The sequence below is a fragment of the Aphelocoma coerulescens genome, chromosome 2 (genome assembly GCF_041296385.1).
Source record: "Aphelocoma coerulescens isolate FSJ_1873_10779 chromosome 2, UR_Acoe_1.0, whole genome shotgun sequence".
In the NCBI taxonomy this organism is placed as follows: Eukaryota; Metazoa; Chordata; class Aves; order Passeriformes; family Corvidae; genus Aphelocoma; species Aphelocoma coerulescens.
The window spans coordinates 162805936-163094293 of record NC_091015.1 but is presented as its reverse complement, the minus strand read 5'-3'; the positions used below and the strand labels follow the sequence as shown (position 1 = coordinate 163094293).

General features: G+C 40.5%; 1 protein-coding gene and 2 long non-coding RNA genes across 3 annotated transcripts; 2 read left to right on the top strand and 1 right to left on the bottom strand.

Moving 5' to 3' along the window:
* Window positions 1-94309: 94309 nt before the first annotated feature.
* FAM135B (family with sequence similarity 135 member B) lies at window positions 94310-236960 on the top strand. Its single transcript, XM_069006054.1, has 20 exons — window positions 94310-94372; window positions 99082-99177; window positions 127955-128034; window positions 164485-164624; window positions 171808-171878; window positions 173724-173897; window positions 186865-186991; window positions 211175-211328; window positions 213965-214014; window positions 217223-217378; window positions 219485-219558; window positions 222682-222836; window positions 223892-225950; window positions 227732-227898; window positions 229105-229196; window positions 231355-231452; window positions 231753-231904; window positions 232703-232813; window positions 235313-235426; window positions 236755-236960. The coding sequence occupies exons 2-20, from the start codon at window positions 99101-99103 to the stop codon at window positions 236958-236960; spliced, it is 4257 nt and encodes a 1418-aa protein (XP_068862155.1). The 5' UTR covers window positions 94310-94372; window positions 99082-99100.
* Window positions 236961-249189: 12229 nt separating this feature from the next.
* Window positions 249190-251563, bottom strand: LOC138106026 (uncharacterized). Its single transcript, XR_011148886.1, has 3 exons — window positions 251443-251563; window positions 249903-249985; window positions 249190-249644 (listed from the first exon to the last, which is right to left on the bottom strand). It is a non-coding gene; the product is annotated as an uncharacterized lncRNA (long non-coding RNA).
* Window positions 251564-281855: 30292 nt separating this feature from the next.
* LOC138106025 (uncharacterized) lies at window positions 281856-287350 on the top strand. Its single transcript, XR_011148885.1, has 2 exons — window positions 281856-281922; window positions 285386-287350. It is a non-coding gene; the product is annotated as an uncharacterized lncRNA (long non-coding RNA).
* Window positions 287351-288358: the final 1008 nt, after the last annotated feature.

Genomic DNA, 288358 nt, shown 5'->3' with positions numbered 1-288358 from the left:
CACCCTCCAAGTGTTGAGGGCAAGGAGGTGTTTTTGGGTTCTAGTGAGGCTTTTGATACTGTCACTCATAACATCCTTGTGGGTGAGTTGTCCAGCTGTGGGATGAGGGGGTTCATGGTGAATTGGCTGAAGGGCAGAGCTCAGAGGGTTGTAGTGAATGTGGCTACATCTGGCTGGTGACTGGACACCAGAGGTGTGTTTCTCTGAGTTCAAGCCTAGGTCCAGTCCTGTTCAATATCTTTATCAATGATCTGGATGCAGGAGTTGGATGTGCCGTTAGCAAGTTTGTCTCCTCTCCTCAATTACATATAAAGGAAGAAAGTACATTGATAGTTAAGTGGCTAAGATTGGTGATACTTCAAATTTACAGGAACCTGGTGAATCATATGTTGCTCTCTTCTGACCTCAGCGGTGTCTACTATATCAAATAAACCAATACGTCAACCGTGCTGACACCTGGTTGTCCAATCACACAGTAAATTTGAATTACTCTCTTTCCTATCTGCTTTGCTTCATTGAATTGATAATGATGACGTATCTGTTTGTAAAAAGTATCCGGTGGAGGTGTTGCTCGATTCTTTATAGTTTTCAAACTGGTGATGTATGAACCATAGCTCTATATTCAGTACACTCTCAGGAACAGGCTCTGAAAGATTTGTCAGCCTTTACGCTAAGCCAAAGGTACTGAGGATGAATTCAATGAGAGCTGATGATACCAGCATATATCTGAAGGCTGGGTTAGAGCTGTGGGGCTGGGTTTCTTGGAGGTCGGTTTCTGTAACATTTTTAAGAGCATTACACCTTCAGTGAGCCAAAGGTTTTGGAATGTGCCTTAGCTGTGTGAAAGAACAATGAAGACTCTCTGCAAATAAAAAAAGCTGGAGTCTTTGTCTTTCAAAAAAATGAATATGGCTTCTCACCTTCTCTGGCAAAGACATCAAGGCAACCTTCTATTTCTGACATCTGTGTTTACTGGAGAGTAGTATGAAACTGTATTTCTTGAATTGAGAGCTTTCTGTATTTTTCTGTATTTTTCTTTTCCTTGGTTTTCTAGAAGATATCAAATACTCTCTCAGTTTGCTAAGCCCATCGTGCAGGGCTTAGCCTAGGAACTAATTTGCCTATCAGTCACTCAGCCAGCTCTATATTTGTGTTTTCAATGGAGACTTGATTGCATAGACTCAGTGTGGGGTAGATGGTGTCTGGCTCTCAGTGATATACTTGGAAGGATTCTGTATGTGAAAGTATATTCAGTGGGTGATGAAGTGAAAATGCATGATTTAATTCCATCCTTGTTTGATTCAGTGTTTGAGTAAAATGGTAGGAAGTGTTGAATGCAAATCAACACAAGCTTTGCTATCCTGGAAAATTCCATGGGGAGAAACATTTGTCCTACTCTGCTTCATTGGACATAGAAGGGCTTTATTACAACAGTAACTGTGTTATGTTAAAAAAACCCCATTGCTTATTATTTTAGAGGAGAAAGTGTGGCATTGGGATTCTGCATCCAGGGTTTATTGCCTAACCAGAAACAGCCTTGTTAGCTTTTCCCAGTGAGATGGAATCCTGATTTCCTGATGAATGCCTACTAAAGTTTAGACTGAACCCGTGTGCCTGCAAATGGCAGGGTTTGGTCATACTTGGTACTAAAACAAGATAGTGTGTGATACTATTGCACATTCCTTTGCTTTTAACATCATTCCGGATATTTTTGGGTTAAATTTGTCTCTTTAGTTCCTCTCTTTTGTTTTCAAATGACTAAAAGGGAATTCTCTAGAGAGCCAACCTCACTTACTCCACACGACTCCTATTTATCAAGAAATTCTAGTGTTTTGCTATGTCCTGCAAAATAGAAATTTTCCTTGGAGGGAAAGACTTCAAGGTTAATTGGAAAAGCAAAAAGTGTGACAATAGTCCATGTGATACCGACTTGTTAAAGACTGTCATGGCCAAGTGGATTACTCTTGTGTTTTCTGTAGCTTAGGAAGGAAAAAAAGTTGGGAAGATGTGAAGCCTATGATCCATAAACAATGGGGCTGTAAAGGTTCATCACACCTTTTTAACCCAACACTTTCCAAAGGGCAGATGGAAGAATTTTCCACCATATTTGTTTAGAGTCCATTTTCCTGTAATTCTCCAAGTCTTGTTTTTAGGATTCAGGTGTCGTTAAGTCCTATGCCTTTTCTTCTAAACCATGCAATGTTTGTGAAGTGCTTGACAGAAAAGGAGGTATTTGAAGGAAAATAATGAGGTAGCCCACTGCAAGTTTCTGGAAATTTCCTTGAAGGCAGGAGCTCAATGGTAAGAAGAGAAAACAACATTTGAAAACATTAGCAATTCTCACTAGCTCTGAATGAGGGGTGAAGTGAGGGAAGTGCACAAAGTGAGGTGAAAGGTCAGTGTTCAGACTGGTTTTGGCAAAGGAGGACAGGTTAATGAAACACAAAATAAGCCCGTGGCAGGCCAGGAAAATGTCCTTTGAAATCTCATGCTGAGCAGGCAATGAACATGGCAGGACTGCATTCACCAGGGACAGGGAAAAGGCTGTTCCTAGTCAGAGAGGGATAAGGGGGGCAGGGAATGAGCTTTAGGTATGTGCAGATAGCAAAATTCCTGAGAAACAAACCTGCCAACATGCAGACTAAATGTAAGGACCTGAATGTTTGCATTTGAGTTTAAGACCTTGCAAGATTAAACCCTGTGTTTCAGGTGGAGAAATTATTAAGTCCATAGTGATGAAGAAAGCAAAGGAGGTGGTCAAACTTTTAGGGGGAGTTTGCCCATAATTAAGCAGAAGCTTTAGGGCTGTTGACATGTATTGCCACATTCTTAATTTAATATAAAGCAGTACATAGAGAAAAACTGTTTTTAAATGTATTTTATGATTCTGTGTTTTTACAGAAAAAAATTTTGGAAGGGATTCTGAAAACAAAAGAAATTAAACGTTTTCAAACATAAGATTTGTAATTAAAAACAGTAAAAACCAAACATCCTCTCTAATTCTCATATAATCAAACACAGCCTTTTACAGTAACTGTTTTTTTCCTACCAGTTTAAATTAACAGTAATTTGATTTGGGAGGAGCATGCAAAAGGAAAAGAAAAATATTGGCTTTCACAGAACATTGTGTAGAAGTCATGGAGTTCAGGGCACTCATTAGGTACAGTGCAAGGATCTTCTAATCAGTCAGTAGAAGTGCTCTATATGTCAGGAAAATAAAAATACCTTGATACTCCTATTTCTTTCAAAGCAGTTGGAAGCAGACTATAACAAGACATGTTGCAGAAGAAAAAACTAAAACTTAAAGTGATGGTGGTGGGGTTGCAAGAATTCCGTGTAAAGATCTCATTTAGAGACAGAAAGCCAAGATGACCTTCCCAAATAACATTCCTCTGATAGCTGAAATACCTATGTGAAAGATCCATGATGATTCTTTGAATGTATTTTCAGGCAAGACACTGTCGCTGTATTAAGTCCCTTAAAAGAAGTTCAGGGTTAAGAATGCAACTCAAGAAGTGTTTAATAGCTTTTTTATTATACCCCATGTGCATTGGCTGGCAGAACTCTCCCAGATGGATTGTGTTCAAAGCTGCCACAGGCGCATTTTGCAATTTAGCAGTGGACTGAGCTGTACTGAACAGTTTCCTCTGCAGTTGGTAGTGTTAAATGCTCTGCCACTACTCTGAAAAAGCAGCTTTTGTCTCTGAGATGATCAGGACAATTGCATCTTTGTAACGGGAATATTTTTACAATCACTTTGTTTTTCTTATCTCTGGCTACTGTTGTGTTGTAGTGATAATAGTGTTAGCACTGACTTGGGAAGAATGCAGAAAGATGTTTGGGACAAAGGCAGTTGGTTGTCTGTGGAGAGTGAGTTAGCTTAGGAAAGATAAGCCCAGGCAAAGATCCTGGTCCTGGCTCTGCTGGAAGAACTGATTCTGCTTGATATTTGAAAATCAGTCCTCTCAGTTGCAAAATTTTTCAGGAAAGCATTTACAGGCTTCCACGAGGCTGAATGCTTATGAGTCAGCTGCTGGAGAACTTTTCATAACAGAGGCAGGTGAATTTTAGCAGTTTCCCCTTTCTCTTCCTCCTTTTCCTTTGCTATTCCATAAAGATTTGCTCTGGGAAGACTGACCAATCTCCTTCTTACCGAATTGCAGATGTATCAATATTGGTGTATCTGGGACACTGGCTGCACCAAAGACACTCTGCTGCAGATGATCTTTGCTTACCCAGCTCTCACTCACCTTTTGACAAGCTTGGCTTTGTGGTCTCACAGCATGGCTCAAGAAATTGCAAGTGCTTATCTACTGTGAGAAAGATCAAAATCCTTCCAATTCTTCACTCTTAACATGATTTCAGAATCTTTATGAGAAGACTATGGGAACCAGAATTAGTGATAAATATTTTTGCAGCCAGAATGGGGGAAGAACAGCATGGGAAAAATATTGTGGCAGTGTTGTAAGAAGGTAGAATTTGCATTCTGTTACTGTGAAAACTGCATTTTAAAATGGGAATTTAAAAATTAAGATGATATCCTCTACCAATTTTATTTGGAACTTCTGAAATTTCTGTTTAAAAAATATCTTAAAATTTTTGCCTTTGATATTTCCCTGACCTGCTTCTCTGCCCCACACTTCTGAAACCCTAACACTATAGGTTTGTATTGTCTCAAGCATTTGTACTTGTGTGCATTTCTCTCTAGAAAATAATAATAAAGTAAATATAGGGATTGAACATACTTACTGAAGCAGAGGTGCAAATGAATAACCCAGACAACCTGAGAAGTTTAAAACATTAGAATCATAGACAGCCTTGGACTAGAAGAGATCTTAAAGATCATCTTGTTCCACCCCCCTGCCATGGGCAGGGACACCTTCCACAGAACAAGTTGCTCAGAGCCTCGTCCAGCCTGGAGCATTTCCAGGGATGGGGCATCCACAACTTCTCAGGGCAACATTAGGGAAAGGGATTTTGATCTTTACTGATGGTGGAACTGCAAACATGAAGAATGATGCCTGTCACTTCAGGCTCTGGTGTGATAAAAGAAGAGAAACAACCACAGGAGATGCTGGTGAAAGCAGATAAAGTCAGACTTCTCTCCTGTTTATCATCCCATGGCTGGAAGGTGGCTCTTTCCTTGCCTGCCTCGGAATATCCTGGTCCCTCATCTTCATCACCTCCTAAATCCTTTGCTTGTATCTGTCCATAGGTGGAAGATGATTGCTTTAATTTCTGTGGTATGTGTTTCCCCTGGTTTGCTTGAGACAATATCCTGTGGCTTTTGTGAGCTTCCACTTTGGATACCTCCTTGTGTTCACCGTGGCATTTTTATTTTCATATCTGCTGATGAAATATGTTTTCCGGGAGGTTCCCTAGGGAGTTTTCCATTCCCTACTCCTCATCTCACATTTTATTGTTGTTTTTTATGCCTGATGAAATTTGATACCCAAGAACATCCAGTTGTCTGTGTTAATTTATTATCTCTCAGCCCTGAATACCCCACCAACACCACAAAGTATATTAGCAACTTTCAACAACCTGGGCTTTAAACTTGAGTTCTGAGAATTTGCATGAGTGTTTAACCATGTTATCTAACAATTGGGTAAGAAAAACTTTTACTTTTTAGCAAGACCATACTGCTGACCAGTTTTGTTTCTCTGCAGTACCTGAAGGCTTAGGACAATCCTGGTACTGTGCAGCTTCCTAAGGACAGTCTGGTTTGCAGGCCATACTGGTAATAGGGATGTATTTGCCATTTAATTGGACTGATGAAAAAATAAAGAGCCAGGACAAGAGATTAAATTTTAATTTTCTTTCATAAGAAAATTAATTTCTCTTGGTACTTTTTGGTGATGAGAAGGGCATGTTTTTGTCTGATTATGTAGCAGGACTTCCATAATTACAATTTAGCTCTTCTGGCTTACATCAAAAACTATCCATCCCTCCCATGGCTCTTAACATTGCTTCTAATGGGCTTACAACCATGTTGGAGGGTTTGTCTTTTCCCACACAGATAACTTCTGCTGAACATGGGGTAAGACTCATTGCTAGTGCCCTGCTGCAGAGACCTTTGGCACATCCCAAAAGTCCAGTTCGTCTGGAATCTTCAATCAATTTGCAGTTGAAACATAACAAATAATAATAATAATAATAATAATAATAATAATAATAATAATAATAATAATAATAATAATAATAATAAGTTGTAATTTCTTTATTTTGTTGTTGATGGAGATCTTTTGATTTACTATGGACGAGATTATGTCTGTGTTGATTTTGATTTTTAACTTTGATTAATTCCTCACTGTTTCCTTTCACCTCCACAAATGAACTCTCTCACATCTCTAAAAAGATGTCTGTTGCATCCACACTATTGCTATTTTTTACCTGAAAAGAAAGTTAAAAAAAAAAAAAAAATCAAATTTAGAGCTATGCAAAGAGGAAATAAAAACAGAAATCAAGATTAATTTTGTGCCCGACTCCTGGCAGTTAGCCTTTGGTTCCCACCTTTCTCTCAGTGCTGTCTACAGGCACTGTCCAAAATGCAACGTAAGAGAAAGAGATTAGAAGAGACAAGATGGGGGGAAAAAAATCACTTCTTTTCTTCCATTGGCTTCCATTATTCACATTCAGCTGTGAATACACTGATGAGTCGCAGATTCATGGTTTCTTTTGCAATAGCTCAGGCTTTCACACAGAAGGGGGAAGGTATTTCAAAAGCCAGATAATATGATTATGAAAGCATAAAGAGTGTCTGAGAGAATGTGCAGACTGAAGTAGAACTCACAGTGATAAACTTTTTTTTTTTCAAGAAGGCTGAATTTTAAAGTTTCCTTTTATGGCTGCTTAACTGGAATCACAGTTGGTGTAGGGAGCATTGGAAATCAACTTTTACTTGTATATAAATGTATAAACAATATCTTTTACTTTCTTGGAAAATATCTCAAACAATCACTTGGTCCAAAGTGGGATCGTTATCATTATTTGGACAGAAAAATGAGACTACCTTTACAATTTTAATTGCTTCAGAATAAGTTTCATTGAACTAAAAACCTCAATTAGGCTTGGTTTGGTCAACTGCAGAGTTAAACAGCAAAGCAGAAAAATACATGGTGCTATATATGGAGTGTGCTAGAGGCTTCCAAGAAAAAAAGTGCATTTTACTTGAGATACTATGCATACAACTGATGCCTTACCTCAAAAAGGATATTTTAGACCTCAGATGAGTGCAAAGAAGGGTGATGACTCTAATATAAAGTACTGTGAGAGGTCTTCTTTGAAGCAAAGCTATGAATTTTAATACTATTTTAAAAAAATACCAGTATTTTTGAGGAAGTAGATCAAGAGTTTCTGTGTTTTCCCTATATCTGAACATTTGGAGCTAAGCACAGTCACTGAAACTAAACAGTGAGGAGTTCAAATTCAACCAACAAAAATAATTTTTTCCCCAAAAGCTTGTGATTAGGATGTGCAAAGTCCTGAGAACAGCAGTGAAAGTCAATTAGAAAGGGATGAGATGTTTGTACAAGGATAACAAGAGGCTCAGTAATGTTGCTGGTGAGTTTTCTGAAGCCTAAATCTTATGTTTTGGCATACAGAAATCTGATTAAGATCAGGTGAGATGGATCAAATTTCCCCCTTGTGGGTTTAAGTGTGTCATCCCTTGGTCCTGGATGGCATTGGCTCTGTAGGACACAGGGGACATTTCAGAAGCTGCCCCCAGAGCCCCCCTTTGCCCCAAACCTGCCCACACAAGCTCCGTGCAGTACCTGAGGCTTCCAGCTGAGTTGGCACATGATTCAGCAAACCACAGGAAATAAGAATACACTTGAAGTTAAACACTTATCCAAATGTGTTGTTGCATAGGAATGTTTACTGCCTAGAAAATCTTCCTCTTCACAAAATGCTATAAGAGGAAGCTGTAAAAAAAATGAACGAAGTCAGCATGAAATTGAAGTTTTTCACTGAATGTTTTAAACTGCATATTCAGCCCTAATGCTTTTAGAGAATATTTCAGGCAGGCCTCAGGTTTCTTCTGCTTAGTGAAATGTTTTCACTGCTGCAATGACCTCTCCATCACAACTGGCTGGTTGTATGCTTAATTCTTTTTTATCACAGTTGTTCTCACATTCAGGAGCTACATTCTAAGTAGATCTACCCACATCTGTACCAAAACAAAACCTTCAAATGGCTTGTGAATACCTCTTGCTCCTTTGGTTGCAATTAAAACCTAGCAAACTTAATCCAAGGTGGGGATTTTTTGTGTCTAATTAGCTGTATGTAGTCCTGCTGACCCACCTCTATCTCTATGAAAATATGAATGAGCAATAATAAAGCTCAGGTGTTCAATTAACCTGGTGCCTGGAGTTTGGTACTGTGTGGATTCTGTGGGGCAGTAAAGAACCGTTTGAACTGCTCTAGGTTGATATGTGCCTTTTGAGAGACGTGGGGCTTCTTTTCCTGTTCATACAGCATTTGATACAGCACAGCTACAGGCTGAAGCATGTACATGTACACCTATATATCCTTTCTCTAGAAAAGTATAAAGAGGAGAAAACACATAGGAGGTGCTGTGTGTTGAAAGTATATTTCTGCATGCACAACTAATTTCTCTGGTATTTTATATTTTAATTTCAACTTGAGGTAAATATTGTGGACAAGAAAAAATCCTTGATGTGTTTTTGCTCAAGAGCAAGGTATATGCTCCCTTTTTAATGGATTCATAAAGGGATGGTAGCAGTGTTGTTTCAGCCTTTCCCAGAGTCTAAATATTGATAAATAATTCAATAAAAGTCATCGCCACAGTGAATAGTAATTAGGTTTATGAAAGAAAGAACAGTTGCTTCAGATAAAAGAATGAGGGCCCTATTTCTCACACTGCCCAGACAAACATCCATCACTGCTCACTCTCAGTGTAACAGCAGGTCACATGTTTCATACAAAGCAAGCAGGGAAGTTTCCACTTGAGAAAATTAAGGTTGAAATAGATCCTTGTACTTTTTAGCACAACTGCTTATTGTCAGTCAGTGAAGATAGCCTGTGATAAAGCCAGCTGAAATTTCAACTGTGATTACACAGGAACATGAGATTTACTATGACCAGCTCTTAGAAAAATGAATCTCTGACCTGTTCTCAGGTATTAGCCAACTTTTTCCAGTTTAGATGACTGGAGTGTTCAGAATAACTAATTGAATTTGTCCAACTAGACCACACCAGGTGCTCTGTGCACTGTTAAGCATTTAAACAATGATCAAGAATATTTAAAGGCACAAACTTTATGAGAAGTTCCCAAACTTCTCATTTATAGCCCTGATGTGGGTTTGTCATTCAACCATCTACTTTTTTTAGCTGCTCACTTGAATAAGATGTCCCTGATTTGTAGTACACCTTATGCTGTCCAGTTTCTTTGACTGTTTTGAGTAGTTCACAAATTTTCAAAGTTCACCGTGTTTTTGAACATCTACTGCTGTGGCTCCTTCTTTAGGGGGTCAGATGGAGGCCAACATAGTCAAATAAATTTTTGTACCAAAATAATTGGCATAAATTCTATTTAGTTTGTCTTGTCAAAATCCTTTCAACTTTGTGAAGTTCTGCATTTCGAGGGACAATAGACCATAAAAAGACCTTTTTTTTCCCATTGGAAACATTAAATAAATAATCACAAGAATGAAAAATACTGCACTACACTCTTAACATTCTTCAACCCACCTGACTGATGTGATTTATCAGTCTCTTACAACTCCTTTTGCTGCTAAAGGAACTGTTCCATGAACAATATTCTGTAGAGTTGGAGAGATGTGAGGAGATTTAGTTACATCTTATTTTTATGACACACATCAGTATAGATTCATTAAAATTGAAGAAAAAAAGCCCGCCAGTGACAGAAATCTTTCCTTTGCTTCCTTCCATCCTTATTTTCCACCAGGGTTCCCCACATGGGGACTATGCCCTCCTTCTTCCCTCTGAACCACTGAGCCCAGAGCTGCATGCCCACAAGGAACTCAACTGTTTTCCTTGCTATACACTTAATATTTAATATGTAACATTCAGCTCCGTGTTCTAACTTAAATCGTTCAATAGATTATGTATTATTCAACAGAGGAAACTTAAAATGTTAAATAAGCAGGAATTTCAGATCCATTTATATGAGTGGGCCTGATTACGTAACATTTCCTTGCTTTATTGTAGTTTCGTTATCACTTTTAATTCTTTCACTATTTGATTAAGTTTAAAGCAAAGCAGTTTGCCATCCAGGACACTTCTAGCACTGACCTCCTTTCTTCTAGGTAAGTACAAATGTGCAGTTAGTACTTAGCCCAAGTGCATAATGCATGCAAAATTAATATATGGGCAAGATTCGCTTGAGTGTTAAAAAACCAGGACAAATGAATGTGCTGGGATTTATTTTCTCCCCTCCATACAGTTTCTTGCAGAGGTTTAGAGGTACTTTTGAAGAGTATCTTTTTATTAAACAGGGTGGAGGATTCACTCCTGCTGGCACATGTGAATTACTTATGCATTTCCAGCTCCTGTTGTTATTTATCTCACAATAATGTGCAAGCACATACTCTGATTAAGGTGTCTTCAGTGAACCACAGAGCTCAAAACTGAATCTAGAGAAAGGCCAAAAAACAGCAGCACAAATTTTATATGTTATATTTTTTGACCAGGGATTTATGTATGAAAAAAAAATTAGGGCCAGTTTTACTGAGGCGTTTGGTTGCCTCAGTTCCATTTAAATAAATGGGAATTAAGCACCAAATTGCTGCTTAAAAGACTGGCTGACAGTGATATCTAAAAACCAAATTATACCAGGTCTTGGCTAGAGGCATAAAATGCCTTTAAGTTTTCTGACACCCATTCCAAAACAAACCCATTTTTTAGCACAATCACTGGGATAATTTGATGCCTGATAAATAATACTAATCTTCATACCTCCCAGTGTGAAACCTGGGAAGAGCTGCTATGATATGATTTCTCAAGAAGTAGGAGACGTGGCTGTTAGCACTTATCCTACCCTCCTGCAGCAGTAGAAATTCAATCTAACAAACTCCCTCTGAGATCTGAGGAAGATGAAGTTGAGTAGTATAAAGAGAACCAACTTTTTTCATTCTTCAGTCCATGACAAACCTTATCAATCTTGCCTGGGCAAAACCACCATCCCTGGATTGCTAGAAATCATCTTGTAATTTTCCAACCTAAGTCTATTTCTGAACATTATATATCCCATTGATCTTGTGCCAGTATCATACTTAAAGTTAGCTAACTCTTCCACTGTCTTGACATTCAGCCTTTACAAGTATGAGTCACTATATCCTCCCACAACCTTTATATTCCTATGCCAAGTTGAGCTTTTTGAGTATCCTTGTCCACAACGATCGTAGTCACCTTTATAGTTACTCCTTCCATTCCCTTCTTTTCTCTTGAAAACAGGTTCTTAGGAACACTAAACACAATTCCATCTGATGCTACAAGCGGGCATTTTTCTAAAACCACGTGGGTAATTCCTTACCTATACTGAACCAAATTCAGATTGCTTTGCCATTTGTACTCGTACTGTGTCCATGGATTCACAGAATATCCTGAGTTCAAAGGGACCCACAGGGATCATCAATTCCAGCTCATGGCCCCGTACAGGACAGCCTCAAGGATCGCCCCAAGTGTTTGAGGGTGTTGTCCAAATACTTGAACTCTGTCAGGCTTGGGGCTGTGACCAGTTCCCTGGGGGGCCTCTTCAGTGCCCAAGCACCCTCGGGGTGAAGGAACTTTAGCTAATGTTCAACCTGAATCTGACACAGCCTCATTGCCAACCCCTCCGGTCCTGTCACTCTTCACCAGAGAGAAGAGATCAGTGTCTGTCCCTCTGGTTGTCCTCGTGAGGAAGTTGTAGAGTGCAGTGAGGTCTCCCCTCAGTCTCCTCCAGGCTGAACAAGCCAAGTGTTCTCAGCCACATTTCATAAAGTTTCCCCTCTAGATCCTTCACCATCGTAGCCCTCCTTTAGACACTCTCTAATAGGTTTATATCTTATATCTTATATTGTCCTGTGAGGAGCTCACTCATGGGCTGGGCTCCCCCAAGCACAGAAATGGAGCTCCTCAGGCAAGAGCAAAGGTGAGGCCCATTGGAATGTGGTAACAAGGGAGAGCAGGAAAGAGATATGCTAACTTTGAAGACACAGATTGTTGTTTATCTCATCTCTGGGGGATGCAGTTTTGTCCTTATCAGTACATGATTTATTATCCCTTTGCATTTAGGTCATGGAATGGAGTTTTTGCTTTCCACACTGACATGTCACAATAACAACTCTGCTGAATTCACAGCAAATTCACAGCAAATTCACAGCCTTGGAGAGCCCCGGCAGCAGCATCTGTCCCCAAAGGGCTGCCGCCTGGGGAAAGGCTGGACCTGGAGTAGAGAGACAGGGGAGGAGGGAGGGGCAACCCGGAGAGGCTGGGAGGGACCAACCACTGCCCCATCCCCACCCTGTCAGGGGAGAGGAGTCAGGAGTGAAGTGGGGAAGGGGGGTCTGGTGAAAGGCTGGGTGGAAGGTGGTTTTTGTGCTGCTTGTCTTTGTTTTTCAATACCAGAATATATTTTAATTGCGAACAAATTAAATTAATTTTCTCCGTATAGTCCTGTTTAGCCCATGACAGGAACTGGTAAATGATCTCCCTGTCTTTACCTCTGTCCATGAGCTCTCTCATTCTGCTTTCTCTCCTTGTAGCTCTAAGGAGAGGGACTGACTGTGTAGCTGGGGGGGTGTTTGGCCCTTTAGCAGGAATGACTGTATTGTCTGGTTCTTTTAAGGCTTCTCAAAGGGATTTTTTTCTGGTTCTCAATGTCCATTTTGTATGGTTGAGAGAAGTGTCTTGGTTCTCCAGAAGATTGGATGCATGAAGGTTGTGGTCTGCATTTCTGAATGCCTGCGAGAGCACACCCTGAGCCAGAGGCTATATAACATGGGTACATGTGTCTGCACCCTGAATTAGTAAGTCCTGAGAGCCCCTGATGTGTATCAGTTCAGGCTTTGAGCCCCACTAATGCAGCTGCATGTCTCTGTCTATACACTCAGGCAGCAGAGCCTGGCTATTTTTGTTTCCCCTGCCAAGGGGGAAACAAAAATCCACAAGATACATTCTAGATGACCCTAGACTGAGGTCTGCCAGGAAAAAAAAATATCTTGAAGAATAGCAGATTTGTTTTTTATTTCAGCATTTATGAGAAAGCAGCTTCCCAAAGCATCTAGGCGTGATCTGCATAGCAGTAAATGTTGTGTGTGTGAGGTACTGCAGAGGCTGTATTTGCATTTATGCTGAGAGAGCAATGCTGCACAAGGAGGTGTGTTTGTAAATAGTTCTGAAGCATCCCTCTGAATTACAGCAGTCTGCCAGGCTCCTGGTGGAGAGAAGAGACATGCTAAGGATGTGCAAAGGAGTTAAGCAGGATTGCTTCATCCCAGGTGTGATTCAGAGGTTTATGTGAGGCCGTGACTGACTTTTTAAAAAAGCATTTGCTCAAGCTGTCCTGAGATAGGAGGTGAATTGTCTCAAATGTTTAGACACTGGCTGTTCCTGGCAGCATGAGGAATGGGGGCTTATAAAACAGAGAGAGAAGGATTTTTTACATGAGCAGATAGTGCTAGGACAAGGGGGAATGGTTTTAAATTAAAAGAGGAGAGATTTAGATTAGCTGATAGTAGGAAGAAATTCTTTATTGTGGTGAGGCACTGGAACAGGTTGCCCAGAGAAGCTGTGGATGCCCCACCCCTGGAAATGTTGAAGGTAAGGCTGGGTGGAATTTGGAGCAACCTGGTCTAGTGGAAGGTGTCCCTGCCCAGGGCAGGGCATTGGAACAAGCTGATCTTTAAGGTCCCTTCCAACCCAAGCCCTTCTATTATTTTGTGATTCTATGATAACCCCTCTTATGTTTGTAAATGTGTGTCACTTCTGCTGTGCATGTGAGTTCTGCCTCTCTACCAGAGGCTATCAATGGCAGGGAGTGACAGAAATCCCATCTTTTTCACCTAAATACAGGAAACTCAGTGTGTGGGGTTATAGGAGGGGGGACATGTAATTGGACAGAGTGTTTACAGGGGTGGAAGAAACAAAGAACAAGACTGCAGTGAGGAAAAGCACAATAAAATGAGAGCCAAGCAAGTGAATCTCATTTTTAATACAAATGTATTAAATATGTAGCCCTGGATGCTGGTCACTGTAACTCAGATATGTGTGCACCACCAGTGTATGTACCAGTTTGGTTTGCTCCAGAAATCCCTCTCTATATAGAGAATATATTTTTGCCATGGGTTATTTCCCACTGGTTGCAGTAAGTAACAGCCCTCCAATCTCGAGGTCTCAATGTGATTTTTCTTTTCATGAAGATGAAAATCACATGCAGTTATGACCATTGGCACAGATCTTTTAAGTGAAAATAATCACAAGTTGCTTTTGGAATGAAAAACAAAAGAGTAAAAATTACTAGAAGAAAATTTTTATTTCAGGGACTGAATGATGAGGGATAAACTTGATGGTTTGTTTCTTATCTGCCCTCTAGTGTTCAGGACTCCTTTTCATCTGGTGCATGCTCATGTCCAAGGAGTTCTTTGAGCATGGGAAGTGAATAAAAAAAGAAAATGGCAAAACAGTTGAGTTAGTGGAAAAAAACTTTCTAATCTCCTTCACCATATGAGTTCAAAGGATTTGGTTTATTTATTTGGTTTGTCATATTACAGAAACAGGAGGACAAATAAGTAATCAATCTCATTTCCAATCTCATCTCAAATTTCTTAGTCTTTTTTAGAAGCTAAGTCCGTGCAAGTCTGTGAAACTGGAAGGATTGAAATAATCAGAGATCATTTTCCTTGTGATTGAAACAGATTTGTTGAAGTTTCATAGGAATGCTCTTTGGGTAACTGAAAATGTTAATTTATGGTAATTTAGAACTTGAAAAATATAAATACAAGAATATTTTAGAAAACAACTTTTTTTTTAAAACTGAGCTTATCCTTTAGAGGCAGCATTGTATTAGTCATCTTACAAAAATATTTTTTTTAATTTCAAATTCAAGAGGAAAAGAGGTTTTACATTAAAAATTATTAACTTATTCTGGGAACTTGGATTGAACCTTATTTATGCTAAATGTGCACTAAACCTGTGTGTAATTGGATTAGTTCTGTAATACCCAAAGTTATTTCTGCAGAAGCACACACACACACACACATAAAGTATCTTGCCAACATGTGATTATGGACTAATTCGTAGTGTGTGTGTGTGTGTGTGTGTACTCACATATATAATGTCTGTGTGCATTTTCATAAATTCATATTTAAAGAAAGAATGTATTTGTGGATGTGTGTATGAATGTATATATATATGTATATATTCAAGTGTGGGTTTAGGTCATTAAAACATAAGGATTGAGGAAACCTGGACTTCTGAATTGTTTTTGGAGCAAGGTGCTCAGCTGAGTTTCCCACTCTGGCACTTAAATAATATTTAATAATATTTAATTGACTCTCAGCACCTCCTGGAAGCTGGGATGTGCAGTGCTACTCCCTCTGTCCCAGGGGAGACCCTTTGGAGCCTACAGTGTTTCAATCCCCCTTGCCTGCAGCCTGCCCAGCCAGAGGGTCACTGAACAGGCAGAGAGGTCACTGTCTTGGGTGAACACTGGTTTTGGTCTCCAGGAAAATCTCCTGGAAGCTGGGAGCCCTCACAGGCCTCCAGGGCAGAATTCAGTCTCCTTACAATGAAGTAGCTCAAAATGATTCTTAATTCTGATATTTTTCCTAGCTACTGCTGACACTAGGCTGGAGATAAACTCAAATGAGTGTCCTTTGAGTGGCATTTTGGAGACCCCCAGGTCTCTGCTGGAGAGAGAGAGCTCTCCTATCTAAGCAGACTGAATTCCCTGCTGGGTTTTATTTTCCTCAGGGCTGCAGTGAAGATCTTGCAGCAGGACTAACCACAGCATACAGTCCTGCTGTTCAGGGCTGATATTGACAAAGCCTCCCTTTTCAATCTCTACCTGAGCAGAGTCACTTCCAACTTCTTGTGGGTGACACATCATTATTCTGCACCCACCATGACCCTGTTTGTTCCTTATGTCACAGCTATACCTCAGCACAGGATTTACTAAAGTTCACCTGAAATGAGTAATGGTGCTGCTTGGTGACAGAACAGAGCTAAACAAAAGGGTATCACTTTTTTCTCCATTTCAAACAAAAATACAGGTGGTGGTACCTGGCCACATTAATGAATGAATCTGCTTTTGCCTGGAAGGGAAAGGTAGAGCTGCCTTCTGAGGAGTGGGATCCTGGAGGAGCCCATGTTGTTCCTAACAAGACAAGGCAGGGTTGGGATGATCCCTCAAAGTTTTCCCCACTTTCCAGTGACATGCAGCACACAGGGTGTTGTGATTTCTGGTAGGAGGCAGTGCTTGTCGTGGTCTGTGCTGTGGCCACTCAAACATAAGCATCCCATTAAAATCCAAACATCATGTGCTGGTTTGGGTTGTTTCTGTAGATTGCAGAGGATGATGCTGAAACTTAGTTAACACAGAGGGGCTGTGTTAATGCAAGAAGGGCAAACAAGGGCCTGCTCTGTGGTGGGAACTAGACAAATCTACAGATAAGGGTTCATCTCTTCTAACCAGGCAGGCTGTGAGAAGAACTTCTGCTGCTTTTCACCTCAATCTATTCCTCTTTTCTCTTTCATATCTCTCATATCTGGGTGTTGGCAGGGAACTGGGTCATGCAGGCTTTCAAGGCAGAGGGAAATGTTTACTTTTCCCTTTGTGTTGAAGAGATTAAGCCTCTCTCTTGCCCCATTTAATTTCAGAGCTGGGTAACGAAGTCAATGGTATTGCTGTGTTTGTGACTGGAGAAGAAAGGATAATAAAAAGAATGTGATGTAATGCTCTGATAAATTCCATGATTATCTTTAGCCTCCTTTTCTTTTCCTTTTTATTGGCCTGACATGTACCTGCTGTGCCAATCTGTTAGCCAGGATGTCGTCACTGGGAAGTACACAAACATATAATCTCTGCTTTTCCTTTCACAGGCTGAGTGCAAGGCAGGCTACTAAGGGAAGATTTGGAAAACTGGGGAAGTGACTTCTGTAGTGAGACAGGTCACAGGTATCACAGAATAATCCAGAGAGTCTTTAGCTCAGTTCTCTGCTCCAAGCAGAGTCAGCTTTGGGGCCAGCTAAGATTGCTCAGAGCTTTATCCAGTCCATTCTTGAAAATTTCCAAGGATGGACACCACACAACCCCTCTGGACATTGTGCTCCACTGCTTGACTCTCCTCAGGGGAAAAAGGTTTGAATCTCTCTCATTTAAGTTGATGCCTGTTGTTTCTGATTCCCCTGCCATGCATGGCATGAAGAACCTTTTTCCATCTTCTGGATTATCTCTCCCAATAGGTAGTGGGGGGCTGCTGACCCTTTAACAGTCCATCCAAAGCAGTGCCTTATCAAGACTGAAGAATCTGGTCCTCCACTCTCTCCTTGCTTGGAAAGTTCTTCAGATCCCTTCTTCTCAGTGGTCCTCTATGCTCTGGTTTATCCAGATTCCCCTTGTATTGGGGGGGGGGGGCAAAAGTGGGTTCAGTATTTAGGCGTGCTCTGAAGAGCACTGAGGCAGGGAAGGATAATCTCTTCCCTTTATTCACAGGCTGTAACCTTGTTGGTACAGCCCTGGAGGACCATTGTCTTTGCTGCCAAGTCTCGCCTCCATCTCACTGTCCACCAAGGACCCCTGAGCCTTTTCTGCAGTCTGTCAGCCCCAGTGTTTCTTCCTTCCCAACCCCCTACACTGAATCGGGGATTCTAAGGGCACAGCAGTTGGAGCCACATTTTGCAGTTCTCCTCACTGGTTGCTGGATCTATATTTAACAACATTCTGGATGTTTTGCCATGATGTTGCTGTGGGTAATGCCAGGTGCCTCATGCTCCCATTTGCACTGTCTGTGTAGGCTGTGGTGTGTGCACGTAGAGTTTTCTTTTAGCACTTAGGTGGCAGGGAAGACCATAAAATACACCCTGGTGATGGAGCTGTGCCCAGGGTTTTGGCTCTGTTCAAGGCTTGGTTGCTGATTGTGTGTGTGGAATTTTTTCTGCTAGGGTGGAATGGCAGAGGAGAAACAAAAACATGTTTCCCCTTCCTTCCCCCAGACCTAGAAAGCTGAGAAGGAAAAGAGAGTGCCCTTCCTTCTGTCACATGTGCATCCAGCCTTTGCAGTCGTTCCCTGGACTCTGACCATGCTAAATTATATAAGGCGTTCTTCAGCTGTTCATCAAGAATAACAGAGGCAAGCTACAGGGAAAATCCCCAACAGTTTTCTTTTTATTCCCTTGCGAGAGGGATAACGTCTTTTCTTAACATTTTTGGTAAGAGCATATAGAGGGATATTCTGCTTTGACTGAACACTGAACGTGAGTTTTGCTGGTGGGGTTCAGTTCACTGGGAAATCAAATCCCTCTCTGTTCCTGTCAAGCCTCCAGCTGAGAAGCTACTGAACACAAAGACCCAAATCCTCCCATCTTTAGTCATTCAGATATCTGTATCTGTCAACATCCTGGCTGTTTTGTCTCAGTGTTACAGACATGCCTCCATGGCTGGGACATGCAGTGAGTATGTTGTCATCATCCCAGATCAGCTCTAACTCCATATCTACTCAGTCTTTGTCCTGCCCCTTGACAGAAACCATTTGGTGGCTTGTGTTATCACTGACTTCTGCTGTCATACGCTTAATCGAGGCATTAAGGGGAGGAAATGTTTCTGAATTATTTACCTGTGGTCTTCAAGATAAATCCTCTTCTATCACAAATCCCTGAAGTCCTGCAGTTTCTCTCTGCACCTGTGGTTCACCTCTTTAGATGTGTAGTAGTTCTCACTGTCTCTTCAATAAATAATAACCTTTAAGAAGAAAAGCAGATGTCTACACAGGTGCTAAGACAGGGTTCCTTGATTTTTTATCCAGTGTAGTATCTTTCAGCTTTCTTTGAACTACCATGACCCAAGAGCACCATATAGCTGGCATAGTCCACTTTATGAAAATCCTTACTTTTCAGTTTATTTTAAAGTTACAACACGTGTATTTCATAAACACTCTTTGCCTTTCATTCAAAGACAGAAGGTTTTTTTTTGGCATTAAATCTACAAAGAAGGTTGGTTAATTTCTTCTGATTAACTTTTCTAGCCACCTAGAAGACAGGTGAGATCTGGTCCTATGTAGCCACAATCTATGGGATTTCAGAGGTCAGTAAGACTGAAGTTCTTTCCAAAGCAATGTAGACATGTCTCAAAAGTTTTCTACACTAAGCTCCTTCCATCTCATGAAAGACCTATCTGCTGAAAGCAAACATGGATGTGAGTTAAGGAAGTGTCCACTGTCATTACTTGGGGTGGTGGAAACGCTGAAAAATATCCTATTCTGGTTTTGTTGTAATGAAGTCTATAGACCTGTGGCAAAAGGTGGGATTCATCAACCTGGATAATGACTCGTTAATTTGTTTTGCCCAGCTTTAAAAAACTGTTAAGAGCTTGATTTTTCCCTCATCTTATTCCTTCCTACCCTTGCATTTCAACCTTGAGCCAGGGAAGACTATAGCACCTCTAGCAGTTTCTGTCTTTCCCATTTAAATGGGCTTTGGGGTGTCGTTGACCTAGAAAGCAAAATGATGGTTGGAAGTTATAGGTCAGCACTTAGAGCAACTTTAAGTAGGTGTTCAAATCTCAACCATGAAACCTCCTTCACTCCTAAAAGTGCTGGTTTGCCACTTGCTTGGGATTTGCCAACAAACTGCCATCCTGTGGCTGAATAATTTGTTGCATTGAAGAATGTCTTGGAGCAAGTTGCCTGCTCCCCTGTCCTTTTCCAACCTGTAATACACGCTTCTCCAAGCATATTTAGCTTTTCTGCACAATGGTTTACCAAGACACAAATGAAGATGATGTTTCTCCTCTCCTTGCAAGGCTGAAACATTGTGCTTATTGTAAGCAATGCCAGACAAGGGTTTGGTTCAGATATTTTAAAATAATCTTTATACACAAACTCCAGTTAGTAGGTAGGTACTACTAGTACTGCCTGCCAGCTGGTATTTTGCATTGTAAAAGACATATATATATATAAAAGAAGAATCTGAAAACCTCTAGGGAAGAGTCTTAAGCTAACAAGCCTATCTGGCTGTTTAGTGAATTAATATGTATTTTAGGTGGTAGTGATACCAGTGAGTGTTGTTAAGGTTGTCCAGCATTTCTTATAGTAACACCCTAGCTTTATTGCTTATAATTTTGCTGTATCTTAATTGCTTGAGCTGAAACACTTTATGCAGGAGCATCTTCCTTGGACTGAATTAATTTGGAAACACTGCAGCCAAAATAGTTTAGATATTTCCATAGAGGAATCTAGGAGAAATAATCGGTTTTGCCTACATTAGAAATGGATCATATGCTCTTCTTTGGAAGACTGCACTTATGTGCTTACGAGCAGGTACTTCAAAGAGAAAAGAAATGGTCTTTTTTTTTTGTTTCTTTTTTTGAGTCCATCTCTCAGAACTTCTATAATAAAACACCTCTTAAATGCTTGAATAAACACAGGTGGATTTGGGTGCACAGCAGCAACTAAACATAAACAGCTAAGTTCCTCTGACATGATGAGTGCACTGGATGTTTTCCAGTCCGTGTCAGAATTTCTTTGCAACTTTCCTTCCTTTTTCTGTGATGCTGTAGATTAGGTCAGATCTAAGGTGGGACACAGGGTGGGAGATGCAACACTCAAGGTAAGAAGAAAGCTTGCACTCTGTCCAAGCTAAATAGGGGAGGACGTCACCCTTATGATTTACTGCACAAAATTGGCAGAGGGAGGTCTCGGAGGAAACAAGGGGCCTAGGAAGGGACCAAGTGATTTAGGTTTAGGATATTGTAGGTTGACTGGGATGGATGAGTGCAAGGTGTGACTACAGGTGTATGGCAATATGTTTGTGTGTGGAGGAAAAAGGATGTTGTGTGTAAAACCAAGGAAGAGGTTAGGGGTTGGTGAACTAAGGGGGCAGAGATCAGGAATCTGTGGAATGCATTCTGGGAGCAGTGGGGTATGGGACTTGTTCATGATTTCATAGAATGGGGTCATGTCAGAAATCAGCTCTTGAGATCACATCATCCCTGGCCCTGCCCAAAGCAGGATCAGCTAGAACAGGTTACAGAGGACAATGTTCAGTCAAGTTTTGAATATTTCTAGTGATGAAGACTCCACAGCTGAACAGCCTGTTCCAGTGTTCAGGGAGTTCAGCATTGACCTCCAGAAAACCTCAGCTGCTTGTGTGAGTGCCTCTGAAAAAGTCCAGGACTTGTTTTCTGAAATAGATGGCAGTGGCAGCCCTTTTTCCATAGGAGTGTTTAGAAAAATATTGATTGTGATTCTGTGAGGTACTGCAGTAGTGAGCAGTGCTCTGCAGCTCCTAAGGCTGTCTGCAAGATGATGTTTTGGGCCCAGGCTGTGTTATTCACAAAATCCTTCTTCTTTTTTTGTTTTGTTTTGTTTTTTGAACTTCTAATACTGCAGTAGTTCCTTCAAGTCCTATCAGATGCTTGTGTCCTGTAAAACATTTGAAGTGTGCTTATTTACTCTCTATTTTTTATCCAGTATGCAATCTTCCAGAGCCCTGAATGAGAGGACTGCAACCTGAGGTTTCCCACTGCCTTCCAGGTAAGGGAAGCACTGGTGGGTAAATGTAGATTTTTGTTACTTAAAGCAGTAACAAAAGTTTAGTTGGCTGTAACGAAATGCTGGACTAAAACTGAGTGGTAGAATGAACAAAATATTGAATGTATGGCAGCTGAATGAGGACTCTGTGGCTTGAGGACAGGATAAATGTAAAGACTTGCAAGAAGAGGTATAAGCTTTCCTTGGATGCAGCTATTAAAACAAGCCATGTCTTTATGATCCATTTTATATTATACTGTGTGGGGTTTGTGTGAAATACATACTTAGTAAAATGATAAATTATACTTTATACCTTTTCTAGTACTGTAGACTTTACCTTTAATTCTCCACTATGATATGTGAGAATACTGCATGATTTTAAATGCTGCATGGTTTTTTAAAATCCTGTATTATTTTAAAACACCTTTATACTGTGGTACTCCCTGAGAATCTGTTATATTTATTAGAATCATAAAATGGTTTGGAGATCATCTGGTTCCAAACTTCTTGCCGTGGAAAGCAATAACTTTCACTGGATCAAGTTACCCAAAGCCCCTCCAATCTGACTTTGAATGCTTCCAATGATGGAGCATGACTGACTGTCAACAGCTGCATCAAAATAAATATTGATATATTTTAGTTGACACTTCTGGTTATATTTTTCTCAAATAGCTGTGTGAAAGGCATCTTTTGATCCTTTCTCCTGTTTTTCTCCTTCTTTTGCTAAACTGCTTCTCTGTTGCATAGCATGAAACTGGATTATGTGAGACTGTGTAATTCATATTAGAGGGTGTTTCAAATCCTGCTATAACAATATGGTGCATCTGCTTCCTAGAAGGGTCTTGCCATCTGAAGTCTCCTAGAGCACAGAGGATCCAGAAGTAATCAAAGCCCCAAGACTGAGAGTTCTGTTTGTTTTTGTGTGTCAGACTTTCCCTTTGGATCTTACCCTTTCCTGAAATTATAAAGTAGAGAGAAGCAGCGCCTGGAAACTCTGTTGCAATCAAAAGTCAGATTCAGCTTCTCAGTTCATTGAAAGAGAAGCTTAACTTTCTCTGTCCCTTACCTACAGAGCTGCTGTGTTCCTGCTGCTAGTCTGGAGCACACATTTAGCCATTCCTTCTTCTCCCCAGCCATGGTGTGACCTGTTACACATCCACGGAGAGCTTTCACAGGGGTTTCCTGCAGCAAGCTGTGTCCCAGAGCTTGAGGAAAGCTGTTGCAGCCAGGATGAGGTCTCTGCCTGCAACTACTCATTGTGTGCTCCAGGTGGAAGCTGAGGATTGTGGTCTTTCCTTGCTACATGAGACACACTCACTTCCTTGCTCTGTGTGTGTGTTTAAATCACAAGCTTGTGCTTTATCATGTAAGGTTTTATGTGCTGACATTGAGAAGTCAGAGGAATCACAGAATCATAGAATGTTAAGGGGTTGGAAAGGACCTTAAAGATCATCTGGTCCCAACGCCCTCTGCCATGCCAGGGACACCTCCCACTAGACCAGGTTGCTCAAGGCCTTTTCCAACTGGGCTTTGAACACTCCCAGGGTTGGGGCATCCACAACCTCCCTGAGCAACTTGGTCCAGTGTCTCACCACCCGTACAGCAAAGAATTTCTTCCAAATGTCTAACCTAGATTTGCCCTCTTTGTACCTATTACTCCTTGTCCTATTACTACAGTTCTGACAAAGAGTTCCTCTCCTTGTAGGCCCCCTTTGTATAGTGGAAGGTTATTATGAATTCTCCACACAACCCTCTCTTCTTCAGGCTGAACAGCCTCAACTTTCTCAGCCTGTTTTCATGGGAGAGGTGCTCCAGTCCTCTTATCAACTTTGTGGCCTCCTCTGGACTTGCTCCAACTGTTCCATGTCCTTCTTATGTTGGGAGCTCAAGAACTGTGTTCAGAACTCCAGGTGGGATCTCACAGAAGCAGAACAGAGGGGCAGATTTACCTCCTTTGACCTGCTGGCCATGCTCCTTTGGATGCAGCCCAGGATTCCATTGTTTTTTCATCACCCATCACCCCCAACTCCTTCTCCCAGGGCTGGTCTCAATCACTTCTCCACCCAATCTGTGGGTGTGGCTGGGATCACCATGACCCAGGTGCAGGGCCTTGCACTTTGCTCTGTCAAACTTCATGAGGTTTGACCGGCCCCACCTCTCCAGCCTGTCCAGGTCCCTCTGGATCCATCCCTTCCCTCCAGTCTGTGACTGCACCACACAGCTTGGTGTGGTCAGTGAATTTGCTGAGGGTGCCTCGATCCCACCGTCCACATCACTGACAAAGCTGTTGAACAGCATCAGCCCCAGTACTGACCCCTGTGGGACTCCACTCATCACTGGTTTCCATGCGGACAACTCGCTGTTGGCCACAACTCTTCATGTGCACCATCCAGCCAGTTCTTTATCTACCAAGTGGTCCATCCATCCAATCCATGTCTCTCCAATATGGAGACAAGGATGTTGTGTGGGACAGTCTCAAATACTTTGCAGAAGCCCAGGTAAATGATGTCAGTCGCTCTGGCCTATCCACCAATGCTGCAGCCCTGTCACAGAAGGTCACCAAATTGGTCAGGCATGAATAGGCAGTAAGAAGTATGTAGTTCTAAGGTTATTTCAGTTATTTTAAGAATTTTTTTATTTAACCTTGCTCTTACCAGAATTTGTACAATTACTATTACTCTCAAGCTCTGGTGCTGTAGAGTAACAGACTGAAGTGGACTCTACAACTTGTAGAAATGTTTACCAGCCCAGTGTGTGCCCTGCAGCATGGACTGCTCCACTGAACATCTATTAGTTATCCTGCTACCTAATAAGAATATCTGTTTCAGGCTATTATTAAATAACCAGAGACTCCAGACAAAGAATCTGGAATATCAATGTTTCTGCCTATGATGGGATATAGGACACCAAGCATGTCCAAGGATGTCTATGCCATAGGGATTCCAGCCAGTCTGGGAACATTCAGCATCTAAACAGCCACTGGGGTATCCTCATTGCTGAAAGCTCAGCCTGCTGTGGGGCTCAGGTGGCATTTAAGGGACATTTCCAGAAGGTATGTTTTGGTTTAAAACTTTGTTGACAGGCATCAGATGTCTGATTTGGTGGGATAGTTCTTCCAAACTGGAGTTAGGGATAAGATTTGCCTTTGCTTGAGGATGTTGTAGATAAATACAGCTAATGAAGTCAGCCCTCGTGTTTTCCTATGAACAGGGAGAGAAAAAGAGGCACAAGGGATAATTCAACTGATTTTTTTTAGAAATCAGTGTTAGGTTAAGTTGATTTGCCTGTCTTTAGTATTTAAAGCAAGAAGTTAATCTAGACATGACTAAACATAGGTGCCCAGTACCATCTGAGATTCCCAGAGGGGTCTGTAATTCCTTAGCAGGTCTGCAAGGTATGACATAGGTTTTACCCTTAAAAACTAATGCTGTGCTTAAAAACACAGCCTTTCCTCTTGGCTCTGTCAAATACATCTGTGATGTGCCCTTTCTTTATTGAATCATATCTGCATATGAAATCAGCATGCTTTACATACTGCAACACCACTTATCTCCCTAGTGAACGATGCAAATCATTGATCCCACCATGCAGGACCTTCTTGCATGGCTGAGGGAAAATGAAACTATTTTACCTCTCTTTTTCCTTTTTTTAAAACTTTTTTTCTGTGCTTTGTTAGACTTTTATATCCACTTTGTCCTCACGTTGCACAGTTGAAGATGCCTACTCTACAGGGTACAGACAGAGAGGTATCAAAGCCATTTGTTTTAAAACACTCTGCATCTCCTTTGAGGTGGACTTTTCCTCAGTGTTGCAGCTTAGCACCAACAAGAGAATTAAGGTGGGCAATTCCTCAGTGGTGAAATATAGCCATGCTGAGCCAAAGAACCTGAGGCTAGAGGCCACCTCTCTCCTGCTATTCTTATGTGTCTTCTTGAAATCAGAGCTGCAGCTTTCAAAAAATAGCCCCAATAAGCAAAGTTGGAAAATACAATCTTGCAAACTGGTTACACACACCTCAGCAGGTACATTTTGCAGTACACATCCTGATTTAGCAGAAAAAAGATCTGTCTGTGGTCTCAGTGATCTATTCAGAATAACCATGGGTTTTTCTGTCAGGTAGTTAATCATGGAGTGGGTGATTTAGATGTGCTCACTGTCATTACTGCAATGAGAACTTCTTGCCCTGCATCCAAAATTACAGCAGGGAATCTCATGCAGCAAATATTTTTTAGCTCTTGAGAAGGGTTTCAGGGTCCTGTCTAATTTTACATGCATTACATTTTTAAAGATTAAAATAGATAACATATTTCTTATTTCTTTTTAGAGTGCTAGAAAGTCCCTTTGAGTCAGCTATTCCATATAATCCCTGAGCAGACATCAAAATTGTTGCCTAAAAGAAGATAAATTAAAAAATCTTCAGGGATAATGGTTTATAAGATACATGGAGGCTGTGAAATCAGAAGCAACTCCAAGGAAGTCTGACAGTGTATGCTGGCTGGCACTTTTCCCTCCTCAGTCAGGTAGTTCCAGGTTCTCCCACAGTCATGAGATATATAGAAAATGATTTTATATGAAGCAGATTATGACTCTGCAAATGAACATGGTGTAGAGACACTGTCTTCTAGAATATCTTGAGAAATGCTGCCAACAGCACATCATGGAATCATAGAATTGCTTGGGTTTGATGAGGCCCTAAAGAACATTTCATTCCAGCCTCCCTGCTAGGAACGAGAACATGTTCCACTAAACCAGGTTGCTCCGAGCTCCATTCAGCCTGGCCTTGAACACTTCTGGTGCATCCATAACTTCTCTGGGCAACCTGTTCCAGGGCCTCACTACCTTCACAGTAAAGAACTTTGCCCTAATATCTGATCCAAACCCACTCCCTTTCAGTTTTAAGACATTTCTCCTAGTCCTCTCACTACCTGCTCTTGTAAAAAATCCCTCTCCATCTTTCTTGTAGGCTCCCATCTTCTATAACCATTTGTCCAGGTTTGATACTTTAATAGGAAATACCATCCAGCACATTTTTCTTGGTGTCCCGAGTTCATAGATTCATATCATCTGCACCATTCAGGTTGAAAGCAGAGATCTGGCAGCAGGAAGCAAATCCCTTTAGAAAGTTTCCACCAGTGATTTTTCTTTTTTTTTCAGTATTTTTTAGACAGGGTTTCACAATGTCCTGAAAACAGTACCAGCTCCTGAAAGAACTGTCATGGCTTATGAGCATTACGTAGCTTTGCACTGACATTTTGGGATGGAAGTGACATCTGATTGTTGTGACCTTGTTGTGACTTGTGATGTTCCAGTGCAAAATGAGAGCATCACGACATGCCTCTTTGATAGATAAATGGCAGGTGAATGCCTTGATTTCACACACCTCTCTCAGTTAATACTCTGTTATTTTGATCATGTGGCACCCCATTCATCTGAGGTCTTTTTTCTTACTTATTTTCAGATCATTAGACAAAGGCAAAGTTCAGCTTGTTTGCTTCATGCATGAAAGAATTAGTGTCCTGTGCTGTGTAAGTGGGTTCCTTTCTGGAAGGATTTTTTCTCACTGTTTGGTGGTTAGAGGCAGTTCTCTCTCACACAAGGAACTCACTTCTAGGGAGATTTTTCTACGCACAAAAATCTTTACACAATAAAACAGTAAAATACCACTTTTAAGTTCCAATTTAAAGGCAGAGAGTTGGCCTTTAGTTTTAAAAAGAAAAAGTTTAAAATTGCATCACAGTGGCAACTTTGAAAGTCATTCCCTTCCTCAGCTTTGCTGTTTTGTTCAGTTCTTCATAAAACTGCAAGAACCCCCTAAAAAAATGAAATTTCTTCCTCCTGGAAGCTGGTGTTTGACCTTTGCAGGGCAGCGAGCTCTTTGCCCACAAGTGCAGAATGCAAACATTTCAGATGCATCACTCCATCTGTTTTCCCAGAGCCCCAAAACCATGCCAAGGAGTGACCTCCATCCTCCCGGCTGCCACTTTCCCTATGGAGAGGGGCTCTGGGGTGACACCCCTGTGCCTGTACATCGAGGGCTGCTTGGCAGCCATGGGTTCGAGCAGATCTGGGTGCTGGGGCAGCTGTTGCTCTGAGCGGTGCCGCCGCCAAGTTGGGTAACCATGGCAACAGCATCACCGCCAGCATCCTCCTCCTCCTCACTCGGCTCTCCTCCTCCTCGGCATCATCAGGAGCAGCAGCAGCAGCAGCAGCCCTGGCAGGAGCCAGAGCCCGGCAGCCGAGGCTGCAGCCAGCTGCTGCCAACCCCTACCCGCACCGGCACCCGGTCACAGCCCCGGCCCCACTGCTCCCGGGGGAAATAGGGCAGAGGGAGCTGAGGGAGCTGCACTGCAGAGGGATCCCAGACAACCCAGGTAAGGGCTGTGGGGCTGCTCACAAACTCCCCGGGATCGATGTGCTGTGTGCCTGGCGTGTGTTTGCGTGCGAGTGTTGGCTGCGAGTTTTCCGGCTCGCTCCTTCCAACAGCAGTGTGATGACAATTCCAGGCAAGCATGTTTTCCGGCTCGTGTTCCCCATCTCTGCCATACTGTCCCTCTCTCTCTCCTCCACCCAGATATGTAAGGAATAATAAATAATGTTCTAAAAGGTTGTTAGAAAATGAGATGGTGGGGGGGGCCCAATGTGATCTGAGTGGGGAACGGCTGTGCTTCTAAAATAAAAGTGGGCAGCAGCAGCGGAGCAAAGGTTGACATGGTAATTAATAACCCGTAAAGAAAAAAATTATGCGACAACGCACTTCTGTCTCTACCCACTCAACAAATAAATCTCTCTCATCATATTCAGCAGAGAGCTGTAAAGCAGAGAGGTATATGAATAGTCGAGACTAGAAACCTCACTGTAGTCCACAACTGTCAGATTTACCTTAACTGCTTTAAAATCAGACTAAATTATTACAATATCAATGCAGTCATACCTGAGAATATATGTATGTATAGAATTGCAAAAATACTTCTACTAAACCTTTACAACTCCTAAGAAGCAAAAAATATATATATATATATATATCCTAAAGATGTGGGTCTGATGGCCACACACTCAAAGGTGCTCGCTTCATCTGTTGTGAGAAAGCAGGTACTGGGTACATTCCAAAAGGTAGGAAGAATAGTTCTGATCCAAAAGCACCTGAGGACAGTCCTTGTCATTTTATAAACAGAAGAGATACAAAGCTGTGGAGTGTCCTTGTGGAGGCAAATAGATGTGGATGAGTGCGTATGCCTGAGGAGCACAAAGGGGGGGACAATAAGAAGTTTAAGCCGAGTGTTTAAGCTGTGAGTGTTTGCTATGTAATGACTGCAGAGAGCTCTTTCCACTTCCACAGAACTATTTTTATTTGTTTGTTTGTTTGTTATTGTCAGCAGTAAGGAGAAAGAGATCTGATGCTACTGCTGTCTCTGTCTCCTTCTCTAAAACCCTGTTCTTCCTCTCTGGTGTCCCTTGTCCTCCCCAAATCATCCTTGTCTGTGTAGCTGGAAATGCTTCCTAATTGTAACATGGGGATGGTCTGGGTATGACCCAATGCAAGTACTGATATACTTGTGTGTATATTTATTTATTTATTTATTTAAATATATATATGTATATCCTTGTACATGTAGTAAAGGTTAAGAAGCACCTGTCTCTCATGTTCAACCTGATTTGAAAATCAGCATGGTTTTTGGTCCCAATCCTGCATTTTTCTGTCTGTACATCCTCCTAAAATCAGCAAGAGATAGAATATAATTTAAGTTTATAGGTACAGAACAGACAGCAGAATTGCACCCACCTTTTCTCTATGTTTATAAACATTCTCCTCCTGCAAGCTATAGAACAAGGAATTCGGGTAGGCGGGACCTCATGTCCAGTTCTTATGCAGAAGTGCTGTAAAAATTACCTGGGAATTATGTTCTATCCCAAGGGAAATTGATAAGGTAAGGGATACAAAAGGAAGATACAGGCAGCTATTTGGAATCAGTGCTTCAATTTGAAAAATAATTTCTTGAGGAACTTGACCTCATCACAACAGGTCTTCTCTACAAGGGGCTCTTTGATCCATGGTAATAACAGTGCTCACAGACACCAAGTTTAACTGAAGAGGATGATTTTGGATACTTACATTAATTAAACTAAAGCACTGTAGGGATACAGTCCTTAAGAGACTGGGCACATTGCATGGTGTATTTCTGCATGAGATTTGGTGTTTGCTTCAAATCTAGAGAATATTTAAATCTTGAGACTTCTTTGTAATAACAGAGAGGGAATAAAAGTGCCTGTCAAAATGCCTGTAAAAAGAGCACAGACCTGATCCCATTTCTGACACTGAGACACCAGTAACAGAGCCACAATCCTGTTTACATGTGTTGCAGAGATGTGAAGTGCATAATCCAGGGGCAGCTCAGTGAGGCGCAGAGCAGTGACCCTCTCATCAGCACAAGCAGATGATTGAAGGTGAAAGGGCTCTGGGTACTATACATTAACACCCTGCAAGTATTCCTACACAGTCCCACTTTGCTGCTAGCAGTGGGCAGGTGATTACGGAGAAGCAGAATTCATACATGGACTTTTGATTGCAAAAGGGCTGAAAACTTCTGTTAGAAAGGACTCAGGGTACAGCAGGGAAGCTTGATGTTTTCATGAGCACTGCTTGGCCATAGAAACCCTCTATGGAGGGATGCTCATGGTAAGTCAGGGCTGATATCAGTGGAAACAGCAAGGATCTTCCCCACCTCAGATATCCAGTATTTAATGCTCAGTGTCCCCCACTCTTGCAGCTCTTTCCATTGCTTAACCTGGAAAGCTTAGGAGAGATTTTTTTCATTTTGCCTTATGGCTCTTTCTATTATATTTTATTCGTTTAGTAATGGAAGGGAACACAGTCTTTCTTTTGTTTTGTGCGTGGCTGTTAAGAGCTGCTCTCTCAATGCTCACTTATTGCTCACAGCATCATTCTAAGGGGAAAAATTTATATCTCATGATATAACTAAGCATCTTTTAAAATTTCGCTCCTTATTTTCATTAGTCACCCACTGTGGCTTTCAGAGTTCAGAACAAAAGGAGACTTATACAATAGTTGCTATTCTAAAGTCAGCTTTTCCCAACAGGTTGAGGCAGGAATTTTGGAAATGCTGCAGCCAGGGTTTTGGGTTTTTGGTGTTGTATTGTTTTTTTGGCTTTTTGTTTTGTTTTTTAAATAAGGAAAATGCTTTTTTCCAGATCCTGCTCTGTAGTAACCTGAAGCAAGAGATGATTTGAAGAAGAATGTTGTACCTGGCCTTTAGTTTAACAATGCTATTCATTTTATTTTGAGCCTATGTGTACACTGCTGTTTATTATTCTATTCAATAATCAGTGTTATTTTCTCTCCTGCAATATTATGTTTTTTCCTTTTACACTCTGTTGTGTTTGGCTAGATTCACTGTTTAATGAGGCAGACACTTAACCATGGAAAAGTTTTCCTAGTGAGGAGGGGGACAATGAGATCTTTACATTAGAAACTGGACACTTCTCTGTCTGTTTGGTTCCCTTAAAATTATATACCCAATCCACAATTGATACAGAAATAACCATTTTTTTGCCAATTTTCATCTTCTTGCAGAGTCAGACTGGTCTTGGCAGTCTAAATGATACCCACGACGACGCAATGGGAACCTTTGTGTCCACTGAGCAGATACCCCATCAGCACTTGGGAAGGTTATAATTCCTTCCTGGTCTATGGGCTCAGGTGGTGTAAGCTTTGGGTCTCTTTACTTTGTAACCCCTGGGGTCCATCAGCTTCCTTGCTCATGGTTTGAAACCTTCTTCCTGCACTGGTGAGACAGTCTGAGAGTGCTTCCCCCAACACAGCTCTGATAGAAGTGTGTCCACCAGCACAAACAGCGCAGGAGTCTCACTTTGTGTGTATTTCTTGTGGTGTCCCCTGTATCCAGTTCCCTCCCTTGCACGCTGGCAGTGCCTGACATGCTGCAAGAACCTCAGGCCTGTGATGAAGCATGACCTCTGCTAACACTGCTCAAGGAGGGGATGGGCTGAAACCACCTGAGCAGTTGTGGCTGCTGGGCTGATCTGAGTCCTCCTTCAGAAGGTCAGCACTGTGACATGCCTGATCTCAACTTGTTGGGAGAGTGAGTCAGAAGCTGGCTTCCTCCAAATGTTCCAAATCCAAGAGGATATGATTTTATTCTCTCTCTAATCCTATTATTAGTGCCTGCAATGTTAAGGACTCTGTTATTCAGCAGTTTTATTTCTTCCCTGCTCCACTGCTGCAGATGGAGCATCCAAACAAAGTGTAAAAGGAAGACTTTCTTTTGTACATTCAGATGCTGCTGACATCCATGTGCTGTCCCATATTGAAAGAGAATAGCTTTGAGGGGGGTGGGTGCTCTCTCTGGTCCTCCTACAAATCTGCCAGAAATATCATGGCATTTCTGCTTCTCTCTTGGGTCCAGACATGCCATGGTATGGATTTTTTGTTTCTATAGTCCCCACACCTCTGACCTGTGTATGTTTCAGTACTAAGATCATTTTCAGTGGTCACAGAGGGACCCACAAAGTTTACTTACTGCACATGAGGCACTCTAGGTAAATGCAATATCCTGATATGCTCTTCCTACCTGTTGTGTTTTCTCATCCTTCAGATCATGGGAATAAGACAACCTAAGCAGTAGTTTGACCTTTTCCTGCTAGATATACCTACCAAATTCTTGATTTTACAACAGTGTATCTAGTATATATATATATATATATATATATATAAAACATGCATACCTAGTAGTTACATTCATCATAATTTCTTTTTCTTTGTTCTTAGCTATTTGATGTTGTCATGGATAGGTAAGACCTTGTGCACCCCGTTGGAATTTAGAGGTGAAACTGCAGATATTAAACAACAGACTTGTACTGAAAATGCATAGCAATGGTGTGACAGTAAATTGATGTGTGTCTTATTTGCACGGAAACTTCAAATTCTGGCCACAGCGTGGCTTTTGAGGATTCACAGAAGGCAGCACAATGGCAAGTGGGAGTTTCTTATTGTAACTTGGCTTGGTAGCGACCACCTGTGCTATTAACACTCTGATGCCACCATCTAGCAGCCTGGGGACGACCAGGCTCTTTCTTGGTCCAGCTAGTTGGGCAAAAATATCTCCCCTATTGTATTCCTGTGCAGATCTGCATGACTGGGAAGGAATTCGGCTCTGCACCAACTTCTAATGTGTAATTTTGTTTTCTCTCATTGCTGACATTGCATTTGTTTCTGAGGCTGGCAAGCACAGTCCCATAACCTTTTTATGGCCCTAAAGAATGTGAGTATTACTTGGAGGATGTGCCTTGAGTGAAATGTTGCTGGTATACCTGTCAATTTGTCAACCCATACTGCCAAAACCATTGTGGCAGTAGGAAAAGCAATCCTATTGTATGAGAATGATTTCTTAAAGAACAGAGCAAAAGGATCAGCATTCCCATCCACTGAATCCTAGACAAGAGAGTGTTTCAGTAAGAAAACCTCCATCTCTGTTAAATTATCTCCTCCTTTCCACTCATAGCCTCTTGTTCTGCTCAGTGGCTTTGACTTGACCTCATTGCAGGGAGATGATGCCTATAGATGATGTAACCTCATATTCTTGCTAAATAGGCCCTTGGCTTGTAAGTGTCAGCTTTGAGGTGTCTGCATGAAACCGCTGATTGTATTTGCATGAAAAAGTCTCCCATTTGTTTCAGAGGTGATGAGGCAGCATGGAGTAACACCCACTTTTGGAAGATCCTTTTGTATGCCACTTTTCTGGATTTGCATGCTCAAAAAAAATTGGGTTTTTACTGGTATTTTGGTTTCTGCAGAGAACTCTGGGCTACAGGTTTTGAGCTGGCAGTCTGCCAGTACCTGTAGCAACTGCTCCCCCTCTGTGTGATTGAGCACCTGAGTGCTGCAGGTACTGGCTCACATCTGCACAGCTCTTCTGCACTATTAGGGCCCAACTATCCCACGTCATAGGACATGAGGATCTCTGTGGGACAAGGCAGATGGGTTTCATTAGAGCTGAGCAGTGTCTGCTGCTGCAAGTGACTCTTCTTACAGGAGCTTACAGAGTACACTGCCCTGCATAAACCTGTTTTACACCCTGCAGTAGCCCAGCACTATTTTCTTTTCCTGCCTGTCTTGTTTTAAAGTCTAAGCTAAAACTTCTCTTTTCTGTTCATGCCTCACTGTTTTCTCTCTGTTTCCCTCTCTCTTTGCAGCTGTGTTTAGGCTGAGCTGTATGAGGGTACAGTTTGCCAGGGTAGATGTTAGAGGAAATAAAGTCTCATTGTGTGATGTTCTAGAGTGCTTTGCTCTGCAGCCACCCAGCCCTTGCACCACTGGAGGCTGTGGGATGTTTGCCACTGACCTCAGGAACAGCAGGAGTCATCCCTGTGCACAAAAGTCTTTTCAGAAGGAAAGATAATGCACAAGGCTGTGAAGGGATTGTTGTTTGAGAAAGGCGTGGAAGCCTGAACCCTCTCGGTCGAAAAGCTTTTGTTGGCAGCCATGGATGGATCAAAGTCAAGCTGCTGTTTTAGCCTGGGATGTCACAACCACCTGAATATTACTTGTCTTTGCTTGGGGAACCAAGCAGCAAAGTCAGGGGCATTGAGAGGCAGAAGAGGGACAAGGCAGAAAGACATTATGTCAGCAAGGCTACTCTTTTTTGAAAGAAGTCCATATGGATGAATGGTTGATGTGGAGATGAATAATAATTCCAGAAGGTTACGTGAAAAGCCCTTAGATGTGTTCTTTCTTTTATGATGGGGAAGGGAGGAATAGATTTTGGATTGCATCAATTCATTTGGATTGCTTCAATTCTTTTGGATTGCATCAATTCTTTTGTCTGAAGAGGGAAGAAAGATTGTTGAGAAAAAAAAAACAATGAAAAAACTAGTGAGGAATGATCAGCAGACTCTTGCTAATTTTTAGTAGCACTGTAAATTAGGCCTTGTTTTCTTTAGGTGCCTTGCGTTGGTAGCGGGTGACATTAGTGCTTTATTAAACTTGCCGTGCTGAGGAGCTCATCATCTGGTGCAGCTAATAATAATACCCTGATCGAGAAACAGAAGGTGGGATAGCTCAGCATCAGACATCGGAGTGCAGAAATAGTCGCTGCTAGTTGAACTAAAAATACACACCAGCATAACCCTCTTGCCTACAGCAGCACATGCTGAACACACTTTGGGCTCTGGCAGTGGGGGGAATGGCTTCCCTTTGTTTTTGGCAACTGCTGGATCAGCAGTGCTCTGTGGTGATTCATGTGTGCGACTGCCTAACGCAACCTTAGGTGTGCAAGGCCCCTCAGAGCAAGTTAATTAATATCCTTAGATATTAATCATTATCCAGAGTCATAAACAGACTATATAGGGTGAAACAGGGTGCATCAGATGATTGTTAATCCAGTTTGTCCCAGAGTGGGACTTTGTGGTCCTGGAATCACCCAATGACATGGCAGTGACCGGCAGCAGCGACCGAGATGTAACCATGGCTACTCTGTTCCTCTGCTCCCTGCTCCTGCTTGGGGACAAACAGCAGATGTCAAGATCGCTGCTGAATTATGAGCCTTGGAGTTATTGCTGCACAATGTGGTCAAAGAGATTTATCTAATTTTTTCCTACAGCCTCCCAGGGTTTACCCAGCCTCTCCACTTGGGCTCTACAAGGGTGAAATTCAGTTTAGCATGTACCTGTTTTTCTGCTATGAGCTTCAAAATCTCCATGACAATAAGCTAAAAGTGGCCCAGATGTAGTGGGGATAGGGTACCCTGAAATAGGTTAGATGAAATTAGGACACCTTGAATGCCAGAATCAGCAGTGCAACATGGATATCTGCTGCACTGTCAGATGGTAGATCAAAGGTGAGGAACGCCTTGTACATGAATCATAGAATCATAGAACAATTTAAGTTGGAAAAGACCTTTAAGATCATCAAGTCCAACCTCGAACCCAGCACTGCCGAGACGAGGAAAAATGTTCAGTGTAAAGAGAGAGTTAATTGACTGTGTTGGGCACAAGTGATGAGACATTGTCTGCAGATAAAGCATACAAACACAAAATGCTGAGAGAGTGAAGACAAGAAGCAAGGCCTGAATGCTCTAATTTGAAATACTGCATTATGTGTAATAAAAGCCAGCTGTGGTGTGACTCCTTCACTTGTTTGAATACAGAGAAACCTGTGGCTGGGATAGGAGAGGATGAGGGTATGGCTGTAGCTACTTTGGTCATCATACCCACAGGCAGGAGGAGGAATACAGGGGCTGCAGCATCACTCCTGCCTTGCTTCCCCTCCCAAAGTAAGGTGCCTGCTTCCTGTACAAGCACAGGTGCTTCCCTCAGAGCAGAATGAGCAGTGTCAGGATATTGTATGAAAAAATGTCAGTTAACAGAACTGGTTCTGTAAGATCCAACACAGAGGGAAGCCCTTCCTCAGTGCACCTGAGGTGGGTTTTTTTTGGTGGGGTTTTTGTTTTGGTTTTTTGTTGTTGTTGTTTTGTTTGTTTGTTTGTTTTGGGATATTGGAGGGTTGTTTTGAATTTTTGTTTTGTTTTGTTTTTTGGATTTTTTTGGGCTATATTACAACCAGGAGATCCAAGGACATCAATCTCCTTTGTGTCTCCTCTGGGACTCTTTGGAGTTTGAGGGCTCATCTGGAGACAGAGCAGGCAAAGCACAGAGGTTATTTCTCTTGGGATAGGTGTTGCTTGTACGTGCTTCTCTGGGTTGAGGTTACCTTAGTAAAGGGAGCACCAGGACTGATGAGCTTCCCTGACTGTCTTTCTTAGCCAGTCTTAGCTTCTTTCTGGGACTGCTATTGTACTTATTCGCTGGTGAAGGGAATAGCAAAAAGCTATTTTTGTTCACAGAAGTTTCATTGGATAATTCTGGTTGGAAGGAACACCTATTCCAATCACCTGCTAAAATGAGGGTCACCCATGGGATCAGACCAGTCTTCTTAGGGTTTTATCTAGTCCAGCTTTTTACCCATCTATAACAGAAAGTGAGTGGCCTCTAAAATTTTCTGAATTGTCAGGACCAGGGTCATCAGGAGCTTTCAGAGAGAGTTTTGAGAGAGAGAGAGAAGGGAGGTCTGGCAGCACATGCAAAGAGCATTTCCATGCGGACTTCTGACCATGGAGATATCCAGGGGAAACTGCCAGAGACTCTGAGAGGAGAGAGGTGTGCAGAGCATGACAGAGGTGAAAATGAACTTATCAAAAGCCTTCTTGGGCTGTCAAGGGCAGGTTTATTCCTCAGCATAAGTGGCTTCCTCTGGGGACCTGTGGAATACGAATTGCCGGGGGGAAAGTGCTGATGTTCACAGGGAAGAGGGTCTGGCTTGCCCTGTGTCTGTACATGGTAGATGCCTGTTCTGGGAGATAATGCCTCAGGTCAGTGATTTAATTATGTCTGGTTTGGAGACCTTTTACCATACCTGAGATAACTCAAGGCTTACAGGGTGGAGTTTGGAAGAATCATCTTGTTCAGCAGCAATAATCACCAATTACTAAGAAAAGATCATCTTAGTCATTTCCCACTGCTCCCATCTTCCCACCAAATGCTCTGTTTATAAAAGCTTTGCTTTCAGGACCAGTGCCACTGATAACCAGAAGCCTCACATCACAGGAACATTTTAAAAAGAGTTTGTGGGCCAATTATATAAATGTTTCCTCTTTTGTAAAACAGCTTGGGATTTGTAAACATATTAAGTCCACACATATCTAAATAATTCATCATGATGAATAATTTAGTTGTGTAAGCTGTATTTTAAGTAAGGAAATATTTTTTTCCTAATAGGAGGGAAATAAAGATATTTTAGATAATTTTGAAATATGTAGATGCCATTTCACTCTTTTGCATTATTTTTTTTGTTCCAATTGATTTTTGTTATGATTGTGTTCTTCAGGAGTGGCTGATAACAGGTCTGTAGTGTGCGAAGGTGACTTCCTCAGCACCAAAAACCACAAAACTTTTCAACAGAATAAGGCTTATCAGAAATCAAGGAGTCCACTTCCTGTTGTAGATGTGCAAAGGGCACATTTTAGAACTTAGGATTTTAGAATCATTGTTTGTTTTCCAGATGAAATTGAGGATGGCAACTTCAATCCATGTAAAGTAAAGTAAAGGTGAATGCTGTTACTATGGAGTCCTTTGTATGATGCTTTTGGGTTTGAGCCTTATTTGTGAGACTATTTTGAACTTTGTTCCTTTTTATATATATATTTGGATGATTCTGTTGCATTTTATTTTCTCTCCCCTTCCTTTTCCTCTCTCAACAACAGAAGATTTTGAAGACAGCATGAATGAAACAAAATGTTGGCATGGTCTAGCTGAATTTCCTGACAAGATAAACATTAAGTTAAATGTGAGACATATGCCTTAGTGTGTGACTGTAATTTTATAGGTTCTTTTATATGTTATGGTTGGCAACAGAATCCCTGTAGCCTATTCTGGCTAGAAAGAACAGTATTTCTTAGTCTTAAGAAAGATACATGATCTAAAATCTGTACATACCACCAGCTATACTGTGTGAGTGCCGAAGAGTATCTTGGTTATAAATACTGTCCATTCCAATACATCTCATAATCAAGGATGGTTATTCAACCATGGTGCATTTGTGATGGGGGTAATGTTCTTATCAGAAGTCCTCTTTTCTGCCTTCATCCCACCTTTGGAGTTAAACTGTCTGGAGGTGATGCACCTCCATTTGCTCTCACTGTGGAATGCAGGCTTGTGTTTGGTGAGAGTATTTCCTCTGATGGCTGTACAGGTATAAAGTTGGAGGGATGTTGGCTCTAGCTCATCCTGTGAGACTTTAGTTTGTGCAGCCAGACCATCAGAGGATAAATCCCATGCTCCTCCCCATCCCCCTTAATTTTGGGGACTACTCACATAATCTTGGAGTAGTTTGAACTGCAATGAAGATTGCTCATCCCCCTCACCTTTTTATACAAGGATCCCCATGCTGAAATGACATTGATAATTCTTCTATGATAATGTGCAGGCATAGGAGTGCATTTTGTCTGAGATCCTGATCATGAATGGAATTTATTTTCCTTTACTTTAATAGAGTTAGATTCATGCAAAGTAGCCACCAGCTTTCTTTTTGTGGACAGGGCAGAGAAATAGATATTTCTAAGGCACTACTAAGATAACTCTTTTAAAATGCATGCTATAGGACAGAAGATGCTCAAGCTTTGTCTTCACTGTCTGAACAGAAGCCTGGACAAATAGTTGAGGAACAGCCATTTACACTGTAGATGTCTGTCCTTTTATTGAGTGTAAACTTATTTATTGTCAAAATATGGAAAAGTGGACAGACATCCCGAGCCTTATCCCTCTTTTCCAGACACCCTTCCTACTTGTCTTTGTCAGTGATCTTTTTTTGCAGAAGGGATCATATGCAGTCCTCCTGCTTTTGCCATTCAGGTTTCCAGTCTGTTCTGGCATTTTGCATGGCAAGACCACCTTTCCTGGGATCTGCCATCCCGTTCCTCTGTGTGATGTCCCACTCTGGACTCCTGGCTTGTCACTGGACTAGCACAGGGAAAAAATGGTGAAGCAATCTTCTAGCATTGCTTCACATTATGAATATGAAAAGATTTTGGTTTTAAGAGACAATCATGGAATAAATAGGATATTTGGCAAAAATATAGCTGTTCAGAAACAGCATTTGACCTTGAAAGATGCAAAGATCCATGAGCCAGCTTGGATAACAGAGGCACTATAACTTGCTTAGCCTGGTGCCCAGCTGCAGCAGGACATCACTGGGATGCACAGCTATTGGGAAGGGTGCTTTAGCCCAAGCAGAGCAGCATCTGTTCCTTGCCCCTGCGAGAGCTGGTTCAGAGACAGCTCATGCACACCTCTGCAGTGGTTCAGAGATGCAGTACCCTTTGTTTGGAAGAGTAATTTAGTGCTTTGTGTGGGTGCATTTATGGGAACACACAGATCCTCTTAAAGAAACAGACACGCTTCTGGTATTTGCAGAGGTAATGGCTGCACGCTAAGAGAAAAAAACTAAAACAAAACACATTTAGTGGAGGAAATTTCCATTATTCACGAGCAGTTCTTATTTGTACCTTAATAGCTTATTCTGTGAGGGGAAAGAGGAGTTGGAAGCTGATTTCCAAAAGGACACAGTATGTCTGGTACTTAGTAAATCAACAACCTTGTGAAAAGAATTGCACCTGAAGGTCTAATTCCTACAACTGCTATTAGAGTGGCAGTAAGTGAGGCTGAGTATGTAAGGATATAGAGCTATTGGAAAGTGTCCAAAGGAAGGCCATGAAGATAGTGAAGGGCCTGGAGGGGAAGCCACACAAGGAGTGGCTGAGATCACTTGGCTTGTTCAGGCTGAAGAAGAGGAGGCTGAGGGGAGACCTCATTGCAGTCCACACCTTCCTCATGAGGGGAAGACGAGGGGCAAGCACTGATCTCTTCTCTCTGGTGACCAGCAACAAGGCCCAAGAGAACAGCATGAAGCTGTCAGGGGAGGTTTAGTTTGGATTTTAGGAAAAGAGTTTTCACCAAGAGTGTGGCTGAGCACTGTAACAGGCTCCCCTGGGAAGTGGTCACAGCACCAAACCTGACAGAGTTCAAAAAGTGTTTGGACAGCACTCTGTGGTGGGATTCAGGATGCCCTGTACAGGGCCAAGGGTTGGACTCAATTATCCTTGTGGGTCTCTTTCAACTCAGGACATTCTATGATTCTGTGCTTCTATGAGGCTTAGCCACCACTGTCTCTATGAGGACTCTCCCAGAATTTTCCTTTTGTTACTGTAGAGCCTGAACTTCCAATGTATTTGGAGATTTATCCTGCCACATGCACTGCAAGTCTTTCTGACTCTTGCTGAAGTCAAGGAGAGGAGCAGTAGGATGCCAGGTGAATACCTAAAGCCTGAAGTGTGTAGAATTGAGAAAAAAAATTAAAGAATCCAGGGAGTAAACTAAGCCCCTGGCTCATGGCTGTCTTCCTCCACTCGACACACAGGCCTGTCACCCTGGATGATGTCTGTAAGACATGGTCACTGTGCCTCTGTCTCCAGCTCCTGAGTGCCACACACCAGCATGTCTCATGGCAGCCACTCTCCACCTGGGAATGTGCTGTGCCAGCCCAGCCTGTGGTGCCCTCACTGACTGTGGCTGGTGGTGCAGAGGGGTGCTGAGATGCTTTGCTGCTGCAGATGCTGACATGAGTGGCTGTAGCTGTCAGTGAAATTTGTGACCTTTCTCCAGCCTGTGATTAGACAGTCCTGCTGCATGACTGTGCTGGTCCTGCTGATCATCCAGTTGTTCCTCTCTGTAGAGGATGATGTGTTCTGGAAACTTCTTCCAGAAATTTTCATTCCTATGTCCTCTTAGACATTGCTGACGATAAGTTAAGACAACTCGAATGATTGTTTCCTTCTCTCTCCACCACTGTGCAATGCACTGCCCAATGACTGGTGTTCACCTGGTTTCTGTGGTTGTTCTGGTAGGATCAACCACAGAATCCTAGAACAGTTTGAGTTGGAAGGGACTGTAAAGATCATCTCTTTCCAAACCCCAACACCTTCTACTAGACCAGGTTGCTCAGGATCTGCAGTCAAGAGGGCAGGTTATCACCAGGAACCTGAACTATTCATTTAAGTACTGGAACTGCTGAGGCAGAAGACAACACCCCCCCGTTTTAATTTTAAGGGCAATATTTATCTTGTTTTGTTTATGAATCTTTGTCAAGTCTCACCACATCTACTGTAATCCTCAAAACAGTGTTGAATACATCTTTTTTTTTTTTTTTTCAGATAATTGATTTAATGATCAACAAAGTAATAAAGATGGTAGGAAATGCAGAATTATTATGCTTAGGTGAGACTTGTGGCACCTTAACAAAGCTGTCTGAAAGAAGATTAAATTCTGTTGATGAATACAAAGTAATGTACAACGGAAAGAATTAACTTAAATGATTCATAGCCCTTTCTGGCTTAAAAATAATTTCTGACTACTTGAGAGGAAAGAAAGCCTTCAGAAAACCTTTCTAGGTGTATGGGTACCTTAAGAAACAAAATCTGCTGTGAATAAATAGAATATTTGGTGTATGAGAACTGGGATTGTTGCCTTTCCCTGGTCTTAAAATTAAGAACCAAACATGGTTTAAGGGAAAAGGGGTTTTTACCTCAGTATTTATTTAAGGATCCTTAAGGTGCACAACTTCATCCAGGTGGAATACACCGAAATGCACACCCAAATGCACCCCGAAATGCACACTGACAATCAATCATGCATACAATTCATCAACCTTGCAAATTAGCACACCTATCAAAGATTTCCCCAGTGAGAGGCTCAAATGAACCCCCCCATCCTGAGGAATTCCCCCCTGGATGGGCCTGTCTTAGTTTACAGGATATTCTAGGGAAGACCTTGGTTTCTCAGGATAGCATAGGATTTTCTGGCCCCAACTGCGAGGACTCCAGGATATTTGGTCTCCTTAACGGAATATTGAGTCTAAGCTAAGTTATCAGACTTAAGGAATTACAAGTATGCATGCTAAAAGCACTGAGGATACATAAATGCTACATAAAAGGGTATATAAAAAGTATATATAAAAAAGGGCAAAAAATCATTATGGCATCAGGGTGAAGATTATTTGTGAATATAAAAATTAATCATGCATTTTTGTTTTCCCTACAGTGAAATATTTGGCACTTTAATTAACATGAACCTGTGGGAAGTATTGATCTAGAATTTGTTTAGGGAAAAATCTGGAAATTAAGGGATCCAGTTGGAAAGTTCAGGGTATGTTTTGTTTTGAAACACTTTTTTAAAACGTCAAAATGCAATTGTTTTAGAAAAAAACCTATTTGCATGAAAAAGAAATCTTTTAAAAAAAAATGTTGATTCCCTGAGGTGCAGTGTTTCTGGTCCATCAAAATATTTTTATTTCTGTCAAAAAGTTTTGTGGGGAATATAGGGCTTTCATTTGGAGTCTGAACACAAACACCCACCCACTCACAGCCTGAAATTTCTTGCTACAGGTCCCATGGGTGTGTTCTCCAAAACATTGCAATGTTTCACCAGGAGCATGGCCTCTCCTAAAGTGCTGCATTTTAATTTGGTCATTGGCTCCCAAGGGTCCGTATCACAAGCAGGAGGCTGCAGAAGCAAGTGACCAGAATTCATACTGGTTTCTGTGCTTTGGATTTGAGCAAAATGAATGTGTTATTTCAGCTGAGAATTAAGGAAATGCTTAGCTGAAGGATGAGGTACTCATGTTCTCAGTTTCTGCGAAGTTAATGGAAAAACTTCCCATTGGATGGGAAGGTTTTTCACTCCTGGTTTTGATATCAACAAGGTGGCAAACTGGCAGCAGTTGTGCTCTGCAGAACTAACTGCTGAGTACCTAGAATAACAGAAGGTGAAACAATTTACATTTGTCTTTTTTATTTTCCTAAATATAGGAGAAAGATAGCATTGTGTGAAAGTCGAAGGCATTACTTTGAATGTAGATTTAAAAACCCCCCACTTTTAAACCATGTAGCTTGCAAAAAAATAAACCAAAACAAACTAAACCTAAACAAGCACCCCAAAAACTAGGAAAAAATATCAGAGGAAAATTTAAAAAAAAAAATGGAGAAGAGAGGGAAAAGTTCTCCATTTGTGGTTAGAGGATGAGAGGATGAATGTGAAATCAGGTTATAAACAGAGGCTGAGGTCACAGAGGCTGAGAAAATGGAAAGATTCCCACCTGATTCATTTCTCCATCAAGCAATATCTGAGGGAAATTATTACAAAAAGTACCTGCTGGGAAATACATTTTATAACTTTTCATTATCATAGAATAGCCCAGATTGGAAGAGATGTCCAAAGTTCATTCAGCCCAGCCTTTTGTGGGAAGGGGAGCCAAGAGGGGATCATGTAGGAACCTGCCCAGTCATATCTGAAAAACATCCAGAGATGGGGACTCTGCCATGACCATGCAGAGGTTGTTCCAGGGAATGATTATTCTCACTGTAAAAACTTTCTCTTATACAGGGATGAAACCTTTTCTGGTGTGAATTGTCCATTTCCCCTTTCCTTCTCCACGTGGCTCCTCATGTAGAGACAATCTGTCCTCTTTGTAGTTACCCAGGAATAGTTACTGGAATAATGTGATGAGATTCTCCCTCAGGCTTCTCTTCTCCAGGGGAGAGATCTCCTTTTGTCATTCCTCAGAGGTCAGGTCATGGCACTGCTTTGGAGCCTCTCCAGTCTTTCTGTGTCTTTCTTGAGCTGTGGGGACCAGAGCTGGACACACTCTAATCACCACTCTCTGAGTGCAGCCTTTTAGCTGATTTCCTTCCCATCTTGCAGACCACCCACCCAGTCTGTATCTTGCCAGCTTGTCCCATAGATGCAGTTTGTCTAATTTGTAATTTCAGGATGATTTTAACCTTTTTATTGAAACCTCTGTCATTGGTACTGCAATGTGGTATTTGTCTCCAGTATTCTGAAGTGAAAAGGTGAACTCCAGCATCTATTTCTTGGGTCATGACCCCCTATCCTTATGTAGAGATGTTTCTAGGGTTTTATTTTTTTTATGTTTGTTTCTATCAGTACTGAAATTCTTAGGTCATAGTGCACATAACACTAGGCTTTAGTACATAGAACACGATCTGTATTCTGCTTTGCTTTTTAAATGTCACAGTGCCTTCCTTGCTCAAAGCATTCAGAAAGCCTGGGTTTGGTGCTGCATACTGTGTTATGCAAGATTAGGAAAAAAAAAAGAAATACTCAACCCAACCTGTTAATTAACTTACTTAGGATTTTTTTAGGCTTTGGGTTTGTTTTATTTTTTGGTAAAAATTAAAGTTCCATTTATTCAATGTGCAAGAAATAAGAATGTTGAACTCTATGTGAAAAATAGAGGGGAGGAAATACAAAGGTACTGCAGAATGCCAGGGCTCAGTATATGCACAGAAAAGTAAGATACTTGTGACAATGGAAAACAAAACTGAAAACATTTTTTTCTCTTCTGTCTGCATGGCCAAATTGTCCTATAATAAATCAATTATTAACAATCTCTTCTTCAGGGATCAAAGGGGAGCCATCTCCATTGCCACAGTAGGTTAAAACATTCAGTGTCCCCCTCAAGAAGAAAACCCATTGTGCCATAATAAGATTTAATACTTCCCATCATCGTGTAGCATGGTAGCCTGTTAACCCCCTGACCCTGTGATGCCATGCTCCCCCTGTTCCCTGCCCTAGCCCTGGCCACTCCCTCGGATTCTCCCTATTGGCTCCTGTACCCCAACCCCACCCAGGGACCACCCCTGGGCCCCTGACAAAACCACCCCGCGCCCAGCCCATGAGGTCTCTTTCTGCCTCCAAGGGCGCTAGAAGCTGTGAATAAAGCCATCTTACCACCCTCGTGGGAGACCCTTCTCACCTGCTTTGCCATCCACTGCCCTGTAACGCTGCTGGCTGCCGGAGCCCGATCGCGGGGCTGTCCGAAATGGACTCCGGGATGCGACTGATCGCATGGCCCCAGGAAACCCCCGCTGTGCTCGCAGGGAGCTGCAGCCTGCTAGGCAGAGTCCAGCGGTTACAACAGCGTAGCTGTGATGGTAAAAGGTAATTGTTAAAAGCCACAGTGTTCAAAATGACAGGTTTAGAGCAGGAAGGCTAAAAGTAGCAAAGTTCCAATGGGCATTTGCCTTTCTTTTTTTCTTTCAGCTTAGAAACACCTCTTCACAGCTTGTCCTCCCTCTTTCCCCTCTTTGCAAGCATCTTCCATGGCCTCCCCTAGGTCACATGTAAAATGGAAGCAGAGTCGTATAAGATACCTCTCAATATAATGGACTTCTCGTACTGCTTGGGCCAGGTTTTATCCTCAGGTCCCATAAACAGGTTGCTGCATAAACAAGGAAATTGTTTTATAGCCACTCCCTGAAACCGTGTTGTGCTATTGCTGCTTTGTGTTAATGTGCCCAGGCATATCTCCTGACTGAACACGTCCTCAGCGGTGCTTCAGCAGGTTTGTCCTGCCCATCTCCAGTTTCCTGGACATTGCCTCCTGCTGTCTTGCACTCGTCTCCACTGTCCTTTTCTCTGCTGTCCCTGCATGGGAACCTGCCACATTTCCGTTACAACTTGGTGTCAGTTCCAGCAAACCATCGTGCTGACTGTCAGGTAATGCTCCCAGGGATTTTCCTTTTCTTTTCTCTTTCCTCCCATTAGCCAAGAAAAGAAAGCTGTGGTGACCTGTCCCTGATTTTGGAGGGTAGTTCTTCCCTTTCAAAATTAAATCTTCTTCTCCCCTTTTGTTCAGTTTGGGAGGGATGTTCTTGAGCTGGGTCTATCCTTGTGCTTTTTTGGGTCAAAGAGGCTCATCTCCTTCCCTCTGTTGGTTGATGTGTCTGTCTCTGTAAGCACATTCAGCTCTGAGTGCTGCATAGGTCTGAAGTGATGCAGAAATAAATATCAAATCTTTGCTGAAATCTGTAGCCCCTTTATCTTAGGTGTGCTTGAGATTGCTGTATTTTCTGGAAAAAGAAGCTGGATTGTCCATGTTCTTCCTTTCATTCACTTCCTTCCCTCTCCATACCTTCATTCCCTTACCTTCCAGCCTATAACCAACCTGTGTTTATCCAAAATCTCATCATCTTTTCTTAGGAAGGCGGCTTTTTTCCTATCCCTCTCTCTTCTCCTGTAGAGTTTAAACCATCCAGACCCCCTGGAGCCAGCAGGGCCCTTGTGGCCAAGAAGGCCAATGAGATCCTGGGGTGCATGAGGAAGAGCATTGCCAGCAGGTAGAGGGACATGATCCTGTCCCTCTACTCAGCCCTAGTGAGGGGCATCCAGGGTGCTGTGTCCAGTTCTGGACTCCTCAGGACAGGAGATACATGGAGCTCCTGGAGCAGGTCCAGTGGAGATAATGAAGGGACTGGAGCAGCTCTTATGAGGAAAGGCTGAGTGACCTGGGGCTGTTCAGCCTCAAGAAGAGATGACAGAGAGGGGACCTTATCCCTGTCTGTCAGTGTCTGCAGGGAGGGCTCAGACCATGGACCAGCCTCTGCTCCTAGTGCCCAGCAATGGGATAAGAGGAAACAGGCAGAAACTGATGCACAGGAAGTTCCATCTGGACATGAGGAAGAACTACTTTATTGCACAGTGACCGAGCAGTGAACAGATTGCCCAGAGAGGGTGTGGAGTCTCCCTCATGGAAGAAATTCCAGAATTATCTGGCCACAATCCTGTGCCACGTGCTCTGGGATGACCCTGCTTGAGCAGAGAGGTTTGACCAGATGACCCCACTGTGGTTGCTTCCAACCTGTGATTTTGTGATTGATTCTGTACTGAGGTGGGGACCAATTTTGCCAGGCAGGAACATGTTCTTATCTCTGCTGCCAGCTGTCTTCTGGAAGGACCCCATCCTCTTCTAAGCTAGGGAAAGAAGTGAGAGGAAATGGCAATATTTAAAATTGTTCTTGTCTAAATGGTCACAACTAATTATGAAGGCTACAGCTACTGTGAGATGAGCTATTAAATGCCTTGAACTGGTTTCTGAAGTCTGTACTAGAATGGGATGAGTCACAGTTTCACCAGCTGACTGCAAATGAGTGGGTGGGAGGGGAAGAGGCCCTGTACTTTGTACTGGCAAGGTAGGAACAAAGAGCTATCCACAGGCCTGGGATATGATCCAGCGTGAGTTAGGACTGACAGCTCTGCAGCAGTAAGATGGAGGCAACAGAGTGCTAGTCAAAGAGGTAAAGCCTGCGCTTTCAAGTGAAATCACACCTTGAAACCATTCTGTCTGAATGAAGGAAGTGGGAGATCAGCAGAGGATTGGTCAGGCTGTGAGATGCTGTGTAGCATTTAGTCTCTGCTTCTTGGTCTGACTGCTTGTATACAGCTCCTCGATCACCAACATTAGGAAAAAGAATGTGCTGTGATTTGAGTCAAATCAGAAAACACATTCAAGCTTCAGTGTTTAAGATCAATATGATGGAACATGGGCAGATAGTGACAGGACTATCTGTTACTAGGAGTAACAGTTTTAAACTAAAAAAGGAGAGATTAGATGTTAGGAAGAAATTCTTCACTGTGAGGATGGTGAGTCATTGGCACAGGTTTCCCAGAGAAGCTGTGGATACCCCGTCCCCGAAAGTGTTCAGGGCTAGGTTGCATGGGGCTCTGAGCAACCTGGCATAGTGGAAGGTGTCCCTGCCCATGGCAGGGGGGTAGAAACTGGATGGTCTTAAAAGTCCCTTTCAACTCAAGCCATTCTATGATTTCTATGAGTCTACAAAACTGTCTGCATCTGTGGCCTGTTATAGAGGCTCCAGATGCAAAATTCAGTTCTGAGCCTGGGTTTATGCCAAAGATTTGGTGAAATTGTATCAGAGGTTTCTCATTCGCCACCATGATCTTGCAGAGGCCAGAGTTTGTTGTGTCTGATTTGCAGCAAAACTGTGTAGCTTTGAGTGAGGAAAACCCAGAATGAAGGAAACTGGAGAACTGATTTTGTGCACTCCATGGCAGCCAAATCCCCTGCCTTTCCACGTACTGCTGCTCAGGCCAACTGCTGCTTGTGCGTGGCAGCACTAGGTCAGAAAGGGTTTGTCAGCCCTGTGAAGATGAGCCTTGGCCTCTTGTTGCTTTCTGAGATACAGCAGGAAGTACCACCTGTGTGGACAGCATCTTCTGCAGGCACTGCCCTGCTGATGGATGAAGCTTCACAAAAGCAAGTGTCAGTTCCCCACGTTCCACTGAAAATGGCTGTTTGTGAAACTGGTGTTTTTGAAAGATGAGTGCATCCCAAAGGATTTACAGGATTGGTGTTTACAGATGGCAGTACTGAAAATTGATGCAGGGGTTAGAGGGGTGGCACAGGGCACACAAGATGTAAATCTTATGCTTTGTCATTGAATGTAGTCTTAGAGTCTACAGAATCATTCAAGTTGGAAAGGACCTCCAAGATCATTGTGTCCAATAACTCAGCACTGCCAAGTCCACCACTGAACCATGTCCCCAAGTGCCACATCCATATAGTTATTGAATGCCTCCAAGGATGGTGACTACCACTTCCTTGGCCAGCCTGTTCCAATGCCTGACTACCCTTTCCATGAAGACATTTTTTCTAATATCCCATCTAATATTCCCCTGGCACAACCTGGGATCATTTCCTCTCATCCTATCACTTGTTGCTTGGGAAACAAAAGCAACCCTCACCTGGCTACACCCTCCTTTCAGGTAGGTGTAAAGAGTGATAAGGTCCTGAATGATAAGACTCCTGAGTCTCCTTTCCCAAACTAAACGCCCCCAGCTCCCTCATCTGCTTCTCACCAGACTTGTGCTCCAGACCCTTCCTCAGCTCTGTTCCCTTCTCTGGACATGCTCTAGCTCCTCAATGTCCTTCTTGTCACCCGGAGTCTGAAACTGAATGGGGGATTCAAGGTGTGGCCTCACCAGTGCCCAGTACAGGGGTACAGTCACTGCCCTGGTCCTGTTGATCACATTATTGCTGATACAAGTCAGTGCTGCTTATTTTGGAAAACTCACCCAACCTAAACCAGGCATGGTGTTTTCTGCTCTGTCTGATGAGATAATGCAGGAGATAACTATTTTTGGCACATCTTACTCGAGTTTTTGAGACATCATCTGGCCTTTTGAGGCGTGCAAATCAACTTGCTGCTTTCAGCATGTCATAGGCTAGACAAAATGGGATACAGCCTTGCAGGTGGATAGACAGGGGTGGATGGAGAGTCATGAGTCAGGTTTAGCATGGGGCCGACAATGAATATTGGGAAATCAGGAAACTGTGGGCAGCTCATGCAAGGAGGATGGAGATGGTATGAGAATGTGGTCTCCTTGCAGTATGAAAAAACAATCTGTGCTGACTGATCTAGTTAAAAAAAAAAACAATATTCTAGAGAGTTTTAAACAATTCAGCCAGACACATCATCAATAACTGATTATTTGCAGCTAAAATTAGACCTGGAATTGGCATTTTGTATCTTAATTAAAACAAAACAATCTTTATCAATGAGCTATGACAACTTTGAGCAGACGTTTCCTGGTGAATGTTAATCCCTCATTCTCTTTTGATTAGTAGATGGGATTACATTAAAATTGATCCTCCTTCCGAGGTCCATTTGTGTGCTCTGTCTCAGTATTGAATTACATGGCTGGCCCTGTGCCAGGCACAGGTTCCCCATTGGGACAATGAAATCACAGCCACAGTGATGCTCATTTGTGTTTTACAGTATGCCATTTATTTATTACAAAGAGCTTGGGAAACTTTATGCCTTGGTGAGATATTATTTAGGCTTCAGATCTCTGTCAAACTTTATTATTCTCTTCAGTTTGCTTTGCACAGAGAAGGCTTTTGAAGATAGGAAGGGAAAGGGAAGGGAAGAAAAACAATATCATATTTTAAATCTAGCTGTAGTGGTATTTTTCCAGTTGTACAGGCTGTTCTGAGGGAATTGTTGAGTTTCAACCTGGGAGAAAAGATCACTAGACAAAACATGACTGGTCAAGCTCAGAGTAACAGGTATCAGTTTGGATCTGTGTGGATCTCGGTAAAACATGAGTCCCTCTGGCTCATAACTGAACTTCAGACAGCCGAACCCTGAAAGAAGCTGTTCCTAAATTGTGCTGACCTGTTGCAATTGTTCTCTGAGGGTCCCTGTGAAGCTGGTAGGAGTCAGTGACATGATCCTTACAAAATTCAGGAGCAGAGAAGGACTGCTGTGTCTTTGTTTTCTGTTTCAATTTTCTTTCTTAGTAATTGGGAGTAATTAAAGCTATGAACAATTCTCCCCAGGGGAATTGAAAAAAAAAACTTCACAAAAAATAACAGAGAAGAGCTGTTGACAGTCTGAAAAGCTGGACAGCTTTCCGTTTAACTCCCTCCCACCTTTTCCATCTGTGGCTCTTGTCATCAGCCAGCAAGCCGGCCAGGAGACGGTGATAGATAAATGGTGTGCAGTCCCCTAAAGTTCCAGATTACATCTTTCCTTCCCTTCCCTTTGTTCTCTTATATGCTTTAATAGTCAGCTTTTATAAAGGGTGCTGTGTTCCTTGGCTTGTGCTGTTGTGATCAGGAAGCTATTTTCCATGATCTGACTGGTTCACTAGGGAGTTAGATGAGCATTTTGTAAGAGTATGAACTGATGCCTCAACTGAGCTAGTAAGCATCATTCTGAGCCTGCCAAGGCTCAAATGTGAAGTGGAAATGTGTGTGTGTATATATATATGTGTGTGTGTGTGTGTGTATATATATATATATAATTTAGACAGAAAATATAAAACATTATGGGATTCCATACAGTGTTGTAAACAATATTCTGTTCCATTTTGCTTATGTGATTTGGCATTTCTCACAGAACTAATGCTCTGTGATAGCAGTAAGAAGGATGCCGTGCTTGAGTGGAAATAACGTGGGATGTGGGTGATTGATGTTGCTTGAAATGAGGAATATTAGAGACTCTGGATTGCAGACTAATTATGTTGCTTGTTTATTTACCCAAGGAAGGTCTCATTACTACGATTGGTGTCAAATGGAGAAGAGGGATCAGTTATTCTTGTCTTGTTTGTTTATTCTTTCATCTGCAGGTCTTTGAATGTGTAGAGATGGGCTCGTAAGGGTTTCAGAGAAAAAGAGATGGATACAGTATGGCTATATTTTGTAAAAGTGAATCTGTGGGAAGGAGTCACCTTGAATCCACAAACCCACATTAAATTTCTTTTTTTTTGGATAGTGATAGCCATACCCAGGTAGATAGTTTATCATCTTTTATTGTGCCTCAGCCAGTATTTCTCCTGCAATGTCTCCAAGTTTTCCCGATACATGAAGTGCTACACAGCATTGTGTGCTTCTCAAAACTCTACAAAAAATTGGGAGATGAGGCATAGGTGCTAGAAGTTTATTTTTTTTTTGCTGCAATCTTTCCCCTCAGGAAAAAGCAGCCTTAATTAGACTGGTTAAGAACTGATAGCAGCCTTTATCAAGTGAAGTTGATGATCATAATTCTGTCTCGGAACTGTAACATGAACATGAACATATGTAGCTTTAAAACAGTCTCCTGCCTTTGACAAGAAACTTCCAGAGCAAACCTGAAAAAGAAACATAAGATAACTCCAGTAGGATAAGACTGATTTCAAAAAAAAAGCAAAACAAAACAACAAACCCACTGATTGTTTTCTATACTTCAAACATCTTCATAGCACTGTGGGGAACATTCATAACCCAGTTTCTTCTGTTTCATCTGGACATGTGCAACATAAGGAATGACTTCTCCAGACTGCTGTTTTCCTGCAGAATTAGGGCCTTTCCACCCTATATGTCCAAAGACAGCACGGTGTCAGTTTGAATTGTGTTATTTTGAGACACTCCCTTGTCTTACTCTGCTCAGGATAGTCCATTTTATCGTGATAGCTGACCAAAAAAATGAGGAATAGTGAATATATTTTTTTTGCATTTTGAGTGTTTCTTAAGTCTCATGTGGCCAAATCTCTTTGGACAAAGGATTGATTCATTTTATTTAATTTAATTTTTCTAGTTGTTAGTGGCTTTTTCCCACCATAAAAGAGGCCTGTGCAAAGCAAACCAGTTCTATTTTTGCCTGCATGCAAGCTGGAAGTTTCTTCTTTATGCAGTAAGCTCCCTACTGTTGTATTGAGCCTTGGAGAGTCTTGGCTTTCCATCTACCCAGGCTCCATGGCTGTGCTCCCCATGCTTCTATTACCAGAAGTGACTGTTAGACCATAATGCCTCAAATGCTGTTTTTCAGCTCTATGATTTATTTGCATGCAGGGAGAGCCTGCAGATCATTTGACTACTACCAAAAAATCAAATAAAGTAGTAGATCTGTATATATTTTTGAAAGCAAACTGAACTGTGGCTTAAATTTGTTTAATTTTTCTAGAAATGTGAGGAAACATTTTTGGAGCAATCAATCCAGTGGTACCAGCTCCAGGTTTGACAGACAACATGAAGACTTACCACAAAACAAAGCAGAGTGATTTGGAAGATGATGTGGGTAGAAAAGTCTAATCCCCTGAAGCTTTGTTTATATGGATTTAAGCACAAGTTTGCACTATTAGCCTGTACTCTCTCTACCCTGGTTGTTGTGCCTTCAAAATCAGGTTAGACTGCAAATGGACTTGAGCTGCTGTGCATCCACCTTGACCTCAGTATCAAGATTTGTCTGTAAAAGCAGATTTTGTTTTTATAGGTGTTTCAAACAGGTTCACTGTGTAAATCCTCTCTGTACACAACCACCGAGACCAGTTTTTGCAGGTGGTACTGAGAGAGAACACAGAAGGCAAATCATACCACCTTTGATTAGGTTTTTTTTTTTCATTAGTGGAAGAGTGTTTTTACTTAATTCCTTTTCTAGAGAGACAGCATATCAGTTGAGCTCTCTGGTTCAAGTTAAAGAACAGGCTGATTTCTTCATGAGTTCTAGTAGACAACAGAAAATAATTCCCTCACACATTTTTTTACAGTATCTGAGCTACAGCAATGCTGTTCTTCCTCTGTTGGTGGTACAAATAGTTAACCAATGCAGTAAACAAGGTTGATCCCATCCCAAGTCACTCTTTGCTGCAGGTCACTGTCCTCCATAGATCGATGCAGAATGGGGTGACAGAACTTTGTGGCAAGTGGATTGCCAAAGAGACTCTAATGATATTAGAGAATATGAGACAAAGCAAAAATTTCAGGGCCTGCTTCAAAGCAAAAATTCATCTTGATTTGAAATATGAGTATATTCCAAAGAACATGATGAAACTGTAAAGAGTTTCCACTAGTTCTGGGTATTTTAAGCTATTGAAGCTGATCTCCAAGCACAGAAGCAGAGAAGCCTTCTTTCATACCTGCCTTTCCCATAAAAAGTTGCTGAAGCCCATGGAGAGGGACATTTCACCAGAGCATGTAGAGATAGGTCAAGGGGCAGTGGCTTCGAACTGAAATGGAGGAGCTTTGGATTAGATATTAGGAAGACTTTCTTCACTGTGAGGGCGGTGAGGCACTGGTACAGGTTATGCAGAGAAGCTGTGGATGCCCCAACCCTGGCAATGTTCAAGGCCAGGTTGGATGGGCCTTGGAGCAACCTTGTCTAGTGGAAGGTATCCCTGCCCATGGCAGGAGTTTCAGAACTGGATGGTCTTTAAGGTCCATTCCAAACCAAACCACTCTATGACCCTATCTGTACATAGCCAATGATTGCAGTCAATCATTGTGTGCAGACAAGGTAGCTTCTTGAGGTAATAAAACAAAAAACAAAACAAACTGCTTACTTAAAATCATCTCTCAGTGCCTAAACTCAAAAAAAATCACCATAAAAGTTAGTCTCTGTCCTTGTTTTGACTGGCATGGAGTAATTTTCTTCCTAGTAGCTGGTATAGTCTGAAGACAGAGACCCTCTGATGACAGGGCAGTGTGTTTATTATATTGAATAAGACCACTGTTTCACCTGCTAGTTTTTCAGAACAAAGCTATCTCAGGCATACTGCTGTGTGCATTCAATAGCTGCTGCAAGAACAGTATCCACAGATGGAGGGTGAATAGCTCTGTAGCAATTTCAGATACGAAATTTTGGTTTTCAGTTTATCAACATTTAGCAATTTCTTAATTATAGTACTTTGAGCTCTTTACCTTTTCAAAGCACTGCACAATTATTAACAAATTAATTGCTGCCTCATTGCCCTGTGAAATATGATGATAGTTATTTGATTATCTGGTTCTCCAGTAAATGAAAATAACCATATTGCTTATAAGAGTACATATTTTAGATATGTGTATATGTGTATACATAGCAATATATATGACCTATATATATATGTATAATTCAAAGGACGTTTTGCTAAATGAGGGCACTGAAGCCACCCATTATACATTTGTTTATTGCAAAGGCTATTCAGTGCTACAGTAAAATTTCCTGTATTGTGGCAGATTATATGGGGAGAACAGGAAGAAGAAAAGGAAGTTTGTCCTGTTATGGAAGCAAAGAATCTTCTTTTATTCATATGGGAATCCACTGTGGTGAGAGTGTGACTTAAGAGGCAGAGGATTATAATTTCTGCAAGCTTCTCCTGAGAAAGGGGAAAGGAAATAATATCATAGAATCATAGAATGGTTTGGGTTGGAATGGACCTTAAAGACCAGCCCCACTGCCATGGGCAGGGACACCTTCCACTAAACCTGGTTGCTCAAACCCCAGTCCAACCTGGCCTTGGACATTTTCAGGGGTGGGACATCCATTTCTCTGGGAAACCTGTTCCAATGTGGGTGAAATGAATAATGTTTGAAGTATTGCAATTAGGGGGACTTTAATTGGACAGAAGATCTGAACTTTTTTTTTTTTTGAGAAAGGGAAGCTTCCATTTTGTTGATATTCTTTCTTTACCTTCTTCAAATTTAAGCATTTCTCTGTGAGAAACTATGATCTAACGTGAGGATTAATTAAACATTTAATCACATTTCTCTCCTTTACACAAGAGATCATTCCCTGATGGGGGGTGGGGGGAGAGGGAGGGTAAAGGGATGTTTTGTAACGAGTAATGAAAATATGGCAATTTAGGGAATTAACATAGTGTAGTGGCTGACGCAAATGTTTTTTCTATTTATAAGACTAAATATGTTCAGCTGTCTGAGCCTCGAGAGCTAAACATTGGGAATGATGGACCCCTAGTGCCAAGGCTGTACAAAGAGGCAAGGGGAAGGGTTACTTGCCGAGGGCAAAGAAGGGATCTAAATGACATGGGAACTATTCAGTGCCTAATAAGGCTTCACTTTTTGTGTCCTCTTTACAAAGTCTACCAGTTTTTAACTGCAGGTGCAACATATTAAATGTATTTATCATATTTAGATATCTTTAGGGGTTTCTTTGATAACTTTGCTTAGTCTTTTTGAGGATTCAGGTATGTGTTTAGTCTTTGTGAGCAATGATGGAGGTATATTTAGACTGTTGGCAAGAAAAGTCAGCTTCTCTGTCCAGTAGGTTTTTTTATGTTTCTTTGCTGTGTTGTCCAACAGGTCCAGGCTGATTTGGCTTAATAAAGTGAGGGCATTAGAAATCACCAGTTGTGAATTATGCAACCATATATTTCTTGAAAGAAATATACTGCCTTTATGCCTGTTTGACCTCCGAAACACTAGGAGAAAACAGCACATTCCTGTTTGAAAATTGCCCTCATTTTTTTGTTTTGTTTTGTTTTGTTTTGTATTTTTGTTTTGTTTATTGCCAATGTGTTGCATGAACCACAACTTTGAGTTCCAAAGGTTCTTAAGGCAAATGCATTTGAGTGGTGCTTTGTCCATTTGATGCTGCTCACACAATTTTATTTTTCTTGGAGGTACAATCCTGTATCATGACACTTTCAGACTTCAGCTTTATTTTTCTTCCATAGTTTATTCATGCTCATCTCAGGATCATGTTTCAACATTTTGGGAGCCTCAAAGAGATTGAAGATTCAAAGTTTGCAAAGGAACAAGGGATAGGTCCTCTTCCCTGACAGAAAAGTACCTGGAGGTTATGGAGGTTAGAGAATAGCAAATACCTGCTTAGTTCTCATCACTTTTGAGACTCTGGGTTCTCTGTGTGAGGCTGTGGAACCTCCTGAAGAGGACTCCTTATTTCCTTAACCATTCTTTTGTTCACTGCTCTCATTTCTTGGTGAATTTATTCACCTTCCTTGGATCATTTGTGCTGTTTTTATTTTTAAAACCAGGTTATGAATCTCTTTTTTAATAGCATGTCCCTGTTCTGCAGGTTTTAGCTGGAGGTTTTTTGATAGAGAGACTGAGTCAATGATTTGGCCACTAAATTTTGGTGCCAGATTTGTCCCTTGCCATTGCAATAAAACTGGCAGCATGTGTCTAGGTTTTTTGATCTTATTTTTGTTTTTTGTTGTTTTTTTTTTTTTTTTTAAATGAATTAATATTCCCAGCTGACAAAACCCTCTAGCAAAAAGGATTGTTAACCTGTGAGCCATGTTTATGCCTATGAAATTATCTCATTCTGAAGATGTAATTAATATTCTGCTTCATGGGGTTAGGAATAAAGTCCTGAAGGTTTTATTTATTCTATCACTTTAAAATTTAGCATTTAGAATCTCCTTTCAAAAGATTAGTGCAGTTTTGTTGACTAAATGGTTCAGTACATCCTTTTTATATAACCCTTTTGCTGGGCTGGATTCCAGATTGTCTTGATTTCATATGTTTTATATCTTCTCAAGAGAAATTAATTCTATGTTAATTACCATATTAGGGTCAGCTAAGTTAACAAATATGATTTGTGACTTATATAACTTTAAAAGCACTTTAATTAATAACTTTTTTTGTTGAATTTGATGTTTGAATACATTTGAGAAAAAGTTAATTTTTTTTTTTAAAAGATAAATATTTTCACATATTAATATAAAGATCCAGGCTTTAATACGTGTTTTTTTTATTCTATGGCACTTTGTTTTAGGGGAATTGCCGATACTGATGAGAAGAGACTAAGTATTAATTCATCAGGGAAGCTCAGAGACTACCACTGGCAGACTTTATTCTGGTTTCAAAGAGGTTACTGGAGAAATTAAGGGATTATAAAAGAATTTCAAAACTTTTAAACTTCATGGAAATAATGAGAGACTTAGAAAAAGTCTACTCAGCTGACTGACTTAAATTCTGATTTTCCTGTTTTAGAGTGCACTGGAAACACTCCAGTCTCCATCAATTCTATTGGCTGCAATGGGGAGAGTACCCAAGTGCAGACAGAGTCACCTAAATTCATAAGGACAAATATAGAGCCGAATCCCACACAAAGAAGCTCTTTCAGTGTCCTCTGCCATTGCCTGGTGTGCTTGGTGTCAGCCCTTGTGCTGGGTCTCAATGTGGTTATTGGGTGTGTCCTCCATGTTCACTCTCACTGCCATGTTTTCTGGGCATTCTATGTGATCTTCATACCATGATGTGTCCAGTGGTCATCTCATCTCTGTTTTTATATCTGTTACATGTAAAGATCACTGCAAACACAGTGCTGCATGTGCACATTCAGTTTTTTTTGTTTTTTTCTGAGAGGCTGATGGATTTTTATAGCTGAAAACACTTAATGGGAATGGAGTTTGTGACTCTTCTTTGAAACTACTGCTGCTCAAACTCATTGTTTATCATCCCAGAGCCACTGGCCCTGGGGGACCTGCCTTCTTCATAAGGCACTCGGTTCCCAGTCTTTCAAAAAATAAAGTTCTGCTTTTTGTCCCTTAATACCAGAGCTAGTCAGGCTGTATAGATATGACCTAGCGCAAAATTAAGCCATTCTATGCTGATCATTCTTTATTAAAATTTAACACATTTAACCTTTAAAATTAGCTTTCATTCTTTAATATATTTGTTTGGTTTTGGTTGGTTTGTTTATTTGTTTGTGTTAAATCCTTTGCTCTTTGGCTGTGCTGTCAGACAGAATCTATTTGAAAACTACAATTGTAGCAAAAGTTAGCATTAAGATCTCAGGCTAGATCTGCCTTTGAAGTGATAAACTGACCAAGTCCAGGATGTTTCCCAAAAACTTCATGCTGTGTGCAATATTTTGTATATATTTCACAAAAGGGACATGCAGCTTCCTCTCAGTCTACAGCTCCCTCACAGAAGACAGAGGGGCAGGCACTGATCTCTCTTCTCTCTGGTGACCAGTGACAGGACCCAAGGGAATGGCCTGAAGTTGTGTCAGGGCAGGTTTAGGTTGGATATTAAGAAAAGGTTCTTCACCCAGAGGGTGGCTGGGCACTGGAACAGGTTCCCAGGCAAGTGGTCACGACACCAAGCCTGCTGAAGTTCAGTAAACATTGGGACACCACTCAGGCACATGGTGGGATTGTTGGGGTGTCCTGTTTAGGGCCAAGAGTTGAACTCAATGATCCTTGTGGGTCCCTTCCAACTCAGAATATTCTGTGATTCTATGAAGGCTTAAAAAAGAGGTAATACTTGATCAAAGCATTAAAGATTTGGAAAGACTCCTCTTTTCCACCTGTAATCACTGCTATGCAAAAAAAGTTTCAAAAATATTCAAGGAGAGATTTCAGGTTTAGACAAAAATCATGAGACTGCAGTAAGAATAAATGTGGGTTTGTAGTCATTTGCCAAGATCTTCAGCCAGGTTTCCTCTTTGCCAATTCCAAAGCTCTCTTGTTAAATATGAGCTAAAAAAGACCACTTGTGGCATGAAGTAGGAATGCTTGGTGAGCCTTTATGGAAATCAGTTCAATATCTGCAAGCTGCTGAAGTACAAATTGCCTGGTGTGTTGGAGGGAGAAGGAAGTATTTGAAATAGAATGAGAAAAACAGTATGTGAAGGAATTTGCTGGGATGTGAGCTTTAATGGTAGCCCTTGGGTCAAGTGAGTGGTATTGATTCTGTGGATTTGGGGTGAGTTTGGTTTTGTTTTTCTGTAAAGGGAGTAAAACCACAAAGAAACTAAAAGGTGTCCAAACACAGAGACAAATGCAGATCACAATAAACTCACGTTTCCCAGTGTACATGAAATCATTCTTCTACCTTGAGACAGGAGCAGGGTGCCAGGCTATTTTGTATTGAACAAGTATCTATGCAGGAGTGAGACTGAAATGAAGTTTTGGAAAGGATACAGGGACCCCTGTAAGCACAGATTGGAAGAGCTGATCATGGTTGCTCTGGATCCAGCCAAGAGACAAATAGTGGCAAGATCCAAGAGCTAACTAGATAGGTAATTTCATCAAAATGTTTAGTGACTAGAGCATCCACTGAAGTGAAAAAAATGATGCTTATAGTAAGTCTCTGTCTCTTGACCAATTATCCCGGCTGAAGTGACTGAGGAAAACAGGCAGAACTCATAGTAGGAAAATTCTTTTAGAATTCATAGGGGATTTAAACCTTTATGTAGTTTCATTTGGTTGGAAATGTGGCTATTTAATTCTTTGAGCAGTTACCCCAAGCCAAATGAAAAGCCGCTCTATACCCACAGGCAATTAACAGATATTAATTTAATTTCTTCTCAGATGAATTATGAAAATGTGGTATTTCTGTACATAAACCCTAGAAACTCCAAATTATACAGAACAGTGAAATATGTATCTTCAGAGATATCTGGCAACCAACCCCATGCATATACTTTATATCTTCTGTCCAAGAATATCTGAAACATTTTAGTCTTCAGTAGCATCAGACAACCACACCTTGGAGATCAGCTAATGATGATGAAAAAGGTAGTTTGTTGGACAGTTCTTCTGATCTGTTTGAACTCTATGGAATAAAAGCTCTTATGTGTGTAAGAGAGGAATTTTTCAGTGGAATTCCTCATTGACCTTCTACAGGCAGCAAAGGGTTGACATATGTCTCACTGTTCTGTCTATTTGCTTTTAATGCTCTTTAATTCAAACAGTGACATGAATGCCTATTAAGGGCTACTTGAATGAAACAGTAAAAAAAAAAAAAATCCAAAGCAAGAAATAGTCCCTGTGATTCTGGAACAATAATCACATTTGTGACATTTATGCTGGTTTTGAACAATTCTTAAAGAGAAAGGCAGAGAGTCTGGTACTGACAAGGCTTGCTGAAGGAGCCCAGGCTTTAGGAGAGATGTACTTTGATTTCTAACTGATTTTTCTTCTATAACTTGTTTCAACATTGTTCATTTTTGTCAGGGTCATTAAACTTGAGGGCGCCCTTTTAAGGGGTTGGATGTGAACCACGATTTAAAGGGCTGCTCCCTCAGTGGCAAGTACCAAAGCTTGGTGAAGTGAGAGATGAGGCAACAGGCTAACAATTGGCTGCAGTTTGGAACATTTTCAGCACAAATGCCAAAAAACCAAAAAAATTCCTAAAACTGCAGGGTCTGATTTTCAGTGTTGACTTACGTTTGTCATGTTTGTACAAGTCTTCATTCACCGTCTCTCAATGCTTTGGGAAAGCACTTGGGATATTTTCAGACGCTCTGTGGCTGAGCTGTGGAACAAAACCCTAATGTTATCACTTCTGTCATGGGCATTGCTAGCCGTGCTCGTAAACAGGAATATGGTTCTCAAAACATTTAGATTTTGCCATTAGATATCATCAAAGCAACAAGCATGGAAATGACAAAGAATTCTCCTTCACTCACATTATGTAAATTAACGTGGGTGTATAATTTTGTTCAGGTGTACTTTTGGCTGTATGCACGTGTGTTGGTAGGAATATGGTGTGAGAAGCTGTGGCTGACCCATCCCTGGAAGTGTTCAAGGACAGGTTGGATGAGGCTTTGAGTAATGTGGTCTGGTGAAAGGTGTCCCTGCCTATGGCAGGGGTTTGGAACAAGATGAACTTGAAGGTCCCTTCCAACCATTCTGTGATTCTGCATTTCTTCCTTTAGTCTGTAACAAACAGACCTTGAATAAGCCTCGTTCTCAGCCATAGCATTTCTTGTATTCCTGTGCCTGTAGTCTGTTGACTAAGGAAATCTTTAAATTCTAATGTATCTTCACATCTTATTTTCAGTTTTTAAATACACAGCTATTCTGTCTCCCTCCCGAGGACTGAAGAAGCAAAGACTGTTTCCTATTAAAACATTTAGCCACTTTGTTGTAGTGACAGAACATTCTGGGCTGTTGACACGCAGAGAGGAATGAAGATGCTGACCTCACAAAGCGCAGCACGGAGATCCCTCCTGTGTGCATTTCTTGCTGCATTAAAGTGTAATAATCCACTCACTCCACACAGCTGGAACTTTATATGTTTCAAAATATAAGAACTTTAGGTATTTTAGTGTGAAAATCCCAGGAAGCAGGGGATGGGAGTTGCTTTGTTGCTTTCAGGTGTTGACTGTGTGTGGAAAGATTAAGAATTTAATTATGAATTTACCTAAACCAGAATTATAGTGGGTACTTCAAGACAAGCTCCCTGATGTTCCATCTTCCATATTTTCTGGTTAGGTGCCTGAATCCATATCACCATATTGGCATTCCAGGTTGACACAGTGCCTGGTGCCAGGGCTAAGCTTGGCCTTCCTCTACTAAAATCCTGGTTGAATCAAGAATGGATTATTGGGTTTGAGATTACAGATCAGGTGCAGTCCATGGCTGAATATTGATTTCTCACATACCAAATGCACTGAAAAGGAAGAATTTCTTTTTATTTTCTTCTTCCTTTCTTTCTTTTTTGATTCATCTAGGCAAGAGGTGAAATTTCCTCGGGGTGGAGGGAGAATTTTAGCATAGAGAAAGGGGGAAACAACAAATCAGTTCTACTCCCATACAGAGCCCTGTTCACCCAGTTGTGCCATTTGTGTGCAGGCCAATAAAGTACAGCTCCTAAGGTCAATTTTCATGTGTACCAGAGCCAAAGAAGGATGGTATCTTTCAGATCTTGTTCCTGCAGCTCAGGCTGGGCCAATATTCACATTTCCTGTTGTCTGCTGTTGTGTCTTGTTGGTCTGAGGGTTTCAAAGTGGAGAGCTAGCAATTTTCCTGTAATTTAAAATACAGTGTTCATATGTAAGGGAAAGGTTGAAGGGACTTGAGTCAATTCCTTTAAAATCTTCATTTTTGGTGTGGTGCCTTTATTCTGTGATACCAGTTTGTCAAGACTGTGTGTGCAGCCTTCTGTCTCTCTTGTCCCGGAACTGTCCCTGCCCTCTGAAATCATCCATTTTCCTGAGAATATTTCTACTATGCTGGTAATAAAAGTATAAAAATGGTTTGAGCTGAAAGTCAAGAAGGGAAGAAAAATCCATTTCGCAAAGTTTGATTCTGTAATGTATTATTTTCACATACCTTTTCTAATATTTTTGATTTCTAATTAGGGAAGTGGTTGTTTATTTTAATCTTTCATGCAGCAATAGAAAATAAAAAATAGGACTTAAAAATTGGAATTCTTTTATTAAAAACTCTCCAAAATGAACAATTTTTAAAAAAATTATTGGCTTTTCTTTCCTTTTTGAAGTTTTTTGTTTGTTTGTTTGTCTCCCATTAAACCAGATCTTTTTAGATCTTCAGATGGCAACTAAACAATAAGGAAACAACAATAACAGTAGAGCCAACACCTCACAACAAGGAAACGAAAAGATGCTCCTATAATCCTGTTTGTAGTCATACAGGCAGTATGTAGGCATATAGGTTATAGATCACAGAATCCCAGAATTTCTAGGGTTGGAAGGGGCCTCTGGAGATCATCCAGTCCATCCCCCGTGCCAAGACAAGGTCACCTGAAGCAGGTGACACAGGAACACATCCAGGTGGGTTTGGAATGTCTCCAGGGAGTGAGACTCCAAGACCTCCCTGGGCCATCTGTATCTGAGTTCACAGATGGGGGAATCATCCACACGTTAGGTGACACACTGTGCCTTTCCAGTTTCTCCTTTAGCCTTCTTCACTGCTCGCTTTAAACAAAAAAAATAAATATCTCTGTCTTTACCCTTGTCTAAAAAAACCCCTACCTATTTTTAAATAAATGTTGCACACCATGGTAAGTAATCTACTAAGAAGTAAGGTTTTATATCATAGATTATGACTATATTAAAAGAGATGAGGCCCATGATGTTTGCTTTGTGCAAAAAAAGTCAAGTTCAACACTTTGCTGTGCGTTCACAGCCCTTATTACTTTAATGTCCAGTGTTGATAGGAAAGTGCCAGTGTGCTTAAAAATCCTGGGGGAATTTCTGCCTCCTGACAATGCCACAGATGCTTTCAACTCAGGTAAAATGAACAAACACATTACTGTACAAATCTGAAGTCCTGAAGATCTCCTTAAAGCAGTTTCAAAATGCATTGCTAAGTGACCTTGGCAGCTGGGGAAACATCAACAAGGAAATCTACCTTATGAAATATCCAGCATTTGCCATGTGCAGGTACACATCAGTTGGAACAGAAATTTGTGCACCATCCTGCTCCTTTGCAGACACAGTAATCTTGTGTATGTTAGAGCTGATGTGATCCCACATTTTTTACGTAGGTAGCTACATGCCTGTTGTAATGAACATCAGTGCTCGTGCTGCGTTTTGAAAATCATATTTTATTTCCTAAATGAGACTAATGGTGATTTATTGGCTGCATTAAAACAGCTCATTGGTGGATTTGTTTAGAACAAATGCCAGTTCAGCTGACTAAATAACATTGAACTACTAATGGGAGGTTTTAACAACAAAAGAAAATATCTTCTATTGTTCCTTTGATTTAGACCATGAAGCTAGACAAAAAATCCACTGAAACATTATCCTCTTATTCTCTACCATGGCTGGTGCTGGCTAACAGTTGTGTTGATGTCCTCTTAGCAACAGTGAATAGCTCCTAAAATGGCTTCATCAGTATTTCAGTCTATTCCTGGCACAAAAATTATACAGAGGGGTGCGAGTAAGTTCTGAATTGGTGGGTTGTTTAAAAAAAAAAAAATGTACTACAATATAATTTGTTTAATAGCTTTTTGAAAAAGCAGATGTGCAGATAGCATATTAAGCTAAATTGGATGTTGAAAGAGTGAGGCATTTGCTTGCTTGGTATTTCAGCAATAGAAGCCTTTCAGACAGGCTGTATACAGGTGGTTTGCAGTAATTATTAGTTATTTAGATTATTAGTGACTTGCTGATGTTGAAGTACCAGAGGGCTTCATTTTAATGCACGTTGTCCTGTGGGCATTGGGGCTGATTTCCAGACTGGTTTGCCTTCCACAAATTGCAGTTAATGTGAGCTGCAGGTGTTTAGAAGCTCTTTAAAGGAGAGGTGAGCAAAGAGACAGAAAAATTCTGCTCTGCCTGCAGTGCTCTTACAGCTGCAGCCCCCACGCCTCCCCTCGCATTTAGAGTTAAGTAACATCAAAGCTCAAGTGCCATCCATGAGATTTTGGGAATTTTAAATTCTCTATTCAGGTGGTTTGATTGCTAGAGAAGGCTACCCGGAACAGAAATTAATCTCCCTTCTCCCAGGAGAGAGGTTTGGCAGGGTTGTAGAAGGCTTCAAGTTTTAGACTGGCTTTTTATTGATTTTATAAAATTGTCCTGTTTTGTGTTTAAAAAATTAAACATTAATGAGAGTGCAGTTGAAGACAATGTATCTTGTAACCTCTTCAAATTTGTTATTTTATATGAAATAGAGATCTTGCTTCTATTAAGTCTTCCCTGGTGTAGCGGGTTCAGTTTGTAAACCGGGCAGAAGCACCAATTTAGTGTAGTCGTTTGGTCCAAAATACTCATTACTGTTTATCTTCTGTGAGATAAGAATTAGGAGAAAAGCAAAGCAGGCACAAAACTTGAAAGAATATAAAGAAGTTTATTAATAGACCTAAAAGAAGAAAAAAAAAAAAAAGAAATCATACCACACCTTCAGAACACTTCTCCTTCCCCCACCTTCCTCCCTTCTCTCACTGACAATGTATAAAGACAACCCTTAAGATGTTCAGTCTGTTTACCACTCCCATAATAACCTTGTTCAGTTCATTTAGGAAGAGGAGTCTCTCTTGCTCATGCTATGGAGACATTATCACAATGAGACAGCTGCCCAGGTGGTTCTCTGCTCGCATCATGTGAGAGTCTCCTCCCACAACTTGCAGCTATCCCCACAACTGCTTTCAAGGGTCCAATCTTGAGCTAACGGGGTACAATTTTAAGGTTGAGCCGTTCAGAAACAAAAGTTCTCTTCAGCCATCTCTGGGAGAATTTTATCTCTAAGAATAGAGGCCCTCCCCTTCCCTGGGAGGAAAAGGGTCCTCATCATCTTCATCTCTAGGACTACCTCTGGGAGCATCTCTAGGAACTGAGGTTTTCTCCTTTTCCATTTGGAGCAAAAGTCCTCATTGCTTCCAACTCTCCCTGTTCAAACTTCTCATCAAATTACAGCTGCTTCAGCATCTCAGTGCAGGTGCCTATCTCAGTGCAGGTGCTTTTGCTCACAAGTACAAGTTGAACGCTCCACCCCCCATGCCTTCATGAAATTACAATGGGTACTCTGATATATCACAGCTTTACAATGGAATTTCAGCTTTAAGCATCTCCTCTTTCTCTTGCTTCAGGTTTTCATCATCACTTCCATCTCTCCCCATTCAAACTTCTCATCAAATTACAGCTGCTTCAAAATTTGCTTATTCCAGCACAGGTGCTTTTGCTCACAAGTACAGGTTGAACCCTCCACCCTCCATGCTTTCATGAAATTACAACGGGTACTCTGATATATCATAGTCTATCACCACCATAGCTTTACAACAGATTTTCAGCTTTAAGCATCTCCTCTTTCTCCTCCCTCAGGTTTTCAGCTCTTCACAGCACTAAAAGTGTTAATCTCACCTGGGCCTTGCAGCTGGAATTTCGCTTATCACTGTTGGTCACATGATCTTTGCCGGACAGCAGGGCAGCTTCAGCTGAATCTTCATCTTTGGCTGCACTGGAGAGGGGGAGTGGCCTGTCTGCACGTAGGAGGGCTGGGGGGGCCGTGGGTGGAACAGGGTGGCACGGCTCCAGGATGGCCGTGGCCCGGCCTGGCCCAACCTGAGCAGGGCCCGGCAGGGCCCGGCAGGGCTGCTGGGCCCCACACAGGCCCAGCCCAGTTACCAGTCCTCCGGCCAGCAGCAAGAGAGAGAGGTCCCCCGGGCTTTGTCCATTCTTAAATGTGGACCACAGAGGCGGTCAGAATTCTAAGTGGCTTAAAAAATTGTCTATATTCAAACTAGCCAGCTGATAGGTTCTGTCAGGTCACAGAGGAAGCTGTCAGAACCTCTTTGCAAGAAAATCACTTCTGGGACCATGCTTGCTAACCCATGACACCTGGAAAAGAAAAAAAACAAAAAAACAAACCAGCTAGTATTTTTAATACATTGAGATATATTTTATATATTCCTATATGCAGTAAGAGTGGTGAAGGATAGGGTTCCAAGAGGAACAACATTTTCATGTAGGTTGACCTTTATATTACCCAGCCAGGAAACTTATATCACCTTCCAGTCTTCTTATTCATCCTTCTTTAGACTTTTTCTCTTTGTTCGTCCTTCTTTAGACTTTTTCTCTTTGTTCATCCCTTTCACAACACAAATTTTGAGGAGAACACAGGAGAAAGGTGCTGATCTTCCTGCTGCAAAGGCCAGCCTATAGATGTTAGCAGTGGAGAAAATAGTAAATTTACAATTAACATATTTAATCTAAGTTTTTATTCCAGAGATAATGCTTTCCTACAATTCAAAGCAAAGTTCTGTCAAATAAGGAAATGAAAGGTACTAGTCAGTATTTTTAGGTTTCACCTTCTCTCAATATTCTTTAAATTAGGCTGAAAAAGTAAATACAGAAAGTGCTAGAATACTGTGAAGAAGATTTTTTTTCAGGGCTGACCCAGTCTATTAACTTGTCCACATATTGCTGCAGTGTATAAGCAGCAATGGATTTAATTTTGCAACCCTAACAGTCTTTTTCTTCAGTCAGCCCTGCACCAATGACATCAGGACTTTCAGTCTCATTTCCTCCCCTCCTGCTCTTACCCCCTAACTTTGGCTGGCTGACATGGGCAATATGAGGCAAGGAACAAGATGTGTACCATGGATTGTGCATCCTGCAGTCCATCACCTCTACAGCCTGACCCCTGGGTCTCCCAGGCCAAAGACCCCTGTGCTTGTTGCAGAAGGGGGTCATCTCCACCCTGGGCACTCTCTGGGCACTGCTTTATTTCCCCTCCTGCACCCAGGCCTGCAGGGCTGAGGAGCACTGAGAGATTCAGGTGGGTCTGTACCAGCTGTGAGTCACAGTGGGGAGCAGCTCTGTGTAGGTGTTTGCCAGGGCCCTGCTGTGAAAGCTCAAAAAGCTGCAGCGCTTCCACCTACTTCCCTCTTGAGACAGTACTTACAGCCCATCTCGCTTGTCTGAGTGTTCTCAGGTTGTATTTGGGATGTCGCAGAGTCCTGGAGTATAAGGAAAGGACATTGAGGAGGTGGACCTGATAGCCTTTGTGTAACACTTGCTGATTTTTTTCTTACAGCTATGACTGATGAGTTATTAATTTAATTTTGCTCTGAAATATTCCTGCTTCTGTAGAAAGGGCCACAATAGCTCTGCTCTGGAATTTCTCACAGTTGGTGAGTTTCTCTACAGTTGATGACATTTCTCTACATATGCTAGCAAATACAGCACAAATACCCTTTCCCCTTTTATTCTTCCTGTTGTAACAACGCAGATGTGCAGTTTTAAATGCCCTGATTTAGCTATGCCTCTTGGGAGGGGATCAGCCTTATGCTGTAGATTTACAGTCAGGCACCATGACTAGATTTAGCTGTCTGTCAGCATGTCATGGCAGCAAAGGACTGCAAAACTTCATCATATCATTATTAATTTGAGTTGGAAAGCACAGCTGAAGAACTGGCCCATCCCATACCCAAAGCAGGGGGACCTTTGAAGATATAGTCAGATGCACAGGCCCATGTCCTGAAAAGTTTTAAAATATCTCTAGGGATTGAGATTCCATCAACTCTCTGGGCAAGTTACCAAAGTGAAACCACCCAGAGTAAATATTTCCCTTACCTCTGATCATAATTTCCTTTGCTGCATTTTATGCCTATTGTAATCTAAAGTAAATATTTTGGCTGATGTTACCAACTTTTTCTCATATATAAGATGATTCTCTGTTATTTATGCAGAGTTCTCAGTGAGCAGAGAAACTTGTTGTAGAGAAGTTCCTTACTGCAGAAAAAGTGACAGAACTCTTACGTCAAGGATTTAACCTGCTTTTTGTATAAATCCTGAGCATTCTGAGCAACACCTTAGTTAGACTAAAACTGTATTGGACCCATACTGGACTACTTCCAGAAGCAGGTGCAGGTCTTTGGATTTGTCCATTAAAATCAAAATAACACAGAGCACCGTGAAGAGTCACCTCAACTGTTGAATGCTCAGTCCTACCAAACCCATGTAATGCCTCATCTGTGAACCAAGAAAGCCCACTAAATTAGCTTGGAGATTGTCTTGGGGCCAAACTGGAACAGGGATGTTGATATTAAAAAAGCATATGAAAAAAGCAGAGCGGGAAACAAGTGAGAAATGACTCTAGAGCTGAGTTAGAGGATAAGATGACTTTCTTATGGACGGTTAAGATGTGAATTCTTTAATGGAAAGAAGTGTCTGGTTTTGAGGGGTTGCTAGAAGTCTTGTACATTACATTACAGGTTTGGCCTTTCTTATATGTAACTGAGCATAGATCTATTGATTTCATCTCCACTGCTTCAGGCCAGATGAAGATTTTGTTCTTAGTTTTTATTTTCATTTTCATTAAGTGTCCATTGTGTAATGATATCGCAGTTACTGAGCAGGCAATAGAATGCTGTATTGGGTTTGTGTGGTAAGGTTTTGGTAGAATGGGGGCTACGTGGGTGGCTTCTGTGAGAAGCTGCCAGAAGTTTCCTCCATGTCTGACAGAGCCAGACCCTGGCAGCTCCAAGACGGACCCATGGCTGGCCAAGTCTGAGTCCACCAGTGATGGTGGAAGCACCTCTGTGATAAGGTATTTAAGTGGAGAAAAAGCCCTATGCAACTGCATCCAGAGAGAGGAGTGATGATAACATGTGAGAGCAACAGCTCTGCAAACATCAGGGTCAGTGGAGGAAGGGGAGGAGGTGCTTCAGGTGCTGGAGCAAAGGTTCCTCTGCAGCCCGTGGTGCTGACATGGTGAGGCAGCTGTGCCCCTGAAGCCCATGGGCAGCCACGGGGAAGGAGCAGAGCTGCACCCATAGCTCATGGGTGGCCCCGCTCCAGAGCAGGGGACATGTCTAAAGGAGGCTGTGAGCCCATGGAGAGCCTGCGCTGGGGCAGGTTTGCTGCCAGAACTTGTGACCCCATGGTGGATCCATGTTGCAGCAGTTCATGAAAGATATGGAAAGGACTCAGGGTGGAGAAGGTCATGAAGGATGTCTCTGCTGGGAGGGACTCCATGTATCAGGGGAAGAGTGTGAGGAGTGCTCCCAACTGAGGAGGAAAGAGCAGCTGAAACAACGTGTGGTGAACTGACCACAATTCCCATTCCCCATCCCCCTGCATCACTGAGAAATTGGAAGTAGATTTGAACCCGGGGAGAAAGGAAGGGTGGGGGTAAAGGTGTTTTAAGATTTAGGTTTTTTCCTATTATCCTACTCTGATTTGATTTGTAATGAATTAAATTTTTTCCCAAATAGAATCTGTTTTGCCTGTGATGGTCTCTGGTGAGTGATCTCTCTCTGTCCTTATCTCAACCCATGAGCCTTCCATCTTAATTTCTTCCTGCCCTGTCCAGCTGAGGAGGGAAGTGACAGGCTGGCTCTGATGTGCCCCTGCATCCAGCCAAGGTCAACACACCACAAATGTGCTGAATAAATATTACAGATCAAGCTGGAGGAAAAAATTGTCAGGAAATATTTACCTATTGGAAAAATGCTGCTTTTACCATGAAAGGTAGTAATATTGCAAGTAAGTGTTGATTGTGATTAAATTTTCATTTGAGGGGGGGAAATAAACAATAGAACTGAAACCTACTGAAACACATCAGCAATGACAGAATAATTTCTTTAAAAAAAAACAATAACAAAAACAAATACTCTGTACCTCTCAAAAAAGAAGAAAAACCTTGTCTAAGATTGTTCCCGGGAAAGTCTGCCACAGGAATCTCCTGAATTTGCCATTGATTTTGATTCAAAATCCAACTTTTTCTCTGCAGAATGACCTAATATTGCTTTTGTGGGATCTAGTCTATGAAGAACATGGCCATGGGGACTGCTCAGGGTCCCTATTCAGCCATGTCCTTGCATATGTCGCTTTCTCTCTCTGCATCTCTAAATCCACAGGGAGAAATTTGGACCTGCAGGAGGGATTGACCAAATGAGTTTCCTTCTTGGAGATGTACACCATGCTTTGTAATTTCACCAAAGGTCTTCCAAGACACTTTATCATTTATAGACATACAATCATAGACTGATTTAAGATAACTTCGAAAAGTCACCTAAAACCTCCTGCTTAGAGCAAAGCCACCTGCAAAACTAGGTCAGATTGCTCAGGGACATTTCTGGGTGATCTTCAAGTAACTCCATGGATGGCGATCCCACAGCCTCTTTGAACACCAATTCAAAACTTTGATCAAAATATATACATAGGAGTATATAAACACTTCTGTTACTTGATTTTAAACTTTAGAATTAAATAATTTTGTGTTTTACATAACCTCTAAAACTTGCAAATCTATTTTTTCCTCCTGTTTTACCTTTATGTGCCAGAAGATTAACATTTCTATATCCAGCTGCATCTGAGATCTGGAATTTCAAGAAAAGAGCAAAATATTTGGAAATTAATTTTTTTTTTTTTTTTTTTTACTTTGTCCTCTCCCATCTGTTAATCCAGGGTGTGGAATTTATCACTAAAAGAATGAATTCTCTCACCAGAAATATCTCCAGGTGAAATGTACAGATAAAAGAAATTGAAAAAATCCCACATCACAAATTCTTTCAGGCTGGAGAGTTATTAGAAAGACAGGTTAATATCTCCCCTTAAGTTTTGAACTCTGGCTGAGTGATAAAACAAGCAGAACTTTTTAGAAAACAGTTGAATCCTTTCCTTTTTGTTGTTAAGGATGGCTTTGGCATCTTATTGCAGGTTCTTAACAACTTCAGTAAACATTTAAAATGTATTGTTTAAAAATTAATACAGCAGGCATCCCTGGTGAACTGAAATAATTGAGCCTCCAGGCACCCCCATCATAATGCAGCTAATTAAAATAATATCAGAGAAATGCAGACCAAAGAATAAACTTCTAATACTGGCTCCATAGCAAATTATAATCCATTGGTTTCTTTGAGGTCCTTTGATCTTTCTTCAGATGCTGGAAGTACCCAAGCACCAAGGTGAGCTCTGAAAACAACAGGCTTGACATTTTCCCCTGCAATCATCTTCCATGTATGTTTTTTCTCTTCTCACATGCAACTAGAGATAGGACAAAGGCAAATGATCTCATGTTGTACCAGGGGACGTTCAGTTTGGATATTAGGAAAAATTTTTTCACTGAAAGAGTTGTTAAACATTGGAACAGGATACCCAGGGAAGAGGTGGAGTCATCATCTTGGGTAGTGCTGAAAGAATGAGTAGACCTGGAACTTTGCAATATGGTTTAGTGGGTATGGTGGTACTTGGTTGAAGGCTGCACATGATGATCTTGGAGGTCTTTTTCAACCATGATGATTTTATGAGTTTTATCTGCTTTCTGTTGGAAAATTCCATTTCTCTTTTCATCAGCTAGGGAATTTGTTCCATTTCACTTCCTCATATAAAAGATAAAACCTCTCCAGATGTGGATGATATTAGAGCTGTGGGTGCTACCTGCAAGGATGCCACAGGTGTCACTTATTGTCACTGAGAGGTGTCTTGGGACAGATTTGCCTCACAATCACCACCTGTGTGTGCAGACACTGCAAGAAAGGCAGGTTGTGCCTTGGGAGGTGACACAGTACACCTGGTGATCCCAAATACCTGGTGATTGGAGTGAGTTGCAATGGGTGAGGTACACAACCTCACTGAAGCTGGATCACTTTGCTAATGGCAATATTTTCCCCATAATTCTCAAGTAAGCATCAGGATACTTTTCTATCTCATCTCCAAGATGCCCTCAGCTTTGAAATATATGTTTTCCATTTCTGGCTAGGAACATGCTGGCCCCGGTGCCCCACAGAGGGGAGGAGAATCCTGTCTTGTTCCACAGCTCTATGCCTCCAAGCAATCAATTCATTAATTCATCACAGCAGAGAGAACTCAGACTGGTGTCACAGCCCACATTCTGTTTATCCTTTTGGCCATAAAAATCCCACTGCTCTAGAGGCATATTATCTACTCTGAGACTGGATTCCCCACCCCGGTAGTTTTTTTTATTGCAAAGCCCTCTGTCTAAGATGACCTTGCCTAAGCAAGGACTTGCAGTAAATAAAGCAATAAATACTTAATGTGAACAGTCCCAGTGAGGTGACCCATGATGATTTTTTCTGGCAGCCCTATGGCAGTGTGTGGAGATGTGGGGCTCTGCTCTCCCTACAACTTGGAAAGAAGGAGGAGTGACTCCAACAGCAGAAAAGACCCTCTGCTTCCCCCAGCCTGTTTAAGCAGGACTTCTGCTTCAACTCAGCAGCTTTTTTAGTGTAAGATGGGTTGCAGTTCTCCAAAAAGCTGATGTCTCTCCTGCCACCTGAAATTCCAGTCTCATCTGGGCTTTTTTCTACGGTGGCAACATTCCCTCTGCATGGTCTGTTAAATGTAAGCTGGGTAGTTGGGAGATAACTGAACGTTTGTTATAGCAAATGAGGCAATAAATGTCTGAGGTTATGATGGGCAGAAAAGTCAAGGTATTTATCAAATTGCCATGGGAAATAGCTTTGCCAAGCGTTAAGTAATAAACTTTCAATTATCATCTTTATGCTCCTACTGCAGAATACTTCTGAGATCAGATTTGCTTTTGGTCGTTCAGATAAGATCAGGGGTGAAGCTGTTTTGCTCTGTGGGCAGAGAGGTGATGCATGTCCCTGTGTGTGTTTATGTACTGTGCCTCTACAGCTCTCTGTTACTCTCTTTTTTTTTATTTTCCTTTATTTTGGTACTTCTTTCTCTTTTTGTGCCTGGGGACTTTCCCCACCTCTGGATTAGCTGACCTACATGGTGATAGTGAGGGTTTTAGGATAATCCACTAAATGGCTCTTTGAACGGTACTTACCTTCAGATTCTAAAAGATTATTGTACTTTGTTATTGTTGTTGTTATCACTGTAGTATCATCCTGTGCCTGGTATGTACTTCCCAGCTGTATATTGGCTTCTCTATCATATCTTCCTTATGGAATAAGAGAGGATTTTCCCTTCTGCTGACACCTGGTTTGACATGCTCTCTTGTCAAAACACAAGCTGTGTTTAATGTTCAACCTGTCCTTAATTTCAGTAAAAGTCAAGTCAAGCTCAGATGAACTTTTATGTAGAAGCACAATTTCTGTGTCAGTTGATGAGGAAAAAAAAATCCTCAAAATCCTAAGTAGTTAACAAAACTAATGCTCTAAAGTGAGAAGTGGCTGGGGTCACTTGGCTTGTTCAGCCTGGAGAAGAGGAGACTGAGGGAACATCACATCACAGGCTACAGCTTCCTCCTGAGGGGAAGAGGAGGGGCAGGCACTGATCTCTCCTCTGTGGTGACAGGGACAGAACCCAAGGGAATGGCCTGAAGTTGTGTCATGGGAAGTTTAGGTTGGAAATAAGGAAAAGTTTCTTCCCCCAGAGGGTGGTTGGGCCCTGAACAGGCTCCCCAGGGAAGTAGCATTTGGACAATGCTCTCAGGCACATGGTGGGATTCTTAGGGTTGTCCTGTGTAAGGCTGGGAGCTGGACACAACGATCCTTGTGGGTCCCTTCCAAGTCAGGATATTCTAGAATTCTGTGATTCTATGAGAGTCTTTATGTACGAATATTCATAAATTTGCTCAGAAGAGGCCACACATGGTCAGTTGCTACTGAAAGATTCCAGAGTCCTTTTAACCAACCTCCAAAATTATCTGAAGCATGGAAACTAATTTTTCTCCTTTTCAGAGTTTATACTCTTCCCATCTTATTTTTATACAGTGCTGTTGTAATTTTTAAGACCTGCTATATCTGGAATCAGCTGCACCACCTGGCTGCTTAGCCAGCAGTTCACAAACTAGCCTTGTAAAATCAGACTCTTTGAAAACATACTCGTTAAAAAGCAGGCTTCCTCACAAGCTTTCTAGTGTACTGAATTCCCACTGCAATCCAATGTGTTCTTTTATACCTCTGAAATGGCTGGTGATTTCAGAGGGAGTCTGTGATATGCTGGTTCTGTAGAATTACAACCCTAACAGCTGTAACATCACTAAAAGGATTATTCCAGAGAAAGGCTGTGTCGTAAATGAGGTGTACAAAGAGTGGAACTTGCAGCTGCAGCTTCCTAACTGTGCTTGCTGCCAAAAATGATACTCCCCAGGAAAGTCCTACTTGCTCCACATTTGTGGTTTCTCTTTCAAAATACCTCAATTTTAGAAAGTTTAGAAATAAAGGGTACCAGTAAGAATTTTTGGTTTTGGCTTCTAAAGTGGTGGAGTTTCAGATGAGGAAGTCCCTGACAGATGAATGGCTGTAGTGAGATGTCTGAGGGTTAAAGACACATTCATGCTCACATCTCCTCTGTCCCTCTGTGGGAAGCTTTTCCCCACCAGCCAAGGAGAGTAAGGCTGGGAGATATTTCTGGTTCACTTCAGAGTTCTGTTTATTAGACAAGATATTGATGAAAGTGACTTTTTTGCTAAAAAAGTGTGTTTGAAACCCATAGCACACATATCTTCTGCAGCCTGTGCTCCAGCAGGCAAACTTCTGTTTGAGGGCTGAGTGTGACAGGCAAGGCCTGCTAAACTGTCAGAGCCAAAAGAATGAATTTAAATTTAGGAGCTGCCAGGCAAGGCATAAGTTGGGGACATATAGTAGTATACGAGTGTTGACTGTGTTTAAGCCACGTATCTCCACACTGATGCTTAGGGTGTTTCCTTCAGTCCCCAAACCCTTTCCCTTTCCAGCCTTTGAAACCAGCATTTTGGGTTTGGAGGGAAAGCACTCTAGACACTGTATTTCTGGTGCAGTTTGCTCTTTTCCATGTTCTCCAAGCATGTCCAGAAGATGCTTTTTAAGTTAGGACAATCAAGGGACATCATCAGAAGGTTGTACGTTTTGAAGTTGCCCTCTCCCGTTCCACTGAGAAATGGCAACACAGGTGCTCAGCCCAGCCAAAATTATGTCAGTGGGATTTTATCCAGAATTGCAGGTACCAAGAGAGCTCTGATGGTAAAACCTCAGGTAAGGCACTGGATGCTGTGGAAGGAAGCAAGCAAGTAGACTCATTCCTGAGCTTAATTTTAGCATAGTAGGGCTATAAATACCCAAGCAATTTTGGACTTGTGGACTTTAAATGTTTAAGAAATTTGGGCATTGTTTTATGCCAAAAAAAAAAGAACAAAAAACCAAAACATAAGAAACAAACTGAAGTTTAGTTTTTGTGCAGAAGTTTCTATTCACATCAATCTGAATGGAAGAGAAGTTAAATCATGTCAATTTTTCTTCACAAGAAAATCTTGTTTGCTTCAGATTTGAAAGTGTTTTGTCAAGTTTCAAGAATTAATTACATTGTTACAGTGTCTCCACAGATTACATTTGCTCTCCAACTGCAGCCTGGTACTCTTAAGACAGAAATTAATTTTTTTTCAGACAAAGACAAACTAAAAAGAAGAAAATGCATGTTTTGCAAATTCTTAACCAATACAAACTCCCTCCCATTTTTTCATCTATATGTCTAATGGTGGATCCATAACATGCTTTAAAAAATAGCGGTTCATTTAAAAATTGTGTGGTTTTATATTTTTCTTAGTGCTGCTGTAGGGATTCGACTAAGGAAAGTGTATTGTTTTAGAGCACAATTCCAAATTGGCATCGAGTGGAAAGGATCAATAATAAATTCCAGGTCAATCTGTGAATCTTCTGATGCTTTTCTAAATGAAATCTGCATGTGTCAGGAGTATTTTTATGCCTCTGATACTGAAATAATGTTTTTCAGAAGCCTTGGATGCAGAAATAATGGCTTATTATACAAAACCAGAGAAGGACAAGATATTTTAAACATATAGTGGGAAACATCCTCCAGTGGTATAAGTAGGTACCAACCCCCTTGATCTCAGTCAAGCTGCACCAATATTCACTGCCTGAACACCTGACTGATGAGAAATATTCCACATGCCATGTTGTTCAGGTTCCATGCTGTTTGATAATTAATGTTCTTTGTACAGGATCAGCCCACAAACTCATTCGGCTTGACAGGTTCGTGAGAACACTCTTTGTAATTTTTCATAGTCATTTGTATCTCCTTATCTTAATAGTGACATGTAGTCATATGCAAAAAAAAAATTGAAAATAGCCATTTTGCTGCTTTGGATGAGAGGGGAAACCTTTTTTGGAGAAAGTTTTATTGATGGCCAAATTTGTAATGTTTCATAAGTGAGATGCAGAATTGAAGTTATTTTTTACTTTTACAGACTTTTTTTTTTTTTTCCTGGCTTAATATGGGCATGAAATAAGATTATGTGCAATGAGTAGGTTTCAGTATAATCATATCATATGTCTTAGTATATCCTTACTTTGACCATGCAAATAAAAACAAGCTTTCTATCCTGAAAAACAAACAAAAAATTGCAATTAGCACATAAGTTATTGAAAGTAGCTCTATCTAAGGGAGTGACAACTGGAAAGAGGGGTAAATATGAAAGTCTACATTGTGCCAAGGGTGTACAATGTCAAATGTGTTTATCCTGCAAAGATTCTATTTCTACAATCCTGAAGCTGCTTTTAAATTTCATAGGTATCGTATCCAAGTTCACTTGATGTTTCAGATGTTCAACAGCAAATTTCTGTGAGAATCTAGATCATGAAAATAATAATAGTATTCTGGTTGCTCCAGTGTACATAGTATTGATAAAGTCTTAAACACTGACCTCAGATGCAACTTTGAATAAGAAGACAGATATAGTGGTTTCTATTTTCTCATTTTTCTGATATCCCCAAATAGATGTTTAACATTCACAAAGCTGTTCTGTTGACACCAGTATAACCAGAATTTTACCCAACATCCTTATTTTTACTGCAGTCAGTATATTCCAGGAATCACTGGGCTATTACTCAGTGTGTGATGTTGTCTTTGCTGCCAAAATTTTATCTCAGAAGACACACAGATGGCCCATTTCTGCATATAAATATGAAGTAAAGAGTTCTGGAGCAGCCTAAAGCATGTTCATCCTGCAGGAGCTGAGTTCTGCAAACAGGACCCTGCCCCACTCAACACTGACTCTCCTTTGCGGGATCAGAGTGAGATTCTAGACCAGGTGAAATGTCAATCCTGGCCCAAATCTGATTTTCTTGCTGAGCAGGTTGTGTGGTGCTCAGCTGTTACAAACCATGAAACACTCAGGAGCTGCTCTGCCATCATCTGCCTCTGCTGTCAGGGTGGAAACACGACTGCGTTTTCCTCATGACATGAGTGTAAATACTTGGGTCTCCTGTCTTCATCTGCTTCATAGTGATATTTATTCAAATGCAGAAGAACAGAACATTTCACAACTTGCTATTTATGGCCCAATGAAATCATGTGCCTGCCACAGTTGTGTGTTCTGCCCATTTTCCTCATTTTCAGTGCTGTGTGAGCATTACATTTCGTGGATGTCTGGCTCCTAATAGGAGGATGAAATCAGAAATCCAGGATGAATGTTTCTTCAATACATCACGTTCATGATTGTGATTAAAACTCCAAAGATGTGTTGAGAGTTTCCCCTTGATATCACACTATTTTTCAGATTTTAATCTTTTGTTTCTTATACAAAAAAGGGATCTTGTGCAAGGCACTGAAAACTGATGTTGATGATGGTAACATGAGTAGGAGAAAATAAGCCTCTATACTTTCTTACCTAGAATGACAGACCATCAGCCCTGGGGAAGATGTGACTTCTGCTTTGCTACTTTGTTCCAACAATAATTCACATTTCTTTTACCCAGAGGAGCACCAAAGTGCTCTCCAGTATACATATATCTGATTACTTTCTATCAACTGAAGAAAGCAGATATTTTATAGCATCAAAACTGGAAACTAGTTTGAAAATGACTATGTGGCATCGGAAAATTATAGGCAAAAAATGCAATTGGGAGTTAGGTGAAGGGAACTTCTACCTGTGAGTGGACAGGACTCAGTTTCATAGCATAATTCCTGTTGCATCTGGCATCTTTTCTGACATTATTTAATCTTACCTTTTTTTTCCATTCAGTCCTTAGAAATTAGGAAGATATAAATACGATAAAAATTTCATTTAAACCTCTAAGAGTGATTAGTATGATGTTCACACATGAAATCCCTACATAAAAGTCTTGGATCCATTTTTAAATCTTGTTATTTATTTTTCTGTTTGAGGTATAAAATCTGTAGGTCAAAGTTGCATTTAGATTCCTAGCAATAGTTTTTTGTCTGATAAGTATATAATTTGAAATTCCAAGTCCTTCAAGGGGATTGTCTTGAATTGTGTTTTGGAGAGCAGTGTAATCTAGGAATTTAAAACTTAGAGTTCCAAATGAGTCTTAAGTGCCTGAAGATGAGTGTGGATATCTGGTGGTAATTCTGAGAGGCAGGTATCTACCTCTTGATCAATATCCATTTTCCAGAAGTGGGATTTCTCATCTCTCCTTAAGAAGCTACATCAGAGATAAGCACTGAGATTCTCCTGCTAATCTGTGGAAACAAATGGTGTGACTCATTGCAGTGTAAAATGGATGTAGAGAAATGGGTCAGGAGAATCTCGTTCTAAAGGTGCCTACTTGCTTTTCTTCCCCTTTTGTAGACAAGTAGCCCATATGTAGAAATAGTTAATGTATGTACCTAAAATAGGTGGGATAGATTTCAGTTTGGGAATGGGATGAATTTCCGTATTGAGGCACTTCCATACTGTTAAGGCACTCTGTGTAGTCATCCAAGTGTTCCATTACCTCTGAAATAAATGCAGTCAGTAGAGGCTGAATTAGTTCACTTGGGTGGCTGTTTCAGGCTAAGTTCAATCACTTTCTAGGCTTTGTTTCCTTGCAGATTTTAGAGGAAACAGTTGCCAAATCATAAATGTGTGTTGTCATTTGAGAGGCTTTAAGATGCCTCATCTGATATTTAGCTGCTGCTTCCAAAGAAAGCAGGACTCTCCCACATTGTGGGTAAACTGACAGCTGGGAATAATTGTCTTATTTTATATCTTAGGGTGTTTAAATGACACTAGATCTCTATGTTTAGGCACTGGAATTTCTCCCTAGCTGCTTAATTGCTGTTGAAAATAGAGCTTTAATAATTTCATATCTGGTGTTATGGGTGAAAACAGTAATAGTTTGACACTGGCATTTGAGTCTGCAAGATGTCCTAAATTACCCTTTTCCCAAAGTATCTTACACAGATATAAACATTCTCAGGGGGCAAAATGAGAGGCAAAATGCCACTGCTTTTAAAAAGGCAATAAAAAGACCCTGGAGGCCCTCTGTTCCTCGTGTTTTGTTGATTTTCAGATAAAATCTGAAATGTTTGCTTGCACAGCAAGCTAGTGTCTGAAATTCAAAGTGAGTTGCAAACATGAAGGTAGTTTCAGCTCTTTTTAGCTCTGCAGGCCCATCATCACTTCTACTGTGAGCTCTGGAAATAAAATTATGCCTCTCACAAAAGTCATATGGAATTTTTAAATTGGCTAGACCCTCTACAGCAGAGGTAAAATGAGGCCATAAGAAATCTGAGACATTTGCTGGGGTTTGTGAGGCTGCACGTAGCACTGAGTGCTCTATAAGTGCTCCTGATGTTCTCTGTATTGATTGTATTTCTAACACAAAAACCAAAACCAATGAGGGTTAAGAATTTGATTGTGAGACACCAGGAATGATTAATTTGTTGCCCAGAATTAGGCTATGAAAATCCCACAGGAACAGAGCAGGTATTTGTACTAAGTAAACATTCTCTGAACAGGGATATTCACATGACAAGGACTTTTATTTAGATGTTGACATACCTGTTTTTGTTACAGCTTTCTGGTTAACTACATTCACTTGACTTCAAGTTCACACCTCACTGTCTTGTCTGGAGATGCAGGAAAAGCCCTCTGCTTGTTTTAATATAGATGATTTATCTGACCCTGACATTCATTAGTTAATTAGTGCCTCTCCTAAGCTGAGTCTTCATTCTTAAGAGATCAGGGATGTTCCCTATGAGGTATGTAAATACAGGAACTCAAAAAATTAGCAATGCCGGGATTTGGAAGCTAGTCCTCTATAGATAAGGCAATTAATTAGGAAATGCTGTTAATAATTTTCAAAATGACATTTTATTTCAAGCTGGTAAGAACCAAATGATCTTATAAGTTCCCATGTGCCAGTGGAAATCTGAACAGTATTGTTTGGCATAAAACTAAAAATTAGGGCTGCATCTCAGCCTTGTTTGCAAAAGATTCCTTCTATGAATAAGTGTTTCATCCAAAATGCTGCCCCAGATTCAGCTTTAGTGATGAAATTTCCTCTGCTCATAGAAAACCTCTCGGCTTCTGACTAGGTGTTTTGTTCTTAAAGAATTCCTGGCCAGGAGCACCAGGAGCTGTTTTGGTTTGGTTTTTAGCTCAGCAGCTTGGTGTGAGATTGTGTAATTAGCATTGTACAAGATATTGGTGTGATATATATTTTCCTCAAGATATTCTTGTTCCTGGATGTACAGTGTATTAGTGAAATGGGAGCAAAATTAACAAAATAACACCTTTGATGGCTGCAAATTTTTCATAGTGTTGGGTTCCTTATTTCATTTTGCACAATATAGAAAGGTCTAGCAGAAAACAGTTTAATTTCATTTTTCTCAGGCAGAGTTGCACCTTTCCATCTGATTTTTTCTGGACCTTTATTAAAATATCTTGATGCCTTCATATAGTGTATTTTGCATGCATATCTAATGTTCTAAATACATGAGAAAGTGTGCTGATAAACTTTCTTCATTCCTGAAATGACAAAGCAGGATTTTAGTGTGGGAAAGGCAAGTAACTGGGAGAATTACTCCACAACTTCCAAATTTGCAATAATTTGCCTTGGGAAGAGGTCTCATGTGATGGTTTCCTAGAATCTTTTCTCATGTTATGTTTATTTGAGTATAAATATTTATATGGGAAGTATTGGGATTTTTACAGAATTGCAGTATTTGGTGTGTTCACAGTCTGGTTCTGGCTGCTGATTGAAATTGTGTGTCTGCGTTACCTAGACCAAAAAGGAATTAAATAGACCTCTAAGATCACTAACTTTAATCTGTACAAACCAGTAAAAGTAGTCATCACTGCCATATAGTTCAGTACCAAAACCACACTCAGTACTGCTATGCGGCAGTGACCAAAACCAAATTAAAAGTCTCGTAGTTTTTTTAGGTATTTCTCCAATAAGGCATAGAGTGTCCCTGTGGGCACAGAGCTTTGACAAAGGAGGTTAAAAAACCCCAAACCCAAAGCACCAATAAAACAGGTGATAAAGTTACCCCTTCTTCACTTTGTTTGTCAGGACTAACAGTCTGACAAAAAAGTTAGAAAGGAAATAGGAGTGGATCTAAGAGGAAGAATTTCACTGCAATGTCATGAAGATGTGATATCAGTACAGCCTTGTCCTCAGAAAGTCTCCAGATTTCTATGCCTGATGGGGTTTCTTATATGAATGTTGACATGAAGTTTCTTTTATCAGTTACATCAGAAAACTGCAGTTCATTGCTGGTTTGTGTACACCTGCAGCGTTGCTGCCTGTTCTGAGCTTCCCCTCCCCCTCCCCAAGACACTTGCCTCTGCCATGTGCTCTGAACCCCTTTGTTTCAAGCGTGGGCAAAACCAAATGTAACTCAAACTCTTTAAACAGCAGTGTCTGATTGGCCGCTCACCCCGGCTCTGCCCCCAGTCCTCCCCTTTCCCCTTCTCCGAATAAAAGAGAAGATCAAGGGAGGCCCTGCACTCTCTTGGCTCTGCTACCTTCCTGCGAACATCTCTTGTCGTCTATTTCTTTTGGAAGCTTCTAACTGTGGGAAATTGAGCGAGCAGGGAGCTATATTTCTCCCTCTTTGCTTCTGCTGATGGTATTTGCTTTGCAGCTGATACAGGTACCGATTTTAGAGCTACTGAAATGCTGGATCGCCCGTGCTTCCTCTCTGGGTTGCTTGAGGCTTTCTAAGGCATTGAACTACGAGCGCTAGCCAGTAAAAGCTGAAAAGATACCTCCTCACTGCAGTGTGCCATGGACATCCAGTCTGAGCACAGTCACTGCCAGGAAAGCAGAGCTTCAAGGGACATGGAGGTGACATGGCAGAATGGTGGTACTGGTGCCTCAGAGGCTGCCTTTCTAGAAAGCTCCCTGTCTGTGTTGCCCAAGATTTCTTGGCTGGAAGTATTTGGGCACTAGAAAAGATTATTTCAGGGGAAAAGACCCAAGCTGGATATCTTTATCATGTTAGAATCTCACCTTCTTCTTCAGACAATGTTTTACATGTCAAGTACCTGTGTTAAAGACAACACCAAAGCTAACACTCAGATCCTGTAGAGAATCGGGAATGTTCAACTATAAATGGGTTGCCATTGCCCCCAGTACTCTAAAAGGAAGTCCATCTCTGTTACAGCGGGGATTACTGTAACAAGCATATATCAAACCAGGAGTCCCGTGGAAAGGAGATATATATGTGGACGGATTCTTGGTAGATGTTTCAGAGATGTTTATTTCTCCAGCCGCATGGCAGGGGCTCTGCTCAGGAGCTCCTCGGGTCACGGGACCCGAGGGTCCTTCCCACACAGGGGAACACAAACCAACCAATCGGGAATGAGGCTGACCAGGGGCAGGGAAACCCCATGTCTCACCCCCAGGGCCCCTCTCCCAGGGCTCCATGGCAGGGGGGGAGACCCCAACATCTCACCCGTTTTATTTTAATAAAAGGAGAATGAAAACAACTGGATAAACATAACAAGAACAGTTTCAAGACAAAACAAGCCATTCTCCTGAGTCTTTAAATGTCCAAACAGATTCTGTGGAACATCTTAGGGCTGACAGAAGGGAGACAGAACTCTCTGGGCATGCTTGTGGGGAAACTGAGGCAGGAGAGGGTTTAATTTCTTCCCTCCCCTTTTTTATCCCCCCCTCAGCATCGGAGAGGAATTGTAGGGAAATGGAATTGTATAAGGAAGCCATGGGGTGAAAAACGGATTAGGAATAAACTGAGGATAGGGTAAACTTAGGAAAGGGTTCATATTGGGTATAGGGTAAAAGGGGAAATTAGGCTGTGGGTAGGGAAATTGCTGGGATGGATATTGTTTATAATTTTGTGCATAACAGCTGCCTTTGACAGGAATACCTCCAGGCCCAGTAACATTCGCTGCTTGTAAACCCTTCTTTCCTTGCACTATATCAAATTGTACAACTTCCCCATCTCCTACACTTTGCAGGTAATTTTTAGGGTTATTCCTTTTAATGGCAGTTCTATGGATGAATAAGTCTTCCCCTGTATCATCTCGTGTTATAAATCCATAGTTGTTTTTTACATTGTACCATTTCACAGTTCCTGTGACTTTCATTGCTAGAACTTCTCCTATCACATGCTTGCCTATTTGTCATGGCTGCTGGTCCCACGTGGCTGCCGCCTTGCTGACTCCAATGTCTTGGCCAGGCCCCCGCGCCGCGGCCGCTCCGCCCTCTCCGAGCGACGCTGCTCCGGTGCGTGTCTGGGCTCTGCACGGCCCCGCGCTGCCATCGCCGCTGGCTCCGTGGCCTGTGAGCGGTTCCGCTCCGCAAGCTCCACACTGCTTTGAGAGCGGCCCCGTTCCGGCTCGGCGCTGCACTGCGCGGCTTCTCGTGTCGCTGTGGAAATCGCCGCTTCTCCCTCCACAGGGCTCTCCGAGCCGGTCGCTCAGAGCGGCCTGCCACACCGAGCCCCGGTTCCTGGCTGCTCGTGGCCCACGGCACCCGCGGCGCCTGTGGCGTCGCTCCCTCACTCGCGGCCGGGTGGCCGGGGACCCCGAGACAGGGATGGGATCTGCGATAAGGCGCGCGCTCCCGAGGGGGCCGGGCACATCCAGCACAGTCACCTCCACTGGCATGGCTGCAGTCATGTGCTCCCGGGATGGCAGCCGCGCGGTCTCGGCCACGGGAGAAGTATGATCTTCTGCTGTAGGGGTAATGGAACCATACAAATGCTCTTCAAGAGCTTCCCTGATTATAAGGTATTCACGGAAAGCTTCTCCTTGATCCTCTACCTTATCCCAGATCTCGTTCCAGAAACACCCCTCACAAGATTCAGGAGGTTCGATATCAAAAAGTAAGTCTCGAGAAATATAGGGGAACCTTTTGAAAAGCCAGATAAAAAAGTGTTCTAGATCTCCTGGTTCCATTACTTTTTTGTTTTGTTGTTCAAGGATTCCTTTTACTTCTAGATACATTTTTTTCTGTGGCTCAGAGAGCCCCATTTCCCACGATCCTTCCATAGTCCAGAGAGAATATCCAAACCAAGATGAGAAGAGAGAGGTCTAGATTGGTTTTTTACTCACAAATTTCCCCAGGGATCGGTGTCTTACCCGCATTCCTCCACCAGTTTGTTACAGCGGGGATTACTGTAACACGCATATATCAAACCAGGAGTCCCGTGGAAAGGAAATACATGTGGACGGATTCTTGGTAGATGTTTCAGAGATCTTTATTTCTCCAGCCGCATGGCCGGGGCTCTGCTCAGGAACTCCTCGGGTCACGGGACCCGAGGGTCCTTCCCACACCGGGGAACACAAAACAACCAATGGGGAACGAGGCTGACCAGGGGCAGGGAAACCCCGTGTCTCCCCCCAGGGCCCCTCTCCCAGGACCACATGGCAGGGGGGGAGACCCCAACACATCTCCATGTCCAACTGAACCTCAAAAGCTCATCATGACTCCTGCCAGCCTTTACTCATTTGAGAAGGGACCTTATCTCCCTGAGATGACTGAGCAGCAGTAGCATGACAGGCCCAGCTTGAGGGACAGCTGTTCTGCAGCTGGAGTAAAAGCCATGGGCTTCAGGAAAAATTACAGCCCTTCTGTGAGGGAAATGTTCTTGCTGCACAAAACCTTCTGGAGGAGTTTGCCAAGATGCTGGGCTGAATTTGAGAAAGAAATATGTTTCCTGTTGTTTTGATAGACTCTGCTGGCCTCATTGTATTCAGCAGCTGTACCTCAGTCCCTGTTGTTTTGGCTTCATGTCTAGCAGTGGCGCAGTTGGCCCTTTCTATTTTTGCCACAGATCAAGCAGTGCCATGACAAATAAGTCAGCCTTTTCCTCTGTTTGTAAACCACTTAATTTAGCTTTTGCTCTATAGGAAAAACCTATTTATATCAACATGTCCCCAAGCACTTAAAACAAGTCAAAATTCTGATTAAGGCTCTGCATATTTTATTGCCTGTAGCTAAATCACACTGCTCTAAAACAGCACCTGTTCCTTCCTTATCACATCCCTGTTTAATAGTTACTGCCTATCCAAAGAGCTGCTATGATGGAAAATGGTCTGGAGCTTCTTTACTTACTATAGTAGTCAATGGCCCTTGTAATAAATGTCTGATTCAAAGTTTATGTGCAATTTTTAAAACATTTTACAACTGAGGATGGTGATGAAAAAAAAATTTAAACTTTTTTTTTTTTCTGTGAGCCTTAAAGTAAATCCATATTGTATTAATTTCAGTATTGCAAATATTCCCTCTTCCAGTAATACCAACACCCTGGTTCTGCTGATGCTGCTCTGACCACCCCTCTGTGTCAAGTTCCCTCACCAACATCCTTATCTTCTTAGAATCATAGCATTATAGAATGATTTGCATTGGAAGGGACCTTAAAGATCATCTAGTCTCACCCCTGTGCTGTGGGCAGGGAGACCTTCCACTAGACTATGTTGCTCCAAGCCCCATCCAGCCTGGCCTTGAACACTTCCAGGGACATTTTCTCACCCTGTCCCAGCCTTTAAGCATTTCTGGTATGGTAATTGAACCACAACTGCTTGTCAAATTTTCAGTGCTCTGATTTCTGCTCTTGTTCTCTGTGTGAGGGTACGACACCTCCCTCTTGTTGTGCTGTTCTCTTTTGGTCCAGCACTGCAATCACTCAATTCAATAGCTCCTTACAAGCATCAATAGCTCCACTGACTCCACATGAAATCTTAACATCTGCTGACAGTGTCTCCTTTCTAGCAAGTTCAGATAATTGTATTGAATAAAAAGGGTCACATTAAGAGCCTTTAACTTGCTCAAAACTTGTATCAAGAGAACAACAGAGAACCTGACTTGTTAAATATGCACATATTTTCTTGGATCAGCAGAGTCATCTCTTTTTTACAGTCTCTTATCTCGCTTATAAGAAGTCTTTTGAAGTCTGAAAAGCCAAAATACCTCATCTGAAATGTCCAGATTAATTCCCTGACCTTGTGTGTCCTGAACACTGCAAGAGGCAGAAGTGGTTTTGATCAGTGTCTGATTGTAACATGATCCATGTGCATTAAGTAAGGAGATAATGGAAACTCCGTGGCCAACCTTATCTGTGACATTTCCTATCTTCTGAGTGCTGAGCACCTTTTCATCCAGTGATAATCTGACTGTCAATTCCAGCTGGATGTCTCTACATGTATGATAAAACGCAAAATGTTTTCTGGCAAAGAAAGGAAAAATGTTGTATCATTAGGTTTTGAGGATTTGCTTTTTTATTTTTTTATTTTTCCTTTTTAAACACATATAAGAATCATAGAATCATTAATGTTAGAAAGACCTCCAAGATCATCAATTCCAACATAAGGTATAAATGTATTTAGAGATACACACATTCTACCTCTCTTATCCTTTCCATGAGTGATTCTATAGACACATTAAAAATCCTGTTTATATGTGGAATTTTGCTATAAATTACATTCATCTAACTAGATGTGGACTTGGGTCATATGTCTACACCTGAGAAAGTTGCCTTCAGTTTGCTTGGAAGCCAGCAATGGTCACATGAATCCTGTTGCGGGCATTTTCTATATCCCTATTGACTACAGTGCGACTCTGAACATCTCATACATTTGAAGACATTTCTAGTTAGTGGGATGAATCTCATGGGCAAGAGCCTGTGCTTTCAATTTTTCACAAACAAGGATAATCAGTGCAATTAATGTGAAGTATGTGCTCACTTAGAATGTCCTCAGAACATCTGAAGGAGACTATAACTTGTCCAAGAAACTGCAGTGAATTTGATCACGCAAAATGCAAAATAAGCGTTAAAGGTCTGACAAGGACAGTTGAGTTTACAGCACAGTTAGACAGTGCCATGAAATTTTTCATGACCAGAAATGGAAATGCAGTCAGAACAGTGCCAAGAAAACACATAACTCAGTAGGCTTTCTCTGTCATAACTGTCACTAGTTTATTAGCTGTGACTAGTTTGTAGCATCAGGCTGATGTTCAAGGCCCTCTGTTTCCTATCTGGATTCTTTGGTGATGTCTCTATGGACATGATAGTTTGTGCTCCAAAGCAGAGAGCTCCTTTACTTATGCATCAGGCAGCCCCATATCTCTTGCAAGAGGATGCATCTCACTCATCTTTTTACCTCTCCTTTGCAGCTCTACAGAACCTGATACAGGATTCTTTACAGGGAGAATCTTGGTCAAGTTGCTGTAACATTCAGAATTCAGAAGATGGACAGAATTGACTTTTAGCTGTTGCTGAAGTTTTGTATGTGGCCAAACATTCGGATAAACTACCCAAGACTTAGTATAGACCTATGTCCATGCAGTTTGGATTTCAGTCAGGTATGAACTGGAGTAGGACTTTAAAAAAATAATTACAAAAATAAATTGTGGGGCTCTTCTGTGAGTACATGAAAATAACATAAAGTCAGTCCCCCAAAGAGCTCTAGTTTCCTGTATGAAACCAACAAAAAGCAGAGACTGAGAAGAATATATCTCCTTTTACTGGGAAGAGGAGCACAGTCAAATGTGAGAATGATGGATAATTCTGTCTGCATGTCCTAAATAGGCTTCAAATAACTTGCAACCTTTTGATGGATTTTGTGTTTCTAAGACTGACAACAGAAATATCAGAAAAAAAAGACTCAGGTGAACTGTGGGAATAAGAAAAACTGCTGAAGATTGAAGACGATGTTCTGAGGAGTCTGAAATTTTAGCTCTCAGTTGAGCAAAAAATTTTAAAACATTTTTTTCTTTTGAAGGTCATAAGAAGGAATATAAGTCAGAGAAGGAACAGGTAGGGAAGGCATGAAGAAGAGAGGATTATGTAGCAGTGGAAAGCTAGTGCAGCAGGAAGTTTGTATTATCTCCTTTTTCCTTCTGTTTTGCTCTCCCTCCTCTTCTGTCTGGATTTCTCCTACTGCTTCATTTTTTGCACAATACCAACAGCAGGTTACTATTAACTGGTGTAAGCAGATAGTGATTTGTGCTGAGCTGAACTCAGCACTGGTGTCCTGACAGGCACGTGCTAACAGAGGACAAATCGAGGTTGCTCTTCGTTCTTTTTTCTTTTTTTTTTGAACGATCTGACCTAAATTTGCACAGCTGTGTTCACATTTAATCCTGTGTAATAGCTCAAAGGCTTTATATCTCATAAGAGTAGCCTACTGGCACCTGACATTTATTCTGGCCCTCTTCAGTTCTGCCCTAAAAATCCTCTGGCACAACCTGTAATTTTGGGTTTCTCCCTTAGTAGATTTATGCCTTTATCTAAATACCCTTGAAATGACCAGTTTATGGAAGGTGTAATCTAGACTTTCTTCTCAGCCTTCTTGGACCTGGTGACCTGTACAAAATCACTAGTATAGATTGGTCTCACAAACAGAATATGAAAGAAATTGATATAAGTTGTTGACTTGTCTTCCTGAATGATTTTCTTTGGATCCTTTAGTTACCCATGTGGTCTGTGTATTTGAAGCTGTTGATCTGGAGTGAAAGTTCTCAGCTGTGGAGTTCCAATGGTTTTAATCTTAACTCTAATTTTGTTACTGGAGGTTGAATGGGCATCTACCTCCAGTGAACTGGGTCCCGCTGGTACTTTGTGAATTCCAGCTGTAATGGTAAAAGACAAATCACACTGGAGTTTGGAAATGCAAAAAAAAAGCCCATAAAATAACCCAGATCCTTTCTTATTTGCTCCACTCTGAATACTCACTGGGCTATGAGTAATTTTTTTAAGGGATCATTTGATATTTGTCTCTGTGTCTCTAACTCATTACATATCAGTGGTAGCAACCAACAAACCTTGGGAAAAGTGATTCATTGTGTTGCACTCTGTGAACATATGTCTAATGCATCTGAAAAAATGTCGAATATTGATTTTCCTGAGACTATTAAACAGCAAACTTTTTTTTTTTTTTATAATATTGGAAGATTATTTTCAGGGTTTGCATCCAAACTGAGTTAGCTCTTTAGAATATAAAAACTGAATTCATCTCCGTAAATTTAAACTGGGCTAAATGCTTATGCACTGGATAAAAAGCATGTTTCACAGATGTGACTGAGTAAGATTATGTGCCTTGTATTTGTTTTTACCTGTATCACAAATCTTTACTTTGGCTTCCATATTGGAGAAAATATGCAAAGGATTACAGCAGACTGGAAACCTAAAAACCTTATCAAAAGAGCGGCAAGGGATTATTTGTGATGCTATCTCATTCTGTAAATTATGCTGGGTAATGTTAGGTGGTTGTAAAGATTGGAGATCATATAAAGCAATCCCTGAAACTTCCATGATTAAGAGAGCATTAGAAGGTTTCTCATGATGGAAAATAACTTGATTTCCAAATACTTGAGACTGAAGTCTTGTAATACATATTAGAACAAACAGAAAATCACAAACATTAATTGACCCAAAAGTAAGTCTTTGGGCTGTTTTATGAGTTTTTATGAGTTTTACATCATAAAATCATAGAATCATTTAGGTTGGAAAACACTTTGAAGATCGTTGAGTCCAACTGTGTGTGTACAGTGCATCCTGTGCTGTTTTTAGCTGGGAGAGAGTTAATTTTCTTCATAGTAGCTGTATGGGGCTGTGCTGGATTTCTGCTGGAAACAGTGTTGATAACACAGGGACGTTTTCATTACCACTGAGCAGAGCTTACACAGACTAAAGGACTTTTCTACCTTTTACACCACCCCACCAGTGAGGAGGCTGGGGGTGCACAAGGAGTTGGGAGGGGTCACAGCCAGGGCAGCTGACCCCAACTGACTAGAGGGATATTCCAGAATATATTTCATCCTCCTCCACAGATAAACAAGGAAAAAGATGTCCTGGGGCTGTTGCTCAGGGGCTGGCTGGACATTGGTTGATTGGTGATGAGCAATTGTTTTTAATTTGCATAAATTTTCTTTCTTGGGTTTTATTTCACTCTTTTTTGTTTTTAATTTTTCCTTTTCAATACTCTTATTACTATTATTAATGTTTTTTGCTAATATTATATTTCAATTATTAAACCATTCTTGTCTCAACTCACAAGTTTCCTCACTTTTACCCTTCCAGTTCTCTTCCCCACATCCTGCTGAGGCTAAGCGAATGAGTTGTCTCTTTCTTAGTTGCCAGCTGGGGTCAAATTACAATGCTTCTTTTTAGCACCTTTGGAGCTTGAAGAGTTTGAGGTGATCAATTGATAAGAGAATATGAGAAATGATGTATATGTTAACATTTGTGGGTCACAATATTGATTAATCTGTTATTGATCTGCACCTTGCTGGTTTTTTTGTTTGTTTTTTTTTTTCATTACCTTTTAAAGATTGGTGTTGGCTTTGCAGTTTGCTGTGCTCTGTAGTGATTAGTGGTGTTTTGCCTGGGAGGTTTGTTACTAAAACACAGATCTTGAGTTTAATCTGGTATCTGGACTCTGACCTGAAGCCATGATTGTACTTCTGGTACCCTCTTATGGAGGCAATTAACAATTATACTTCTTCCTGAGAGGACTTTTTTTTTTTTTGTGGAGGACATACAGAATGGAACCTTCTCTTGCATGATGTTTTCTTACTCCTTACAATAACTTCTCAGTACCTTGTAGATCCCTGGGTGGTTACAATACTGCTATTATTTCTTAGAAATTGCTTCGGTTTTGTCTAAGGTAAACACACAATTTAGGAATGTGGCCCAGGCTCCACGAGGATGTGGATGGCACAGCATGTGGAAGAATATAAGTGGGTCTCTAGAGAACTTTTCACCTCCAGTGATCTGGAGCTTCACTCCTGAACAACTCAGGACACTGAAAGTGGTGGAATGCTTGAAAACACTCCTGGGCCTCTTCCAAAGAGACACAGTTTGCTGCTCTGTACTGGGCCCTGGCCACTATCTGCCAAACACTGCTTGGTATTATGCAGCAGCCTCAGGGAGCAGAGAGGGAAAGAAAACCGAATGGCACCATAGCTAAACAAGACACTACATCAGTTGCTTCCATAACAAAAGGAAGCATTGAAGCAGAAGTCACTAAGCACATTTAGCAAGTGGGGAAGAAGCTTCTCCTAAGAGAGGGAAGTAGAAAACCAGTCAGAAGAGGCAGCCTGTTCTGCAGCAGAGCAATCACAAGAACAGGAGGAGGAAGACACTGAAATCATAAATGAGACAGAAATCACCAGATCCCTATGCCTAAGTGAGCTGCAAGAAATGTAAAAAGATTTTTGCTGTGAACCAGGTGAGCTAATTCTCAGCTGCTTGCTCCAGTGCTGAGATACTGGGGCCAGTGGTCAGAAGTTACCAGGTAAGGAAGCCCGACAGCTAGGATCTCTTTCTAAGGATAAGGTCATTGATGTATGAACTGGAAAAAAGGCAGGAGTTGTTGTGGTGGCTAAATCCACTTTACACCCCTCAAGTTGCCCTAAAAGTGGTCTCTCCTTACAACACTGTGCCAGAAAGTTCTCCCTTTGTCTGGATTCTTCTGGTCACTGGCCCTCTCCCCCTCCCATCCCTTTTCCCACTGGCCCCTGTTATGTCATTCACCCTTGCCTCTGCCCCCTCGCCCTCAGACTTTTGGTTTTGGATGCTCTGCCCGCCTTTGGGAGTTTTCGGGATAAAACTGGTGCAGGCTTTCAGTGCTGGGTTCTTCTTGCCTCTGCTCTCTTCGGGTGTGTTGCCATTAAACACCTCGGAATTGTTCGCAGAGAACCCCTCTCGCCTCTCTGTCCCCGGTTCGTGCACAGACTGTGGGTGTGAGCGGCTGTTCGCGACCCCCTGCGAGGGTGAGATGGTGTGCCCGCGTGGGGGCTGGCACAGCGCCGCCTCAGCGGTCCACGAGGGACCCACCAAAGCTCTTTTACAATAAGGAGTCTCAGTCTTTGGCAGGAACAGTTTTCCTCAAGGAAAGCCTTGCAAAGTCTCAAAGGAAATGGACACACATGGAGGGAGACATCCAGGATCTGAGGAAATCAGCTGTGCTCATTGGTGATCTATAATGATCTGACATCCAGAGACCAGGGTGAAATTTGGTGCACACAGTTCATGTGTGAAATTTTCACGAGATGTACTGACATCATATACCCACAGCCAGGTGACAATGAGCTGGAAAGGCACCAACTATTGATTAACAGGTCAGAAAACTCAGAGAATATGACAACTGAGGCTCCTTGGTGCAGGACACAGTTTGTTTCACATGGAGGAATATCCAGTACACCTGGACTTGACTGGCCCAAGGGTGGAAACATACTGCTACCATTTGTTGTGGATTGATACAGACTGAACTGGAACAAGGTGTATGTTCCCGACACCTGCAGTACATTGGTTACATCATTTTGTGAGGCAACACAACAGAAGTAAGGGTCTAAGAAGAGAAGAATAATCCAAATTATTTTGAAAGCTGTTTCTGCTACAAAACAAAGTACAGTAAATGGACCTGCACAGGAAATTCAATTTTTAGGACTAAAATGGCAAGGTAGATGTGATCATATCTCAAGGGGTGTGATCAATAAAATAACAACTAAGAAAACAGAAACACAAGATTTCTTAGGTGTCATGGTTTTTTGGAGAATGCGTGTTCCAGGTTATAATCTGATCTCTACCGGTTATAGTCTCCCTCTCTATTGAGTGACCTGGAAGAATAAAGACTTTAAAAGTGGTGCCGAGCAGCAGCAAATATTTGAACAGACTAAATGGGTGATATTGTAGACCAGTCCATACATGACAAGATGTAAAAAATATGCTTTATACCCCAGAGAGGGATAATGGCTCAATCTGGAACATCTGGCCAAAAGAGCCTGGAGAGACTCTAGGCTGGCCTCTAGGGTTTAGAAATGGGGGATATGGGGGATCTGAAGCCTATTACACTCCAACTGAGAAAGAAATATTAGCAACATATGAAGGCATTTGAGCCTCTTCAGAGGCAGTTGGTACTAAAGCACAGCTTCTTTTGGTATCTGTTATCTGGGGTCAGCTGGATGTTCACAGGGAGGGTGCCCTCCAGGCATCATGCAGCTGATCCTACATGGAGTAAGTGGGTTGCACTGATGATGCAGCAGGCTCAGACTGGAAATCCTGAGCACCTGGGAAATGTGGATGTGATCATGGACTGACCAGAGGGTACATGCTCACATACCCGAGACTTGTTACACTAAAGAACTTGAAAACAATGGGTGGGTGGACCAGGCTGCTAGAATTGAAGTGGCTCAGGTGGATCTGGCTTTGGAACATATGGGTGAGGTATTTATAGCTCAGTGAGTCTATGACACATCAGGACATTTAGGAAGAGAGGTAAAATACAAATGGACTTGTGGTCAAGTGGTGGACTTGACTATTGATGCCATTGACAAGCCTTGTCACTTTTTGTATCTTTAGTGTTGTACTTAGATTGGCTCCTTTTAAGGTGTAAAGGAAATATCTTACTGCCACCCAAAATCTTAGAAGATAAATACTGGCTTGATATATTTTAACAAAATGAGGTGCTAACTTTTGAAATCACCTTGAAGGTGAAGACCTCACCTCTCTCATTTTGCTGATGTGCTGGCAGGAAAAACTGACAGGTTCTGTAAAGTGGAGAACAGCTAATGACAGCGTTGTAGTGAAAGGACTTACTGACATTTGTGACTGCTTTGTCTCAGGAAATTAATGTATGCTCAGACAAGGCTATTGAGATGCAATCACTGTCGTAAGAATGGGGATCCAGTTCAGCTGCATGAGGTGAGCAATTAAAAAAGAAAACAACAATGAAAAAGAGATTTGGTCTAATGAGCTTTCTTCTTCTAATCCTTTCATCTCAGAACATATTTGTGTCTGTTTACTGTCCTCCTTGTATTTTGTTCCTCTTACTTTTCTTACTTAGAAATACAGTGGGTTAAGGCATTAGTGGAGAGGAGTTATCTCACTTTGATTTTATGCACCTAATCAAGGAATTCTTAATAAAGAAATAAATAAATGGATATAAGTGCCTAGCTTGAAATAAATGCCAGCTTCTGGAAAAAATTGCAATAAAGTAAAAGATGCTTTAAAACCAGTAAGGACACTGGTGGTATCCTGCAGATAGTATGAGCTGTGTTTCTCAAGAGGTAGCTGTATTCTCCTAAATGAATACTTCTAGGTTCATGAGTTATTGCCCTTGGTCACATGGCATTTCATTCTTTTGTCCTTGGTGTTTCTTAAATTTTTTTTTTTTTTTTGCATTTTTTAAGCCTAGTTTCTGAAATGGAGATGGTTAAGGATGGTGGAAACACTAAAAAAAAAAGTGGTTTATGTTTAAAAACACGGTTTATTTTTTGCTTGGATGTAATTGTGCAAATGCTAGAAGGTTCGTGGACTTTTAGATTATGTAGTGTCCTGTCCTTCTATCCAGTGTGCTTTCTTCCCATCTCACCTTCCTTATCTCTCTTCTTTTGGGGTGGCAGTGATTTCTATTTCAGTGGGGAATTGTCAGATTAATTTTTATATTCCAGGTGTTTAACAGTGGTGTGTGTGGTACATAATCAACTAATCAGTTCCTGGCAGAGGGCTTGATCAGTTGGCTGGATCCTTAAAATGTCATTAAGTAAAAATATTGTAAGTCAAAAAGGTTGCTTTTAGCCAGTATCATTTCTTGAACAGTCTCCAGTGCAGAAGGTATCTCCACTGACAGCAACGGAGATGTGGGTAAAATCCAGCCTTTCTTTAAAAATGCAAGTGAGAGAGTCTCCAGTCTTTAAACATATAGATTTTCATAGGCTTTATTTGTATAAAGGATTGTGATTTTCAGTTAGTGTGTCCTTGCTCTAAGTCAAGTGACAACTGAAATTGACTGTCTCTTGCTAGGACACCAACTCTAGCTGGAAGGACAAACTGTCAAACTGGTGACCTGACTCGTGCCACTGGTGCGTGTAGGACAGCACAGCACCATCTGAAGCAATCCAGTGATTCAGAGGGACGAGTGTGACCATGGGCACCGCTTTTGCAGGAGCATATGGCCAAAACACTTCCCATGTTGCTTTATTAGCTTTGCATTCATATTTATTAGTGTTGTCTTAAGGTCTCTTCTGAAAAATGCAAGGAGTTTGATATAGAAACATATTTTGGAAATACAAATGTACTAAAGCCTTCCCAAGAATGACCTCCATATTTTTCTTTAAACTGCTTATTAGATAACTGATGATACTTCAATACTGGCAGCATTCCCTATTGTGTTTACAATGCTGATGTCATGGCAACCTTCAATATTATTTTTACCAACTATTCCTCTATTTATAACCCAAGGTTGTCCCACACAAGGGTTGATCAGAGGTCCTTCATGAGTCCTGGATTTTGGAGGGTTATGATAAGGTTCCTTTAAGCAGGGACCTGGTACAGAAGTTAAAAATTAGTGCATCATTTTAATGGCTTAATATTTTCCTGATCCAGTGGTGCCTGCAGCTGTTTTGTCAAATTTCATAGTTTCTTGCATTGAAGAGTGGTAGCATGTGTCTAAGCAGGATTCTTTGAACTTTGCTAAGTGCCATGAAAATAAGGTGCACCAGAGGCCCCTTTGAGTACTTGTGAGGTGTTCCCTGAAGTACCCAGCTCTAGTGCTGGGGGTGTAGATCTGTGTGATCTGATCTGTGGGTGGGGTGGATGGAAGTTCAAACTGGTGCAGCAGGTGCTTACACTTTAATTCTGGTGATCAGTGAGGGAAATAAAATTACAGAAACAGGTTTTTTGTTTGCTTGTTGTTTTTTGTTTCCAGGATAACTCTTCTAGATTTGTTTTGAAGAGGCGTAAAGCTTGAAAAATATAGTGCAAATACAGTGAAGACCTATGTGTGTATTTCCATGTATTTAATTTTTCTTATACCTTAGTTAATCTTAACTTCATGTCATTGTTTCTATCTTTGACAATACTGGTAGTGGTCTGAACTATCTGGCCATCCATTCACACCTCTCCTTTTTAAGTTGGTGTCTTCAAAAGCATGGAGTTTCCTTTGATCCCGAGCTTTTGGTCTAGGGAAATATGCCTCAGCCCAACATGCAAATATATTGCCAAAGGCAATTATTTTAATTAGCACTCTCCTCAAGACTAAATACCTTGTCAGAGTATTGCTTTGTGGTTTGCATGGTTTCCTGCTAGCTTCCCATGCAGTCTGCTTTTTGGCTCAGGCAAGACTATCACACACACACAGACTCACACATAACCTGGTGGATATGTGATATTCATGACTTATAAACTACATACAACTTCCTAATCTGTGCAGAAAAGCAAAAAGGACAAAGTAATAGTTTCATTCCTGTTGAAATGGGGGACAAAGAAAACAAAAAGTATTACTTTTCTTCCCCTGTACTCAGCACTGCTTAGGCCGTACTTTGAGTGCTGTGTCCTGCTCTGGGCTCCTCAGTTTAGGAAGGATGTTGAGATGCTGGAGCAGGTCCAGAGAAGGGCAACAGAGTTGGTGAAGTGTCTGGAACACAAGCCCGATGAGGAGTACCTGAGGGAGCTGGGGATGTTTATCCTGGAGAAGAGGAGGCTCAGGTGAGACTTTATCGCTCTACAACTCCCTGACAGGAGGGTGTAGCAGATGGGGGTTGGCCTCTTCTCCAGGCAGCCGCAGCAGGACAAGCGGACACAGCCTTAAGCTGCACCAGCGGAGGTTTAGTCTGGATATTAGGAAGAAGTTCTTCACAGAAAGAGAGATGGGGCATTGGAATGGGCTGCCCAGAGAAGTGGTGGAGTCACTGTCCCTGGAGGTGTTTAAGCAAAGACTGGATGTGGCACTCAGTGCCACGATCTGGCTTACAAGGGGGTGTTTGGTCATAGGTTGGACTTGATGATCTCAAGGGTGTTTTCCGGACTAGTTGATTCAGTGTTTCTGTGACAAGTAATAGAGTTTGACTATACCTTCAGCACACCCAAATCATGGCCTGACACAAGCTAATGTAGAATTCCTTACCTCGGAGGCGTATCAGATGTATCACTTAGCAATTCTCTTTTTGTTTCTCACAGTTACAGAAATACATTACATATACTTTACATCACATTCTTGCCATTCCAAAGTTTGAGGATGGTGAATGAAAAATTAATAACCTTTTAACTTTGGAATGGGATCTTTTTGAAAAACTGTAGCGTTCGAGAGGATAGTCAGAAAAAAACTTAGTTTAAAATAATCAGTGTAATAAACCAGTCAGTTGGAAAATTACTAATCAGGAGCAAGCCTTGAGAAAGCTAAAGCCTAACGCTTATCTGAGGACTTCATGTATCAAAATCCTCTTCACTCCTGCTTCATTAAAGGACGTGGTTGAATCTATGAGTGCCATGAAAATTATTGATTAGCACCTCTATAGAAATTTTTCACTTTGCATCTGAGCTACACGTCGCCTTAAAGCCCTGTATGTCTCAGGAGGGGGAATTGTTAAGAGCCCTGACATGGGTCTTCCTCAGAGACTGCACTTGGCTGCTGTCAAACAACAACTAAAATGTTGCTTATGAATACATTAATGAAAAAAAAAATTTAATCTTTATCCTCTCATTGATCCTACAGAAAATTTCCAAGCAGCTTGGCAGATTGCCAGAAGTACATTTGCAGGGGGGGGAAAAGGAGAAGAAGGGCAAAAAATAATTGAAAATCTGTCCAAAAGCTGTAAAAGTCCTTGGCTTGCCTCTGCTATAATTAGGGAAATGTTAAGGCTCTACACTTTTGTATTAAATAGGGCTGGTTTGGAAACTTACTTCCTTGAGTGAGGCATGACTTCCTGAGGTCCCTCCCAACCTGAATTATTCTGTGATTCAATAAGCATATGAGATGTTAGATGTAAATGGCTGTAATACTTCAAAATCTTGATCTGACTGTTGTGGTCTATTAGGTGCCACGATTGTCAGCATTTTCTTTAAAAGAATTTCTTTCATTCATTAATTTTAAAATTATTCATATTCCCTCAGAAGCTTCCCTTCTGGGACTTTATTTAAGTCATAGAAGGGGTCAAAAGCAAAAGAAATCTGAATTCTGCTCTCATCTATCTATGGTTCTTGTCTTTTAGGCCTGTGCTTTTACAGAAATGAGCTGTGCTGACCCTGGAAATCTGCCATTTCATAAAATGAGATTAAAAAAAAAAATCAATTTCCCATATAAGAGCAGCGAGTTAATTAAAATTTGCTTTGAGATTCTTGCACATAATATGTTATTTACTTTTTGCTTCTTATACTTTTCATAATATTATCATTCTGTCCTCAGGCTTAATTAGACTTTTTACCTCTCTTAATTACTGCTTTGATCTGGCTTTTACCGAGTTTTCCTGAAGATGGAGCCAAATGATGTCATTGGAAAGATTCCAATTGATATCAGTTGATTTCAAGCTTTGCATGAACCCCAAGATGCTGACTAAAATGAAATAATCCGTTCATGGATTTGTTAAGCAAAACACTTCAAAAGTTTATAATGTCTTTATATATGTGTTATTTAGGTGATGACCTGAAAAAACCATGTCTGAGGTTCAGGGAACGGTCGAGTTTTCTGTGGAGCTTCACAAATTCCATAATGTGGACCTCTTCCAGAGGGGGTGAGTTGATGTTTCCATTAATCTGCAGCTGACAACAGAGGAGAAGGTTACAGAAAAGAGTTAAATTGCAAAAGAGGTTCTTTTCTGCCAAATGCAGTTATATTTCATGCAATCCCCAGGGCAGAGAAGGATGTCATTGGGCTTTCACTGCTGTCAAGGAAGATCAATGTACATTACTTCCACTATAAACTCAGACTGACTGACTTATTTTTGCAGTACAATGTTGTAATGCTCCAAATTATTTTAAGCTCCTGTTCAGATATAAGTACAATGGCTGCTTTAAATGCTTCTGGAGTGGTTTTGGGTCTCTGTGGTAAATGATCACTGCATTGAATTATAATGCAAACATTTTCATTTTAGGGCCATAAATCTAATGACTATATTCTTTTAATGAAATTTAGCTGAATCCCACCATTTCAGAAGGGAAAATGAATACTTATGTTTGTCTAAAGCTCTGCCTCTGGTGGCCACACTGAGTTTTCACATCCCCATAAATTAGAAGTTCCCATCAAACTTTTGCCTCTATTCTTTTTGCACCACTCTTCCTAGCAGTTTTTATAACAACCTGTTGGCTGTGAAGAAGCCTGACCAGATGTGAGTTGTTGCTCTTCTTGCATATTGCACCCCACAGATGTTCTCCAGTGAAGAGAAATTTGATAAAGAAGCACTCTGGGGAAGACCAGGACACTCAAATAGGTCAAAAGAATATACTTAATGGAAAATAGTGGGTCTAGAGGAATATTATTTTCTTTCACCTATCACAACTGATGTTTACAGAACACTACATATTCTCTTTCAAGCCTTAGCTTGGCACAGGGATGGTTCACAGCTGATTTGTCTATCTCAAGCACCATTTGCTTCACAAAAACCAGGGAATTGTTTCAGGTGTTGGGATGGATTAGATAGAGCTGTTTCCATCAGTACAGAGGAATTTTGTTATTTGATTTACTTTGATGAACTGTGTGGGAAAAATGCTGGGAACTTGAATGAAGGAAACACAGCTCTATTTGGTTTTAACAGCTGGCATCTGTCATTCTGTTGCTCTCTCCAAGAGAATAGCCACCAACTTTATGTTAGAAAGTATTCTGACTATGTCAAATACTGATGTCAAACTGAAAAAAATTCTCTATGCTTGAGCTGTTTGATTTAACCAAGCTATAAAAAAAAACCATCTCATGACCTGGTCCTTATGATAACAGAAGACAGCCCTAGCTATAGAATTTTTTTTTCCTTGACTTCTGGTGATAATTGTAATGTCTTTGATCTTCCTCACAACTGAAAATCCACACCCATCTGTGGGCTGATCTTTTGGACTTAGACAAGAGGATATTCAGAGGTTAGCCAGGAATCTTTCCATGTTCCAGTGTGATGACCTGTCTGTTTTTTCTTGTATTGGTCTGATTTTGCATTCAATCATTTCTGTAAAATGCTTTCCTTGGCTTTGACAGTCAGATCAAATCTCTGGTGTGGGGGGGTAAGCCTAGCACTAACACAGATAATATATTCAGCTGTCACATTAATGAGTTCCTAATTATCTTTGCTTTTTTCCCCCCTGGTACTTACCTTGCTTTACTGATTAATATTCTAAACACATGATGCTGTAGGTGATACTGCGTTAATTTGTTTGCAGTCGTTTTTCTTTCTATGTATCCTGCACAATATTATGTTTGCTTTCCTTCCATCATTTTAACCTTTATATTTCCAGCAAAATCTGTGTGTCTCATATTTCTGATCACTATCCTCCAGCTGACTTCATCTGCTCAGCAGGCCCTTTCACTATAGCATGAATATGTGAAGAGAAAGAGTAGGAGAGCTTGCCAAATTTCATTTTAACTTGGGCACTCGTTTTATTTTGCCATTTTTCTATTGCTGTTGTTGATATTGACTATAGGCATCTGGGATATCTTGGATTTACATGGTCTCTACAGGTGAGAGTGTTGGTAGAATTAAGAGTGATGTGTATTTTCTACTTAACTAAAATTTTTCTTCTCTGAGTGATTTGTAAATTGGGTCAATACCATTCTGTCCTGCTGAAGGTCAGAAAGGTGATTTATGAAGGATTATCTATCAGAAAAGCAGAGAAATTGAAATTCATCTTAATTTCTGTGGGAACCCAACATGCTGTGTTTTTTTAACCTCAAAAGCAGGAACAAAAATGAAGAGTATTAATAATAATTTATATAATCTACTTTTCCTCTTAATATTTTGGTACAAAAAATAAAAAAAAAATAATAAAAATCCTGAATATGTATCTCCAGAAACACAGAATAGTCCTGCTCCTGTATGCCTAACTGACAAGGTTGAAATTTCTGGTTTGGAACTAGGTAATTGCAGAAATAAGGGCAGTATTTCCCAAAATGCTTAGTCTTGGCTAACTGTCCCTCTGAGGGCTGTGCCAACTGTGAGTCTTTTCAAGAAGAGCACTCTGTTCAAATAAAGGAATTAATAACTCAACATGATTTAGGAAGAAAATCCTGGGTAAATCAGCCCTTCTGGAACCATTAGGTGATAAGTAATAATCAAGCTTGATTAAGGACATGATCTGCTGTCCATAAGTCACAAAGTCAAAGTGCTTTAAAATGTTAGGCTGCTGGTAATGGCCCTGTTCTATTTTTGATTTTACTGGATGCTGTTTTGAAATCTGTATGCATGCACAGCCGGTTTCCACCTCTTCCTCCCCATGAGAAACAGTAGCTCCTTTAACTTTTTTAACAACAACCTGTGATATTTTAATCATGGTTTTTTGCCTGTATGAATAGTTAGTACTGAAAAGAGACTGATACAAAAATCAGGATTTTTTTTTTTTTTGTGAATATTCATCATGGTTATATTATTTTGGCAAATATATATCAGGAACAGTCAGTAAATGATGTGCAGGTAGTTTGTAACAGTCAGTTACTGGTAAATTTATCTTCTGGAGCTCAAATATAACCGTGTCAGTATTTATAGACATCAAAGGTTAAATGCTGTGGGTGCTGCTATAGGGGAAGAAAACCTTTTCTTTGGTCAAACCAAAGGATTTGCAATGCTGCTTGATTGCCAGAGTTCTAAAGGTTGAGTAATAAGTAATGCAATTTCTGGAAGGAAAAACATTTTTGAGTTTTCCGTCTTTAATTCTTTCCATCATGTGCTGCTTAATAACTGGTGACATTTTCTCTAGTGAAATTAGCTAACTGATTCTGATTTTCCCTAATAGAGTAGGAAATAAAATTATCCTTGACTGCCAGAGATCAATTAATTGATTTGTCTGGTTCTGTCAGAAGCAATCCTTCTGCACCTTTTTTTCTTAAAGCTTTTCAAAATCTATTTGACTGAGGAAAAAAAATGAACCCCACAACTACTGCATTCAGAGGCTGAGTAATATTTGGAGTTTGTGAGGAAATAGAGGAAAAAGAAGGTGAAATAGTGACTGACTAGTGGTAGGATTCTGGCAATGATGTATTATGAAACTAGGACCAATGTAAGTCACTGGTTACCGATCACAGCGCTGAATCAACTGCTTATCAGTCTTCTCAATCCTCAAATTCCAGGCTGCAATTTGTAAGTGTCTGACACTTACACTGGTGGTTTATGTTCATGAGGGGTGGTGGTGATTAAAAATGAGTGGAAAAATGAAGTCCAGTTTCTTCTAAAAGTAATGCTCCATTGCCCTGAAGAAAGGATTAGTGGTCTCAGAGCTTACAAAACCCTACAAGGATCAGACCAAGGATCATTAGCATTCAGAGCTGCTGGAAACAAGATCTTCTGACTTAACAGACTAAGCTTTTATGTGGCAAAACATCCCTGTTAACTACCAGATGGACAACAGGGCTTCAGTGTACTTAGCCATGAAGTCACTCCTTTAGAGACAAAATGCAGCAGCTCCTTTTCCCAGCAAACTGGGGTTCAGCAATCCATCAGTGCCTTTTTTGTCAGATAGGTACCTGAAAAATACACATTGTATTCAGAGGTTCAGACCTTATTTCCCTTATTTCCCAGAGTCTTTGAGGTACAGTGTCAGAATATATTAATATATATATAAAATATAATTTGAAAGTGTAGAACAGAAGTAAGTCTTGTTATTTTGTTCATAAAAATATGCATTTCTTCAGATTTCTCACATGTAATGAAATACAACTCACTTTTGGACTGTAAATCTATGTCATTTTGAAAATACTTACCTAGTTCATTTATGATGCATGAATTCTCTTTAATAAAAATGAAGAAAAAAAAAGGGGGAAAAATAAAAGGAAGAGGGCTTATAAGCATAGTGAAGTGATGGAAGTGATGCCTTTTTGGAGTAATAAGTGCTGTCCCTTGGAACAGATGCTTTGACAGAACTGAATTTTTTCTTGCCACGATGACATATCACCTTCACTTTAATGCAGCATCCAATACTGTCAAAAAAAAAAAAAAAAAAGAAAAAACTGCATAAAACCCCTCAGGAGTAAGAAGACAGGGACTCTACATGGTCATGCAGTGATAGCTGAGAACCTACTGCACTGAACTGACAAGACTGAACTTAGTTTAGCACAAATCTGAAGTCATGAAAGTAGCTGAAGTGCAGGTGTGCCGGAAGCTAAACATCAGTGTCCTGAAGTGTACCAAGTGGCAGCTTCAGGAGAATCGTGGATGATGGGTTATTGTCATGACAGCTGGTGAAGACAATTTTCTCATTTGCTTAATGAGTATAGCCATCTTTAATTTCTAGGCACCCTGTGTCTGCTGAAGAGAGCTGGGATCTCCTGTGCCAGTGGTAGGGGGGAAACATTGAACTAAATGGAGTGGAGCCTAAGAGGTGAGACTGCTCTGCAGGTGAAGAGCAGCATGTCAGCAAACTCCATGGACTGGAAATTGATTAGTCAGTGGAAAGTAGGGTATTCTTGTATCTGGAAAACAGATTTCACCTTCAAATAAGCAATGCTCAGGTTTACCTGACCCTAGATACATCAGGTAGCTGTTCTATGTCACCTGGTCACCTATAGACAACGGAGCTAAAGGCCAGCTCCAACTCTCCTAAGAGGATGGCTAACCAAGGCAATACCACAGAATTAGTACAAATTCAGAAATAAGGGGCCTGGATGGATACTACTCAAGGCCTTGAGATAATGCTTTACACACTAGTTCATGATTGTTTTCCACGTAAATTTCCCAGCAATCATTAATACAGAGTTAAAACCGTGCATGTGCAATGTCAGAGGGAAAATTCTGGACAACACAGTAATTTCAAACAAACACATGTTGGAGAGCCCAGAAATGTTACAGTAATTTGAGAGCTTCTGAGAACTCCAAATGTCGTCTTGCCACTCCTCAACCCATATGGTCCAGCTTCACCACTTGTTCTGCTCCCATTTGGCACCCATGTAACACAACATGAGTTGACTGAGTCATATGTTGAGAAAGAATGTGCTCAGTTTACTTCAGCCACCCTTCACACGTGGGATAGCAACTGTTACTTTCTTGGTCATGAACACTAGAATGATAAGTAGTCATTAAAACAACTTACTTAAAACTACACACTGCACAACATTCAGCAAATTCGCCTCTGCTCATGGGCACATCAAAGGAAAAAAATAAGTATATTCTAGTGAATCAATACATTTACTTCCTAGCTCTCTTTCTGATCCTGGTCTTGGTCTTAGGTTTTCCCCACCTGCAGAAAATAAACAACTGGGACTTAAGAAAGACATTTTTAAGGATCAGTAAATGTTGCAAAGCAATTTCTGATCCAAAGATAAAAGGTGGTGATGCTTACAGAGAGAACAGTTTGGTATAGATACTCTGGCATCCAGGTGGAAAGCTTTGTACACACCGGGAAAATCCATAAATCAAAGGTAAGGATACAGACAGAGAAGGCATTCTGCTTGCTCCTGGAAGACAAACGTTAAAATATATCATATAGACAGTGCTAGCCAAGAGGAATGTCATGCAAACAGATGGGGTCCACTCTCCTAGGAAATAAAATGCAAGCTGTGATGTCAGATTAAAGTCTTGGGCAAAAATTTAGAGTTAACAAGAGAAGAAAAAAACAAAATGAAACTTCTGGGGTTTAGCCAGCTTTTAATGCTCATCAGCCATTAGCCTGGAAGACAGCTCATTCTATCATCTATAACATTAAAAATTGACTATTATAAGATTTTCTTCAAAGCTCTTGATGTATAATTTGGCACTGCCTTTCCTATTTTTATGAATCAAATTCATAAAATAAAAATATTTCTATGAGCAGAGACCTTAAATTTAAAGTATCATTCCCTAGAGTATCACAGAGTGGCTTTGATCCCCCTTAAGTTCTGCTAAGCAAATGTATTAATCTAATGGACTAAATGCATGTCTTTGAGGTGAATTTCTACTTGAACCAATACACTTTATACAAAAAGTGGTTGCTCTCAATTCATAGGTGTTTTAGAAGTAACTGTGATCTTCATTGATGCACTTGGATCTGTTTTACCCTCTGAGTCTATCTCCTTAATGAATTGATGACACAAGCCCCAGAAATTCTTAGAATCATTGTGTCATTAAGTGCAGTATTGAAAATTGAGCTCCTCCAGGATGTGACACACTTGTTGAGGAACTGGACACAGTGACATCAAGACTTAAGGCATGGACCATTCCATACAGCTGAAAAGCAGAACCTAATTTTATTAGCAAACTGCATTTCTCAGCTAAAATCACATTTTAATGATAATCAAGTCAACCTGTTTTGTTCTGTAAGCTAAACAGCCAGGGGAGTTGCTGGAGACCACCATGCTGATGATAAATCACTAAAACAGTGTTTGCTGCATGGGCTGAAACTGAGTGCAGAAAGAAGCTGCACAGCTTCTTCGTTGTTTCTGTGCTGAGGAACACTATGGCCACACTCATCCTAGAGCCAGGGAATCGTTCATGCTGGAAGGGAATTTGCCTGATCTTAAGCCCAATACCTACTTAAAGCAGGACCAGTTATTGAATTCAGACCACGTTACTCAAGGGCATGTCCAGTCCAGTCTTGAAAACTTCCAAGGATAGAGGTTCTCCAGACTCTGGGCAGTAAATTCCAGAGCTTAAGTATAATCAAATTACTTTTTCCCTTGCAAGGGCCAGGTCTAGTTGTTGTCCCAACAGCTTGTCCTGTATTTAAAGACAAGATTTGCTGCTGGTGATCACTCCGTGCTTTCCCTAGGGATATGCACAGTGTGTGTCACAGAGCCACAGAATGGTTTGGGTTGGAAGGGACCTTAAACACCGTCTAGTTCCAACCCACCTATGTAACAATGTGATAGCACATTCCAAATACAGATAACTTCAGCTGCCTCTATTAGTTGCTGTTTGCAGAATGCTTTAGGGAGGAAAAGTGCCAGAAGAGCTAGAAATACCAGAATCACCCTCACATGAAAACTTGGAGAACAAATTCTCGTTCTCTGAAAAATTGCACACGAGGAACACAGAGGGTTTTTTGAAGCATTTCATATTTCATTACCAGACCTTCTCATTCACTAATTTCTGGCACTCTCTCTGGTTTAGAATAATTGCCCTGACACAGTCTATGCTGATGCCATGTTTCTGGCTAGTTCTAGTTAAGATCAGTGCTTTAAAACTGTGTCACTTCACTTGTTCTTAAGTAATAACATCTTGCAGCACATACACATAAATCCTTTCACAAGCCTGAGGGCTTAGGCTTCCTTCCACTTACATTTACAGAGAGGTGAGTGATTCCAAGCATCAGACATGGGTCCATCTGTAACTCTCTGAGTTAGGAACTCTAGTCAACATCTCAGGTATAGCTGTGTATAAATATAAATCACGTGAGGTGAGATCGAAGCTACTTTCTGACATAATTCACTCAGAAAGTCATCAAAGCAGCAATGTAAATGTCACTTGAACAGAGGTGATATTTGCTCAGAGGAGATCGTATGTAGATATTAAGGGGCAAATGTTTAATTTTTGGCCAGCCAAATGCAATATTTAGCCCAGTTTGGTTTTGTTTTTTGGTTATTTTTTTTAAATAAGGGCTTGCAAAGAACATGCTTACTTTCCACTCCTCTATCACTGATTAACAACAATGAATTGTTTAATAAGTAAATAGAACCAGAAGGTAGTATTTTTTAAATACATATTTTTTAAACTGTTATGTATTTAATTATTTTTGGAGCTTTAGAGTACAACCTGCCATGGTTTTCAAAGCAACTGTGAGCATTCAAGGATTAATTGTAAATAGTACAAGGCTTTCTTGTCAAATTGCCTCAATCCAGAAAATTTGGTTTTAAAAGAAAGGGAAAGGATGGGCATACAAAGCACAGACATTACCAAAGTCTCAACTACAAACTATTTATTTACAAACATGTACATAAACATGCACGTAAACACACCAGGTGACAAGTTTTATTTTAAATCCCATTCTGTATGAGATTTTTATATGATACTCATCACTAACATCTGAGCAGCCCTCAGTAATGTTAGATGAAGAAAAAAACCCCACACCAGTATTTTCTCTCACTGTTACCTACTTGATGCACATTATTTTCACAGAGGAGGCACTGCCTAATGTCAGGAGATGTGGTTCAGCTCTACTTCCCTGTTCCACATTTGAAACAATCCTGTCCCTTGGCAATAGTGTTCATACACTTCATTGCACTTTTGTAAGGTAATTTTGCAAGGCATTTTAATGTAACATTTGCAAGCTGAAATAAAATATCTAACTGTTGCTATTTGTTGGGATGAGTAGTGAGTTTGGGAAATTACTTGAGGTGGGCTTGAATGATCTTTTAGCTCATCAACTATTATCTACAAACATGGGAGTAGTAATAATATCTTATAAGATTGTTCCTTATAGGGTACAGTTACAGATGCTCAGATGCTGTGATAGTAGAAAATATAATTATGTGTGGGAAAGGTTTGTTCTTTCTTTTTCAGATATCTTTTTATTCAGCTTAAAATATCCCAAAGTCTAATTTTCAGAATGGAAAACTGCACACAATCTCTTGATCAGATCCTTTTAAGATGGCTTATACTGGCAACACAAAATAATTACTCTTTTTTTTTGACACTTAATCCTTTAGAGTTTCCTTGCTATATTAACTGTTTTTGGAACTGGATACTTTAATTTAATGGTTACAGTTAAGCTATATGGTGTGTATGGCTGCAGACAGGGTGCACTTGAGATGCAATGAAAAAAACAGTTGTCCTTTGTCCTTGCATTAATGGAGTTCAGTATATTGTGTGTCTGGATGGGAAGATCTCTTTTAGCACTTTAATTACTTAATGCACTTGCTGCAGCAAAAGAACATTAACAAACACAAATCAATTTCTCCCATCAATCCATGTCCACTTTGTTATGGTGGAACATTAATTCATTTGTGGGGATAACATCTGCCAATAGAAGGTATTACAAATAAAATGCATCTGAAAAATGAACTGTTGTTTAGTAATCTCTTGTTCCTGTTTGGCTATACATGATAAATCTTTATAAGGATGTCTTGCAACAAATGAAAAGTCAATTTATAATGTGACTGGAGTGATGTCTGCAACCAAAACCCACCAAAAATACTGAGAAAGCTGTAGATTTTTAATTTATTTTGTAATTTTTTTGTTGACCAATTTAAAGTAATCTCTTTGGTTTAGATATTTCCAGACTCACATGTCCTTCTCACAAGATAAACTTTGTGAAGCAGTGGAAAGGGATAAGTTGATGCAATAGACCTATTAGAGCTTGAGAAAAGTGACTGGGTGTGATGATTCTCAGATAAGAGCAGCCCTGGGTAGTTCAATCACTTAAAACTTTATAAAGTATAAAGAAAGAAGGCTAAATCGTAGAATAGTTTGGGTTTGGGACCTTAAATCTCCTATTTTTTCAACTTCTATGCTATGGGCAGGGACACCTTCCACTAGACAAGGTTGCTCAGAGCCCCATCCAACCTGGCCTTGGACACTTCCAGGGATAGAGCATCCACAACTTCTCTGGGCAACCTGTGTTATGTTACCCTCTGAGTAAAGAATTTATTTGTAATGCCTAATCTAAACCTCTCCTCTTTAGTTTAAAAGCCCATATCCTGTCACTATCTGGTGGTGTATAAAATCCCTCACTCTTGTAAGCCCCCTTTAGGTACTGGAAGGCTGCAGTGGGGTCTCCTGGAGACTTCTCAAGGCTGAACAATTTCTATTCTATCATATTGCCAGTAAAACTTCATTAAAATTTTCCCCGGTTCTCAGCTCCTAATGCTCCCCTCCTTAGACACAGTGCTGGATTGTTCTTGACCTGTTGCTCTGTTTCAGGACTCTGCAGAACTTAGTTGATGGTCAAGCCTCTTATGATGGTTCAGTTCCAAGATTTGCATGGTGTCAGATAACATCCTTTACTTTTCAAGATTCTCTGCTAGCCAAATTAGCAAGGTACAAAATCCACTGAATTCAGGCACTGAAAGTCCTGCAAAAATTAAGGGTAGTAAAGGAACTGTTAAAGGAAGCCAGTGAGACTTTAAGGTAGAAGGAAAATCCCTAAATGACCTGGATGATCAGATTGACTGAACCATCACCATGTTTGCTGAGGACTCCAGGCTGGTGGTGAGGTGGACATGTCAGGAGGGAGAGATATCTTACAGAGAGACCTGGACAGGCTGGAACAGCAGGCAACAGCAACTGTGTGAAGTTTAGCAAACACAAGTGCAGGGTCCTAGCCCTGGGATGACATAACCAAAAACCCAATCTCTGAGGAATGACAGAAGGAAATCTTTTCTGACTGAAGGTTTTGTCTCCCTGGAGAGAAGGCTCTGGGGGAATCTCATCACAGTATTCCAGTAAGTATTCCAGGGTAAATATAAAGAGAACACTCTGTCTTTTCACAAGGAGCCACCTGGAGAAGACAGAGGGCAATTTAGACCAGAAAAAATTTCATCCCCGTATAGTTTTTACAGAGAGAATAATCATTCACTGGAACAACCTCAGGGGTTGGGTCGTTGTAGAATCCCCATCTCTGGAGGATTTCTATATGCGGCTGGTCTAGACAAGGCTGCTGGATGACCTCCTCCTGGCTTCCATTCCCATGAAAGGCTGAATTGGATTATCTTTGGAGGTCACTTCCATTCTAGGCTATTCTGTGATTCTGTGACTCTATGAAGAGTGCTTTTTCATGGATCATGATGGAAGATAAGTGTGGGTTTCACTTCTAGCTGTTTTGGAAGTAAGCCCCCTCATACCAAGAGCAGATTTGCAAACCGCTTTGCAAATTTGCAAAGATAAGTGGCTGCAAATTCTTGGTGTTTCCAGAATTTGGTGGCAGCTCAGGTAGACACATCATCATTTGTCTCTGCTGCTGTGTTGTTCAGTATTGCTCTGATTCTATTTTTCTTTCTGTGAATAATTTCTTCTGGGAGAAAATTTCTGAAACACAAGGTTATGTGAATTCTTACATTATTAATACTAACATTTTTAGGATTAGCTCAAAAATGAGATCAGAGCTTGAGCAGAGGGGACAGGTTCATGATACAATTGGGAATGAAATCTCTTTTCACCTCTCTGTATAGATTTTCTGTAATGGACTGAGGACTCATATTGACAAAAACATTGTGAAGAGGTTTCACTGTCGTTGTTAGTACTGAATCCATTCAGCAGAAAATGGGATTTCTATCTCTAGAGCTGTCAGGCTTGTGCCAACACTGAGTGTACTTTCAGAAGAGAGTATTCATCCTTCTTGGTAGAGGGGGAAATGTCCCTTCAGTGCTGCCAACACTTCAATGAGAAATATAGGTGGATTTTGGTAAGATCCCACATTTAACAGTTAGTTTTGTTTCTGTGGAGTGAGTGGGTAGACACAGAGATGACCCATTTCTTGACAAAGTTAGGAAAGAAAATGTAAAGCAGACATTGTATCATGAATCTCTCCCTTGAAACTGTTTGTTGGAAAAGGAAAGCTGAAGGCTCACTGTAATCAGGGGGGTCAGGTGTCCCTGTGCAGGTACTGGAAGCAGGGAAAGCAGGGAGGGGTCTATGGGGAGAGGCTGGGGCTGCATCATGCTAGACACAGATGGTCCCAGGGACAAGGAGCTGGAGGACCTGGGAATGAAGGAGTGAGGTCGAGATTGGGAAAAAGGCAGGGAGACAAATCAGGAATCAAAGGGTGTAGATACAAAAATGCTGCTAGCGAGGATTTTCTTGTTATTTTCTAAGTCCGTGAGAGACTTTTCTCTCTCACAGAAGAGGTAGCAGGGAATGTAAACAACCCAGACACCTGCAACCTTGAAAAGTCTTGTTTATGGTATAGTAGAAAAATATTTTGACAATGGATGTTGTAGGATTTTAGCCAATCACCCCCAAGGGGTGGCTGGTCCTTTGTCCAATTAGACTATGAAGAAAAAAGTCTATAAAAGAGTTTGTAAAATAATTAAATAAATCAATCTTGCTGCACAATTCCTGCCTGCTGGATCTTCTCCTCCTCCTCCTCCCTATGGCTGCGGGACACGGTGATATACCGTAGGAACCAGGCATGCAGTAATAAAAGGGTGTGACTGTCTGAGCTTCAAAAAAAAAGGAGTCGATGCAGGGAAATCGGTTTAATTTTGTTTATCATCAGCCTACTCTGCTTTTAAATATAAATAAATAATTTTTCCCAAACCATGTCTGTTTTGCCTGTGATGGTAAGTGATAAGTGCTCTCCCCATCTTTATCTTGAGCCAAGAACTTTTTTTCTTTTCCTTTCTCCCACTGTTCTTTTGAGGCAGGGGAGTGAGGGAGCTGGCAGCTGACAGAGGTCAACCCACAGCACACAGGTCCATCTCCAGGTATGCATCCTCTGACCAAAGCTGAGTGATGGTGGAAGTCCTGTGCTTTTCCTGCATCTCTAACTGTCACTTCAGCTGTAATATCTTCTCATTTTTACTGATCAAATTATCTCTATATTGTTCTATTTGTTCTAATAAGGCTGCAATCTCTGTTTTGTCACTAGTGCTTCCTGTTCTGCCTCCAAGGGTTCCTTCAGCACTTGATCAGAGATGCCTTCTGTAGGTAGCCTTGCCTTGCATCATCCAATTTAAACTGTAAAGCAGACATCTGAATCTGGTTATTGTACTGTTGCTGTTGTAATCTTTCTTAATTTTCTTTTAATTCTCTTACTACTTTCTTAATTCTTTGTAGTTGTTGTTCCAAGCAGCTTACGGTCTCTAAGACCTCATTACTTCTGTTCTCCAGTTCTTGCATCTGTGCTACCAGTTTCTCTATTTCTTTGTCAGAGGCTGTAAATTCTTGCTGGTTTTGTTCCTTTCCTAATAAAAACTTAGTGTATTCATCCATCTTCTATTTTATTTCTGCTTGCAAAAATTCTACCTCATATTCTTTATGCATTCCAGAACTCTTTGATGTTACTCCTAAGTTTTAACTGTTCTTCCAATTCCTTAATTTCTTGCACTCCATTAAATTTTCCTTTTTACAGCTTGTTTATCCATCAATTGCCACTGTTTTTCAAGCTGTTTTTCAAGCTATTTTTCAAGGACTGAAATTTGCTTTTTTAGATATACAGGCTCCAAGAATTACTTACCTAAGTCCTGGTTTCTATGCATTTGTTCTCCATGCTCTACATCCTATTTTATCATTTGAGAGGGCAAGCTGAAACGGTCCTTTCCTACCTGGTGCTGAAGCTCTAATTTGTCCTTTGCCAAAAATTCTACTTCCAATCCTAGAAAGTAATTATAACAGGAGCAGAAGTGTTACAGTTTTGTGGCACATCATTTTCTTTTGTTATGGACTTGTACTGGATGTGTGAAACATCAAAAAACTGAAGTTTTGTACAAACGTATATTTTTTGCTCCATGTTCTAATCTGAGACTGAAAAGTGTCCACATTTCCTAGCTGTTGCTTGAGTGGTTTTTTTTCTGATTCTGTACTAGGATCTTTACTGTTTCAGAATAGGGACTGCTGCTTTTTTGTTTGTTTTTCTATTTCTTTATATGCTACATGTATGACACAGTCATGTTTTAATCTGTTTACATCTCATAGGGGCTGCCCTCATAAATAAAGCTGTCTGTCTGAATTAAGAGCCTCATTTTGAGAAGAAATGGCCCATTGCAATCCCTTTCTCTTTAACAGGAGAAAACTGAGTTGTAATGAGTTCTAGGAATTGGGTTCCAAAAGAGAACAGGATCAAATTCCTCTCTGAAACCCACCTGAGACATCCTAGGAAATGGCTGTCGGCGTTCAAGGAGTGTCTGGACGATGCTCTCAGTCATGTGGTTTAGTTTTAGTTAGTCCTGTGAGAAGCAGAGACTTGGACTTAATGACTGCTTGGACCCAGTGATGGGTCCCTTCCAACTTGAGATACTCTATGATTTTGTGACTTGAATGAAAAATCATACTCCCCTCAAAATACCTCAGAACAAATAAAGCTGCACTTCAGCAGAAACCACTGAAGCAGTGTCTTTGTACCTCTGAAATAAATTTCTGTTTTCTGACCTTAAGAATTGAACTGGACCCAGATAGAAATGCTGAATTTTGTATTTCTCTTTGCTGTGGTACTAATCAGCCATGCCAGGGCTCAGTTTCATGCAGCTCTGCATTCCCTTGGGAATGTGCTGTGTGCTATTGCCAGATGCTCCCACCTTGCACCTGCTGATGCACCTGAGCTGAGCAAGGACCTGTGTGTTGGGTCAGTGCTGTGAAGCAGGGCCTGTAACCCCAAATTGCTTCGGGAGAGAGGTGGCAGTGAGTATGAATTCCCCTTGGGCTCCTGTAAATGTCAGGCCTTAGTGGAGGCGCTTTCCAGCTGCAGTCTGGTAATGCAGCTCCTTTCTTGTTCTGCCAGCCAGCCAGCAATGACTGACATTGAGTCCAGTGATGGCAGATCAATAACAGAGCAATGGCTGTCTGGGATCATGGACCAGGAGACCATCCTGCAATTGTGAGAGGTACAGGCATAGCCATGAGACAAAATGAGTCTGAGACCACACAACTTGACCTATCTGCATGGCTTTGTTCCACCACAGGAAATGTTCAGCCTGTATGAGACTTCCTGATATTTGAGCTAACCAATTTAGTGACAGCATAATTTAGGGATCTGCTGGATGTACTAAGTAATGTGACTTGTCCTGGGATCATGATTCACTCTGTGTCAGGTCACATTGCATCTCCACTATGCTAATTTCCCTAAACTTCCTTCTTTTGGAAACTAGTTCAGGGTCAATAGCTAGATGTCTTGGGGTGACTCAGCTTTTGTATTCATTTGGGATTAGATAATTACCAGGCTGTGAATAAAGTGAAAGTCTCTCCTTGGTCTGCTGGATTAGACATTGTGATCCCAGTATTTTGCATCTTTGTTTCAAGGTCACTTTGGCTTTCAACCTTCTGAGAAGTTCTGAGATATGAAAAAAAAAGGTCTGCTGGATTAGACATTGTGATCCCAGTATTTTGCATCTTTGTTTCAAGGTCACTTTGGCTTTCAACCTTCTGAGAAGTTCTGAGATATGAAAAAAAAAATACCATTTTTAAAGCAACAGCTTCTAAGAAGTCATTTCATGCCTATCATTTTCATTTTTCTCCTGTTTCCAGGAGTGAGATACAAAACAAAATGTAGAGTAAATAACCACATCTCCAAACCTGTTTATCCATTTCACTCTACAAGCATTACAGAAGCACTTTAGAAAGCTCATGAGACATGATGTTTGCCTTATTCTACTAAAAAAAAAAAAAAAGATGTAATATAAAGGTTTGAATTGATCTCCAGGAATATTCAGCTTATTTTATATCTATTAAATGTTTTTTATAGTCTCTTAATTGCACCCAGAACAGGTGAGGGTTAATTCTCTCTCTCAGAAAATCAGAGTGTAAGTTTTTCCAGGTGCTTCAGTTAGAAGAGCACAAAATCTCTCATCTTCAGCTCTTCATATAAGAACAGATTGGAAAAGGTTACTACTTGACTGTGAGACTAAATTAAACTATGTTTTCAAGGTTTCCTTTGCTTTGAGACAAGAATATAAGTGATCATATCCTTATTGGGGTCCTAATTTTTCTGCCCTTTCCTTTCACTGCCTTTCTTTTCCAACAATAAAGCACATTTCTATCGTTTTACTCTTTGTTCACCATTCTACTGCCCACTCCTCTTCACCCCTACCTTGCTATGATGACTGAAAGGGAAGTAAAGGGCGAATTGCTTTAAAAGTATGAATATGGGACTAAATAAAAGACAGCATTGCTACCTTGATGAGCATAAAAGGGCAAGAGCCCCTGAGGTGAGCATAAAAGGAGATGTAAAGAGAGCTGTTTGGTGTAATTGTCAGAGAACCGCAGGGTTTCATGGGCTGGAGATTTTATGGCTTGTGGGATTGCAAGTTTCTGCAGAGGAGAGATGATCTGATGAAACTACAAGAAGCAAGATGTATAAAAATTATAAAAGTTGTGGCCTGGATCCAAATGAAATCCTTGCCTGAAAAGCATTAAGTGCCAAGTGTAGGCTCTCCTTCACTGAAATACTTTTGTGGACACTAGAGCTCTGTCAGAGACTGAAATATTATAGTTTATGACTTAAACATTTTCTTAGAGGACTTTTAAAACTGTATTACAAAAACTGCAGAGAAGACACCGCACCCTGAATGGGGCCCTGACTGAGGCCTTACACTGATCCCTGATGAAGATAAGATAAAGTAACAACTCAGGGTTGGGGACATTCACAAAGCACAGGCTTAACACCTCCAAGGTGGAGACCACAGGCCCAGGGCTATCAGCTGCCAGGCTCCCACAGAGCCTCGAACCAAGGGGTGGAGGGAGGAGAGGCTTTGGGTGTCTTGGAAAAGCCTCTGGTCAGAGGCACAGTGACTGCCCATCCTCCACTGTGCAGAGGAGCCCAGCTGAGGGGTGCTCACTGGGGGGGAAGCTTATCCACAGCAGAAGGGGTGACATGGCCCATCACAGGGGCCCCCTCAAAGGGGTCCCCAGACCCTGCACCAGAGCACCAGAGATGATGCAACAGACCCTCAGTGTTGCAAGGGACAGTGTCAAGCCAGCCCCTGCAAGGAGACACGTGGGCGTTCCCACCTGGCCCAAAGTGTGTCTTAATCCACGGGATTCTGCACTCTTTGGTGTGTGGTGTGGTGGCGGCGTGGCCACGGCAGCGATGGGAGACCCTCACCACCAGCAGAGCAGATGGAGGGGAGCAATGAGACATCGTTGGGACCCTCGGATGGGTGATCTGCTTCCACCTAACCCCATCACCTCTCCCTGTCCCCCCACTCCCCACGCACACTTCTTTTTTCCATTTCTTTCTTTTTCTTTTTTCTTCCCTTCTCTTTGCCTCTTTTACTATTAAATAAAATACATCAATTTTTTGGGCGTCAACATCTAACCTCGTTTGGTTTTAATCTCATTTCTGGGAATATTTTAAACCTTCTAAGTTCTTTCCGGTTTATGCACAGAGGCTTAGCTTTCTTTGCTTTTCTAGGTTTAAACCGGATTGTAACAAGCTCATCTGCCAGAAGCTGGGTATATTTTTTTCCACGTTATACCCAGAGCACTCAGCTCTTTAGAGCTTCCAGCCCTAAATCCTGGACTCAGGACATAAGTATCCATGTTTGATCCAGGGATATGCTGAGCACCTTCTGAAGATATTAAGAACCCTTGTGTACTGTTTGCTTGCATGAGAAGGAATCACACCAAGCACTTCTCAGGCCTGCAGAACTAGGCATCATCTGGTTTTAAAACAGGATTTTGTATCATAATAAAAATAAGAAAAAATAAAAATAAGGTTGCCATTAATTTACAATTGAACAATTTCATCTTCTCTGTATGATGCAGACTCCTGGTAGGTGAAAAGTTTGCTTTCATAGACCCACTACATCTTTTACTGAGAGAAAAGTACATTACTTACTGTACTGCAAGGAGGGTATGGCTTGCCCTCCTCACACAATTAATTTTAGACTTACCCTCATCAAACGTTAAAGAGCCTGAGAATAAAACTGGGATGAGAATTGTAGAAACTTGATGTGATAAATGGCTGTGGAGTCTTGATCAGAGTGCTGCAGCTGTGTTTGACTGACCTGCCCTGACATAGCGGCTCTGGGCATCACAGAGGGAGCTGCCAGACAGAACTGTCACCTTGTTCACTGTGTGTAAGACCAAGGGTTGAGGAAAGCCTTCCTCTCCTACCTCTAATAGACTCCAAAGTGAGTGTAAGATTCCCTGGGCTGTCTGAGGTGTTCTTCCTATTGCTAAAAAGGTGAGAAGAAAATGCTGATAATGGGAATGGTGATGAATTCTGTGAACAACCAGCTCCTGCCTGCTGCTAGCTCCTGTGTCCCACACTCACTCCTTTTTTTCTGGGCTATTCTAGAGCCTGCCAGAAGCCTGAGGTAGAGTTAGGTCAGAAAAGCTTCTTGAAGTAATATTTAATTTTAAAATGTCTGGATTTTGTAGATGTGTCTGAAACTTTTTGTAATTATATTGTAGGTCTTCCTCATGCACATGGTATTGCACATTGTGCTTGCTTATATAGCAACGTGGTAATTTTTCTTAGGTGTTCCACAGTCTGATTTATCTGTCTGTTTTCAATATTAGGTGTAAAATTATCACCTTTTCCCATGCTCTCCTATTTGAATAGCCAAAGAACCCACAAAATATTTTTATACAAAACAGAGATGGATTTATACAGTGCACTTCTGTGTGACTCATGCACTTTAGAGATCCATGAAATATTATTGACTCTGTTAGATATGTAACCTAAAGCATTATCACAAACAAGGAAAATTCTCCACTGTTTTATGCAAACTTACAGAATTTTTTGTGGCTACACCTCTGATTTGCTTCACTGAAGGGAAAGGAGAAATAAAAAGGGTCTGCTTGTCTCCTTCACCCGGGCTTTCTCCCTATGCCTCCATGATGGGTATTGCTTTTCACTTTTTACTTTTTCAGCAGGAAGCTAACTTGTTAGAAAGCTTTAAGTTTTGGTCCCCAGAGTTTTCATGGAAAGTGATAGTGTGTTTGGCAGATTATAGATTACTCTGTTTTTCTGGGAATCAGCCTGGATGGTCACAGACGTTTACTCTGTCCTGCATAAGCTTCTGGAATATCTATCAGGAAGCCCTCAGATGGTAACACACTTGGCAATCCTCTGCTGGGGATCATCAGTACAGGACAGAAAGGTGTCTTAGTGTTTCTACAGAGAGAATGTGGGTTTTTTACATCTGAAGACCTTGAGTTCAAAGCCCATGAAGTTAAGTCTTGCAATGAGATTTGAGCTCTCTTCCATTGCTGTTTTCATGAAGAAATCCATCTTTTTCCTTGCCTGTAAGGCTTTTTCTCACTGACTTCCAAGACAGTGTGCTGCAGTACTTGGCTCCCTGGAAGTAGTAATTCAGTGGAGAAGATTTGCTGATAGGGGCTCCTGGAGGACAGCTCCAATACTACTCTGAGGAGCAGCTGGAACTCCAGGCTGACTCATCAGGCTCAGCACACAGATCGTTTGTTTGCTGTGTGTATTAGCTTAAAAGTGCTTATTTAAATGAAGCCTAACCTGGGATGAAATTTTAAGCCTCAGAGCTGTTCAGGTATAATTCAAAGCAGGTGGAAGCTTTTCAGTTCTGAACTTGTCTGGCTTCTATGACACTGTTACTGAGCCACAAAGGTTTGATTTCCATGCTGCAGGAATGATCAGGGAGGAGCAGTCTGGTCTGTTAGTGCTCCTAGTGAGAGTGATCTGGTTTGGTGGTGTGATGCATCAATATAATCTTACAAATTGCTTCTCTCAAATCAGTCAACCCTTCTAAACCTGGGTTTTACAGTGTCATTAGAAGCCAATCGCAGGCAAGGACAAGTAGGCAGCAACTTGCAGGACTAGATGAGAGCTGAAATACTCTGATATTAATCTGAGGGAAGGAAGGAAAGGAAGGACAGAGTCCAAAGCATCAGTAACAGGGCTGGTACCACCCCGCACTCTGTTGGTTTTGATGTAAACCCTCTAAAATTAGGTACTGTCCTGTGGTATGGTTAGATCATCGGAGATGATGTGATGAGTTATCTGTAGCAAAAACATTTTATTATTCTAACATTAGGAGAGGAGGTCTGAGCACCTCAGTGTCAAGAGACTGAGAGGTGCCAGCAGCTCTGCCCCGTGAAGGAGGCAAGGCCAGGGAGTGTCACCCAGCACATCTGTTAGTGCAGCCAGGCTCCTGAGGGAGGCTCACATGTCAGCGGATGAGGTGAGTCAGTGCAGGTCAGCAGGGCTTAATATGTGTCCAGCTATAGGAAAACAAAGAAACCACTCAAATTATTTCATTTTAAAGATTAGAAGTTCACAAACAGTCAGTGAAGGTGGGGATGGTAAATTCATTGCTAATAGGGCTACCCATGCACTTTATCTTGCAAGAGAGAAGGAACTTGGAGTAGTATGCACTGCCTGCATAAATAACATTGTCCTGCAAATAAAAAGGATCCATGTCCTATAAATCATTTGGAAATTTACTGAGCTTCCCCTAAAAACAAATTGGCTTTTTCATTCCTGCTTCTGTTAGGAGCTCTTTTGATTATTTTTTTTTTAACAGTCTTGTTCCTTTGCCAGCTACAGTTTTTACATCTAAACTGGATTTATTCACGGGCAGTTTATATGTGTTTGTTCTTGTGCCAATGTTGTACTTTCTTGTACCTCAGTCTTCTTTCTTCCTGATTATTTTCCTCCAAATATATTTATAGATGGAGAGAGGATCTGATTGCTCTGTTTTGCTGAATTAAGTGTACCAAGTCCTTTTAGGTCTTAAAATCAGCTTGCTGTTTCCTGATCTTCCCTTCACAGTGCCTATACCATATTAGCTGGCAATTTTCCATGCTCTCCCTACTTTACTGAAGTCTAAATAAGCTTTTCTGCACTGCTCCTCCCTTTAAAAGGGGGAAAAACAACACACCACAAACCAGGTGTTTATTCAAAAAGAGGTACTGCCTAGCTTAACTCTAATGAGCCAGACTCAGCCTAATTGCAGTAAAACAGGAATTGTACTGCAGTTTCTCATAAATTCCCTAATTATTCTTTGCCTTAAAATCTGCTGTAAATCCTTATGTATTTCTGGGGCCACCCTCAGGGGGCCAAGTGATGTCCATTCCACTCCCTTTGCAAAATGACTGTTCAGCTTCTGCTCTTCACTAGCACTTCTGTAACTTCATGGATTTCTTGGATTTGCTGTAAATCTGTGTCCAATTCACATGCCACTTCTACCAAGGTTCTCTAAGAGAAATGGCTTGTTATTTTTGGAGGCAATATCTCATTTATCATTACTGTAAGCTCCATATCACTACCAGGTAGTTCTTTCTTACACATTTGTGGTGGGGGACCTCCTGTAACTATTTAGGTGGCCTTTGCAATGTCTACCTCAGTCTGATTCTCTGGTTTTAAGTATAGCTTTTGATCTCCACACCGTGTTCTGTTCTTTGTAGTTTGTATGTTCACGCTTTACATAATTTTGGAGAGTGTCACTCAGATGGCAAGAGATAAAGTTGTCTGTAGGATTTCTTCCCAAGCCTGAAATTCAGAGAGCAGCTACTTACACAAAGAGGGAGAAGCCGTGTCCCTGCAATTGCCCACACCAGGCAGCATCCCACCCTCAAGGCTCTGCTCCTGCAGTATCATCACAGCAAATGTTCCTCTCAGGTGAGAACAGATTATGCTAACTCTAGGAGAGCTCAGGAAACAAAACTGATCCCTCTTTATCTTGAGGGGATTGGAAGAGTCTGGTGGGGATGAGCAGACTATGAGGCTACTCCTTGATGAGAGTATTTAGAGCCAGCTGGAGATGATTCACTTCTTTTGAGGAAAACTAGGAACACTGTATGGTCAGGTGTACCTGTTGCTTCTCAGCATTATTTATGTCATTTATAGTTCAGAGTGCCTCACTGGAACAGATGAATAGTTTTAGCACCCCCAAAAAACATTTTCCTTCTGTCATCCTATTCGAATCATAGAATGGTTTGGGGTGGAAGGGATCTTAAATGTCTTGTTCCAACCCCTTGCCAGGGAAGGAACACCTTCCACTAGACCAGGTTTCTCAGTTGCCCACATCCAACCTGGCCTTGAACAATTCCAGGGATGGGGCACCCATAGCTTTTCTGGGCAACCTGTGCCAGGGCCTCACCACACTCACAGTAAAGAATTTCTTCCTAATATCAAATTGAAATCTACTCTGTTCTAATTTGAAGTCATTCCTCCTTTTCCCTTAGCAGGGACTGAGGGCAGTATTCAGACATCCAACAGTGTGGTTTTTTGCAGAGGCACTGAGTAAAGTGTTTTATTTGCACTCATTTTAACATGGCTTTGTTTTATATGTTGGTCTCAGTGTCACTCAGACTGGCACAACAGAGAGGTGTGGGACCGTGGGATGGGGAAGTGGAGACATGTATCTGTGTTTGCTGCTGAGGAAATTGTGTGGGACTCTGCATCTTGCAATGTATTTTATAACATATTTTATTTCCTGTATTTTGATCAGAAAAATCCTCCTCACAATGCGCAAGCTATTATGAGTAACATCCAGCTTCACAGTGGGGGAGCAAGAACCTTTATATTTTTGCTTTTTCTTGGTTATAAAGTCACTGTTTGGCAATTCCTCCCTGCTTACAAAAGCTTAGAGGAAGCTCTGAGGAGGAATGGATAATGTTTGCCTGTCTAATGATTTAAATATTGATACGTGGCTTAAAAATAGGAAAAAACAAAAATCCAACAACCAGCAACCACACAACAGGTAACGGGTTTTATTCAGTTTCCTTTATGGAGGCTGCTTATTTTAACTGGACAACAAGCATTCTTCTGAAAGGATGTCCTTGGGTTTTTTCTGGCCACCCAAGGGGAAGGCTGTTCTTTGCTTATATACTGCTTGTGATATTTATCTCCTTTATTTACCTCCTCTGGAGCTGCTGTTAACATTTTGCCTGAAACTGTCACTGAAAATATTTTCAGGCAAAATATTCGTTTTTTTAAAGAATAAACTGATAAATTATGAGCACTAGTATTTCTATGTAATTTTTAACTCAGTCTACCAATTTGAGCTTTTAATATTGTCACTGCCCAGTGTGTTCTTTTCCATCAATGTCATTGAGGTGTTGGGGGAATCTGAGGTGCTCTACATCTCTGTCCTCTGCCATTAATCCAACTGAACACCACTGTCACTACCTCAAGGTGCAAGTCTTTGCAATGTGCTCATATGCACAACTGAACCAACAACAGGACCTTTAGAAGCCTCTTGTGTCTGCTGACTAGAAGACTATTCCCTAAAGTCTTTCTTTAGGAAGAATTATCTAATTCCATGATGATTTATACCAGAACTGCTTTATGCCATTGCATTATGAAGGCCAGACCTTTTGGCATTAGGTGCCAAACAATCTGCAATAAATAATTTATTAATAATTGTTTATTGCCATTCTTTTTATTAAGAACTAAAACATGCTTGGCCACCTAAAAATATGAGTTGCATTTTTGGCTGCAATCCTTAATAGCGCAGACCTTGCTAGTCTCTGGATTCTCTTTATAGCTGGATCTTCGGCCTCAGAGTTTGACCTTAGTCTGAGAGTTCCTTAGGTTTCTATGACTTTGCTATGCATTTTTTACTTTGACCAGTTCAGTTTGGTGGGTACACAGGAAGATAACTCTTTGTGACACCTATAATATCTCTGCCATCCAAATGAATTTACCAAAATTTAGGGGATGAATAGGGAAAAGTTTAAATAAGATGAAGACCTATTTCTTTTATGTCCCAGCACCTAGTCCATTTGGCAAAGGACATAAGGCAGGTTGGAGCTAACCTTGTTATGAAGTCACCAGTACTGAGGTATCTTCATGTGTTTCTGATATCCAAGGCAGTGTTGTCTGGGCAATGAGGAAAAAAGGTTTTCCCAGCATCCTCTTAGGAGCTGAAGGTTTCTGAGTCTTCTGAGAATTTTGATTGCCTGGCCATCATTGCCCAGAAAGGTTTTGGATGCCCCACCCCTGGAAGCATCCAAGGCCAGGTTGGATGGAGCTCTGAGGAACCCAGTCTAGTGGAAGGTGTCCCTGCCCAGGGGGTGGAATGAGATGGGCTTTAAGGTCCCTTCCAACCCAAACCATTCCATGATTCTATGATTCCATTATATGAAAGTGTCATCCTGGGAGCCTCTGTATATTCTCCCCAGCTTTAGGTGGATGTCACGGGTTCAGTTCATATCCTGGGCAGAAACACCAATTAAGTGCAGTGGTTTGGTTCAAAATATCCATTACTTACTTATTTTGCTTCTGTGAGATAAGAATTAGGAGAAAGCAAAGCAGGCACAAAACTTAAAAGAATATAAAGAAGTTTATTAACAGACCTAAAAGAAAGAAAAAAAAAAAATCAGACTAAACCTTCAGAACACTTCTCTTCCCCCCACCTTTCTCCCTTCTCCCACTGACAACATAAAAAGACAACTCTTGAGACTTTTTACCAGTCAGTTTGCCACCTCTATAATAATCACTTTTTCCATTCACTTAGGGAGAGGAGTCTCTCTTGCTCATGCTATGGAGAGATCTCCACAAGAAACAGTTCTCTCATGGTTTCAATGTCACAGCAAGGTAGCCGCCTGGGTTGGTTCTCTGCTCACATGTGAGAGTTCCTTCCCTCAACTTGCAGCTTTCCCCACAACTGCTTTTGAGGGTTCAATCTTGAGCTACTGGGGTACCATTTTAAGGTTGACCTGTTCAGAAGCAAAGGTTCTCTTCACCTATCTCTGGGAGCATCTACATTTCTAGGAACAGAGGTCTTCTTCTTCCCTGGGACCAAGGGTCTTCATCACTTCCATCTCTCTCTGTTCAAGCTTCTCATGAAATCACAGCTACTTCAACATTTGCTTATTTCAGCACAGGTACTTTTGCTCACAATTGCAGTTTGAATGCTTCATCCCCCCATGCTTTCATGAAATTACAATGGGTACCCTGATGTATCATAGACCATCACCATAGCTTTACAAGAGAATAGCAGCTTCTAGGTTTGAAGCATCTCCTCTTTCTCCTCTCTCAGAGCTCTTCCTTCTTCACTGAATTTGGTGTCTTTATGGTGTTTTCTTCACGTGCCTTCACCTTTCCTCTTCCTCTGACTCGGGAGAGGATTGATGTCTGCAGGCTTCATCTGTGCTGGAGAATCTTACAGCACCAAGGGAGTTAATCTCACCTGGACCTTGCAGCTGGAATTCACCTTTTGCTGTTGGTCACCTAATTTTTGCCAGGTGGTGGCCAGAGCTCATTTCAGTGTAGCATTTTATTTCAGCAGCCACACAGGGAGGGGCTGGCCGAGCCGCGGGGCCACCTGCACAGAGCAGGGCCACGCGTGGAGCAGGGCCGTGCAGCTCCGGGGTGGCTGTCTCCCGGCCGGCCCAGCCCGCACTGAGGGGGTTGCGCCGGGTGTCCAGCGAGCAGAAGCGGCTGAGATCTCAGCCAAGCCACGCCAAGGCCGACCCGGCCGGGCCGCACCGAGCAGGGCCTGGCCCTTCTGGGCCGCGCCGCGGGCCCCCAGTTACCTGTCCAAAAGCCAGAAGCAAGAGAGATTTCCCAGCGTTGATTTGTTCTTAAATGTGGATCACAGAGGCATGTCAAGCTTCTCAAGTGGCTTAAAAAAGTTGCCACTATTCAAACTAGCCAGTTGATTGGTTCTGTCAGGTCTAGAGGAAGCTGTAAGCACCTCTTTGCAAAAGAATCACTTCCGTGGCTGATGGAGCCCTCTTTAACTAAAAATCCAAACTATGCTAAACCATGACAGTGGCTTAATCAGAAGCACCAGCCAAACCACTGGAAATCAGTTTCCTAATGGAAATATTTAGGGCTGCTTGGGATGTTTCTGAACATGAGACACAATGAGGGAAGGCTGACATTATCATAGTGTGGTAGTAGGTACTCAGTTAGATACTCCCTGAAGGAACTGCAGCCTGTGGAAGCATCTGCACTGGAGCAGGGAATGTGTGAAGAGGAGGGACCAGCTGAGAGGTGCTTTTACGGACTGACACTAACTCCCATCCCCATCCCCCTGAGCTGCTTGGGAGGAGAGGAGTCTGAAAAAGTGAAGCCAAGCCCGGGAGAAGGGAGTGGGCTGAAGAAAGGTTTTATTTTAATGTCTGAGTTTGTCTCTTACTACCAAATTGTGAATAAATTGAATTAATTTCCCCAAAGTTGAATAAATTTTGCCAGTAGCAGTAACTGGTAAGCGATTTCCCTGTCTTTATCCCATCCTATTTTTCAGCTTATTTTTTCCTGCTGTTCTGCTGATGAGGGGGAGGGAGAGAGCATGTGGTTGGGAATTTGGCTGTTAGCCAAGGAAAACCCACCACAATTTTGAGCAGCAAAAATCTAAAAAGAAGTGGCCAGACAATTATAGAATATTATTCTTTGGAACTGATCTAGTGGAATGGGCACATGGTAAATCTTCAATATCTGCATATGGAGGAGTGTCCTGTTACACTAATGTGTAATACCACTTTAACACCCTGTTGCTCTTATTTGGAAGTTATTAGACTTTATGAGTAGTCCACACAGGGTATTTTTGTCAATTAAAAAATTGCATTGCATAAAAATGTAATGAGAATTCAAAGGGTCCTAAGGCATAATTCTTGCACTTGCTTTAGAAAAAATCAGGATCAATACCATCAATTAAAAACTCCTGCATAGTGCAAGAGCAGCATAAGGGAGAAAAAGATCAGGTAGCTTAGATTTGGTTGCTGTTATGTTTAAGTAGATACTGTGTGCATTTAGAATATGAACTGCTTTTATTTTCTTCTCTGAAAACTAAAATGTAAACAGAGTTTTCATGCCCAAGCTCTTGACTGAAACAGATACCTAGAAATGTTAAAGGTTGTGCTGGAATTTTATCCCAGTTGGGAAGGAGCTGCCAGTTGGAGCAGGCAGAGTAACGTGGGCTTTCAGCTGTGAAGGACATGGAACAATTGTCTCTGGAGTGGTTCTTTTTTGTTTTGTTTGGTTTTGTTTTGTTTTCTCCCCATCGAACTCCTTTCTTCATCTTTTAACCTCAGAAAGACAGATCTAGTTCATTCATTATTACGCACCTAGCAAAGTTTTTATTGGTAAGTGTAGCCTGTGTGATATGTTGTTCACAGGAGTTCACAGAAAATTTGGTGTTTTCATACAGTTAGAGTGATGCCTTAGGTTTTAGCTTTTATATTTTTTGGATCCTGTACTGCCTAGTGTGTAAGTCTGAAATTTCATATAGCCTGTTAGCTACTGTTCTCATGTTTTGGTTAGACATAACAAGCGCTCTCTGGGGCTGAACTCAAGGACACCTTGTTGTCCCAGGCCCTGAATAAGTAAATTGAGCCTCTGGACAGGGGGAGCAAACTTGGGTTAATTACGTCATTACTTGAAATTATAATTGGAGAATTAACCCTGGTATGCAAATGGACAAAACTTATAAAAGTGTGAAAAACCTGTGACCCAGGGTCTGTCTTGGGTGTAGCCTTTTGACTGCCCAAGGTGTACCTTTGAAGGCCCTTCAAATAAATAACTTGCTTTTATTCTCTTAATCTTGTCTAGCCTCTGCTTTCAGGTAGCCACTTCAAGGCATCAATAGAATGGTTTAGATTGGAAGAGACTTTTGCATTTAGAGACTGGGACAAAAATTGGGCCAAACCTATCTGCAGATAGTAGTGGGTCAGAGGAATTTATAAACAAAGAGACCAAAGGAGGGAAAATTCAGAAAAAGGGAGACACACTAACATGGCATTACAGCAGCTCAGTGGGAGGTCTGCAAAGAGCTGGAGGTATCCTGAGATACAACGTCCTGGATTGGATACTGTACTGAACACTGCCTCGTATTTCTCATCCATGGAAGTAGTGAGGAAGGAAGACTAGGATGAGTTTCTTCCTTTGTTTATACTGAGCTCATGTTTTGGGCACTGGAACAGGCTCCCAGGCAAATGGTCACAGCACCAAGCCGCCCGGAGTTCAAGAAATCTTTGGACAGACAACGCTCTCAGACACATAGTGGGGTTTTTGGGGTGTCCTGTGCAGGGCCAGAAGTTGAACTTGATCCTTTTGGGTCTCTTCCAACTCAGGATACTCTTGTGATTCTATGTCTAATTTAAACCAGTGAAATTGCTGATGTTTTCTTTTTCTATACTCCTTCATCTAATGCAAGGATCCCCTATGGGATAGCAAACAACCAGAATGCAACTGGTTTAGAGATGATTAACAGAATCACAGAATAGAAAGGACCACAGTGAGACATCTGATCCAACCTGCCTGCTCATGCAGAGTCACCCCAGAGCACATGGCACAGGATTGTGTCCAGACAGTTCTGGAATATCTCCAGTGAGGGAGACTCCACACCTTCTCTGGGCAAATGATTAATGCTAACATTTTCTTGATAAGGTAGACTCGACATGGAACAGCAGAATGATAACTACTATGTATCATTTGAATGTTCCTAGATATGAGATTAGCACTTTTGTTGTCTTTTCACTGAAGTTTCCTCTTTTTTTTTTGTGCTTTGTTTTATTTTGTTTTGTTTTTTTGTGTTTTTGTTTTTGTTTTGTATTAAATTTTTGTCATTCCTTGTATGATCTCACTGCTTTTTATCATAGATGTTTCTCTACGTCTCTCCCTTACAGGAGGCCAACTGCTTTTCACAATCCTTCCTCATTATTCACACATCAGGCCATAGTGTCCACTCTGCCTGGTGTAAAATAGGAGGGGCCAGGTTAAACCCACTTTAATTAAAGCTAAAAAGCAGAAGAAAAGATCCTGAGCATGCCTGCTCTCTTGAGCACTTTTGAGTGCAGATGCCCAGGATGTGCTCTCACAGAATTTTAGGTTGGATCAAGAGGTAACTTCTCTAACGGTGTGTAATTTTTCATCCTTTCTCTCCAGGTATTACCAGATAAGAGCTGGACTGAAGATCCCATCCAGGATTCCCCACAGGCTGTTTGCTACGATTGCAGGACAGACAGGTAAGAAGGTCCCAGAGGAATGTGACATGACCACAGGTGGGGTAGGATGGAGAAGGAGAGTCTGTGTGGGCAACAGGTAAGCCTGGATTGGGATCCAGACCTGGTTTTCCCTTATAATTAGTAGTTGTTCATCTCTGTTCTGGTAAGGGTTTGTGTCTGGTATTTATTACCGCAGGCCTGGGCCCTAGGGTATATCACTGTGTCCTGCAGCCACAGGGAGGAGGAGGAGAGAAGATCCAGCAGGCAGGAATTGTGCAGCAAGATTGATTTATTTAATTATTTTACAAACTCTTTAATAGACTTTTTTCTTCATAGTCTAATTGGACAAAGGATCAGCCACCCCTTGGGGTAATTGGCTAAAATCCTAAAACATCCATTGTCAAAATATTTTTCTACTATGCCATAAACAAGAATTTTCAAGGTTGCAGGTGACTCTGCTACCTCTTCTGTGAGAGAGAAAAGTCTCTCACGGACTTAGAAAATAGTGAGAAAATCCTCGCTAGCAGCATTTTTGTATCTACAAGTATTGGGCTTGTGTCTGTCAGAAAAGGAGAGGAGTAAATTCTCACCCTCTTATCTGAAAGCATCTCTCTTATATGTGGCTCCTTGCTGACAATTTTTCAGTTTAAAATTATATTATGTATGTAAGGTTCTCTTTTTATTTATTTTTTCTTTTATAAATTAAAAAAAATGTATTGTTCAATTTGGAAGTCTGATTCAATTAAAATGCAAAATTATTAGACAAGTTTTATAAAACACAAATAGTTATACCAAAATCGGAGGGAATCCCCTAAAAAAAACCCCTCAAACTCAAAAGCTGAATAAATACATTTCCTTGGAAAATCAATGAATATATAAATAATTTAGTCTAGACTTGGAAAAACATCTTGTTGTGAAAAATCCTCATAGAAGAAACAAATATTATTTTACAACATATTCCAATGTAATTTGACTTGTCATATCCAGAAACCCCTGGAGTTCCTTTGATCTCTGGAAATGTCCTTAAATTACAGCAGTTTCAGGCATAAGTAGTCTTATACTAATGAAATAACCTCCTTTGAAGACAGCTAGAATTTTACTTTCTTGGGGCAAAAAAAACCTCAATAACAAACAATAAAAAAGCCAAACTACTCCTGTTTGGAAGAAACTGGTTTATACTTACTTTTTTCCCAGAAAAAATATTTTCTTTTCCTTCATACACCTTCAGCATCAAGAAAATACTGAAGATTCTTTCACCTCTTCTAGAAACAATTCATGCAGACACATGGGCAGGGGAGAGACGAGGCTGGCAGTGCAGTTACAGGATTAGCAGTTGACTTTCATAGTGCTAATGCAATCCAGGCTGGGCTCTAATAGCTTTACAGGGCTAACATCAAGACAAGGGATATTTAAGCCATTAAGGCTTTAAACAGTTTCTCCTTGGCTATCTTTGCAAGTACTTCCTAATTGATTTCATACATCTGCAAGAGAGCATTATTTAATGGGACTGAACTTAAAAGTACACAGGCCATAATGTGGGTTTTTTTCATGCCACTGATCTCTCTCAGTGTGTGGATAGCTGGAATAGGGCTAATTAAATTGCTGTGCATGTTTCAATAAGACACTCCTATTAAAATAGCATTACAACAAAACAAGGGTGATTTAAAATAGTGAATAAACTCCTACCTCAACAGCAAGAACCACTATAAAATAAGTGGAATTCATGAGTTTGGTTTAAAGGAAGTATTTTTAATCTTTCCATTATCAGGTTTGTAGGATCTCTGAAAACTGAGAATACATTTTGGAAATCATTATGTAAATTCATAAAGTAAAAACTGTGAATATATGCAGTAATAAAATATATAAAATATGTAAGTATATAAAATAAATAGGAGGCAGTATTTATCTTCCAATGCACATGGCTTTTTATTTTTATTAAATGTGCAGAATTTACAATAAAACCTTGGAAACTGACAGAATTAGCAATGTTTGCTTCCCACTAGATGTTTTCAGCAACAGAGGCAAAAAAACCTGCAGTTTTCAATAATTTAGCAGAGGGAAAGCTGAAGTCTGACTGGGTAGTCCCTTGGTGGTGACCAACTAGGTGTACTAGAACTCCATCCATGGCACAGGACTGGCAGGTTGTATGGGAAGCCTTGGTGACCTACCACGTGGTCCACAGTTTGTCCACATCTTGTCTACAATTTAGGAAGACAATGGGCTGTGTGGCTCAGTCAAATCACAGGAGAGCTGTGCTGGAGCCCAGGAGCCCCTGTGGTGTGGTCACTCATGTCCTCAAAGGCTGACTGTTAGCTTGTATTGAGTCAGGGTGCATGAACAGGAATGTGCTGTGAACATAAATATATTCATAAAAACATATACATTTCATTCATACTTCTGAGCATTTTTAACAAGGTATGTTTCCTTATGGACAAGACAAGACTGGTGGCTGGTGAATTTTCACAGAATCATGCAATCATAAAGTTTGGAAAAGACCTCCAAGATCAAGTTCAGCCTTAGGTCCAAATACCACCATGCCCACTAAACCATACAGTGGAGTGACACTTCTGCTTGTTTTTTGAACACTTCCAGGGATGGTGGACCCACCACTTCCCCAGGGAGCTTGTTCCAATGCTTATGCACTCTTTCAGGGAAGAAATTTTTTCCTTATATTCAACCTGAAACACCCCTGACTCAATTTGAGGTAATTTCCCATTGTTCTATCACAACTTGTAGGGGAGAAGAGACTGACCCTCACCTCCTTTCAGGGTGCTGTAGAGAATGATAAGGTCTCCCCAAATCTTTTCTTCAGACCAAACCACCCAGCTCCCTCAGCTGCTCCTCGTAGGACATATATTCCAGATTAAGGTCCTCATTTTTGAACAATGAAAAGGAGAGAGGGAACAAGGCTTGTTGTGTACAGTCTTCAGTTGATGTCATGCAGGTTTTGTACCCCCACAAAATTTATCTTCCTGCCTTTTAATAGATACCATGACTGAAGCCTGCTTTGGGCTTGTGAAGAACAATTTATGCTCTCTGCTCATTCATGGGCAGCTCATAACAGCACAAACTCCATTGCCCTCAGCACCCCTCCGACAGGGCTGTGTTAGTGCAGACATATCCTGAAGTTAAACTCTAGAAATGCCTTTCTGAGTGGATTTATGGGGCTTTGGCCTCTGATGCTCCTCAGCAGCTTGGCTTGTTAACATCACCATGTGATGGTATCTGCCTGCAGCATACAGTGGGCTGAGCCTGTGGGATCCAAGCATGAACAGCTAGAGGAGCAGGGAAGGTGAATATGCCATCTCACAGTTATAATTTGTATAATTAGCTCCTTGGCTGAGTTTCATATGACCCACTAAGTGTCTTCCATGAGATTTTAAGCTACTGTATAAATTTTGGGGCAAGGATTCATAGAAGTAATAAACATGCAGTCATTCATTGATTTCCAGGCTACAGGCACAAGCTGAAAGACTGCAGGAGTTTTTCTTAAAAACCTGTATTTAAAACTTTTTTTTTTTCCCCTTAAGCATACAAGATCATTCCTCAAAACACTGGGAGAAAGAGCACTGCTAAGAAAGAGTTAGGATTAGCTGTTTTATCTTGATTTTCTGCACTGTATGAAAGAGGGGAAAATGGAGCCCAGAGCAGTACAGAAGAGGACTAGCTAAAGAACATGGTATGCATGGGATAAATCTTGGCAGCATTATTGCCAACAGAGGCTATGAGGGTGAATTACATTGTTGAAGATGCCTGATAAACTCAGTCTCAGAAAGAATATAAATTTCCATTTCATCTGCAGTGTTTTGCAGTAGTCTACACATCACTTGAATGCATTACTGTTTTGAGAGAGAATATTCTTTAGTAGTGAAAGTTGCAATTGGGTTTTTTGTAAGTTTTCAACCCACTATGCCTCACTCCCATGTAGTGCCACCAGAGAAACTTGTTTATTACCACCTTGCCTACTTGTTTACCTTACAGGCCAAGGAAATTGTTTTACTGGGTGAACATTAAGAAAAAAAATATTTTGCATGGCATATAACTAAAGAAATTACTTAGGACTGTTATTTGTGTCCTGATCTCCTTTTTACTCCACCCAGAAGTACCACATTACCAATTCTCAACACTCTAAATAGACAAATATTTTTGAAAACTTGACCTGAAAATGTAATTACAAGTAATACAAAGCGTGTAAGAAAAGATTATCACCGGCTATGCTAATGTTTATTAGACTGTAGAAGTCTTCCATCTAATTTTAGTCAATTAAATTGGGTTATTGTTTAAAAGTGTAGAAAGCCAAGGACAGCCAAGGAATGTAGTTCTTTCTTAATTTTTCTCATAAAAGGCAGGGGAGATAAGATACAATATTTCTTCCAGACAAGTCAGGAAAAAGTAGCTGTGATTGCCATTACACATTAACTCTTTTTATTGGTGATGTAAAGGTGTTTCATGTACCCACAACCTTATGCTTTGTCATAAAATGGAATACATGACTTTAGGTAACAAGAAGAAGCACAATTTCAATTGTGGTATGCAAAGAAAAAATAAAAAAGTAGGACCATCAGAAAATCGTGTATAAATATAATCATTTAGGTTAGAAAAGATCTCTAAGATTGTGTCCCACCATTAACCTAACACATTAAAGTCCACCACTAATCCATGTCCCTAAAGCAAAGAACGTTGCTGTCACCTCTGTCTGAACTATACAAGTTCATGATAATCCACACTGAACTCCTTTTCCTATTAATTAAATTATATTTAATTAAATTAAGTCTGTGGCTACCTTGCACCTAAGACATAATTTGAAGGGTTTTTTGCATTTCTGATATGCTCCATAATTAACTGGTTTTGCCTGTTTTTAATAAACAAGGGGTGATCTTAATCTCCTCGTTAATGTTTGACTATCTCAGAGCAGTTCCCAGTGAATGAATTCTGCTTCGATTATTAAACAGAAACCTTTTCTTGTAAATGGCTTCTTAATGCAGTCAAAACAAACAGTTGCAGTTAGTTGCTCATTAGAGCAAGGAGAAACAGCACCATGACTTGTGGAACAGTATGAAATTGCAGTCATTAGTTTCAATAACTTTTTGAAAGGTAATTTCTTCCTCCATTAAGTGAAGGTAAGGTTACTGTTTTTTGAGGTATGAAGAAAAGGAGTAGAAATTTATGCTTTAGGAAACACATGGGTTTGCTTTCAAAGCTTATTAAAAGTAATCTGAAAATAAATATGCATTTTCTATATAAAATAAAGCATACCTTATAAATACAAATTTTATCCAGAGGAGACTTCACTGTGAGAGAAGATGTTTTGGGGATGAATTATCTTAGAAAACTTCAGCTGTGAGGTCATAAGAGATGACCCCATCCCTGGAAACATTCAAGATCAGGGTGGATGGGGCCCTGAGCACCCTGGTCTAGTGGAAGGTGTCCCTGCCCATTGCAAATGATCTTTAGGTCCCTTCCAACCCAATCCATTCTATGATCCTATGGTCAGACATTTTAAGAATTGTTGATTCACAATCTAAACAGAACTAATTCCATGATATTCCAAGAGAAAAAGAGAAAGAAACAGAGAAAAAAAATAATGAAAAAGAGTAAAGAGAAGATCTTTCTGACTGATGTGATACTTGTGTGCATGTCTCAACTGTCTTCCAGTCAACACCTTTCATAAATGCCTCAAAGGATGGAAGCTGAAAAGTATTTGTGGCTACAAGAATTTCCATTGTAGACTGTCAACTAAGCGGAAACCCTCACTTCCCCCCCTCCAGAAGCTGAGGCAGATCACTCAGATGAAAATGGTGTAGGCCTCACAATGCTGGAGATGCTGAACAGCATCCCAACCCAAAACTGAGACCTGGTCCGTGGAGAAAGCCAAAACTGGGAAGGGTCTGCAAGCACCAACACATGCCATGAGTCTCTTCCCCTGGACAGTGAGTCTGAAACACAAAACTTCAACATTAGTGGGCACCTGAAGGCCTGGCTGAGACAGAATCTAACTGTTCATATGCAGAGAGCCAACACAGCATTCCTGCTGCTTGGGCCCAAGGATGAACTTCAGCTTTGGCGTTAAATCAGCCATGCAGCTGTTTCAGACCTACCACTCCAGTGTGAACATGCCTTCACAAAGCTCTCTATTTTTCCAGGTTCACTTATGTGCCTTAAATTTCCCCACACAGTGATTCTTGCTGCCGTCACTCTGATGTAAGGTTCAGTCTTGAGATTCCTTTAAAATCCAGTGCTGCTCTAAACATCGGAGAGTCATTTACACCAATTCAGAAGATAAATTCCACCCAGACAACAGTTTCCTTCTTTTCTGCACTGATGAAAAATTATGCGGTGTCCTATTGTAATGTCCTGTACTTTACTCAGAGAATTTTGCTGCCTGAATTAATATTTGGAACAAATATATGGAATGTCAGCTACAGAGCTATATAAACACAACAAATTAATATTTCCTCACACAAATTTCCAAAGAACAGAATTCTTTTCAGATATGAATTCTCTGACTATACAAGGCTCTTAGGCAACTAGCAATGAGTTTAGAAACAGAAATAAACACTACAAAAATAGATTCTGTTTGTTTTAACAAAGCATTAATCATTTAAGAAAACTTTCTGCTGATCCCAAGCAGGTTAGTTATCCTATCATCTCAAATTTCAGCAAGTCTGAGAAATGAACCATGGTTTATAGAACAAATCAGTGATAAGAGACTGTATTTATGTTAGGATCCTAATGAAGTGAGGGCTTCAGTGGATCGGTGCCACATTTGTCCCTCCTGGGTCCCTCGTGGACCGCTGAGGCGGCGCTGTGCCAGCCCCCACGCGGGCACACCATCTCACCCTCGCAGGGGGTCGCGAACAGCCGCTCACACCCACAGTCTGTGCACGAACCGGGGACAGAGAGGCGAGAGGGGTTCTCTGCAAGCAGTTCCGAGGTGTTTAATGGCAACACACCCGAAGAGAGCAGAGGCAAGAAGAACTGCCAAACCGAAAGCCTGCGCCAGTTTTATCCCGAAAACTCCCAAAGGCAGGCAGAGCATCCAAAACCAAAAGTCTGAGGGCTAGGGGGCAGAGGCAAGGGTGAATGACATAACAGGGGCCAGTGGGAAAAGGGATGGGAGGGGGAAAGGGCCAGTGACCAGCAGAATCTAGATAAAGGGAGAACTTTCTGGCACAGTGTTGTAAGGAGAGACCACTTTTAGGGCAACTTGAGGGGTATAAAGTGGATTTAGCTACCACAACAGGATCCTTCATAAAAGGAAATTAATAAGACATCTTGGTTTTGTCATCACTGAATCTGTGTATGGGTAGAGAGGTAGTTTTATATAATTCTTTCCGTGAGGCTAATTCAAAATGTCAAAAAGCAAGGTTAAGATAAAGGATTCGTCTCAGAAATGTGCAGCTTCAATCAAAAGTCACACTGAGGGAGAAAACATCCTGAACTTTTTGATCAAGGAATTTTAAAATTATGGTTTCTCCTTTAGAAATATAACATCTCAATTTATTCTAAATATAAATATGCTAAACATAATATTTCAAAACTAAAACAAGTCTCTTCAAAAATTTAAATATGAAAATGATTATGCATTGAATGAGTTCATGCCTGAAAAATGTTGTCTTTGCACTTTCCAAGTAGGCTTATTTTAGCCCTGGAGGGTCTGCATGAGTGTTGCTCTGCCAAAGAATGTGTATTTTCAACATTCAGCAACTGGGTTTTCAAACTTTCTTAAAAGCAGATTTGCAACTCAGTACATGAGGCATATTCAACCCTGGTTTCTTGATTTCAGACTCTAAATTTTCAGAAGTCACTGCTTATTAGTAACGGTTTGGTCTTTATTTATTTTTTTGTTCAGTCTGGAACACTAAAGTTTCAATAGAATGGTACTTGAAACTGGGATATCAAAATGGGCAAACTAAATAACATATCACAGCTTAAAGTCCGCAGTAAGATCTAATATTACCTCTTTACTGAGTGCCAAAAAGGTGATAAAAATGGACAGCTTGAAACAAATTATGCAAATCTTGACAATTGACTGCTACAAACTAACATATAAAACTTTTATCTATCTATCTATCTATCTATCTATCTATCTATCTATCTATCTATCTATCTATCTATATCACAAGAGGAAAAAAACCCAGAAAATGTACCCAGAATTCTGTGCAGGAGACAACCCTGTTTTATCAGCAGTCTGTCATCAGAGCCAAAACCAGGGTTTGTCCTAGTGGTTCATGGAGCTGTAAATTCCTGTGAGCTTCAAGTGCCTGGAATGTTAGTGCAGCAGATTTAAGCAGGTTAAGATTGAAGAATGGGCGTATTGGTTTGGCATGGCCTGGTTTTAGGTAGCAGGGGTGCCACAAAGATGGCTCCTGTGAGGAAGCTGCTGGAAGCTTCCCACCATGTCCGGCAGAGCCAATGTCTGATGGCTCTGAAGATGGAAATGCTGCTGGCCAAGGCTGGGCCAATGAGAGAGGTTGGTAACGCCTCTGTGATGACAGATTTAAGAAGAAAATCAAAACAAAGTCACAGGATTTTGGATTCTAGTCAGAGAAGAGGAGGAGGTGAGAACATGTGAGGGAAAACAACCTGGTGACACCAAGGTCAGTGGAGAAGGAGGGGCAGGAGTTGCTCCAGGTGCTGGAGCCGAGGTGCCTCTGCAGGCCGTGGTGCAGCCCATGGTGAAGCAGCTGTGCCCCTGCAGCCCATGGGTCCATGGGGCGTGCAGAGATCCACCCACAGCCCGTGGGGATCCACGGGGGATGCAGAGATCCACCTACAGCCCCTGGGGATCCATGGGGGATGCAGAGATCCACCCACAGCCCGTGGGGATCCACGGGGTTTGCAGAGATCACCCACAGCCCATGGGGATCCACGGGGGATGCAGAGATCCACCCACAGCCCCTGGGGATCCATGGGGGATGCAGAGATCCACCCACAGCCCGTGGGTATCCACGGGGGATGCAGAGATCCACCCACAGGCCCTGGGGATCCATGGGGGATGCAGAGATCCACCCACAGCCCGTGGGGATCCACGGGGGATGCAGAGATCCACCCACAGGCCCTGGGGATCCATGGGGGATGCAGAGATCCACCCACAGCCCCTGGGGGAGGTGCCCGTGCTGGAGCAGGTGGATGCCGGAGCAGGAGGAGGCTGTGATCCAGTGGGAGACCCGGTGGAGAGAGAGGGCCCTGCTCCCAGGCTGGAGCAGCCTGTCCTTGGAGCACTGGAGCCCATGGAAAGAGAGAGCCACGGCAGAGCAGTTTTGGGAGGGCTGTGTGCCCATGGGAGGGGCTCAGGCTGCAGCAGGGGCGGTGTGGCTGCTGCTCCTGAGAGTGGACCCACGCCGGGGAAGTTCACGGAGAACTGTCTCCCGTGGGAGGGACCCCATGGCCTCACAGGGGAAGGACTCCTCTCCCGGAGCAGCGAAGGAAATCTCAGTGATGAACTGACCAAACCCCTTGCCCTGTCTCCTTGAGCTATCTGTGGGAAGGAGGGAGGCGCTGGGGAGGGAAGGTGTTCTAAGGTCATGTTTTACTTCTCATTATCCTCCTCTGATTCTGTTAGTAGTAAATTCACTTTGCAACTTAAGCCTGTTTCGCCCTTGAAGTGCTTCTCCTGGTCCTCATCTCACTCATGAAGTGTTTGTTATTTTTTTTTCCGTTTTCTCTCCTCTGCCCAGCTGTGGCAGGGGAGAGTGAGCAAGCAGCTCTTGTGGGTGCCTGGTGTGGCCAGTGTCAAACCACGACAACAGGTATATTGTCTTTCTAGAGATATGATAGATAAACTGAAAGTTTGTCCTGCATCATTTGAATTCAGTGTGAATTCAGAGCAGTATCATATGTAACTGGGAGCTCTAACAACTCATATTCCCTTGAGGAAGGATATATCAGAGGGACTAGGACACACTGAACAGGGGTCTAGAAGACACTAAAAGATTCTGCAAAAGAGGCTCATGTGCTGGATTTATGTTAGTTAAGCAAGAGGTAGAAAACTGAATGTTTTCATAGAATCATTTAGTTTGGGAAAGCCCTCTGAGATGACCCAAGTCCACCACTAAATCATGTCCCTCAGTGCCACATCCACATGTCTTTTAAATACCTCCAGGGGTGATGACTCAACCAGTTCCCTGGGCAGCCTCTTCCAGTGCTTGGCAAACCTTTCTGTGAAGAATTTTTTCCTGATATACAATCTGAACCTCCCCGGCTCAACTTGAAGCCATTCTGTTTGTGCTACCACTTGTTACCTGGGACAAAAGAGGAACTCCCACCTCACTGCTTCAATGCAATTGAAGTCCATTGATCCAGCCTGAATAGATCCCTTTGTGGAGCCTTTCCACCCTCCAGCAGATCAACACTCCTGCCTAACTTGGTGCATCTGCTCTTTTCTGCTGTCATCTTCCTGTTTTTCTAAAAGCTGCTTTTTACATTTTTTAAATAGTTAAACTCCTAAAAGGAAGGGCACAGGCATCTTTGTTGAAGGCTGTGAATCCCCAGTTAAGGGATGATCTATGGATCTAAAATGCAGAAGGGAGTGAGGGATTATATGAAGGAGCGTGCAGCATGCCTGTATCCAGGTGTTAGAGGGGCTCCCCAGTAACAAGATCATTTATTGTGATTTTCATTTATCTCAGCCTCTTCTATCTTACTTTCATATTTAGCAGGTAATTCTGCAATAAAGAATTTGTTACATAACCAAGGTGATAATAAAATGTCAGCAGCATTCAAAATGAAAGACTTTGGTGTCTAGTAGGAGCTAAATTATTGTGATTTCAGGAAGGGGCAACTGTATTTTTGTATGGGGACTACATTTAAGACTTTCTTTAAAAAAAAACTTATGGATGGTGGATTATGTCCCAGTGTTCTGCTTGGCAAATCATTACAGATTACAGACATGCTGCAGGGAGTGATGGATCCTTGAGAATACAGGTGGTCAGGATTTCATAGTGACTATGGGATGAAGAACATCTTAAAAATTAGGATTTGAGTATCCTGAGATCTATAGATGACAGTTAGATGTTGGTTTAAATAACAGTTGTTAATTAAGAAGTCTATATTCATTCGTTAGAACATATGTATATATACTCTTACCAGCTAGAGGTAATAATAGCTCTGCCCTGGGGAGTGTGTCTTGCATGATTTATATATTAGCTTTCTAACAAACCTTATTTCACCAAGCTTTCTATACCAGCAGGAAACAGTTATCTTGTAATGATATGTTAGGCTATATTGGAAGGGCAGGGAATAAATCATCTGTGACCTGAGTTATGGCTGCGAGGTGGAAGAAGCCTTGGAAATCTGTGGCTAAGGGTAAAAATAATCTTATCTAAGTGCTGAAATCTGTGCTGTGGGTGTCTCTACCTAAGCTAATCAGCCAGTCTCCTTTTATAGCCAGAGGAGAGAAACAGGTAATTTGAGGGAGTAATTTAACATACCTATTTTAAGATTAGTTGAATCACACCTATTTCTGTCCTTTTACTATAAAAGAAGTTGCAGGAACTTTTGCAAAGACACTATTTTGCTTGTAAAAGACTTGGCACAAAAAGGCTGTGATTGCAGCCTGTGCCTTCATGTATGTATGCAAATTAGGAAAGTAATAATAAAAGGTAGGAGAAGTGACATAGTCAACACAGAAAGAAGATGGTGCTCTTGTCTTTCCCAGCAAATAATCAAAGATGGCATCTTGATTAAGGATTTTACATAATGCTCCTGAAGGGTTTTCTCAGGGTAATAAATAAGAGAAAAGACTCCAGTGTAATAACAACTTTCTGATCCTTTTCTTAGAAATTCTGTCTGGTACTAATTGAAAAGAATCCACTGTATTATGTAAAAAATGAATTAACATTTTCCTTCCGTAATGGCATTGCAATTTATTAATTGAAAATGAAATTGTGGAAGTGGGGTAGTTTGGTATTTATATTTTGTCAGACTAAAACTATGAGTATATTTTCACCATAAATTTCATAAATGAATGAAAAATATCCTGGGAAATAGAAGCTGGGTTTGAATTTTGACAAACCAGGAATTTAATTTTAGGTTCAGCAAAGCATTCTGTGCTATTAACAGATCTCTAGGACATTACTCTGTGGTCAGTAGCACTGAGTTTACACTATGTATGAGACATGACCATAAATTAGAAAAATTAGAGAATTTTCTGTGCCTTCCAGTGTATATATAGGCCTTTTACAAGAATTTGCTTAATTTAGTATTCCAGCCAAAGAGTACTGGTTGGTTTAATTTCCCGTTGATATCACTGACAGGGAGTGCTCTGAAAATTCCTATAGTCTAGAGGTTAAAACAGGGAACACAGACAGCAGGACAAACTGTGTCTTATCTGTAAAATGATGGCACTGCTTCAGAGATGCAAATATTTATATAATTTAATAACCTTCCAAACATGTAAGATAAGTAAAAGCATTCCAAATAGCTAGAGACATACACCCTCCAGCAGCTGCCTCAAAGTATTCCATCTGAATAAAAGCTATGTCCCAGGTAAGACAATGATGCCACAACAAGAGGGAGAAGTTATGGGTGATTTGCGTATCAATTATTTTAGGTCCAGTAAAGGCCATTTTTATAGCTATTCTGAACTGCTCTAAACCTAAGCCATAGAGCTTTAGCCAGAGCTTTGTGTGCAGGGCACAGCTCCAGTATGTGAATTGTGACATACCTCTGTAGAAGTATGTTCAATATTAATTTTAGAAGAGGCAGGTGGTTTGGGGCTATTGTTTTTGGGTTAGGTTTGTCATTTGTTTCAGTTTTTCTTTTCCATTTCCCCTTCAGAGGAAGGATTGTCCTGCTTTGTATGAATAACTTTTTACTGGAAACAATTGGAACATTCACTGCATTTCTAGCAGCTGCAGTCAGAGACATATGATGTCCACTCTCATAGTTTTAATTAGTACTCATCTACTTTTTCTTTTTTTCATTGCTAAAATAAGCTAAAAAATTCAGATATAATCAGTTTGACAGGGCCTTTAGCCACATAATCTAGTGAAAGATGTCCTTGCCTACAGCAGTGAGGTTGGAATTAGGTGAACTTCAAAGATACCTTCCAAATCAAACCATCTTATGAGTCTATGATTTTACACATGAATTGCCATGATCAGACTGAGCAAAGAATATGGATTTTAATTTTTTTTTTGAATTTCAATTTTGTTTACAATTGCCTTATATACCCATTAAGTGTGTGAAGAATGTGCTAACAAATTGGTCCATTTATGTTGGGGTCTCCCCCTGCTGTGGGGTCCTGGGAGAGGGGCCCTGGGGGGAGACACGGGATTTCCCTGCCCCTGGTCAGCCTCGTTCCCCATGGGTTGTTTTGTGTTCCCCTGCGCGGGCAAGGACCCTCGGGTCCCGTGATTGAGCAGTTCCTCGGCAGAGCCCGGCCATGCGGCTGCGAAAATAAACATCTCTGAAACATCTATCAAGAATCAGTCCATAGGTATTTCTTTTCCACGGGCCTCATTGTTTGATACACCGTGTTACAGTATCTGCACTGTAACAAGTAGAGAAATGCTAGCAAGACACCGATCCCTAAGGACAGAAAATTCATGTGTAAAAACCACTCTAGATCTTTCTCTTCTCACCTTGATTTGGATATTCTCTCTAAATTATAGAGGAAGCGTGGAAAGACTCTTGGCTCTCCGAGCCGCATATGGACATTTATCTTAAACTTGAAAAGATTCTTGAACAACTATTTGTAAATTTTAGGTTAATTCAAGCTCAGAAAGAACTGAAACACTTCCTGGCATGGTTGTTTAAGGACTTTTTCTATGTTTTTTGGGATTTAATTCTTACCAAAGACTTCTGGAATACCGTTTGGACCCAGTTAATATTTGAGTCAAAATATATGCCGATGGAAGAATATTTTTGTGAACATTATTTAATTACCGAGATTGTTGAGCAATGTCAGCTGTGTCTTGGTGAAGGGAAGCCTGCCTCAGAGTCTGTGTGACCCAGGCCACATGGACTGAGCCCTCTGTGAGCAGCAGTGAGGCAATTCCCGCGCACGGGCGGAGCGGCGCGAGCTGCAGTGCTGGCAGTGGAGCGAGGCATGGCAGGAGTGGGGCGACCTGGCAGTGCCCGTCTGGCCCCGCGCAGCGCGTGGTGGAGCGAGCCCCGTGAGCGCCCGACCAAGAGGGGCGGAGCGTGGGCGGGGGCTGGCGGTGATGGCAACACGGGGCCGCGCAGAGCCCAGACACGGCCGGAGCAGCGCCGCTCGGAGGGCACAAAGCAGCCGCAACGCAGGGGCCCGGCCGAGACATTGGAGATGGTGAGGCAGCAGCCACGCGGGACAAGCAGCCACGACAAACATGCAAGCATGTGATAGGAGAAGTTGTAGCAACGAAAATCACAGGAGCTGTGAAATGGTACAATGTCAAAAACAGCTATGGATTTATAACACGAGGTGATACAGGGGAAGATTTATTCATCCATAGAACTGCCATTAAAAAGAATAACCCTAAAAATTACCTGCAAAGTGTAGGAGATGGGGAAGTTGTACAATTTGATATAGTGCAAGGAAAGAAGGGTTTACAAGCAGCGAATGTTACTGGGCCTGGAGGTATTCCCATCAAAGACAGCTGTCATGCACAAAATTATAAAGAATATCCATCCCAGCAACTTCCCTACCCACAACCTACTTTCCCCTTTTACCCTATACCCAATATGAACCCTTTCCTAAGTTTACCCTATCCCCAGTTTATTCCTAATCTGTTTTTCACCCCATGGCTTCCCTATACAATTCCCTTTCCCTACAATTCCTCTCTGATGCTGAGGGGAGAATGAAAAGGGAGAGGTGTTACAGTGGGGATACTGTAACACCTATATCAAACCAGGAGTCCCGTGGAAAAGAAACATATATACGGACGGATTCTTGCTAGATGTTTCAGAGATGTTTATTTCCCCAGCCGCATGGCCGGGCTCTGCCAAGGAACTCTTACAGTCAGGACCCGAGCTCCTTTGCCCGCGCAGGGAAACACAAACCAACCAATGGGGAACGAGGCTGAGCAGGGGCAGGGAAACCCCGTGCCTCCCTCAGGGCTCCCAGGGCTACATGGCGGGGAAGGGACCCCGACAGAGAGGGAAGAAATTAAACCCTCTCCTGCCTCAGTTTCCCCACAAAGCATGCTCAGAGAGTCCTGTCTCCCTTCTGTCAGCCTTAAGATGTTCCAGAGAATCTGTTTGGACCTTTAAAGACTCAGGAGGGTGGCTTGTTATGTTTTGAAACTGTCCTTGTTGTTTTCAATGTTAAGTTTTAGATCTCTTTTGTTCAAAATAAACGGGTGAAATGTCGGGGTCCCTTCCCCCCCCCCGCCATGTGGTCCTGGGAGAGGGGCCCTGGGGGGGAGGCACGGGGTTTCCCTGCCCCTGGTCAGCCTCGTTCCCCATTGGTTGGTTTGTGTTCCCCTGCGTGGGCAAGGACCCTCGGGTCCCGGGATTGCAGCAGTTCCTCGGCAGATCCCGGCCATGCGGCTGGAGAAATAAACATCTCTAAAACATCTATCAAGAATCGGTCCATAGATATTTCTTTTCCATGGGCCTCGTTGTTTGATATACGCATGTTACAGTATCTGCACTGTAACAAACATTTAGGCATAAGAACTTTTTCTGGAATCAGATTGTCCTTCAAGTGCTTACATTTAAATTTGATGTTTAAATTGAACATACAGGGGGGTGTGAGGGTACAGGACTGTGCCTAGATGCACTGGTCAGCCCTGGCACTGGACCATTTGTCCCAGGGGGAAAACCCCAGTTTTGCTTTAGACTTTGTTGCCTGGGATCCATTTTCACAGAAAGTGAATCTGGTTGGAATGACAGCTTTGAGCCACTTGCTGCCTACAAGACCTGATCTTGCTCCCTCTCTAACAAAAAGATTGAGGGAATGTTTGGGAAGTCAATGGAACTTCAACAAACTGGGCAAGAGGCAGAGGCCGGAGGTGAGTGACACATCAGGTACTTGTGCAACATATTGAAGAATAGGAGAACGATTCAGACTCTCTTCATCCTCTTTAGACTTGCATTCCCTGTTGGAGTGACACCACAGAGCCTGCAGCCAAAGCTGAAACTCAGCACTTCCTTTCCTACAGATTTCACATGCAGCAGTAATACCTGTATGTTTATGTATTTTCTTAAGCACCCTTTTTGCCTTGGATTTCATATAAAGTTTTCACCCCTTTCATGAATTAAAAACTTGAGCAGGTATTTACAATTTCCATTGTCTTTGCACTTGCAGAAATGATGGGATGTACTTGAAGCACGATAACAAGCCAAATGCCTCAAACAGGTGCAAGGTTTGGGCAAACCAAACCACATTTCGTTTTTTGATTTCTTTCTTTCTATATCTAGGATCATGTAAATTTGGGTGTGCTTTCTTGTGCCATGAACAAAAAACTTTCTCCACCCCATAAGTAACCTAATATTTGTGAATACAACCTAATATGTCAGAAGCAGGCACTGTTTGCGGTAACTGATGTAAAATCCTGTGTATAAAATGCTGATTTATAACTTAAAACTTGCAATCAATCCTGTTAGCCTAAATAGACCCTGCTTATTTGTTAGATAAGCTGCTGCTTAAATAGCTTATCTTGTTTGATAGATTGGGGAAGAATGTTAGGAAAACTCATGGTTTCACCTTGATTTTAAATTATGTAGCTGGTAGGATAAAAATGATGCAGTAGGGAACAGGAAATAAGGAAGTTCAAAATTACATACTTGGCTTTTACAAACAGGTGGTAAAACCTCACATTCTACTGCAGATGATGTGTAACTTACTCTTCCCCTTGCATATCTGTGTGGGAAATCATAATGAGTAGTAAAATTTGCTACCACAACCCCCTCCACTGGTAAGATTATAAAACTCCCTGAAATTACATGGTGCCCATTTAAATGTTCCTCCGAGGGCTGCATGTAAAGTGGGGAGTCCATTGGAGTAGCTGACTCACTACATCTTTCTGTGTCAGAGTAGAAAGTGATAAAATCAGTCTCCAGCAACTCTGGGCCATAATTTTTTTTACTCTAGTATTGCAGGCTATAACTTTGAGAGATCTGTTTCACAAGAGTATTTTATAATGCTGTAGATAATGTAGAAAGTGTAGCGTGACAAGAAAAGCGTGTAACTGAGGGATGGTACTCTATCATCTGGTTTTTCATCTTAAAGGAATGATATCGCACATTACCTAACAGGCATCAGCTTTTAGTATTAAAAGCTAATACTCAAACAAAAAACAAACAAAGTTAATTAGAATAATCATACTGGATATAAAAACATTATCCCTTAAGAACAAGAATAAATCTTTCTCATTATGTTATAAGAAACAGTCATGAAATTGTTACTCATATTTAAGTCCCCTAAAATTATTTCAGGATTTGTTGCTGTTACAAAAGAATCTCAACAGAAAGCATAGTGTAGAGACGATTCCTGTGTTACTGACATTTTGTTTGGTTAAAGAACACACAAAAAAAGGAAACTGTGGGTATGTATATGTGTATATGCCCAACAGTCCACATCCAATGCCCTCACTCAAGCCAGTGAATATCAGAAGCAGAATGCCAGGAAAGAACTTACCAGAAACAAAAAACTCTAAGTCTTTGTAGCACTGACCTATGTCTGAGTGGTGTGTGACAGCTGGAGGAATTGAGGACCCATGAGGATTTACCAGTCCTTAAATCCTATGATTGCTGGGCTCTTTTCCCCAGCTCTGATCTCCATATGTGCAATGGGGTTAATTGTAGCTGTATCATACGGGTATTGTGAAAATTAATTACTTAATACAAAGAGCTTTGATTTTTTTGGGGATATGTGACAGTGCAGGAGAGTAGATAATTATCTACAATTTTGAAACTTTTTATGGTTAGTTCACATTTTAGGGAGTAAAACAGTGGATCTAAAGACAGAAATGTTTGACCTACTATTTCTACTACACACTGTGTAATGAGTCGCAGTGATAACAGTAATCTGGGAGTCTGTTAATGTAATTAAAACCACTGACTTTTCTTCTAGGTGGGAGGTTTTTAAATGTGTCTGATGTCCTAAATGGAAGGATGCTGCAACTTCATCATAGCTGCTGTACCACATCCAAAATTAGGAAAATAATTCTGATGGTGAACATATTTTTCCTTGAACCTCTACACATTAACATGTCAGAATTTACTAGTATGCTTCTGGAAAATCTTCAGCAGTGAACGAACTTCTGCTTTTGACAGCCAGTGGCTCTGGAGTTTCATCAGTTCTACAGTCCTTCACAGCAAGAAATAAGGGACAGCATGGCAGAAGGTGTAGGCCCTCAGCACTCCAGTGTGGGTGACACAGGGAGGGAGTGGAGGGAGGGTCTAGGACTTGTTCTCTTATTATGTGTAAAGCAAAATATAAAACTACTTCTTTTACTTGCCCACTAAAACTACTGCCATTCACCTGCACTCTAACATGGGAGACTCCTCTGAGAGAGTCTGGTGTGTGATGGACACCTCTGAATCCAGGTCCAGAAGATGAGTCCCATGCTGAGCACAGATGAATGCAGAGCTGCCTTGGAGCTCAGGCTGACACCCCATGGGAGGAGGCTGCACTGCCTCACTTGCTCCAAGACCCTCTGTGTCCATCAAAGCTTGGGTGCACACAGACACCAGCTGAGATGAGCATGCAGTTAAGGGCTGTTAAGAGGAAAGGAGTTTTAAAACTCCAACAGCAAAAATCACTTCCCCTACCAGCTTAGTTGCATCCCTTCTGCACAGTACACGAGTAGCACAATATATGCAGCCAGATACTACTTCAGTGGAAATTTTTCTTTTTAATACCTTTTCTACATTAGGGCTGCTCTTAGTCAGATGACACCTTCCTGTTTGCTGGGCAACTCTTCAGTTTTCTGGGAAACTTGACTTTAATGCCTGTTGTGAATAGAGGAAGATGCATATTTATGTCTTCAGAAGCAACAGGTCAAACCAATTAAAATGCAGGGGTGAAACTTTTTAATTTTAAACACCTGAGATACATTGATTAATGATATTTGGTATTTTCTCATTAACAGCTACTAGGTCTTGCCACTTCTGCATAACACTTTCCATCTGCACATCTCAGCATGTCTCGTTACTGTGAGTTAACTCAGCTTTGCGGCCAAGTTTTTGTGAGGTAAACAGGAGCTTATGTCTGTACTGCCAAGCACAAAAATATATTGAAGATCTTTAGCCAGGCTCTGTCCTGGTGCATTCTGTGACCTAATAAACACTTTCCCTGAGCTAACTTGCCTCCTGAGAGCCTGCACTGGTGCTAAATGTCTCTTTGTCTACACATTTCACATTACTCATCCTGCCTCTTGCTCTGAGAGAAGTTTGCTGGCTCTTATCTTAAGGAGGATTGGTACCATTCTCTCTTGTGCAATTATTGGTATAATGCCAAATATATTTCCCATAATTTTCACCCCAAAAAACCCCACACAAAGTCCTGCACAGATGTTGGCCAATGATGTTGTTGTTTTGCCTGCAAGCCTTCTCAGGAGATGGAATACCAGATGGTATAACCAGAGGTCAAGTTTTATCCAGGGGAATAATGGAAACTACAGAGTGAGGTCTCTCTGAAACTCCTCTCTTCCCCTGAATAGTATAAGGTTTTCCAACAGTATTGGTGCTTTGGTGAAGGGGAAGGTCTCAGCAAGTTCAGCCAAGTTGTGCTGAGAGTACTTCCAGTCATGGAGATAATATCATCTCCTAATTTCCTGGATTGTCTATTTGTGTCAGCCCATCTGTTATCGCTCATCTCACACTTCACCTAGAAGCCATTTACGAAGGTGAATATCACTTGGCTCTTTAGGTTTGAGTTTTGCATATGTGGGGACGTTTTCTACCATACCCCTGATAGGTATGAATCATCTCTTGCATCTCTGTCTGCTGGTCTTGGCATTGGATTGCCAATCTCAGGAGGAGGAATGAGAGCTTCTCACATAAACTTAGCAATAATTACAGACTTGGGTAGTCTTGGAGTCAGATTGAGTAGCCTAATGTTGTAGTGCAACTTTCCCTCATAAGTAACACTGGAAGGCCTTCCTTCCCCTTTTCTGAATGATCAGGTTTAGGTTACAGTGATTCCTGCTATTAGGTCTTGATTTCTTGCCCCTGATATTAAAACAAAAATCAACTGAAATTAGTTGCTTGCCTTGCCTGTGACCAAAATGAGACAGATCCCACCCTAAAGATTTTGTTGAAGGTGAGTGGGTGCAACCAAGGGCAGTGCCAATATGAGGTGGATCTGGAGAATCTCATCAATAGTGTCTCAGAAGTATGTGGAAGTCAGGATTTGAGTTTTCCCCATGTGACATTTTAAAAAATATCAAGGGTTAGTTGCCTCTGTCTTAGGTAGTGGAAAGTAGTGTAATAACTCCATTCAAACACTAATAAAGTAGTATTATATTTGTGGGAGATGAAAAATCTCTGCTACAAACAACACAATAAGGATTTCTGTGTTACTAGACATAATAATATGTGATTGAAAATACACTCACCAGAGTTAAGAGGCTCAAAGCTTAGATTGGAAGAGACTACAAAGGATTTATGACAGGATCCAAGGAAAGACTGTGTGGTCCTGTACTAGGGTTACACACTGGAAGCAAAAGCAAAGGTTTAGACTTCTATAATTAATTTCTCTTGTTTGTGGATTATAATTGGAACACTGCGGGTTTTTTTATTTTTTTATTTTTTGTCATTGAATTGAGATTTAGGTTTTAATGAGACCAAATTTAACTTCAGCTTTGAAGTGTCAGTTTTTGAAAATAAACTTCTTTTTGGTTTTTGATTTCCTATAATAGAAGTTTCCACAACACTAGGAAGAGAAGAGGGGAAAAGGGAGTTCATACTGTTGCTGAACTGTGAAATGTGACTTCTATTTCCTACTCTCCAACACTAGGCACTTAGATGAAGGTCTTCAATATCCCTCAAAGGCCTAATTTACATTGACTTAAGTTGAATAATCCTGAGGAAACAGGCCCAAGTCAAGCTCTGCCTCAGTTTCCCTCCTTTAGAAGAGACATGAACAGTAACTACAATTAGCACTGTGAGGGGTAAAGGTGGAAAATTCACACTGTGAGGATGTGGTAAAGGCCATAAAATGTTCATGTGATGCATTGCCTCTGAGCCATTCAAAAAATTTGGAGGCTTTCATGCCATGTCAAAGAGATTTAATGTAGAATGTTGGTCACTGTTTATGTTGACAGTGCCTGGTTTTGGCAGCACTTAGCTGCAACAGGAAATTGAATGACTACACACAATGAAGGAAACTCTTTGAATATTATCTAGAAGTGGTGTTTCATACTTTTATTGTTGTCTTTTTGGGATGAATAGGAAAGCCCATTTAAAATTTTCCCTTTTTTTTTTTTTTTTTTTTGTCTGGGTAACCAGTTCTTTCCCCAGACTGAAATGAAAGTTTTTTAATGTTTTTCTTCTTTTTAATTGCGAGCCAAATGGAACCAATAGAACTTATCAGGAACTTCACCTTCATTTACATAATTGCTATGTGGAAGGGGAAATTGGCTTATGCAAGGTAGCTGAGACTCATTAGTGACAAGCACCTTTAGGAGAGGGAGGGCTCCTTGCATGAGTGTTCAGCTGAAGGTTGTGGGGGTATCTGAGGAGATGCATTCCCATTATCCAGCCAATTAATGAAAACTCCAGTGAATTGAATGGAATCGAGGGTTTGCCTGTTTCTGTGATGTCACTTGCCTGGTGATTGCAAACAAAATCCCGATGACTTGCACAGCAAAAGAAGATGGTGAACACACATTTGGGGAAGTGTGGGAAGAGGTACTTTGTTTTCATATAGGGTGATCATCATAGCACTTAAATAAGTGCTTTGTAGTGTGAGTTGTGATGTAGAATATACTCACAGATAAACAGGATAAAACCCTCTCCTGGTTCTTCAAGGCTTTAAGTCCATCAGCAGCCTGGGGAAAAGGGGGAATGCAGACACATGAGGCAGCCAACCTATTCCTGCACAGAAGTTTGATTGCATTCACTTACACTTCTTGATTCAGATGGCTGCTCCAACATGAGGGACTGGGTAAAATAGTATGTTGGTGGTGATTTTGGACAAATGAGAAATTATCAAATCCTATTTCACCAAAAAGTTTAAGAAAGAGCAACATCTCTATGGGAATTAGTCATAACATACTTTATAGTCCACTGAAAAGATTATTCTCCACTGACCCAAACCTCACATTTAAGGCACTGATTTTGATATCACTCCCATCTCTGCCAACGTAGCTCAGCACAGGCCAAGGGGACCTCAGCAGCATCCTTGACTTAAAAGGTCAGAAGTGGAGTGAAAAGCTAAAAGAGAAGTAACAGCTGTGACTGGATGAGTTGGTCAAAGTGTCTCTTTTCACCAGATCCTTGCTGCAAGCCTTGAGACAAACTGAGTGCAAGGTAGACCTTAATATACAACTGCTGCTGAAAGGGAACAGCATGAAGGGAAAAGCCATTCTCAGCTAGGAAGGGTTCAGTCTTACAAAACATCTTAGATAATTGTAGCAGGAAAGAAACAAAACCATTCTAGTAGGCAGTTTTTGCTTTTTCAGCTCTGCAGGCTTGAGTGGAAAACCATCCCTTTTTGGTATATTTTGAGAGAGTTCCCAGAAGTGACCCAATGGCAAATGACTCGAGAGCATTCTCAAGCAGGAAAGGCACAGCTGCACTGAAGAAAGAGCTGCCATTCCAGCACAAGCTCTCTTCAGAGGTGCTGACCCAGCTTTACACGAAATCATCTTGAAACTGGTGCACATGCAGTTCTTGCCTGACGGAGCATTTTCTCAAAAAGACATCAAAGTCCATATTAAAAGTATGAAAGAAAACCAGTTGAATCTGAGTAATTTCAGCCAGAGAAATGAAGAAAATGGCAACAAGATTAAAGAAACATTTACCAGGTGTTGATGTTAGTGTGCTTTAAATTATTCATCCAGTTGTAGAAATCAAGATTCAGCCAGCTGTTCAGCCGTAATTCTGGCTGATTTAGACACAGTTTCTGCAGGATTCAATTTTGGAAAGGACCTCCTTGCCTTTATACTATGTAGAACTTCAGCTGCAACTAAGAAAAAACAGAGGAAGAATGGGGTTTTTTGCAAAGAAAAAATGAGCCTTTTTTTTTTTTTTTTTTTTTTTTTTTTTTTTTTTTTTCAAATTACTTAACAGATAATTTTTTCAAAACTCCTGAATTTCTGAAAACCATCTCTTGCTCCAGAAAGGTCTGCTGGCTGGATAATGCTTCAGAGAACTGGGAGACCTTGTCCAGATTTGGGTATAGAAGAGTACTGGGTGATTCTGTGTGGATTAATGATCCAGCTTTAGGAACATGAAGCCAGGATTTTAATCCAGTCACTTGTAATTTACTCAAAACCCCAGAGCAAGTATCTGATAAAGCTGGAATAGTTGTGTCTACCTTCAAGTTTAGTGCTGAGGTCATTGGAACAGGGAACAGGGTTAGAATTTGGCCCATGGTTTTATGTTGTCCTCAACCCTGTACTTTTTAAAATATATTGAGGAGCACAAAATCCTCTCAAAACACTGGTGTAAACACCTTATCTGACTGTGCTTGTCTCATATTTGAAGTTTATTTTGTTAAGGGGTTTCACAATAGCTCCCACTGACACCTTCCAGCTCTGATCATTGCTACCAGGGCTGGCTCACAAATAGGTAGAGTTAACAGGATGGAAAATCTTGAAAAATCTGTCTGCATAAAGTTTGTCTTTTTTTCTTTTTCTGCATGAAATGTTCCCCTCAAGTCTTTACATTCCCTTTATTAATTTTGAATAAGTACAAGCTAACTCTTAGTCTTTTCCCCATGATTCATATCCATGGGCTCTTACATGATTTCCCATAGCTCTCATTTTCAAGGACAGCTGACCTTGCATGGACATTGGCATGTGGAAAAACCTTATTCAAAATGCACTGTAATTTTTTTCTGCATCTTAATATCTGTAGAACAAGCTTAACCTAAATCACTATTCCCTGGGTAATGGAAAACAACATCTTGGCTTAAGGCATTTGTAAAAGCACTGAAAAGAGAAGAGACATTGTTTCTACTGGATTTGAATCTTCTTACCCTTCTTTACATGGGTAGTTTCCTTATTAGTGCAATATTGGGCTGGCAGTGTGTCCTGTCATCCAGGAGGGCCAAAGGTATCCTGGAATGTATCAAGAAAAGTGTGGCCAGCAGGTTGAGGGAGCTGATCCTGCCCCTCTACTCAGCCCTGGTGAGGCCACACCTGGAATATTGTGTCCAGGTCTGGTCTCCAAGGTACAAGAAAGACAAGTGGCTGCTGGAGAGGGTCCAGTGGAGGCCACAAAGATGATGAGGGGTCTGGAGCATCTTTCTTAGAGGAGAGACTGCAGGAGCTGGGCTTGTTTAGTGTGAAGATTGAGACTCAATACAAACAAATATCTCCAAGGTGGGTACCAGGAGGATGGTACCACACTCTTCTGTGGTGGCCAGCGACAGGATGAGGAGCAACGGCCATAAACTAAAGCACAGGAAGTTCCACCTCAGCATGAGGAAGAGCTTCTTTACATTGAGAGTGGCAGAGAACTGGAACAGGATGCCCAGAAAGGTCATGGAGTCTCTGTGGAGACGTTCAAAACCTGCCTTGATGAGTCCCTATGCAACCTGCTCTGGGTAACCCTGCCTTGGGGGAGTGGACTAGATGATCTCCTTCCAACCCTAACAATTCTGTGATTCTGCAATTCTGGGAATATTTTCTACTTAGGATCTCCAGTATTTGTTCTTCTCTCAGACCTTCCTACCATTGAATTCTCTTTAACTACAGCAGCAGAAATGATAATTTTTTCCCAAAGTTATGTCATTTTAATATATACTATTCCTACTATCATTCTTTGGGAAAGAGTTTAAAAACTAGGAAGGGAGCTAGCTGTAAGCAGCTGCAACACAGTCTCTCCTGTTGTCTTCTGTAAACTTTGTAAGAAGGTATAATGCCTCCAGGAAATGGACTTCAATTTAAACCTTGCAAATCATGTCCTGAATATTTTCAGCTTAAACTTGTCTCCATGGGCTGCGCTTGGAATCGTTACTTTCAAAATTATTGGGAATGTTGATGGATAAATTTAGACAAAGAAAAGTATGATTGTCACTAGGCAAAAAAATCTAAGGAAATATTGGCACAATTTATCCTGTGTGGGAGCCATAAAGGATTTGCATTCCAGGCTCAGCAGCATTTCTCAGCCAAGGTAGATACAGCAGCTGAAAGCAGTGTGGTAAATACTGAAGTAACATTCAGCTCTCCAAGTGCAAACTGGTTAAATGGGAGACAAAGCAAAGGAGAAGTTAATAGGTGGGAAACTGAGGCACAGAGCTGCCTCATTATTTGTCCCGTGTCTCTCAAGAGGATAGCACAGGGATCCAGATTTCTCTGGAGATCTGAGTGCTTTGAGATCCCTTCCAAGCCAAACCATTCTATGAGTTTCTTCCCAGCTTTGCCATTGATTTTCAGGATTAACTTGAGGAGCTGAGCATAACTTTGGGCAAGATTACTGTCTATAGTGGCTATAAGGCCTTTTTTGGCATCTTTGTTTCACTTGGAGAGGTAAAGGCATTTAAAATTTTGAATGCAGGGTAAGTCATATGAGATATTTTGGATCAACAGGATTTAGCCCATTTCAATTCAAAGTCTTAGATGGGTTTTTTTTGTGGAAGGCAGGTGGGATTAGGTTCAAGGCACTTTATCTTATGGTGATTACTCCATTTAAGAACTCACTGCAGAACTATGATGTGTATGCAAAGGTTATGCCAAATAAAACCCAGACTGTTCAGAAAGAAATAACAGATCCTTTTCCTGAGTGACCCTTAACTCAGACTGAAGGCAATGAATGGTCTTACAAAAAACAATCCAAAGAAAGAGGACAGCTAATGATACTTTTGGCACATTTCAGGAAAGGAGAAAAGTAATGCAGTTTAGTGAAAACCTAGACAGAAACCCAAATGGCTCTCGCCTGACATGCTTTGACAAAGAAGGATCAGTCTCTTGCTGATTTATATCTGCGTGATACAGACAAAGATTGAGGATTTCAACTGAGAAAATGTACATAGCAAAAAAGTTAAAAAAAAAATTAAAAGTAAAAAATTACCAATGCAGTGACAGAGGTTTATGGAATCTAATTGGAGAAACAATGGAGAAGCAAATAAATAAGGAAAAAAACAAACTATTGTATTTTTGTACTGAGCTGTATAGACAGCAATTAAATCACTAATCAGGCAAGAGTTGGCTGACCTAGGAAAGGAGCAATTTCATGTCTCAGCTGGATAAGAAGTTAAAATATCTGCTCAAAGGCATATTTAAAGGATACAAAACAAACAGAAGAACATTCTGGGTTTCAATTAAGTTTATGGCTTATGGAAACAGTTCCTGTGATAGATTAGCAACATGGTTTACTTATTTGGAAGCTACTTCAGAAGGATATTTGCTTTACTTTTAACAGAAATTGTTTCACACCAAAAGGAAATAAAAATCGTTTTTGTGTGTGTGTGGGTTAGTATTTAGGAGAAATTTTTACTCCTTTAGCCTCTTTAGAAAGCACATAAAATAGTCTTTACAGAGTTTTGCTTGAGTATCTAACTATCTGACACCTGTCAGCTTCAAGGTTGTGATGACACTTGTGCTGAAAACATGAGGACTTGACACAACTTACCTGTGTTCTGACTCTGCCAGTCTCCATCACATTCACTGCCTTTCTGGAGGCTTGAGACACCTTGAGAAACCAGTGCTGTACATGTGAAATGTCTCCAGAACAAGAAATGTATTGTAATTTGTAGAAGGAATTTGCATCAGAAGAGCAACATCTAATTTAGAGCACATTATCTTGACCTGGGAACTTGTAGAGTTCTTCCAGCTTTTTATGGGCAGGTGAGGAGCCGGATGTGTTTCTACCCTTTCTCCCATTGTATAAAAATACCAAATCTAGTGATCAGAATCAGAGACCACCTGGGAAGTAGGATCAGGTCTCTCCTGAATGAGCAAGGGATCTGTACAGGTGCAGTGGAATGTGGAGGAAAAACATAATGTGGAGGTATCCCTTTGCAGGTGTGGGTGTGACAAACTCACCTTGGACATCACACTGTACATTGAACTGGCAGGCTGTAGAATGAAAGACCCTCTGCTGCAGCAGAAGCAGCTACAGCTGAGAGATCAGGTTTCTTGTATCTAAATTAACTCTGAGGATTAATCATAGAGAAGATATGAAATACCTCATTACTGGTATTTTCCACAGAGAGAAAAAAAATCTGTAGGGCCTTGAAGCCTTTTTTGTATATTTAGTGATCCAGAGTTGGTGGCTTCTTCCAGTGGAAGTCTGAAGTCCTTCACTCTGAGTCCTCAGGGTTTTATTTTAGAGTGTAATATTAGGAACTACATCCTACCTCTGAAAAATCAGATTTCTTCTCATATTTTTTATTAGACTGTCACAAAATGTTTTACATGTTCAATACAAAGTAATTTACCCTCTGAGTAAAGTGCAACTGGCCAAAGTCCTGAAGTTAAAAGCTTGGTGAATGTACAACTTCCATCTATCACCTCCTTGAACACAGGAGGCATTGAAAAAGCACATTAGGAAGCATTTAGTTCCCAATCTGTACCATTAAAAGAGGACTTGACAGTGTTACAGACACATCAGGGAAATCTTTAATTTCCAGTTTCACTTAAGGTCTGGGATTTTAACTCAGGACCTTTTTTCTGAATCTGTAGCTGTTGTGTTGGTGACATGGTGCCAGATACACTGTGAGACACTGAGGGAATAACCAGTGGATTAATGCAATATATATGCTTGTCTGTAAAGTACAGATAGTCACACTTTTATATATGCATTTCAACTCTTCCATTTCTGGACCTATAAACATTTGTGGTTTCCCAGCTGCCAAAGCATTATGTGAACAGTGGTGAGAAAAGTGGAAGAGAATCTTACTACTGGTAGCCAGAGGAAAAGACTAGTTGGAATGAAATTCTGGAAGTGATTTCTTTCTTCTGTGTGCACCACTCATTCACACAAGGAGGTCTTGGTGATTATAATGGGAAATAAGTCTCTACCTGATGGGAACGAATTAAAAACATATTATTTTAATTTCTCTTTTATTTTGCTTTCTTTTATTATTAATTTCTGCTAGAATAGATCTTAACTTCCTGGAAGGTCAGTACAACAGTCTGAAATTGACAGAGTCCTGTGATGCTGAAAGAGCTATTTAGTGTTTGGGGTTTTTAAAAGGCACTTCAACTCTTCATTTGCTATATTTAGGACTGGATTAATTTTTATCCTTCAGTGTTTTTACATTACACAGCAATGCAGAATAACGTTGACACTGGAGGCAGTTATTCTGCATTTGCCTGAATGGTACAAATTGACATTTATACAAATGGACATTTATACAAATGCTCATTGGACATGAAAGTGAAGTCTCGTCTTTTTTGAGATCATTAGGAGTCATATTGTTCTCTCAATAGGCTAGAATCTCTCTTCCAGAATTTAATTTTAGTATTGGATCTATCTTTGCTCCAGTTCTTCAGTGCTAAAAGCCAGGTGACTTTGTGACAGGGTTGTTTCTTTCTTCTCTTTCACTCACTGCAGCAGCACAGGGGCAGTGAAGGAAAACCTAAATCACCAAGAGCTCTGCTACAGAATGTGTCAGTGGGTATTTATTAGACACAGTCATTTTCTGTCCCAAAGTCACCCCAATGTGCTTGGTGGCAGATGTGCTTTGGCTCTTACTACTTTCCCAGCTTCTTACGAATAACTCCCTTGTCTTAACACAGACATGAGTGTGACAGCTTTAACTGCTGTATACCTAAGTCCAGAAAACCAGAGAAAGGCAACCCTCTCAGAGCCTGATTTGGAGGGATTTTTATCAAGGAGAAATGAAAATTCCAGCTGAAGTTTGCAACAGTTGCCACTATTTGATTAGTATTGGTGGAGACCTATAATTAGCACTTATTTAAGAAGGCATATGGCTCCAACAGATGGTAAAGGAAAAAAAGAAAGTTAGATAAACAGGGATATTTGCACAAGGTTTTATGATCTTCTTTGCTTGTATTTTGCAGCACAGTGCTTGCTTAGCTTCTGGCAAGATGGCCTACTGTTCATATGAAGAATACTTACATGTCTTAATTTCCTCTAAAAATACCAAAATAGTGTGACCTGCAAGTATTTAAGAATTCCAACAATAGTAGAAGACTTGAGATGACAAGGAACCTTAGAAAATCTGTTCTTTTTTTGTAGAGATTCTGAGCAAGAACCAGCTCTGCTTGTGAGGTTAGTGGGAATTTCAGATAGTAAAGGACGAGGAACGAGACAGCATGAGGATGGGTGGGTGAGGGAGATGGTCATCCACGAGATAGATTTGGGTTATGTTTATGGCAGTACCAACCAGGATGTTGTGTGTTGTAGAGATCACTCCAATTACAGGTAGGTGGATTACAAATAGTCTAAACTGAGATTTTAAATGCTTTGGGGAGACCTCATTGCAGCCTTCTAGTACTTAAAAAAGAGAGAGAGAAAGACTTTTTACACACTTAGAGATAGGAAAAGGGCAACTGTTTTAATCTAAAAGATGAGAGATTTAGATTAGATGTTAGGAAGAAATACTTTCTTTCCTGTGAGGGTGGTGAGGCTCTGGCACAGGCTGCACAGAGAAGCTGTGGATGCCACATCCCTGGAGATGTTCAAGGCCAGGTTGGATGGAGTTGAAGCAACCTGGAATAGTGGAAGCTGTCTCTGCCCATGGCAGGGGGTTGGAACTAAAGGGTCTTTAAGATCTCTACCACCCCAAACCATTCTGTGATTTTGTGATTATTTTATGATACTCCCTCTACCTGTTTATTGTCACCCTCCCTGTTCACCTCTGTTTAATTGACTGTGTGATTTCTTCCAAGTGGCTCCAGGGCAAGGACATGTAGCTGGGTTCAAACTGCCTTCTGCTGGGATTTACCAACAGCTGGTTTTCCACAGAGGCATATTCAGAGAGATCACATGAACCGCTGACACCACATGGCTGTGTGGGCAGCAACATAAGGTTCGTGGGCAGGAAAGTTTCAAAATGTTCACAGATCATTCTCAAGTGAGTGCCTTGCAGTGCCCTCTCTCCGTCTGTGCACGAGTGACCTGGGAGAATGAACCCATCTGCCGTTAAAGGTATCATCTGCCTCTGGGATTTCTCTGTGTGGAAACACAAGTATAAAGGCTATGACAGGCTTCTTGTGGCCATGAATTAGGCTGAAATAGAAATGTTTAAGTGTGCACTGTTATTTATAAAGAAATATTTACAGTAAAGCTCTTTTTACAGCTGCAGTATCTTGATTTCCCTACATTATGGAAGAGCATCTCTTTCATTAAAGCAAAACTTAGCAGAATCCTGCTTTTCCATTTATCTGAATAGCAGCATAATAATACTGCTTTTCCCAGATAGCAAGAGAGATTCAAGAAGTTGCCAGCATTTGAGTAATTATCTAATTTCCAGTGCTATAGTCATAAAGACATTAAAGAGGCTCGATCTGAAGCTAGATCTGTTTTCCATATGGATTTTTCCTGACTGTATAAGCATTCCCTATTTATTTTAGACCTCTGCCACAGTGCTCATGAAACTGCAGAGAGCTAATTCTAGAGAGAGCTGGTTGCAAAACTGAAGATGTCCTTCTAAAAGGCTGGGAGTTGTAATTTTATATTTAGAATTAAAAAAAGTATTACTTTCTTTGTTCTCTGCCTTGCACTGGGGATAGGAAGCAATGTAATGTTTTCAGCAGCAGCGTGTAGCAACTGAATTGTCACAGTTCCTCCTTCCTTACTTTGAAAAAGTAGTAACTAATAATACTTTTATGGGCTGCAGAATAGAGGACAGAGTTCATGTAAATCCTGTCTCTGCTCTTCCTTTGTCAAACCCAGAAGTTAAACTATACTGAAAGAAAAATGTACAGAGGGGTATAAGTGTGTTGTTTCCCCCTGAAATTCTGTAGCCAAGACCTATAGGTTTAAAAACAAAAGTTGTGTAGGATAAAATTTGCTGTGCAGGAGGTTTTAATGTGTTTCCTTTGGAGAAACAAATTTTTCACTTTTCATTTAAGTCTCACACTCCTTGTTGTGTGGAGAAATCTAACACTATTAAAAGTTATTCTTAGTAAGATAGTAAACTTTTAATAAACCAAAGAACGAATTCCAAGGCTTTCTTCATGCTTCTAGTACCTGTTGGAAGCAGAGCTAGAAAGTAATGTGAAGTGAGGTAATGAAGGAATTTTTAACTTTCCTTTTCTAGCCTCTCCAACACAAACTGTCTTTCACTCATGGCTTTCAAGGTATCCTCCTATCAGAGAAGCATTCCCTCATGCACTAGTTCTTCATTAAGGGCTGTGCTATGAGGAATTTATATGTTTTCAAGCCTTGAAAAAATAGCTATGAACAAACCTCCATTACTTCTCAGAGGTTAATACTGCTGGGCAAATCTGGGTTTGCAGACTAGGGTGCTTACCATCCTTGAAAAGGTTGTTGGTTGATATTCATTCCAGTTTTCTTTGGCAGGTAGAGACATCATGAGGAAGCACAATTAGAAATGTAATTATGGAAAGATTCTAGGTGGCGAGATTGGGGCACTCCAGTCACTGACATGGCAAACAGAATGCAGAGGGCATACGAACCAGCCAGCTCTATTGCTTTGCAAACAGCAAGGGCTCATGTGACTCTGGTGGCTCTGGGAAAACCATTCATCATCAAGTTGCATCTACACCAAGACTTTGCCATTTCAGAGTCTCTCCCTGGCAGAAATGAGAGGTTGAGATATGCATGTGTCATTGTTTGCTCCATGGGAGAGTTATTGATACAGAACAATCATGAAACTTCTCAAACCATTTTTATATCAGTTAAAAAAAATGAGTCAAGGGTTCAAATAAAGGAATTTTGAAGGAAATTGATATAATTTAGGCATGATGAAAGCAGAGAAATTATGCTATAAATGCTCAGAGTTGAAAAATGTGTAATTTGGATTACCTGGAGAAAACAATTGGGATAATTGACCACTGGATTTTGGGAGGAGTGCTACTCTATCTGGTGTGTGTATTAGGATCACAGAAAGTTCAGGGGAACAGTTCTGACCTTCAGAATATTATCACCACCTTCCATTACTTTTCCCTAGAAATGTTTCCCTCTCCTCACAGTAATGGGAGTGGTGTGAGGGTTCTCTTGGGGGAAATGACACAAATGAGAATATTTGAAAATCAGGAAAATTTGAGTCCCTGTCACAGCTTTGCACCTCCCCTCCCCTCCCCTCCCCTCCCCTCCCCTCCCCTCCCCTCCCCTCCCCTCCCCTCCCCTCCCCTCCCCTCCCCTCCCCTCCCCTCCCCTCCCCTCCCCTCCCCTCCCCTCCCCTCCCCTCCCCTCCCCTCCCCTCCCCTCCCCTCCCCTCCCCTCCCCTCCCCTCCCCTCTCTCAGACATCCACATACCCAGCCCACCTCAGTGCCTTTGTCCTGGCAGTGGTCAGATTAATATGGTTTCTATTCTCACTAAATTAGGTTGTAAATATGTAACAAAATTGTTTACAGGTCAACTATCCATCAATTCCTTTCTTGTAAGATTATCTGGAAAGAATTTTTCAGGGGCTTCCAGGATCTAAATAACCTCTCTCTGAATCTTTAAAGAGATGAGTAATTTCTGTATGATGTGCTGCAATAATATTTAGAAACCTCCATCTATAGAAACTCCCAGATGGGAAAGTTAAGTTAGGTAGACTAGAGTGTATATGGGGAAGCTTGGAAGATTGCATATGGAGAGAGTGGGAAATCAGGACATGATATAGTGACTGGTCTGTGCAAGTACCCTGTGTATGAAAGCACCTACAACTGCAAAGAGCCTTTTCCCCCTTCCTTTTTAAAAATGCCATTCTTCAATAACCTGTGAAGGAATTTTTAGGAATGATGGTGGGATGGCATGGTAAGAATAGTAAGAGAAGGATGCATAAACAGGCTTTCCTCATTCTCTGAATGCCTGTGGAACACAACTCTCCTCTTCATACTTACCACGTTTCTCACAGCCCTGAGAGCTCTTTTGCTTTCCAGATAAATTAAAGAACTATTCAACCCAAAGACAATAAGCAGTAAATGGAATAGACATTTAGGAAGAGGAGACAGGAAAACAGGATTCCTTCTAGCTTAAGGAATACTGTACATGTCCCAAATAAATCTCCTGACAAGTAAATTTACTGATCAAAAATTCACTACCACAAAATTAGAGTTCTTTTCTGTATTCACCAAAGCTCAAGCCTTTGAAACTGTCGAATAAATGCAGGTCAGTAGACTCTTAGCTCCAGGTCTCACCTGGGAATGGGAGCTCCCAGCAGTTTCTACTGATTGTGCCTGTCTCCTTTGGGCTGCCTGTGAGTGCTGAGATGTTTGCACAGCTGAGGTTGTGCTAGAAATAGATGTGGGAAAACCTATGGTTCCGATCTTCTGTCTCACACCCTCCTCTGCCAAAGGACAAGGTGCTTGTGTGAACACAAGGATGCACCTGCTGTGTCTCCTGAACATGGGATGCATCTGCTGTGTCTTCTGCCAGCAACCCTCTCTGAATGGTGGCAGCTGTGACAAATGCCAGCCTTAGTGCCACTGTCTGTCAGCAGACATGCCTAGGGTTTAGAGAGACATACGTTTCAGAAGAAATCCCAGGAATAGGGGAAGTTTGGAAAAGGTTCTGGGATGATGGTGCTTTCATGGAGTAGGCTAAGGAAGGATATGTTTAGCAGCAACCACTTCTAGTTAGTGCAAGAAGCTCAAGCAGAGTGATGTAACCTGGTCCCTGCCTGTACCTTAAAGCGCAGAATTCACCAGTAGGTGCTGCAGCCTGAAGGAAAACATCTGTAGAGATGTTGTCATTCCCCTTTGATTTGAGAGGCAGGATCCCTGCATTGCTGTCAGCATTGCCAAGACTGCCAAGCTCTCCTCTGAGGAAATTCCTGCTGCAGCCTTAGGTCATACTCTAAGAGGGAAGAAACTGCCTGTGGCCATTTGAGTAGGCAGGGATGGATGAGTTTAGGGGAGGATTAGTCACTCATCTGCTGTAGTTCTCTGCCAGATATCTGCAAAGTAGGTCTCCCTGCTTAAACCAGTGATTTTTGGCCCTGTAACATCATACTCTGATTTGAGGCAGCCCCAAACACTGTAGTGTGTCATTGGCTTTGACCTTTCCAAGAAGAGAAATGACTCCTTATGCTACCTTGCAAATCCAGCTCCTAAAGCAATTACACATGAGGAGTGGTCTGCTCAGGAGTGTGTTTGAAAAGAAAATGAGATTAAGCTTTCCATCTGAGAAGAGTGCCAGTATATCAATATCCAAATCAAATAACATAAAGTTTCCTTTGTCTGCCAGCTAGGAGTAAGAATGCATTATACCTCTAATATGATTCTTGCAGTGTCTGTAATATCATGAGGTTTTAATTAAAATAAATATGACTGCATGCTTTTGAAGAGCTAATCAGGCTGAAACATTCTAGCCTAACTGGTGTAGCACATGAAAATAAATGTTTATTTATCTAGGCTGCCTGGATTTATGCATAACTATTGTGCAGGATGGGGGATGGGAAGACCAATAGCAGGAAGAAATACTTGGGCTGCTCCTGGGTGTGCTTGATAAAAGTCAGTAATAGGAAAATCATTTTAATATAGCCTGGATGACATCACTATGCTTCTGCTAATTAATTAGCTCAAGTCCTATTGGTCTTATTGGCATTTAGTCAATTCTGCCCCATATTATGTGTTTGTTTGTTTGTCTTTTTTGAGATATTTTTGTGTCCATTCTGTTCCAGTTCCAGCAGACTGGCACCACAAAATTAATCATTATAATGACAAAACTCCATTCACTTGTCTACTTGTCTTCAGTACCTTTTTCTTTGGGTTTTTTGGTTGTTTTGAAGTCCTTTCTATTCTTCTATTTTTATTCCCTCTAACCAAAATTTATCTCATAAAATATTTAATCCTCTGTCAGTTTTGACTCACTGACCTATTACTGCAAATTATGTACAAATCTCAGCAGAATAGACCTGTCCTGATTTGAAACTCCTGACAAACCAGCAGCCCCTGGACTTTTATCTCACCACAGCTGGTGGATCCAAAACAATTCTTCAAAGGGAAAAATTCCCAGAAGTACCTTCTGAAAAACTATACTTTCTAAAAAGCATGTGCCTTCTGGCTTCCTGATGATGATCATAGATCTGTCTCTCTCTGAAAGACTGGTTCAGGTACACCTTTTTTTAAGCACTCCTTGTCAGGAGAGCTTGAAAATACCATTTGCTAAAGGACTATATTTCAAAAACTCAGATTCCTACAGGAAAGGGACAAAATCAGCTCTAAGTAAATTTTTCAGACCTTTGTTGCTCTGGGGTTACAAAAGTAGAATTAGCAGGGGATTCTGATTACCAGCCAAGACACACCTTGGAAGTGCCTAGCTCTGGTGCCCAGTTGTTCATTTAAAAGTCACACCATCATTGCAGGCTCCTCTGGAAGGGATTCACTGTAGTACAAATTGTTGCCTCCAATGTGGGTTTGTACAACTCAGGAAGTCACAGTTTTCCTCTTATTGAAAGGGGAATTGCTCAACAAGCAGTAGACTTGAAGCAAAAATTTGGCTCAGTATAAAGCATGAACTTATTTTTCTTTTAAATGATATCCTAAATTCCACAGGCTCCATTGTAACCAAAACAAAATACATACACTGGAGGCACCTGAAAGTTAGGAAGGCTAAATCCCATCTGAATTTATTTGATGTTTATTTGTGATGATGCGATACATCAGCACACAGGTGAAGCTAGTGGCTGAATTTGATGTGGAGAAGCTACAGGGTTTTGGTTCTTGAGTTCCTCAGATTTATCTCAGTTTTGTGGACCAAACTGGAATCTCTCACATGGGCCAAGGACCTGAAGGATTACAAAGGCATCTTGAAAACAAAGACTATGTTTTTATGTTTCTGTATTTTAACAAGATGTCTTCCTGTTTTACACTTCCTGTTTTACATTCAAGATCTGCTATTGATTATGGTCCCCCCTCCCAGGTAGTAACTTCTGGGAGAACCAGAGATGACAAGAAAACTCCCTCTTCTGAAAGATGCCCATTGCAGATAAAAGATGAGGTTTCACAGGTGAACAGCCACAGTCCTCATGGTGCTGGGTGCACTGAGTTAAGCATTTGATGCTTTAGCTTTTATTAGAAAGAAAGTTAATAGGATAAGAGCTGTCACAGGATCAAGTATTCTCATTTTGGAATCCACCCTGCCTACAGTTTAACATTTGTTTTCTTTAAATATATGTCTATGAACCTGCAACCCACAATAACAGTCTTCTCTACTACCATTAATTATTGAGAATGCAAGTGTTTATTACAAGTACTACCTAGGTAACCCTGGAGTGAAGTCATAGGATAATAAATAATCTCCCTGCTGAAATTACACCAGGAGTCTGTCTGTGTTTTGTGCAGGTGATTCCAGCCTTTGCTCGGCCTGCGTTCATGAAAACAACGTTTACAGCAGAATATTTCAGATTTTGTACAGAAATGAAGAGATCATTCTTAATGAGTCGATGAACTTCAGAGTGCACCTGCTTCTGGATGGTGAAAGGGTGAGTTGTTTTGGGATGCACATAAAAACCAGCAGGGTTGGGATTCCTCTTACTTAACTTCAGGTATGCATTGCGCAGGTATCTCCATTTCAGAAGTTGTGAAGAGGTCCATGTGCTGTCAGAGGTCTAATGAAGGCAGCTGGTGGAGGGAACAACATGATTTATCTGACCAATACAGCAGCAGCTGCATTAGAAGGAGATTGACTGTCCTGTACCCATCAGTACCTGTGATTTATTTGTTTGTAAATGCTGACACTATAAACCTCTGCATGAGGTCAGACAGACCCTCTGCATCGTGCCTGTTTATGAGGAGCTGAGCCAGATCTTTCTCAGTCTGGAAGATTTCCAGAAGCCTTGTCGTCCCATCTGGGGTGCCAAAAAACTGATGCCTTGAGGTGGCCATCTAAAAACAGAGACTAGACAAAAATAAGAGAATAAAAGTAGGTATTTATTTGAAGGGCCTTCAAAGGTACACCCTGGGCAGTCAAAAGGCTACACCCAAGATGAACCCTGGGTCACAGGTTCTTCACACTTTTGTAAGTTTGATCCATTTGCATATCAGGGTTAATTCTCCAATGATAACCTCAGTTAATGGTTTAATTACCCCAAGTTTGTCCCTCCTCTTCAGAGGCTTTTAGTTTACACATTTTGGGGCCTGATATCCTTGAAGAGCAAGCCTAGAGAGGGTTTGTTATGTCTAACAAGCATGAGAGAACAGTAGCTGACAGGCCACACGAAATTTCAAAGTTACACACTAGGCAGTACAGGATTTGAAAAATATAAAAGTTAAAAACCTAAGGCATCAGTAGGCTACACCTTGGCTTTCTAGTGGAAAAAGATGTTGACACACACTGGTAAATCAGTATATCAGAATCTCAAGTGTCTCGAACATAATTTGTCTTTTGTGCACTGGATCACTCATTTTATACAGCTGTGCTGACCAGCCCCACCTGAGAAAACTGGGAGTCTGCTGCTTCTTTCTAGGACCAGCTACTATTGCCATCCATTATTATTACTTTTTTCTCATCCTCTCTCTTGTGACTGAAATTTTCTAGAGTTACCCAGTCCCTTTCCCTCAGAGGTTTCCTGGACTTTGTCCTTGGTGCTCCTGACTGCAGGAGTCCATGGGAGAGCTGCTGGAGAGCTCTCCCTTCTTTAAAGTCCGTGTACAACCCCTTTGCTTTCTGTGGTACCTCAACTACAATAGGTCCATCCCAAGACCCTTCTCCCCTTTTTCCATCCACTCCTTCAGCCAACAGGAGCACCCCCACAAGGTAAGAACAAGATCTGAGACACCCATCTTGTAGAGCACCGTTAGTTTAATCTTACTGATGTGAAACCAATGTCTTCCAGCCACAATTCCTGTTCCCAGGAGCTACATGGGTGGAGCAATCTTGTTTCACAGAGAGCACTGTTTTACTGAAAACTTAAATAGGAAGGGGAGAAAGTATCACAGCAGAATGGCATTCAGGTGTGTCCAGTGTGCCATCGCCATGCTTTGCCTGCCCAAGGACTGGTACAAAATGTATGGCATTGGTACTTGCTCTCAGTGGTGACAAGAAACACAATGACAGCATCTTTGAAAAGTCTTCTTGCCATCAAAAAGAGACCCTATGAGCTACACAGCCAGAGTGTATCATGTGCTGTGTGTTGAACTTGGAGCCAGAGACACTCACCTGTCCTTTGTATAACTTTCTACTTGATCATGATGCGATTTAAAATTTCTTTTTTGCCCTATTTCAAAGCATATATATATGTGTTATATATAGATCTAGATTAAAACAGCTTGAGAACCTAATTTAAGCTTAACATGCTTCCTTTTCTCTCCCACTTTCTTTTTGCTGGTTTGCTTTGGTTTGATTTTTTTTCAAGATAGTGTCATCAATTTATTCCTCCCTAGAATTGTTGGTTTGTGCTTACATGAAAAATTACTAAATGCAAGTCTATCAATATTTGTTAGGAAAATGTCCCAGCATGCTTTATCCAATATTAATTCTATCCTTCCTCTATGGAATATTTCTGACTAAATATTCCTCCCCTCAAATTACAGCAGTTTCCACTGTGTTGAGCAGGGATGATTTCTGATGATTTTTGCATTATTATTTGGGAAAGTTGTACACTCACAAAATGGAAAATAAAAAACAGCCCACAAGATTCCTCACAGCTAAAACTCCTTGTGACTCTTGACGTGCTGCGTGCAGCACCACTTGGCTTTCCATAGGAGATCCCTTGGGAAGAGGACAGCTGCCCAATTCTGTAATTACAGAGAGGTTTTGCACAGAGAAAGTCAGCTTCTCTGTATGATGCAATAGCTTTGGGTTTTCATGGATGTAGAATAAGAGGATAAACAGGTCTGTTGTTCCAGGTGAGTTGCTGAAGGCACTCTAAAGAATCAAATACAAAAATAAAGATCTGCAAAAATTTTTTTGTATTGAGCAGATTAGCACAATTCACTTCTGCTTAATGCTCTTAGGCTTCTTTTTTTCTGCCTTGATGTCTTGTCCTCCACAGCTTTGCAAATCTGATATAAATGTGGGAGAGACTGAAATGTGCCACTACTATATCCACAACAATTCAGTGACAGTTTTATATCTTTGTCACATAATCTCCTATGTTGGATGAAATCCTTGCAATGTGGTATTGGCAAGACACCTAGAGATTTTTAAAGTGTTTTAAGTATCATCTGTGTTCATAACTCCTAATTTATTTAGCACACAACAGATGTGAATCCTTTTTTGTGCCTCTTGTGTGCTATGGTGATTTTTCTTGGTTCAGGGTGAAGGTTCTGTTCACTGTTTTTTTCTGTGGATGGAAGAAGTTATGATAAATAGACAAAAGAGTTAGTCTGGGTAATGGAAGTATTGAGTTCATACAGTCCATGCAGTTTCTGCTGTGAGAGCTGGAATTATCCAATATTATATTAAGGGAGCATTGTTCCTCCTGGTGCTCAGGTAGTTTTGCTGATGAGATGTTTTGCTGAGATAGACAAAAAAACCCAAATAGACAAAGACAACCAAACAACAAAACAAATGTGAATGTCCAAATTAGGTAATTTGCTATTTTTTTTTTATTCTCCCCTTCCTCCTCTACCATAAGCTCCAGATAAGCTTAAATATGTAAATACATCTCCTTTTTTTGTTAGGAATTAAATGTAAGGAAGTGCTATTATTTGCTTTGAAGTGGCACTGAACATACTTTTCACCATATAAATGGTGCTTTAAAACTCTCTGGTTTATTGGATGCCTTTTTCTATATTATCCCAGCATACAAAATTTTTTGAATTCAAGGGAAACCATATTGCAGGGCTGGGGCAGCCTTTGTTGCTACAAAGAACTCTAATTTATTTTCATAAGCTTTTGCTTTCTTTTTTATCAGAGAAGAAGCTTTGCCTCTTTCATCAAACATTGGAACAGGTAACTTGTTTGGCTTCTTTCTTGCTGGCCCTGTTCAGGGAAAATTTAGCAGGGAGAGGACAGAGTGAGGCAGGCTGGAATATGACAGTATATTAGATTGTGTATTTTCCAGAGAAATTTAAGTGATCAGGGACATCCAGATCATTCAATATGACACACTGGCTAAATGGTTAAATATTAGGGAGGTACATCATAAGGATGCAGGAAGCTTCAGTTATCAGTATTATCACAGCTCTTAAAAGCTAAACCAAAGATGAAAAAATTAGCATGCAAACATGAAATTATGCACTTGATTCCAGGCCAATCCAACAGAAATTGGAGTACTTTGCTTTGTATATACTTTTTATTGTATAAAATAATTGTACTTTTCATATGCAAATACTTCCTATTGTACAGATTTTGAACAGCATTTAATAAAATGCATTTCCCTGTGAGTGCAGGGCTTTGGCAAGATAGTCAGAACTTAGGAAACAGCCTGAACTCTTGACATCACCTTCTGTAAAATTATGTGTGCTCGGAGATGAATATGGGGTATTTTTGCACATGCTATGAGGCCCAAGGTGGGAGTTTGGGTGTATAGAATATTACAGAACAGAAAAATATTCCTTGTTTAGTATGAATGTATTTTTACAAACACAGATCATAGAATCACAGAATGGTTTGGGTTGGAAAGAATCTTAAAGATCACCTAGTTCCAACCCTCTGGCAAGGGCAGGGTCAACTTACACGAGACCAGGTTGCTCAAAGCCCCATTCAGCCTGGCCTTGAACACTTCCAGGGATGGATCTTTATTTTCTCTTTCATGAATTGTGATTTTTCTTCTAAAAGATCAAAGAAGTATTAAAAAAACCCACTGGAATACCCTTTACAGAATATCTGAGAGGACACTACTTAGCCTAGGCAGTCAAACACTAATTATATTTCAGATAAATTTTTCAGACTAGTTTTTTATGGAATTTGGTGTGAAAATTCAAAACTCTTTTTCAAGAGAAAAAAAAAAATCAGATAGTCTATCAAACTCTTGGAAAATTGTACAGTCTGTAAAGAATAACTGTGGACAGAACTATATTAATCTTATTAATGCTAAAATAAGCAACCAATATTTCATTTAAGGACAATATTATTTCATTCAGGAGGCCAAGGAATGAGAGAAGTATTAGCTGCTCTTCTGTATGAGCTACGAAAAGACCATTTTGTTGTTTTCCTGTGTAAAGAGTCTTATGTCTCTAATAAGTGGAAAAAAGGAAACCACGGGAAACTCCAGCAGGTATCAAAGCTGTATAGTAACATGCCAAGTAGTTCCTGTAAGTAATTCTGCTGTGTCTCAACCTGTGCATAAGCCTTGTAATGATATTCTCTCATGAAGAATCCACTTTTTGATTAACTGTCCCATTTTCACTTAATATTTACACCCCCAATAGAAAAGGGAAAACGTTACCTCTGTAGTGAGAACTGTGATTGATTTTAGGTGGGGTTTTGCACTATTCTGGTCAGTCTGATTTCAATACAGTTTGGGGATTAAAAATGCACCTTACTGCATGACCCCATGCAGTGAAGAGTATCTCTTGGTCTCCCAGGCATCTGCTCATTGCCTCAAGGTGTTTTGGGAGAGTGTCACCAGCTACGGAACTTGTTTTGAGCACCCACTCAGATCTCAGTTGCAGTTGCAGGTGCTCAGCAGTGTTGGGCACAGACCCAAAATTTCATCCCTTTATTTGAAGGAGGAGGAGGAGGACGTTTGCTTTGTCTGAAGCACTATACTGAATTCCTGGTTTAAATTCAGAATGTAGCTTCACTAATGATTACTTTCTTTGCCACTGCCAGCAACTGTGATTTTTAGTGACAACAACTCATTAAAAAGGAAAAAATCTTCTAGTTTTAAATTTTTTTTTAATGAAAGGCATGCTTCCAGGTGTTTTGAGACAATCATAAAAGAGAAAGCACATTTTCAGTAAATAGAAGTGGGAATTTTCCCCTCACATCTCTATGCCTGTGCCCATGCTAGAAGAAATGCCACATTACTTCAGAAGGGATTTAATTTAACATCTTTCAGGATTTTGTCAAAGCACATCACATCCTTGGCTCTCAATTTTCTTATTTCAACAGAAAAATATTGTACATTGTTGATGCAGTTATACCATTGGAAAACCTGGCTTAACACAGTTTATGTTACATATTTTATGAATCCTACCTGTCAGAGCAGAGTAGATGCCTCTGATGTTCGCTTGAGTGCATTTTTAGTGTAGTCTGTGGTCTGTTGTTAAGAAGATGATGATCAGCTTTGGAAAGCAGAGTTCATCTTGCCTGTTTAAAGCCATCTAAAATGCAAGTGTATCTAGATCAAGATATTTCTCTAAGCTATATCTATTGTCAGTGGAAAGAGACAGGCACAAACAGAAATAAATTGCCCTTCTCCAATGGGTACCTCAGGATGGAGCAGGTACTCTGCTTCTTCTTGTTGCTTGTCACTGACAGAAGACAGAACCATACATCTCACCTCACCTTTTTCTGGCAAAAATTGGGTAAAAATAAGTTGTACTTATAACACCATATCCACAGAGAATATCTTCATTTTTCCACCTTTATTCCTGTGCACCTCCTGTTGTATCCTGTCATACTATAAAGGATGTTTATATTCACACAAAAAGACTATTTTGGTTATAAAATGTGTATTTTTTTGCTCATATTTCCATTTAGGTTGTTAGAAATTAATTTTTTTATTCTACTAAACCTATTTTTCTTGGCGAAGAATTGACATTTCAAAGGAGTGAATGAGAAAGTGCTGGACAGCTTAATCCTCTTCCCTTCTAATTTATTTATTTCCATTGATTACAGTTTTAACTGTGCCAAGCTTGGATGTGTTATCCAATTTAGTTCTTTCCAGGTGAAGCTAATGAACTATCAGACCCAGCACTGTCTCCAAAAATCCAATCAAACTATTTTATTGACAATAAAAGAAGGGCAATTTTACTGATGGGACCTGTTAGATGAGTTAGAATGGAGGTACCAGTGAGTCACACATGATTTCTTCAGCGGTTTTGATGAGCAGAATCGTGCCACATGCTCAGCCATGCAACAAGTTAAACTTCTGTTTTAGTTCTAAAAACAACAAAGGCCTTAGAATTTTGGAAGGAAAATGGTCTACCTGAGAATCAATGACAAACTACCTCCATGAATCTGCTAAGGGCCTGAAAGAGTGACCAGGGGGCAGGAAAGCTTTGGTTTGCTGAGACATAAACTCAAAGATTAATGATGAGTGATAAGAAATTTCCAGAATTATTTGAGCCATTTCTGAATGTTTTAAGCTGTAAAGTTTGAAATGTGCATTAGTTACAGGAAGGTAACCACAAGGATTTGTGGCTCTTTCTCATCCAAGAAAACCCTTGCTTTCTTTCAGCTGACAAGATAACTCAAACAAAGGCTCACTCGGCAAGGGAGAGCAGCCTCAGAAATGCTCCTCTGCCTCCTGGTGTGCAAAGAGCAAGTATCCAACAAATGCAGAGCTTAATGCTCTCTGTTTCCTCATCTGGAGTGATTTTTTTGACATGTCAGGGCACCTGGGGGCAGATAACACCTCTGACTGCTCTGGTTCCCTCTGACTCCTTCAGCAATTATCTCGACTCACTGTCACATTTGCTTCTTTCTGTCTCTGTGCTGTCATACTGCTGTTGCTGTGTGGTTTTGCCTTTGCTCTTATCAGACAAACCCACCCACCTTTGCCTTCTGTGTTGTAGGTGCCAACTTACAAAGGTAACCTTGTCTCTCTGCAGGTGGAAGATGCATTGAATGAGGCAGACTTTCAGCTCAAGCTGGACCTGCACTTTACTGATAGTGAACAACAGTAAGTGCTGGTTTAAAGCTCAATTGGTAATGTGGGGACCTGTTCAATTGGAAAATTACTTTGATGAAATGAGTCCTTTTTAAAAAGGGAGAGCTTTAATAAGGCTTCCCTTTGCCTTAGTGTTGAAGTTTCCCTGTTTCTCTTCTCTGTATTTGAAGAGTGTATCTCATATTCCTCTTTAAAGGAAAAACATTTTTTCTCCTTGAAGTGTGAGTTTTTCAAAGGTTCTAAGTGTTGCTCTATCTCTGCTGCTGTTAAAAGGAATATCATCATAGACCTCCATGTGGTCAGGGTCTGTGACTCAGGAATGCATTCATCTCAGGAGGCGATGAAGTATTTTCTAGGTGAAGACAGGAGCATGAACATGCTAAGTACTCTTCTACTAAGAACCAGAGCTGCCTCTATGTTTTAGGAGGAAAGAGTTTTCCCACAGAATTTGTTTCCCTCTAGCTGAATTTGGTTCTGTGATCTCAGGTGAAGTGGGAGTAGCATCCCTTCCTGAGACACAGCAGAAAGTGTGATCCCAGATGTTATTTAGCCTCACTGAATCAAGAAAAAGTGTTCCAATGACTTGAGCAGCATTTATGGGGAGTGGTAGAGCGTGCAGAGAAAGCATCTGAGCTGTGTTTCATGCTGAGACTGTCCCCATGGGATTTTATTCATACCCACAGAGCATCTAAACAAATTTCAAGAACATGTTTCTGTTATCTTCAAGATACAAAAAGAGAAAACTTGTTCTCTCAGATGAGGGGTACTTGACTGTCAGTGCTTATGGGTCTTGAAGAAAGAAAAACATTAAGTTACAGCCAAGAATAAAAAGAACTGAAACATTTAAGTTATTAAATTGTGCTCTAACCCATACACTTAATTTCTATTATCACCTGAAAGATTAGTGTGACTTACTATAAACTAGTGACTTTTAGAAAATTATATTCTGCAAATATAATTGAAGCATTTCTTGGGGCTAACCATGCACCACTCAACCATCTCTTCTTAGGTTTTCTTAGCTTTGGAAAAAAAAAAAGGCTTCAGAAGGATCTTTAATGCTGTAAAATAATTCCTCTTTAGAAGTTTCATTTGCCTTGGGCGGATGTGGTTAGGCATGCTCCAGCTTTACAGCTCAGTCTCCTGTCTTATAGATGACTCAGATGTCATGTAGTTGACTGCACACTAGGATGGTTATTCTGGAACAGTTATAAACAAACTTTAAATTAAAGTCTTGACTCTTATTTACTAAAAAGAAAAAGAAAAAAAATGGAGAATCTAATCCAACGTGTACTGTTTCTGTCAGTTGCTTCACTTTCTCTTTTGAGTTTTGACCTCTTCCAAAAAGTTTTTTCAGATTGACAATCTGGAAAGGTATTCTGAATGTTTTCAGCTGTGTCTGATACAGGACTGCTTCTAACTCTCACAGATTGCTTGAGCTGATTGTTGGAAAATCACAAGCAGTGTGCTGTCCCTCACTCAAATAATCTGAACTGTTTGCTAAATGCATTCCCTTCTGCTATTTAGATCTTGATGTCCCTACTAGTGCATAGCTGGACATCAAGGGCAACCACCAGGGAAAACCAGAATTGTGTCACATCTGTTCTTCTTTTATACTGTATATTCATATATAACTCTACATATATTCTTCATTTTTTGTATTTCTATTAATTATATTAGCATTAATATTTCTGTTTGGCACAAGTACAGCACAAGATGCTCTTCAGTTATGTTAACCCGTATGAAGGTAGGGAGTGATAAAATCTCACCTCAAGCTGTCTCTGTCTGCTGCCTGTAGCACTTTACAGGCTGTGACAGCTCAGCCTTTCCCTAACCCTGGTAAACCCCTTTCCCTTGCAGGCTGAGGGATGTCCCAGCGATCCCCATGATCAGCAGCCGCACGCTGTGTCTGCACTTCCACCCCCGCAGAGGGCTGCACCACCACGTTCCTGTCATGTTTGACTATTTCCACCTGTCCGTGGTCTCCGTCACGGTGCACGCGTCCCTGGTGGCTTTACACCAGCCTCTGATCAGGTAATGGGCACAGGAATATCTGTGGAAAGGCAGAGGAGGTTCCTCTGCTGAGTTCTCTCATACAGTTTGCTCATTGGGTGGGAGAAGTGGAGAGGATCATTTAATTTAAAGTTTTTTGGTCCTGGGCTGAGACTCTGGAGATTGGGGTTTGGAGCCAAACTCTGACACAGGCCTCTTCCTGGGGGTTGGATCAAAAAGTAACAAACTTTTGGGAAAGAGGTTAAGAATTTGGATTAGCCTTGATCTCTCTATTCCCCATCCGTAATGAGGAAAGTGCAAATTGTGTTCTCCTTGGTTGTTTGTCCTCTTTAGTCTAAAAGAAACTAAAAGCATTTACATTTTTCCTCTCTGATGATTTGTAAAGCATTCAGGGCAGCTGGATTCATCCATGGCCTCTGTGCATGAGCATAGTTTATAATTTGGTTTCCAAGGGCGGAGGTCAAAACCAGTGTTGTTCAGGATGGTAAAATTCTTCAAAACAGGCAGAGAAGTATTCTCTGCACTCCGGGTTCCCACAGGAGGAGGCACGCAGGAGTCAGTGCTGGATAAGGCTCCACCGGATCTGTCCTTTGCAGCATCATCAGGTTTGGCTGTGCAGCCCTGTAATACCAGCTGCCATGGGTCTAGGTGTGATTTATGATATCTGATTCATAATGACAAGAAAATAATTAAGAACTCCTTCAAGTAAAACAGGGCTGGAGGTCAATATCCTCTAATATTTAGAGCAGGTGAAGGGAAGCAAAGGTCTTTCTGGCAATTTACTTAGTTCCCAATCTTATCAGCATGTGAGATAAAGAGGCCTGAGAGGGAGGGAGCTCCTTTGGTCTTGAAGCAAAATACAGTGTTCAGATTTGTTCAGCTTCCTTTAACTCCATCAAGGTCTTGTTTCCCAAATGACCAAGAGATCTTAAGTTTGTCAAATATTGTGCAAAGAGCACGGTGTCAGAAAGGAAGATGAACCTGTAGAATCTATTTTCCTCAGGTTTCGTGTTTTGACTTGGTACTTTGCTTCAGTTCTCCTTTAGTGTAAAGGCATTGCTTGAACATGATGCCACAGAATGAATTGGGATTGTAAGAGGTTGAGCCTGAGGTGAGAGCTTGAGAAGTTTGGATGCTCCATCTCTGAAACTGTTCAAGGCCACACTGGATGGGGCTTTGAGCAGCCTGGTCTAGTGGAAGGTGTCCCTGCCCATGGCAGGAAGGATGAAACTAGATAACCTTTAAGGTCCCTTCCAACCCCAACCATTCTAAGGTTCTGTGGTTCTGTGAGCTGTGGCTGGGATGTGTCTCATACCAGCAGACCAGACTGACATATCTGTGTTCTGCTGATGTGATACAGGTAACTGCTGTATCTCTGATTTCCTATGTGTTGCCTTTTTAAACAGTGAATTGGATTATAACAGACTGCTTCTAACCAGATAGTTTTGATCAGATAATTTGCTAATTGTTCTGCTATAGACAAGGATGAAAGAACAATAGCTTAAGAGGCTTAATGACTGTTTTCAGTTGTGTACTACTTTCTAATGAATGGGGTTGCACAGCCTTGTTACTGTTATTAGGCATAAATCACATGATGAGCAACTGTTCCATAGTCAGATTACTACAGCTTTTAAAATACTATTTTGTGGACATTTGTGAAGTATACCAGGTATTTATTGCAGTGGAATGAAGATTTTTGACAACAAAATATACAGTCTCATTTACTTAAGCCCATAAAATCATTTTAAAGTGCGATAGTGAGGATTTATCTTCTTCTTGATAAATATTGCAAACCTGAAGAGTTTTTATATTATGCATTCTCTAAGTATGAATCAGGATGAATACAGCAATGTAAAAATAAATTGCAGTTCCAAGTACTCTAAAACAAAACCAGCCAATTAAAACTTATTTGGGTTGCCCACAGCTCAGAACTTTCCTTTTTGTCATTAATCACTGGAGTTTACTAGGAACATAAAAAAAAATTACCTATAAAATCAGTTTTATTTTTAATAACACAATAGAACTTGAATGACTAGAAAGTCTTTTTTTTCTTTTTTTTTTTTTTTTTTTCTGTCACATTGAATAGAGAAAAATAAACCCCAGTTCACAGAATCACAGAATGGATTGGGTTGGAAGGGACCTTAAAGATCATTTAGTTCCAACCCTCCTGACATGGGCAGGGACACCTCCCACTAGACCAGGCTGTTCAGAGCCCAATCCAGCCTGGCCATGAACACATCCAAGGATGGGGAGGTTATGGTGGGGAAACTGCAACACGCGTATCAGACAACGAGGCCCATGGAAAAGAAATACCTACGGACCGATTCTTGATAGATGTTTCAGAGAGATGTTTATTTCTCCAGCCGCATGGCCGGGATCTGCCGAGGAACTGCTGCAATCCCGGGACCCGAGGGTCCTTCCCTGCACAGGGGAACACAAAACAACCAATGGGGAACGAGGCTGACCAGGGGCAGGGAAACCCCGTGTCTCCCCCCCAGGGCCCCTCTCCCTGGACCACATGGCAGGGGGAGGGCCCCAACATTTCACCTGTATATTTTTAACAAAAGAGATTTAAAACTTAACATTGAGAAAAACTGGATAAACATGAGATAACAAGGACAGTCTCAAAACAAAACAAGCCACCCTCCTGAGTCTTTAAAAGTCCAAACAGATTCTCTGGAACATCTTAAGGCTGACAGAAGGGAGACAGGACTCTCTGAGCATGCTTTGTGGGGAAACTGAGGCAGGAGAGGGTTTCTTCTATTTGTATCTGTTGGAACTCTAAACAACAATAGTTAATTTCTTCCCTCCCCCTCTTCATCCCCCACTCAGCATTGGAAAGAGATTTTTGGGGAAACAATTGGCAAAGGCAGGGTTTTGTGAGGGAAACCATGGGTGAAAAAATGGATTGGGAATACACTGGAGGGTAATAGGATATAGGATAAAAGGGAAAGGTGGGATTAGGAAAGGGAGACTGTAGGGGGGACTTATAATGGAGATATTGTCTTACATGATTACAATTTTTAGCATATATACTGCCTTTCACAAAAACACCATCAGGCCCAGTGACCTCTGCTGCTTGTAACCCTTTTCTACATTGCACAATTTTGAACTCTACCACCTCTCTATCTCCCAAGCTTGGGATGCATTTTTGAAGGTTATTCTTTTTAATAGCAGTTCTATGAACAAATATGTCTTGCTGGTTGTCACATCTTGTTATAAAACCATAATTTTGTTTAACATTATAGCATTTTGCTATGCCTATAACCTTAGCTACAGTGATTTTTTCCTTTTTTCGAGTGGTTGCTGTTTTCTGTCTCGCTGCATTTTTGTTTTCTCTTTCGCTTTCGCTCACTCCCGTGTTGGAACTGTCAGGGCTGCTCGTGCCTGCGCACTCTTCCCGGGTTTGCATTCGGGGCCACGCAGGCCGGGCCGGGCCGTGCCGCTCAGGTCCCCGTGCAACATCTCCTCTGCTCTCAGCTGCGCTGCTGCTGCCTGGCGCCACGCCCTCATCTCGGCCGGGCCCCGAGCGGCGGCCCCCCCACGCCCCGCTCCAGCGCGCTTCTCGGCAAGGCGCGGCTCTGCTCCGCCTCTGGCCGCCGCCCGTGCGCCGCTTCTCTCACGGGGCTCGCTTCACCATGCGCTGCGTGGGGCCAGGCGGGCTCCCGCCGTGCCTGGCTCCGCTGCCAGCACTGCAGCTCGCGTCACTCCACCCGTGTGCGGGAATTGCCTCACTGCTGCTTGGAGAGCGCTCGGTCCACATGGTCTGGGTTGCACGGACTCTGAGCCAGGCTTCCCTTTGCCAAGACACAGCTGACATTGCTCAACAGTCTCGGTAATGAAATAATATTCACGAAAATATTCTTCCATCGGCATACATTTTGACTCAAAAATTAACTGTGTCCAAACAGTCTTCCAAGAGACTTTGGTAAGAATTAAATCCCAAGAAACATAGAAAAAGTTCTTAAACAACCATGCAAGGAAATGTTTCAGTTCCTTTTGAGCTTGAATTAAGCTAAAATTTACAAATCGTTGTTCAAGAATCTTTTCAAGTTTAAGATAAATGTCCATATGTGGCTCGGAGAGCCAAGAGTCTTTCCACGATTCCTCCATAATTTAGAGATGGAACAGCAAAACAAAAACAAGAAGAGAAATCCAGAGTTTACTCACAAATTAGTCGCTGTCCTTAGGGATCGGGGATCGCTCTGCCCACATTAAGCACCATTTGTTACAGTGGGGATACTGCAACACGATATATCAGACAATGAAAAGAAATACCTATGGACTGATTCTCGATAGATGTTTCAGAGAGATGTTTATTTCTGCAGCTGCATAGCCAGAGGTCTGCCGAGGAACTGAGGCAATCACGGGACCTGAGGGTCCTTGCCCGCGCAGGGGAACACAAAACAACCGATGGGGAACAAGGCCGAGCAGGGGTGAGGGAAACCCCGTGTCTGTCCCCCAGGGCCCCTCTCCCAGGACCACATGGCAGGGGGAGAGCCCCAACATGGGGATAGTTACATTTTTGATGGAAAAAATATCTCTGCAGTGTTTCACTGTGGTTTCATTTGCTACCTTGAACTGTCCCATCATGGTACATCTTGTGTGTATGCATATTATTTCTACACATATCTATAGACGTGTAAATGCAACAGTTCTAGACCTACCCTGGAAATAATTATATAAAATTGAAATTCACTGCTGTATTGAAGTTTTCCTGGAAAACCACTTTGCCTGAAGCACATCTATCAGCTCATATATGCCCTGTGGACTCAGCTTTTCATGTTTTGTCAGCTCTGTTGACAAAGTAGATACTCTTGTTCAAATTCTTCCATATTGTCTATATTTGAAGAGGAAAACCAGCAAGACCAATTCAGGCCTTTCCCTTCAGGGTAATGCCTACTCACAAATAGCTCCTGCTGGGGGAACCTTTGCAGGGGGCCTCCATTACCTCCTGCTTTTTTGACAAGTGAACATTTTGATATTGATGCTTGTCCTGGTTAAAAATTCTGATATAATAAATATTACATTAGGTTTGAGACTTTGAAGCCCGCACCTTTTACCAACCTGAGAATGAGTGAAATTCATATTTCTGGGATCCTTTGCAGGCTTCTGGATGGAAATTTTGTGATTCAACTTTTCTAAAGAGTATAACCCTCAGCTTTTTGACAGGGTCCAAAGTCATGGTAACTGCTAATGGCTTTGTGGATTTATTGAGAAGGTGAGAGGCTGGGTAGGAAGGTGGTGAGGTAGATTTTGAATGAACTTATCTGCAGCTTTGTTATCACAGAATCATGGAATGGTTTGGGTTGGAAGGTACCTTAAAGATATTTTAATTCCAACCCCCTGCCATGGTCAGGGACACCTTGCACTAGACCAGGTTGCTCAGATCTCCATTCAACCTGGCCTGAACACTTCCAGGGATGGGGCAGCCACAGCTTCTCTGGGCAACCTGTGCCAGGGCCTCACCACCCTCACAGTAAAAAAATTTCATCCTAATATCTGAAATAAATCTCTTTTTTCAGTATAAAGCCATTTCCCCTTGTCCTATCACTACATCCCCTTGTCAAACATCTCTCTCCCTCTTTTTTATAAGCTGCCCTTAGGTACTGAAAGGTGGTGCAATGTCACCCTGGAGCCTTTTCTTCTCAAGGCTGAACAAACCCAGCTCTTTCAGCCTGTCCTCAGAGAAGAGATGCTCCAGCCCTCTGATCACCTTTGTGGCCTCCTCTGGACCTGCTCTTAGAGGTCCACAATATCCCACAGTTTCCTGTGCTGGGAACTCCAGAGCTGGATGTAGCCTTGCAGGTGGGGGTCTCAAAAGGGCAGGGCAGAGGGTCAGAATCTCCTCCCTTGACCTGCTTCCCACGGTGCTTTGGATGCAGCCCAGAATGTGGTTGACTTTCTGAGCTGCAAGTGCACATTGTTGGCTCTTCTCCAGTTTTCCATCCACCAGAACCCTCAACTCCCTCTCCAGAGGGCTCTGTTCAATGAGTCTCAGTCTGTATTCTTACCTGGGAATGCCAAACTCAGGGGTGGCACTTGGATCTGTTGAACCTCGTGAGGGTTTTGTGGGCCCATTTATCTCCAGAGCAGTCATATTTGCTGTTGATGTGGGATGACCAGAAGCATGGTGTGATGCTTTGGTGCTTGGATCGCCACCTCTCTTGGCTGCTTTGGCAGCTGCATTCCTCTGCAACAGGGCGGGGACTGCTTGGCTTTTACTTGTCCTTACAGAACACTAAGCCAGATCTTGGTTAAAATCTCTTACTTTAACCCTTAGAGTTCTTTGACTTCTCTAAAAAGCATTCCAGAAGTGGCTCAGGAAGCTGGACTGCCTGGGACCAAGTCCAAGACTTTGCTTTCCAGGCAGGAGTGCAATTACAGGGAAGAAGTGGCATGTAGGCCTCAGTGGTTGTGACAGCTGTTGTCTTGACCTGAAACACTGCTTCCCTCACCTGTGTCTTGCCCTAAACCCAAACCCTTCAACCAGGCACAGCGGGACACTGTGACACCAGGGCTGGAGCTGTGCTGTGGAAGAGCAGTGACAGCTGCTGTGCTGGCTGTGGTGTCTGCACTAAGCGCTTTTGGCACCTGCAGATCATGGAGCTTTTGGGATATGGGAGAAGCAGAGCAGAACCTACAGCAGGAATTGGATGCCACATCTCTCCTAATATGATACAAGAGACAGTTCTCTTTGGAAAGTTGAGGGCTTGCGTCTGGCAACCTCATTTTACCCAGGGTGGCAGGAGATGAGCACGGTGAGCCTGTCAAAAGATAACGAGAAAAAGGGAACAGTGTTCAAGCTTGAGACTGCTCCTGTGCTGAGGCACTGGCCTCCATAAACAGCTTAAATACCTTCCATTCTCTTACCTAACATCCAGAGGCTAAATGTGAGCAGACACTTGTAAGAGGAAGGTGAGGAGGAGGAGCTGGGGATTTGGACTCGAGTTTTCTCATTTGTATGGATGAGTTTGGTTTCTGGCCCGAGGCATTGACTTCTCCCTTAGCTCCCTGTCACCAGCCTCACAACTGCTCCAGTCTGTAACTGCAACCCGTGCTTATTAGCTCAGCTTCAGCTCTTAGGAAAGGAACTTTGCTCCAGCATAGCTCAGACTTCAAGAAATATTTCTGTTTTTCCCAAAGGAAAATGTGCAGGTCTGTGGCATAGAGGTCTACCTAGTCTCAGGCATGCTGCAAGCACAGTGCCTTACTTATGCTGGACTCACTTAGGAGGCAAACAAGAAACATGGTTCATTAATTCCATAGATCTCTTCACTGCTTCCCAAAAGTAAAAGCCCAAATCACATAGGAAATTTTAAAAAGCCAGTCTTGAAATCACTGCAGATAAGCAGATCCACAGGCAGCTGGCAAACCAGTTTCCTCTTGCTTAGGTAAGAAAGGGGTTTATTTTTCTCAGCTTTCTGGATTCTCCTCAACTTTCTATTCCTTTCCCCACTTTCACACGTAAGTTTATCTGAAAAAAACAAAGTAGTCTTTCAGGATTTTACTTATTAACATTGAATTCTTAATTGCCCACATCCAAGTCACTGATTGAGAAATAACAAATCTTGGTGGAATCTGAGATGAGGAAATAATATACTATAAATTTTGTTGATGGAGCAACCAAGACACAGACACTCAATTTTTATGTGCCTTTACCTCATTCTTTCTGGAAGAGAAAACAGAATCAAAAGGACACAGAATATTTAAAGATTGCTGATCTAGCCCTGATCTAGTTCTCTGCTTCACTGCACTGAGGAATTAGGCCAACCCTGAGCATTCTTGAGCAGTTTTACCTCACCTAAACTCATTTATAATACTTCCAGGCATCCTCCTGTTCCTCAAAAGCACAACTGATCCATCTATAAATGACACACGCACTCTGCTGCCTTGTGCACCTTGAATCTGGGTGCAGATTATGCAGGTCCATTTTCCTGCAGGTGGAAGTGTAGCTGACTCCTACTCATGGGCAGCTTCCATCTGAAACTGCACAAATGTAATACTGGGGACTAAACTTCTTCACTTATTTTCCCTCTCCACCCTGTTTGCAAATAAATTAATCTGCAGAAATAAAATGGAATATTTATGCAATAAAGAGCTATTCCTGCCATAAAATATTTATTAGAACAATACTGGTTTATATTATTGTCCTTTTAGAACTCATCTATAATAACTGGATGATTTTTCCTTTGAATTTTCTTTTATTTGGTAGTTTGTTATGTATCTGCAAAGATAAACCTCCACTTTGACATACCATTCTCCTGTGCTACCAGCTGAGAAGTCACATAAGAAAAACGTGACAATATCTGAGACAATTAAAAAAAAAAATCCCATTCAAAAGTAAATTAAATATCACCACATGGCTTTATCTGCTTTCAAATTTTACAGCAACTAAGGTTAAGTTCAGGACAAATGAGCCAGCATTTTCCAGCAGTCAAAATCACTAAAGATTTCAAACCAGATTCCTCCCCTGCCCCGACTCTGTTGGGGATCTAAGGAGAGATATCTATTTTCATTAAACTTTTATTATAATAAATCTTATCAGTTTTACACAAAATGCTCAAAACATTTTACAGTCACTGATTATAACCTTAGTGAAACTTCTTAGGTAAGAGAGAACCATGTCTAGAGGAGCAAAATCTGTAAACATGCACAGATTATTCTCAAAAATACATAACAGATCCCCCATGTGCCTATGGCCTTGTGCCAGTAGTAATTTGCCAAAAGCTATATTAAAGTTTTGAGTTAAAACAATGAGGGAAAGGAGTGTTTTCATTACAATTTTCCTGATCTGTAGGAAAAGGAAGTTCCTGGTGAAATGCAAACAGATGGTAGTGGGGACTGTGAGGGTTTAATCCTGAGTATGCTATTTCTAGGAGACTGACTTAAATTTTAAATTTTTAAAGCAGTAATATTTTATGTATAAGGGACTGAGAGAAAATAAGTGGTTTCTCCAAGGATCTGGCCTAAATGGGATACAAGTTAATTTCCTGAATTTCCACTCCTGGTTTACTCAGAAGATTATAATTTCTTGTCATTAGAAATGTGATGATTGTTAGTAGGGGGGCATTGTTTGGGGTTTTTTTACAGTTTGATCATTTCATCTAGTGCAAGAAAGGTTTGGGTTTTTTTTCCAAACAAGAATCAGATCCCGTTTTTTTCCCCCATTCTCCTAAAAACTTCAATTCATTAAAAGATTGTTTTGCTTACCAAAAAAAAACCCAAATAACCAAACCCTCCCCCATCCCTAAAATAAAAAGTCTCAAAACCCCAAAACAAAATTAAAAATTAAAGAAAAGTATTTATTTTTTGGGCAGTTTAATCTCAAAGAGACCATGGCTTTCTATTAAACTTCCCTAAAGTATTTTTTCTGATTTGCTTCAATAACACATCTGAATTCACATTCATTAAGGCCATTCCATCTCTTATGCTAGGAAACTGTCATTTCATTTATATGTAAGAGAATTGTCCACAGAAGATAAAAAAACAGGGAATGATTATTTAATATTTTTTGCTATATGAGAACCTGGTGGTGCCACATTCAATTCTGCAACATCAAGTTAAAAAGAACCAGAAACTTCAGCACTTATTACAACATGCAATTAATTCCAAAAGATGTTACAGAGGCCAAAAGTATAAATCACAAAGTCATGGACACCGATTCATAGAAGGTAACCATGACTGCTGGGAATAATTGCTTGAATATAACCTCTGAGTCAGAAAGGTCTTAAATTTAAATTGCTAGAATCTTGCAGGCTGTAACAAAGGAAAAAAAAAGAAGGACTTTTCAAGGTAGTTTAGTGTACTGTATAATAATTTAGACTCCTTTGAAGGAAAATGGCATAAAATCATAGAATATAGAATGGTTTGGGTTGGAAGGGACCTTAAAGATCATCTCGTTCCACACCCCTGCCATGGGCAGGGACACCTCCCATTATCCCAGCTTGCTCCAAGCCCCATCCAACCTGGCCTCAAAAACTTCCAGGGATGGGGCATCCACAAATTCTCTGGGCAATCTGTGCCGTGGCCTCACCACTCCTGGTCTCATGGATAAGGTCATCAAAAGGCCAGCTCAAAAATATCCCATAAAACATTTCACTGAAAATATTAACAGTTCTGCATCCATGGTAATCCTCCTGGACACACACGTTAGCTCTTTTAACCTTTTTTATCCTGATTCCAATTAAAAGCTAAGGTTATCATACTGGATAAGGATCTAAATGTTGATATTAAATCAGTGCTATTAAATAGATAGTCCAAATGGACACATAAATAACTAGGGTTTGTGATTCATACAAATGAGCATGTTTGTTTCTCATATTTAGAAGAAATAAATACAGAAAAAAAGAAAAAAAAAGGTCGCAAATTAACCTGTTATTGCTAATAAAAATTTTCTTCAAGCAATATGTACTTCAGAAAACGTTAGGGGGACTCAGCAGTTTGTAAGCCTTCCACTTAAACTTTCTCTCAGCAGACTGATGATGTTTTGGCATGTTTCCCAAAAAAAGGTTTTTGTTTTACAGTGCTATGTGAAATCACTTTCCATAAAACCAACAGATTAAAAACCCTTTTCTGTTGTAAAAGCAACAGATAAATAAATAAAAAAAGGAATTAAAAAGTGCTCTCCTTTCCCTTTAAACCCTTGAAAGCTTTGCTCATATTCAAATGAGGAGTTTTTCATGTGCACACAATATTTATTTAAGCTTCTCTCTCTGATACCACAGCAATCATTTTTTATTTCTGTTTCTTGAGCCTTTCCAGCAGACCACAGCAGACAACATCATTCAGTAACAGCTGAAATTACTCACAGCAGTGTATAGCTCTTGTCTGTTGGAAATAGCTTTATTTATTTATTTATTTATTTATTACTTTTATCTTAAATGGTGCATGTAGGAAATACATGGAAAGGCTTCATGCTGCTTAGCAGCAACCAGCTGGAAATTGCTTTGATCACATAAATTAAAGTATACATAAGCAAGAACAGATATTTGCTAATTTCCTCCATCCTCCCTCTTATGGAATGGCCTTTTTGCAAGTATTTATAAATAATAAGCAGCAGTTTTTTTCTACAGACAAGACATGGATTTGCATTAAACCTTCTGAAACTGCTCCAATTTGTAATTTTGCTTGAGATTCTCGTTCTGATCTTGCAGAAACTCTATTTCACACCAGAATCTCACCTTTTGTATGGATATTATTGAATGTTTCTTTCGTCTTGTACCTTTAATATAAGGATCTTTCCATAGCTCAAGAAGCACCTGGACAATGCTCTCGGGCACATGGTGTGATTCTTGGGGCTGCCCTGTGCAGGGTCAAGAGTTGGATTTCTGTGATCCTTGTGAATCCTTTCTGTCGTGGGATGTTCTGTGATTCTATGATTCTCTGTTTTCTGTGTGTTTCTGTACAGCACTCAGCACTTTAATCTGTCCTTAAAAACTGAACCAGGTGTGGATATCAATGATTTAGTTTGAGCTGAGCTGATGCGGCCATGTGATACACATCTACATAGAGGAATAATCTTGGATTGGAAAGTCATTGCAGCAGGAATGGCACTTTCCTTTGGCTTTTCTGGCACATTATGATTTTAAGATGTTTTTTGTGCTCTCCATCCTGGAAGTTTTTTATTCTTTCAAGGAGACCAGGTCTCCTGGGTATGATGTGATTTGGGATGCCTGGGTGTGCATCAGATGCCTGTGGATGCTGATCCCAGTCTGGAAGCTGTAGAACAAAGCCAGTGGCATTACCTCTGCAGTTTGTTTGCCTTTTTCTCTGCAGATCATTATTTCAGTTCCACCTTTGCCTGCCTGTTTTTTAAGAACCCTTCTTGTTGCTTGCATCGCAATTTAGCAATCACGGTTGGTGATTTGACTCATTGCATTCCCCACAAGTAGCCTGATTTCCGTCTTGAAATCTTGATGTAGTTTGTGTACAGCACTTGTTATCAGAGGAACTAACAGTGGGGTTATCTCATCTACCTCCAGTTGTTGATGAAGCAGTCATCCAGCCTCTCTTTACAGTCCACAATAAGAATTAAATACTTGGAGGGTAAAATTCCTCTGATCTGTTTGGTATCACTGCTTCAGCAAGAGATGACTCATATGCTGGAAATGCCAATTCCTCTCCAATGAATATAAAGGCAGCCCACATCATTAACTGGGGTGTAACTGCTGCTCAGTTTAATTCAAAGTATGACCCCTGGCTCCACATCAGGACTCTGGTGGGCTTGATGCTGAGTAAACTCCAGACAGGATATTCCATCCTTAATGGGTTCTTGGTCTTCAGTAGGAAATGTACATATATAGCCAGAAGGGAGCACTGACCACAAGAGTCAGCACTGAGAATAAAGCAACTTACATTCTGTCATTTTTTTGAGGAAGAATTTGGATGACAGTGAAATCATGTTGCACCCGGAAAAAATAAATGTAGTTTTTTGGCTGAAGTCTTATCCTTTTGGTGCTGAAAGCTAATGCTGTAGCAGAGTGAGAAATGGGAACCAAACTTCCAATCTATAATAATAAGTTTGGGATAATCTAGAAAAGATACTGGTGGTTAGGAGAGATCATGCACAACTCAGAGAGGAAGGGCGATGTGGTTAAAGCCAGAGAGAAAGATGTTGCATCCATCAAGGTGCAAGCTGATGAGAATGTGATCCCTGTGGATAGATGGAAAGGTTGTGTTGGTGAGATGTTATGATGGAAAAAGATCTGTAAGACAGCAGAGAAAGGAGTGAGTGAAAGATAACACTCAGACCACTGGACTGAATGCTTGGAAAACAAACTTCATTCACATTTCTTGAGCTACTGCACACAGGACAATGATCATTTTCAAGGAAAATATGAATTTACAGTGCAACTTGAAAGAAACAAAAGCAAAACCCACCAAAGTTGTAAATCTTTTCTAAGCAAGGAAATAATACTGGGACAACAATGATTCTTCCCTAACAATGCTGTCCTGATTACTTTTTTCTTAATTTTTCTCCTTATAGTTTTGCTCGTCCAGGGAAAGGTTCATGGCTTGGTAAAGGCAGCCTGGAGGCGGGACCAGACCAGTCCAGTATGTCATTAGAAAATCTAGTGTTTGGAGCTGGCTACTGCAAACCCACTTCTTCAGAGGTAAGGAGGATGAGAAATGATGTCTTCAATTCGATCACACAGGGTGTCCACATTATCTGTGGAGAACATGTCATGGTTTTATATTTCCTGTAGAGGGATTTTGTTGGAAGAAAAACCCTTCAAACATTTCTGCATGAACCACCTGGCACTTGGGCACGCAATTCCTGGGTGTTCAGCCCCCACTGGCATGGACCATTTCCCGGTTCAAGATATATGGATATATCCCCCCACTGACAGTGACACTTTTAAGAGAGGATTCACCTGAGCAGGTGTCTGCTGTAAGGTGAAGTTAATTATTCAGGAAAAGGTCCTGGCTTTCAGGTCTGATGTATGACAGTCAGAGGACATGAGTCACTATTAAGGATTTTGTGAAAGAAGGTTTTGTGTCCAGAGTATTGTGCATGTAGGTGGAAGGGTGTTACACACAACGCCTTACTCATGGCAGGTCCCACAGTTAGTGTGTGCCCTTGATCTTGCTGCTTACCACCGGTAAAAAGGAGAGCTCTTTGTGCAATTTTTGATAGAAAGTTGTTTGTTTTAAAAATAATGATTAATTGTTTTTTTGTGGTTTGTTCTTTTTTAAAATTACTTTTTAATTTCTTTAAGTGCTAGCTTTGGAATGTTTGGGTTTTTTTTTCTTTTTCGTCAAAAATGTTTCCTCAGATCTAGAAACTCACCCCGGAATATTGCAACCATTAACCTGTTAAGAAACTGTGATTCAAGGCTTCTGATTAACATGCTGCCCTCAGCTTCCCTCAACATTTCTTGTCAAAGCTTTTCTGTATAAACATTAAAAATATGCAAGCCTAGAGCTCCTGGTGCAGAGGAACTACCAGGGAATTAACGAGGGCTGAGAGAAAGTTTGGCCTGAGGCTGCTATCCAGTGTATGCTTTTGGCAAACAAACTGACCTCAACCTCTGCCTCTCTGCTAGACAGTCACATCATAGACATTTAAATAGCTGTTTGTATTTTAGACTAATCTCTGTACATCTCTGTACAGCACATGATAGAGGCTTCTTTGAAGAGTGGTGCCTATTTTCATTATCCTCTGGACAAGTCTCTGTTGTAAGAAGAGAGATGGAAAGGCAAGCTCTCCACTCCCATTTTTGCTTTTAGTCTCCATGGAAAATTCTTAGTCTGTTGCAATTAGAAAAAACCTTGTTTCCTTCCCATATTTTTCCCTTAGATGGAAACCCTTTCTTCTACCTATCTCTGTAGAGTAATTTTTTTTTTTTTAAATTTTAATTTTAATGATGGTATAATTTTGATGAGTTTACCTTGACTGGAAGCCAGGTGCTCACCAAGCCATTCTATCATTCCCCTCCTCAACAGGACAAGGTGTGATAGAGAAAAATTGTGGGTAAAGACAGAGTCAGTTTAATGTGCAGAAGCAAAGAAAAACAAATGATTTATTCTCTCTTTCCCATCAGCAGGTGATGTCCAGTCACTTCCTGGGAAGTGAGGCTTCGGTATGTGTAGTGGTTTCTCTGGAAGACAAAAGTTGTAATAGTGAATGCTCCCTTTTCTCCTCCTTTTTCTTAGCTTTTATTGCTCAGCAGACATCCTGTGGTATGGAATATCCCTTTGGTCAGTTTGGTTCAGCTGGCCTGGTTGTGACTCCTGCCAGGATCTTGCCCCACCCTACTAATGGGGAAATATTGGAGAGACAGCACTGGTACTGTGCCAGCTCTGCTCAACAGGAGCCAAAACACTGAGGTGTCACCAACACCTTTGTAGCCACCAACACCGAGCACAGAACTGTGAGGGCAGCCATGGGGAAAGTTAACTCCATCCCAGTCAGAACCAATGCAATTATTATTGTTATCCTAGCAGGTGACCTATGAAATACCAAAAAACCTGCACTACCAAGAACTGGCTTTTGCACACTGCTGTCCTGCAGTCATCAGAATGCCACACACCAAACAATCATAAATATAATGCTGCACAGTCCACATGGCCAGATGTGCATTCGTTCAGCTTCAGAAACCTCCATAAGTCATGACATCTGTTGTTGAGCTGAGTGTTTTAATTTAATAGACTGTGATGGTGTTTTTGCTATGCATGTTATATGATAATGAGAAGAGGCTATTTCTCTTGGCTTAACATAAAAAAATAAAAATTCAGAGCTAGAAAATAAACAGTTGTGGGTGTTGACCTAACTCCAAGCAAAGGCCATGTGACTGACTGCTGGTTTATATGGGAGTTTATATCAAACCATAAGGGATTGAAGGAAGAGGAATAGTATTAGTTCTTACTGTGCTGCAGTACTTGGCACTGAGTCAAGTTTTTCCCTTTAAAACTTGTAGATACTATTCCAGGTTGTTCGAATGTGTTTGTTAAACTTCCATTGGTTTGGAGAATTTTGCGTCATTGCCAGTGGGCATGAGAATGCATCCTACCCTTTTCAATAAATTAAAAAAAAAAATCCAGAACCTGCAGACGTCTCTGATTACATATATTTATTTTTGTTTGGACCTTGCCTACTGCATGTCTGAATTAGTAACTGTTGAATACCAGAACTCAAAATATATCACACATATTTCTGTTTGTAAACTGTTCTGATTTGATGAAACTGGCTAAAGCTAGGGTGGAACATTAATAGACCTGCTCTTCCAAGGCTGACAAAGCTTCACTGGGAGGCAGGACATGGGAAAATCAATTTTATAGGGACAGTGGTTAGTTCCTTTTTATGTCATAAACTGCCATGAAACACTTAGTGTAGGTCTATCCTGTTTTTAATTTTGTTTAGTTCTGTTTTCATCTGCTTCTACATTTCATGTGCATTTCTGTGTTTCCCTTGATCTAAGAAGTCTCCAGGCTTAGCTCTTAAAATGCATCTCCTGGGCAAGTGCCTTCTGTTTAGTATCTTTTCTAGGGAATCAAATTTGATTATTCAGTTTACTGTAAGACTACAAACAGTCAAGACTTTTCCTGTTTTAGTTTTAGCTATTGTGAGTAAACCAAAAAGAGCTTTTTTTTTTTCCCCTGACAGCTGCAGATAGATTATTTTTCCAGAATACTTTCCAAACTATTACAAATGAGCAGAAGTTTGTAAAGGGTAGGAACTCTAAACGATTCCTATTGCATCCTTTTCCTCAGGTCTAGGCATAAAACCCAAGGCAAGTACTAGTTTGTGGTGTCTGAAGCACTTAATAACTCCACAGTTTATTAATTTTCATAGGTTTGGTATAAATCCTACAAAGTCAAGAAGCAGATTGTCTCACAAAAGTAAATTTTGTCCTCCCTAGTGTCATCATATGCAATAGATGGATTAGTGGCACAGTGTTTTGGGTTTATGTGCCAAGGTTTTTGGTACCAGAGGGGGAGGGAACCAGGGGAGGCTTCTGTGAGAGGAAGGAAGAACCTTCCCCTACACAGACAGGGACAATTCCAGCTGGCTCCAAGGTGGACCCACTGCTGGCCAAAGCTGAGCCCATCAGCAATGATTGTAGAACTTTTGTGATATTTAAAAAAAAGTAAAAACAACTGTCCAGGAGCTGTGAGAGAGTGAGAAAATTGGAAACAAACAACTATTCAGGCACCAAGATCAGTGAAACAGGAAGAAAAGAGGTGCTCCAGGTGCCAGAGCAGATTTCCCTTCAGCCTGTGATAAAGACCCTGGTGACAAAGCCCTGGAGAGCCACATGCCAGAGCAGGTGGCTGTGCATGTGAGGAAATGGCTTTAGATTTGTTCTTATATCTCACTCTACTCTATTTAATTGGTAATAAATTATATTAATTTCCCCGAGTAGAATCTGTTTTGTCCATGACAGTAACTGGTAAGTGATCTCCCTGTCCTTGCCTTGTCTCTTGAGCTTCTTGTTGTATTTTTCTGTGTTATTGATGAAGGGGAGTGGCTTGGTGGGCACCTGATGGCCAACAAAGGTCAGTCCTTTTCTGAACCATACATGGTTCAGAAAAGATTTGAACACTGTAGAGTAGTAGCTGGATTTACAGTAGTCTTAAACCCCAAGAAAAGCCAGAATTGTGCTGAAATATGATGATAAAACTACTAAGTTATGTTTTCCAGACATCTCTTGAATACAAAGTAGAAGACTTCTACCTTGATATATCATATATAGATAATGCTTTCCCATTTCCCCTCTTTTTTCCTGATAGAACTTGGGTGCATCAGAGAGTTAATGTTCTTTTTAGGCCCACAAGTTGACTGTGGAAGTGCTCATCTAGTTTATGTCACTGATTTGCTTTTTCCTTACTGAAAAGACAATTGACTGCCTTAATTTCCAAAGATAGCCTGCATCAATCAGCTCTTCTTTCCACTTCCTGACCTAATCTTCTGTGTTTGGGTTGCTGAGGTGCCACTGCTTAATGACACATCCTGAAGGCTTCTCATTCTGCACTTCTGACTTCTCACTGTGGAGACTAATTAAATGCCAGCAGCTTTGGATTGTACATGTGCATTTTCCCTAAATCTCCCCAAGTGACTTCTGGACATCACTGACACTTTCCTCATCTGGCTTAGCAGAGTAGTTATAATAATTAATCCTATTTAAACCTTTTTTGTTTGGGTTTTTTGTAAGTTTTCCTGTCTCTTCCCATTCCTCTACCTAGCAAACAGAGATCTTCCCTTTCTTCTTTCCTCCTTCTTCCCTCTCTAATATTTTCTCTCTATCTATACTGCACTTTTCCTTTCAAGCACAATTAAGACAACAAAGATATTTATTACTGAAAGAAGATATTTTTGTGTTGTCAGATAAATATGAAGGAACAAAATTTTGTGGTCAAAAAACTAGAAGAGAATAATCTACAGAATAATAAAATCTATTAAATAATAATAAGTCCTAGGACTTTCTCAAGTTCTCTTTAGCCCATAACCTATAGGGAATATATATCACAGTAGATGTGTTCAAAATAGGATCATATCTACTGCAGTCTTGGGAGATCCCAGTGGGATGAAACAGCCTCATGAGCTGTGTGTGACTGGTTTCCCTTCAGGGACCCTGAATACCCCTTTGTGTCTGCTAAATTGCTTTTCTATGTGAAGAAGTTAAAGGGTTTGTTTTGGATGTACAAGGCCTGTATCTCAACTCCACACTGACTCAGGTGATCTTAACAGCCCTAAGAGCTGGATACTGTAAAACTTCAGCAGCTTTATTTATCTAAAATAAAATAAAATAAAATAAAACAAATTATTCCTTGCAGATCTGAAAATTGAATGGTCACTTACACTTCAGGATTTCTGTGCCTTACCCAGTAGCATAAACCTCCTCTGTATCCACTGTTGTCAGGCTGGTTTAATGTCTTTGTAATATTGTGCATCACATGCCTGCTGTGTTATAATCAAGTTGAATCAATGACATACTGAGGATTATTAATAAACTGTACTCACAGTAATCTTATTTTCATTTGGCTAGCAGTTGCACTACAGATAAATTGACTTCTAAGTAATCAGATTGATTAATCATATGATTTCTCATTAATAAGGCACTGGTGTTTGATGAGAAGTGTTCTTTTATCTAGCATTGATGTAGCAATCACAAAAGACATGAGGTTTATGCCTGGCATAACACAAGAACCAGGAGTGTCATTCAAATAAAATTTTGTTGATGCTAAGAGTTCTTTTCCACAGACAGTTTGCTAATATTTTCATCTTTTCAGCAACATATGCAAAAGCCAGGCTGTTCTAGCCTAGCACCCAAACATTATTCAAACCCACATTTTTATGTCTCGTAGCAGTCATCTGTGGTTTAGTCTTCTTTTCTTCTCTATAGTTATGGTTCTTTGGCCAAATAGTTAACCTTTTCAGCTCTTGAAGTAGGAAGACCCTGTATCATCTCAGTTCATTGGAGCATGGGGTTAATAACCCCAAGGTTGTGGGTTTGATCCCTGTACAGGCCATTCACTTAAAAGTTCAACTCGATGATCCTTGTGGGTCCCTTGCAACTCAGAATATCCTTTGATTCTGTGGTGATTGTGCATCAGAGAAGAACCCACATAGGCTCCATTGTGGGAATTCTAATGTGTAAGATGATTCTGTGGTTGTAAGACAGGTGATACATATGATTTATTTTTTTTAAACCAATTTTTTAAAAATCCCAGTATTTAAATAGCTTTTACTTGTAATTGTTCAATGTAGCTAATCCAGACTGCAGAAGTGTCGTTTACATCAGAATTTCATCTGGAATTGTTAATTTTATATGGAAATGCCTTTAGTTTTCATCTCGGACTTCTCTGCTCTGGTGTGAGTGTGTAAGGGCAAAGACTTCTGTGTGTAAGCATGTGTTGTAATGGGTGGTTTTAAAAGATTCCTTGGGTGTCTTGCTGGTGCAAATGGTGATTAGCCGTGATTGGGACTCCAGCAGATGTCCAACACATAGTTATTCTGAAATAGGAAGAGAGCTGATATACTGCTCTTTATAAGGTACAATGACAAGTATCTTTAATCAGTATGTTCAGGGCACCATTTTTTTATAATTACTGATGAAGTCTTTAATCTTTGGTTGCCTGAAGATAAATGGCTGATCTCTAGAAAGAACGAAATGATTTCCTAGCTGTAGCAGAAAACATGTAACTAATAATGTGACAGTAACTGGTTTCCTTAATCACTGGAATATTTCTTTTCTGTGGTTCTAACTTTTTGATGCGACATATGCAGAGTATAGCGAAGCAATGATCTGAATTTTTATAGAGTTCAAAGCTGAGATTAATTTGGGTTTAGGCCCTGAAATATGGTGGTGAAAAAGCCTTGCAATGTTTTTGCTATGGATCTTCAATGCAAATGTCATGAAAACAACTGGAGATTCTTGTGAGACTCCAGACAGGAGGGTGATGGAGACTTGTTCTGGAGAAAATCCTTGGGAATTGCTCATATTGGACTGATAATTTATTCCTTTTGTTAAGCATTTTTGTTAAGAATTTGAATAGGAAGTTACTCTTTTCATAGATATTTTTATGCTGTCTTTCTGCATTGTTTATGTATTGGAAAGAATCAGATTGCTGCATTCTTTTTCCTAATCTCTCCTAGACTTATATAACTGAAAGGATTTTTATTATGGCTAATTTAGAGAGTTGTGAGTAGTGTGGTAAAAGGCAGACTAAGCATGGAGGATTTATTTCTCTTTCACAACTACTATTACAGTTATATACTGAAGAATTTATTTGGCTTCCCTCACCGTAATTTCTCACTTTGTCTGAATCCATTTATGTGGTTTGTACAGTCATTCACTTGGCTGACATTCTTTCAATTCAAGGTTTTCCTTTCTGGAGATTTCAGCATTGATTTTTCAATATTTTTATAGGAAGGGGCTTGGGCGATACCTTTTTCTTTTTTTCTCTGTTCCCTGTAGTTAAGTGCAGGAGCAGCAGGAACAGACTTTTTACTCCTCACTTCAGGAATTGGACTTGGCTGCTCTTTACCTTTTGAAAGAGCACTTTATAATTCACTTTTTCTTTCTTCTTAGTTTTTTTTTTCCGGTGATACTTTGCTTAAAAATCATGTTCATATGCCCTAAGGAACAATAATCCTTAGTTCCTAAGGAACAATAATTCCCACTGACTGATGATGAGAGAGTTCCTGAAGGGAGACCAAATCAACTCTCACAGCTTCTGAGCTGACGGCCTTTCCAGCACGAGTGGAGATGCCAACAACAGCAGAGTCGAGATCCATCATCTGAAAACCAACCCTTTGCTACTGGCAAGTGTCCCAGACAGCAGCTCAGAGACTGGGGAATGAGAAAAAAGATTCCCTCTTTTTCCAACCACTTTGTTTCCACTTGTTTTGTGGAAACAAATTTCCAAGTGATAGAAAAAGCCTACACTTCCGTTCACAGCTATCCTGTCAGTCGTAATGACCCAAGAAACAACTTCACAGCTGATAAGAATTATAAGTCTTGGTGCAGTGCTAGGGAGGAACACTTAGAAGTGCAGCCCCAGCAACATCAGTTTGTGCAAAACCAACTGACCCCACTGAAATGGTCTCATATTTTCTCCAAGGATCAGACAAGATTCAGCAGTCTGACAATCAGAAAAGAATGGACTGAGAAAGAGATGGGTCAGTGTGTTATGATTTGCAAAAGCACTGCCAGACAGAGGTCAATAGCATTAGACAGAAGTTTTGCCAACAAAGCACTTTTTTTAGCTTTATGGCAAAATGAGAATAATTTCAGAAGCTCTTCAGGACAAGAATAACTTCTTCTGAAGATGACTTGACTTAATCACATATCCAGAATCTATACTCAAGTGTTGTGATGAGTGCCAGAAAAAAAAGATATTTGGATCAAAATTGGGTAATGCTTCAAGGAAGCTCTTTGCATAACCAGGAAAAGTGTGTGAATATTCATGCAGTTACACATATGTGCAGTTACACATACTTGGGTGAGAATATAGGTCTAAAGACTGATTTAGGGTAAGCCAGACACAGTCAGAGGCAAATGAGCTTACACTACTTCTTTGACTGGCATAAACCTTGAGAAATCAAGCTTCTAGTCAGCCTAGTTTTACAGTAATATTTTACTCTACTGTTCCCAGCTTCACAGTATGGTATTCAAATAGGGTCTGATGTATTGTTAATATCTGTGCACAGTCACTGCATGATCCCAGGTTAGCTGGGTGTGTCATGAAATGTGAAGGAGCTGCAGTATCGTTGGTCTGTTGCGTCTGGTTGCTAGCAAATCAGATAAGTCCAAGTCAGATAAGCCTCTTCCCATCCCTTTTCTTCATTATCTTCTTCAGAGACTCAGAATGTTTTGGATTGGAAGAACCTTTAAACATCTTGTCCAAACCCCTTGCAATGAGCAGGGACACCATCAACAACATCAGGTTACTCAGAGCCCTGTCAAACCTGGCCTTGAGTGTTTCCAGGGATGGTTCATTTACCAGGTCTCAGGGCAATCTGGCCCAACATCTCAGCACCCTCATCACAAAAAATGTCATCCTTATATCTAGTCTGAATCTACCCTCTTTTAGTTTTAAACCGTTACCTCTTGTCCTATCTCAACAGGCCCTGCTGAAAAGTCTGTCCCCATATTTCTTTTCTTATAAGTTGTCCTTAAGTATTGAAAGGCTGCTATAAAGTCTCCCAAAATATTCCCAAACTCTTTCCAAGGGCTGGATAAAACCATAAAGTCAGTTGAAGGCACCATATATCTACTCTTTGATGACCCAAGGCAAAGTCATTGCCATCTCACAGGTTTTCGTTAGGCCTAGATGCAATCTGCAATGTCTCTGCTGGAATTAGGTCTTCCTGGCATTGGCAGACAGAGTTGGCTGATGAGAAGCAGGGGTGAAAGGCTGAACAGGACAGCGGGGCACCCCAAGGCAGTGTTAAATAACGTTCATGTAGGTGGTAAAGCTCTGGTTCTGCTCTACATATTGTGTTTCTTTTGTAAACAAATACAGTTCAACTCTCCAGAGCTGTCAATCAGTCTCTTTCTCTGCTACTGAACTCATTAGAAGTATTTTATTTAAAACCATAAAATTATGGCCTGCAGAATAAATGGTAAGCTACCCAGAGCTCATGAAATTTTATTGTCTTTGAGTGTAAATTACTCGAGGGCTGGTATATGTACTATGCATAATACAGGAGGTATCTATGGGGCTGTGAAAATGAACCTGTGAAGATGTAATAGTTATGCAAATTTATACAGTTCCAGCTATTCAGAAGTTCCCTATTTTGTTGCAGTAAATTATAACATATCAATGTAATTGCTTAAAGTAACATACCCAGGAAATATTCTGATTAGCTATTATTTCAATCTCAGTGTTAGAACAGAAACTGTGGATTTCTGCAGTGATAAAAAGGACTGTGTATTATTTTATCATTGGCTTTTCCATTTGATGTATGTTTGCATGCATGTGAAAGACCTATAAATGATTCATTGCCTGAGAGTGTCTGTCATAAGTGAAGACTTCAGGAATGTGGCATAATCACAGGATTAGACATTGAGCTGTTTCCTGGCAGCAAAAGGCATAGAAACCACATCCCCCACATCAAACAAACCAATCCAGCATTACAGCACCTGGGCCAAAGAGAAGCAATTTTTGTGCACACCAATTTTTTGCAAGAAGGAAGGTGCCTTTAAGCCCAGCTGTAAATTATTTTTCTGGGAGTGATTCTGGGGTTGAAATAAAATAATACTGATTAAAAACAGGTTTTGAAACATTTCTAAAAGAAAAATCTAATGGATCTCATTGGGTCACTTCAATTACCTGAGTGGTGGGACTCTCTGAGCCGCAGAATTATCTTCAGCAAAATAAGTAGGGAAGTAATGAAATTGATTTGACTTGGTTTTACAACAGACCTTGGAATATATTCTTGAGACAGATTTTTCTGTTGATTATTTTTCACAAAACAATAATGGACAAAATTCAGGTAACCTGAAAAATAGCACATTTGGACCCAATAAAAGGATTTGTTTTCTCCCCATTTCTGTAGACCATGAGAGAGCTGGGATAACACATTGCCGGAAGGCGCTTCTGTGAACTTCGTAGGATTTGACACAACCGTGCAAAATGACAGCACTGACAATTCCTGCAGTCCTTGTTCTGAAAGGATGGGGAACTGTGAGGGCTGTGATATAAACCAATATTTGGGTAATTTGAAGAAGACTTTGCTTGAAGGCATTCAGTTTCTGAAGCTGTCAGGGCTTAGGCTTTTATTTTGCTCTCTTTGTTTACCTGTCTCCTCCATGAGTATCAAATACTTGGCTGTGATTGCTTGCAAAACACAAGACTTGTTGGATTTCTCTTCTGATCTGGTTTGACAAAGACTAAACAAGTCAAAATCTTTTACTCACCTCTTTGGGGAAAAATGAGAAGTCAATCATGAACCAAGTAGAAAGTCTGGGATATACAGGAGCATTTATAAATAATAATAAAAAATAACAGTCCTGTCAATAGGGACATGATTTCTTTTCACTTGCATATGAATCATAGGAACCTACTTGGTAACACTTGTGGCTGTGTAACAGACTGAAGGAAACAATAAAATAAAAACTCTGCCTTGGTAATGAAATGTCAAACTGCTTAAAAAATGAGCTCATAAAGGTTAAAGTAATTTGTCACTGTCAAAAGACAGCTAAATATTTCCTCTTTAGCCATTGTTTGACATTGTTGCTAATGTTTAAATTTGCCAAGAAGAGGAAAAGATCAGAAATAGTGTTGTGATTGTTTTATATTTTATCTCCATTTGTGAAGACAAAGATAATTAATCACCATGCAGCAACTTCTCTGATTATAGACATTTCAACAGTGAATTCTGGGCAAAGCTCTCAATAAATAGATTTCAGTGGGCATGGCTGGCACCATTATCTCTTCCCTCCTATGAAATGCTCTGTGATCAAGAATCAAAATAATCCACTAGGAACATATTTTTAAATCTTACCTATAATTTCAGAAGCCAAGCCAGGGGTAGCAAAATGACAGGATTCAGTGATCTTGGCCACCTGCTGTAGTAGCCTGGAAAGCAAACAGTGCAATTCATAAACATCCTGCTAATAGTCAGGAGTATCAAAAATCCCAAGGAGCTCATGTCTATGCCCTTGTTATTAAAATAATTCACAATTCTTCTTGGTTTCTTGATGGCACCATGCCATGCTGCAAGACAATAGATGTATGTTCCCCACAAATAATACCAGTGTTGATAAAAGCAAAGGCTCAGCCTGTCAGATTGATGTGGAATGTAGTCAAATAGACTTTTTTTAATGTACATGGCCTCTTTGAATTTTAGGTTTTCCCAGAAAAGGAAAGATATCCTATTTTTTTATTGTATTTCCGTGATGCATGAATAGTGGTCCCTAGATTTTGCTTGTGGTAGCGTCTAACTCATAAAGGTCCTTTCTATAAAATGTGAACAGAAAATGAGGAATTCGACCTCATTTAAGTGAGACTTACATTTTATCATCTCTTTAGTATCCCTTCTGCACTTTTGTTGAGTCTGGTTCTTTATTTATTCCTTTCTTTGGACAGGAGGATCGCTGTCTTTGCCTTTGAGTCTTTCCTTCTGCACAAATGGTGCTCCAGTGTTTGAAGTAAACAATTCTTCCTCCATACATGAACATACTTGTAGCTGGGAAAATTTTATCTTAAATTTTATTTTAAGAGAGTAGCAGGATGTCAAGTGGTTGGATTTTTGGCTTAAAATGGCAGCTTTGTGTGCTGTTGTCTCAAGGTCTTCACACAACTCAAGCACAGTCTGTTGGGAAATTTCAAGTAGCCCCAGATAAGTTTTCATTTTCATGACCTGCTGCATAAACAGAGGGAGATTGGCCGCCATAGGGACATTTCATTAATGAGACTGTTCAGTAAATCCTGTGCTTAGGGGTAGGATATGAGTCAGGATAACCCTAACCTGTCTGATTCCAGTGATAATATTGTACCTTAGAAAAAGAACTCATCAAATATTTGATCACTTTGATATTTAATTTTGAGGCAGTTCCTGTCAACACTTTGGAAAGGTAAAAAAGAACCCAAATTTCAGAAAGCCCACGTGGAATATCAGTGGAACAATTACAGTGAGACTTGGCTTATTTCTAGAATCTTACTGATGTGTAGAGAATGCAGTGTCAGCCTGGTTCTCCTCCTGTATATTGTAGCCCACTGAAATGCCATTTTCCTAGCAAGAGAGAAACCCAAAACACTGTGGTCAGAGACAGGAAGGAGTGGTGTGACTGCTGAGTTCAGTCCACCACCTCTGTGAGAAACTGAAATAGGCATATACTATAATAGGTTGGAATATGTTTTCCATATGAACATCCTCTCTGCATCCTACTCCTTACTGCTCCCCCATTAAGTAATTGCTATGGCATCCTGTGCTCTGTAACATGACTCAGCACATGGCAATTTGTCTAACTTTGCAGTGTACAGGTGAGTTTAAGGTATGATTTAATTTGTATCTGTAGCTCATTAAGAGGTTGTAAAAGGTTTGTTGTGGTGCTTAAGTGAACAGTCTTGAAATGTGAAGTCACAATGACTAGATAGCTTGTAATTGCTAAGAAAAAGGTCTTGAAAAAAAAAGGAAAAAAGCCAAAAGAAGGGTGTTTCATTGCCGTTGTGTCCTCTGGGAACAGTTCCCACTCAGCCCGGTCAGCTCGGGACACAGCAGGCTGCGGGGGCCAGCCTCTGATACCGGAGGGATCAGAGGTCTGGCTCGTGGGTCCTTCCAAAGGACCGCGGCGATGAAGGCAGACGGCGGAGGAAAGGGGGCAGGCTCAGAGTTGGGTGAAATCCAGAAAGTTTATTGGTCCTCCGAACGAGGGGACCTCAACCACCAGGGGTGCCCAACCCAGAGCACCTGCAGATCGCGCACCGGGGCATTTTATGGCGGGGGGAGCATGGGGGGGTACAGAACAACCAACCAGGGAAAGGAAGGGTGCGGCAAGCAGAACGAGGGACACATAAGGGAACCAACTATAACAGGGGAAGGGAGGGACTCCTTTCCCAGGACTAATCACCTGGCCCCCTGGCTAGAACTTTCCAGAAGCCTGGGAGGGGTGGCCGAGTGACAGACAGGGTCCTGGGAGGAGACAAAAATGACAGACAGGGTGATTTAAATAAAACAGGGGGGGGTGCCAACTGGGGTACACCAAACTTACAGAACATAGGGGGGAGACCCGGACTGAACTAAACAAACACACTCCCACATTTCATTTCACTTTGAAGAAGGAAATACTTCTTCTTAAGCTGACTTAACATGTTCTCTTTTTCCCCGTTTGGGCACTGAACTGTAAAATCAATTATTTCTGTAGCTCTTTTCATACGTGAACAGAGATCCAAGCCTGAAGTCACTTTCTCTCTGGCAGTGACTGTCAGTACATAATAGAGCCTGGCATTTCTAAATAGGAAACTGCAGTCCTTGTTGTTGCTTTTATTAAATGAAGAGCATGTCAGAGTGGCCATTTGCTTTGGGTCTGTGCTTCAGAAGGCAACACAGAGCCAAGTAGTTTGGTACATGCAGTGTGATAGTAGTTCACTGTGTTTAATAGCATATTCTGCCAAACACCATGAGAGAAATGGCACCTGCAAGAGAACTGAGTTTAATTTGTTTGTTAGGGCCAAACCAGCCCACGTACATTGGCAAAGTACCTTCAGCTGGCTCATGTGTCAGCTGTGGCCATTCTCTCTCGTAAGGACAAGATGAGGCCTCACATCCCTGCACACCACTTCTATCTCAGGTTCCTTCAGCTCCTATTTTTTCCCTAAGAGGATTTCCAAGCTCACACTAGACCCAAAAATACATGCTCTGGGACTGATTGTCAGCTTCTTGGAGTCAGCAATTACTGCTGATTGAAGAATCCAGGTCATCATATCTGAAACATTTCTCCTCTCTGAGGGAAGAAAATACTTATTTGAATTCAGGATGCTCCACATTTATTTTTCTCTGTTCAAAACTGTGTGAATTATTATTTTATTTTTTTTTTTAATAAGCATTGGGGTGGAACTTCTCTGCCCATCTCTGAATTTTCTGCATCTGAGCTTCTAGTTTAATTTTCCTTCATACAAAATCTGTGGAAAGCAAGAAGAATTTCTTGGGAATAGTGCATTATAAGAATGCTGAAGAGGGACTTTCTGCAAGGGCATGAAGTGGTAGGACAAGGGGGAATGGTTTTAAGTGAAGGAGGGTAGATTTATATTGAATATTAGGAAGACATTGGTTCCTGTGAGAGTCATGAGGCACTGGAACAGGCTGCCTAGAGAAGCTGTGGATGTCTCAATCCTGGAAGTGTTCAAGAGGAGGTTGGTTGAGGCCCTGGGCAGCCTAGTCCAGTGGAAGGTGTGGCAGGGGTTTGGAACAGGATGACCTTTAAGGTCGCTTTAAACTCAAACGATTCTGTAATTCTATAACATCAAGATCTGAAGTAGGGGGGATGAACCGTGCTCCAAAAATTCCTGTTTCTCTCTGTGTGCTATGAAGGGAGACCAGGGTGATGAGCTGAGATGGACATGTTTATGATCTAAATATAAAAGATTTGCTAGACACTAATCTCACCATTCTTTTGTAAGCAAACTAGGACATGTATTAGAGTTTGATCATTAATCCCTATGTAATTCACTGCAAATTTTTGTAAACACAGCCAATAATATTCTATAAAATCCCGGGAAATATTTTTTTTTTAATTATTTAGCTATTTATTCATATACCTAATATCAGACAGTATATAGCATTGATACAAAGAGAAATACTCTGCCACCTTCTAACCTGTAGGATTACATAGCATAAAACCATCTCCACCCCAGTCAGAGCCACAGCTGAACACATCCTTCTGTGTTGCTAGGCATAAAAGTTGAATCAAAACATTTTTGACATTTTCTGAGGTCCTGAATGCCAATTGTAGTGGCACAGTTGTGTTAATATCATTGAACAGGGTCTACCTTTTTTATATGTGTGTGTACATACAGGTGGGAGAGACAAAAAGATGTTAACAAGTGTTCTTTTTAAAACTGACTGGTTTTATGCTGCTGCCTGCAGTGATGAGTAATAACAAGGCAGCTCTTCAGCTCAGGGGTCCTTGTTTGATCACAGAAACAGGAGTGGATTTGCTTTCCTTATCTGTGAGTAGGCAGCATGGACTCCCTGTAATCAGAAAGGACAATGTATTAAGGACCTTTTTGATGTCTCCACTGTGTTATTTTTGTTTAGGAGATCAGAATTTGCACCATAAGTGTGTATGTATTAATAAATATTTAATTTAAAATTACATATAAAGACCAGCTTTAGATAGATAGATAGATAGATAGGAAGATATTTATATAAATCTATGTATCTAATCTGCCCCCCTTTTTTTTGCATTAAAAATTATTCTCAAGTATTTTGGGAGTTTTTTTCCCCATAAAATTGTAATTATTCAATGTTGCTGTATCATCTCTTAGCCAAAGGATATCTCAGTGTCCTTTGTGAATGTTCCCTACACAGACTCTTAGTAATAACAATTTGAAGATATGGTCTAACATGTCATTTTCAGACATAGATGTACCAGAGGGAAAGAAAAGCACACCCAAAGGATTGTAGTGAATAGGGTGACATCAGGCTGGCAGTGTAAATAGTGGGATTCTGCAGGGCTCCATCCTTGTCCCAATTCTCTTCAACATCTTTATTAACAGCTGGAATGCAAAGCTCAAAGGAATACTAAGTAAACTTGTTGATGACACTAAATTGAGAGGAGCTGTTGACTCCCTTGAGGGCAGGGAGGCCCTGCAGAGAGACCTCAAGAAATCAGATGGGCAATAACCAACTGTATGGAGATTAACAAGGGCAAGTGCCGGATTCTCCACCTGGGATGGGGCAGCTCTGGATGTAGGGACAGACTGGGGAATGAGAGGCTGGAAAGCAGCTCTGGGAAGGGACATGGGGGTCCTGGTCAATGGCAAGTTGAATAGGAGTAAGCAGTGCCCTGGCAGCCAGGAGGGACAGCCCTGTCCTGGGGGCATCAGGCACAGCATCACCAGCTGGGAAAGGGAGGGTGTCCTGCCTTGCTCTGCACTGGGGTGACTTTACCTCAGGTTCTGGGGACAGTGTTGGGTGCCACAAGGTGAGAAAGATATAAGGCTATTGCAGAGTGTCCAAAGAAGGGTTATGAAAATTGTGAAGGTCTATGAAGGTAGTGAAGGGTCTAGGGGGGAAGATACATGAGAAGCAGTTGAGGACTAGGAATTGTATTCAATAATCCTGATGGGTCTCTTCTAAATCAAAAGATTCTATGATTCTATGACAAATGATTCATACAACTTTTCTTGTGCCAGATGATTCAGTGCTCATCTTGGAAGAAGGATGCCTCGTGTCAGACACTGCTCTGACTTTCATGAGACATTTTCCCCAATGCTTAATTTACTGCTAAAGCAATGTTTTTACAGCTTTAATTTTCTGTATGGTGATGTATAACCCTAGAGGTCAGGGGGAGAAAAAGGATTTTTTCACCTTCTTATTTATCATAATCAGAATTTTTCAAAAACTTCAATAGAATACCCTATGTGTGCTTTTGCATGAAGAACCATCGTGATTGTAGGCACTTGTGATTATATATAGGATGCCACATAATCTCCAGTCACTAGGTTCAGTTTTTAAAGTGATGTGGGAAATAGGCTTCAAACAATTGCATAGAAATTAAAAAAATGTGTAATGTACCCTAAAGGAAAAATCTGGAAAAAAAAACCCACAAGAAACCAAATCATCTGTGCATGAATGAAAGTATTTTGGGGTTTCTTTTCAAACTTTAAATTCTACAATATATTGCTATATGAACTTTATCTTGATGAAAAAGAAAATAAGAAAAAAGCCAGAAATTTTATTTTAAATGAAAAATCTTTTTTTTCTTCTAGGCAGGTCAGTATGAGACATTTGGAACACTGTCAGTGTTTTTTCTCCTAGAATAACTTTAAGGGAAATCAGTGTAATCTGTGAAACATTTTTGCTTTACTAGAATTATATTTTTAGATGGTAATTTTCCTAAAAAAATTGTCTCCTGGACACTTCTTTGGCCAATTGTATGTAATAAACCTACAGCCTGCATTTAGAACAGTAACTTACAGTATTGAAACAATAATCATTAGAGCTGACCAGGAGAATTCTGTTCTACCTGTTCAAAGAATGTCCTTTTTCAGGCCTGATGGTTCCTATTTTTCAAGGGTGTCAAATAAAAAACTTCCAAACTGCTAATTTTCTACAAAGTGTAAATTATCACTGAACCTGTCACTAAATCTGACTGCAATGTCAAATACTTTTCCTACTGCTCTTTTATCCCAGGGGTTTTGACAAAATAGCTCTAACTTTTAGAGGTAATATAAATGTCAAATTGTATTTATGAAATACCAACCTACATTTTCTTACATAACAGATTTAGTGAGAGGCATAACATAAATAGTTCTATATATTGTCAATGCCTTTCTAATTATTGCCCTTTATTGAAGCTTTGGATTAGTGTTATTAGTGTCACTGAAATAGAATTTAAATATATTATAATGATTTTACTTTTATTTTAGAGCTTTGGATAATGAACCATCATAGCAAATACAGACTAGTAAATCAATACAGGGTCTCCTTTTCTATGCAATTTAGTAAGTTGATAGAATATACACATTCAAGTGCATCCTAGTTCAATATATCTATTTATCTTAAATGTTTGGTCCTTGGTTTTACTTTTTAAAATGGAAAATATTAGTTTTCCTAGTTGTCCATAACTGTTCCTCCCATAAGCATGCTGTCTTAGTGAATGTTAGAGGAAAGAGGTTTACAGGAGCTGGTTTATGTGGGTGTCACCTACCCTCAAGAACGTTCTGTGTTCACATATCTGCAGTTGAACGATAAAGAACAGAGATGAACAGATTTTCTGCCAGATAGGACCAAGATTTGTGTATCACGTCTGTTATATGTAGTCTGTAGTTGCTTAATAAAAATAAAAATAATAAAAATACTCCAAATTCCAAAACTGGGCTGAGGATAAACAGTGTCATCACAGAATGGAATCCACAGTTTGGCGACTGTCTTTAAATGTCTTTAAACTACAGGGGTTTTTTTAGATTTGCTGATAATTTTTCACTGCCTGGCACAGGGATCTAGAAAATGTTTGTATTGATGAATGAATTAATGAGGGGGAGTTGTTTGGGTTTGGCATTTTTCCATAGCTGAATGGAGATGTAAATAGACATATACATATACACACATATAGAATCGTTGGGGGTGGAAAAGACCTTTAAAATTATCAAATCCAGCTGTCAGCACCACCATCACTTTCATCATTAACTCATGTCCTCAAGTGCAACATCTACAGGAATTTTGAACACTTGCTCAGGGACAGTGATTCCACCACGTTCCTGGGCAACCTGTTCCCATGCTTGACAACCCTTTCCATTAAGAAATCTTTCTTAATATCCAGTCTAAACCTCTGCAATGATTATATGTGTATAAATTTGTTTTATATATATATACACCATATATATTTATAAAAAAATATTCTTAGTCAACCCAAATGCAGAATTTTTGCTTTGTTTTGTTTTTTTGTTGATTGGTTGTTGTTTTCCTCATGAAATATCATCATTAAAAGTTTCTCATTTTAAATAATCCAGATTATTTTTTTCTCTTTAAATTTAATGTAATTTCTGTCATAAGAATGGCTCAAAAGATATTCTTTGCCTCTTCAGTTTTCTCTGAGTGTTCATTTTAACATATTTACATGATAACCTCTTTAAGACAAAAATAATTTCTGACATGCAACCAGCTTCAGAAAATGGAGTAAAAACTTGTCCTGCTCCCACCACTGCTCAAGCACTTTCACTAATGCAGTGGAAACACTAAAGTTTTAGCTCATGACATAACTGTAATTTAATTTCCAACCACCAAATAACAGGAAATCTCCTATCTTAGAAAACAGCATCCAAAGTAGAGAGTAAAGCCTTGGTCCTTGAGTTTGAAGCCAGAATAAAATTTTCATCTTAGGTAATCAAAATGGGCTTGCAGGCAAATGGGCAGATGCTGTGGACTCAGAAACTGCATTTATCTTGGGATGCTGAGATTTATCCCTCAATTTCAAGCAGTTCTCTAGACCTTTCCCAGAAACAGGTAAAGTAGGGTAGCTCTCTCTGCTACTGGAAATCATTTGGAGACTGCAAAACTTGTCTATTTACACTGAAATGGCTTTTTAGTATATTGAAATTCCTGACAAGCAATTCGAATCTGAACTGTGAAATGTGTTAAGAGTTAGATTAAACATGAAGGATTTCATTTACCAACTGTTAGTGCTACTGTTGAACATAGTTAACATAGTTCATGAAATTGCTTTAATACAAAACAAATACAAGCTACTTAACTGTACATTATAAAGCATAAAATTCAGTTGGTGCCTTTTGATATTAGACAGATGTAGTACACTGGAAGTGAATATCCACAAATTGTTCTCTACATTTGAATAATGAATTGACGTGAACCTTATTTGATGAAGATGTTTGCTTTTTGCAAGTAATTTTCCTTTCTCTTGTTATAAAGGAAAAGTACATTTATAAAGCAATACAGTCTAATTATAGGAGGAATCTGTTGACTGATAAGAGCATTGAACAAGTAACCCATTAATTTAAAAGGCTGATTTACTTAAATGTATTCAGCAGGGATATTTCCAGGAATGTTTAGTTTGTTTAGGGTTGTTGATATTGAAGGCTATTTTACTTGTCTGGGTAAATCTAGCAGAAGACCAGCTTAGAGGATAGATGGAAAAGGGTCAGTGATGGTCTAGTGTTGAGGTCCAGCTTTGCACATCATGATCAAAGTGAACTGAGGCCTTTACATTTCCAGAACACTAGGAAGTAGTTTTTATCTTTCATTTGTCTAGGTTTTTCTTTATGTGATCATCTAGTGTGAGGTCTCCCTACCCGTTGCTAGGGATTTGGAAATAGATTACCTTTAAGGTCTCTTCCAATCCAAACCATTCTATGACTGGGAGCGATGGTGATCACAGTAAACAGGGAAATGGAGAAATTAGGCCTATATGCACAAGATTCTTCGTGAGAAAAGACCCTCAGAGCTCTTTAGCTGGAGAGAGTTTATGACCTTTGGAAGAAGTTATAGGAAATGATAAGGGTCTTGTGAGGTTATGCAGGGAGGAAATTAGCCAAAGCTCAGGTAGAACCTAACTTGACTACTGCTTAAAAAATACAAAATATTTGTATGAATACATTCATAACAAAAGGAGGGCTAAGGAGAATTTCCATCCTGTATTGGATGAGTCTCTGGAATGCCTTTTTTTCCAATGTATTGACTTTCTTGACCTACTTCCCTTTAATAATGTTGGCACAATGGAAGAAATGCTTTTGTGTCAGTACTACTAGCTTCTGTGCTGTCATGCATCTTTACTATCAGAGTACTTTTAGGTCCTAAGCCTTGAAGTGAGATTTGTCAGGCATTCATGTCCTCCCAAAATTTTCAGAAATAGAAAAGGGCAAAGGCTAGAGATGCAGTCTACCATTACAGACAGAAGGAGTCTTGGAAAAAGAAATCTGCAGATGCGTTTTACAACCAGCATAGAAGAATCTGTCTACCTACTAACTAATGAAATCAAAATAACAGTAGGCCAAATGATTTAGCTCATCAGGTCACAAGAATCTTTACAAAGGAAACCAACATGTACTTTTACAATGGATATTACAAGCCCAGAGCAGCCATCAGGCTTTGTGCAAGGTGGGATTGTCAACTTCAGTATCATTTTTTGGTTTAATGAGGGTTTTGTCTTAACCAGAAGCAAACCAATATCTCTCATCCTGAGTCGAGAAACCTGGAAAGCTGAGCACTTTATAGCTGTTTAATGGGTCAGAGCCACTGTTTTGCCTGAGTGTTGTTTTTACAGCAGTGTTTTCCCTTAGAGCAGCATGTGACATTTGTTACCAAACTTGATTTGTTAGTATTGTAGTCTGAGTCCCTGTTTCAGGTTATTGACAAGGAAATAGGGAAACACCTGAATAATTGCACAGAAGAGGAAATTAAAATAGCAAATGTGAAAGGTCTGCAATCTTTAGACCATCCCAAAGGACAACATTTCTTGACATTTCTCAGCTTACTGAGCAGTGATGGATAAGCTGATTTAGCTGCAGCAGTTTATAATGGCATCATCTGACAGATGCCTGCCCTGCTGGGGTCCCTGCAGATGAAGATGCACAGACCTTAGTTCACATTAGTTTAAACTGTCCCTGAGGTGGGTTTAACAATCTCTGTAATGTCCTGCTCTGTATCCAGAGATACGTACATGTGTATGAGTGTGACAACTTTCAGAAGAGGCAGTCTTGTGAGAGCAGTAATTTCTTTAAGTCACTGAAGAACCAGAAATTTGGATCTTGTCGCCTTTTCTTCTGTCACACTCACTTTCCACCTCGACAAAAAGATTTTTCAAATTAGGATGGATGTTCCCACTAAACAACAGGGTTTAAAAGCCAGTTGCCATTTAATAGAATTTCATCAAAGTGCTTAGTGATATGCTCTCTTACTCCTGCACAGCACAACCTGGTCTGTGCAGCCTGGTTCCTCTCATGCAATGGCATTCTCAAAGCACAGCACCTTTCTTTGGCACAGACACTCTTCCCAGAGAACTGGGACAGGAAGAGGAAAGAGAGCTTGGAGCAATGTTTTCAGCTCTCTATTCACACAGGTACACCATCCATATCTTACAGTAATTTGAAGAAAGTTTACATTGCAATGGAGAGAAATGCTAGAGAAAATTTTACTTGCCTGTTGTGGTTGTACTCAGTGCTCCTAATTCTGTGTCTACAGTGTAGAGCATGTACAATCGTCCAGTGTAAATCAGCTGAGGACAAATTTTAAAAAGCACCATAAGACAGGAAGACAAATGCTAAAGAATTTAACACTGGACTAATTGAGTAATATTTTGAACACCTTTAATTCAGGCAAGTTTTGAACCCACTTGCAGGTGCATTTTCCTATTACTTTTTATGTTTAAGCTATAATCTATGCCAAGGAATGGCTGAAAATAGACCTATTAAAGTGTAATCATGCACAACACCATGTTATAACATTCATATAAACTATGAAATTAACTCACTTTATTCCTTCTGCTCATCAGTGTAGCATTTAAATGCCAGAATAATTTTTACCTAAAAAAAGAGTAATCAGCAGTAGATAATAAAGGAGGGCATATTTTCGTGACATTGTACATCAATCCACTTCCAATTTTCCATTGTTATGAGCATCATTTCTTTATGCTCCCCTTTTTGTTTTGGCCATGGTGAGAGTAAAAAATATTCATGCTGAGGCTGGAGATTTTGAATCCTTTGAAGAACAGCCAACTCTGTCAATTATCATCAGCTGTTTCTCTGCAGGTCTGGAGAGCATTTCCTTTTGTGCCTACCACAGAATTGTAGTTAACTTCTTGAAGATTTGCATGAGAAGCTGAGGGAAACATCCTGGCTCAAGCCAAGAGTTGTGAAATACAGGTTTTAGGGATGTCAAAGGGAAAAAAACACAGGAGATGCACTGGTGTGTGGTTGGTTCTTCTCTGTTGCTCCTGGAGATGCATAGCTTTTGGGACCATCCAGAAAGGCAGTCAGCACCTGGCTGGCCTGTAGGAATTGTATTCTTATCCCAGGAGTGATAAGCAGTGTACTAAGTTGCAAATTGTCCATGTTTCACAAACCCAGGGATTAATAAGTAGTTCCATTTTAAACCTAAGCAGTGCAGCTTTCAAGTATCAGTAATTTATACAAGCATCTTTTGACAAAAGTGGAAATTTCTGATTTACGGTACCCTAGTGAAAACTCAGCTTGCATTCTAAGTGTAAAAGTGTTGTTTGGGAAATATTTGTAGTAAACGTGCTGTGATCTGTCCTGTTACATTCTCCCACAGGAGATATACTAGCACAGACATTGATCCTGGAGTACAGAGTGGCTCATATTTGTTGATGGGATAGCAATGCCATCTGCATTTGTTCACTAATACGGATAGCAAAGGATACCATGGTACCATCAAGCTATCACCTTTGCAGGAGGTGATAAGGAGGGAAAAGGAAAGTGAATGTAGCCATCTTTATAGTTCTTTCCACCCCTCCTCCTCCAGCTGAGAGGGTGTATTTTGCACAGCACTCTCTGTGTTGTGGGGACAGACATTGGCTCCATGGTGGGACATGTGGGATGGACAGAGATAGATTACTCTGTTGGATTGTTTGGTCTGAGGGCGTGTGACAGCCTTGCTGAGACCTAATGGTTTTGTTATGGTTTGGGCAAAATGAACATGTAGAAAGATACTATTGGATTACACATCTAGCTAGTTGGGTGGCTGGGAGATTGGGATGGTTAAAATCTCTTTGGTGCCATCTGCTTGATTAGAATTGAAGAATCACAGAATGGCTTGGGTTGGAAGGGACCTGAAATACCATCTAGTTCAAATCCCCTGCCATGGGCAGAGACACCTTCCACTAGACCAGGTTACTCCAGGCCTCATCCAACCTGGCACTGAACCCTCCCAGGGATGGGGCAGCCACAGCTTCTCTGGAAAACCTGTGCAAGGACCTCACTGCCCTCACAGTAAAAAAATTTGTTCCTAATACTGTGTGTAAACCTACACTGTTTTAGTTTAAAGCCATTACCCCTTGTCCTACCACAATATACTCTTGTCAAAAGAAATGAATCCACATCTGGGTGGAGACTGTCCACAAATGGGTTTTTGTGTAAACCTGTTGCACAAATGGAGACCATGAATTTTAATTTCTGTACTTTATTTTCTTGACACTTTTGCTACACAGGGCAGCTTTTATGTCCCATCTGAAAACTGCATGCAACATGCATACAAGTGGCATAAGGATCTCTGTCTTCTGCTCTTGAATGCTCAAAGGGGTCTTCACACATACTACACCCTCATAATGAATGAGATTCCTGATTTACCACAGCTGAAGCTGGGTAAGTGAAAAGACATTTAAAATCATTGAATATTTTAGAGTGCTGCATTTTTAAACACACACTTTAGTACCAAAATTCTTGGTCTGTTCAGAGACTTCAAGGGATTTTCAGCTGTGTTGTCTGATTAGTGTTTATTTTTGCATGCTGTTAAAGATGACTGACTCCTCAGCTTATGTGAATTCTTTTATAGGATGTGGCCTGATGTGTAGATGGATAAAATATTTTGATACATTTCTCAGAATACTTCCCTTTCAGTGATTTTTGGCCTCAGCTGCATTTTGAAAATTGTAACTTCCAGTTCTGAATGGCCATGAACTCTTGGAAAGACTCTTAATATATTTTTTTCTCTTGAGCAAACATTTTTTTACAATTGAAAAGAAAAATCTGAAAGGTGATGCAAATGGGTTTCTTTGTAACTTGTAATATATTTCTCCCCTGCCAATTACAACTTGCGCTTCAAAATTATTCTGATTTCCTTTCTAATTCAATTTTTTAATAGATTTTCTGGGTTTTTGGCAGAAGGTTTTTTTGGCTGGTCAGGCCTGTTGGGTTTAATGTGCAAGTGCAGGCTGGCTGGATTTGCAGGATGGAGCTCTGTAATTTGTGTTTAGTAATCTATGTAATGAGAGCATGAGGACCTATGAAAATGAGACTCATTCCTGACTAAATCCTGCTGTCTCACCTGTTTCTTCGAATTAAAGGAATGTGGCTCATAATTTCACGTTTCACATTGTGTCTTTGTATTTCTGTGGTGTGCAGGTTTTGAAGTTATCAGTTTTGTTATGTTGCAGAGATAATTACATTAGGAGTGTTGATTGCATTGGTCAGCAGGTTTTAAAAGGGAGTAAAATTTTCCAGTATAGTTCTTGTATGTAAGAACTATCAAACACAATGCATTGTGCTTCACTCATGGACTTGATAGATCCTATTTGCCACTTCATGTCTTGTTCCCCAACATCTATTTCCCTTCAAGACAGTCTAAAAGTCATAGGTAAGTGATACCCTGTGTTATTCAATCCAACTACAAGAGAAAAAAACCAAAAACCAACATTTTAATTTGCAGTTTACGAGCTCTGAGACAGAATAGAACATGCAACAAAACTGCTTTATGGATCTTGGTTAACAGGTATAGATAATAGATGATTTATGGCTCACCCAGACAGGGTTGTAGGTTGTGAGATGGCAGAGTTATGCATGGAGTCACCACAACTCCAGGACCACCCCAGAGCACATACTGATGTTCTAAACACCATTTGCCTGGTTTTGAAACGAATACTGGTACTGAAGCAGGCACTTCATTTGCAAATGTACTTCTTGTAATGCATGAAAATTTGCTAAATGCAAATACCCTTTTTAGCCTCTTCAGCAGAGTGCTATTTGCATCATTTTATTCAGAGTCTGAAAATCTACTAAAGATTTGGTTTTAAGGCTGATCTTCTGACACCTGTTGCAAAACTCAGTAAAATTATGGGGTGTAAGATTCACGCAGTAAGACGAATATAAATTAAATTTTTATATCTGTGCCTTACATTCATTAGGGTGAAACATCCCCATTTAAAAATATGTTATTTGACACAGGTAGTGCTTTCTAATTTGGCATGGCGTAAGCTACACCTTGTACTTGCTATATTTCTCCACTGACCAGGGGAAAAATGTAAATGACTCATTCAGTTGTACCATCTGTATTGGTCATATTAATCTCATAGGTTTTTGCAGAAGGTTAAGATAAATCCAAGAATATAAATCTCTGCACATTTCCTTAATTCTTGTTTTTTTTCTAGCTCCCTGAGTATTATATTTAAAAATAAAGTAGTTTACTTTAGACATTAGAAGTGGGAATGGTTATTTCTCAAATGTTACCAGCTAAGATTGCATCTTTTCAAGGCACTACCCATCTTGGTCTATCCTTTCCCATTTATTAGTGCTATCTGAGAAGGGACATTTGGGGATTTGGAAGGGGATTGTTCTGTGAGTTGTTCTGCTTTGTTCATGCTTTGTTTCTTTATGAACACCATTAGAAAAATCCGCATTGCAAAATCGAGCTGCCAAAGTTGGAGAGTTGATCAATGTCCTCCTTTGCCTGATAGTCTGTGGCGCATTTAATGTGGGGTGTCTCTGTGCTGGGTTCTCTCAGGAATGCTTCAAAACCCTGCTGCTTGCAGTGGTGAGGTAATTCCAGCTTCACAGGGCAGTACAGAGATGCCCAATCTTTTACTAGCCAGGATTTGATGTTGTTACACAGTCCTCGGGGACAACTGTTACACAGCACAACAGGGACAACTATTCCTTGGACATCATTTGCTCAGACTCTGTATTCAGTTCTACAGTTGGCCATAAATACCAGAGGCTAAAAATCAAACTTTTAGTAAAAGAGAGTAAACAAAAAGCCAAATTCTGTTGTCTTTGTCACCACAAAAACAACAGCTTCTACTGGTTTAGTGGTCCAGGTTGCATAAGCAGAAGTTGCACCTGCACCAGTGCAAAGTGGATTGCAGAGTGCCCACACCCAAACAGAAACTTGTCTGTCAGGCAAGGATACCAAATTACCAATTTCTCTCATGAATAAACAGCAGAGCATTAATATTTCACATCCACTGTTCTCAAACCTGATGTCTTTCTTTGTGTTTTTTCCCCAGAGGAGCTATCTGTGGAAGAGACATTATCCCAGCTTTGTATGGAGCTGCAGGTATTTCCTTCATCAGAACCTGCCCATATGTTTTTCAAGTCTATTTTTCAAGTGCTCTGAGACAGCCCAGTCATGTATCAGAGCAGGGAAAAAGGGAATTTGGTGCCGTCAGAAAGTTTGTTGACTGTTTCTCTTCCACCAACTATTTCACATAACTTTGATTGGTTGCGTATAAAATGTTCCTGTCACTTTTAACAAGTCACCAGCTGGATTGTTCTAACATCCTTCAGTAAGCCTAGCTCTGAGTATCAGGATGACAAAAAAAATTATTTGGAGTAGGTTGCAATTATAGCTTCTACTGACAGGAGAAAAGATACTTTGGCAGGTTGTACAACCATATATTTTCAAATAAAAATACCTAAATATGTTTGGAAGCTCATGGGAGGAAAAAAAGTGATTTTGGCACAGAAGTGACAGAACTACTCTCTTGAACTTGCTTCTGCCAAGTTTATTTCAAGTGAGACAAAGATAAGTCATCAAGAGTGCCAGGAAGAAATGCAAGCACCCGCTGATCATTGGAAAAAGTGTTTTAGAATCAGAGATTTCATATATTTTATTTATCATAGGATCATAGAATCAGTAAGTTTAGAAAAGAACTCCAAGATGATGAAGTCCATCCTTTGACTGAATATCACCCTGCCCAGTAAACCATATAAATAAAGTGCCACTTAGTAATTTTTTGAAAAATTCCAGGATCGGTGATTCCACTACTTCCTTGGGGAAGTGAATATGGTAACAATTAATGGCGGGAAGATGAGTCCAAAACAAATGAGAAGTCCATTTACACTCCTGCTACAAATTGTGAGCTATCTTTGTCAGCCATGGCTTGAAAACTGCTTCAAATGACAAATTTATTCGTTTTAAGTCCTGACTTGGATACTTTGAAGGAAATGTGATTTCATATAAAATTGACTTAGAGTAGCACAACTTACTGGGCTCATCTCTACTAGATTTAGAAGCTGTAAGGTTATAGGACAGACAACACAATCTAGAGTATCCTCTGGACTAATTTTCAGTGCAGTAAGACTCTCACAATTAGAAATAGCCCCTTCCTTCCTTCCTTCCTTCCTTCCTTCCTTCCTTCCTTCCTTCCTTCCTTCCTTCCTTCCTTCCTTCCTTCCTTCCTTCCTTCCTTCCTTCCTTCCTTCCGAATTCCAAATTCCGAATTCCGAATTCCGAATTCCTTCCTTCCGAATTCCGAATTCCTTCCTTCCGAATTCCTTCCTTCCTTCCAAATTCCTTCCAAATTCCTTCCTTCCGAATTCCTTCCTTCCTTCCTTCCGAATTCCTTCCTTCCGAATTCCTTCCTTCCGAATTCCTTCCGAATTCCTTCCTTCCTTCCAAATTCCTTCCTTCCTTCCTTCCTTCCTTCCTTCCTTCCTTCCTTCCTTCCTTCCTTCCTTCCTTCCTTCCTTCCGAATTCCTTCCTTCCTTCCTTCCTTCCGAATTCCTTCCTTCCGAATTCCTTCCTTCCTTCCTTCCGAATTCCTTCCTTCCTTCCTTCCTTCCTTCCTTCCTTCCTTCCTTCCTTCCTTCCTTCCTTCCTTCCTTCCTTCCTTCCTGACAAATTCAAATATTTGACAACCAATAAACTAGAAAAATAGCCATCACACACCTAAGATGATTTGCATTAATAATGCATCTTCCTTGAAGACTGAGCCTTCAGTTTATGATGTAAGGAACAGCTTACTGACTTAACAAATGAAAAATTAATGTTGACATAGAGCATATAAAATTAGGTGTCATAAATAAAATCATGCCCTGACTCTGCAAAGGGAAATGTTTGGGCAGGATCTTTTGTTTCCCACTATCCCCCTGGTTTTTCCCATACCAGAATGGATGCTGGAGCTTGTGCCATTTTGGACAAGTGATTAAAACAGAATAGCATCCAAACAGTGTAAAGACAGTGACAATATCTGTTTTATCCACACACAGATTTTCTCTGCTTCTCTCACACACGGACAATTTGCTTTTAATTGTGGCTTAGTTTGCAGTGTCACCAATCTGCTAACTACCTGCATAATAAAATGTGAAAAATAAGCAAACTTTCAGCTAGAGTGCAGTCCTGCAGTCCTAACCAAAAAAAAAAAAAAAAAAAAAAGACCTGGTGAATAACATGGAGGTAAAATGCAATGTTGGTGTCTCATTAAAGAAATCAGCAAGTTGACAAGTTAAGAGAGCTGGGTTTGTTCATCCTGGAGAAGACTCCAGGGAGAAAATTCAACACCTTCCAGTACCTAAAGGGGGCTACAGGAGAGCTGGAAAGGGACTTTTACAAGGGTGTGTAGTGTTAGGACAAGTGGGCATGGTGTTAAACTGGCAGAAGGCAGGTTTAGGTTAGATACTAGGTAGAAATCCTTTATTTTGAGAGTGGTGAGACACAGGCACAGGTTGCCCAAGGAAGCTGTGGATGTCCCATCCCTGGGAGTGTTAAAGGCCAGGTTGGATGGGGCTCTGAGCAACCTGGTCTAGTGAAAGGTGTCTCTGCATATGGCAGGGAGTTGGAAGAAGATCTTCAACCCAACCCATTCTAGGACTGTATGATACTATGAAATTGAGAAACCAGGAAGTTTGGTGTGCAGAGACTTTGCTTTCTCATACAACTTTAGCACAAAGCTGGAGGGCAAACAGAGCCCCAGCATGTTCTCGTGTGGGACATGGGCAACAGCACAGTCTGGGCTGTCTGTTTTCATCATGTGCTGAGGACGCAGTGTTTTGGTTTGAGGTTTCTTGTTTGGTTCCCCCTCAGTGAGTCATCTGCATCCTAATGTGACATGGCTGAGAGGGCTCCTTTTGCTAACAGATCCCGGCCATGGCTTATTATTTCAGAGCATTCAGCACCATCTGGTGGATAATTTGGAACCCACACGCTTTGATGTTTTTTTCCCCCCAGTTACTACACTTGCAGTAAAGTGTCTGCAAAATATTATCTGTTCCAGCTTCTTGCTCTCTAATTGCATAGCTGAGACCCTTCGCTCCAAAATATGTGATTTTAAAGAGGAAAAGAAAATGTCTCACCAGCTTTATTTGGAGTAAAATAACTGAAAATGGTAGCTTTAGTAATAATAGTCCTAAATCAAGAGAAATTTTTCTTGAAAAAAATAAAGAAATTTTCTTGTTGCTGTTGTTCCTAGGACTTAATTTGATTTATGAACTGATTAGTTTTCATAGTGCTTTTTGATCTCATAATTTCCTTTCTCTCCTCCAGCTGCTGAGCAATCCAGAGAAGATAGCAGAACAGATAAGCAAGGATCTCACCTGGCTTTGCTCTCACCTCCTGGCCCTGTGGACCCAGTTCCTAGAGGTGGCAACACTCCATCCAGAAGTCACAGCTTTTCTGACTCAGGAACATCACATGCTAAGGGTAACGTTAAGAAGTTAAAAACAAGTTCAGTAATGGTCACGTCCTGATAAACATCAGAGATTTATTTGGATATATATTTCCAATGCAATTCTGCCTCTATGACTATTTACATGGAATGGGGTGAGCACAACAGTTGAAGAGGAGGGAAAGAAGAGGTGAAGTCAAGGATTTGAAATTACAGATTTCAATTTCTGGAATAAAGACTGTTGACTTTGTGTGACCCAAGATCCTATGTAAAAAGAGTAGACTTTGAACACCAGGATCAGACAAAGAACAGGAGGTGGGTGGGAAGGGCTAAATGTCACCTATACTTGATAGATATCTGTAAATCACAAACACTTGTTTTAAAAAACCCAAACATCACAGTGACTAATAAAAGGAATACGATTTCATTTCTACTGGTTTCACAAAGCTACAGTAAGGAATATGGGTTTGTTTTCTTCACTGTCATATAATACAGCTATTTGCCTTTCTCACAGTACAGTGCACACAAAAAAAATATTAATATTGTTGATGTTGAAATTGCTTCTTGTACCTGGTAATAAAGATGGCACAAAACCACTTGTCATTTGAGCGAATGTTGTCAGATCTGCTTATCTGATTATTTCAGCGAGTGCTCTGTCTTCCATCAGGACGTTCTTGGTTATTGACCAGACACCAGTTCAGAACATCACCTGAGCTGAACTCAAAGTCTGATCTAATCATTAGAGAAGGGACAGTAGAGAAAAGGGCAGGATTCACCTTGTATGCATTAGGAGTGTACAGCATAGGTATCGACACCTCAGCTTTTGGTTTTGCTCCTGTCAAAGTCAGTGGAGGTCAGAGTGACCAGGACAAGTCTCCCCTGGAGCTTGCAAAAATAGGGCATAAAATTCAGGAAGAAGTGGCTGAGTGCCTGATGCTGAAACTCCCCTGGGTTGTGTAACAAGGTCTCCCTTGCCTCTGAGGGGACCTGGGTGGCTTTCAGCCAAAGGACTTAACTTTGTATACCCCCAGCTCCAGCAAGGTGAATGTCAGCCTGTGGTTTGTTCCAGCCTCGACTGATGCCAACCATCTTTTTGACCTCTGTTAAATTATATAACTTTGTATGCTCTGGTTCCTGCCCATATAAACTGGGTGTAATTATACTTTTTCACCTCTGGAAAATGGTTTGAGAGCCCGAGATGAAAAATCCTACTGTTAAGATACAGTCTTTTTGAAGGGATGCTCGTCCTTTGTTCAGAAAGGCTGTTTGCTAAAGCACAGCTGGGATTTAGGGAGATGCTGAGATGCTCTGACATATGCTTTCTGCTGCCATTTTCTGTCCCTGTAACAGAGGTCACTTTTACAATTATTATTAGGAATGTGTGGTCTGCAGTTTAACAGCTCAGTACATTTGATTGCATATTATGCTTGATTCATTTAAACTAAAAGCTTATTCCAGGGCAGATGACAGCGCTGAATTTTTTATAGCTTATTTCACAGTCTGTGCTCTGCCAGCCACTTCAGATCCATGGCTCTTTTGTAATTGATTATCCAACACTGAACAGATCCAATGTCCATGAAGGGATTAGAAGAGCTCTGAGTTTATAAGTATCATGACATAGGCAGGTGTGTTTCTACTGTGATAGGGCTTATTCTTCTCTGCACTGATATGTAAGGCTTTCTTTGCTGTCGTGATAGTTTGAGAGTCCCTGTGGATGTTCCCATAGAAGAGATGGTCAATTATGAATTGTTCTAATTTAGTAAGTCATTCCACTACTGCTTTTCGCACAGTGGGAAAGGAATAAATCTTCCCCACTTTAATACTACAGAGGAAAATGGTAAATTTGACAGCTTTTTAGAAAAGTAGCCAGAAGATGCAGATAACCAAACTTTGACTTCTTGTCAAGGGACTCTTCTTACCTCAGAAGTAAGAAGAAGTATTTTGTTGCATATTGCAGCAAAATACGCAACAACACCAGCTGCTTTGTGCTAGACTGGGAAAATGAAACAGAATTGAACTCTTTTTTAATGTCAACACTAAGGAATCTGGTCCTGATAATCACTGCTCAGTTCTTAGACTGATGGCACTTGTCACCCTTCAGCAGATCTTAGGTTTAATTTGTGTGTGTCTCTCTCTCTCAGGTGAGGAGATTCTCAGAAGCCTTCTTCTACACTGAGCACCAGAAACCTGCTGTGCTCATGTTCCAGGAAGGCCTGTAAGTAACCCATTAACACTCACCTAACTCTGGTATGACTAAAAATTTACTTTAAAGTGTTTTGCAATCAATAATGTGATCTGTTTCTTCAGGATATGAAGGAGTTTGGTTTGGGAGAGGTCATTGGCTCTGTTTTAGCTCCATATTTTAAACCTATTGAAATGAATTTCAAAAGTAAGTGACTGATCAGGCAGGCCCCAGAAATAATTAATTTCAAGCTTCATATATATACATTTTATATATATATACACACAGATATATACACACATATATACCAATCTTCAATTAACTTCCTAAACCAAATACACCAGATCCAGCACTTGTACTTTTAATGGGAAATACCTGTTGATAAGCAACAGCATTTACAAATTAGCTTTTTACCGTCCCTAATATAGATTTTGGAGTAGGCAGTCATGGGTTGTTTTATTGTTTAGTCCAGCCCTACTCTCTCTAGCAGAAGGGATATTTAAATGTATTTAATTAAATAAAATAAATAAAATGTAGACAGGATCATTAAACAGGCAATGCAAAGCTGTGGATGTTGACTATATGCAGCAGTGAAGGGCAGGAATGGGGAATAGCACCATGTTAGCTAGAGGAAACATGGGTATGATGTGGGCTCAGGGCTGATAAATAATTGACCAAGAACCAAACATGCAAAACAGACCAGGAGAACAAACATTGCACTGGGCTGCATTCATATGAATATGATCTAAACCATTCCAAGGTAAGTATTTCTTTATGCTGGATGATTCCTACTTGTAACCAAACTGGGAAGTATGAGGAGCCAGTCTTAAAGCTACACCCGGGTAAATCCTGCGTTTGCCTTTCCTGAGTATCATCCAAGTGCTCCACTTGGGTTCATGGGCTAAAAACCAGAGTTCAAAGAAAGATGCTCAGATTTGATTTTCTGAGTAATGAAGGTTATGCAGACTGTTTGTCACCATGGGCAGACCACATTACCAGTGTGAAACCCATCTTTCAGAAGGGGCTGAGAAAGGCCATGACATCAGGTCCTGTCACAATGATGATTTTTAAGCGAGACATTTGCTTTTGACCTAGTGCAAAGGAGAAAATTGCTTTTCTCAGAGCTGTCATTGGGGACATTAAGGCTGATTCAGTGTTGATGGAAAGGGCCATAACTTCATTAGTGGATGGGTTGTACAAGGCTGCCTTGCCAAATTAGAGCAACACCATGGCTGCAAGGGCCCAGCTGTGTTCACTTGGTTCTCCAATGTCAGGATATTAGTGAGCTGTGTACAAGGAAACCCCTTGTCAAGATCTGGGGTGAGGACACAGACACTCATGGCCCTGTTCAAACAAATATAATCCTGCACAGGGGGAAGCCTAATTCCATGATGTGATTCTATTTCTCCAGGCAGCCACAGAAGTAGCCCATTTCCTACAGACAAATATAATGTTTTTCTCAGTGATTATCAAGGAGAGTAAGTAAAAAAAAAACAACAAACAAAACAGTTAAAAAAATTAATTGGTCTGTGTAGAACATCTGGTCTATACAGGCCTTGTGGCAGAGTTACGTTTTCTTTCTGAATTTGCCAGATGATGTAGTTGGAAAAACAGAGTCTTGTCAGAGTATTAATATTGGGAGTGGTAGAAGGGATTATCAATTGGGTTCACACAGTGTCCAGCTAAGATCAGTGCTCAGTGTGGCAGTGTGCTCTACAACCACCTCAAGCAGTAAGGTTTTTCCCCCAGTTTTTTTTTATTTTTTTCCTTCTTACTAGACAAGAGCTGTTTTTTTGCCTCCCATGCTGTTGTTGGTTTGTGTGAGGCTGTGCACCTATGTACCTAAGCATTTGACTGCTTAGGCAGAAGAGGACACACCATTTCCAGTAGGCTGGGTATGGCACAGGTGGAGGCCTCTAGCAGGTGACATACCCACCCTAGATTTTACAGACAAAAATATTCCTCCTCACTCATTTTAATATCAATTATTAATCTTTTTCACAAGGGTAAGTAATAATCAGACAAGGGGTAATGGCTTTAAGATGAAAAACAGATTTGCTTTCAGCTGACCATCTATGAAAATCTTTTGCCTTACTCTTTGTATTTCATGTTTTCTCCATTTTGAGAGACAGATGTTTAAATAGGAAAGATCATCAGAAATGAAAATTATTGTATTTATTATAGCCAAACATGTATTCATCTGCCAGTTTAATGTCACATTCACTGAGGAGAGCCAGGTAGAATTTTGAGTGGCCCAAATGATGGAAACAGATGGGGGGCTACAAAAAAAGCCCAAGAGGGTCTTTATACTAGGACATGCAGTGATAGGACAAGGGGGAATGGCTTCTAACTGAAAGAGAGTAGATTTAGATTAGATATTAGAAAGAATTTTTTTTTTTCTGTGAAGGTGGTGGGGCTCTGGAACAGGTTGTTCAGAAACGTTGTGGCTGCCCCATCCCTGGAAATGTTCAAGGACAGGTTGAGCAACCTGGTCTGGTGGAAGGTGTCCCTGCCCATGTCAGGGGAGTTAGAACTAAATGATCTTGAAGGTCCTTTCAAACTCAAACCATTCTGTGATTCTATGACTCTGCCAAGAGAGAGTGGCTGAATTAATGTGCCTTAGCTCTTCCAGATTAGTACATGTGTAAGATACCGCAGTGCTCTGAGGTCTGGTACAAGTGAGATAGATGACTTACCATGCATCCTTCTTGGCTTTGTTCCTCCCTGTACTGCTCAACCAAAGTCTTGATTATTGCCTCCTGCATCTGGGTTTTGAAACCCTGACCACAGCCAGAGTGACAGAGCTCATTTCCTGACCAGAAACCAGCTGAGTGATCCAGTCCCAGCCAGCAGCTGATACCCTTGGGAGGACAGCAATGGGTTATGGCAGATAACAGGAGCCTGTGGCAGTGGGATGTGGAATAATTTAAAAAACGCTGAGATTTTTAAGGAGGGGATTGTGCAAGTGGTAGGTATTTCTAACTGAGAGATGGAAAACTTCTAGAGTGCTGGGTACCCCCCATCATACAATACCAGTTCCCTCTCCTTTTAAACACATTGACTGTCCTCTGCCTGCATATCTGGGCTAGCAGGAGTAGTGGAGAAACAGCACAGTAACCACTCAACCACTCGATTTGTTTTGTACTTTGCTGCCAGGATCCAAAGCCACGCACAGATTTCTACAGAAATTCGTAATTCGGATTATTTCACCAGCATGCCCCCGCTGCCAGCAGAATGCCTGGACATCGATGGGGACTGGAACACGCTGCCAGTTATTTTTGAAGATAGGTACACAGACATGCCTTGCACAGGTGAGTGAAACACCACAGGACACAGCTTCAGGAGACAGCTTGCACTGAGAGAGGTACTTCCCCAACTCAGGATAAGTGATCTCACATCGCTTGGGCTTATGAGCTCAGAAGAAAGTGGGACCCCTTAAGTAACACAGCTGAATTTTAGTGTTTTCCCTAACAGCAGAGTGTTTCTTTCACATTTTTCATCTTTAAATTAAGCTGTTTTTTAAAAAGAGCTGGAGGGAAAATCGAGAAAAAAACCAGACCTTTTGGATTTTTGCTACAGTACTAATTTAAAGGAAAAACACTAGACTGATATCCCCAGTATGACATCTAGTGGTAAGAAATCTCAGAACAAAACCCCACAATTTCAGTGTAAAGCCCCACACTCCCCTGAAAGGCAGCATTGCCTTTCAAAAAATATTTTGCCCTTCCAGTATTCAAATCAAGCTTTTAATTAAGAAGTTATTTAGTTCCAGAGCTACTTAGTAAAACCTCATAGCCCTTACTAGCTTATTCTTTTCACTCAACCATTAAGATTACCAAGGAAGCAATATGTATTAATATTATAGGTGTCCATAGTTTAGTGAATATAGCCTGTGATACAAAATCTTCACTCTTCCACAGTTATTCTACTGCCTAAATTTTGACAATGCTCATCAAAGGTATTTAAATTATTAAACTGAGTATTAAACTGATTCAAAGTAAGAGCTATACTATGAACAATGTTGAATGACACCAGGAGTACAGAGAAGTATCTATTATTTTTTGCTTACCTATGCTCTAAAAATTAGCAGTATAGGTACAGTTACACCAAGCAAAGTTTATTTATTAATATTGTTTTCTTTGGCCTAACTATAACTGCTCAGTGAGTGTAATTCTAGTTAAAGGCACTCTGGCATGTACATTTGTAATATGCCTTTAATGAATATATAAATTTTATAATATAAATGTATAGAATAATATTTTAGACTTTAAATCCCTTTTTAGTTTCACAAGTTTTTGGGGTGATTTGTTGTATTCTTATAGGTAATACTACTATTTTTCTTTCTTCCTTTCTTCCTTTTTTTCAGATCAGAATTTGGAAGTTTTCCCAGATTTTGAGGTTCCTGCAAATACTCAAATGAATGTAACACAGGAAAATGAAGACTGTGCATCAGATGATGCCACTGCAGTAATGAAAGGAGATTTTGGGAAAGACACTCTGCTAATACACACAGACAGGATAAACAGGAATCCCTCATGCCTACACAGCAGTACTGAAGCTGCTGCTAAAGGTTTAAACCAGCACTCCACATCTCAGGTATGTACAGCAAACAAAGAAGGCCAAAGGAAACCTGAAAATATTTTTGTTTCAAGAGAGGAAACTATTTCTGACTCAGAGCCAGGCAATACAAAACACATGTCAGAAGACTTGAAAACATCCAAGGAAGTTTTTTTTAAAAATAATAGACTTGGGGCAGATGTTACCTGTGGAGGCATGGAACCCAGCAATAAGGACTCTCACAAAAGCGAGCCTGTGTTAATTGTCAGTGCTCAGTATGATTGTGGAGCATGTGGAACTGATGGCTTGGAAGACCGGACTGAAGTACATGAATTAGATGAATTTGGTCATCCTGAAACTAATTTCACTTCTTCTGAGGTTGGACTGAATGAATTGACCAGTCTTGGAAAACCAGAGGATGCAGACACCAAGGCTCATCTCCCTGTTTTGAAAGCTTTGCCTTCACACAGCTGTGAAGTGAAATCAGTCACAAAGGAGCAACGGGGTGAGGAGAGTGAAGAATTTACCCTGATGTCAGGGGTCATAAAAAGATCTTCCTCTATAATATCTGATTCAGGCATTGAAAGTGAACCAAGCTCAGTGGCATGGTCTGATGCTCGTAGCCGGGCCCTGGAGCTGCCCAGTGACCGAGAGATCCTGCACCACCTGGTCCGGAGGCACGCCATCCACCGAAATTCCTTGGAAGGTGGACACACAGAAAGCAACACCAGCTTGCCCAGTGGTATCCAAGCATCACTCACATCCATCAGCTCTTTGCCCTTTGAGGAAGAGGAGAGGGAGGTGGAGCTTACCAAACTGACGAAATCTGTCTCAGCTCCTCAGATCAGTAGCCCAGAAGAGCCCACGGAGGAGGTGGATATATCAAAACACATCGAAGCCACCCCAGGAGATTCAGATCAAAACTTAAGAAGCTGCATGGAAACAGAGGAAAAAGATGGAAAAATAATCATGGACTTTTCTGAGTGTCGAATCACTACTCAAAGTGGAAAAATAGAACCAAGAAGACATCCCAAACCCCTCCTCAAACACAGTAACAGTAACACTGAGTTACAAGGGGTGGAAGAGAAAGGTTTTCCAGAGACTTGTTGTAGTCTGGAAAATACAGGACCACCCATTTGTCCGAAGCAGCTCCAAGATAATGTCTCTGAGTGCCTGTCACTGGAGAGCGATGGTGAGTGCAGCTTAAAAACACCAAGGGCTTATAATTACTTGGACAAAAATATAGATAAGGTTGATACATGCATTGAGGATCCAAAGGATAAACTTAAGCCGGACAGTTCAAAAATACCACAGGGCTCCTCCAATAGTAGAATTTCAGGAGAGGAGAGTTTTTCACAAAGCATAAAGGTGGTACCAGATTTTTGCTATCCTGTTAAAGCTCCTTCAGAAACCTCCATTGAATTTGGCTCACTGCGAGGAGAACGTGGCAGCTCTCTCGCTGATGAGAGCCCGGCAGTGTATGCAGAAATGCAGGGGTTGCAAGAAATTGAGCTCAATGACTCACCTGCCTCAGCAGACCCTGCGGCAGAGTCCCACCAGGCTGAACGTCCTCAGGAGCCCAACAGCCAAGAGAATAAACTTGTAGCGAACGGCACCGGGTTTCCTTTGGCCACGACAGAGGGAGTAGCCCTGGAAAGCAGAAAGGCTGCTGATGTGGTTAATCTGTCCGTCTCTTGCACAGCCACCTGTCTTCCCTTTTCTTCCGTGCTCAAAGAGACCCCTGCCATGGCGGGCTCCTCGGCAAAGCAGGCTGCGTTCCCCATCACGCGCCAGCCTCTGGGCTCGTTTGGAGTTGTCTGTTCTAATTCAGATGAGATGGATGAAGAGACCAACGAAAGAATGCTGAAGTAAGAATGACTAATTACTTCATTAATGCAATGGTAATGCCAAGAGACCCTGACACAGTTCAGGACCCTAATGCACTAGGCATACAGGAGGCTTGCATTTGAGTCAGTTGCCTGAGGAATTTCAGTACAAATAATACAAACAGACAAATGGTTCATATAGAATGAATAATCTAAATAGACAGGAAGGATTAAAACACAGAGAGACCAAGATTGCCAAAGATATTAGGTCCTTAGTTCTCATGACTAGCAGTGGGATTTAGGTGTCTAAATAATCTTTGAGACCTGACCCTCCTTCATGTAATCAAGGCTGTCCATACCAGAGTATCAATCCCAGATAGTCAGTTCACTGTGGCAATGTCACAGACTCTTTTTCTCTTCTGCTTTAATAGCTGCACTCTGTAGCTACACTACGAAATGGGGAGTTCAGATTGGCTGGTATGTCTCAACTTCACCTTCTCAAACTGGAAAAATGGGAGAATTGGAACCATGAATAGCTGGAGAAGAGGCATTATTTTTGTTTCTTGCTTCATTGCTCAATGTAAAAGTGCCACATCCTGACCTTGATGCCACAGGGACCCATTTCACAGATTGGCACTCCAGCACTTATATTTTTCCATTATAGTTTGGTGCCTCTGCTGTGCTGAGGAAAAACAGTAGCACGGAAATTTTTCAACCCATTCAGCTGCCCAAAATGTTGTCTGCCTGCATGAACATTCATTTTCAACCCAAGACTTTATTTTTACTCTTTTGAAAGAAGCCTGAATTTTTTTTTATACACAATGCTTAATTCCTGGCAAATCTAAGCATAGAATTTGTTTATTCTTTGTGAAACAGAACATTTGAGCATGTATTCATGCACATGGATCCAAGGCTTCCAGATTCATGATCCAAAAGCTATTTCTTTCATTCTCGTGTTCCTTAAAATTTGTTGGGCTGATGTAAGCAATTTCTCACCATTGGACTTGAGTATCTTAGAGGTCTTTTCCAACCTTAATGAGTCTATGAATATATCAAGTGGCCTTAAGATATCCCCAAGCTTTAAAGGTTGTATTTCCTGAGCTGGTCATCCCAGTTTTTTACTTTATTCTACACTTACATTGTGATTATTAATTCCTAAATTATCTGGATAAGTTTTACTAAGTCAAAAAGCCACTGAAGAGTTTGGCATCTGCAGCTAGAGAATGCTTCAGGGTGAATTCAGGTGTCAAATTTGAGACCTTTGGTAGGAAAGTTGTTACTTTAATTGTTTCTGCATTGGGATGGTCTTCTAAATGCTACTAAATGTTTTCAAAAGAAACCAAAACCAAATAAAACCAAAAATACCTACCACATGAGGTGCATCCTTTAACTCTATCTTGAGGAAGGGGGAGAACACCTTCTACCTCACATAAGTGAATCTGGTGGTGGCAAAAGTATACGTTTTGCATTTCAGTACGTGTAAGGCCAATCATATTGTCAAGAGGCAAAATTGCTAATTCTGTATCTCAGTCTAATTTTATGAGCTACCAGAAAATTACTTTTTGCTACTCTTTCATTCCTTTGGCAAGTGCGAGTTGATAATGCACTTTAGTTCTTCTCTATATGTAGCCAAATTACTCAAAACCAGAATTTCTTCTTTTCATTCTGGCATCTCTCAGTCCTAATAGATAAGGAACTGCATCCAGGTGTCTGCTTGAAAGCTTAAGACATAATTTCTTGCAAAGACAAGCCTCTTCATTTCTAGTTTGAAGGTTTGTTGCTGAACACCCAGTTCTATTGTGATTAATTAATGTATTCTCCAGTTTTTATCAGGCCAAAGAAAAATTTAAAAAAGAAATGAAGATTGAAGGATTTCTGTACAGTGACTTATCTGTACTAGCTTCTGATATCCCATATTTTCCACCAGAGGAAGAGGAAGAAAATTTGGAAGATGGAATTCACCTGGTTGTCTGTGTCCATGGATTGGATGGTAAGGCCAGGAACAATTGCTGTTTGTAAGTTATTTTTGTGTAAATTTAAAAAAAAAAAAAAGACAGATTTTCATCAAGTATGAAAGAACGGAGAATCTAAGTGTTTTAGCTAAGTATTTATCCCTTATTATGATATTCAGTCCATTGTAATAAAGGATCTAGGGGAATATTAAATATTTTTGCTAATAAATTGGGTCCTGCTACCTATGTTTAGTTTTGGTTTTTTCTTTTTAAACAGAAATCTACACCAAAGCACATCAGCCCTACTGTGTACAGGGAGAGTGCATTACAGTAACTCCTCTTGTCTTTCCACAGATGCTTGATTGTTTTGCAGTGTGTCCCCAGGAGAAAAATGTTACTTAAATCCCCAAAACATTGTTATAGATTAGATAGTGGCTGACTTTAGAAAGTGAGAGAATAAAAATCATTCTTCACTCAAGAGGAAGCAGATCCTGGGATTCTTTTTATGTATATGCTTTCTAAGCAGGAAACGGTTATGTTAAATGTGAACTCTCTCTTGACAATTAATTTATATCAGTTAGAAAGGTGTAGATGTTGACACTGAAACTATGGAGAAGAAGTGGTAGAGGCTCTGAAATCTCAAAAAAAAAAAAGAAAAACAAACAGTGGCTTCAGCAAGGACTGTTTGCCATTGAATATCCCAGCAGCAGGAACACCCTTCTCGTGAGGTGGTGGTACCTCCTTCACCAACAAAATATTTCAGAAGACTTTGGAATTTCCAAGTACAGAATGAGGCATCTCTCAAAGTATTAGGAATCTGACAGTATTTCAGCACCACCTCTGATTGTGAATACGAGATGGGCTACTCTGCATCTCAAGGCACAGCCCTATACTCAGCACAGGTATTGAGGTGTCCCTGCGGGCCTCACCTCAGCTGCTTGTCTTTTTTTCTTACCTCTGCTGTTCAGCAAATAGAGGACAGATTTATTCTGGACCTGATCTTTGCCCTTTCTTCCCCAATATTTATGCAGTCCCCCATAGCAGCAGGTGAGGTCTAGCCCACCTGGAGCAGGCTGTGGGAATTCCTGTTCTCTTGCTGTTTCAATGCACGAACCTGAGGTGTGATAACCTTCTTAGCAGCACTTAGCAAGAGCTCCGTGGTGTCAAGGTTATTGTGTTAAATTGGCTCTATGTTGGTTGTTTTTCTGTAGAATTGCATCTTATAAAATACCATTTGTTCCTAGGTAACAGTGCAGATCTGCGGCTGGTAAAGACTTTTATAGAACTAGGACTTCCTGGTGGAAAACTGGACTTCCTAATGTCTGAAAGAAATCAGGTAGTACAGACCTAATTTCTGTCTTCCTTTAGATTGCTGAAATAGTGCCTTCAGCAAAAGCCTTTTCACCAGCTGAGTGAAAGAAAAGTGCTGGGGAATTCAGGGAGTTTTATGTAGTATTTAGTGCAAAGGCCTGGTTCTATTCCTGTCTAACTTGATAGGGTGTTCAAACCTATTGGAAAATATTCCTGGCATTAAAGTCAAAGGCAATGACATTAGCAGTAATAGGACTAGACCTAAGAGGAAGAAAATGGATTTATCCTGCCAGTTTGCAAACTTGGCAGCCTGGTGCCTCTGCAACACAGCACCAACAGAAAGCAGAAAGTTTAGTGATGCTAAATTTTCCAGAGGATGTGGCATATCCAGCAGGTGTTGTCACTCCCTTTGCTGCATCAGCCATTGTTTCTCCTGTAGCAGTGTTTATGGGATTTATTTCCTTGAATGATAAACAAATGTCTTCCAGAAAAATTGATTACTGACCTAGACAGAGAAACAGAAATGAATCCTGTGCTTTGCTTGGCAGTGGAGCCGTATTTATGACCAAAGGCCTAACTTTATGCACAAGATAAGGATTTCCATTGTGCAGTCAGAAACATTATTCTGATTTATGAGTACCTGAAAAATCAAAACTTTCCAACCTTTGTTCAACAGATTTTATATTCTCAAGTAGCTGGTTGGTGTAAGTCTGTGAACTTGCTACCTTCTAGTGCACAGCTCTGTCAGCAGCAGACCTGCATAGTGAACATAAACAAGGTCAAAATAATGAGACTGCTTCATACTTCCATCAAGGCCTCTTCCAAGAGAAGAGAATGTTTTCAGAGAATGAAACATCCTACAACATCTGTATTTAAGATTATCCAGAATCCATAATGGGAACTATTTAGAGGTGTTACTGTCTGGGAAGGTGAGGAAGTTCTCACAGCACCAGAAATGGAACCTGGGTAGCTTGATGGCTATTTTAATGTTGAAAAGCATCCCGTCCCTGTTTTTCCCTTCTTTGAGAACCACACTGAAAATAACTCAAGAAATTAGTCATTTAGCTGGTTTGCCTCATAGAGGAAAATTCAAATCACTTTTTTTAGGCATCCATTTGTGATGCATTTGACAATCTCAATCAGGCTGAAATGATAGTAAAGGATGGAGACATAATCAGGTGAAATATGATGCTTGACACGTTTTGTTTATGATTAACATTCAGGCTTATATTCTTTCACTTTTAAACAACCTGAAAGGTTTGGGATAATGAGCCTAGGAGGAAATCATTAATTATCAATGCAGACAAAACAAACAGGCAGAAGGTTAGTGGACTGTTTGTAGTTTATGAGAACATTTATTTTAAGTCTGTATTGCAAAGTGAATATGCTCATGTTTTCCTTTGCAAGAGCTGCAATTAGGAAGATGAATTGTGTCACAAAAGCATTAATTACTGATATGTTTCAAAAGCATTAATTACTCATATGTTTGCTCTGAATAGCTGTTCCAACATTTGATGATTGTTTTGTGGCATCTCATTAGTTACAAGTTTGATTTAGAGTCCTGCTGGATCGCCAAATTGCAAAGTTCTGAATAAGATCTGTCTGTAATCGTATAGACTGGAAATGTATTGCTTTTTTTATTGTCTCACAACCGGCAGTACTGTTGCAAGCAACAAATTATTTGTCTGTCTCTAGCACTCATTCTCTTACTGATGACTGTTGAATAACAAACACACGGCATTTGATTAAGATGGCCAAACAATTTTGTGATGACATCCTTAGCATCAGCATAACCCTCATGTCAATGTATAATGCTGTAAAGTATTTTATTGCAGTAATCTGTTGAATCCTAAATACCAAAAGCTTTTCTTCCATGTGCAGAGCCTGGTATCTAGAGCAGCTGAGCATTAGCAGTTCTCACCAGTGTCAGGTCAGGCTGCTTTAGCATCATGCTTATGATTCTGGAATCACTCAGCAACCTCTCTCAAAGGAGAACTTCAATTTAAAAGAGGACCCAGAGATTGATAAAAATATGCCTTTTCTACCCCTTGAACACTTGAACATGTATAAAGAAAATTTACACTGATTATTACATTTCTGCTTGCATTAGACTTTGAAAATAACATCAGTCTGCAATAAGTGTCATGTATTTTAATTCAACAACTCATTTCCTTTTTCACCAGACTGATACTTTTGCTGATTTTGATACAATGACTGACCGATTATTAGATGAAATTATTCAGCATATCCAGTTGTACAACCTCTCCATATCCCGAATAAGGTAAGCTTTGTGATAGCTAATATTCTGTAACTGTCTGAGTTACATGAGCAATATCCAGTGAAATTAGCTTTTCCTAAAGTGCTCTGTGTCAAAAGCCATTGAATCAGTGAGACTAATTTTTACATTGTTATAGATGAAAGAGAATCTTGTAGGCTGAAAAAAACATGAAATGATAACTAAAGGATCTTATTGAAAGCCCTGATAGAGTCCCCCCCCAGACCCATTTGTGCCATCTTTATGTTTAATTTAAAGAAAACACAGATTGGTTTCATGTTAATGTAATTCTTTCTTTTACAACAGTTTTATTGGACATTCCCTTGGTAACGTCATCATTCGATCTGTACTAACTCGCCCCAGGTTTCGCTATTACCTCAACAAGTTACACACCTTCCTGTCCCTCTCTGGGCCTCACCTGGGAACCCTTTACAACAACAGCACTTTGGTTAGTACAGGTAAGAGTTGATGGGAAAGCTTTGACTGGCTGTGGTCCATGGCAGAGTGCATGAAAGGGCAACACATGGAGGTAGGAATTTATTGTAGCATGACTTGTACATAGATGCTGTAGAAAATATTTGCTGAAGACTTCAAACCCACACAGAAAAAACTGCAATGAGAGGGGCTTTCAGTATGTACAGCAAGGTCCATCACAGTGCTCCCTGGAAAGCCCAGGAGTGTGCAGCAGTGAGAGATGACCCTTAGTGTCCACTTGGTCTCCCACTTCATTTCCCACTTCTTCTGGTGCAAATAAAGAGAGGCGTCTGCACAGCTGAAAAAAAAAACATTATTATGGAAATGGAATGTCCCAGTTTCAGTCTTCCCGAGTGTTTTCCTGCTACCATGAGACAAGCACAGAATCATAGAATAGTTTGGGTTGGAAGGGACATTTAAGATTATCTAGTTCCACCCCTGCCATGACCAGGGACATCTTCACTTAGACCAGTTTGCTCCAAGCCTTGTCCAACCTGACCTTGAATGTTTCCAGGGATGAGACAACAGTCATATCTCTGGGCAACCTATTCCAGTGTCACCACCCCCACTGTAAAGAATTTCTTCCTTATATATAGCCTAAATCTACGCTCTTTGAGTTTAAAACTTTGGACCCCTAGACTTCTCTCCCTGTTGATTAGGAGTAAAAGAATACACAAGACTTCTACTAAAATACAGTGCTATCCTTACTGTAGGCACATGTCTTTAACTCCCCTGCATGATGATATACAAAGGAGAAAAATATGCATCAATTTTCATTCCAGGTCTATGGCTCATGCAGAAGTTGAAAAAGTCAGGGTCGCTTTTGCAACTGACCTTCAGGGACAACGCGGATCTGCGCAAGTGTTTCCTCTATCAGCTCAGCCAAAAAACGGGTGAGTAGGGCTTGATGTCCCTTTGTAAATACCAAGGGATGTCCCACTGGCTTGTGCTGGATTGGCCTCTTCTCCAGGGAGTGAAGGAAATCTGCATTTTGTTAATGATCATTCTTTAAACATACTTTTTAGAAGGGCTGCCCTGTCTAAAATCTACTATCAATTTCATCTGTGCATTTTTTTCTGTGAAAGTTATCAGAGAATGTATTTGCCAAACTGTTAACATCAAATAAGACCTTCGTGCAGCAGTAAACATGCACCTAAGTTTATATTCTGCAAACAAGAACCATCATTCTTGACAGGCCATCATTGCTTAATTTATGCTATGAGATGAAAACCATTTTTCCTTTTTTATTATTTTTTGTAAGTTTAATATCTCTTGTCTCTAGGAAATATGATTCTGTGAGATGAAGAGAAAATTTTATTCATGTCTGTTCTGACACTTCTGTACTACAGAGAGAGATGTATGGCCTCACACTAGAAAAATGATGTCCGAATAGAGAATCTTTTTTCCCCTTCTTTGGTCTGTCATGAATAAATGAAATAAATCTGGCTTTTCTTAAAAGAAAGCACGCATAATCCTGTTGAAGCAGTTGTTTTCTTTTAGGAGTTATTTTTAATATTGTGTGTGAACAAACTGGTGCTAAGTATGTAGTTACAAGGTCACTACTTGATGTTTAATTTTTTCTCATACTTTTGTACACTACTAATAGGAAACAAGACTATGTTAATATGAATAGAACATCTAAATTCTACAGATACAAACTACATAACTCAATCAATGACATGAAGTTGATGTAAATTTGTGTTATTTGAATTTTCCCTTTGATTCTCTAGCTCTTATTTCTGTGTAATACAGTTGATTACTGCTTTACTACTATCAAGTTCAAATAAATTTGGGTCTACACAAAAAGCTCATATTGTAACTTCCCAAGCAATGAATTCCCAAGCATGTGCTATGAGTCAAAGCAATTTTCTTCTTGTTAGCTTGGTAGACTGGAGATATAAGAGGATACAAATTAAGATGTTGTCCTTGAAAACGGAGAAGGCAGAAATTTAAATGTGGAGAGAGTTGTCTGTAAAGTCAGAATCATCCAGGTAGATGCTTAGACAAAATATCTGAAGATGTAGATAGGTCCATTTGTGAATGCATCAGCAGGCACACTGATTCAATAGACATGTCCCTACTCTGGCACCCTGCTCCCAAAAGAAGTTGGGAGCACCTACAGAGGGAGAAATGCCAGAAGCAGTGTTGTGCCTATATTCCCAGATGACTCATTAAGCCTCCAGCAATTTCTGACTTTCTATTAAAGTAGAAGTCCCTGCTACTTTTCTGTCTCTTTAACAAATGTTCCTCATGTTTGTCTTGAGAAAAAAAAACAAAACAACAAAATGCACAATGAAATATTTTTCCCTATTGAACCGCTTCACATAAAGTTTTAGATATGGTAACACTCACTGTTGTTTCTCCTACCTTTTACTTCAGACCAAAGTTGCAAACTCAGTTGGTTTGACTGCACAAGAAGAAAATGATAAACAGCTTCAGTCAGGTTTTGGAAAGGCAGCCAGCAGGATTTTTCATTGGGGTGATGATGGTCAGATTTTCTTTGAAAGTCTAGAAATCATAGTTATGGAATGATAGAAATAGAGAAAGGGGCCTTCAAGATCACCTAGTTCCAATCCCCCTGCCATGGGCAGGAACACCTTTCACTAGGCCAGGTAGCTAAAAGCCCCATCCAACCTGGCCCTGGTTCTGGACCACTTTCCCTTAAGAGGGAGGGAAAGATGAAGGACAAACCCACAGCTCTTCTGTGCTCAGGACGCTCTCTGGACAAGTAGATTAGATCATCAGGGTCCATTTTCCTACCTTTCTGTTAAATGTAAGTGATGGAGCACTCAAGAGACCCTAGACAGGTCAAGCAGCAGGGGCTTGTTTCCACAACTCATCAGTCGCTCCATTACCTCCAGGGAAGAGGGAGGATTTGGGGTTCTTAGTTGATGTACCAGCAGTGTGGATTTATTAAGTGACTGCTGAGTTCAGGGACTGGATTGACCCTAAGGCTCCCTCAACACTAATTTAACAGTGTGACATCATAGCAATGTCCTTTTCTTCTCCCTCTCCCTCTCTCTATTTTGTTTGAGAATTTTACTAATTTGTTGTGTTATTTTTAAATAGATCCTGTTTAAAGGTATAAATATTTGTAAGAATAAGGTTTAAATAAAAGCTTTATTTTTACAGGCAATTCTTGCTTTTCTTTGTTGACATACAATTAAACTGTGTGAGTGCTGATAAGTAAAAAATAGTTCACAGAAGCAGCAGAAATGTGTTTAAGCTGTTAGGAATCTTTCTAAGATTTTGTTGCATGTTTTAATAATTATAATCTATTTTGCAGTGTAGATTTTCAAAAGCCTTTGAACATGAAATAGTCATGCTGACACTGTATGCATTTTCATCACTGTGCTTACTTGTGATTAATGTATTTAATATGTTTGCCACAGGTCTTCAGTATTTTAAAAATGTTGTGTTAGTGGCCTCACCCCAAGACAGATACGTACCCTTTCATTCAGCAAGAATAGAAATGTGCAAAAATGCACTTAAGGACAGACACACAGGTATGTTTAAGATCTTTTATATATTCCCAAGGCTGTTGAAAAATTGCATTTTTGTGCAACTGAGGTCATTACATTAGAAGGGTTTTTCATCAGCATGATGAAAACTCAAATGTTTATTTGATACAGAAGAAAGTGTTCGCTTCCCACAGGAAATTACTGAAATCAATAAAAGAAGCTTTTCAAGAAGCTCTTTGCCTGATGAAAACAAATTTCAATCAGGTCATAATCAAAGGTTTCTTACTGCTTCCTCCCATTCCCTCTAATTTAGTTTTTTTAAAAGTGATAATAGAACTAGCTCTTGACAATGTTTTTCTGTAGTGTACTGATTTACTTCTATTGTCTCCCCTTTTTTACACATAATGAAATCTCTGTCAACACATCCAAAGTAGGGGGGTTTTCCTATTGTTTTCAATAGTGTTTGAATGATTGCAAGATAATTTAAGGGGCAGATATAAAATCGTACAGGTTTGTAATAAAATTTGTAAAACACATCAGGACTCACCACCAGAGGCCTTCCTGTGAGCTCAGGCTGTGTGTGGTCCCAGTTACTGCCTTTGTTATTAGAAGTCTTCCTCATTTATGAAATGTTTCATGCTTCAGTTTGATACCATGTCCAGGAATAATGGTCAGTGCAATTTCATCCCCATTTCACGTATGTGATTACCTAGAAATGGAGGTATTCTTCGGAAGTAGAAAGAGACACACAGGCCCAATAATCAGTGTGGTTACCTTCACACCCCTTACTTAAATGAGAGCTCTTTCTATCCTACCTCAGACATGAATTAAAAGGTAATTCTTCAGCTCTCCTACAGTGGTTGTTCCTGGGGACATGTTTGACCAAGCAGGAGCCAGATCAGTACATTTATCTGTACAAGTTTCCTGAGCTATTGTTTCTGCCCCTATAAACACCTCAGCTATCTACATGATGTCCTTCCTGCATTAGCATCCCCAGAGAAACCCAAATGGATCCGTGTCATGCCAGACCCTCTCACATTGGAATCCCCAGGCAGTGTGAGTCCAACCCCACTCCCCTTAAAGAAACACGAGCATTTTCTTCACTGACAGAGAAAAGGTGACTAAAGGCTGAGCACATTCCAGTCTTCATGCTAAGCAGCTTCAGCAGATTCCTTCTCATGGCCAGTGCCTCCATTAGATGAACACCACTCTGGTACTTGGCAAATCTTCAAACTGGACTGCTGTCTACTTACATTTATCTTGGCCTTGCTTCCATTTTCCTTCTCACCGCAACTGCAATTAAACAATACTGGGAAAAAAGACCAGATCTGGGAACTTTGGCGTGCACATGTGATATCTCAACTCTTTTTCAGGTCCTGTTTACGCAGAAATGATCAACAACCTGCTCCAGCCTTTGATTGGGGCCAAGGACTGCACTTTGATTAGACACAACGTGTTTCACGCTCTGCCTAACACCGCCAACACATTGATAGGCCGGGCTGCCCACATTGCCGTGCTGGACTCTGAACTTTTCCTGGAGAAGTTTTTCCTCGTGGCAGGACTCAACTACTTCAAATAGTGCCTGAAGTACGGGGTAACAGAGGCCAACCTTTCCATTGAGTGGAGGAGACTCCCTTAGCCAAAGGAGTGCAATGTTAGAAATGAGAGCAGGTGGGACTTTCAAACTTTCTATTTCCATTTCTCTTTCAGAGAATGAAGTGCTATGGCTTTAAGGCATTCAAGCTTCCAAATATTGGTGCTTTTGGAAGAAATAAATATTCCTCTTCAGTTTCTATGTTCTTTGTCCACATAAAGACATGAGCCACTTCTGAAGTACAGAATCAGAATAAGAAGGATGATTCTCTAAATGTGATTGGACCAATATAATTCCTGTTTCTCCTGAATATTAAATCAGGAACTCGTCTGTCCTTGATTTACTGCTTATTTATGTATTAACAAAGCTCTACATTTGTAGCACTTTTGGGGTAGTTAACACACAAGGAAACAAGTGTATGTGAACTCAGGTTAAAACCTTCTTTGTGATGAACTCAGAAGTATGAAAACCATTTATGAAAGTTTTGGTCTTTCTGTTTATTGGAAGAAAATGTTTGGATGGTTCCACTATTGGTAATAATTTGTAACATACAAATTGTACATTCAAATAATGGAAAGGAGTAAAATATTTTACATAGAATGAACAAATATTGATATTTATCTTTAAAAAGAAACCCCAAATTTAGTTTGGGAAAAATTTTGTTCCAGTTAGAAGCTGCCAAACCAAGAGGAGTATATTGGATTACTTATAAAATATCAGTGGCACCTGTTAACATTTCTTCTGTTTACATTTATAGAGGATCATAACTGACTGTGCTTGTTATGATCTTAAAGGTACAATTTTTACATTTGTATCAAAGTCCATTTGTCCCAACAGTTTTCTTTTTTTTTTTTATTACTCTGATATAGAAATCAAAATCTTGCCAGTTATACCCTTAAAAGCCCCAAACACTTGAAAAAAAAAAAGGTTGGAGATATAGAATGTGGAAAGCTTAAAAAATATAAGGATGTCTTAAGATCCTCTGCAATATTCTATAAATGCTTTGTTAATGCCCATTTGCAGTGCTATATATAGTCCTAATTATTATACAGTTACAGCTGGTTGAAATATTTAAAACTTTATTCATGCAATGATATGTACGTTGTTTTTAAGTGTTTGAAAAAGAACATATTTCCCAATTTTTAATTTTTTCATCAAATTTACATTAGGATTTTTATCAAAAATTTATCAGCTTTAAAGTGACAATATTCAATAACTTTCTGCACATTTTCATAACATTTTGATAAATTTTCAATGTCACAGCAATTTTTTGAAAAAAGAAAAAAATTAGTAATTCGTCACAGTTATTTTTGTTTGGAAGGCAGGCAATTTTCTAAATACAAATACAATTTGTTTAAAATACAAATGAATAGCTCTCTATATCTTCTAACAAAGATTGTAAAAAATTTACAAAGTTGGGGTTAGGTGTCAAGACCTTCCTTAAAAAACTAAATTCAAGATAGTGGAGATTTGTGAAATAAGAGAATACAAAATGAAAACAAAAAACATCACAGCCGCAGGGAAATATTTGTACTTGCAAAAAGAAAAACTAATTTTTTCTTAAAAGAAAAAAGTGAAAAACTTACACAAAATTAGTTCAAGAAAAGAGTTTTTAGCAGACTGGTAAATGCTGGCAAAACGAAAAAGACTGACTTGATAACTAATGCATGTTTTTAAAATAAGAAGGAGAAAGAAGGAATATACCAAAGGGTGAGGTTAGACCACTTGGAAAGGTGTATTGCACATAAAAATCTTGTGCCCTTACAGAGGTAAAAATCATATGGAAAAAATTCCATGGTGTGATTCACTGCTGACAAATTTCTTAAACAATAAATATTACCTCAGTACTTGAATTAAATAGGTAGATACTATTGTCTCTCTCTCTTTTCTTTTTTTTTTTTTTTCCTTATAAATTGACTGTTAACAGTCAGTTTTACCCAGTTTAAAAATGAATTCTGTCAGGAAACCAGTGGTTTTCACTTGTTTGGAAATTCTTTCTCACTTTTTGGCCTCAGTGGTTCAGTGCCAGCTACACTGACATATCACAACTTCTTCCTCAGTAAATTGTCTAGAGAATTTTAAATATAATAGGACATGGAGGTTGAGTCCAGCATTTTTGAGCCAGGACAAGTACTTCTTTATGGAACAACAGGAAAGAGAAGCAATCTCTAACCATAAGCAGCCTTCAGTGTGCTGTATGAGGGTCTTGTCCACATGTGGAAAATGTTCAGGAGTCTGCCAACTGAAAGTTTTGAAAACCATTTAGAAAGAAGTGACTTTACACCTACAAACATGCCTGATGTGTGTGTTTATATAGTCTATACAAAGAATTTTGCTTATTTCCAGGTCTCACACACCAGCTTTCTCAGTCCTGACACTGACAACAAACCAGTGTAGTTGTTCTTACACTCAGATGAGAGGTTCTTGCCTTGCCTTGTTTGTTGAACAGCATTCCCAGCTTTCTGTTTGCATGACTGTGAGAAAAGGGGCATGGGAAAAGGTCTCTGCATTGCTACAGAAGTTGGTGGGCATTTCCATATGTTCACTTTGAAGTTCCGTACTCCTACCAGTGCTCTGACTGAGATAAATATACCTAAAGGTTTCAGTGTTCCTATTCATACAGATCTCTTTGATGGCTCAGTCTGATTTCAGAGTTGGAGTTGGATGTTTTATAGAGTTGGATCAGGTAACTTACACCTTCTGGGATATGGAAGAAAGCTCCTGTGGAACCTCAGAAAAATCTGGCCGGTATCACTCCTGTAAAATGATAAGACAGATTTTATCTTCCTTCTGCTGGCAGAACATTGTGGGATATATTGGCAGTAACGGTCCAGCTGAGCTTCCATTTTAAGGTTATCAGAATAGCCTCCCTCATTCTTTCTTCTTTTATTCTTTTTGATGGGATGTTGCCTCTCAGTACTATAAAACTACTCAATTGCATAAACTATATTGCAAAGAAATCTGCATTGTCATTACAATATAAATAATATCTAAGTTGTTAGACTTCATCAAACTATAGCAATCAGCATGGACTTATTTTCAGATTTTTTATTTACATAGAGAGAAATATATATTAAGAGTTATCTGCATTAAAATATAGCAAAGTAAGTACACAGTTAGCATCTTTGTTTCTGTCTTAACCCTTGGAATTATAATATATTGTCCTTTCACATAAAGCCTTTAAATATATTTAAGCACGTTTGCAGTATTGCTGCAAGGATTTTCCCTGCAATCTGCACAAGATCTACTTGGCTTCCTGTATCTATGGGGACAGGGCTTAAACTCTTCAGTGAAGCTCTCACATTCATAGAGGATAAGAGAGTTTTTCAAGACTCTGGACAGAGGATGGACAAACCTGGGGTTTTTTGTAGCTTGTTAATATTAGTTCAGCTGTATTTGAAGTGAAACTCCCTTCAAATCTGTGGGATTCTTCAGTCAAGAAAAAAACAAAGCCAGCATTCCAGGGTTTTTTTTAGCACCTAAAAAGCTTAAAACCGACAAGGAGGATCTCCACCAGGTAAAGTGCATTTGGCTATTGAGGTTTTCCAGTGCCAGAGGTGAAGTATGGGCTATAGCCCAGATGAGCAAATACTCTGGAAAGAAAGGTGACATGTAGAAAAAGAGGAGCAGAGCCAGCAGATCTCAAGGCTTTGAAAGACAGACAAAGATAGGGGGAAGGAAGGAAGACAAGAAGTTCCAGAAGCAGACTATAGCATTTAAAAGGACTGACATTAACTGTTTTAAAAAATTTGAAGCACTTGAAAACAGTGCAGTTACAGCAATGCAATGGATATCTATGATTCTATGATTATGCCTTTATTAATAGCTGGATTAATTTTTCTCCAGTATTCTGGGTCTCAGTTCCCATTGCACCCCATTTTAAAAGAATTTAATATCTTCTGAAATGGATTTTTTTTTCTTAGAGATGGATGGAAAGAAATTGCAATATTGACTAAGTGTGAGTAGATGAACAGAATAGTGAGTTCTTTCTGTATCTGGGCTGAGGATTTTCGAGGAGTTGATTTTCTCTCTCCTGGAAAATGAGAATCCAATCTCCTGAATCCTTTGGAAATGTTTCTTCTTGGAGAATTGTAGAATTTCCTGTTTAATTTCATCACATAATTGGTGCTTAAAAATTTATTGCAAAATGAATTTGTTCTACTAAAATAAAAGTCTTAATTTCTCTCTGTAGTCAGTGAAGAGAGGTAGGTACTGCTGAAAGTCTGAGGAGTGATCCTGTTTTCTGCTTTCAGGGTTATTTACCTCTTTTCCTTGTCCAGGGAACTTAAAGTTAGACTCATTTTCTGGGTGTCTAAGGCATAGACAAAAACTGGAGGCTCAGAATTTGTGGTGATGCCATGATGATTTTTTTTGTCTTTTCTTTAATACCCCTGTTATACCTTTTTACAACTTCTGTATTCTTAGTGCTTTTTGCCTACATTCTTGGACTTGTTTGTTAAGCTGAGAGACTAAACATTTTAGAAGCTTTGTAGGTAGAGGATAGTGTGCCCCAGACCCCAAGGTCCTCTCCAGAACACATTCTGTAGACTAAGATAGAACCATCCAGGGGAAGGCTCCTTGGGGAGGGGGGCTCATTCGAGCCTCTCATTGGGGAATTTTTAATAGATATGCTAATTAGTAAGACCTATAATGATATACCAGATCTTTTGGAAGTGTGCATTGCAGTGGGCATTGAGGTGAATTCGACCTGGACGTAGTGCACCTAAGGATCCTTAAAATAAATACCAAGGTAAAATCCCTTTTTCCCTTCTAACTGTGCCTGACTCTTGATTTTAAGACCAGGAAAAGGCATCAGTGGACTGGATGACATCTTCAGTTTTCCATACTTGGGTGCAAATTTTGATGGCACACCTTGACCAAAAGCAAACACTGACTACATGAATAAGGCTTCTTTAAAATCTGGCAGGAATTGTGTTTTTTCCCAGCCTCCAATGAATGCTCATTTCTTTTTAATGAAATTCAAAATTTATTTTCAAAATCAGGTCTGTCCACTGACAATAGAGGAAGTTGAAATTTTTTAGCTTTAACAAATTATTTTCTAAAGACTTGAAACCTTAGCACAGAGCTTTGGAATTATCTACACAAACACTGAGCACTATTTTACTTCAAAGCACTTAATAAATATCCACTGACCAATCCTCTTCACTGTTCCCTTGCCAGGAAAGAGCCACACTTAAGAGAGAAAGCTATCAAAAGACAACGTGAAAACTGGGAATTCAAGCCAAAGCCTTCATTAGAATTCGTAGGTTTTTTTGGTGCTTTTTGCCTGCTAAAAAAAAAGTTTTCTTGCTTTCTACCTCTGCATTTAAAATAGCTGAATGGTGATGAAGGAGAAGGGTGAGAATTTCTAATAACAGGGTGAGACTCTCGTGAAGGCTTATGCAAATATGCCATGAAATTTAATATATAATGAATAGTCATGGAGCATTTCTGAAGCATCTCAGCATGTCAATATGTGTCAGCCTAGCTAAATGATTATTTTCTTTGTAGGCTTAAATTTCCATTTATAAATTATCATCAGAACAGCCTAATATATTTCACTCCAGCTGGTTATTTAGATGCTAAAGGTCATGTCCATGGAGAACTCTTATGGAGAGCTTTTTTTTATTTCAATACATATGCTCAGCAATTTTGATAGTTAATGTTGTTATGTAATTGACAGTTTCTAGTTCAATTTGCCTCCTCCCCCAAATTTTCAGTGTTTATTTAATCATTGAATTGTTTTCAGGTTATAAACCAGTATAAATACAGGTCTATTGGAGTCAGTGCTCGTCTTCTTTAATGGTTGCTTTATGGGTGTAGTAGCAGGGTCACAGGAGAAATAGTCACTGAATTAAAAATTATACAGTTAATGTTTGGAGTCATAAAATTCATAGTGGGGGACTTGTTTAGCTGCAGTTCACTCTCCTCTTGTTTGGTTTTGCCTTTTGGGTCAAACATAACCAGAGCAAGGTTGTACCTCTGCCTCTGTTCATGGTTCCCTTGATTTGCTATTCCTTTGAGATGCCTAAATTGCCCTAAACTACTGTTCTGCTTTGTCCAGACATTCCCACATTTGCTTGGTCATCTTTCCATGACCTGACTGTATCTCCTCCATATACTGTGAAGTCAGTGCAGACAGGGATTCACAAATACATCCAGCACTGCCATTCCACTTATCCAAGAGTGGGACATAGTGCTCACGCATTCATTCCAGTCAATTTTCTCAGCCCTTTGTGAGGACTGCTGTGCACCTATCCAGACATGTTACAGATGACAGAATATTTTGTTTCAGAAGGAACAGCTGGTAGTATCCCTGTATAATTCCTGTTCAAAGCAGGATTATCATGAGAATCATGGTAAGGTCAGCCATATCTTTGTCTTGCTGAATATTGAAAACATCTGGTGATGGGTATACTACAGCTACTCTGGAATACCTTCTCTGTACATCACTCCTAGGGAAAACAATCAACCATACAAAAATTGAATTTAAAAAAAAAGGCAATTTAAACTTCCTGAGCTGCAGCTTCTTTCTGTTACCTTTTTTTATCCCACTGTTTTATTCCATGGGGGTGATCCTTTTTCTGGTGTAGTTGTAACTCCCTTTTCCATGCTTTCAGATACCTCTTTGTCACTTGGTGTCTTTTGTTCCAGGCTAGACAAGCCTAACTCAGCCCCTCCTCAGAAACTGTGTGCTTAGACTCCTCACTGTCTTGGCAATCTTGTGTTGAGCCCCATTCAGTTTCTCAACCCTGAACTGGGTTTTAGAGGCACCAGGAACTGGCAAACTTCCTTGCTGCAGACTGGTGCCTTTTTCCTGTTCAGAAGGGCCTCAGTGGCTGCTGGCACTCATCACATCTTCTTCCTACCTGAGGATCTAATCCGAAGAGCTGGAGCTGTTCTCCTGTTGCCACAACTGGAATCATCCAGCCCACTGTGAATTTATCTTTACTTTGTGCACAGATAATGAGGAAGCCTAATGTGACCAGAGCTGCGGCTGTTTCTTTTCCATTTTAGGAAGACTGTATAATACATCTGCACTTCCCTAAGAGAAATCCATGCACTGAATAGAAATGCTTATGAGAACAGTTTAATCAGTGTTAAAGAGTTAGAATGCTTTATATGCAGATGAGTCAGGCCTTCCCCTCACAGGATAAAAGCATAAAGAATAAATAGATATAAACTCTTCTTATGCAAAAGGTCAGACTAAATTAACTTCTTTCACAACCTTGAAACTTGATTTCTCTGCTTTTGAAAATTCAATTCTCTACTTTCACCCAAAGTGCTGTAAGATACTCTTATCTGAGTAGCAACCTAACCATATCTGTCTGAAATGGATTTGCACACATGCATATATGTTCTGTAAGTCCAATGTCCATATGCTAATTGCACAGAGCTTCATGTCTTCAAGTATCTTCTGCCTCTGCAAATATGAAACTGTGATACAGTGAGTTCTTACTGCAATCTGTCACGCCTTCCAGTCTTCGAAAGATATCAGCTACAAACACAAACAACTTATCCAAAGGAACAAAAAACCCTTCTCCACATGAAAGCCCAGTCTTCAGTATTTCTCTTTTTTTTGGAATGGGTGTTTGGAATACTGTAATGGCCTCGCTGTTTTTATGCATCCCGTAAATGGGGTTACACTAATAAGTATAACTGCTTTTGGTGCTGAACACTCCAGTATTTCATGCAACTAATTTAAGAAGTTTATCATTCCTTCCTGAAAGCATTAAGTGATAGTAGAAATCTACCTGTTCCAGCCCTGAGGACACTTACTCTTTCCTACTTTTATGTGTCTAAGACTATGTGCATCATTCCCCGCTGTGCAAAGAGGTCAAGGCATTTCTGATACTATCAAATATGCAGCTACGCGCATGGGAAAGGCTGAAGAAGAGAGTGGGAACGCTTTTGATGTAAAATGAGTCATCACTTTCAGTAAAAATGATAAAGTGTAGTTTGTGTATGTCATCTCTACCATATCATATATACCCTAAATACATGTGTATGCAGGAAGTGTCCTTTCCCATAGGAGCTGTATGTTATTCCCATATGTGGTGAACGTGTGTTCCCATACACAGTGTACATATACCACACCATACCCAGGAGGAAGCTGGTGGTGATCATTCAGCCTAGCAGGTTTCTGTTGCTTTTGGGGGCAGTTTACTTAGTTGTCCTCCAGAGCTCCTGTGAAGGAGCTGTTTGCTGGCTTCATCCACCTCATTGGAGGAGAGAGATTGTTTTGTACAGTGATTTGTCAACCTCTTGGGACAACATTAGCTGACTAAGCTTATCTAAGCAGTCCTGAGTTTGACGGGTGTTATCTGCCACCCCCATGGTTTCCATGGTCAATGCAAAATGCAAAACTGAGTTGCCCTATCTCCTAAGACAGGAAGCTTGTCACCACCTTTTAATTTTCCTTGACATCCATCCTCTTCAACCAAGCATTCATTTTTTAAGCTGGTAGATCGATGATTTATCAGCTTTGTCACTCTTCTTACTAATTTTAATGTTCCAAATATTTGACTATGCATCCAGTTTGGGAAATTAGCTATTTCCTTTTTCTGCAGTTAAATCTTCTTAGGAAATATGAAGGAGATCAGTCAAGGAGTCTATACAAGCCATGGTATTCCTTTGCCACTGCATATCTGGGAAAAAAACCCATACCACTGAAAACCCACTAGTATTTGTAGAGTATTCTATGTTTATTTTCTACTCTGTTTTGCCGAGAAAAAAGATACACTGATGTTTTGTCCTATTCCTTTTTGGGTCTCCAGGTGAGTCAGAGTCTAGATATAGCTCTGTTAGACTGAGGGGAAGGCAAAGATACACCCTCCTCCTGTCTAAGATGTGACTGAGATGGCAGTTATGAGAGAGAAATCGAAAAGAACAACTTCCCAAATCCTATCTAATTCCTCAAAATAAATCACTCCAGAATATTATTGGATGTTTGGTAAAAGTATCAGGTCAAAACCAAAACACAGATCAGCATATTCCAAAACACTAAGTTCAGAAGTAAATTGAAATTTATGTTGGTGTTTTTCTACTTGGATTTTTTCTCTAATAATAAGATTCCTTAGAAGTGGAATAGTTTAACCTAAAACTTGTTTTCTTGGACTTGAGCAATGAATCTATTTATTATTGAGGGTCTTAGGCCTCAATCATCTTTATAACTCCCTTAGAATATACTCAAGTTCTTTAAAAAAATCTGATCTTAAATTTCTATCTTTCAATTATGCTTAGACAATTAGCCACAGCATCTGAGACATCAGAAAATTAAACTGTCTCTATATACCTTCAAGGAACAGTATAAGCCTTAAGTGGGAAAGACTTGTCTGCTGGGAGATCTTCCTTCTTGTTTAGAGGAAGTTTATGTTGATGAGTCTAATTTAATCAAATAAAGAAAGTAGGTGAATTCTGTCCTCTTTCTTAGCCCTCTGTTCCATGCTGCAAATTCAGGAACTTAAAATTAAACATTCTAGTTCGTGTTATAAACAAAAATATCTCTGAGACAGGTTTTGATTGATGTAATGTCTTTCCCTGTATGCAATGTACAAACACAGTTACTCTGGTTTTGGCACTGGAACCGTATTATTGGTTTAAGAGTCCTGGAAACCTTAATGGCACTCTCTTTAAAGTATATTAAAATTGTAGCCCTCAAAATCAGGGTTTAACTTTTTAATAGTTAAAGTTAGCAATGGCAGCAGAAGTAATCACATTTTTACAGAATCTATTCAAATGGAAAAACTTACACTGCTGGATTAATTCTCAGCTCAGTGGTAACACCTAAAATTGGACCTTCACTGTTCCTCAACTGACATGTGGACTAGAATTCAATGGACAGGAGCATAGTTCTGTGCAGATCCTTATCCTGTGTTTCAAAGAATTACCTTTTACTTATTTTATTAAATATTAAGAAAATACCTCTTGGAATTAAATCCTACTGTTTCCTGTAAATAATTAGCTCTGAAAGTGGTTTTATATATGCACACTTACAATTTTTAGTTAACAAAGGCAAGGCTAGAAAAATTTTGAAAGAAATAATATGGTTTGAAGTTTTTTCAGATAGGCAACTGCCAAATGCTATTGGGCTGAGTTTCAAATGAGTAATTTCATCTTGAGGCATTTCAAATTTATGGGGTTTTTAATCATAAAAAAACTGTACAAACTCAAGAGGTTGGCCCCTGAACTTGATAACCATTTGCACTCTTGCACAGTGCATGTAAAATAATAGCATTGGATACATGCCCATGTTTGTGCACACAGGCTGCAAAGCAAAGCATCAGAGATACATCCTTCTCCAAGTACTTCCTCTGGGGTTGATTGTTCAGGGCAAGCAATATGCATGATATAACTGGTGCATGTAACAGTAACTACAACATTCTGCAAATTTGAAGTTAGACAGTAACTTGATTCTGAGGCTGAACTTTGCAGATGAGTATTTTTAATTATAACCCTTTCTGTGGTCTGAATATGAGTACAGCCAATTCCATCATGGGACACTAGAGGTTGGACTTTTAAATGAGACATTATTATATTTGATTGAGGCAGTTATGTTTCTCAAGAATTATTTCAAATCAGATAGAAGAGGCAATAATTAGAGGTGGAGAGCTTAGAAAATCTGTACTATTTTTTTTAAGACACCAAGATTTACAACACATGCTCTGTCTGCCTCTCTCTAATTTACTTCCCTTTCCCTAATGAACATTTGTCAACTGCCATACACTTCAATTTTCTTTAACTATGTCTGTCAAGATTTAAGTGAGACTTACATCAAAAAACTAAAACTAATCTCGTTAAGTGGAAACATGTGAAGCTGAGTCAATTCCATGATATTTTAGGGAAAATGCAAATGCAAATCAATTTTCTTGAAATGTAGGTTCAGACTCAACAGCACTTACAAGGTCTTTACTAAAGGTCTGATGCTGAGAAATGCTGGTCAAATGCACTCTTGGTATAATGGACAAGATCTGCAAGGATTAACTTGTTGAAGAGCTTTATACAGCCCCAGGATCTTAACAAATGGCAACCAGCAGCATCCATGGCATCTCAAAGTCAGACCACCACAAGATAACAAATGTTCTGGGCTTTTTTAAGGCCGATTTTCCAGTTGGTCAAATGTGTTTTAAAAGTAACGTCTTTTTAGACAAATGCAGACCTCTTCAAGGGATCAAGTCAATGGATTAGTGTGGACAGATCCTTATAGGTTAAGGGAAAGGGCTTTTAATTTTTAAATCTACTACTTTGAATCATGACCATACAAAAAAGCTGAAGAAATCTGACATGGTCCCTTGTATAAACAAGATCATGAATGTAAAGCTTATAATGCCACTGTGAAATTTTAATGCTTATTTATTATGGTTATGATGAAACCTGTATAATAAGATGATTATGATGATAATAATAATAATATAATAATGAATAGTCATCAGTGCCAATATGATTCTACTATTTTTCTACATCTGCTTTATTGTGGCATTTTGTGTAGCTTGTGTTCTGTGTAAAGAAATGTCAATAAAACCTTTGCTTCCTTTTGTCTGTACTTTCTGTGGTTCTTGTTCGTTAGGAAGTTCCCCAACCCCTTTTGTCCATGTAGCTCATGGCACACATGATAAGAGTGATAAAGAGAAGTAGAATAAAAGATTCCCAAGTACAAACAAATTGATGAGCTATATGAAGGACTCTGGCTGGTGCCTCATCCCTGGAACTGTTCAAGGCCAGGTTGGATGGGGCTTTGAGCAGCCTGGTCTAATGGAAGCTGTCTCTAAGCATGGCAGGGAGACTGAAACAAAATGGTTTTAACATCCCTTCCAACCCAAAATATTCTGTGATTCTATGCTTCAGACTGTCCTTCTGTTTGAAGCATGAAAACCATCTCTGAATTATTGAATAGATAATTATTAAATAATCATGGTCTAAAAGGCCTTGAGCATAGAGCTCTTTTTGACCATTTAAATGAATGAGACCTTGAAGAAGCAAAACCTTGAAGGCAGAAAATTAGTAAATGTTAGGACACTTTGTAGGTGGTTTTGTGTTTATTGTTTAAGAACAAATTTCAGGAATGTTATTTGTAAGTAGACTTGAGTTCCTCTGGCCCTATATATTGTGACTGTGAACTTCCTTACACCCAGCTGCACACTGTTACCAGGAAGTTAGGGAAATTGGCGGGCTGGGGTTGCAGGGATTTGCTGTTTCTTCATGACTCTATGGCAATGCCTATACAAGTCAACCAAACAAGTACAGGACATTTCTGCTTTTACTCTAGTCAAAGGGACAGGGACTATAGCCAGAAGTTCTGGTCTTAACTCACAATTTCCATAAAAATACATCCGTACTTAAAATTAGTCACAGCTGTACATCAGCAACACAAGCTCTGCTTATTCTTCTGTCAAGGATATATCCTTCTCTCTTTGTTTTCTTCAGAGATATTTACAGACTGTTGATGGCATTGGTAGTGTAATGTTATATGATGGCATACAACCCTATGTATCTATTTTGGGAAATGGAAAGGATGGAGTGAAGCAGAGCAGAGTCCAGTTCCAGAAGTTCCTGGTCCTAACTAGTGCTTTACACTCTTTCAGGCAATTCTTGTGGAAAAAGAGGTGTTCAGAGGTGTCTTCCCCAGAGACTCCAAAAGACAGCAAATTCATTGAGCAGCTGATGGAAGCCCTTAGACAACCAGAGAGGGAGTTCAAAATTTAGGGTATTGCTGCCTTCCTGTTGCAAACTGATTAGCAGTCAGCAAGGTCTGTGTTGTTGTGCCTGTGTCTGTATAGACAGTTTTTTTTCCTGATGCATTTCACAATCATATCAAATGGCAAAGGGGCCAGCAGCAGGGAGGGCATAATTAGTGCATTGGTTAAACGCATTTTCCTTTCTACTATAATTAAATTCCTCTCTCACAGGCAGAAAATGAATTGACCTCACCTTAATCCCAACAAGTCATTTGTCCATCCTCAAAACGTTACAGCCAGGAGTTGGCATATTCTCTGTGATTTGGCAGAATGCACCTGAAAGCAATCAGGATAAGCAGATAAGCAGGTACTCTGGTGAATGCCAGGAGAGACTCATCACAACTGTGCAGGAAAGCCAAACCAATGCCAGTTTTATGACATCTGGTCCAAACTGGTCTTTTTAGTGCATTATTAAAAAAATTGCTAAGCACCCCTTACTATTCTTCTGAATCTAATTGTGGTAATAGAGTAAACTGTATCCTCATCGGAATCTAATTTTGTGCTAGGGACTCCTAGTGAAGAAACACCAAGATTTGATGTAAGGGCTGTCCAAAATGAAGCAGGTGTTTTCCAAAAAATCTGTGGCACAGTCTATATCCTGGTTAAGTTTTAGTCATAGACACATGGGATTCTTAGACCAATAAAGCAAAATAAGAGCAACACTTTTAGAGAAGGCCTCCATTTTCTCAAGGGCAGTAAGCAGGTGCCCATAAGGGGGTGAAGGCTTAGTTTGGCCCTTTGAATAAATTCTTAGGGGAGTGTAACAGTAAAGGATATGTGTGCCCTTGAGAAATGGGGGAAAATCACAAAGAACTCCATGGCAGGCATGAACAATATGAAGTAGAGCACAGGTGACACAAGCTTTTATAGTCTTTTCAAGCCTAGGGACAGTCTGCTTTTTTCATTTGTGGTTGGAGAGCCAAATGAAAGTAGGCAATCTGGTAAAATATTACTCTGTATAGCCCAAGCAAATCTGGTCTAAAGCCTTTCCAGCACTTGGAAGCACTGTGTGTTCCCTGTGATTCTAGCCTTTGGAGGGTTGGGTTTTGGTCCTGTTCTTCCAGATGAAAACCATACCTGTAGCTGCAACTTGTGTCCCTTCCCATAATACTTATATTCCAATCTTTCTCTCTTTTTCCTCTAGCCCATCTTTCCTATACAAACATATCCTCATTCCCTGCTCGTTACCAAAGATAGCACCCACTGTGATGCACAATTGACTTTAAAAGTCAGAAGGATATTCAAAGAGAATTTGTGCAGATCCAAGCACCTATTGACACAATTAAGACTACAATCAGCAAACAAATAAGCCGAAACTGGTCTGCTGGAATTGAGGGTTAATTACTGAAGAAAAGAGTAAGTGTGGGTTTTCTATGTTTCATCCTTCTGGGTGTCATAGGTCAGACACTGATATGCACAGAGTGGTGGTCAGTGGCTTTAGCAACCTCTTCTTCAGCTTGAATGGTTCCTGAGAGCTTACAATGGCTTGAGTAAGTTTTTATTATTGTTCTCCAGAGAGGTTTCCTCTCTGATTTGAGTCAGAGAAGGAGTAAGACCTGCATTCATACACTGTCTCACACACACACACACGAACACAGAGATAGCGTCTATTATATTTACAGTTAATTCTACTTGTACTAGTTTGATGGAGATCACAAGCCAGAATTATAATTTAATAGGAAAATTAAAATAAATGGAATAGTACAAGAACACTGGCAGAGTCAGGATACAACCTGACACGCTGTTAGTCAGGGTCGTGGCAGCAGTGCAAATAAAATGATTCTGTTGAAGTGGTGACCCTTTAGAAGAGTCTGGTCTTCGCCAGAAGTCCAGTGAAGCTCCTATTCTCTAGAAATCCAGTAGGTAAGGGCTCCTTGAGCTATTCCAAAACCCTAGATTATATCCAGGTGGGAATGCTTGGCTCCTCCCCCCTGGGAGGAGCATCTCACAATGGGATGATGTAATTCTAGGAGTGATGCCTTAATGGCCCATTAACAGCTATAGCCCCAGGAGGGAGTCAGCAGGGATGAGTCATGGTAAGAGAGAATGAACACTGCCCCACCTGCTTTAACAGTTTGTGAAGATGATCATAGAATACACACTTTTGGTTGCATCTTACATTGTAACCTAGGACACTACTGTAGGCAACTAATAACTTCACCTTCAAGCAAAATTTCCTACATATAGAGACAGATGAAACTCGGCCTGTGCTTTTCTTCCTTGAGCCATGACACTGAAAATAAGAACCAACACCCTGACTGAAAATGCTTTTATCATTGCTTGCCTTTTCTCCCCCTCATTATGTTTTCTGCATTTTGCATTCAAATTCACCCATTAATAAATAATTAGTAGCAATTTTTGCACCTGTATCTAGGCTATATTCATCCCATAAGCACCATGAAGTGCTTATTGCACGGACTGAAAAGGAATACATAGAAACACGAGAAGTCTGCCTTGCACTGTGCAGTAGGATAGATTAGCTCAGGAATCACTGACTATGCTCTATCAATTTGTTTTATACAGACCTGGTGATTTCTCTATCAAATTTCAAATTATTTTGGGGGATTTGGACATAAAATTCGTAGAATTGTCTTGCTTTAGATAATACAAACTCCTGCCACAAACATGCATCTTGCCCAGTTGTATAATCCAAAGCTGCCACAAGCTTTTTAGCTGCAGAGTTATTTATGGATTACCCTGTCTGATCTTTAATGTGGGACATATACAGCAATACCTCTCTAGAGCTGTGCACTACTGTACTAACTATAAAGAAGCAGCAGGCAGCTCAGAAAGAGCATCCTTAAGAAGCTTTGATAAATCATAAAAGCAATCTGTACATGGCAGGGAGACATAGCTAGTCAAAAAGGAAGTTATTTTAAATCTCCAGTAACAGTAATTGCAGACTCTCCCTGTCTGGATCAGTCTGGGTTACATGTGAATATAACCAAGAACATTTTGTGGTTGTGCAACTGCATCCTGCCTCATCTCCTTCTGAATGGCTTTGACAAGCAAGATCTTTGGCAGGGCTAAACAGGCAGCACATCTTTGCTCCTATTCTCAATGTTAAATTCTGAGCCCAAGCTGGCACCTGCATGTCTGTGTCATTTCCTCCACAGCTGAAATGCTGCTAACTAGTGCACCAGAGGGGTCGCATTAACCAGCCCAAATAACCTGCAGACTCATTTAATACACAACAGGAAGGCCTTTGCCACTGGAAATGTTCAGAAGGAAAACAGAAGGGATGATTCAGATTTTGTTACTTTTATGTTGGCTTCCCAAGCTGCAAACCATTAACATTTTTAAAAAATCACAGGGACTCTTACTCCTACAGGCAGTGGAAAGTCCCAAGGGAAGCCTGAGGAAGAGGTGTCTTGCCCTTGCCAGCAGCCACACGAGGTCAGTATTGGCTCATACAATTAGAATGAGCTGTGCATTCTCGTGAATGTCATTGTGCACCTGCCAGGGCTGTGATGGGCCAAGGATATGATGCTGGAAGTAACCCCAGGTAGGTGTAACACCATGCCCAAGCACAGAACCAAGTGCACCATGGAATGGTCACAAAACAAAGCTGTGTGCTCTTCTGATGTGCAATGTTGCCTCTGGTAAATAATTTCTCTTTCTAGACTACCACCATGTGTCCTGGGGGCATGTGAATCACAGTTTCCTTATGTTTTTCCCATTGTTGATGACATAAATTGGAGATTCAGACCCAGCATGTGGCTTTGTGTCCATAGACTGCTTTGTGCTTTACATCATGACCTTTTTAGAAGTTGGACACTGAGTTCTCACAAATCTGTTTTCTTCTACAGGCTGTTCAGGACTCACTGTTTCTTGCTAACAAAACTGTGAGCTCAGATTAGGATATTTCACTATCAAAAACGCATGAGGACACAGAGCCTCTTGAATTTAACAGGAACATTTTCAATAGATCAAGCTCTTAACAGAGGAATTGCCATGAGGCAGTAGTCAAATACCACCTTTGTTCTTCTTACAACTTCCATTAAAATGGCCAGTGAAGCTTTGGTAATCTGAAGGCCTCCCAGAAATTACAACCATCTCTTCACTGGAAGGGTTTTCAAGCATTGGACTTGCCTGCCCAGCGGAGTGGTGGAGTCACCATCCCAAAAAAACATTCGAAAAACCTGTGCATAGGGCAATTAAGAATATTGTTTAGTGGTATATATGGTGGTGGTGCTGGGTTTATAGTTGAACTTGATGATCTTAGAAGTCTTTTCCAACCTTAATGGTTCTATGATTCCAGAAGAAGAGAGTATTTTTTGTCTGAAGTTAAATGAAAGCCTAGTTGTATTTTTCTACTGGAGAATATGCAAGTACTGAATTTGAAACAGAACAGATCTACTTGGCTGGATTTCTTCCTTCAGTTTGAACATCCCTAACTATTTTAAGGAATGATGCTCTAGAGCTTGTGTTGAAAAATTTAATCCATTCTACTGGCAACATGTCAAAGCTCAGCTGAAAGCATAAGCTGGGTACATTCTGGAAACCTTTTTAGGTTTCTGGGCTCTTGTGTTCTACACTTCCTCTTCTGTGAGGTGATTCATACAGAGAAAGATTAATTCTGCATTAGAACAACTTTTTTCTTTGTTGCCATATTTTTGGTGGTATAAACACAAACAACAACATAAAGACAAATCATAGTTAAATACTGTAATCCTCTTAAACCTCTTCAGCAGGAAGCCAGCTGTTGGTGGTGTTATAGTTAAGAAACAACTTTCTATTTTAGTTTAATTTTAGATTTGTTTGTTTGTTTTTGCATATTTGTTTAAAAGTCTTCCAATGTGGTTGTCTCTGGAAAAAAAGATGCAGCAGCTGGACCTACTTTCTCCTGTTGCTCTGCTACACCTTGGCTGTTCTGTGAGGATATCAGAACAGCTACCTGTGTGCTTGCTTCTCTTTTTGTTAAAATGGATGGAAATTAATTGATAGAAACACTGAGGTCTTTCCAATCCAGGGTTCTCTTGAAGCATTCTAGGAAACCCTTGCTAACTCTTCTGCTTGAGATAGAACAAGTCCATTTGTCTACTTTCCCAGCTCAGGTCAGATTCAAGTGTCACAGGAAATAGCTCTGCTCCAGAAATGAAATCCAGGGTGAAAATGTGTCAGAACCAAAGGGGAAGTGCTTCAGCCCTTCTGGCTTCCCCAGCAAATGACAGGATCACATTGTGCTACTGTTTGTCCTCTTCCATTCCCTCTTAGTCCCAAGGGAGGATTCAGGGCACAGACACTGCTTTATGTTTTATCCTGGGATCTAAAAGTAGAGTGAAATTACTTCTATGAGGGTGATCTTTCTTTCAACCAACCTAAAATAGTGAATGTCTCAGCCTCCCTGGGAAAGGCTTTCAAATGGGCATTTCTCATAATCTCATACCAGGATAATGGAAGTTCAAGTCATGGAAAACATCCTCAGACACAATTATCTTACCACATCCTCAGACAAAATTCTCCTACCTTACTTTGAGCCTACTGCAATGCCATTCAGTTTCTCTTGGAAAAAAAATTCTATAATAAAGGTCCCATGACACAAACACAAACACCAAATCATGCCCCCAACTCTCTCTTCCTCTTTGGGATTGCTCTTACCAGCAGCACATGCTGAATGCCCTCCTGCCCAGTGAACTTCCCACAGGAATGCAAATTACTTGTTAATATAAATTTTCCAGAGGGGAACTGAAGCCAACTCGAGTCTAACAATTTTTTCTACCGAGGGGTTTATCAGTTTTATTCCCATCCTCTACCACAGATTTATTGGAAGAAGGAGATCTAAGGAGCGCAAATTCCTCATGGTGGTCCTTGGTTTGCAGAAGTCTTTGTGGTACAACTTTAGATCTGCACTGAGAAAACTCTGTTTCCCTTAGGTTTTTGTGGTTTTTTGTTGTTTGTTTGTTTGTTTGTTTTAATAGGATAGTCTTGTAGGTCCAACTAAGCACATTGTCCTCAAGGGTTGGGTGCAGCCTCCATGTCAGATGGTAAATGGCTGAAATAAGGTATCAGAGGCCAGACCAAGTACAGTCCTAATGTAGAATGAAACACACCAAGCAGTAGAAATTAATTAAGAACAATAGACAGTAATAATAATTTAATAAAAAATTTAAAAGCCTTGTTGAAGATCACTCAGTCAAGACCTTGTCAGAGGCTTTTGAAGCTTCAGACTCCTTTATCAAGACTATTTCAGCTATCTGTGCAGTGCTCATCCTTTACAGAGGAAACAATGTAGGTCTGAAGTGCTAAGAGAAGCAAGCAGGAACAAAACAAACCTGATAATTGAGAGATCCTGAAAATGCTCATATCATGTCACCATGTTTTAACCACCTGATTAATCTTCATCAGGGCAATTTTGAAGCAGTATTCCTAGTAGACAAGAGTGCTTATAAGTTTTGTAGTTTCAAGGCTTTTAACAGAAATTCTTCAGTGGTTCCTCAATTAGTGCAAATATTGACCCCCGCCTTTGAACAAGGCAAAACGGAAGAGTGAAATCAATTAAACATATCCTCTGACTGCCAGTCCAGGAAGGAGAGCTTTCCAATTGATCGTAAAGGAGTAGTGCTTGGTGAAGAAGTATCACTGCTCCACTTGTTCTCTCAGGGTAAAGGAGTTTCAATATTCTGTCAGCTGTATTGTAGACTATTTTCTTGAGGAAATGATGCTTGTAATGTCCTGCTAAGCATTTCAGCTGGAGTCCAATTTCATCTAAATTTGATGGAGAGATAGAATTCACTTAGGTATTAAATCCTCACCCCTGTGCACAAGACAATACATCAGAAAAAAAAACCAAAAAACCAAAACAAACACTGAAGTGCAAACTCGGTCTTTATTAGCTATGTTAATTTGCTCATTTTGTTTTTAGCAGCAGAGTAATTCAGCATCAGTATAGACTTGATTTATAAGGATTATTTATTGCTTTTGAAAGTAATGACTAACACTAAGAAATCTAAAATTGTTGAGTAATTCCTGGAGTTCTTAAGTAATAAAGTTAATTCTCCTCTTATTCTCATTTTCCCCTTTAAATTTTAAAAGCACATTTACCCAGTCTTGCTAGTAACCCAACAATATTTTCTTTTGCCTTCTGAAAGGAGTTAGCATTAATAACCGAGTGGCCAGTGTACTCATCTGAACACTAAACCAACCTTAATCTACACTATAAATATCGAGGGGATTAAAATCTCATGATATTACAAAGTTAAAATTTATGTGTCATGAGGAAAGATAGAAGAGGTGAAAGTTACAGGAAAATGACAAGATACAAAATTTTTCTCAGACTGATATCCAGTATTGCTGCATTCAGTCTGGGCTCACAAGTGGCTGTGTCTTACTCTAAAGTGAAAAAATAAAAAGGCAATAAAATTCACCAGGGGTCTTGTTCATCCACTCCATCTTCACCAGTGGCAGAGGTGAATGATGTTCTCACTTATCAGTGTGCCACATGCATGTTGTGAGGTTATGAACAACCACATCAAATGCAAATAGTAACAAATTATTCCCAAGGTGCCTGTCTCTCAGGGTACCCACTCTCTTCACTGCAGTAGCTGTGTGTTTTCAAATACAAATATTAAATTTGTACTGGAGAAGCTGATGGAGACCAAAATCTCATCTCACATCTGGTGTCACCACAGACAGGTCAGTACTGTCAGATTTATATTATTTATATTTATATTTATATTTATATTTATATTTATATTTACATTTACATTTACATTTACATTTACATTTACATTTATATTTATTATTTGTATTTATATTTATATTTATATTTCTTAGCCTGATGTATTGTTCCTTCCCACTGGGTTGAGCAGGTTTTGTCCTGGAGCCAAACCAGAGCTCAGTGACAAAACCCACTCTTGTTTTGTTATTTGGTGACTGCCAAACTATAACTGATGTTTTTTGACAAAATGCCTGTGCCTGTTAGAGCTCCCAGATGCAGAGGACTCCTGATAACTCACAGCAATGGCATTAATGTAGTGGACATTTTGTTCAGCTTTCCTGGCTGTTACTTACTGCAATACCATAGTGTGATGAATAACCAATTGTCCGTGTTACCCTCTCCCTTCTGAGGCTTTTTTATGCTTAGCAATAACTTTTCATTCTGACAGAACTAGCTGGGACTCCTCTCAAATGAAATGTTATTTGGGGGAGGATTGTAGGTGTCAGGGCTTGATCTAAATTATATGGCATGCTTGCTTCAGCAGAGCAGAATATGACACTACCTGCTCTGGCCAGGAAGCAGAGTTATTTTGTCCTGTCCCTGCTGCTACAAGGACCATGTAATAATTATAATATCTAATCTGTTCAACAATCCCAGCTGGCCCTGGCCCTCATACTGTCAAGCTTCCAGGAGCCTTACCTTTGAATACAGTGGGAAGTTCATAAGTCATTCAGTGTCTGAGGACATGTAAAGTGTGACTGTGGGGCCAACCAAACCCCAAGCGCTTGCGCAGTTCTGCAGTTTCCCTCACTGGGGATTCATGATGCTTGACCAAAACCTCTTTGTTTGTCCATGCCTGCTTAAAAGAACTATTCCAATGATTTTGACAAAGGGTTCACAGAGGGAAGGAAGGAAGGAAGAGAGGGATATTACCACAGGCCTGTTTCCTATGGTATAGCACCGTGTCCTGCAGCCATAGGGAGGAGGAGGAGAGAAGATCCAGCAGGCAGGAGTTGTGCAGCAAGATTGATTTATTTAATTATTTTACAAACTCTTTTATACACTTTTTTTTTCATAGCCTAATTGGACAAAGGGCCAGCCACCCCTTGGGGGTGATTGGCTAAAATCCTAAAACATCCATTGTCAAAATATTTTTCTACTATACCATAAACAAGACCTTTCAAGGTTGCAGGTGGCTTGGTTGTTTACATTCCCTGCCACCTCTTCTGTGAGAGAGAAAAGTCTCTCATGGACTTAGAAAATAACAAGAAAATCCTCTCTAACAGCATTTTTGTATTTACAGAGGGAGAGAAAGAGAAGAAGGTAGTGAGGAGAAGTGAACAGATATAAAGGATTAGAGCAGATAACCAAGGGATTATAGAAACACAATGGTTTGGGTTGGGAGGGACCTTCAAGATCACCTTATTCCAACCCTTCTTCCATGGGCAGGGACACCTTCCACTAGACCAGGTTGTTCAGAGCCCCATCCAGCCTTGAACACTTGCTGGGATGGGGCAACCACACTTCTGTGGGCAACCTGTGCCAGGACCTCACCTCCCTCACAGTAAATTTCTTCCTACTATCTAATATAAGGAAGATTTTTCAATTTAAAGTAATTTCCTTTGTCTGGTCACTAGATGACCTTGAAAAAGTCCCTCTCCAGCTCTCTTTCAGACACTTTAGGTATGCCATATAAGGTTATCCTAGAGCCTTTCTTGCTATAAGGTTATCCTAGAGCCTTCTCTTCTCCAGATAAAATATCTCCTATCCTGTGGATATTACATTATAAAAAAAGTCTAGAAGGATGGATATATAAAAAAGTCTTTTTTGAATACTCAGGCTGGTTTTGTAACAGCATTAGATTCTCCTTTTCCCATGGGAACAGAAAGGCAGTGGGTGAGAAGCACCTGGCCCTTCTCTCTGGTTTCTTTTCTGGTACACTGCAGATGAGCAGGTATGAGCTGCTCACAGACTGTACATTGTCCATTCATGTCTTCACATGACAGAAGCAAGTTTGGAGGCAGGGAAGTAACTTTGAATATGTACAGATCCATTCTGATTAGCATGCAATGTTTTAAGGATGAAGAATAAAGATTGTGCAGCTTGAAAATCCAAGATAAAATTTGACAGAAATCAACAAAAAGCCAAGACAAAAATAACACAACAATTAATTTAAAAGACAGGGGAAAAGTCATAGATCTTATCTGTCAGACTAGGTACCAGTGAAATCTCATTTGTAGCTGAATGTACAGTATTGGCCACTCCTGTCCAATCAATGTTAAAAAATGATTAATTGACATAAGGAGATGAAGGAATGTATAAACAGAGAAGAATATGAAAACAGAGAAGAAGAAAAACCTTTCAAAATCTAAAGAGCTTGGCTTTAGTCTAAAAGAAATAATCATGGTTAAAGGGCAGAAACCCTGTCTGTAAACAAGAAGGAGGTAACAGGGAGAAGAAGAGAAAAATGATAGAACACAAAAAACCCCAAACCCTTATAAAGTAGCTATGAATATAATTTCACTGAATATAAAAGGCTTCCAGCCACCAAACACTATGGTCTGAAACAGCCTTCTGGTGGGAATAAAGGGAAGTGGAAGCTGAACTTGCCCCAAGGTGTTGGTCAGTGATTTTGTAACTGAGGTTGCAGGACTCTCTTCTCTGCAAGCTAAGATATCCCTTTCAATCAAATATCATACTTTTATGTAGACCTGTGTTTCAAATAAAAAATTTTATTCTCATTGTGTCTCAGAGCAGTGACCTTTTCTTCTTTCAGCAAATCTTGTCCACCTCTATTAAAATAAAGGTCAAGAATAGGGAATAAAAGTGAGAGTAGAAGCTGCTATTGACTATTTATGAAAATGGTCAGGGTCTGGTATGAGTGAAGAAGGAACAGAAATATTCACAGCTACAAGCATAAGAAATTTCACAAGTAAGTTGAAATCTGAGAGCTGCTTCAAGAGAAAAGTAGGATTTTTTTTCCTGCAAAGATATTCATGGCTTAAGTTTGCAAAATAAATGAATGATTTGTCGTAAATTTCATCTTCAAGAAACTTTGAAAATCAAAGTTCCATTTTCCTTTAAAAAGATCCAGAAGCCTACAAACTTCCAATACCTTACAAAGAAGTAATTTCTCGTTTATGCTTCTGTTTCTAAGAGCATCTTGAATCAGGGAGGAAAAACTGTGAATATGACTTGAAATATTCCTAATCCTATTTACACTATTTTCAACCCATATTAGGGCAGTACAATGCACATAGAAGAAAATTACTGTTCTTGCTAAAAAACGTACACACCTGCATGATATTGTGTTTTTTGTTCTGTTACTTAAAATGGACACATTGGATTTGCAAGTTTCAGTCTTTATCTCATGATCAAGATTAACCTCTTTTTTAAATCAATCATCAGTGAAGATATAAGATTTACTGCTCAGTCATACATGCAGTACCATTAAATTCCATCTCCAAAGCTGAATTTTGGACTCATAGTAAAATATTATGCCCAGAACTATGGGGACTCTGCAGTGTATATTCTACCAACAGCAGAATTTCACTTGCTGCTGAAATGCATTATGTCCTAATTTCATCCAGCCTTGGACCACATTGTGTTAAACACTACAACTTAACAAAGTTACAAAGAATATCTAGCAGTTTCTGCCCTCAAGACCCTGCAATATCAAAGTGTGACCGAAAGGTAACCAGGAACTTTCAGAAATGGAACAATCTGCACAGCTGAAAACTGTCAGCTTTCATGTGCTAGACATGCAATTGAATTACCTTCTTGAGTTTGATTTCACTTCCCTGAGACCAAAACAGAGAGAAAAGCCTCATCAACACAACGAAATGGGAAAATACCCCTGAAAATAGTGCTGAGGTAAAAGCCCTTCCACTCCTGCTTATCCTTCCAAATGGCTGGGGGTGAGAAAGAGCATGTTGCTAACTGTGTAATGAGGCACAGATTGAAAATTGCTTAAAAGCCTGTGCACAGTACCAGGGTGGATTTTACCCAGTGGCACTCCGAGAAAATTATTGTAATTTCACTTTAGTTATTACCAACTTGGTCTCCAGGACCTTGGTAAGTGCCATTAGACATCTGCTGTGGAACTATTCTCAGCAAGCAAAGAAGACACCAAGTCTTTAAAAAATATAAATAAGTGGGGAACACACTGGGTTGGTTGGGTTTTTTTTTCCTTTTTTTGTGCCTCAAAAATAACATTCTGGTTTCTTTTTTTAAACTTAAATATTATTATTATTGGTGCAGGTTGGCATATGTTATTTGCTGTAATAAGTACTTTCCAGGTGAGTTACATAGCATGTGCTCTACTCATTTTAACACTTATAATAGCTGAATACCTGATTAAGATGAATTTTCCAAACAATTAAAGGAACTTATGCTATAGGTTAATAGAAGTTGAATATTTGACTCCTCATTTTCCACATTTCACAACCTATATTTACTTTACTTCTGCCATAGTTCTGCAAGGCTACTCTTGTAAAAAGAAGGGGAAATAGGGAGAAAAGGGATTGAATCCAGAAAATAGTTGACGGATTTAAAGAAAAAAAAAAAATCTATTCCTGATGTCTTCACTGTACAAAGAGAGTGAGAAGCAGGAAAGGCCTTGGTGATGTGCAGACACTGTTCAGCAATAGATAAAATGTGAATGTGCTATCAGTATGACTTTAATCACAAATTTAAAGCACACCTCTATACCAGCTGCTAGGAAGGGAATCATAAACTCCAGCCCAACCAACCCTCTGCAAACATATTCATAAGGGAGTGCTCAAGGGTGACGTCCTGAGTACTAGGCCTTCTTTCACTGGAGGGCTCTCATATTCTTAGGGGGAATCCCAAAGCTATCCTAAAACCTGGACAGACCCTGGCTAGAGATGCTGCCATCCTACCTGTGGATGAACCTGTGCTACTGCAGTCATAATGATGCCTGAAGAGCATCAATATGAATGCAAAATATATAGCTGCAGAGGAAAAATGGTATGAGAGAGCACAAGCTCCTAGTGAGAGTAATCAGCTGAGATGGGAGAAGTTTTCACTCCAGCTCTTGGATTATTTCAGTTTATTAGAGAGCCTGGGTAGGGCATAGACACAGTGGAATGGCCCAACAAGCCAAATGCATTTTCCCCCCAGCAGCCTGATTATCTGCTGTAGCTATTCAGGATTGCCAGGTGTCTGTGGCAAACAGAAGTTATTCTGCCCTGAATGGACCCACCTCAGAGGAAGTGGCTCCTACATGGACCCAACTTCAACAGTCCTTAGGCTTCAAATAGTTTATCAAGCCTGTGTTCAGCAGAAGACAAGAAGCCTGTCTTGAAGAATGAGTCTTCACCTTGCAGTAATCACACTGCAGACAGTGCAGAGCTGGAATGGCAGGAGGACAGGGAGAGATCCATCCTTCAGAAGAGTCTTGTTCCCTCTCCATTTACACTCTGCTTTTTGCCCAGGGAAGACAAAAACATAGGGCAACAGCAAATAATTACAAAGTGATATTTGCAGGAATCCTTGCTTTGCTCTCCTCTTCTCTACATTGTCTCTGTTTTCACATGTTGTTAAATTAGGACACTACATGTAAACAAAGAGCTAACTCAAACTCTCTCACAGAAGCAGGCCCTCAGCCTCTTGCTTATTCCTTGCATTTTTGTTTTCCATAAGGCCTCTCCTTGGAATGAAACACAAAGCTGCTCGTCTTCAGCTTTTGAGTCTTGGTAAGACAAAAGGGAGAGCCTTGAAAGTGAAGGTAACTGCAGAAGAGCAGGCATATGCTCACTTCACAGCAACCCTCTTGGGCTGTTTCCTGTGCTTTTTCTTCTCAGTTTCCCCCTGATCAAAGAGCAGGCTCCATTGCCTGCATAATACATGAAGCCACAATAGCTGACAGGATGCTCTGGCTCCGAGAGCTGGGGAACTTTGGGAAGATTTTGACGTCTGCATGCTCTGAATGGCCCTGATGGAAGCTCTTCCCCTGATTGCCCCACACAACCTTCAAACCCCTGCTCAGGGGAAGAACTGAAGAATTACAGTTTCCTGACTTCTTTCACCAGGTTGGTCCCTTTTATATCCCCTGAAAGAAACCACCCTGACTGGCCTATGTGGGGCCTAAGGAAGCAAGCAGAGGACAAGATTAGTATAAATATGGTGAGGGATGAGAGGAGGAGGAAGAAAACTAGTTCAGTGACACTGACGGAGATGGGTAAATACAGGGCAGTATCTCAGAGTGGAGGAAAACCCTTCCCCACCACTGCACGAAGGAAAGGGATTAGCTCCCTTTAGAACTGAAGCCATGCTTTATGCTAGGCTCCTACATGCTTTGAAGCACAAGCCTGAAAAATTGAAAAGGAAACAAACCTTAATCCTGCTTTTTCACGATTTAGTGATAAAGTCAAATCCACTTTGCTGTAAGTAGCTCAGCTGTTTTCTAGAAGCCAGGCTATTTCCTGAGATACAAGACTTTGCTTATATAAAGAGATCAACATTGTTAGTGGGGCGAGGGGTGCAGAGGATCAGGCAGAGGTGTGAGTGAGAAGTTTGGATGCCCTTTGTAGAAGGCTGCCTTTTTTGATTTCATTATTGGCATTGCTACTCTTTGTTTTTTGTATGATTCTGGGAGTGGTGTGTAAAATAGGAAAAAAGAAATATGGGGAAAGAAAAGTATTTTGTACATTTTCACCAAGACATTACCCTGACATTTCATTCAACTGGTCCATTTTTGTACTTCTCATTACACAGAATTTTTTTTCAGAAAAGAAAAACATCTGCTGTTCACATGCTGTCCAATATGAATGATGTAGTCTTAATTACATATGACCCATCCAGCTAAAAAAGACTATCCACTTATTCCCTGAATGGCTGCTGAACACACAGGTTTTAGAAGCATCATGCCAGTGCATTTTAAGGTCTAGCCCAATGAAAAAGGCCAACTGCAAAAGAATAGAAAGCTATAAAACAATTAAAATTCTGCATAAACACCATTAACAATAATGGATCTATTAAATCAGAAAGCTTTTACTGATTCATTTTGAGACTGGAGGTTTCAACACACGAAAAAAGAGCTTCCAGCAAATATGAAAGGAAAAGCCACTAGAATTTATACATTCCATGATCATTCCACTCATAATTCTGCAGTTCTATTAATGGCACCAGGCTTATATTAGTCATCCAAGATGACATATGAAAAAAAAAAAACTTTATATTAGTTAAATAACATCACTTTTGTCAGTAATATCTACACAATTTTTTAAACTATAGTCTGGTAAGACAGGAATTAAATACATGGCATTTTACCTGCCTGAGAGCAGTGTGCATTCAGAAATATAACAAAAGATTGAGATATAAACCGTAAATATGGACATGCATTTTCACATTTTATCAAATATTCTTTATTAAAAAGCCCTCACAGTTATTGTTTTCATTTTGTAATTTGCAAGGACCTTGGACGAAGATTTCTTTCATAAGCAGGAAGCAAACCATTTTACATTTTCTGAAGTATTGCGTATTGAATGACCCAATTGAATGTAATATGTAATTTCTGCAGTCACCAAACTGCACCTGACAAAGTGAAACAGCAACTTTTTACACAGCTTCACATATTACTGTTTATTGGTATCAGGAAAATGCAGTCCAGTCTCTTTACAGATACAGATACTACAAATATTGTATTGGGGGAATGGCTTTAAGCTGAAAGAGTGCAGCTTTAGATTAGAAATTAGGAAAAAATTCTTTACTGAGTCTGGCGACCCATTGGCACAGATTTCCAGAAAAGCTGTGGATTCCCCACCCCTGAGAGTGTTCAAGGCCAGGCTGGATGAGGCTTGGAACAACCTGGTCTAGTGGAAGGTGTCCCTGGACGTGGCAGGGGAGTTGGAATGAGATGATCTTTAAGGTCTCTTCCACACTGATGCATTCTATGATTCTGTGAAATAGCAATTAATTAGCTTTCTCCAAACCTGCTATCAGTTTCCACCCTTGATGTTACCCTATCAATGCACTCCTCATTTCTCCCTTCCCTCCTGCCTCCATGGTACCTCATCTCCAGGTATTTGTGAATCTCAGGGTACCTGAAACATCAAGTGAAGCACATCATGCTCCCGACATCTGTAGCTCAGAGCAATCCCTTTCACTGCTCTTTGCATCCCTTATGTCCAAGACAATTTTTCTTTGCAAAGTAGAGGCAATACGCACTTCTTACCTGTGTACCCCATGGCAGGCAGACGATGCACTTTTCTCTCTTTCATTACTTCCTCAGTACTCTGTGACCTTCTCCCAGTGTTGTTCCAGTCCTCAAATTCTCTCTAAGAAGGTGTCTTGCTTTTCTGTATATTGTTTTAAGTCAATCTGCTTATCTTTTATTGAAGCTGTTCCTTACCCTTTGTAAAGTCACATCTTAAGAGAAGTAATCCATTGTAACTCTGTAAGAAGCATATATGCCATCATAAGTAACTGAAAAATCAGCAGCAGGACTTTTGGAGACAGCATAAACACAGCAATGGAAGATCTTTATTATTTTGCTGAGAATTCCCTCTACAGTGATGGTGAAACCACAGTGATATAACATCACTAAATTTGATTGGTCATGTGTCAAGGTTAGTAAGAGGTATCCTGGACTTCTGTTTTGTCTTAGGATTAAGACTCACCCCTAGAATGACCTTTCATTACTAATTTTATTACTTTGATGGATTTACTAAGTAGCCTACTTTAGGATGAGAGCTTGGTTGTATTGAATGAAGTGTGCAGTGTCTGTCACTGAGGCACCTGAGAAATCAGGATGTGAGGTGTGCCTGAAAGCTGAGATACACATACCAGAACATACCTGAAGAACAGTAAAACAACTACAACAAACAGCCCAAAAGGAAGCAAACCAAAAAAACTGCTAAGTGGTAATTTCTTCCTTTTGACAGAGAAGAGAAGCAAATGAACACAGAACAAAAGGGAGTGAGGGAGAGGGTGCTTTATTGAAAACTCAATTTGCTCAATTTTTTAGTGAGTCAGCCAAAGAGCTGAAATGAACTGAAATATGTCAATACAGTAGGTGGGCTGGTGCTGTGGATGTTTCATTTCCTGAGGGACTGGGGGAAATCTATTAAAAAACAAATAGTTGAAAAAAAGATGTTGACCAGGCTATTCCTTTTTATTTTATTGGTTTTATTTGTTGTGGTGGGTTACAGATTCTCACTAATTAAAAAAAATGAGTGAATATTGCAGAGAGAAATTTTCTAAAGATTTAAAGGAAGAAGTCTTGGAAATCAGATTTCATATAATTATAGAGTGGTTTACTTTGGAAAGGCCCTTCACAGATCATTAATGGGCAACCTGTTCCTGTGCCTCACCACTCTCACTGTAAAAAAATTCTTCTTTATGATCTAAATCTACCCTCCTTCACTTTAAAATAATTCCTCTTGTTTAATCTCTACATGTCCTTGTAAAAAGTACTTCTACAGCTCTCTTGTAGACACCTTTTACGTACTGGAAGGTGATGGGAGTTTTCCCTGGAATCTCCTTTTCTCCAGGCTGCACAGCAACAACTTTCTCAGCCTGTCTTCATAAGAGAGGAGCTTCAGCCCTTTGAGCATCTTTGTGGTCTCCTCTAGACCTGGTCTAACAGGTGAATGTGTTTCTTGTGCAGGGGACCCCAGAGCTGGACACACTACTCTGGGTGGGGTATTACAAGAGTGCAGTAGTAGGGGTGAATCACCTCCCCTGACCGGCTGGACATGCTTCCTTTTCAGCAGCCCAGGAAGCTCTTTTTATCCTTAATATTTACCTCTAAGATCTGTCAAGAGAAATCTTGATAGGGGAAGGAGAAAGACAGAATTAACTAGAAAAGATAAATTAAATTAATTAGGGAAACTCAAGTTGGACCTTAAATAGGCCAGAACAACCCTGTTGAGTTGTGCATATTCAAAGAAAAGTAGGAGCTCTTTCATTTCACTTCCTTTTTTCCCACGGTCAGTCACTAACTTAAGCTGAAAAACAAGATAAGACTTAACTGCAGATGAGACTACAGTAAATACCACCCCATCAGCAGCAGTTTGTTTTATGTCTGTACTAGTTTTTATGTTAAATTATTTGTGTCATTGGGTTTTTACTATAACTGGTTCTTTTTCTACCCAAATCCTCCCATCTTACCTTGGTCATAGCACAGAACAGAGCTCCACCTCAGTGTATGTTCTGCCTCTCCAAATCAACTTGGAGGATGTTCCAGGGCAATACTGATCTCAGTTAGAAACTATATCCTACATTAATACAGAGTTAAATGCATATAAAGTTATTCAGTCATTAATAATGTTTTTTTCTCATACTCTGATTTAAAAGGACAAACAAAATCCCCTTCAATTTTCTTTGATAACACAGAAGCCAACCAAATCTTGGTGTCAGCTTCAGGATGGTCTGAACTGAAACTGAGGTGTCAGTGGCTGATGGAAGAAAGCAAATGAGATTGATTATTCTGAAACATACTAGAATGAGGTAATTGTAATAAGCATGTCTGCAGACATGCTTTATAACTGGAATGTGTTAATTTCTGAGCTAAAGCTAACTTCAGGAGTAACTTCTGCCACTGTCTATAGGAAAAACATGGAATCAAAGAATCATAGAGTAAGTCAAGTTGAAAGGGACCTGTAAGGGTCATCAAGTCCAACTCCCTGCTCCTTTCAGGTCTGCCTATCACTAAACCCTTTAACCAAGAGTATCATCCAGATGATGCTTGAACCCTGGTAGGTTTGGTGCCATGACCACTCCCCTGGGGAGCCTCTTCCAGTGACCAAGCACCCTTTGAGTGAAGAACCTTTTCCTATAGTCCAGTCTGAACTTCACCTGACAACGTCACCCCATTACTTCAAGTCCTATTGCTGGTTACCAGAGAGAGGAGATCAGATCCTCCTCCTCCACTATTCCTCTGGAGGAAGGTGCAGACTGCAACAAGGGCACCCTCAGCCTTCTCTTCTCAGGCTGAACAAAGTCAGTGACCTCGGCTGCTCCTCCTGTCTTGCCCTGGAGGCCTTTCACTGTCTTGGTCACCCTCCACTGGACACACTCCAAGAGCTTTATATTCTTCTTATATTGATGCACACAAAACTGCCCCAGGACTCGAGATGAGGTCACCCCAGCCCAGAGCAGAGTGGGACAACACCCTCTGTTTCCTGGCTGGTGATGCTGTGCCTGATGCCCCCAGGACAGAGCTGGCCTTTCTGGCTGCCAGGGCACTGCTGACTCATATCCAACTTGCCATTGACCATGATCCCCAGATCTCTTTCTACAGAGCTTCTTTCCAGCCTCTCCTCCAAAAATTATGTCTTTTGTCATAGGTATCATTAGACTACATCATTATGTCAATGTCTTCGCCATTTTATACATGAAAATTATATAGCAAAACTCGATAAAGAAGTTTTCTCATAACTATGCAAAAAAATAAAACCATGCATTTTACAAACAGCATGGACCAAGCTTGTGACCCAATCCCTGGTCTATTCAATTAGGTCTTAGAATCTTCTTTTTAAAGGATAAAAAATCTGCAATTCAACTGAGAGCTGTATAGAGCATAAAAATGCATTTTCATGGCACATTTCATTAAGATATAATATACTATATTTTCAGGCAGGTGTCAGTGCTGTGAAATGTCAAATACATTTTTTTTTTTTCTTTTAGAGGGCTTTTAAATATTATCACAGCAAAAATGCTGTTTAATTGAAATTCCCTTTGCTGTCACTCAGGCAAACAGAAGGATTAAAACATCAATTAAATGGTGATTATGGCACTGTGCTACTTTGCAGAATCTGAAATTAAATGTTTAAGAATAAACTTTTGTTGAAGAAGCTGTTGAGGAACTATTTAACACAGCAATCCCAAGCTTAATATCTGAAAAAAAATATTCCTGGAATATCATTTTATAGATATTTTATGAAGAAAATGAATGCTTTTTCTTCAATTTTTGAGAGTACCCGTGTACCAACAAAATATCATTAATTAAATGAAACAAGGAATAAAACTGAGGAACAAAGTTTTCCCCTAAAGAATCTATGAAAATTCAGGCTCTGATCTCCAAACCAGAACTGAAAATAGATGCTCATCTTTGAATGTAAGGCCATTCCCTGGGAGTGCAGTATAGCTACTGGGGACAGAGAAGATGATGAATGTCCAGTACAGTTTAAAGCACAATTCTTCTGCTCAGTACACATAAATGTATGCTTTCATGTTCCATCTCGATGCAAAACAGACGTGGTCACTGCAGCACTGGGATGAAGAAGTGGCAGCTGATGTAGAAGGGAAATTAGTCCCTTCCCAAGTCATGTGTGGGTACATCTGTGACGATTTAGGCACAGCTCCAGAACAGAAGATTTTCCAAGAGGTGACTAACTCAGTGCTCGAAATGTAGCTTTTCTGTTTGCCAGGCTGAGGCAAGGCAGGCTTTCCAGAAATCCAGGAAGCTCAGAACCATCAGCAATTTCCAACGTTTGCCATGAATGGTCTTAAAACCTAAAAGTAGGGAAGGCTGGGGGAGGGTTTTATATTTGAGCGAGCTCCAAGACATGTAGAAAAAAAATTTCAGTATTGACTGCCAGCCATGAAGAACGATCAAGTCATTCATTAAAATTTTGTCATTGAAGTCACATGATACAATAACAGGTTTTCAACACTTTTATCACAAAATCTTTGATAAAGCAGAATTTCCCCAAGTTTTTAACTGCTCTAAGCAATAACTCCTTTAGTCTGCACAGATTTCTGTAACTTCATGGTGGGTTCCTGACAAGGACAAAGGTCTAGTCCTTCTCTGATGGGCTGGTTCAGTGCTCTGGCTTTCCCTGATAAAGTAACCAGTGTTCCTTCACCTCTCACTGTTCCTCAGTATATTAATTTATATTTTATTTCCTTAGCCTTTGGTCAGATAACATATCAGTGCAAACTCTGAAGAAAGAACTTCTTGGGTATTGGTAGCATAATGTTGTTACCAAACTGCACTCCTGGCTAATGCCGCTGGCTTGCTGCCTATTCTTATCAACTTCTTAAACAAGTTATTTCAGTGTCTGCTCTCAGCTGATAAAATGTGATGAATACAAATGCATGTAGTTTTCATAATGAAGTAGTTCAGTTTCTAATCCATTGCTAATGTGCAAACATAATTACTAAGGTAAGTTTCTAATGTTTTGAAGACTGAAGGCACCATTTTTTTATTGCTGTTGCCTCTATATGAATATCTCAGGCTTGCATTGTGCTGCCTGTACTATTTCTGTGCCACGCTAAAATAAGTCAGTTTTCTCTAGAATTTTGCATCAACTTCTGTTCAGATTTGATAACCACTCTCTCATAATGCAAATGCTGTGTACTGCATGGGTGACTGGAGGTACGTCAATTTTCTTCTTGCTGGAACAAAACAGGGGTGTATTTTTGATATGGATATGATAATAGAGGGGTGGTGCCTGCAAGTTCTTCTGTGTTTTCAGTCCATCCACACTGTGTCTGATAACTGTGAGAGAACAAATAATTTGGAAGCTTCTACCTCTATTTCCTTTGAAAAGAAATGCTGTCACGGATGTCTTAAGCTTAAAAAAAGAAATATGCCGCAGGGTAGAGTGGCTGTAGTCAAAGACTTTAATGACCTAAACATCTAGCAAGAGGGTTCAATTCTCAGAACCAGCTGTGAGTCTAAAACAGGGGAAGGATAAACAGTCGGTGGGGGAGAAGATAGGCTCGGGAGGAGAGCATCTAGTCCTATGATTCCTGTAGGGATTTCAATGACATAAATAAACGAGTCACAGACGTAGCTGCAGCAGATCCTCCCTAAGGGAATGGTCAACCCTGAGGAACTTTAAAGGAATGCATGTTGGTTTTTTTCCTTGCCAACACAATTCATGTGGCAGGTATTTTGTTTCTATAGCAGCACATATTTACTTCAAGAGACAGTTTGCACAAAAGGAGGCCAAAGGCTCCAACTCTCTGAGTACATTGATTTGCGTGGGCAATCCAGCATCTACTGCTGTGGTGGGTTGACCACCAGGTGCCCACCAAAGCTGTTCTGTCAGATGGACAGGGGAGAGAAAATATAATGAAAGGCTTGTGGGGTGAGATAAGGACAGGAATGATCACTCATGAGTAACCATCACAGGGAAACAGACTTGACTAGGGGAAATTAATTTAATGTATTACCAATCTAATCAGAAATAAAACCAAGTCTTAAAACATTTTCAATCCAACCCTCCCTCCCCAGGTTCAATTTCACTTTCAAATTCTCTACCTCTTCCTCTGCAGTGATGCAGGGGGACAGCGAATGGGGGCTGCAGTCAGTTCATCACATTTCTGCTGCTCCTTCCTCTTCAGGGGGAGAATCCTCACAGTTTCCCTCTGCTATAGAGCAAGGTCCCTCCCACAGGAGACAGTCACCCATGAACTTCTCCAGTGTAAGCCCTTCCCACATGCTGCAGTTCTTGATGGACTGCTGCAGTGGGGTCCCTCCCACGGGGTCAGTCCTTCAGGAACAGGCTGCTCCAGTGTGTGTTTCCCTCGGGGTCACAAGTTCTGCCAACAAACCTGCTCCAGGCCTCCCATGGGGTCATAGCCTCCTTCAGGCATCCACCTGCTCCACCATGGAGTCCTGCAGGGGCTGGAGGAGGGTCTCTACAGGGTTGTTTCTCTCACATACTCTCCCTCCTCTCTCTGCCTGCAATTGCCATTGTGCAGTAACTTTACCCCTTTCTAAATACATGATTCCAGAGGTGTTGTCACTGTGACTGAAGGGTGCAGCCTTGGCCAGTGCTGGGTCCATCGTGGAGCTGTGGCATTGGCTCTGGTGGACATGGGAGAAGCTTCTGGCAGCTTCTCACAGAAGTGAGCCCTTAGTGCTGAAACCTGCATGGAGCCTTCAGTCACTTTCAGAAAGGGCCATGGCCATAGTCACAGACATCCAGGCTCCCACATGGTTTGGGTTCATTCTCTTTTTCTGGAACATTTTCAGCTATTTTTCAAATGACAGCAGTTGCTCTCAAGCAGAACAGGATCCCACAGCACGCCAAAGTCTGAAGTTAAACAAATACATCCTTTGCTATCTGAAAATACACAGGCTGCAGAATTTAAGGAAAATAATTTACTAACCTAAATTAGCAGTTACCTGTGAAAAGAGAAATAATTACCATGCTCAGCTGAGCATAGATGATTGAAATATGTTAAATTCTGATATTTTTTGATGATTCTTTCAAAAATAATGTCCCATGGAGCCATAGAAAAAAAATGATGCCAACAAGAGTTCTGCCTGCCTTCTGCTCTTGGAAATCAAGCCTTTGGATCAATGCAGAACAAAGGCATCCATGTCTGAGGTCATCCTGAAATCCGTCTACATGGGTTCACTATTTCTTTGCCTTTTCTTTTTTTCTTTTTTATTTTAATATGGTTTTCATTTTCATGACTTATTTGCCAGTATTTACACCAAGAACAGGCCAAAAAAGGCTAGTATGAAACTATTATTCCATACACTAAGCGGCACATGACTGATTTTACCTCATTCCTACTGAAACAATGCTCTTGACTTGGCAACCCATTTTTTACCTTAGGGTATCTTCCAGGGTACAAGAGGGAACAGAAGCACTGATCAGAGAAGGTGTCTCCTCCTGGGGAGCTGGGTGTGAAGATGAGGAGAGAAAGAAGAAAGATATAAAGCCCTGGCTGGGTCTTTTATTATCCTTCCTGTCCTATTTTTCATGGGGTCCTAATTTCCTTCCACTGGCTTGCTATTTTTTCAACAGCTTGATTTTCCTTTCTAAGTGAGTTATAATGAATGCTGGGTCTTCTGGTAACAACTGGCCCAATTCTGTCTACAACATGAGTCTAAATCTGTAATTGCATTAATGGTGTCCTTTTTTTTGTTCACAATATGCTCTTTCCTTAGTTTTAAAGAAAAAAAATGCTCTCTGGAATTGCCTTCTTTTTAAACTTTATGCATTCTTTACTCTCTTTCTCTCTCTTTTTCACTTTCAGTTAAATAATTAGAATGCCTCCCTTCTCTGTCATTGGCTTGCTAATTCTGAGAATCTCCCAATGCTTTTACAGAATTTTAGCTCAGCAATGGATGTGTTGAAGGGCATTACCATCACCACAGTACTGCTCACACCTTTTGTAGATGCAGGTCTCTACCCTTGTTTTCTCTGTTTTAAATGTCCATCATGGTCATCTTACCACCTCTTTGCTCTAAAATAAGCTTGAAAGTCCATCCTTGTAGAGTCCTCAAGTATGGTCCTGGTTAACCCATGCTGCCCTACCTTGCTTAACAATATTCTCATTTGTTATGAAATTTCTTGGTGATTTCAGTGGCATCAGACTGTGCTCTGAAACTCCAATTCCACTCAAATAAATGGAAAATAAATTCTGTCCAGGACTTAATACAGGAAGAATGTTATGCTTGGGTTTTTTTATTATTATTTCCACTTACCTGTTCTTTTATTTCAATTTCCCTGTATCAACAGCTTTCTGTGGTGGAATCATTTGAACTTGGTGATCTCCTTTTTTTCTCATTGTTATTCTCTTCCTTCCTCTCTGTCTTTTATTTTATACTGTGTGAGGACCCAAGGAATAGAGTGTCCTTTACCATCCCAGCATGAGGTTCTAGGAGAGATGTGTAGGTTTGAATCACGTGGTGTCACTGTAATTGCATGTGTGTTTGTGCACACTGTACCATGCATATCATACTGTTCTTGAAGGAAGGATGGGAAAATGAAAAACTTAAATGGCTCATTTTGGTTTACATGGATGGTTTAAAGATATTTTGTGCTAAAAGCATCACTTGTCTGTAACAGATTAAAAAACCCAGCCAGACTGGGCACAGGCACAGGTTTCCCAGAGAACTTGTGGATATTCCATTCCTGGAAGTGTTCAGAGCCAGGTTGGATGGGGCTTGGAGCAACCTGATCTCGTGGAAAGTGTCCCTGCCTATAGCAGGGGGGTTGGAATGAGATAATATTTGAAGTCCCTTCCAACACAAACCATTTCATGATTCTAATAGTAAATATTAAGTTCTTTTTCTGCATTTGTGATCCATATCAGTTCCCACCACTGCCCTCTGTTAAGTTCTGTACACCTCCTTCCAAGCTGCTGGGACAGAGTTTGAATCAGGGCAGCTGTAACCCTGCTCAGCTGTGATTCAGTCTGGCATCATAGCTGAAAATGAGGGTAAGAGTCTTATAAAAAGCAAGACTTGTGTTTGTAAATGCTCTCTTTCATGAGCTATCAAAGGGTAAAGAAATTGTGATGCTTGTAGTATTTTTTTAGTTCTGGGCTGAAGGTTTTTTCCTACAAATATAGGCAGGAGTAGAGACAAGCAGATAAGGTATTGATGGTGTGAATATATAAAAATCTGAATGTGCCAGATATTCCAAGTAGATATCTTTCTTTTTTTTCCCCAAAGAATAAGCAAAAGTATAAGTTTTGTAATTGTAATGGCACATACAACCTTAATGAACTTAAACAAAGGTTGCAACCTTTCAGAATGTATTCTCCTCTAAATAAGAGGGGAATGTGATAAACCCACTACTAATTAGACCAACCATATTAATCTGAAATGGCTCCAAAGAGGGTTTATTTTCAAAAACTGGATTTGATAATCCAAAGATACTGCATTTTTAAAAGGATCATTATACCATTATACCTCTACTCATAAAAACACATTCTGTGTTTACTCAGGTTTTTACTTATTTACAATTCCACTTTTTTTTTTTTTTTTTTTTTTTTTTTTTTTTTTTTTTTTTGTGAGATTCTTGCTCCCTCTGAAGTCAATGGGAAAAGATGTGAATCTCAGCATTGGGATACATTTGTACATATGTAATATACACCTCAATCTCTCCATAAGGCGTAGGAGGCCGTTGCACAGACTAAATATGAGAACTAAAGACCATTGTCCTGCCTAGAGCCTTCTAATTTAAATATTTGGACCCTTAGATATGGTTGCTGGATGACTGTGAAAATTGTGGGGTATTCTTCTCACCTAACACAGAATCACAGAATGATTTGTGTTGGAAGGAACCCTAAAACCACCTGGTTCCAATCCTCTACCCTCAGAGAGACCTGCAGGGCATGGTGCACTGGTGGCAACCCCAGGCTAAGACAGGGGTTTGAGTTTTGGCCTTTGAGATGCTTCATTGCTTTATTCTCCCCTCACCTCGAGCCAAGCAGGGCACTGTTGTATGTCCAGGAGTGTGCAGAGAGATCATATTCAGTCTCTTATCTTTTGATTGATACAGAAGGCAAGAGGCCAAAGCACAGGCATAGAGGAATCAAGTGCTCTGTGCTTTAGAGGAGTGACTTCGTCTCTGTAGAAGTTTCACACCCACTTCTCCAAACAAGAGTGTCATCATGACTGCACATCCCTCTTTTGAAACCTGACACAAGTACTTTGAGACAGGCAGGGAACAACAGTTCCTGAGCACACATGTACACTGAGGGATGAGAACAATGCATGTCACAGAGCTGATGTGATACAGGCTTTGCCTACCAACCTATTAGTCTGATGCTCTTTTTGAAGAGCACACACAGAAGGTGAAAACATGTCAAAGAACCCTGGATAACTCCAAATCTCCTGACATAATGGATTTGCCAAAGATCTCAAGAAAAAATAGATGGAAAGTGGGGAATGAAGCTTTTTTGGGGGGCAGGGGATAGAGCCTGGTTCTCAATTTAGACTTCAGATAAAAAAAAACCAACTACAAAAATCTGCAGGAAATACAGGCAGATGTTTATATTTTTATTTAAGTGTTCAAGGCCAGATTGGCTGGGGTTTTGAGAAAACTGGTCTAGTGGGGGATTGGAACTAAAATACCCTAAGGTCCCCTCCAACCCAAACATTCTGTGGTTCTCTGTGGCCTGTTCACTGGGGACAGAGGCAATGCTGATCCATACTGGGAAGGGAAAGGGAAGGCAACTGGTGCATGTGTCACTGCATAGCCTTTGCCACGACCCACGACCCACAGCACTACAGTACCTCGTGCAGATGTGATCCCAAACACATCCCCTCAAAAGGTAAAGTCAGGAAACCTACATCCAAAGGCTGCAGAAAAGCCAGATATGAAAATCCCAGATACTAGTGTGGGATCTACCTTCTCTGTTCTGCAAAGGCAAACTAAATTCTGCCTGACATCTCCATGTCGTGGCAGGTCACCCCATTCATAATTTGCTCTAATTGGCACAGTAATGCACTTCACCTGCAGGCAAATGGCAACTCAGAATGGTGTGAAATCTTCTGCCTCTTCTGACAAAACATCAGAGCTTTCAAACTGATCTCTGCAACCAAAAGACCCACTGATCAGGATAATTGAGAGGCATTTCTGTTGGGTACACATAACCGTTAAAACCCAAGCCCCCTGTGGAACAAATTACATGCATCAGGGTGCGTGAAGTTTCTTCTGCAGGATCCTTAGAGGCTGCAGGACTCTGCTTAGTCACTGTGTGCCACATATATACATAATTTCCCTGCCTGAATCATGCAAAGAACACGTTGATCCTGCAGCTCCTCACTAGAGACATGTGCTGTTCCTCAGACAAGCCTTTCAGACAGAGTCTTCCAGAAGTACATCTACTTTCTGCAATTTGGGGCAACAAATGGTGAGGGGAGAGAGAGAAATCGAGTCCCTGGATATATATCTCCAGGCTTTCTTTGATCATATGCTAGTTTTGCAACTTGATTTTAAGCTAGATGCTGCAGCTATTTCAAGATTTAAAGAAAACTATGCCTCAAAAAAATAATAGGAAGGAAAACAATTTTAGGAGTAAAAGATGACTTGTGGGGTCATAAAGTCCACTCCTCAAAGTCACAGGGAACAATGCAATTAATGTTTGGTCAGCAAAACATACTTCAAACCCTGAGGCAAAAAACACTTTCAAAGAGTCTACATGAAACTTAAATTTTACAGTGTGAGACCAAAATCTCCAAATATGAAGTGTCAAAGAAAAAGGCTGAGAGAGATGTTGGGTATTGCCAGTGTACTCACCTTCTGCAAAATCAGCAATGATTTAGGAAAAAAATTAAATAAGCAAACTGTACTTTACAGGTCTGCAAAACTTCGTCCTACAAATTGCCTTCTGCCTTCAGCCTGAGAAACATTTCAACCCTGAGTGCATGTTGAAGAATTGCCATACAGATTCTGGAGGAAATTCTGTTTCACTCCCATCACCAACACATCCCACCCTGCACCCCTGGGTAAACTCTCACGTCAGAATTAAACAAGGAAACAAACAGACAAATACCACCAGTAACTAAAAACAGAAATAAATAATGAGCAAGGAAAGGAAAATAATCAGATTTTTTTTTACCCCAGCTACTGGAAGTCACTAAGGGAAACTGCAAAGCATGAAGTACAGAATAAACACAAGGCAAGAAAAGAGCAACCAGGTCTCCTTTTAGAACTTTGACGCAAGCGTGTTGGTTCAAGCCCCTGGAAACCTTCTTTTAAGACTCACTTTTCCTGTCTTTCATTCAGGAAACTGAGAACAACTTTTATTTCTTTCATTCCCTCAGCTGAGAGAAGGCACAGAAATGTATCATCCAGCATCCTCCTGTAGCAGCTGGAATGAAAGATTTGCTTGGAATCTGGCTGCATAATAGTGCTTTGCCTTCTCATTAAAATAAATCACACAAAGTGTTGTCATTGCATACTTTGGGCTTAAGCAGAACTCCTCAGGTCCTTCATATATTAAGGGACAGGCATGAAGGCAAACTCTGAAAGGCACATGGAGAGAGCACAGAGGAAAAGGTTCAAAAGGGGAGTGAGAATAAACTTTCATTGTACCTACTTTTGAAAATTCAGCCTCTGGGGTGTATCAGAGTCCCTGAGATTTTACATGCAGTTGATTAATTTTCCATAGTGAAAAACTTCAAATGGTCATGCATTTGGGATTGGCTACTCTGTGTATATGTCCACCTGTCTTTTTCCCCTATTTGGGATAGAATAATGAAATACAGACTCTGGTAACGGGGCTGCTAAATTTTGAGGATTCAACAGATATTTATATATGCCACAGGGGAGAGACAGATGCTTCTATTTACAGATAGATGCATCTATTAATATTTTGTATATCTATATATTTATACATCTATTTATATCTATATCTGTGTCTGTATCTGTGCGTGTTGAATATATATATTTGTGGAATATAGGTGCATATACATGCCAGAAATATTCAAGAGCATCACAGTACCTTATTTTTTACCTTTTCCCCTTCTTGTATTTGTTAAGGAAAGTATCCTAAAACCTCACATACAGATCTCAGTGGGTTTTCTTTTTTTCCCAAGCTCTGGGTACTGACTCCTAACCTTTGCTCCCACTTCCAGGGCAGCTGTTAGCAGGGTGTGGGACTCTGCCTGCTTCTGGCACAGGTCGCCCTGACATATTATTAAATATTACACGAGATGTTTTATTCCTGGGGAAGCCCTGGAGTCCTGAAGCTCTGCCTGGTGGCTCTGACACGCATTGTCTCCTACATCACTAGATGGCACTATTAACTTAAAATCATGGCACACTTTACAGGGAACCTATCCCCAAGCCTCAGACATAGAAAAAAAAAAACTAGCAAAGGATCTCTCTGCGGGAGGAAAGGGAGGCAGAGTGGAGGCCGTTGACAAAATGTCTACGTTTTTAATTTTGCCAGGTTCTAAAACAGTTGCACTTCTGAAAAAGGTCCAGGGCACTAAAAACCACGTGAGAAAAAGCCCCAGGCTATTTTGGCTGACTTGGATCTGCTCACAGAAAGGTCTAAGTTGCATCCTGAATCCTGGGTGGGCTGGCTCCTTTCTCAGCTCTTGCCCAGGAGCCCGTGGAGTGTTTGCACCTGCAGAGGGAGGATAAACACGATGTAAGTTGCCTCATTAAGTTGTTACCGTCCTTAAAGCCTTGAAGCCTATGGAATCAGCCCTAGTTATTACTTTATAGTAATTAAAAAAAAAAAAAAAAAAAGGTGCTTGTTGGGAAAATCACAGTTAATTAAATTATGATCTGAAAGTGGCAGCAGTTTTCTGTCTTTTAGTGAGCTGGTATTATTTGTCTCTTATGATTGGTTGGTGGGAGAAATTACATGCTGTTTGTTGCAGGATCCTTTCCAGTTTGGGTCAAAAAGCGAGGGGATGCACCAATTTGTTTATGTAATTACACTGTCGTCTGCTGCTCTCCCTCTGTCTGTGGCACATTCAGTCTCTCCTGCCCACTCTGTAGTGTTGGGCTGGTGCTGTGGTCAGTGGAGCTGTGAAATGGGTTTGAGAGTCCCCTTGCAGCCCCTGGGCTGGAAGTTTCTCAGCACTGAGCACAGGGCCAGTACATGATGCTCCAGGCACACACAAAGTCAGCAGCAGAATTCATTGCTTACCTCTGGGAGCCCAGAAAAGGCAGGCTGATGCTGGTACCTCCTTATAATGGTGCTGGTGGTGTTAGCATGGGTTTGACCTACATTTCTGAGAAGTTTTGAGTTGAGTCCCATGCTCAATGCCTTTTTCTAGGCAGACACTGATGCCTGAGATGGCCACCTAAAAACAGAGACTGGACAAGAATAAGGGAATAAAGGCAGGTATTTATTTGAAGAGCCTTCAAAGGTACACCCTGAGCAGGCCAAAGGCTACACCCAGGATGAACCCTGGGTCATGGGTTCTTCACACTTCTGTAAGTTTGGTTCATTTGCATATCAGGGTTAATTGTCCAATTATAACTTCAGTTAATGATGTAACTACCCCAAGTTTGCCCCCCTCTCAGAGGCTTTTAGTTTACACATTTTGGGGCCTGGTGTCCTTGAGGTAGAAACCTAGAGAGGGTTTGTTATGTCTAACCAGCATGAGAGAACAGTAGCTGACAGGCCACAAGAAACTTCAGTTACACACTAGGCAGTACAGGATTTGAAAAATATAAAAATTAGAACCTAAGGCATCACACCAGTATCAGACAGCTTCTCTTTTCCTGGTACTGCCAAAAAGCAGTAAAACTCTGTCAGAAATTATGGATGAGCTAATATATTGTACTGCAATAAATACTTCTGGTACCCGCTGAAGTCTTAGCAATGATTAAATTGGTGTGTATTCCTGGCAAGAGCAGAGCAAAGGTGGAATCACTCCTCCAGGGTTCTGCAGAAGGAAATGAACACTGGAAACCTAAGAGATCCAGGTTCCCCAGCTCCTAAATTAATTCATTACCCTGAAGGAGATGCTTGGATTCCCTGCACAGTGAAGATGAAGAGTTAGGAACATAGTAATGGGACATGCAAAAGACATTATCTTGAACAGAGTGTAGCAAAAGCCAAGTGCTGAGAAAGGGGCTGAAAACACAGTTCCCTCAAAGATTTTGGAGTTTACGTCTGGGCTCCCCTGAGACTTCAATTTCTTCTCAGGGTTCACTTCTTTTGGCAATTCAGTGTTCCAAATCCTCCAACATACTGCAAGGAATGCTTAGTTCTCCTCATTTCCATGTCTAGCAGATAGAGACACCAGGAATTCCAGGAATTCTGCTATACCTTCTCATGGAGAGAGAGAGAGAGAGAGAGAGACCTTTACAATAGTGTTAAGACTCACCTTGTGAAAGAGGGAATGCAAATTCAATTACTATGTAAATATTTTAATATAAAATACAAGAAATGAAACAACTGAGTTGCCCATGTCCTACTCCCTTCTCCCCCTCCCTTTCCTTCAGGATACTTCATTCCATGATTATTAAGGCTTAATCTTAGGAGATTAAAGATGGGATATTGAAATACATTTAGTCCTTCTCCATCCAAACTATGATAATGTCTGAGTGAAGAACACTGTGTGACAGTGAATTTCTTATTGGGGGGATATGAAAGGTATTATATGAAGGGCTTTATTTGCTTTTTTTGTTGTTAGTTTTATTTTCTCAAAGAAAGCTCTTTGATTCTGAGATGCTGGACGTTTTGTGCTATTTCTGTTGAAAGCTGCAGACCACAACCAGAGCAAACTGTGAAGAAATGAGTGTATGAGGAAATGAATAATCAAAAATCAAAAGGATTTAATAAAATGGAAAAATATTGACATGGTAAAGGCAGCAACTCAATAAAGAATGGGCAATGCATGATTGATGATGCATGCTGTGTTGGTAAGCACTAATTCTGAGATCTCACTGTGAGGGAAAAACACTTTTCTTACAAGATACCCGGTGTGTGGGGAGGAGTAAGTTTTCAAAAGTCATGCTTAAAAAAAGCTTTAAGCAGAAGGAAGTGTCTTTTTATTTCCTCTCCATCCCTTGTACACACATGCACACACATACACAAAGCTGTGGTGAAAACAAGAACTATGTTATCCTCCTGTTTCTAATTCCTTTATAGATTTCCCCCACTTCTTTCTCTGCTGTTATTGCAGCCAAAGCCTTCTGACACTTTTGTATTGCTGTTACACCTGCCAGGAGAGGGGAGAAAAGAACAAATCCTGCCTTTCCCTTCCACAGATCTCATGCCAGTTTTTGCTTTAGGAGAGCACAGCTGCTGCTTGTATAGCAGGACAAATCAGCCTGTTTTACCTTCCTCCTTGAGGAGAAGCCACCCTGATCAGAGCAGTGATGTCTGCTTTCAAGACAAGGTTGACTTTTGGGTATGTTTTTCTTCGAAGTGGGTTAGGGGTGGTAATTTTATAGAGGAAGAAGCCACTGTAGAAGATGAAATGCATTAATGCCCTGGGTCTGTCGTCAGCCCAGAACATTTTATTGAACTTTGTTTTACCAAAGGAGAGTAAGTTACATTTCCCTTTTGTGTTTGATTGAAGACTGGTCTAATGAAGCAGATGCACCTATGATTAGGCCAGTTAATTTTCTCACAGTCCTCACAGAAAGTTTTTGAGAGGAAAAAAAAGAAAAAGAGCAAAATAACAAAGAGAATAAAAAAGCCTCAGCTGCATGTCCAGATTAATATCCAAGTTCTGCATCATTTAGCAGAACTTTTTTTAGGGATCTCTGTTAGGGGTTGTTTGTAACTTCTTTGACCCATGTATCACTAAAAATACAATAACTATGTGGCAGTTTCTTTCTACTGATCTTCAGCTGAGAGCTTACAACAGGATTTGCAGGTGGAATAGACAGTGCAGCTCGTACATGTATACCTGGGAGGGAGAGAGTGAAGGGAGGGATGGAGGGAGGCAAGTGGGGAAGAGAAACAAAAAAAGAAAGACTGATTTATTTAGTAGAGTATAATTTTCTGTACACTCAATACAAGAGTAGAGACGTGTTTCTGAGAAATGATGAATCAAGTCAGATCTGGTGCTTGTGTAAGGGTGACAGCCTGGCTTTCCTCAGGCAGGAGAACAAAATGGAAAGCAGCCGTGCGACAGCTGCTAATCCTCCTCTGCAAGACATCCAGCTGATATGATGACAGGTCTGGCACAGATCCCGTGGAAAGGAGAAGGGAATAGCCCTAGGGAAAGTGTGCCCAGAGGATACAGTACAGCACAGCAGAGGTTTCTCACCATGCTTTAGCTAAGCTTTTATTTCCACCCACAATACTAAAATTCACTGGAGCAATAAGTAAGAGTTTCATGTGCTCTGGTTTTTATGTTAAAGGAAGGCATCAAAGCTACCTTTTCAGAGTTGGTAAGCTTAATGTTCTAGGAGTGACGCTCACTGAGCCATGGAAATGTTTAACTTTTATGTTTTTTGCCATGTAGGGGAAGGCATGAACTAGGTATTGGAGGCCTAAAATTGGTCTACAGTGGGGGAAGAACTAAGTCAGTTAATAGGAAATAGTGATGAGAACATGCAGGAAAGCCATCTTTCCTGTATATAAGGTATCTTTGACTTAAAATTTACTAGAAATTCCTTGTGTGGGGATCTGGATGGGGGTGCCTGATTAATTAATCTGAATTCCAGAGCTGGGAACAGCCCAGGGATGCTCAGCTCAGCCAAGGTGGTAACAGTTCTTGGACAAGTGAGACAAACCATGGCCAAGCACAAAGTGGTTGGGATGGGACCAGTCTTGAGCTGTGGCCTGGGCTTTGACTCCAGGTGGACATCTGGTATCTAACACTCCTTTGGAGCAGGTGTATGAGAGGGATAACGTCAAGTCTCCTGGGAATGTTATGGCTCTTTTTTAGACCAGCCTAACAGTACAAAGTGCTGGTGTCTAAAGTTCAAGTCACAGACACACATAAAAATCTGGCATCATGAGGAACCACCACTCCCACATTTCCTCAAAGGGAACCAAGGCACAGACTGACTTCAGACCAGGTTTTGGAAACCTCCTAGCTAAACTCTGCTCTGCAGGAAGGAAAGATGACCCAAATCCAAGGTAACCTGCCTTTAAACATGTTATCATATTAGCTTATGTTATCGTTGACTAAAAGGAAAAGAAGGCCCAACATTGTGTTCCCATTCCAGTGGAACTTTTGACAAGGTAAATCAGAATCCACTTCCATGGCATGGTGGAAAAAGGATGAGGAAGGGGAAAAGGAAAGAATGGGAAGAGAGGAGAAAAGGGAAAATAAGCCACATTGCAAAGTGGTTTTACCTTCAGAAGAGGCAACATTTAGAATTACCTTGAATAACTTTGCATTATATCAGATGGGTTTTGTTCCGTTGACTGGGAGTATTTAAGAACAAAAACAACTGAACAGATTTCAAGTTTTTCAAAAGAATTTTAAAAGCTTTTCCATAGTGGAAGCTTGATTTTGTCTGCACTGGGTTTTTGGTGTTTGTTAAGGGAAACCCTGTATTTGTGTGCAGTGACAGATGCTGCTACACCATTATACAAAAACATGAATTCCTTTTAACACCTGTTAGCTGTGTCAGGGTGCTCTGCCATGCAGGTATGAATAGAAAAGTGGTGATCCAGCAAAACACACGTTCCTCTCATGTTACAAAAAGCTCCCCCACCCCACCAGAAGTGCTAATGGAAGGAACTATATTTGTTATGGCCACATGGGAAATCCTTTTAACCAGGCATCAGTTTATATAAAATCCTGAAATAAGCTATTGTTTACACAAAACAGATTTGTTGGGTAAATTGCTACTTGTGAGTTGTTTTTATCTTTTTTCTCCAGCAAACCCCATCTGATACTATTTAAATCACTAAAACATCACTTCAGTATCAATTTCCCTTGTGAAGGAAGCTGGATCTGGGAGAAAGACTCAGAACTGTAGCATAAATATCACATCATCCTCTCCAAGGGGTGTCAGTATAATTTCCTGCCTTGAAATCAAGGAAATAAAGTTATATTGATTACAGCAAATGACAGTAAGTTGTCTGGAAACAGTAAAACAAAAGCAAAACAGATAAAACCAAGCATGGTACTACATAAATGATCACCTCCTCTATTACTCTGGTATGCTGCCCTACTCTCAAATTGGGGGCCAGTGATGTCATAGGATATGATGGCCCCTTCTCTTTAGGAACAAGCACTAGGACAAGAGGAAATGGCTTCAGGTTAAGCCAAGGGATGTTTAGAGTGGGTATTAGGAAACATTTCTTTAGTGAAAGAGTTGTCAAGCGTTGGAACAGGCTGCCAGTGTTCAACAACCTGGTGGTATTTCAAAGGTGTGTAGATGTGGCACCTGGGGACATGGTTTAGTGATGGACTCTGGTAGTGCTGGGTTAATGGTTGAACTTGGTGATCTTAGAGGTTCTTTCACCCTAAATGATTCTGAGATTCTATGATTGACTGATCACAGTGTCTCATTTCAAGACTTCTATAGCCAGTGTCCAGTGTCTTCTGTTCTTGCTGCAGACTTTGGGACTGTGCAGGAGAGAGATTTTTCAGAAGGGTCATCAGAAATCCTCTGAAGGGAGTCAGTTTATAATACTGCAACCATCTGTCCTGTGGAGGGCTGCATCCCACAGGCAAACATAATGTCAAAGTGTAACATCCCTAAATTATAATACACTTTGATTTAACTGAGACAACCATCTGGTTTTAAATTAGAAAAGAGGAATACAACCTGATTTTCTCTAAATCGTAACTTCTTTGGGGAAGAAACAAGTAATCTTATAAAGAGCTGTTAAATGAAACCAGAATGAGAGATGGTTTGGCGCTAATGCAAAGACTTAACATCTGATTGTTTTCATTTTAGAGGTAAGAAGAGCTAAATGAGCCAGTATAAAATATAGTTTTCCAGAAACCTGAACAAGACCAAACTGATCTGTGCCCTCATTCACTTTGTCAGAAAAGTGGTGCTTTTCTACATATTCAGAAGATGGCTCATTTTCTCCAAAGGAAGATCTCATCTGCCTGTGGAGCATCATAGCATCTTCAGATCTCATTTTTCTGCTCTGGTGTTTTGCCTCAAGCCAAACGCAGATGTGAATTTAATTTGGATTGTGCAATTACATGTTATGCACACTACTGTTTTTTGTTGTTTTCTGCAGCTACACTACTATATCTGAAATATCATAATATCACTAACTTTTAAAAATGTCTTATGAAGTAAATTTGTTTTCATTTCATGGTTGCAGGGATGCAATTGTAGCAAATTGCTGGCATAGTGGGTTTGGTGGGTGTGATGGGAAGGATCATGCCTTTCAGTGGAATGGCTCGAGATGGCAGAAGTCAATCCACATTTTCAGGTCTGCATCTCAGATGACACCAACAGAGAATAAAATACTCAATGTTTCATTTTGATGATGACAGGATTTTACCACACAAACAGACGGCTACAAACAAAAAAGCCTTGTGGAGCCACAACATTTAAATGTATGAATCTCCACTGAGAAAAATATTTTAATATCTGCATAGCCCCTTGTAGGGATGTTCACAAAACGACATTATTGAGACAATCACTTGATTGGTAATGAGTGTTTAAAAGCCATCAACACTCCTTCTCCACTGCTTCCACTTTTATCTACCCATGGCCTTCCAGCTAAAAGATACTTGTAATCCATGACTAAAACATGCAGACAAAAAACCTCTTCTGAAAACAGGTATCTGTGTTTTCCCTTCAAGAAGTCTTCCAAGGTCATGTTGCAAACCCAAGTAAGAGAAGGATGGACTTCAGTGCACCCAGAAGATTTTAGCTGTCATTTTTTCTCAGACTCCTCATCTTTCTAATGCAACTGAGCTTGTTGAGGAATATGTCTGGTCCAGGTAGTTCAGCTCACAAGATGCAGATTGAGACAAGAGTCCGTGGACTGTTTCGGATAACAGAGGGCATGAAGATGGGCGATGCCAGCCAGAGGAATGAAAGCTGGGAGACTCAGCAGGAGCAGGAATTGCTGATCTTTTGGATAAGAACTGATATGAAGACTGGTGATGCCAGTGAGGTGGACAGACATAGAGAGGGGACAGAAGCTGAAGACTCAGGAGGAAGAGTGAGACTTGTGCTGGGAGACTGCGAGGGTATAAAAACCCAAGGTTTCTTTGTTGGGGACCCTCCTTGGAGGCACCCAGCCTGAACTGTTTCTGTGTAATTGCACCATGATTAAACGGTTTTCTGGAATGAGACATCTGAGACTAATATGGGAAACCTGGCATTGAACTGGTAAGGTGGTGTGAGGGCAATTTGTAGGGAGTCAAGCAGGGATCTGTGGGCTCACTAGAGCTGCCCATGTGTATGGGCTTTGGTCCAAACAGTTTAAGTCTCTGGCATTGGGAGTGGGACTGCCAGAGTCTTGTGAATGGGCAGGCTGGGAAGTTTCCTCGACAACATCAATGCCATATGATAAAGACAACTTCTGATTGTTTTTCCTTGGTTTTAGTTTGCTTTATTTGTGAAGCAACCTGGACTTGAAAGCAAACCTTTAAATGAACCTGACCCAGCTGTTTATTCCCCATTTTCCAAAGTAATTTTCATCTGTATTACCCACCCCAACAAGAAAAATTGTCCAAAATTCATCAATGCTGAGCTGTCCAGGCTGTTATCAGAGAAATAACAGAGGTAAATTAGTTTTCTTTGTATTTTAGATTCCCTTGAAAAAAAAATCCCAGACTATAGGAAAGAGACTTTGAACATCCTAGACCACTGAGATCTATTGCTCTTGTTTGTTTTCTCTCTTAATTTCTAAAATTAGCACTAATAGGCAATAAAATAATACACCCATTAGATGGCACTGTTAAGTTTCCACTTTTCCTTCCATCACACCTGATGAGTTTTCAGAAAAAACTGGGTCAAGAAAAAAAAAAAGAGAGAGAGAGAAGAGCTAATCTGAAACAGATTTGGGCTGTGTGCAAGTCCTTTGGAGTCAGGGACAAACAGACCAGTCTGCACAGAGCCGATTTGCACAGATGCTTTGGGTTCCCCTGGCTGGAGCTGGGACCACTCCACACATCTAATAATAACCCCCTGTGATTGTCATTCCTGTCTGGGAGCTGTTTAGCTGGACAAACACGTAATTTCAATGGCAATTTCCGCACTCTTGGATGTATAGACATCTGGCATTTCCCAGGTACAGACTGTACTATACAGCCAGCTCTTAGCTGGATTCAGTGGGATTATGGCTGCATTTTTCTATCACTTCCCTCTATGTGTGGCTGCCTTATATGAAAGGACAGCTGTTATAGAGTGTGCTTAAGAAGATATGAGCAATTTCCTGCTCTGCCCCTGACCCGCCTCACATGCCCCCCCCATGTCCCCAGACAAATAAACAATAGAAATCCAGTCTCAATGCCTCTTTTTTCCACAGGAAATTTTGCCAAATACTGCCAATACATAGCTTCGTGAAGGAAAATTGGTGGGTTAGAACAAACCTCCAAAATACACAAAAGCAGATTGAACAGGGATATTTTTGGCAGCTGTGTGGAGGTAGAGTGGGCTCTGTGACAGCTCATTTTAAAAGCACTACAGTTAAGCACAAACAACAAAATTATCAGAAATAGATGGCCATCAGTTCTCAACTTTTCTCACAGAGGAAGAGAAATTCCTTTTCCTTACACTTTTAAACGTTTTTCCTTTCCCTTTTTTTTTCTTTCCTTTTCCTTTTTTTTTACTATATTCACCAGAAAAAAAAAAAAAAAAAAAAAAAAAAAAAAAAAGGAAAATGAAGGAACATAATGTTCTAATAATGCTGCTTTGCCATCCAAAATCAAACAAACAACTCTGGTAGTTTTGGAG

Excerpts from the sequence above, each read along its gene's own strand:
- FAM135B (XM_069006054.1), top strand. The coding sequence starts at position 99,101 with ATGTCTGAGGTTCAGGGAACGGTCGAGTTTTCTGTGGAGCTTCACAAA. Across the intron at positions 214,015-217,222 it reads AGCTTTGTATGGAGCTGCAG|CTGCTGAGCAATCCAGAGAA; the intron begins GTATTTCCTTCA and ends TCTCTCCTCCAG. Across the intron at positions 217,379-219,484 it reads AGGAACATCACATGCTAAGG|GTGAGGAGATTCTCAGAAGC; the intron begins GTAACGTTAAGA and ends TCTCTCTCTCAG.